Here is a 288,358-nt window from a genome sequence, read left to right as displayed (position 1 = left end):
CACTGATTCTGCCTTCTCTATCCAGCGCAGCAAACCGACAGTCCCCTCAGTGCCTTTAAACGCATGGGGTTTAAAATCCATGTAGTTCTTAAAGGTGCACCCTGCGGCTCCCCCTGCCGCCTGCCCCGGAATCTGGCGGCCGCAATCGCTGCGGTCACATGCTCGTTGATGAGTGCCGCCAGTTCTGCTGGAGTGAGGTTGATGCTACCTCTGCCATGGCCACGTCCACATCCCGACATAATCCTACGCAGTCGTGAACATAGACCGGATTAATGCCTTAATTCTAGTACATCAATAACAATCAAACAACTAATTTATGAACATCACAACACAATATAAGAAAACAATACTTGAAAAGATAACTTGTAATCCGATTAAAATCATTCAATCCAAACATCATAGTTCAAAAATATCCTCTGTTGGATGGGAACAACCCTCTCACCTAGGTTCATAAAAGAAAGAAATCCAAACGAATATCAACTGACGATATCACTCGTCAGATACTCCCGATGACCCGCTCACCTCGGGCTCCTCCTCTGGGTCTTCCTCCGGATCCTCCTCGGGTCCTCCTCTGGGTCTTCTTCAGGGTCCTCCACTAGGTCCTCTGGAGGTGCCAGCCGGTCCTCCAGATCCCGAATACGTTTACAAGCAATGTTCAGTTCGTTAGTCAGATCTATCACCCTGTCTGCAAGCATCTGCATCTTCTCACCTAGCCTCTCAACATCAAAGGTTAACTTGTAGTGCATCTCTGACCTCCGATCGTAGAGCTCCCTCAAGAAATCCATCTTATGCTTGGCTCCACTCTGTTTCTGCGCTAGCTTAGCAATGTCCGACTTCATACCCTGTTTCCCACACTGCGCCTTATCCAGGCCAGAAACAAGTGCAGCTATCACCCGCTCAGGAGGGCATGGCAGGGCGGGTAGAGTAGGGCAAGAAGGACCTACAACAGCTAGGGGTGGAACCTCCTCCTTCTCAATCATCATGGTCACCACCTCTGGGTACCATTCCCAATCGCACTGGGGCTTAGGCAAGAACGTGTGGTCGGGTGAAGACTCCTCAGCAGTAGATGTGCCAGCATCAGGGATGGTCCGCTGCCTCTTCAGTCTCGGGGACGCAGGTGGTGTGCTCTCCTCAGCGATGATAGGTGCTATCTCACGGGCGTGATCAGCTGACGACGAAGGCATACTGTGACACAAGGGTTGGGGTTGGGATGAGTGAGTGGTATCTCATGTATATATGTGCAGTGTAACAAATGCATCATGAAAAGCTATAGACCGGACTGCAACCTATATGAAATGGTATACAACCTAGTTCGCTATAACCAATGGCTCTGGTACCAATCTGTCACACCCCCAAATTTCCACTAACAGAGTTTTACCGTAAGGCGGGTGACAACCCAGGATCCGAACACATTAATCACACCAAACGACATCTATATGGTCTTAAAAGTTTTAACAAATCAAAATAAAATGTTCAGGGTACTTAAGTGCTAGTGCGGAAGCTAAACAAAGTACGGGAGCCCTCTCCCAAAACAAGTTTAAATAACTCATGGCGCTACAAGCGCACAACCAATATCAAATAAATGTTTTCAAACTTAAACCAATGCGAGTCCATGCATGCAATGTTATCCTAATCCAAGTGCTTGCTAGTGACCTGAGGAAAACATGCTAAAAAGAGTCAACACATATGGTTGGTGAGATCACAGGTTTTTAAAGTAAGTTATGCTCTATCAGTTCATAAACATTTATAAATAAAAGTGGCCCATGGTTAACTACACTTAGTTAACTCGTTGTCGCATAGTGTTATGTTTCCATCACGACCGAAGCTGACTAGTTATTGCCTCAAGTCAAGTATTGCCAAAACTTTACAATGTTTGGTCAAAGTTACACCCCGTTCGACCTCCAGTCGAGAATAATGCAGGGTGGGGTTTGTCAAACCCAATAGTACTATTTAAATTTACCACGCCAGTTAACCTTAGTTAACGGTCCGATGTTCGTGAGGACTTTCCATGGCAAAGAAACACTACGTTATAAGCAACCAAACGGTTGTGTAAAGATTTAGAGCAAGTAAAGTAAAACAGTTTTGCATGTTTCCTTCCCCAAAGGAAAGGTATAAAAGTGGGGCCGTAAACTCACCTTGTTGGTGCTTCGGGTAATACACAAATCCGACCGAAGTAAATGCGTCACGTGCTAAGACCCTAAAAATGCAAGTACGTAAGTAACTTGTGGGATGGTTTCTAGAACCACTAGTATCCAACAATCTCCCATTGTTTTTTAAAAAGACTTTTGACCAAAATTTGACTTTTGTTGACTTTGACTAAAGTTGACTTTGACTAAAGTTTTGACCTTTGACTAAAATATTGACCTTTGACTAAAAAGGTTGGACTTAGAATGTTTACCTTATAATTCTAGTCACACTTAATCAATCATCAAGTATACACACTTAGCCATATTCCTTGCAATTCTATGATCAATACAGTTTCACAACATCACAAGCAAGACTAACTATTTAGTCAACTAGTTCTAAGTTGACTTGAAAAGTCAAAGTTCGAATTTACCACAACTAACATATCACAATTTGCAATTATCTCAATTCAACCAACACCTTTATCACCTTTAACAATTTATACCACCTAAACCGATTTTTCTCATCAATCAAAACTCACAATTAAATTACCAAATAAATCACACATGTATACATTAGTTTTAGGTTCAACATATATTTTTCTCACAATTTTTGGATTTACCAATTCGTCCAGAATATTCATATACTACAAAAACATGATTTATATTTCTACAACAACACAACAGTAATCAAAAATTTGTCAAAAATTCCATATTTGTCCAATTGATGCAAGACTAATTGGACTAGATTCCTAATTCAATTTACAACATCCTAGAAGTAGAATTATATCCATATCTATTTTTATCATCAAGTTATGAAATTTACAACTCAACTCAGAATTATTTTCTCTAATTTAGATTTGCATCCTGATTTTGTAAATTAATAAAACGTATTCAAACAGTGTTAAAAAATTAAGATTTCGGACTTTCTGAAAACTAGATTCAAAGTACATGTTCATAGAATCAAAAATCGATCAAAAACTCAAACATATCATCAAGTTATCAACAATCCAAATCCGTAACATCTAATCTACCAATAAACAGTTTTAACCACAATCAACTACAAATCACAACTTTTCTATCCTTTGATTCAACAATCATCAAGAAACATTCTTACCAAATCAAATTGCATGTCTTATTTTTATCCATTTGATTTCATAATAAGAACACAAGTATTTATAAAGGACTCAAAATATTAATCAAGACTCATACAAAAATCCTTTTTATTTGTCAAACTTTGATCATCCCCTTTCATGATCCAACCATTTGGATACAAGGTTCATATGAATTAAAAGAAAAAGAAACATATAAACATAATAATCTACTCACTTTGCTTGATCAAATGCTTAAACCCTTGTTTACCAAAATCACCAACTCTTGTGTTATGGAGAAAATACTAGAAGATGATGTTTACAAAAACAAAAAGTGAGAGTATGTGTGTGTGTGTGGGATCTACGGCCAAGGGAGAGAGGGAAAGGGAAAAGAAAAGGTGTTGGCATCCAATAGTTGTAACCTCATTGTTATTAACAACCCTTTACGATTGATTTAATGAATAAAATATCTTAGGTTAACTTTTATTAACTCATGTGTGACATGCTACATATTTTAATAGACATTTCCTATGTAACATAACCTAAGGTTCCATTTAAATAATAAACATGTTACATGACATACAATATAACCTATTTAATCAATTAGCTTACTTACAATCACATCATCATGTAATAACCATAATATAACATATTAATCACATAGCACATTATACTTATCATACATGTTATATGACATGTTTATTATAACATGCAAGACGATTTTATTATCCTAGTTATAATTAGTCACTTATCCTTGTTTAAGTCACCAATGACACGTTGACTTAAATATACGCATACATGACATCACATGTACAAGAGTTCATACTCATAGTTAACAGAACTAACTGAGTTTATAGACATAGTCAACAGGATTTAACTGGGTTTAGTTAACAGAGTTAACCTAAAAATGCCCGATGTCACATCAACCTTTGACCAGAATGGTTCCCCTTTAGACCTTTAGTTCTCGGCCTAAAACAGAGAACACATAGTTCTCGGCCAGAAGACCAAAGCTTTAGAGTTTTTGGCCGGAAGGCTTTGGTTCACCGAGAACCTATTGTTCTTGGTCAACACCGAGAACTATGGTTCTCAACCATGAGTTCTCGGTCCAACCGACAACATGTTTTCGGTCAACCGAAATCTCACGGTTCCCAACCATGAGTTCTCGACCAACCGAGAATAGGGTTTCGGGTGTCTTCGACCAGACCGAGAACCATGGTTTCCAACCATTGTGTTCTCGGCCAGAGCTGAAGAACACAGTTTTCAGCCCGAACAAAAATTGGTAACCAAATAACCAATTTTTCTAGTTTTTACCACGTGCATGTATTGTACAAACTTAAAAAAACAAGGGGCAACCAAAAGGACCAAAAGTTCTAAGCGAAAATGGTAAAAAATACCATCAAACCCCGAGCACTTTAGAACCCATTTTGAAGCATGTAATCGTATAAGCGGCTCTTGATGCCATTTTTGGGTTTTAGCAAGATTATCAAAGTCCAAATAAACCATATTATTAGGAAAACGCAGCGGCATTAAAAGTTTTAAATCATGTTAACCATTTCACATAAACCCGTTTATGTGAAACCCAATCAAGGATCCATATACGATTATCAAACTATCAAAACACAACCATAGGGTGTTTTCATGAACATACCTTCAAGTCCAGAAGTTAGAAGGGGATCAAAGAGTTGAATGACGAATCTTCAAGAGAGAAGACCTCAAGCTTGTATACCCGAACAAGCCTTCAACAAACACCAAGTTGCTAGGATTCTTACACTGTTGCAATCCTCTTGTTCTTCCTCTTGGGTTTTCGGCCGAGAGAAGGTAGAGAGAGTTTGTGTGTGTGAGAGAAGGTGTAATTGATACAACCAAGAAGAAGTGATCCACCACTTGAATCTCATACATGTTTTGAAAGAAACAATAAGAGAGAGGAGAGAGAGGGAGCCGGCCCACTATAGGGTTTTTCCCCCCAAAACCAAAACCTTAGTTGCTTATTTTCTTTTAAACATATTTGTTATTTATCAAATAAACAACATTTCTCATAAATTATCCATATAATTTATTTTACACACAATTGTAGATATCTAGAAAACCCATTTTCCAAATATATAAGTGTTGATATTTATTACTTAGATCATATCTAATAATAATTATCGTGGTGTTTGTCTAGCTTGTTATTGGGTATGACCCTACTTGGATCATAACTTACTAGTCACATCAACTCTAATATGTGTCTTTGGCAGATCGATTCCAACAGAGTTTACATCCAATTTAAACTAGTTAGAAAAGACAAATACAAGAAAGAGGAAAAGGGATGAAAGTCCTACAAGGCATGAAAGTCCTTTATGCCTGTTTCAATTCAGATGATAAGGCCGGAGGATATTCCAGAAGATATACCCAATCCAGAAGAACCAAAAATTGATGCAACAGATGAGTCAACTGAAAAGGAATACACTACAGAGGAAGATGACTCTTACAATGATAATAATGATGATGATCATGCTAATACTGCTGAAAGGGTTGATATTTTGTCCCCACAAGTTGAAATGACTGATGAACAAAGGACAAATATTCAACAAAGTCTGGATGAGTCTATAAGGAATAATCCTTTAGTGAGATTTGAATATGGATTCGAATGATTAGCTCCTCTATCTGATGAGGAGTTACAAAAATTAATTGACAAAGAAGATTATTTGATAAAGAAAGGACTTCAAAAGAAAAATGTTGACTCAATGAAGTATATAGAATATTTGAGAAAACATGGGCTTAATGAGAAAGATTTAAGCAGGATGAGTTTCCATGATTTTTAGAGACAGTATAACACAACAAGGGAAACTATTGAGAAAGAAGAAAGGGAAAGATTTGTAAGAGAATCAAAGCTGAAAGAAAGAGTAGAGAGGTAATCAAAAAATATGGAGGAAAATGTGGATATCTGATTGACAGAGGTATGGCTCCTGATCTTGTTGATAGCTTGCCAAAGACAGTGGTTGAATCTCACTTCAATAGACTATCAAAGAAAGATCAATCAAATAAAGATTAACCTGAACCTTTTGCCAAGAAGCGAAGGATTATGACTCTAAATAAAAAGAAGACAGCTGAAAATGAAAAAATATGAGTTGGAAAGATGTTTGAACTCGGATCGATGAATCTTAACAAACACACAGATCTCGGATCTGATATGTATCTATATAAATAATTAACCTAAGGATCTAGCTCATTGTTACTCTTGATTATATTGTTATATATGTATATATTTGTTGTATGTATGTGATCGATAATATTAATATGTAAATGAAGCTTGAGAGAGAATTTTGACAGCGGTTCGTTAATTAAACTCAAAAACTTATTTTAAACTGTGAATAGTGTTCACTATAAATAGAAGATGGACCTAGTTCGTTAACATCCCCTAACAAACTAGAGTCCACTTCGTTACATACATAAAATGAAATACTCTTAATGAATCAACCCTTGATTCGTTAAACATCCTTAACGAATCAGGAGGGATAATTAACTTAGATCTAGTTCGCTAAACATCCTTAGCGAACTAGACTATAACTTTAGCGAACTACCTTAATACATTTATAATTTATTACATAAATAAACAAAAAATGCATTAACGTTAAATATAAAGACTCGAGACGCAAAATTGTGTACTAACAGACACCCCCTCGTCTTGAGCTCTTTGTCTTTGTCTTTGACATTCACCTGAAACGCTTGGACTGCCAATCTCTACAGCTATGAATCCTCCTCTCATAACATACACGCACAACGCGTTGGAATTGCATAGCCATATCATAGTCTTCATTAAGCTCAATCAGATTCTTGTTCTTGTGCAGCACGTCATTATCGGTCTCGGTTAAATTCACCAACCACATCGGATCGATAATCTTAATCAGCTCAGTCTTCAGACCCTTTCCCAAGACAATGACGGTTCGGTAATCATAATACCAGCGGTCGAAAGACAGGTGCATGTGTTGATTCATAATCTTTATCGGCACCCGCTTCAAGGTCTTTAGCGGTTTGACCTTGAGAACCAACTTTCTCCAACCAGTTCTTGGATCAATCTCATCAATACATTTGCGGGTTGGAAATTGAGGTTTGAGAAACTTGAATCCAGAATTGACTTCGAATAGTAGTTGTTGATGAAACCAATCTGCTAACCGGTCACCACCTCGATTGATAAATGGACGACACGTGAGGGTACGAACATCCCAACGCGGTAACGTAAGAACGTCCATAATCTTCTCATAATACTGAATTCCCTTTTCCCATTTCACAATGCATACCTTATGCTCATAATCAAATAACCAAGAAACGATGTCATCATGAACCTTTGACACGGTCTTGAATGATGTTACTTGATTGGCCTTGATTCGAGCAGCAACTTCCTCCTCTTCCCGATCAACATATCGATAAGCTTCAATAATCTTACTCACCTTCTTGTAGCTGAACCACTTTTCAATATCGGCATCGGTTGGGATCTCAATTGAGTTGAATCTCGTGTCAACCACCTTCTTACCCTTAGACGTCTTTTCCAAATCATCCTCAGCAACTTTAAACGTTTGCTCATAGAATACTGGAGCACCTTGATCAGCATTTGTGTGTTGAAATAAATCAGGATACTCCTCAGTAGTGACGTCTTCAACCTCTAATTCCTCATCTTCATAGATAAAATCCGTATTCATATGAATAGACGGATCATTCAAGATCTCTTCATCATTTAATACCTCAACATCAGGCTCTGCCTCTAACACGGTCAACTGTTCGTCATTCAAACCAAGCATTAATGAAATCTGCTCTTATGTTAAGGCTTGCTCAACAAACTGACCAACCTCAATCTCATTTCTGTTCACTATACTCCTAACCACCCCCGATCCATCAACAAATAAGACTGTATCAGCTTCAATCATCTCGATAGGTTTGGCATCTGTATAGTCTTGATAAACAATAATCTGCTTATCTGAATCACCACCACCACTAGTACCTGCACCTGAGGATGAGCCGTGCATTTTTTTAGGCTCACATCCTGTACCATACTCATCAGGATCTTCTTCATCGTTCTTGAGCTTCTTTAAAGCATCATCTTTGCAAGTTAACTGCAAGATCGGATCCTGTTGTTCTTTGAGCTTCACCCCTGAGACTCAACAATCGCACGATGTTCCTTTGTCTCCTTTTGACAGAATGAAACATAACTCATCAGCTTTCTTTGACTCTCCATTAGACGTTCTTGATTGAGCCGGTCAGCAAACATTTGATTTTCATACAGATGAATAAGGTTCAAAAGCATGTCTGTCTGACGGTGTGGTGGCATGTTGTACAGAGATGGATGTACTGGCTGGATTGGCCTCTGAGGCCATGTAATTATCATAAAAGAGACATGACTAGGTGGAGGATGCCTAATGGACGGTGTTGGAGGAACAATAGAAGGTGTAGCAGAAGGCATTGGTATTTCAGCTAAAGCCATTTGTGGAATCATACTGAGCCTGTCATGAGGGACCATCGTCGTTGTCAAGGTAAACGACGGAGTGCTAGTAGTAAGCGGCACTACCGGGCGTTGAGAAATGGTTGTACGAGACGGTGGAACACCAATAATTACTCCAGCTCCATCTGATACACGTATCTTTGCTGGACTTTCAGATGCCGGTGCTTTACCCTTTCGTTTCCGTTCTCGTTGAGCTGCAATTGTGGCAGCTAACGCGGCTTCGACAGCAGCTTGTTGTTCTCGAAGAGCTGCATTACCATCACCACCATATCCACCATCTCCACCATCATCACTATCATCATCTCCATCGTTCCCACCTTCTCCTCCCTCACGCTCCGAATCCGAGTCATCATGGATCCAGCTATCCTCGGGAGGACATACATAATCAGGGTTAATAATATGACCAATCATACGTTTGTCCCGTGGCCTCTCCTTACGATAAATCGTCATTCTACGCACAGTATCTGCCTTCATGTGTTCTAAGGCAAGAACATCATCCACTAGTGTTCGATCAATAACCAAGTTGGGAATTAAGTCTTGAATAATCAGTTTGAGAAATCTTGGATACATGAGGAAGTTCTTCTTTTGAACCTTTTGTTGACTTGCTCCTTCATATGATAGAACATCATCTCTGAGAAGTTGAACAGTTTGTTGAGAACAAGTGCCACAAAATCCGATTGCAAACTGATTCGGCATTCATCAAATCCACCTCGACGACCACCCAAACAATGAATCAATACGTGTAGAAGATACTTGTTGGGTGGGCATAGTCCATTCTTGTTAAACATAAAATCTTCAATATCTCCACCATAATGTACACATCTAAACAAATCCTTGATTAATTCCTTGTCAAACTCACTTGGGTTATCATCATTGTCCCCAAAACGAAGCACACGTCGAATCACTTCAACATCCACTGTTATAGGAGTTTGATTGATTGTGGTTCGAATGTGATTCTCGACGTTAACAAACTCAGCAGTATTCCATAACTGCCTAATAATGTTCAGATAAACAGTGGGTCGAGCAGTTATAGCATAGTGTATCACCGACCGACGAAAAAATGTTAACATAGTACCAAAAAGATCTTCGTCAGCAACGTTTGAATCAACATAAGCACAGATGTTGTGTTTCTTGTCATATGGTAGCAACTGTACTTCAGCTTGTTCTTGATGTGGTTGTTGTTCTTGGGGGCAGCAGGTGGGTCTTGATCCATTTGATCGGCCATTATACTGAATAAATATAGACGAATATAAGTAATGTGAAAGTTTAGAAACCATAGAAATTTTATTTAAGTACTTGTATATATCTATCTATCAAGAGACAGTATAATTGATTTTAGATTTCGTGTGTAATCAATGTATCGACGCGTTTAGACTCTTGGAATATTTTATTAATGTACAATACTTATTTACATTAACTAAATAATTAATTTTGAAATGTCATTCGTTATCAACACAGTCTGATTCGTTACATAATTAAAACGAATCGACCGATTCGCTATCAAGTAAATATTTTAACGTAGAAGAGTTAGCGAATTAACTATTAAAAATAACGAACTAACTTCTAGATCTTTTCAAATTGACAAATCCACATTTGATTCGTTAAGTGAATGATTTGCTAATCTAATTCATGTGTTTTCTTAACGAATTGGACACAAATAAGTTCCAATTCGCTAAGTATAACGAATGGTCATTAAAGGTTTACTCTTTGACTGTCTTGGTCAAGGTCAAAATTGACAAGAACACAGAAAATCAAAGTTGCAAATCGGATATCAATTACTCCATAATTGACGATGAATAGCCGAACAAACGACTCAAACAAGTCTCAGATACCCATTGCGAAGCATGTTGTAACATTTATGAGGTTCTATACCAACAAATAAGTTAGGTTATTAAGGGTGTGAACAGTGTATAAACACCCGATACAACAATCAAATAATAAACTCGGCATTCAATAATCAAACTCTAATTAAAGATCACCAAGGGTGTCGGAAATCCATACCGATTCCAATGATATCAAACAAAAGTATTATAATAGAGTATGAATCTGATTATGCAGGGTTTCAAAATCCTTAAAACCAAGATATTAAAATCCCATAATCAGAATATCAAAGCCGTGATATTTTTGACGAAAATCACAAAGAAATGATCATTTATACCTTATGAACACAATGGTATACACAAAAGTCCGAATTTCGAAGATCGAAAAATTTGGAAAAATTTGAACAGAGTAACCTTAGGTGTAAGGAAGATGAGGGAATAGTGTAAGACGGTACGTTGCACGCCGTCCTATATACACTGACAAGCACGATTCCCAAGGCAACGAATCATCTGATTCGTTTGAAATTTGAATTAACGAATCAGGTGATTCGTTAACACGTGTCATGACGAAACAGGCACAAGTCTTATCTAATACGTTAGATTATGCTTAGCGAATTAAACCATTCGTTACCGAGTGCAGAAGCGAATGAGGATAACGAACTAGAATGTAGTTCGTTAAAAATGGCCTAATTCGTTACTCATAACTTAACGAATCACTCTTGTGTTATTTAATTCTAAATGAATAAATAAATAAATAAAGAATTTAATTATTATCCAATTAACTTAATGGAATTACCGAGGACCTTTATCTCGATAATCAAATACTTTAAGAACGTGTTTATCCTTTTAAAAAAAACTTAACTTGAAAACTTATCGAAATCTCATATCTCGATCATCAAATAACTTCACTCGTTTCATGTTTTTGAAACATAATTTATAAAATTTAAATACTATGTAAGGCAAAAATGGGAAATATTTTTGGTATTTTGTAAAATTAAAAGAATGCATTTACAAAAAAAAAAATATATCTGAACCATGAAATAGACAATCTTTTTGTGTTTTTCTATGATTTTCAAAAGCAATACATATTTTTTGTATTTTTGTTGACTTTGAGCAGAGAATAAGATTGACCAAAATGCCCTTCCATCACAGTTTTATATTTTAGCGATATTATGATTGGCGTTAAGTTGGTCATTGATATTGTTGTCCACTTAAATCTTATAACAAGCCTTCAAACATTTTTGTTATATGATTTAAGGTTCAATTAGTGCAAAGAATATAAGAAACTATCAGCCCCTAATCTCGGTTCAAGCTTATTTTGATTTTTGCCAAATCACCCCAACTTGACTTATACCATTATAGTGTTGATCAAAATTTTGAATACCAATTGAGAATTTTATAATTTTTGAGCAATGCATCAAGTTTCCTTTACTGTGAGTGAGTATCTCCTGGGGTTCGTTTCTTATTGGTATTGAGACGCGCGCAAGGGAGGAACAATTGTATGACTAACAGCGGATTTTGATCAAGTCAGTAATTTGCATATTACGAAGTACATAAGTGATCAAGTTTAATGACTTTGGGTTTGCTCGAAAAGCGAACAAAATATTCATGTTTATTAATACCCAGATGATTAATCCGCATAAAGACTCACAGTGTCCAGAATCCTAACGCTTGTTATTTGCTTTGGGAGATAACAATTATAAGGCTATTACATTTCTGCCATCCTCACCGAGACTTTTGCTAGAGACTAACACCTCTTTACATTTGGCTTTACTTTAGGTGTATATCACTTATTTTACTCTAACAGCTTGTTTAAGACCTATCAATGCACCAATAATTAAGCACACAGTCTTTTAAGCTTATTTCTTTCTGGATTTGGGGTCAAATAATCAATGTACTATCATTTTCTCTTTTCGCTTTCAAAAACTCAAAATTTTGAGGAGCATAAACAAATTTAATCGCCCCAGTTAATTTAAGTTCATAAACTAATGGCTATCTTGTCCATCTACGAGTAGATAATCAGACCAAAACATGCAAGCATTCTCCATAAACTTAAATAACTGACATAATTTTCAGCTAGAAAATAAAGTAGAAAGCTTAACGAACACCCCAAATACTTTCCATTGTCAGGTAAATGGCTATCCCGAATATTTACAAGAAATTATCACGACCAAACATATACATGTATATGTCCTTCAAAAAAAAGTAATTGACATAGTTTTCAGCGAACGTAAGCAAAAATCTTTTAAGTTTTTCTCTTTACATACTAAAAACACAATCTTTTTGTCTTTTCGGATTTTTCTTTACAAACAAAATAAACTTCACACTCTTTTTGGATTTTTGAATTTTTCTGTATAAACTGAAAACAAAATCTTTTTTATTTTTCAAATATGTTTTTTTAATGTTTTTTGGTTTTTAAAATTTTTAATGTTTTTTGGGTTTTATCTATACAAACGAAACGCACAATATTTTTGTATTTTCTAATTTTTCACCCCCTAAAACATAAAACCAAAATAAACTTTTAAAATTAAAACAAAATTAACAGAAAAAGAAAGATAATCATTTTTGTTTCAGGATATCAGCGAGGGTCTTCAATCCATTTAAACCAAGCAAAAACTGAAAACGTGTTTTATCAAAGGCTTTGGTAAATAGATCAGCTTTCTGAAAATCAGTATGTACCTTCACAAGGTCAATTAATTTCTTTTCATAACAATCCCGTATGAAATGATATCGAATTTCGATATGTTTCGTTTTAGAATGTTGTACGGGATTCTTGGTGATACTAATAGCAGTAGAATTATCAATTAAGATAGGAGTAGAATGTTGTCGCGAAGATGTTGTTGTATCCACAAAACATGGGAACAACAACTCGAGGCTACAACAAACTCAGCTTCGGAGGTAGAAGTGGAGACCGTTGTCTGCTTCTTACACTGCCATGAAACAAGCCGGCTTCATAAAAATTGACATCCCGCTGTGGTAGACTTGAAATTAATCATGCATCCTCCATAGTCTGAGTTAGAATAAGCGGTAAGATCAAAAGTGTCGTCCTTGGGGTACTATAACCCGATGTCAGGATTGCCCCTAAGATATTGAAGAATACGTTTGACCGCTGCCAGGTGAGTCACTCGGGGATAAGCTTGGTACCTAGCACATATACAAGCAGCAAACATTATGTCGGGTCGAGAAGCAGTTAAATACATTAAAGAACCAATCATAGCTCGATAGAGGGTCGGATCAACGGAATCCTCCAATTCATCCGGTGATAAATTGTGACCCACGAGGAGAGGAGTAGAAGGGATTTTTCCAGCAGTAATGTTGAATATGCAACCCTAAAAAGACGCCGGTCACATATTTTGTCTGATGAATAAAGATTCCATTCGCAGACTGATGAACCTGCAACCCTAAAAAGAAATTCATCTCTCCCATCGAACTCATCTCGAACTTGGTTTGCATTGATTTCTCGAACTCCTTACACAACGTGACGTTTGTTGACCGAAAGTTTATGTCATCTACATAAATCTGGACGAGGAGAAGATCATCACCAATATTTTTATAAAACAAAGTGTAGTCAACAGTTCTACATTTGAAACAATTATCTGTCAGATGGTCGGCGAGTGTGCCATACCAAGCTCTTAGGGCTTGATGTAGACCATATAATGCCTTGTTTAATCGGTAAACTCGGTCAGGATAATCAGGGTCTTCAAAACCCGGAGGCTGTAAAACAAACACTTCCGCATGAAGTTCACCATTGAGAAAAGCACTTTGACATCCATTTGGTAGACTTTGATGTTCTTATAAGCTGCATAGGCTAGAGAAATTCGTATAGACTCCAATCTTGCAACAGGAGCATATACTTCAGTGTAATCAATACCCTATTGCTGATGAAAACCTTGCACCACTAAACTTGCCTTGTTTCTTACAATCACCCCACGATCATCTTTCATACATTTATATACCCACTTAGTCGGAATCACCTTCTTGACTCTAGCAGGTTTGTCGATAAGATCCAAAACACCCAAACGTGAAAATTATTGTAATTCTTCTTGCATAGCTTCTACCCAAGAGGAATCTTGAATTGCCATACGAGGAGTCGTTGGCTCAACTTGAGATAAAAAGCAAGTGAATTTAGCAAGATTTAAGTCAGCATACGCACACAATACATTATTCTCACTTGATGAAGCAACTTGATGTCGTGTTTGAACTCCCACATCAATTTCTCCAATAATGTTTTCTTTCGGATGATAATTATGAATCCTAAGGGTGGGATTCTCAGGACCATCAACAGTCTCAAATAAATTAGTGTAGTGTTCACTCATATCTTGAGATGAAACATCACTATCAAGTTCGATAACTTGATCAACAACTTGAGTGTCATCAGATGAAGTAGATGCGTTGTCGAAGAGAACTGGAAACTCATTATCTGGTTCTTCTGTTGGAGCTATGATAGGAACTTCAACATCATTATAACTTGCAAATCTTGGAATTACCAATTGTTTCTCAAAATAAGCACGGACTAAGTCTTCATGTGGTTGATCAGTTGTTGGAGTAAACGAATTGAATAAGCCATCATAGTCAAACATCCAGTCGGGACTCCCTTGAGATGGAGTAGTGTACTTTTGACAGTCCACATGGTACCATTCTTCAACACAACCAGACGTAAAGTTAAATACTCGTTTCTTAGGTGACGCATAACCCAAGAAATACCCTTCAATGGCTTTTTCATCGAACTTTCCCACATCCCTTTTCAACATCGTGCAAGGACACCCAAAAGGTTCTAAGTACTTTAAATTAGGTTTACGATTATTCAACAGCTCATAACTGGTCTTCTTAAGTCTCTTAACAGTTAGAACTCGATTGAGTGTATAACAAGCCGTATTCACTGTAACGATTCCGGCAAAATCAGGTATACCCTAACCGGTATATACTATTTATGTGTTATTTAATAATGAATATATGAATTATAATGCGTTTATACAAGTATGTATGATTCACAGTACGGATTATACTCGATTATACAGTTAATCGTATTGGAAATGCGATTAACTGATTAACGGTTATTAAAGCCCGAACGAATCGAGGATTACATGATAGACGAGATATATGATATTTAGTGATGTTTACGAAGTATTAAAGCTTCGGGATAAGTGAATTAAAGCACATAAAAGAATTTTCGATTTAATAGTACGTCGGTACGTTAAACGAAACCTTTAATACCAAACCGAGCAAGTGACGATCGATCAAGCCGAAAAAGATGTGCAATTATTAATAATATGATGTTTTAAGTTACTAAATGTCATGGTTTAAGTTTTTAAAGTTTTTAAATTGGTTTTATATAAATTTCATTTTTAAGCCGAAAACGACCGTTTTAGCCTCGTTTTAAGCTGAATTAAACATTTAACCGAAAAACGAACTGAACCAGATTATCCAAAACATTATCCGGATTGCCAAAATCCAAATGTGTGGCTAGGAATGGAAAGGTGGGTCCCACCCCACCCCCCTCTTGGCCCGATCGGATAAGGGGGTATAACCCCTTGACATGTTGTTTTTTTTTTTTACAAAACATTCAACATACTTCATCTCCTCTCCACATTATGATCTAAAAACCCGAGTGTGTAGCAAGAAAAGTAAGGTAAAAATCGACTTATTTACGTTTCCATCTTCGTTTCTTGAGTTTATTTGCAAGAAAATGAGGTTTCAAGGATGAAAACCGATTCTTGCATGATCAAGTGATGTATACGGGTTATACAAGGGATCTTGGTCCAAGAAAAGAGTTAAACGAACCAAAAACGAATTTTAACGGTTTAAATCTTTGTTTTTAAATCATAACTGAACCCATGAAAGAAATGGCTTGATTGTGGCTAAAAATGGTGAAAAATAGTTAAATATCATGAAAAATTCTGGAAATTCCAGATAAGCTTTTTATAACATGTAAAAATCACGCACAAAATTTTAGGTCAGTTGGAGAAGTCTAAGTAGGATTTTCGGTTAAACGAGTTCTAGGGTTTTCTAGCTCGGTTTTAGTGAAAATGGCATGTAAAAAGAGATTTTGGTTCTGGAAAAATTATAGGGGACTATGGGGATGGCATGGGTCATCCAGGAAAAATTTGGGATTTTTCTAAGGTCGTTTGGTATTTACGATATATTTAGTGTTTAAATGGTGTTTAAAAATAGATAAATAAATTTTAAATATAAAAATTAATTCTGGAAATATTTTTATAAAATCCCCCGCTGTCAAAAAGTGATTTGTGTAGAATTTCAAGATCTGAGACTAAACGGACAATTATTTGTGCTAAAAAGAAAATAAAAACAAACTTTTAAAGTTTAAAACGCGTAAACCGGTAAAGTTCGCCTAAACGAGCTGACTGGCGTATAAAAACCCTAAAAATGGACTATTTTCATATAACTGAGTTAAACAAGTAAAAATAAATCATCCGAAAATAATTTGGATGATTTGGGTAATTTTATCCGATTTAACAGTTTCCGGTACACTAATGACGGAAACTGGTCCCGCGGCCAATCGGGGCGTCTAAACCGAGTTCTAATTTCACAACTTTAATTAAATTATCAGTCAAAAAATATTTTCGGGTCGTGTGTGACCAAACTCATTTTTCGAACGTAAAAACGGATAACCGTGCTAGGCACGCAAAACGGGAAAAACGAGCTAATAGTAATTTTGACTAGTGAACTCTACACTATATCACAATCTGAGTCCGGAGAAGTGTGTCTGGGTTAACATTGCCCCCGGAACGGTTACAGTACTGGGTTAACAGTGTCCCCAGATGTACCGGTTAACACGGTTAAAGTTATATTAATAGTGATTGTATAGTAACGAACTTAGGGATCGTATTACAGATCCGGATTAGTAGCTGCGTACTGTGTTACCTACTTGCTTGCGAAAGGTGAGTTTCACGAGCCCCTTTTTCTGAATTGTTTTTAAATATTTTCCCGGGGCGGAAAGCATGTTACTATTAAAATGTTTAAGTACATTCTGAACGCATGGATTTGCGTGGATTTATATATTTTAATGTACGGGAATCGTACGGAAATGTACCAAGATGGTAATTGTCTGAGTTGCTAACATTGCAAGGCCCCGTAACACGAGTGATTAGCTAAAAGCCGGTAGAGTGTGAATAGTACTATTGGTCTGACAAACCCAACTGGTCCGGCATGAATTTGCTGATGTTTCCCAGCCAGTTGCACATGTCTATTTTGTTGTTATTTATTTTGCTATGTAATGTTAGGCATAGCGGTTTGGGGCAGGTCCGTGGGCGGAGTATGCCACGGGGTTGTGTGTAGATTGTCAGAGGTTTCACTTGTGGGCTCAGCATAATTACATCGCTAATAAATGATTATTATAATGATTTGTCACTGTTTATTTAAATTAGTGAAACTCACCAACTATTCGTAGTTGACCCGTTTTCTTTACATGCTTTCAAGGTACACCCAAACTGGAATAATTGCTCATGCTTGACGATGCGTGCTTTTTGTGGAAGCTTAATGATCTTTTTGTATTAAATATGTTAATGTACTGTTGGTAAAACTTATGTGTTAACGCCTAGACGGTAACTAAACTCGGAACAATGTAATATGGTGTAAATTAATGTAGTGGTGTTTTCCTTATAAGCAATGCTGTTGATATCAGACGTGTCTGTTGCATCCCGTTTACGTTTCCGCTGCGGTTACGGGGTGTTACATTCACCGCCTCATTTCAAAAATGGATCTGAAGCTTTGAATCAACAAGCATAGTTCTAGCAGCTTCAATCAACGTTCTATTCTTTCGTTCAGCAACACCATTTTGTTGTGGTACATATGGGGCACTATATTCTCGATGAATTCCCTTTTGTAAACAAAAGAAATCAAATACAGTATTTTTAAATTCAGTACCACTGTCACTTCGAATTCTCCTCACTTTCTGTTTGTATAATGATTCGATCTTAGTGATTAAATTTTGAACGAGAACCTGTGTTTGATCTTTTGAACTCATAAACAAGACCCATGAGTATCGTGAATAATCATCAGTAACAACCAGGCAATAACAATCTCCAGAAATACTCGCACGATTCACTGGACAGAATAAATCCATATGAAGTCGCTCAAGGAGAGTATCAATGGAATTTAATACCTTAGAGAGATGTGACTTTTTCTTCTGTTTGCCCTTTTTGCAAGCAACACAGTGATCGGATAACTTAAAATTCTTCAAAGACACACCGTCAACTAGATCATTTGTCCGTTCTACGATGCCATAGAATAGAGTCTTTATCGGTTGCTTTCGAGATAAAACATGTTTCGATCGATGTCGATACTTTAGAACTCATATTTAAGACATAAATATCATTTGATCGAGGTGATCGCATGACAACAATGTCATCGGGAATCACATACCCCGGTTTTAAAATCAGACATTCTTTATCTATAAATACTGTAGTGTATTGCTAGTCACAGATTTGAGACAAACTCAATAAATTATGGTTTACCTTATCACAATAGTTAACCTTCTCAAAAGTAATATGCCCAATCGAAACATCACCTTCCTATGTAATCATACCCCCATAATTCCCAGCAAACACCACATAACCCCCTTGAATATTTCTTAAATTTGTTAAGAGCTCGAGATATCCATGATCCAGTTTTCACCAGAAATGGTCTTGGATGTACCCTACACACAAACAAAAATGATTTGTTCAAAAAGGCAGCCCATGCCTCAGTCTTGGGCACCTTTTGGTTTTCTTGAGAAAAGTTAAACTTAGTTGCATTCAATTGTTGTTCCGCAACTTGAGAATAAGTTACAGGTTTCTTGGACTTTCGTCTTAGATACGTAGCTTGAGCTACATTTGAATTAACATTTTTGCATAACGATTCGGTTGGAATAAACTTTGGTTTAATAGAACTATGAGTTTCATTCACATGAAAAACTTTTCGAGGATGCACGTTAGAGAACATAATATGAGTATCATCAACATACGACACAGGTCATTTCAAAATCTCCTTTATCAAAGGAACCAATTTGGAATGGTCCTTGATAAAAGGATTAAGATTCTGATAGCTCTTCTGGACACAATTTCTTACAACATGACCTTGTTACAGCAAAGGAAACAGCTTCGCATGTCAACATGATTATGTTGAGAATTAGTCTGAACATTCCTAGAAGATGAATGATGACTCACATTTTTGGTCATGCTCTTAGCAAATTCATCAGATAACTCAGATTTCTTTTTCAAGTAAAAATCTAAATTAGAACAGTTTGAAAAACTTTTCAACGTATCTGTTCCAGTTGACTTCACAAATTGAACTTTCTTAGCTTGTTTTAAAACTTGCTTTCCTTTAGTCAATGGATCAGATGGAGCCAATGTTTTAGCTTGAGCATACCGACGTTCAAGATCTTGAATCTTGGAAGTTTCATTGTGAAATACACTCTCAATAAGTTCTGGTTTAATGATACTTATTGGAATGTCTTTCTCATTGAACATCGTGTCTATCCCCTTTAATTTAAATACTCTACCGGCAGATGGCTTGGAAATAGTTGGATTTATAAAACGCAACAAATCCTCATCAGAAATTTTGGGTTTTTCTGATTTCTTGGCCCTTACTGGTTTGACATTAACATGAGCATCTTGTTTCACCTTGGTTGTGTGCGAACCATACACAGCCTCCTCAAATTCATCAGGTTCACAAAGTATGTGATTAGAACTTGGAATGTTCTTGTTCTTGGGTATGATTTCAGGTTCGAACACATCCTCAATGATAACTTTGTCAACATTTCAACAAAGACTTTGTTGCTTTGAACATGAGGTTTCTGAATTGAAGATTGGGCTTTAACACTTTCAGATTTAGCTGGTTTTGTCTTTTCAGGAATCACAGATTCTTTAACAATCACATCCTCTTCTTGTCTAGCAAAAGGATTTGGTTTGTTATCATTATAAAAAGGTGGTGGAATCTCAACAAAACCTATTCCTTTCTTTGAATCTTTTTTCTTACCAGATACTTCAATTATTTCATTTAGCAAAAATGAAGAGTTTATGAATTTTCCCAATTTGTTCTTTAAATCAAGAACCTCATTTTCAAGCTCATTTATCTTTGATCTATGTTTCAAGATTTCTTGAAATTTTTTATCATTGATGGTCATTTTCACCGACAACTCAGCCTTAAGATCATGATTACTTATAGTTAAAGCTTCAATTTTCATTCTTGAATTCATTTGAGAGGTCAAGGAGTGCCTATAACTATCTTTTAACGAAACAAACTCTTTTAGTAAATTATCATTTTGAAGTTTCAAGGAATCTATCTTAGACTTAATGGTCTAACAATCAACACATGATAATTTAGAAGTAGAATTACTAACCTCATTTTTCTTAGCCATGCAAGCAGAAGTGGTTGAATCACTGATCTTTGCCATTTAAGCGAAAGTAGTTGGAAGCTTTTCACTTGAATCATCAGACTCAGACTCAGTATCAGCATCAGAAGAAATTTCAGTTTCATTTACATCTTGAAAGTACTCAGGAAATCCAAACATTGCAAGATTTGCTTGATTGTTACCACATAATAACCTTTGTGACCAGTCATCTCCATCTACGTTGGATAACATTGCTTGAGATCTAGAAGACGAAGGTTTACCTCCAGAAGACTTTCCTGCATCATTACCACTCTTTCCCGATGAGTTTTGATCTTGCTTTCTGGGACCGGTATACTCCTTTTTAGGCGTATCACATTCTTTGGCAAAGTGACCAAACTCTTGACAATTGTAGCACTTAACCTTTAATTTATCAAACCCCAATTTCTTGTTCAAAGATGGAAGATCTTTACCCGTTCTCTGCATGAACTTTTTCACTTTCCTGACTATCATTGCCATGTTTCACTTTATGTCCATTAGTTCCAAATCATCCGGATCAATTTGATCATAATCTTCATCAGTCAAATCACTAGTGGCAATTTTACTACTAACCAAATTCTCATATGAAGCCATGAAAGCAGATAAGAAAGCAAATTTTGTTCAGCTTCTCTCATGTTTATATTTAGTTGTGATGAGAATTGATTTGATGATGATGAACTCCCAGATCCTCCAGATGAACCAGTATTTCTAGCTGTGTAGAAACAAGCACGTGGATCACTATAGATAGTTGTTGAATTTTCACTTGCAGTTTGTATGAGAAAAGTAGTGATAGATGAAATGGTTGAACTTAATGGCATGCTTCCACCATAAAATGCAGGATCTTGATTATCTTTCGAAGACTTCTGACATTTAAGATCATATTCTCGAGCCTCGATCTTTTGCAAAAATTTCAGATGCAGTCAAATCCTTTTTACTAAAATAGTTATTCTCCTTCAACACCATAAGGAAAGTTGAATAAGAACTCGGCAAAGCACTTTTAATAGTATCAATCTTGTCAAATTCAGATATCTCCAATCTCATCTTGTCCATCTCGGCTATCAAATGATTAAATCGTGTAGTCATCTCTTCAACAGTCTCACCCTTTAGTAGGTTAAAGTTTCTATACTGAAACTTGAGCATAACCTTTTTGCTTTCAGCGGTGTTTCCCATACTTCTCATACGGATATGTTGAAATAAAGAAGCACAAGTCTTAATACTTCCTACTTGGTGAAAATTTTTTTCAGGTAAAGCCATAGTAAGAGTAGAATAAGATTTTGTCTCAATTTCTAATGCTTTCTTTTCTTCAACCGAGTATTGAGAGATAGCTTTAGGTGTAAAACCAATAGTCTCATCCCCAATCATTGGAACGGTGTAAACCTCATCCAAACAATACGAACAATCAGGGTGAACTGACCCTAAATGAGCACGGAAACGGGGTTCCCATTTAGCAAAATCGATAAATTTCATCAACCGTGGACACTTTGAATGTGAACCGATCTCAGTATCCAGTTGTAACATTTGCTGCATCAACATGTTTTGAGAAGCTAATGCATACATACAACACATTTTTGACATGTTTTGAAATTAAGGATTAAATTTGAAAATAAGATTAACAAACTGTAAACAGTAAAGGTAACGAACTGTGAACAGGTGTAGCGAACTGTGAACAGTAAATGACGAATCACACCTTAACGAAGTTAAGATTGATCTGGTAGCGAATCAGGTAGCGAATCAGAATTGAAGTTAACGAATTGATCAACGAATCAAATGGTCAACGAATAAGTCAACTAACGTATTGGCTAAACGAATCACTAAGTATAGGCTTAGCGAATCAGAAAGTTATCTTTAACGAATCACTAAGAGAGGCTTAGCGTATTAGATAACGAACTAGCTACAGTTGATAACGAATCAACTTATAGCGAATCAGGTTGTTACAACGGTTTGTAACAAACTCTGACAACAAATGCCACGTAGCAAGTTTTTACAAACACAGTTAACGATGTGAGATACGTGTCACACAAATCAAGTGGACACGAATCAAATTGTATAACGAATTGGTTCACATATCAACCAAAACTCATAGCAAATTAGCTTAAAGATTAACGAATTAGGTATCGAATTTGGTGAACAGGTTAACGAATTGACCAAAAAATCAACGAAACTTCAAATTTGTTTGAAGATCTTCAAATCTTCAAACGTGATTTCCAGAAATCTGGAAATCATATGAACACAAGCCCAGAACCAAATTCGGTATACATAATCACTACTCAACCAAATCACTCAAATGAACTACCAAAACACCCGTAAACCAATCACAAAGCCATTCGTATCAATCCCGTAACTCAATTCTCAAGAATACATATCCAATTTAACCAAAAACAATACCTTGTTCTCTGATAAACCCAGATCTATTCCAACTCAATCAAAACACAATCCAAAATCCAATTCCAATTAACCGAAGCTCACCAATACCTTAACATATTCAAATCCAATCCAAATCATCCATAATTCAACCAATTAATCCTCAATTTGATCCAAAATCAAACTGAATCAAACTTTAATCAAAAACGTTAATTAAACAATCAAATCAAGCGTAAACGAGAGCACTGAAAGCTCTGATACCACTTGTTTGAACTCGGATCGATTAATCTTACCAAACACACAGATCTCGGAACTGATATGTATCTATATAAATAATTAACCTAAGGATCTAGCTCATTGTTACTCTTGATTGTATTCTTATATATGTATATATTAGTTGTATGTATGTGATCGATAATATTAATATGTAAATGAATCTTGAGAGAGAGTTTTGACAGCGATTCGTTAATTAAACTCAAAAACTTATATTAAACTGTGAACAGTGTTCACTATAAATAAAAGATGGACCCAGTGCGTTAACATCCCCTAATGAACTAGAGTTCACTTCGTTACATACATTAAATGAAATACTCTTAACGAATCACCCCCTGATTCGTTAAACATCCTTAACGAATCAGGAGGGATAATTAACTTAGATCTAGTTCGCTAAACATCCTTAGAGAACTAGGCTATAACTTTAGCGAACTACCTTAATACATTAATAATTTATTACATAAATAAATGACAAATACATTAACGTTAATTACAAAGACTCGAGATGCAAAACTGTGTACTAACAAAAGAGCTAAAGCCCAAGATACTCCAATTCCTGAGGAAGTAAAGCCTGAGCCGATTGAACATAAAGACCCATAGGAAGATGAGGAGATGATCAAAATCTTGAAGGAAGTGATGAAGCGTAAAGGAATGAAAGAATTTTTTTTTTGGCATGTTGGGTAAAGCACAACTGAAAGAGTTGTTTTATGAACAGAAAGCTGAATGGGAGAACCCACTGACTGAAGATGTGAATCCCAGAAGTTTTATGGCTAGACAATTTGTACCAGCTGGTCAGTTGAGAGATGACAAGATTAGGGAAATGATTGGAAGATTATACAGGGATGAAGGAGAAAATCTTGTTGACTTGATGATGATGCCTGCTGAGTTAGTAGTTGAGATGTACAAGAAGAAATTTGGAGTCACGGGGGGTAATAAACCAATGAAGTCCATTCCAACAAGGCCCTCAGCTTTAAGGAGATACACCTCAACAACCAGGAGTGAGTCAAGTAGAGCTGGAACTCAAAGGGAGGAAAGGCCAAAAACTGATGTGGACTTACCAATTATTCTCTACGATGACTCTGTCTCTCATACTTTGAAAGTAATAATGCAAACCAGAGAATTATGAGAGATTATTTTCAAAGATGACTTTGCTGATTACAAGAGAGAGCAGCTTGAGATAATGGCAAATCTTGATTTATATGATTATCATTACCGAAACAAGATGGCTGGGAGACAACATAATGAATTGTCGAAATACTTGAAGAGTGAGGCTGAGAAAAAATTTCCATTGTTGAATCAAGGAAAGAAGTGGAAACTGACTAAATAAGAACAGAACAGAAGAGCCATGCATATAAGTAATATAAAGAGTGTTGAATTTGGCTATCTTTCAAAAGTCAGAGATAAGAATCCACTGTCAAACTTGAATACGTGCATCAGTATGAGAAGAAGAATGACAAGACCCAACCACGAAGTGCTAGAAGAATGGTAGGATTGCACAAGTTGACTGCAACAGTAATGAATACCACTACATTCTTCGTAACTCTGATGGACTACTTTTGGGTATTATCAGAAATGATATTGATCTGACCTTTTTGCTTAATGAGGATTTGAAGGACATAATGAACATGACAATTTATGAGAATCATCCTCATCAACAACTATTGTCTATATTCAAGCAAAAGGCGGGATCTGTAATAGTTGATCGAACACAAGCAGCCCACAACGCAAGGAAATGAAGATTTTATTTTAACATTAAGGTTTGTTTTGTAATGTCCACTGGATAGAATTTTCAACTATGTAATCATCTGATTTTGATATGTAATTTGATTTTGATTTGATGTGTATTTTTAACTAAGTGTAAATAACCTTAGAGGTGTTTTGGGACAGCTGAGGTGTTCCAATCTAGGGGAGATTGTTGAGTCAAAAAATTGACATGAAATGTCTTAAGGGAGATTGGAATCTTTTCAACACTCCTCAAAAATGGCTAAGTATGGATACCGAGCACACTTGGACATCTGAGCAGGGTTTTACTTCTCTAGCAATGTATTTTGCCCATCGGGCAAGGTTATCTTCTTGAAGTCTACTTAAGTGATGATCCGAGCAGGGTTCACTTTGTCTAGAAAAGGTGTTCTTCAAGTCGAGCACATTTTGCTTACTAGCAAACCCTTGACTAAACCAAGCTTTTGAGGCCAAGTATTTGGAAGATCTAGCAAGGTTTTATTACTAAACATTAGTCCGAGCATGCTTGTTGAAAGTGATCAAAAAATATACTAAGTACTTTCTCCAGCAAGGTTCAACTCCGAGCAAGCTACAGTGCTACCAGCACAGGTCAAACAATGTCCCTAGCACACTTTGGTTTGCTTAATAATTTATTCTTTAACAAAGAGTTGAAGGGATTCATGAAGAATAGTTTGCTCGTAGGACCATATCGAGCAAAGTTTGCTATGGTCAAGAAGACTGAAGTCTGCTAGGTGAGTATTTTCTAAGGAAAATACTATAAGTAAAGTCTATCCGGAAAACTATTCACCAGCACACTTCAAGGTTACCAGCTCTACTCGAAGAAGACAAATGGCACAAAGTGTGCCCGAAGTCCTGTTTTTACACTTAGAATGTTTTGTATTATGATATATGATAATGTACCAATCATTAGGGTTTCTCAAAAGGAATGACAGCGGCTAGGTGGTGGCAGGCCTATAAATAGAATATTTTAGGGCACGCATACCACAGATTTAGCCACTTTACACTTTTCAGACCTAACGAAAATTCCTGATTGAGTGTGACGGTTGTCCTAAGATTAGTACGGGTAAACATTCCTTACAAGAAACCCTAATCGATTTATATTTGTATGAAACCTTTCTGTAAATGGAAATCTTTTGAGTTATGGTTTGTATTTGTTACATTTAATAGTTTTTAAGCAACAAATAGTGTTTGTTAGTGATTCCGCGTTTAACAAACATCTATCCTTATCCTAAATAACACAATCATCAACCTTCTTGTCGACATAGTTACTGTGTGGGTTGTGACACTTATTGTGAGTTTGAGTGATCAATTCGGGACCGACAAGAATAGCTTAACGAATTAAACCACGTGTCTAATGAATCAAGTAGAACGAATTATACTTGATAACGAACCATGATAACGAATTTCACGTTTTAATGAATCTTCAAACGAATGATGAATATCTTCAAATCTTCATCATGAATTTCTTGAAATCTGGAAAACTTATGAACACAAAATAACAATACGAATCCGTAATACTACCTCGATATAACACCAAATCGTCCAAGTAATATATCAAATTACTCCTAAACACATCGCGAACCCAAAATACATCATCTCGGACACTCAATCAACCAAATCTGACCATAATCAAACCAAAACAAATCCTCTGTTCCGTACTAACTCAGATCCAAACCAAAATCAAACCATATCCATACCAATTACCAATTCCAATCACCCAATCAATCCTTATACCTTACTAAACACAAATCAAACTCAAATCAATCCATACTCAACCAATTCAATTAATAAGTCAATTGAATTCAAGGTAAATTTAATAAAAACCGTAAAACAATTGAAGATACTTCATTAATAAATCAATAACATAATCAACGAGCAATCGAATGGCGGAAAGCTCTGATACCACTTGTTAAACCAACGGATTCAATCCAGATTTACAACAGAATAACCTAGATCTAAAACCATAATAGTTCATGATTACTGCTTAATTATGTTATATATAATGTATTAGTTGTATTAGTTGGTGTATATATTAGTAATATATTAACGAAGTTTGATCGAGAGAGGAATTGGACAGAGATTCAATACTGTAAATCAAAACTTAAATTAACCAGAGGAATAAGCATCTATATATAGCCGATGGACCTAATTCGTTACATATCCTGTAACAAATTAGACTCCAGTTCGTTAGCATTACAGGCTCAAAAGGAAACATAACGAATCACTTGATTCGTTATGCCCTATTCGTCAACATTCCATGACGAATGGGAACATACATAACGAACTACAAGCCCATTCGTTAAACATCCTTAACGAATGGGTGTATAACAAACTGGCTAGTTCGTTAAACATCCTTAACAAACTAGCCTTACATTAACGAACCAACTTATAACATAAATATCTTTTCCATTATAATAAAATAAATACAAAGATGATAAATACAAATACTCGAGACACCAAAACAATGCACTAACAGATTATCATGACAGGAATAGACTTGCAGGAAGATAGCGAAACGAATTATCTAATCATCTCAAGAATGAGGCCAGGAAAGGATTCCTTATGTTGGGTAAGAAGATGTAATGGGAACTTTCTGAATATGGGAATACCCGAAGGGTAAAGAGGACGAAGAATATAAAATATGTTGAGATTGACTACATTTCAAAAGTGAAAGAGAGAGACCCTCTGGAAAATATGATGGTTTATATAAGTATGAGAAGGAAAATGACAAGGCCTAATCTTGAAGTCCAGAGAAATGGTAGGATTGCTCTTATTGAGTATAATGAAAAAGATGATTCCTACATTCTCAGAAATTCTGATGGAATTGCCATGGGCATTATCAAAGAAGATTGATACCTTCCTTTCATGAATAATGATGATTTGGAGGATATTATAAGGTGGAATGTGCCTGACAGCCACCTTCATCATCAGATGTTGTTTTTGTTCAAGGAAAGGGCAGGAAGTGTGAAATTAGCAAGAAGACAAGAAGCCTCAAGCTCCAGAAGATAAGATTATGTTTCTAGCTTAGGTTTTGCTTTGTATTGTCTACTGGGCAAGATTTCCACTAGTAATATTTTAATTTTGATATGTAATTTTCATTTTGAAATTTGATATGTATTTTGGCTAAGTGTATGTAACCATAGAGGTGTTTTGGTATAGCTGAGGGTGTTCCAATCTTGGGGGAGATTGTTGGGATGTGAAATGTGCTAAATGAATATTGGAATCTTCTCAACCTCTCTAAAATTGGCTAAGTATGGATACCGAGCACACTTAGGCCTCCGAGCATGGCTTTACTAATACTAGCAAGGTATTATGCTCTCCGAGCAAGGTTATCTTTGTGAAGTCATCTTAAGTGTCAATCCGAGTAGGGTTCACTTTTTCTAGCAAGGTTGTTCTTCAAGTCGATCAAGGTTTGCTTCCTAGCAAACCCTTGACTAAACCAAGCTAATGAAGCCAAGTATTTTAGAATATCTAGCAAGGTTTGATTAATAAACAGGGGTCCTAGCAAACATGAAGAAAGTTGATCTAGAATTATACTAAGGACTTTCTCTAGAAAGGTTCAACTTCGAGCAAGCTACTGTGCTACCAGCACAAGTCAACAGTGTTACCGGCACACTTTAGTTTGTTCAATAAGTTATTTATTAACAAAGAGTTGAAGGGATTTATGAAGAACAAGTTTGCTCGTACGACCAAATCGAGCAAAGTTTGCTATTGTCAAGAGGATTGAAGTCTGCTAGATGAATATTTTCTAAGGAAAATATTCTAATTAAATTCTACCTAGAGAACTGTTCCCCATCACACTTTGGTTACCAAGTCTGCTCGAAGAAGACAAAAGCTGCAAAGCTTACTCAAAGACCTATTTTACTCTTAGAATCTTTTGTAATATGTTTTTATGAATATGTATCAATCATTAGGGTTTCTAGAAGGAATGACAACTGTCAAGGCAGGCCTATAAATAGAATAATTTATGGCACGCCTATGGCAGACGAGAGAGGCAAGATCTAATAGAATAGGGAAGACGGCAGATATTATTCCGAACTATTGAGAGTGACGGATGTTCTTGAATACGTGCGGACAAAACATTCCTTCTGAAACCCTGATTGATTTTCGTTTGTATTGATCTTTCTAAAAATGGAAATATTTTGAGTTACAGTTGTGTTTGTTGCCTTAGTATATATCAAGAAACATTTAATGTGTTAGTGATTCTTCCATTAACATATTATTGTTCTTACCTTAAATAGTAGGTCGTCAACCCTCTTGTCGACACTTAACCGTGAGGGTTGAGACATTGATTGTGTGAGTGATATATCTTATTAGTGGGACCGACAACTATAGTTATGTTAAACTATATGGATTGTTTCAGTTGAAGTATATCATTAGTTTGATTCTTCTAGGACCCACTTGAATGACTCGGAGATTGCTTTTCATGAGCACAATGGATTAGAATGTTTAAAGTAGAATGGATTAATTGATTATATTTATAAAAATATTATAAGAGTAAAAAAATATGTTACTGGAATTAAGCTATCGTTAGCAGGATGTTTGTGGTTTCCGATCAACGTGTTGTTAGGTTCAGCCTCATTGTTTTGCAATTCAGTTGAACGGTTTGTCGAATTGACATGATCAAAGAATGATTTAAACTACAATATTTATATAAACAGATTCACTTACTTGTGGTTGATTCGGTTTGTCCCCACATGAATCCCCTGAATAGCAAGGCTGGATAGTAACGTTCTCATGTCAGCTTGTTGTTTATCAAGAGCATTTTTCATCAACATAAGTTCTTCACCTTGTTTCTGTCTTTCTTGTCTCTCTTTTTTCCTTTTCGTCTCAGACTGGACCATAAGTTGAAGATCCTTTATTTTTTCTTTCGTTAATCCTCTAACTCATTATGGACCGTGAAGATATATAGAAGACATTAGTCTAGTTCCTACCCCTCTTACACAACCACGTTTTTCATGGCCAAAGACCAGTACCATGGCATCCTCGCCTTGATCAACCTTCAACTCCCAAGCATTGATTTTTTTTTTCATTTTCCAGCTACACAAAATAATATGCAAATTCATTAAACTTTAAATAATATGTAAAATCATCCAACTTTAGCAAGACGATATGAATAAATTTAAGATAGTCTCCCGAACTCACTAGTTGTCGTGCAAGCGTTTTAACCTCCTCATCTTCTATTTCACCATCTTTGTTTTGATGGGCTTTATACCACATCAAACACCGGGAGGGAGGTACATCTTTCTCAACTTCGTTGTTTGCATGCTTGTTATAATTTATAAGAAAAGTGCATTAGTATTAAATTACATAATATTTTTTAAGTCCTACGCATCTATTTAGAGAATTTCTAAAGAATAAAACATTTACCATTTTTTCTTCAAGAGTAGCATATCCACCTCTTCCCAACCAGTGGTTGTAACACGACTTCGCACGAGCTTCCTTCCATAAGTCCGACGAATCCATCATGAAATTAAATCTCACATATGTCAATTCTTAATTAAATTTTATTAATATGAAAATATGAAAAATGATGAAATTATATATGTTGATAATAATTAGTTGATCGACCTATACCTTGAATTTATCGAATTGTGTATACGCGACAAAGCTGTCCCAGTGATGTTGGTTAAGGATTATTGTCCGAAACCGTCTTGGAATTTTAGCGAACTTCTCTGGTTTGTCTAGGTTGGGGTGTATGATCCGTTTATACACCCTACTTCTAAAGTTTCTTAAGAGTAAACCGAGACGAGTCATTACAACTTTTCTTTTGTCTTCGTCTACTTCGTGATAACGCTGAAATAACAATTACAATTAGAATGGGATATAATGTATGCAAACAAATAAATGATCAGTCATTTTACTGTAATCTCTTCCCACAACTTATCCCTTAGTTCTTTGGATGCTTCCCTCCATGTAAAACACTGACTCACGAATTCAGATCTGTACTTTCCACTCAACCTGCCAAGCGCATCGAATTTGACTTTATGTTTTTTCCATCCAGAATTTGTGTAGGCACTTCGCATCTTTGGCAGTCTGGTCAATCCCCTTTCCTTTTTATCTTTGGCATCGTTGACTCTTTGTTCGTTCTCGTCATCTGAGGGACACATATCAGAGTCACTCGAATCATCATGAAATTCTTCATTATGCAGGTCTTCCGATGCATCATTCTCTTCATATATTTCATCCAATTCCATGACCTATGACACAAAGTAACATGCAAATGAGATTTTTTTATTGCAAATAAACATATATACAAATCGGCACATGCATTTATAGTTGTTGAACATATATAAATCATCACAAACCTTAGTAGAAGAAGATGATTTTCTTGATGACAAATCAGCGTATTTCTGAAAATCGTCAATCGATATCTAGAATAGAAACCACCAACAGATGTGGAATGAATCATTATGAACATGTTTTCGTAACAATAGGAGTGTAATTTGTTCATGGCGGCAATGTGAAATTTTCTATTTTAGTTACTTTTCAATTAAAGATTGATTAACGGCGCCAATTTGAATCCTATTAATATTAAATAGTCATTTTTAAGCTAGATTTGAAAAATTGCGAGGGAAAGATTTTGAGAAATTTGAAATTATCGTCGACCATTCAGTTTCCAGGCTGTCATTAATTATCATTATCTTTCTATAATTTGTTTTTAACCCGCTAAATAATACTATTCATAATGTTACTCTTAGAAATACATAATGTAAATTTATATTACAAAATTCTGACCGACTCCAATCTTTTTTTATTACCGGCCCCAATCTATTTTTATTACCGACCACAATCTTCCTATAGTTAGGAGTTGGACTTAAGTATTTAACCAAATATAATTCCAAAATAAATTGATCCATTAATTAAAAACATGGCCTTTTAACCATTAATTAACCCAAATCCAACCTCCAATTATTTTAAAAAATAAGTCATTTCTTATCCGACCCGACCCGATATTTAACAAATCAGAATTTAATCGGCATTTAGCTCAACATTTAACAAATTCGATTAGGGATAATAGAGTCCCGGTGGGGATAACAAAGTCCAATTGGGTATAATAGAGTCCAATTAGGATAACATAGTCCAATGAGGGATTACAAATTCCAATGGGGTACAACAGAGTCCAATTAGGGATAACAGATTCCAATGGCGTATAAAATAGTTCAATTGGGGATAACAGCCTCAAATATTGGGGTAATAGAATCTAGTTGCGGATAATAAAGTCCTAATGTGTATAACAGAGTCCAATTGGGGATAATAGAGTCCAATTGGGGATAACAAAGTCCAATTGTGTATAACAAAGTCCAATTGGGGATAATAGACTCCAATTGGGGATAACAAAGTCCGATTGGGTATAACAAAGTCCAATTGGGATAATAGAGTCCAATTGGGGATAAAAAGTCCAATTGGGATAAAAAAAATTCCAATTGGGATAACACAGTCCAATTAGGGATAATATTGTCCAATTGGGGATAGCAAAGTCTAGTTGCGTATAATAGAGTCCAATTGGGATAACACTGTCCAATTCGGGATAACAAATTCCAATGGGGTATAAGATAGTTCAATTGGGGATAATAGTGTCCAATTGGGGATAATAGAGTCCAATTGGGGATACCAAAGTTCAATGGGATAACATAGTCCAATTAGGGATAACAAATTCTAATGGGGTATAACAGAGTCCAATTAGGGATAATAGATTCCTAATTAAACTCTATTATCCCTGATTAGTCTCTATTATCCCCAATAGGACTCTATTATCCCCAATCGGACTCTATTATCCCCAATTAGACTCTATTATCCCAAATCGAGTCAAAATGGGTTGACAAATTTAAAGAGGTGGGTGGATGGGGGTTAGTGTCTTAAGAAAAAAGAATGTTCGAGTTGAAACGGGTTTTGGATTGAATCAAATTAGGTTTGGATTGGAAAGAGTAGATTTGATTTTGGATTGGATCAAGTTCAGTTTAGGTTTTGGCTTGGATCAGGTTTCGAGCCAACACCAGTTTTCGCACTGAACGAGTTGGGTTTTGGTTTCTTACTATTTGATGCTCCCCCTGAGGTTGTGCAATGATCTCAAGATTTGCATCTCCTCCTTCCAAATTTCCAGGAACATCATCATCATTCCCATCATTATCAGAACTGTCATCATCACATAATTCTCACCCTCTCCTCCAGCAACCTCCTCAGGTTCAGATAATAACACATGCAGTTGAGGTATCAAGTCATCATCAAACATTTACCAGGGCAAATCTGCATACACCTCTTTTGGATCAAATCTGCTTGTGCTAGCCAGATTTTCTATTCTTTTAAAAGTGTCAGGATTTTGCAGGACATGAGTGATTCATGTAGTTGGTAGGTTTTCCAACTCTTGATTAAAAATTATTTGCAGGAACCTCAGAAATGCTAAAAATTTCTGCTTGATCGGCTTCTCCATAGTTTGCATTAATCCTTCAAATATCATTCGTGAAAAGTTGAAAGGATAGTCAAATAATACTACAACTGTGGCATTTTCCAAATCTCTACTCATCAGGGTCCATGACCCCTTCCTTGGTGCAAACCCCTATATATGATGGATTAAAAATCTGTACATGGTAGGGAACATGCCCTTCTGGAATTGCTCATCTTTAGTATTCCCCTGATAACCCATACATTTGACAAAAATCTTGTACAGCTGGGCAGTTGTAAGATGGATTGGATTAGGGTTATCATCATTTAAAAGTAGATACCTCCGAATCACAGCCTCGTCTACTCATATTTGATGGTAGGCAACAGTGGCTTCGATCCATCGGCCATTCGCATCTTCTGGATCAAATCTGCTTGTGCTAGCCAGATTTTCTATTCTTTTAAAAGTGTTAGGATTTTGCAGAAGATGAGTGATTCCTGTAGTTGGTATGTTTTCCAACTCTTGATTAAAAATTATTTGCAAGAACCTCGGATATGCTAAAAATTTCTGCTTGATCGACTTCTCCATATTTTGCACTAATCCTTCAAATATCATTCGTGAAAAGTTGAAAGGATAGTCAAAAAATACTACAACTGTGGCATTTTCCAAATCTCTACTCATCAGGGTCCATGACCCCTTCCTTGGTGCAAACCCCTGTATTATATGATGGATTAAAAATCTGTACATGGTAGGGAACATGCCCTTCTGGAATTGCCCATCTTTAGTATTCCCCTGATAACCCATACATTTGACAAAAATCTTGTACAACTGAGCAGTTGTAAGATGGATTGGATTAGGGTTATCATCGTTTAAAAGTAGATACCTCCGAATCACAGCCTTGTCTACTCATATTTCATGGTTGGCAACAGTGGCTTCGATCCATCGGCCATTCGCATTTTCCATCAACGTTGCCGAGTTCCAAAAATCTAATGAATAATTCCGGTAAATGGTAAAACTTGAAAATTGAATATTTGATCTTCTCAACCATCGTATAATTCCGGCAACTTCCTCATTGTCTGGCGTGAATTGTAGAAGAGCGCACATGTTGTGCTTTTGGTAAAAGTAATATTTCAGAACATTTTATTCGTCTGCCATATCTGAAAAGCACATTCAAACATATTCAAAGTGAAATTAGCCCAAAATTTCATTACTTTAATCAATTTCAAGTTATAAAATTGAAGAAGAAAGAGAGAAATGTCATCAAGAACCTGTTCATCGACAAATTTATAACCTACACACAAAACAGAGTGTTAGCAAAGATACATAATCAAAGCCCATAATCATCTAATCGTGGTCGGAAAACAGGTTATTATTGCTTACCGAGTCGGAATTAGAGGGCTGATTAATGTTAGGGTTTTGATTAAAGCGAATGAGATAAGTCGGTTAGATATTCTTAGAATAATCAGTGAAAGGAGAGAGAGGGAAAATAATGTACAAAAACGTCTCTCACTCCCTCTTATATACCTTTTGAAAGTGGGTTTTAAATGCTTTTTGTCGTTTTGTAAGTTATTAGCTGTCAAACAGTAACCTTATTCATTTAACCTTTTTATACATTTGAAACACCAACTTTTAGTATTAATTTTAGCAGACCTTACCCATAAATTTTTAGTGTAAGTTTTGCAAAGTCTACTCGGTATAGTACACTTAAAGCTTACTCGGGTATAGGTTGGAAAAAATAAAAAGATAAAATTGAAGAAAGCTTACTTGAGATACAAGATTGCTTGAGAACTAAATAACAAGAAGAATTAATCAAGTATTAAACATCAAGCATGCAATCTTACTAGGAATCAACTAAGATGCCCATATAACATACATCTACTTTACCTACCTTGCTCGGAAAATTTACAATCACTAAACTTACCCGATTAATTACAAATCACAATTAGTCAAGTATACTTTGATGCAAAGTATGCCCGAACCAGAATACAATGTACTAGAGATTTCATAGTACAAAGTGTACTCAGAAAATCAGTGAAATTACTCAAGTATATTAGGGGAACATTTGAACATATCAAAGTGTGCCCGGAATATAAAGTGTGCCCGGAAAAGAAGGTTTGCCCGGAAACACTTGTAATTTTAAAAAAAGAAACATATTCACACTAACACTTAAAAACACAAAGCTTGCTCGGTGTACTAAAGCTAAGTTCACAAAGCTTGCTCGGTATATCATTCAGCATATAAGATGCAAAGCTTACTCGGAACAAGAAATAACTTGTTAAAAGCTTGCTAGGTCACATATTCATGTTAATACTTCAAGCTTGCTCGGAAGTTAGTACATTAAGTGTACTCTAACCGGAAAGTGTAAACACTTTAAAGCATGCTCGAAAATCACAAACTTAGTCCATAGTGAAGGGAAGGGTTAGAACATCAAACCGTGCCCGAAAATACTTATTCAACCTTTTTGAGGCAAAATGCAACTCTTTTTGACTTACACCAATTGTCAATTTTGTTTTTCATTAAAGATTATTGTTTAAGAGCAAATGGTGCATTTAGAGATCAAATTTCAGTCATGTTTCTTTTCAAAACAATTTCTTTCTTTAACTGAAAAGATCTCAAGAATGGGATCATATTAATAAGTAGCTTTCTCAATACTTCATTTTCACCATTATTATGACAACATAGGTAGGTTAACAGCAGGTCTAGACTTAGCATGAATTTCATCTCTTTGGTGATATGATTAAGGTTCAATTAAGCATAATTCAGAAATTGTCAACACTGTGCTATGATGCCTCATACCTCTTCTCAAAGCTTATATAGCTTTCCTCAGATCACCTCAATTTGACTCCAACCTCCTGCTATTTGGTTAAAATTTTGTTTTTGTATAACAGAACTTATTGAATCTTTTTGTATTTTTGATTTTCAAACATATATAGAGGTTGAACATTGGAATTACATGCCATCCGGACTTACAAGCCTTTCATTCAAGATGAGACAGATTTTGTCAACATCTCTGTAGTTCTAGTTGTAACCCTCTTTGTTTGATAAAATATTTAAAACACTTATCAACTTTTGGTTGATTTATTCGTCCCCTTGATTTTTTGATATTTTCACAAATTTTCTTAAGCATGTTCTGTGTCATATTTAAAGATGTTTCATTTTTGGGTTGACTAAATAACAACAGGCTTGTGTATGACTGGGTAATCACTTTTCTGCCTATCATTTGGAGAGATCTATATTCATTATGTTTATATCACCTTAGATTTTACACATCATGAGAAAACAACCATACATGTTAATGACTATACTAAGTGTTCTTTCAGCCTATTAAATCCATATGATTGGCTAAGTAGTCAATTTACTATCATTTCTCAGAAAAATTCAGTTTAATATTCAGTCACCCAGTTTCTCTTATTTGGCAGGTAAATGGCTATCATGTTTGACCACAAGTGGTTAACAGGACCAAACATATATGTGAATATATGTCCTTTCTAAGTCAGAGTAATTGACATAGTTTTAAGTGAAGGAATAGAAAACAAGTTTTAATTTCCCCCAAATGCTTTCAGTTTTCTGGATAATGGCTATCCTTTAAATCTATACAGATTATAGGACCAAACATACATGAGTGTATGTCCTTCCAACTAGGAAAATGACATGATTTTCAGCAAGAACAACTACTTGAGACTTTTCATTAAAAACCTTCTTTTAAACTTCTATAAAGCTTGAACTAAATAGTCTTATCATATCTTTGCACCATTAACAACTTGCTTATGTTTTGACCAAAATAAGGTGATTATGCAAAATTCATTACAAAATTCAGTTTATCATTTAACTTTTTCATAAAAACCAATTTTGACATAAACAGTTGTAACATATTCAAATCTTTATCAAACATAACATTATCAAGACAAGTAGATAGTACTAACATTCAAGGTCTATCCTATCCTAATAACATCAAATGATCTGATAATACACATAATTAAACATTTAATCATGACATCAGACAAGTAAATATCAATTTTGACAATATAATACATTACTTATCTTGATATCAATAGCAGTTAACTGACAAGCAAAACATAAGCATTAATGATACCTAATTTGCACAGATAATGATTTAAGCTCATATCAGTCAACTTAACAAGTATCATACTCATGCACATTCACACAACATTAAATTTTTGGGACCTCTAATTATATAATCAATTAGCACATTGAGGAACACCACTAGCACACATCATCAATCAGACCTCATCAGAATTGATTATTCCCAGGGCTTTCAGAAGAAAGTTGAACCTGGTTCTATCAAGTGGTTTGGTGAATAGGTCTGCCAAATTATCACTTGTATCAACTCTTTGCAATTTTAATCAAACCTTTTTTACTACAATCTCTTATGAAGTGATGTCTGATTTCAATGTGCTTAGTCTTAGAATGTTGAACTTGATTTTTAACAGTAAAGTATGCAACAGTGTTATCAATAAAAATAGGGGTATTCACAAAATTTAAACCATAGTCCAGCATTTGGTTATGAATCCAGAGAACTTGTGCACAACAAGCAGATGCAGCAATGTATTCAGCTTCTGCGGTTGAGATTGAGACAGTTGTATGTTTCTTGCATTGCCATGACACTAGCCTGTCACCCAAAAATTGACATCCACTTGAGGTTGGCTTTCTGCTCATGTTACAACCATCATAATCACTGTCTGTGTAGGCAACCAGATCAAAAGACTGGTTCTTTGGATACCAAATTCCTAAGTCTGGTCTTCCTTTCAAATATCTAAAAATTCTCTTGACAGCATTCATCTGGGAGACTTTTGGACTTGATTGGAATCTTGCACAGACACACACAGCATACATAATGTCAGGTCTTGTAGCAGTTAGGTACACCAGGGACCCAATTTTGGCTCTATATTCATGCTCATCCACAGGCTCCCCATTTTCATCAGCAATCATCTTTTCTTTTGTCTCCATTGGAGTTTAAGCTGTTTTGAATTCATGACTTTTGAACTATTCAAAATGTCCTGCACATATTTAGTTTGGTAAATGAAAATCCCCTCATCTTTCTGTGAGCTCATGCTGTATTTGGATTTCATTACCCCTTCAAACTCCATACACATTTGTTTATTTGTTGAACCAAAGATGATATCCTCCACATAGACATGTAACAACAGTAAGTCTGATCCCGTTCTTTTATAGAAGAGTGTCTTGTCAATGGCTCCCCTTTGAAAACCATTTTCAAGAAGATGATCTGACAGCTCATCATACCAAGCTCTAGGAGCTTGATGCAATCCATATAGGGCTTTATTTAACTTATACACCCTGTTTGGATACATTGGATCCTCAAAACCTGGAGGTTGAGCAACATACACCTCTTCGTCAATCTTTCCATTTAGGAACGCAGACTTGACATCAAGCTGGAAAACCTTAATGTTCTTTGAGGCAGCATATGCAAGAAAATTCCTGATAGCATGTCTTGCAACTGGTGCAAAGACTTCCTCAAAGTCTATTCCTTCCTCTTGAAGGCATCCCAGTGCCACAAGTCTACCTTTATTCATAATCACTAAACCCCTCTCATCCCTTTTGTTTCTAAAAACCCATTTTGTTCCATTTGCAGACCTGTTTCTTGGCCTATCAACAAGATCCTAAACATGTAGATCTATGAACTGTGCCAATTCCTCCTGCATTGCCTCCACCCAACTATTGTCCTTTAGAACTTGAACAATTTTTTTTGGTTCTATTTGGGATAGAAAGCAGGAGTACAAACATATATTTGCAGTTTCAGAATGACTTCTTGTGATTCTTTCATGTATATTTCCAATGATGTTTTCAGAAAGATGATTCTTTTCAACATAAGGGGTTTGAACTATCATATCAGCAGACACAGTTGTGTCAAGATTTGATTCATTGAGTTATAGTTTATCAATGATCAATTCAGTTTCTGCATCATGAAACTCTGGTGCTTCTTCATTGTTCTGTCTTGTAGTGGATGCATCATTGTTTTCCATATTCAATCTTTCAAACAGATCTTAAAACCTTGTTGTTGTTACAGCTTCCTCTTCATTTGTTTGGTTGCTTGGGTTTCCCTCTGTCTGAACTTGATCATTCTGCACTTCTTGATTATCTTGATTGAAATCTACATGATCTTGTTCTGGACTGTGATTGTTCTCTTGATTATTGTCTTGAACTTGTTCAACAATATCACTTGAGGGATCCTTTACAAATGTATACTCCTTTTCTTACTAGCAACCTTCTACCACAACTCTTCTAAGTCCAATGTTTTCTTATTTTTCTCTTCAAACACACTGGTCTTGTAGAATGAGTCATCAAAGTCCTCAGGATAAATCTTGAAAGACCTTGTCAAGTTCTCATGATCAAACAGCCATGCTGCACCATCAACTGCGTTGAACTGATTTTCATTAAAGATGATGTCAGATGATTCAATAACACTCAAATGGTCTTTCACATATACTCTGTATGCTTTTGAGTGTGTAGAATATTCAACAAAGAAACAGTCCAAGGATTTTGTTTGAAACTTGTTCAAGTAATCCCTGGTGTTCAGAAGAAAACATTTACATCCGAAAGGCTTGAAAAACTTGATATATGGCTTTCTGTTAAAGAAAATTTCATATGGTGTCTTGTTATGCCTTTTGTTGATAAGTACCCTATTCTGAACGTTTGCATGCACTATTTATGGCTTTTGCCCAAAATGTAACTGGTAGATTAGCATCTGCTAGCATGGTTCTTGCAGCTTCAATAAGTGTCATGTTTCTTCTTTCTGCAACACCATTTTGTTTAGGAGTTCTAGGAGCTGAGAATTGCTGAAGTATTCACTTTTCTGCAAAAAATTCTTCCATGACTCCATTTTTTAACTCAGTACCATTATCACTTCTCATCATTTTAACCTTCTTATTCAGTTTGTTCTCAATCATTGCATGCACTATTTATGGCTTTTGCCCAAAATGTAACTGGTAGATTAGCATCTGCTAGCATGGTTCTTGCAGCTTCAATAAGTGTCATGTTTCTTCTTTCTGCAACAACATTTTGTTTAGGAGTTCTAGGAGCTGAGAATTGCTGAAGTATTCCCTTTTCTACACAAAATTCTTCCATGACTCCATTTTTTAACTCAGTACCATTATCACTTCTCATCATTTTAACCTTCTTATTCAGTTTGTTCTCAATCATTGTCACACAGCCCTTAATCAACTCTGAAGTCTCATCCTTTGTACTTAGGAAATAAACCCAAGTATATCTTGAGTAGTCATCAATGATCACAAGACAATATCTTTTTTTCCCTATACTTGGCACACTCACAGGACCAAAAAGATCCATGTGAAGTAATTCAAGTACTTGATCAATTGAGTTGATGAGCTTTGTCTTATGAGAAGATTTGTGTTGCTTGCCTTTCTGGCATGAACTATAATGATCTTCCAATTTGAACTCTCTTGTAGGTAAGCCAATTACATGCTCACCTTTTAAAAGTCTGTTCATGTTTTTCAAGTTCACATGACACAATTTCCTAGGCCACAGTATTGACTCATTTTCAGTGGCTTTGGAAACAAAACATGCACCACCCATTGAAACAACTTCTTTCATATTAAGTTCATATAGGTTGTCATTTCTTGGGGCCATCATCATATTCATTTCAGGTGGGATTACAAATTCAGGTTTTAGGATGAAACAGTGTGAGTCATCAAAACCAACTTTGTAACCATTATTACACATTTGTGATAAGCTTAGTTGATTATACTGTAGTCCTTCAACATGAAACACATATCAAAGGAAACCTTTCCATTTGTTAAAATTCCCTTTCCACCATTCTCAACACTCCAAAATGCCACAGGACCTTCAAACTTTTCTTCATAATTAACAAGTGACCTCCTGTCACAAGTCATGTGCCTAGAACATCCACTATCCATGTACCATATTTCATTTAGTGGAGTGAACTGTTCCTGCACAAAACAAAAAAAATTTGATTAGTTGAGTGATGAAGTGCAAGCTATCTCAAGATTTAGTTTCAGTGGCAGCATTGGAAATGAGTGTTGTGGGTTCCGGATCTTCATGAGTGACTTCAATATTGTGTGAATTATCAGTTTCATATCCACACTCTCTTGGAGTTTTAACAAATGAGATTGAGCTCTGGCATTCTTCTGGTGCAATGTCAAACTCATGTACCACATAGTCTTTCTTTTCTGATTAGTCTCTTACATCAGCAACTTTATCCACCTTAGCCTCAACATTGGGTTTCCAAAGGAATCCTTGCGGTTCATAACCATGTTACAATAAGAACTTCTCATCACCAGTAAGTTCAGTTGGTTTCTTTCTAGGAAAGATACCCCTGATTTTTGTTTTCTCACTGCTTGGTGATCCTAGAGAGCTATCAGATTTGACTGATTGTGTATCCCTTTTAGGAATGATTTTCAAGGGCTGAAAGTTCTTCTTGACAGCTTTCTCAGGCTTCTTAGGAGATCTTCTCCTTTTAGCTTGTTCAGCCACATGTTTCTTGGTCTTTACTGTTGGTTTCTAACTATCTTCACTCAATGCCTCCTTTTTACACACCTTTCCCTTTCCTAGGTATGCATCATACTTTTTCTTGTACAGAAAAAAGTCTTGTCCATAATTTGTCTCATCTGGGACATGAAAGGCTTGAATTTGAGTCTCTCATTACAAGAATCTGTGTGATGACCCATACTCATCACATTTCTTGCACCAAACTTTTCCCTTGTATTTTTCATGATCACTTCCCTTTTTGAACCTTTCACTTGGTCTAGGTGCTTTGACTCCAAGTGTCTTATGATTTTTTAGACCATCAAAATTAATTTAGAAAGGAACAAATTCCTCAATCTTGATGTCTTGTCTTTCAATCTTGCTTTTTACAAACACAATTTTCTGCATATTCAAAGGTTCTTCATCTTAACTTTCTCTATGTCTTGACTTCCTCTTCTCATATTCTTCCATGGTTTCCACCTCCCCAATGTCAAATACCTCATGACTGGAGAAAATAGGGTATATTAAAGTTCTTCATATCAACTTCTTCAGTTTCTCTTTTCTTTTTGTTTTTACTTATCTTCTCCAATACATCCTTGCTTGGTGGCCTAGCTGCAGTGTAGCTTACCTTCTTTCTCTCACATACATCAAAAGATACATGTTCTCTTCTCATTTTTTCATTTTTTTTTTCTTCATTTTTGGTGTTATTGGAGGTAGAAACGGAAGTTTTTCTATTGTCTCTGGTTTCTTTATCTTTCGTCCTCTTTCAGCACCCTTGATCTCTTCATCAGTGATCTGATCACTTAATTCACTGAAATCGTCTTGGTTCAGATCATCAGAATCAAAGTCATCTTCAGAGAATTGAACTCCAATTGACTTGTCTTCTTTCACTTCTTCCTTTACCACAAAGTCTCCTTTTTCATTCACCTCAACATTCTTGTACAAGTCAACAAATTCTTCTTTGTCTTGATAGACATCTATGAATTGTTGTAGATATGCATCTCTTTTCTCTTTATCAACTTTTGGCATAAACTTATTGTTGAATGGTGGTGGAACTGCTTTGTATTTGTCTTCCTCTTTTACTTGGTTTAGAATACCACAAATGTTTCCTCTTGAGACCAAGTTCTTCAAAAATTCATTTTCAACCTACAATTTTGTGTTCTGCGCATTTTCTTCAACAATCATCTTCTTCAACCCATCTATCTCAATGGTGGTCCTTTTCTGAGCTCTGTAGCTACATACACAATCTTCTTCTAAACTTTTCATCCTTTCTTCATTGATCAGCTCACTGGCCTCATACCCATTGATGATACTTTGTTTCCTAAAACACTCACTTTCCAGCTTGCCTACTTTTGCTTTTAAATCACTGATAATTTCATTTAAATCAACAGTAGGAGCAGAGTGTACCAGAGATGATGATCCATCTTCTTTCTCAATCAAGGCCATAAATGTCACATTTGCTCTCTTGATGTCATTAGCAATGTCTTCTTCATGATTGCTCCAATCAAAATTACCCTCATGCTATGTAGTTACAGCCACATTTCCTTGATTTCTTGGTTGATTTTGGTTGGTTGGGACTAAGTTGTTTGGAACAGTTTGAAGGTTTTGGTTGTTGTTTCTTTGAAAACCTTGTATCTGTGGCACAACTTGATGATGATTGTTCTTTGAGGCTGAAAGTTGTTGAAGTTGGGATTATAGTTGTTGAAGTTGTTGTTGGGATTGGTTCTCTGCTGGTTTTGTTGATATTGATGCTGCTGATTTCTTGACTGGTTTTGGAATGGGTTCATCTGAAAGTTTCTTGGCATGTTACATTCTCTAGAAAAATGACCAGGCTGTTGGCAGTTATAGCAAATAGCTTTGACTTATCAAATCCAATTCTTTCAATAGGCCCTAATAGAAGAGATCTACCAGTCCTGTTGTACAACCTATTGCTTCTAAGAGCCAACATGGTTGCTTGCCATTTCAAATCCATGTACTCCAAATCATCAGCATCTATCTGCTCAAGGTCATCCTGGATGACACTGGTATGAATCAAATTCTTTGCGACAAAAGCATTGTATGATTCTGTAAACATGGAGAGCAAAGCCTGTGTTTCACTTCCTTGACCATTTCCACCACCAGTGTAAGGTACATGTCCACATGCCATTGAGGCAGAGTCAGTATCATCAATCAGTTGAACATTGAACCTTTTGCTGGTTCCCAAGGTGACTTGTGCTACCACCAACAAAAGATTTTGATGTGTCAACACCATGCTCAACTGGTTCTTCTATGATGGGAATCTGTTGTTATTTTTGGTTGACAAGTTGCCCATAGGTGCAATGAGAGCATTGGTGACCTGGAAATATGGCTTCTCTTCTTTGATCATCTCATTTTTAATCATTTCTATTTCTGCAGCCTGAAGGAAGCACACTACATCATCCACTTTCAAATCATTGAAATTGGGCTTTTGAAGGATGAATTTGCAGGCAGTGTACCACTCTTTAGGCATTGAGTTAAGTATCCTGGTACTTAGATCAAGGTCAGACATCACATAGTCAGTTGTTCTTATCTCATTCACAATTGCTAGAAATCTTTCTAGAATTGACTTCAATCTCTCTCTATCCTTGTACTAGAATCTCTCTAGCTGCTACTTGAGCCTTTGCTTTTTGATGTTATTTAACTCAGTGTTTCCCTCAAACATTTCAAGGGTTACATCATACATAGCCTTTGCGGTGGCATGATGTGCAATCTTGGTAAGTATTTCCTAAGACGGTCCTAGCTTTATCATGGTTAAGGCCCTGTTATCTACTTTCCTCATTCTTTCACGAACAGCTACAGTTGCAGCTGGATTAGCACCCTCAGTAGTGTCTTATGGACCATTCTTAATTGAGTTCCACATATCTACATCATTATAGCAAACAGCTGCTTCAAATAAGACTGTCCATTTTGTGAAATTTTCCTGTCCATAGAGTCTAGGAATCTTATTAGTAGACACCTCTTGTTCTTCGTAACCAGACATTTTGAAAATCAAAAACAGTTAATTTGAAAAAAAAAAGACAGATTTTAAAAACAATCAGATCTGAGAACCGGTTTTTCAGATCTGATGAATCTGGTCGATTAGAACAAGATTTAGAAGTAAATATTCAAACTTTAATTGAAATAGGAAAAGAAAACACAAGAGAGTTGTAGATCTGGACGGAAACGAAGAACATAGCAGCTGACGTCCCTCTCCAATGGAACATTTCTTTACTTATGTAATTATTCTTCAGATCTTCAATCAGCAACAAATTTCTTACTAAAATAGCGGTGACTAAGCTCTGATACCACTTGTGAGGTCCCTAATTGTTGGTAGATCGTAAACAAATCAAGTCATAACTCACACAATAATGTGTTGACAAGAGAGTTAATGACGGGATGCTATATTTAGAAAGAAAACCGTTAGCTAAAGGCGGAATCAATAACAAACGATTTAGTTGCTGAACAATTAATCAAAGATAACTAACACACAAGATTCACTCAAAATATTTCCATTCATATAATATAAATCATACTAACGCTAATCAATTTAGGGTTTCTTGATGGGAAAGTTGTATCCGTACGAATCTTGGACAGCCGTCATTTTTACAAATATTCTCTCTTATCTGAAAAGTGTAAAGGCTGGAATCCGTCAGGAGGCGTGCCATAAATTATTCCTTTTATAGGCCTGACACCTCCTTAACAGCTGTCATTACTTCTAAAACCCTAATGATTAAAACATATTCAAATTACATATTCAAAACTATACTAAGTGTAAAGAAAGTCTTCTGGGTAGGTCTTGTAGCAGTGTTAACTTTTCCGAGCAAACTGTGTGCTCTACCTTCATTTATACTTGGTAACCTAGAAGTGTGCTTGGGAACAGTTTTCCGGGTAGGCTTTACTTGGAGTATTTTCCAAAAGAAAATACTCACCTAGCAGACTTCAATCCTCTTGATTATATCAGACTTCGCCCGACATGATCTTACGAGCAACCTTGTTCCTCAATGGTCCCTTCAACTCCTTGATAGGAATAGCTTATTAGCAAAGTGTGCTTGGTAGCACTGTACCCTGCTTGAGTTGAACCCTGCCCTTGTAGGAATCGGTCTGCCCAAGACACATATTAGAGATGATGTGGCTAGTACGTTATGATCCAAGTCGGGTCATACCCAATAACAAGCTAGACAAACACCATAATATTTATTGAAGATATGATCTAACAAGTAAATATTAGCACTCATGATATTTAGAAAATGGGTTTCTAAATATTCGCACTTGAGGAATCGATAAATTATATGGATAATTTATTTAGAGAGATTATCTTATGATATTATTTAAGTTGGTTAAATGATATATATATATATATATATGATTTTGGTTGTGGTATTTTGCATAAAACTTATGGCATGTTACAAGTGTTAAATGTCACAAAGTTTAAATAGATCTGTGACTAATACATAGAGTATTAGTCCTGTGAACTAATACATGGAGTATTAGTCCTACGACTTGTATGTGGAATATTAGTCCTAAGACTAGTACATGGAGTATTAGTCTGGTTCCATGAGGAAAGAGAAAATAATTTATGGTAGGACCAGCCCACTTTGGGGGGGGGGTGGAAAATTCCCACCCTTTTGTTTAAAATCCATTTTCTCTTATTAATACTTCTTGGGACAACAAACACAACTACCCAACCACGTTACATACAAAAGCTCTCTACAACCTCTCTCTCTCTCTCTCTCTCTCTCTCTCTTTGATTTCGGTTCAAGGAAGAAGAAAACACAAGAGGTTTTATCTTTCAAGTGCAAGAGTGATTAAATCCTAGCAAGCAAGGTGTTTGTTGAAGGCTTGGAGGGTATACAAGCTTGAGGCTCTTCTCCATTGAAGGATTGCCATTCAAACCGTCATATCCTTCATCTTCTTGCCTTTTGAAAGGTTGTATTACATAAACCCCCTATGGTTGATGTTTTTGGTATGCAAATTCGTATATGGATCCGGGGCTTGGGTTTTACATATAAAACGAGTTTTATATCAATCAATATAACAAGCTTTAAAACTTTTAATCCGTTGCGTTTTTCATATAAATGGGTTTATATGGCTTTGATAATCTTTTTAAAACCCAACAATGGCATCAAGAGCCGCTTATACGGATACATGCATCAATAGATCTAAAAAATTTTCGGGTTTTATGGTGTGGTTCACCATATGGCCGAAATTTTTGGGGCTTTTGGTTACCCCTTGGTTCTTCAACATTATACTTTACATGCATGTGATAATCTTGAAGAATTAAGTCATTTGGATGATTGGTTGTTTTGTTTGGACAAAACCCGAAACTTTCAGTTTTTCTTATCCTTGGCCAAAAGTTTGAGTTTCACAAGGGGAACCATTTAGAGATGTAATACTTGCATATTTAGATGTGCATTTGGATTTTCATAACCTAGCCTTGACCTTGTGTTTGGATGTGTGTTTGTGTTGTGATTTATTCAATATTCAATTTGGTTGTAATATTATTTTATTTGGGTTTGTAATCTATTTATTCATTCATATTGGTTTGTAATAACAAGTAGATTGGTTGTAATTCTTTTACTAGAGAAAATGTATTAGGATATATTTTTGTAAAAGAAGTTGCAACAAGGTTACGGTTTTGATTTTGGGCCTTAATGGACCTTATAGTCCAAGATGGGATTTTTAGCCCAAAGGCCAAAGCCCAAACGTGGAGGCCTAAGGAAGCTAGGAGCTGAAGTTGGAGCCCATTGGAATCCCAAATAAATTGGAAGAGTCACAACACAAGGTGGACACTTGAAGCATATGGATGCGGGATCAAGTGGGAGTTCACCGACACATGCCTTGTGTCATTTCTCGTCATTTTGGAGAGACCTTTTGCCACACTTGTTTCAGTCAACAAGTGTGGCCAAGATTAGGTGGCTATGGTTATGAGGTTGTGGTTGTTTTATTTATGCTTGCATGGTTGATTTATATATTTTGTTTTATCTTATTTGGATAAGGATAATTAACAAACCTAATATCAACAACTTGCATTAAATTGGTTCCTTAGAAATTTTTAGGTAATAAAATTGGTTTTATTAAAGGATAATGATTTCACAATAAAATGGGTTTTATTAAAAGGAACTTTGAAAATGGGTTTTCAAATAAAGTACCATACATTTTAATTCATGCAAATGCAAGGTACATAGTTTTCCAATCCAGAATTTAGAAAATTTAAATCCCTTTTAAAAAAAAAGTTAAACACCATCCTTTTATACAACACTTAAGTCACTTGTAGACTTGATGTGGGGTAAGGGTCACCTAACCACATTTAAGAAAACTTGTGATCTTAAGATGGTTTTACAATACTTTTGGGATAAGGGTCACATAACCACTTGTATGTGTAAAGTCACATATGTGTGTAAGTAGGACGACTTGATTTGGAAACCATGTGAATAGGGTCACCGACACATGGTGTTCAAAGGTGTTGATGGGATTAAACATGCCAACAAAACATATGATGCTTAACCGATCCCATAAAACTAGAAGTTGCAAAGGGTTACAATCGTCAAACGTTGACTACCTTGCTAATTCAATAGTAGGATAAGAGTCACCTAACTACTATGTGAATGTAACGTTGGGTTCTAGATTTTAATCATTACTTGTCTTGAAGACATAAAGGGTATTAATGATTAAATTAGTTTAATTGATATCGAAAATACTAAAAGTGAACTTTGTTAAATTGTGTAGATGTCCGCAATCAACAATCAACCTAACACAATTATCCCACCCGTGCATAACCTATCACTAAGAGCTATACTTGATAAGGATCGTCTTAACCATAATAATTTTATGGATTGGTATCGAAATTTGAGAATTGTTCTCAAACAAGAAAAAAGGTCCTACATATTGGATGATCCTATTCCCGATGAACCAAACATTGACGATTTAGATGCCTATGCGAATTGGTTAAAATACACCGAGGTTTCGGTGCAAGTTTCTTGTCTCATGTTGGGAACTATGATTCTCGAGATTCAAAAGGATTTTGAACATCATGGGGCATATTACATGATCACCCAACTTAAGGAAATGTTCCTTCCTCAAGCTAGGGTGGAACGCTTCGAAACGGTTCGAGCTCTCCATGCATGTCATATGGAAGAAACCCAATCGGTTTCATCTTATGTGCTTAAGATGAAAGGACACATTGATCGGCTTGAACGGCTAAATTGTCCCGTCTCAAAAGAGTTAGCCACGGATTTGATCCTTAATGGCCTAACTAAAAGGTCTGAGACTTTTGTCATGAATTATAACATGAATGGATGGGACAAGAGCATTGGTGAGCTTCACGCAATGCTCAAAACGGCCGAAGCGGGAATGGGTAAAAAGGTTTTACCGGTTCTCACGATCAATGAAGGTGGCAATAAGAAGAGGCATCACCCGGAACCTAAGGCAAAGGTTGCCAAAGGTAAAGGACACGTCAAGGTCAAGTTCAAAGGGAAGGCTAAAGCGCAACCAACCAAACCAAAGGAAAAGAAGCTAAAGGTTAGCTTCGATGATCCGTGCTTTGGTCGTGGTGAGAAAGGACATTGGATGAGGAATTGTCCAACCTGTCTCAAAGAGTTGAAAGCAAAGAGGGATGCGGGGCAAACCTCGGGTACGACTTTCATGATTCATATTGATCTTAATGTTATTTCTTCTAACACATGGGTATTGGATACCGGATGTGGAACTCATATTTGCAATTTGTTGTCGGAGTTCAAAAGAAATAAGCATTTCAAGAAAGGAGATACAAGTCTCTTCATGGGCAACGGAGCAAAGGTTGATGTCGAAGCCCAAGGAGACTATGTTTTGATGCTTCCAAATAGTTTGGAAGTTGTTTTGAAAAACATTTTGTATGCTCCTAGTTTGACTAGGAACATTATCTTCGTTTCTCTTTTAAGACAATGTGGTTATGATTTCAAGTTTGTAGACAATGGGTTTTATGTTTTCATGAATGATGTCTTTTATTTTAAAGTAATGTCGTTTAATGGCATTTATGAATTGGTTCATGATAATGCATCCATTGATAACTCGTTGTACCAAGCTAGCACCAAAAGACTCAAATGGGATTTGAGTAAAACTTTTCTTTGGCATTGTCGCCTTGGTCACATAAACAAGGATCGCATTCATACACTTCAAAAGAATGGTCTTCTGAAATCAAGTGATGATTCATTTGATGAATGTGAATCTTGTTTATTGGGAAAGATGACCAAGGAGACCTTTAATGGAACTAATGAAAGGGCGAAAGACTTATTAGGTATCATACATTCGGATGTATATGGTCCTTTTAGGACAATGACAAGGAATGGTGAAAGATACTTCATTACCTTTACCGACGATTATAGTCGCTATGGGTATGTGTTCTTGTTAAGACACAAAAATGAAGCCTTTGAAATGTTTAAAGTATTCCAAAATGAAGTACAAAATCAACTCAACAAAACAATCAAAGTACTACGTTCCGATAGAGGAGGTGAATACCTCAATGATGCGTTTCTAGAACATCTTAGGAGTTGTGGGATTGTCTCACAACTTACTCCACCTGGAACACCACAACATAATGGTGTGTCTGAAAGGAGAAATAGAACTTTAATGGATATGGTTCGATCCATGATGGCTAGAAGCACATTACCTCTATCATTTTGGGGTTTCGCACTAATCTTTGCTGCCCGTATTTTAAATATGGAACCAACAAAGAAAGTGGAAAGGACACCTTTTGAAATATGGCATGGAAAGGTTCTGTCATTATCATATTCAAGGGAATGGGGCTGTGAGGCTTATGTTAAGATCTACACCCCTGATAAACTTGAAAGTCGTTCCACTAAGTGTATCTTTGTAGGATATCCCGAACATTCGATGGGATATTACTTCTACAACCCAAATGAGCATAAAGTGTTTATAGCTCGCAAGGCTAAGTTCTTGGAAAGAAGGTTCCTTATGGAAGGAACTGATAGAATTATGGAACTCAAGGAGGATCGAGAACCACAAGCCGATACACATTTGGTTGACACTAGAAATCAATAAGAGGTTGTTGATAATGATCAAATGGTTGATCGAAACACACCAAGCGTTCGCAAGACTGGTAGAATTAGCACCCCACCTGAAAGATATGGATTTTTCATGGATGGATGCTACGTGTTAGATTCGAATGAACCCACCACATACCGAGATGCAATGTCGCAATCTGATTGTGATAAATGGCTAGAAGCCATGAACGTTGAGATGCAATCCATGCATGACAACCAAGTATGTGACTTGGTTGCTCCACCTCTTAATTCCAAATTGGTTGGAAGCAAGTGGGTTTTCAAAAAGAAAACTGATATGCATGGAAACTTGGATACTTATAAAGCTAGACTCATAGCAAAGGGTTTCACTCAAACTCAAGGGGTTAATTATGATGAAACTTTCTCGCCCGTGGCGATGCTAAAGTCTATTAGGATATTATTTACCAAGCCGCATATTATGACTATGAGATTTGGCAAATGGATGTCAAAACTGCTTTTCTAAATGGACATTTTGAAGAAGATGTCTATATGGTTCAGCCCAAAGGTTTTGTCGATCCACAACATCCTAATAAAATATGCAAGTTAAAGAAATCAATCTATGGATTGAAACAAGCATCTAGAAGTTGGAATCACCGTTTTGATGAAGAAGTCAAGAAATTTGGATTCATCAAGAACGCTGATGAGGCTTGTGCGTATAAGAAAGCTAGTGGGAGCATCATTACTTTCCTAGTATTGCATGTTGATGACATACTTTTGTTTGGGAATGACATTCCAACCATGGAAGGTGTAAAATCCTGGCTTGGGAGTTGTTTTTCCATCAAATATCTTGGTGAAGCCGCCTATATTTTGGGAATAAGGATCTATATGGATAGATCAAGGTGGTTGATAGGTTTGAATCAAAGTGCATACATTGACAAAATCTTGAAAAGGTTTAAGATGGACAACTCTAAGAAAGGTTTCGTACCCATTCAAAGAGGAACAATATTGAGTGCTTCTCAATGTCCAAGCTCAAAGGATGAGCAGGACAAAATGAATGGAATCCCATATGCATCGGCTATAGGATCCATAATGTATGCCATGATATGCACTAAACCGGATGTGTCATGCGCTTTGAGCATGACAAGTCGATACCAACAAAATCCGGGAAGTAGCCATTGGATGGCAGTTAAGAGCATATTGAAATACCTTAGAAGGACTAAGGATATGTTTCTAATATATGGCTCTGGTGAGGAGGAACTCGTTGTAAAGGGTTACACGGATGCGAGTTTCCAAACTGATCGAGATGATTCTCGATCACAATCGGGATATGTTTTTGTTATGAATGGTGGTGCTGTCTCTTGGAAGAGCGCAAAACGAGATATGGTAGCCTTGTCCACCACTGAATCTAAATACATCGTTGCCTCATTGCCAGCTCAAGAAGCTGCATGGATTAGAAAGTTCGTGGCCGATCTAGGGGTAGTCCATACCATTCGGGACCCTCTAGAGATCTTTTGTGACAACGAAGGTGAGATTGCTAAAATCAAGGAACCTCGTGCACATCAAAAGACTAGGCACATTGAGCCGAGGTTCAACTACATAAGGGATGAAGTTGAAAAGGGAAAGATATGTATTCGCAAAGTTCACACTGATCAAAACATTGTGGATCCACTCACGAAGCTTCTTGAAAGGCCTAAGCATGAGGTTCATTCTTGCGCCTTAGGACTTCGATATTCTAGTGATTGGATTTGATCTATTTTGTATTTGAATATCGGAACAATTGTTATTTTGACTCATTCAAATGATTTTGGTTTATGATTATGACATTTGAGTTATGTTCCATTTTAGCATGTTTAAATCCGTGAATAAGTTAATTATTCTAAATGTCCATAGTCGTTCATATTTATGGGAACAAGTATGAAGGTAAGACTATTATGAACTTGGATTGGTAGATATTCATAGGATATGAAAAAAGAAAGGGTTGCTGCCAAGGTTCATAGATATTTATGGGATAAATATTGGACTGACCCGCCCTCAATTTTACTGCATGGAATCCTTGTGATTTGTGATCATAAGTAAATTTGAGTAAAGGAGAACATCATAGTGTCCTCCAACCTGAGATACATATTGGGTCTTGATTTTCATCAACAATTATACTTTGACTTAGTTCTCCGCTGCTCTGAAACATGTCAGTACATAAGGCTGAGCTCAAGTGTAGTACAAGGTGATAGTGAGAGACGTATGTAGTCAATAGGGGATTTGTCCCTCTTATTCGTTGAGAGTGAGATGTCTAAGGCCTGCTAAGTTAAATCAACAAAGAATGATCATTCTGTGTCTTTGGATTTGACATGGCATCCGTGGCAAAAGGATAAATGATAGATTCACCTAAATCATTTCAAGTAAGGGACTTGCAGGGATGATGTTATTGAATGGCACTTCGTCATACGTATTAGGGGTAGTAAACCGTTGTTAGGCAGTATTTTTGGTATTTGCATCAATCTTCTATGTGTCTTATGCAAGTGGGAGATTGTAGGAATCGGTCTGCCCAAGACACATATTAGAGTTGCTGTGGCTAGTACGTTATGATCCAAGTCGAGTCATACCCAATAACAAGCTAGACAAACACCATAATATTTATTGTAGATATGATCTAACAAGTAAATATTAGCACTCATGATATTTAAAAAATGGGTTTCTAAATATTCGCACTTGAGGAATCGATAAATTATATGGATAATTTATTTAGAGAGACTATCTTATGATATTATTTAAGTTGGTTAAATGGTATATATATATGATATTGGTTGTGGTATTTTGCATAAAACTTATGGCATGTTAAAAGTGTTAAATGTCACAAAGTTTAAATAGACCTGTGACTAATACATAGAGTATTAGTCATGAGAACTAATACATGGAGTATTAGTCCTGCGACTAGTATGTGGAATATTAGTCCTAAGACTAGTACATGGAGTATTAGTCTGGTTCCAGGAGGAAAGAGAAAATAATTTCTGGTAGGACCAGCCAATTTTGGGGGGGGGGGGGGAAATTCCCACCCTTTTGTTTAAAATCCATTTTCTCTTATTAATACTTCTTGGGACAACAAACACAATTACCCAACCACATTACATGCAAAAGCTCTATACAACCTTTCTCTCCCTCTCTCTCTTTGATTTCGGTTCAAGGAAGAAGAAAACACAAGAGGTTTTATCTTTCAAGTGCAAGAGTGATTAAATCCTAGCAAGAAAGGTGTTTGTTGAAGGCTTGGAGGGTATACAAGGTTGAGGATCTTCTCCATTAAAGGCTAGCCATTCAAACCGTCATCTCCTTCATCTTCTTGCCTCTTGAAAGGTTGTATTACATAAACCCCCTATGGTTGATTTTTTTTGTATGCATGTAATTCATATATGGATCCGGGGCTTGGGTTTTACATATAAAACGGGTTTTATATCAATCAATATAACAAGATTTAAAACTTTTAATCCGCTGCGTTTTTCATATAAATGGGTTTATATGGCTTTGATAATCTTGTTTAAACCCAACAGCCCGATGTTACTTAAAGATATTTAATTATACATCAAGCTTACTTGGACCACTAGTATTATTAACACCTTGCCCGATCTTCCAATCACTTGGTTTCATGAGCTTGGTTAACCAAGAGCTTACTCTGAAGTAAACCTTACTCGGCTATGAAGAACAAACTTGCTAGATAAAGTGATCCCTGCCCGGGTACATACTAACTAGTGAACCTTGCTCGGATATACACTAATTGGTGATCCCTGCTCAGATATGCACTTAAGGAGAAGAAGAATTCTAGAAGATGACCTTGCCCGGTAGACAAAATATCGTGCTCGGCTAAGTAAAACCCTGCTCGGATGTCTCAGGTGTGCCCGGTTCCATACTTATCGATTTCCAAGGAGGTTGAGAAGATTCCAATCTTCCATATACTTCTCTTAGGTAAAATCTTTGACCAAACAGGGCATACCTTGTGTTGTGTTTCCAAGTGTTAACTGTTTCTAGCAAGCTATTTGATTGTGTTCACCGGCAAGCTTTGTGATCTTTAAACTTTCTAGCAAACTTAACTGCTTTATAGGTTGTTTAAGTCATTCTAGCATGCTTTGTGAATGGATATGTTATTTCCAGCAAGCTTTATAGTTTTTAAACTATCTAGCACACTTAGGTGATTGTGTTGACTATTTGAATTTATTCTAGCAAGCTTTGTGATTTTGAGTGTGTTCTTGAATTTGTCTTACATTGATCAAGCAAACTTTATATACTACCACACTTAACGATTATGAATATAATTCTCTGAAATTACAAGTGTTTTCAGGAAAACATAGTTTCCCGGGAAAACTTTATGTTTCGAGCACACTTTGAAATTCTCAAATGTTCTCTCAACATATTTGGTAATTTTTCTTACTTTTTCTTTTCGAGTACACTTTGTGTCTAGAACTCAACTCTGGCACACTTTGCTTATTCAACAGTGTCTCGAGCATACTATGTATAACAGTTTACTTGACTGATTATTTGCTCTGTTTATGCATTTTCGGGTAAGGTTTGAAGTTAGTCAGATATTCGAGCAACGTTGACAATTTGGAATAGGTCTATAATTATTTTGGAATTCTTAACTGATTTCTAGTAAGGTTGCCTATTTGATAATGTATACTTGATTATTGGTCTTGTTATTTATTTCTCGAGCAATCTTGTATTTCAAGTAAGCTTCTTTCATTTTGCTTAGATTTATTTCTAAAATCACTATGTTCTGATATAAATCTGAAACGAGTAAGCTTTGACAAAGTGGAATATACCTATCACACTTTGTAAAAACTGACTTTTCAGAGCAAGGTTTGCTAAATGAGCTTTATCAAGCAAGGTTTTAAATGTGAATATATTTAACGGATAATGTTACTGTGTGACAGCTATTAACTCACTAAACGACATAATGCATTTAAAACCCACTTTCAAAAGGTATAAGAGAGGGAGTTAGAGAAATTTTTCACACTTCACTTCTCTCTCTCCTTCCACTTTCCCTCTCGTTTCAGAAAAGCAAACCGACTTATTGCATTCATCAATAATCGTAACCCTAATTTGTCAACCCTCACAATCCGACTCGGTAAGCATCAATTAAGTGTTTTTCGACCACGATTACGTGATAATAGGGCTTTGATTATGCATTTTTACTAACTCTCTGTTTCCTGTGTAGGTTATAAAATTTGTCGAAGAAAAGGGTTAAAAGACATTTCTTTACTTTTTCTTCAAATTATTAACCTAAATCGTTTAAAGTTATGAACTTTATAACTAATTGTTACTTTGAATGTGATATTATTTGATCAGATATGGCGAACAATCAACCGAGGTATCCATTTGAACACAAGCACAATATGTGTACCTTGTTGCAGATTACGCCTGATAATGAAGATGTAGCTCTGCTGATTAGATGGCTTCAATGGTCAAATATACGTTTCTCTTTGAAAGAGTGCCCAGTTATTTACAGGAATCACTCACTTGATTTTTGGAGCTCAGCTAGATTATGTGACGATATCAATGGTAGGCGAATAGAAGCTACCATCGCATACCAAGAGATACGAATAACTGAAGCTCTTATAAGAAGATGTCTAGAGCTACATGATGATAATCCCAAACCTATTCACCTCATAACATAACATCTACTCAAGATATTTATTCAAACAATGGGATATCAGGGGATGGTGCACGAAGGACAATTCCAAAAGGGAATGTTCCCCAATTTATACAGATTCTTGATACACCACATCATTCAAGGCTTTGCCCCCCGGAAAGGGTCATGGACTCTGATGAGTCGGGATTTGACCAACGCCACAGTTGCTGTTATGTTTAATCAGCCATTGAACTTTTCCAAGATGATCTTTGAAGGAATGGTGAGCAACTTGTAAAAATCGAACAATAAGAAATTTTTGGCCTATCCCAGGTTTCTACAAATTGTTTTTAACCAAGAGTTGGAAGGATTGCCCATGATTGGTACACCACATGTGCTGCAAGATCCAAATACCTATAGACGGATTGAAAATCTGGCTAGCACAAGCAGGTTCAATTCTGAGGAAGTGTTTGAAATGGTACCATGGTTGTTGATTGATGATTTTGAGATTGTTCCAATACCTGAGTTAATCTCAGCTGAAGATTAAGAGGATGGTGAGAGTGAGGATGAAGGTAATGATGAAGATGATGATTCAGGTGATGATGGTAATGATGAAGATGGTAATGGAGGAGGTGAAGGTAACTTTGATGATACACTACAAGCTTAGGGGGAGAGCCAACACATACCAACACCACCAACAACACCCTTAGCCACACCACCACAAAAACCACCTTACCCACCCTCACCAAATGATTAAACCAACCAATCCCCACCCATTCAAACCCCCACCTTCCCTAACCCTAAGCCCACCTAAAACCTCACACCAATCACCACCTCAAACTACATTCCAATCCTTTCCTGAACCCAACACACAATCTCAGAGCAGGGTTTTACTTGTCCTAGCACGGTATTTTGCCTATCGGGCAAGGTTATCTTTTGAAGTCTTCTTTAGTGTTAATCCGAGTAGGGTTCACTTCCTCTAGCAAATGTGTTCTTCAAGCCAAGCATTGTTTGCTAACTAGCAAACTCTTGGCTAAACCAAGCTTCTGAAGCCAAGTATTTGGAAGATCTAGCAAGGTTTGATAAATAAACTGTAGTCCGAGCATGTTTGTTTAAAGTGATCAAGAAATAATCTAAGTACTTTCTCTAGCAAGGTTCAACCCCGAGCAAGCTACAGTGCCACCATCACAGTTTAAACAGTGTTACTAGTAAACTTGTGTTTGCTTAATAAGTTAACTTCTAACAAAAGGTTGAAGGGATTCATGAAGAAAAGTTTGTTCGTAGGACCATATCGAGCAAAGTTTGCTATGGTCAAGAAGATTGAAGTATGCTAGGTGAGTATTTTCTATGGAAAATACTCTAAGTAAAGTCTACCCGGAGAACTGTTCACCAGCCCACTTCAAGGTTACCAGGTCTACTCGTAAAGGACAAAAGGCACAAAGCCTACTCGGAGAAGACAATTGTCATAATGTCTACCCGGAAGACCTGTTTTTACACTTAGTGTATTTTTGAATATATAATTTGATTATGTACCAATCATTAGGGTTTCTAGAAGGAATGACAGCTGTTAGGTAGTGGCAGGCCTATAAATAGAATATTTTATGGCACGCCTACCACGGATTTTAGCAGACATTACACTTTTCAGACCTAGAAAAATATTCCTGATTGAGTGTGACGGCTGTCATAGGATTAGTACGGACAATACATTCCTTACAAGAAACCCTAATCGATTAACATTTGTATGAATCTTTTCTGTAAATGGAATTATTTTGAGTGATTGTCTGTGTTTGTTACATTTATTTATCCTTAAGCAACAACCCTGTTTGTTTCTGATTATGCCGCTAACAAACAGATATCTTACCTAAAATAACAACCGTCGTTAAGCTTCTTGTCGACACATTTATACGAGAGTAGGAAGAGCTTCTATTCCATCAACAGAAGTTATTCCAGCAACAGCTCTTGGGTTATGACTATATTGTAAGTGTGAGCGATCAATATCGGAGACCGACAACATTCAAGACATATCATCCTATCATTTCACAACCCCATTATAAGTTAAATCTTCTCAAATACTTCACAATATCATAAAATACCCATCACATAACATCATTATTGATTACAAACATATGACTACATGTACATCACAAATCACAACATCGTAAAGATTGTCTTAAACAAGTACATACAAATGGGTTAAAAACATTCTTCTTCACACGCGATTTTCTAAATACATAATCCTACTCTCAACACTCAACTCAAAGAATCAACAATAATATGCAAACGCCATACCAAACAGGGTTAACAACACTGCGCATATGTAGACTCATTATCCTTTCAATATAGGTAGACTCATTTAGACAGCTGGCGTATTCGCATCGATAGGTTCTTTCCCTCTTGCCGAATATTCTCCTTAGACTCATCCTTGGTTTCCTCTAGTAAGAGTTGGTTTAAACTTTTAATAGTCATCTTTCTTCATGAATGGAGTTATGGTACACCACTCTTCTTGGGGTAGCTTGTGAATGGCCTCTGATTATGACTCTATCACCTTATATAACGAACAAATCTCCTTGCGTTTCTACTAGGAGTAGGTGTCGGTGTTTCATAGTAGATGACAGGTAAAGGCTTGATGATATGCGTAAAGTGGTGTGTAAAAATATAGCAATAAATCAACCAAGCACAACGAATAATAAAAACCTAGAATACCCTAAAGCAAACCATCAGCAACAGGCAAGTGAACCTATCGGGTGTAGTATAGCTATAGGAAGACCTAGAGACACTTATTAAATTAACGAGACTAATTCTAATAGCTAATTAAATTAATAATTAAGAAAGGATTATTTTTGGATTTTTATTTATTTTATTTTAAAACTAAGAATTAATTAAACTAATCATAAACTACTAAATTATATTACCGAATAAAAAACTTTTGCAAAGTCAAATGAAAGTAAGGGTTACCTAGGCAAGGAATCCGAATTGTGACGACTCGGGCTTTTATTGGTTATGGGAAAATGTTACGGGAACCGGGAATCTAAAGATAGAAGCTTTAGGAAACCTAATGGATCCCTAATTACTCTCAAGGTGTAATCTAAGAGGAAATCCTAGAGATCATATAAACATACCGGGTTATTGGTTCACTTGTCAGTTCACCAACTATGATTAATTACCCAAGAAAACAGCTAACCCGTCGGTTTTACTATCTCAATGCACCTAAGTACACAGGGTGGTCTATAAAAAGTCTAGAGGACATGGGTAAACAGTGAAGTTAAGGAAAAAACAGGCAAAGTTCCTGTCAGATAATTTAACCTAAAACCCTAACAACGCAGAAAACCTGACTACTTATCACCCATAGGATATCTAAATAGGTAAGAATAAAAACTTCTAACTAAATGCCAATAATCAGTTTCTATGGTGATTAAGCTCAATAAACCATAAACAAGTTGCAAACACACAGTGAACAACCTAACATGCAACCTATGATCAAAAGACATTCAATCAAGTAACATGTGACATTCCTTCAAGCACAAATCAAAAGTAAATACGCATGTGACACATCTAATAAAACTAATAAAAACTTTTATTTAATCAAAATCCCGAAAACAAAACCTGATAACCAGAAATGACCAAAATAATCAACAAAACATCATCACAAGCCTAGATAACTAAAAGTGTTTAGCCAATAATCATGTTCAACACAGCCAACAAATAATTATATTCAATCACTAAGTTCATAACTAAAATAATAAATTTAACCTGAACTGAACTCAAATTTCCGTTGTCTTTTCTTTTGGTTTGTGGCACAGCAGGTTAGAAACTCCAAAACCTAGCATATTGTGATGTCCAAAATTTATCTCCTATTACGGCAGTCAAACTCCAAAAGAAGAATAATGATGATCATAATCTGCCTCACACCTTCTGTTTTTATATATTGTCGACACCTCCATCATCAATTAATATTAGGTATCTTTTTCTTGCAAAACACTCCTGACTTCATTTGCGGCCCATATCCCGATCCGTTGTAAAAGTCCATGTGAGTTTCATTTAGCCACTTAAATCAATTTGTACTATTATTATTAAATGTTATATATTAGAACATACTCACGTGAACTCATACACCTCATTTATTTTTACTTCAATTATTAGAGATTATGACCTTAAATACAATAAATTAAACCTAACTCTAATAATAATAATAATAATAAATATATTCGACTATTAAACGTTTATCTCTAGTTTAGTCGAAATACTTCATATGAGCTCTTTGTGTCTTGAAGGCTTTAGAATTCAATTATGAGCTACATAAGAGTAATATTAAATAAAAGTAACTCAAAAATACTTAAAAGTGTAGAGATTATTGATATATAATATGTATAGTTTAGACCACATCAAATATCTCCACACTTAAAACCTTTTTCTTCCTTTAAAATATGTAATGCAATGGAATCATAATTCAAGATCGATCATTAAAACGTATAGTTTAATTTTTTAAGCACAGATATACGTAAAAAACGCGATTGCCGATATAGTTGTCCACTGAAACCCAGTCACCGGCCTATCAAGCCCCTATCATATTTAACGATTAAGTTCAAGTGATATCAATAATCATAAGGGTCTTACACCTAAAGAGTTACAAATCTTCTTACCCCCATCTCAAGCATAATCAAGACAATTAATACCGGGTTGAAGCAGACTAGTTCAACCTATCATCGTAACCTAAAAACCCTTTAATGGTAAGAAGAAAATGCACTCAGGTAGAATTTAGACGGATGAAAGGTCAAGTGAGGCCGTACGAGCATACGTAAACCTAAAACTATATTCGCGGATTTCAGCCCATGAATTGTTTCACCAGATCTGCAACCCAGTATATGACGGTTCCATGCCTCCACCATTAGTATTTTCTAAAAATATTTATTGACTAAAAACCTCAAACCCCTAAGAGTCATCATCCCCTTTGTAACACGTAAGTTCTCGGCCCCATCTAGTATGTGCCTTTTGGCCTCCTTTTCTGTTTGTTAACCTTTTTTTTCTCTTTTTTTTTACTGAATGCTTCTTTGGCGTTTGCATAACTTTCTCATTCACTTTTACTTTCAAAATAATTCCACATCTTTAATGTTCGTGCAACAAAACCTTGTGCTCTTAGGCATCTTGTACCTAAATATATAACTATTTTTCTTAGCTCGTATAAAATATGGACATGGCGGGGCGCCAACACTCATTATTTACATTCATAAAACTTAGTGACGTGCTAATTTTAAGTTCTTGTAATTCTCACCATCTCAAAGTTGTCAAATTACGGTAATACTCGCTACGCCTTATTGAATTTTTAGCTTCACTACCCCCCTCAAAATGAGAACCCACAAGGTTTATGATTACATTAATAATAACCAAGAGAAACTTTTCAAATCTAGATGGGCCTACTGACACATCCCAAGTTAAGTGCGCTATCTTTTATTTAATATCATATATAATAGTAGTTTTAAAACATCAACCTTAAACAATAATATCATTTTCCATTATTCGCCAAAGAATTTTCGAGACATTTTTCAAATTTTTTCAATGATTTTTCTTTCTTTCTTTTTTTCTTTTTTAAATATAACTCTTTATTTTTTTCGATTTTTTTAGAAATCTAAAAACGTTAGTTTTCCATCCCAACACTTAAATTTCACATTGTCCTCATTGGAAGACAGTAAAAAGACAAAAAACAAAGCAGAAATAAAATAAAATAAAATAAAATAAAACAAAGCATAAAGAAAATGGAACAGACTCCCATGGTAATATTATAGTGATCTTCATATGTCATGTTGCGATAAAGAGACCGTATATCATTTCATTTGCGGCCGCAAAATTTGGATACTCTTTACAATCAAATAAGTTCATAACGCCCCTGTCCGAATGGAGATGGAGTATGAACGAAAGTATCCAAACTTGCAAAACAAAGCTCAAAATACCCAAAGCAGACATCAAACTGACTCTAAAACTAAAAACTGACTCAAAATACAAAAATAAAAGAAAAACAAATAAACATTATACAAACTCTACACTCGGGTATTCCCGATACCTTTCCCTATCAAGCAAAGCAATCAGGGTAGGGATGTCGAGGATAAATACATCTTCCTCGACCGTATTAACCAGCCACCGATATAATGCTTTATCCTATGGCCGTTCACCTTCCACGTGCTCCCATTAACATCTTGAAGTTCACCGCACCATGTGGAAACACCTCATTGACCACTTTTGGTCCTCCCCATCTCGATCTAAGTTTACCTGGAAATCGCTTCAGACGAGAACTATTAAGCACCACTAAATCCCCACACTTTAACTCTTTCACCTTCTTCAACTTCCGATCGTGCAACGCCTTCGTACGCTCCCCATAACTCAATGATCTCGCATACGCCTCCTCTCTCAACTCCTCCACCTCATGATTTGGGAGATACCGGTTTTTCGCAGCTTGGGTCTAGTCAAGATTAACCGAACTCAACGCCCAATATGCTCTATGCTCTAACTCAACAGGTAGATGGCTTAAGTTCTGGCTGATTCCCTTAATGTCTATGAGTTTCCACGCCATAGCCTGTTTGTGTGTCTTGAGCACATAAACCAACCTCGACTTCTCATCATCCATGGTGTCCTTCAGTTAAAACCTCATGATAATGCCTAAGAATCTCACGGCCCTTTTACCTACTCACATACCTCATAAATGCTCGATCGTCGCATACACGAAACAAATACGACACATCCATATGTAGTGGTTGGCGTCTGCGAAGAACTTCCTCTTTTGCTGATAAATCATGCCCTTGACCACCACTCCTTCGGCCAGATAATTCACAATGTCGTAGAACCATGGCAGACCCTCCTCTTCAGCACTAACGTACAACACTGGCTCTCTCTCAATCCCACTCTCTGCATCATCAACGACTCGCGGGGAAACTTATCCTCAATGGCATGTTCTCTAATCTCCTCTCTCTTCGGATCCTCCAGACGTGATAAGTGATCCGTAGCTACATTCTTCGCTCCTTTTTTATCTCAATCTCAATATAAAACTCAAAAATCAAGAGAATGCATCGTATCAGGCGAGGCTTGTCATCTTTCTTGGTGAATAGAAATCGTAATGCCACATGATCAGTATAAACGATGGTTTTGGACAACACCAGATATGAAAAGAATTTGTCAAACGCGAAGACCACTGCAAGAAGCTCCTTCTCAGTAGTCGTGTAATTCTCCTGAGCGTCATTGAGGGTCTAGCTCACGTAATAGATAGGATGGAAGTGCTTGTCCTTTCGCTGATCAAGAACACCCCAACTGGAAAATCACTAGCGTCACACATGAGCTCGAAGGGTATGCTCCAGTCGGGGTGCTATTATGATACGGGCGTTAACCAACTGTCCTTTGAGAAACTCAAACGCCTTCAGAAAATCAGCTTCGAAGTTGAATGCCGCCTCCTTCTCTAGAAGGCGCGTCATAGGCCGGGTGATCTTAGAAAAATATCTGATGAACCTATGATAGAAACCCGCATGCCCAGTAAAACTACGAACCAATTTCACACTAGTCGGTGGAGGAAGTCTACTTATGGTGTTGATTTTAGCTCTGTCTACCTTAATACCCTCGCACAAAATCTTGTGCTCGAGCACTATGCCTTCATTAACCATGAAGTGGCACTTCTCCCCGTTCAGCAACAACTTAGTCTCTATGCACCGCTTTATCATCCTCTCAAGATTAGAAAGACATTAATCGAATGAGTTCTGCATATAAAGAAAAATTGTCCATGAAGACCTCCATGGAACTCTTGATCATGTCCTGGAATATCGCTACCATGCAACGCTGGAAAGTAGTCGGAACATTACGTAACCCGAAAGGCATATGTGTGTACGCGAAGGTACCGTATGGGCATGTAAATGTGAACTTTTCGTGATCCTCATTTGCGACCGGGATATGAAAATAACCTGAAAATCCATCAAGAAAACAGTAAAACTGTCATCCCGACTGACGCTCCAACATCTGGTCGATGAGCGGAAGAGGAAAGTGGTCTTTCCTAGTAGCGTCGTTAAGCTTCCTGTAGTCGATACACACCCGCCAACCTGTGACTGTCCTATTGGAAATAAGCTCTTACGTTATTTAGTGACAGCTGTCACCCCTCCCTTCTTATGGACGACCTGAGCGAGAATCACCCATAAAGAATTGGAGATGGGATAGATCAGGCTTGTGTCGAGTAGTTTGATAACCTCTTTCTTTATCACCTCTGACATGTTAGGGTTGAGCCTCCTCTGAGGTTGGATTATAGGCTTGTACTCATCCTCCATGAGTATCCTATGCGTGCAAAAGTTTGGGCTGATGCCCTGAATGTCAATGAGTTTCCATGCAAAAGCCTGTTTGTATGCCTTGAGCACATCAACCAACCTCGACTTCTCATCATCCGTCAACTCAGACGAAATGATGACGGCCAAATCGGCCTCACCGTCAAAGAAAGCATACTCCAAATCAGTAGGTATCTCTTTAAGCTCGAGGGACGGTGGTGCCTCAATTGATGGTCTCTCATTTGGTCCCTTGGTGCTATCGGCAACCGTGAACACCTCGGGGTATTCAGGAGGTGAGCCCACAAGAATTCTCAAGTCGCGTTTCGGGGAACATCAACCACATCCTCATAATTGAGCAAATCTGCTCTGGAGATGTAGTCAAGACAGCGCTTGAACTCATATATGAGAGTGTCAAGAAAGTAAATGGAATCGTCCTGACAACTAGAGTTCCTCTTCAATTTGGCGACATCGAAAGTGACGTTCTCCTCACCTACACGAAGTGTAATTTTGCCGCCGAAAACGTCAATAAGTGCTTTAGCAGTACGCCGTGAGGGTCTTCCCAAAATGAGCGCGACCTAATCAGCAGCCTCCATGTCAAGAATAACAAAATCCACAGGGAAAAAGAATTTGTTGAATTTAACAAGTACCTTTTCCATGATTCCCTGCATATATTTGACCGAACGGTCGGCCAAAGATAAGCTCTTGCTCGTCTGGACCAGCTCGCCAAGGTCTAGCTTTTTAAATAAAGAATATGGCATCAACTTTATGCTAGCACCTAAATCAGCCAACGCGTAGCTATCAGTCAAGCTGCCAAACAAACATCGAATCTTGAATTGTCCCGGGTATGCTAATTTCTCCGACAGCTTGTTCTGGACTACCGCAGAGAACCCTTCATTTAGACATGTTGTCGATAGCCCTCCAACTTCTTATTATTCGAAAGAATATCTTTTAAGAATTTGGTATATTTAGGCATATGCTGAAGTGCCTCGACAAATGGAAGATTGATTTTTAGCTGTTTAAACATGTCCAAGAAATTCATGTATTCCTGCACATACTTCTGCCGCAGAAGACGAGCAGGATATGGAACTCGAGTAAGATCGACTTCAAGACTCTTCTCTTCAATGTTCTTCTTCTCAACCACTTTATCTGCAGGAGACACACCATTTTACACGGTACTCGCTGGGCCTCACCTCTCGCGCGTCCTTACATGAGTCTCCATCTCTATCTCCTCGTCCACCAGCTCCTCATCATTTGTCGGCGCCTACTCTCGCTTCTGCCACTAATGTGTGTTTGGGTTAAGCTCTGTGCTACCATGAAACGGTCTGACTTGCTTATTAGGTGGCATCTACTTCATCATCTGATCTACCTTTCGAGACATCTTCCAAAATGACGATTGTTGGCTCTTCAATAGGGTGTCATGCTCAGCCAGTCTCTTTTATGTTATTATCTCTGTCAATAAGGTGAGAAAGTATGGTAGATTGCTTAGTTAGAAGCTCATTAATATCCGGATCCATACCGCTACTCTTCCTCGTACTCAAACTCCCTGCTCCTCTGGGTCACTAACCTGAACCTACTCCTGCCTCTAGTGAAAATCCTGAGTGTTACTTCCCGACGTCCAACCATAGTTGGAGTTATGTCTCCATCCTGAGTTTCCGTAGGCATTTGCTCTTCGATTCTAATTACCAAAGTAGTCCATCTTCTACTGTTGATCGACCGGATAATCAAATGTATTGTGCCAACCTCGACAGATTTGGCATTTCTGAGCGATCTTCTTCAACTCTCGGATATCTTTCTACGTTGCCTCTAAGGCAGCTACGAAAGAAGTGGTGGTTTTAGAAGAACCTCGGGTGGATGGCTCCTGTTGCTCACCTAGGGTAAAACTCTCAAACAACGACTTACACTCATCTTTATCCAGCTTCTCTAACATTTTTCCTCCTGGTGATGTATTGAATCTCTTCTACATTTCAAAGGTCAGCCCGTTATCGAATTTCTCGACTATGGTCCATTCGAGTAGATGTTGTTGGGGGCATCTACCAAGATGATTATGGAACCTTTCCCTAGCCAAAGGGTATGGCTCGTCAGGGTCCATGCGGAAGGAACATATCTGATCACGAAGTTGTGAGGCTTTAGATGGCGGAAAGTACTTCGTTAGGAATTCAACTTGAAGATTATGCCAGGTAGTGATGAACCCAGGGGGAACGTTTTCCAACCACGATGAAGCTCGACCCTCGAGAGAAAATGGAAAAAGATGAAGGCAGATAGAAGCACGATTGCCGTTGGCGATATTGAAAGTGTCGCAGATACGAACGAATTTATTCAGATGGCCAGGCGCGTCCTCGTCCTCAAGTCCGTGAAATGGGGTAAAATTAGTTTTGGAATTCATGACGTTGGTCGGAATCTGCCAGTTATTAGCATCAGGCATCTCCGGGTGTGTGGTAGCAGATTGTCTCCCCGTAACTCCCTCATTCGCTCTTGAGTGAACCATACGCCTGGGGGGTGGGGGTGTTAGCGTCACCCATATCTAATTTAGAATCAGAAACGTGTAACTTGCTTTCGCGTAAAGCATGTGCAATATCTTGAACCTTAACGAATCAAGAGGGATAATTAACTTAGATCTAGTTCGCTAAATATCCTTAGCGAACTAGACTATAACTTTAGCGAACTACCTTAATACATTAATAATTTATTACATAAATAAATGACAAATACATTAACGTTAATTACAAAGACTCGAGACTCAAAACTGTGTACTAACAAAAGAGCTAAAGCCCAAGATACTCCAATTCCTGAGGAATTAAAGCCTGAGCCGATTGAACATAAAGACCCATGGGAAGATGAGGAGATGATCAAAATCTTGAAGGAAGTGATGAAGCGTAAAGGAATGAAAGAATTTTTTTTGGCATGTTGGGTAAAGCACAACTGAAAGAGTTGTTTTATGAACAGAAAGCTGAATGGGAGAACCCACTGACTGAAGATGTGAATACCAGAAGTTTTGTGGCTAGACAATTTGTACCAGCTGGTCATTTGAGAGATGACAATATTATGGAAATGATTGGAAGATTATATAGGGATGGAGGAGAAAATCTTGTTGACTTGATGATGATGATGCCTGCTGATTTAGTAGTTGAGATGTACAAGAAGAAATTTGGAGTCACGGGGGCCACTAAACCAATGAAGTCCATTCCAACAAGGCCCTCAGCTTCAAGGAGATACACCTCAACAACCAGGAGTGAGTCAAGTAGAGCTTGAACTCAAAGGGAGGAAAGGCCAAAAACTGATGTGGACTTACCAATGATTCTCTACGATGACTCTGTCTCTCATACTTTGAAAGTAATAATGCAAACCAGAGAATTATGAGAGATTATTTTCAAAGATGACTTTGCTGATTACAAGAGAGAGTAGCTTGAGATAATGGCAAATCTTGATTTATATGATTATCATGACAGAAACAAGATGGCTGGGAGACAACATAATGAATTGTCGAAATACTTGAAGAGTGAGGCTGAGAAAAAATTTCCATTGTTGAATCAAGGAAAGAAGTGGAAACTGACCAAATAAGAACAAAACAGAAGAACCATGCATATAAGTAATATAAAAAGTGTTGAATTTGGCTATCTTTCAAAAGTCAGATATAAGAATCCACTGTCAAACTTGAATACGTGCATCAATATGTAACACCCCGTAACCGTAGCGGAAACGTGAACGGGATGCCACAGACACCTCTGATATCAACCACATTATTTATAAAGAAAACTGGATACATTAACATACTTCAAATTACATTATCTTGTATTTCATTACCGTCTAGGTGATACACACATCATACAATACTATACATATTTCTATTTATTATAATGTAACCTAACATCCCGCACGCAAATCTTACACACATAAAGCATTTAGCACGTAAGTAATCACTTCATCTTAATTGTACCTGAAAAGCATGTGAGAAAACGGGTTAACTACGAATAGTTGGTGAGTTTCACAATTCGAGTAAACCATGATAAATCAATATCAAAATATAATATTATCGATGTAATTATGCTGAGCCCACAAGTGAAACCTCTGACTATCCACACACAACCTCGTGGCATACTCCGCCCACGAACCTGCCCCAAACCGCTATGTCTAACATTACATAGCAAAATATATATAACAACAAAATAGACATGTGCAACTGGCTGGGAAACATCAGCAAATCCATGCCGGACCAGTTGGGTTTGTCAGACCAATAGTACTATCCACACTCTACCGGCTTTCAGTTAGTCACTCGTGTTCCGGGGCCTTAGAATGTTAGCAACTCAGACAATTACCATCTTAGTACATTTCCGTACGATTCCCGCACAATAAAATATATATAAATACACGCAAATCCTTGCGTTTAGTATGTATTTAAACATTTCAGTAGTAACATGCTTCCGCCCCGAGAAAATATTTAAAAACAATTCAAAAAAAGAGGCTCGTGTTGGTACATGATGTCAGTAGTTCAGTGTCTAGTGTCTGTAATCGAGTCGTTTGGATTTGAGTTTGTATGTAAGCAAAGTTGCTAACAAGTTCGCTGATATGGGCGAACTTGTTAGACAAGCGAAGTTAGGGACAACTTCGCCTGAACATGCCAGGCGAAGTTGTCGTGATATATATGTCCTAGGTTACGGCTTAAGTTTTAGTTAATAATTCAACGAGTTCATTAGTCAGAGAACGAGTTAGAGAGAGTCTGTATTTGGTGATCTTTGTATCACGTGTTTACGGTTGTAATATAACGTGTTTGTGTTTATTGTAACGTGTTTAATCGTTTTGTCTTCTACGCTCGTAACGTCTTACATAGGGATTCCGCACCTACGTAGAACGAGATATCTCGTGTAGATCCGGCTGGGAACCTACAATTGGTATCAGAGCTTTTGCTCGATTGTGTGGTTCGGGATTATCACGCGGGTGTAGAAATCGTTCCGTTCGACTATTCGCGGGACGAGTTTTCTGAGTTTTTGTGTCCTACTCACCTCCTACAATCTTAAACAACCCATAACACCTTCACAAACCTCTTAAAGTCCAGAAATCAAACCTACATATTCATCGTGTTCATCAGGCGAAGTTGCCGTCACTGTTCGTAGGGTTTCAGCGAAGATATAAGGTTAAGCGAAGTTATCCACAACTTCGCCTACCTTCTCAAGTTCGCTTATCTCAAGCGAAGTTACCCACAACTTCGCCTACTTCACAAGTTCGCTTACCTTAAGCGAAGTTTTACACAACTTCGCCGAATCAGGCGAATTTAAAAAGGAAGCGAAGTTCAGAATCAGCGAAGTTCAGACTTAAGCGAAGTTATCCACAACTTCGCCTACAATACTGTTAAAAATAAAATTTTTATTTTTCGGGTTTCTGTGTGTTTCGTGAAAGATGTCTTCAATCAACATTACGGAACTAGTTAAGATGGAAGTGGAAGCGGGTTCGGCTACAAAGGCACCGAAGATTCTTAAGAAAACCGATTATGTAGCGTGGAAAGATCGTTTTGAACAATATGTCAAGTACCAAGATGCTAAGATGTGGGTATGCATACAAGATGGTTACATTCCACCTACTGCTGAGTATGAGGGTCGTGATCAAATAAAGAAATACAAAGAGATGGAAGAAGAAGAGAAGAAAATGTATGAGGCCGAAAGCAAAGCTCATGCAGCAATTACAATGGCTCTTCCACAAGAGATTCTGCACACTTTCAGAAAGTACAAAACTGCCAGAGAGCTTTGGGAAGCGCTTGAAAACCGTTTTGAGGGTAATGTGGGAATCCGTGCTTCAAAGATTAAACTACTTAAAACCCAATTCTCGGTCTTCAAGTATCTGAAGAATGAATCACTTGATGATATCATCACTAGATATTATCATCTGATGACAGAACTCAACAATTATTCGAGTACTTACAAAGAAGATGAGATTGTTGAAAAGCTTCTTGATGCTCTCCCACCGAAATGCGAGATGTACACCGTGTTGATGAGAGAAGACAAAGACTTTGCATACTATGATTTGGAAACGGCAGTAAACAAGCTACAAACTTTTGAACTAAACATGGTTCGAAAAGAGACACCTACTGATCAGGTTCAAGATCCAGGAATGTATGGTGCCAAGGTTAATACAAGTTCAAGTTCGAAGTCTGATTCGTCTGCTTACTACTCAAAGGGAGAGTCGGGCGCTAACTCAACACATGAAGGTCATGTATCTCTCAACATGAATGGAGATGCATGCTTTGTAGCTGGAGGATCAAATGCTTCTAACCCTCAAGCAACCAAGAGTAGTTTTTCCCCAGGTGTTTCGAACAACAACTACTCAAGGATGCCCATGAGTGTTAAATCTGCTGAACAGCAGTTTGCTCTCTATGCATCCTTCATTGCTTCGTATGAAAATTACATTCAGGGTAAGATTGTTGATCTTGCGACTTTGGATGAAGATTATGATCAGATCGATGCTGATGATCTGGAAGAGATGGATCTGTAGTGGCAGATGGCGATGATTGTGAGAAGGGTTAAGAGGTTTATGAAGAAGACAGGAAGGAAGTTTGTTGGTGAGAGACCGGGTTTTGACAAGTCAAAGGTGCGCTGTTACAACTGTCAGCAGAATGGCCACTTTGCGAAGGAGTGCACGAATGAGAGAGTTGAACGCAGTCAGAACAGGTCGACACACCAGAATGGGGGTGGAAATGATAATAGAGCCATGATTTCCAGACAGAATGGGGAATATAACTGGAATCTGCAACTTGAAGAAGTGTTCGAACAGGCAAATGTGGCGAATATCGAAACTGCAGATACTGAGGAAGTGACTGGCGAAAGTGAAGCTTACATGGCAGAGGCTCAAAATGAAGCTTGTATGGCAGATGTGAAAGATCAGCTCACCGAGGTAAGTACTAAACTCCCTTGCACTAAGTGTGAAAATCTGTCTGAACAATTGACAACTATAACTGATCAGTATGTTAGTTTGGATGCTCAATTTAAAACCATAAAAGAAGAACATCATTTCACTAAAGCTAGAGAAAATAGTTATAAAGTAAAAATAAAAGCAAGTGAAAAAAAAATTAGAAGTCTAAAAGCAAATCTAGCTGAAAAAATTAAAGTAATTGATCTAAGCTATGAAGTGTTAGAAGAAAAAACCAAACTAATAGGTGAAAGGGATAAACAGATAGCTGATCATCAGGTGAGAGTGGTGGAACTAAACAGGAAACTTGAGAAATTCAGAAATTCCACCGCTATACTTGATCACCTCGTTAGTGATCAAGGTTCCCCAGTTAAAAGGGGAGGAATTGGTTATCATGAAGTTCCACCACCTTACAATCATAATTACACTTATGATCCTAGTAATCAGAAATCTGTTGATGTTGATTATAGTCAGACAGTTCCGGTTAAGGTAACTATTAAAGATCCAGAAGTTAGTAAAGGCGAAACGAGTAAGCCTGTGTCTAATGTGAAAATTTCTGTGCCTAGTCCTGTCTCATCTAACTCGGACAAGTCTTCCGAGTCGAGTGAGACAAAACAAGAGGCAGTGTTACCAAAAAGTGGGGAGAAACATAAAACAACTGAAAAGAAATCTCCACTAAACCCGTATGTCCCACCTTATGTGAGACAAACGGGCAGTAATACAGCCTCAACATCTAAAACAACTATGGAAAAGAAAATTGAACACAGGAGTTGTTTCAGATGTAATCGATTAGGACACCTAATTGCTGATTGCCCTCTGAAGCAGAAATTCAGAGGTGTGAGGCCTTCAAAATCTGAGAAAAGAAACAGTAATCAATATAATGGAAAAAATGAAAACCCATCAAAATTTAAAAATTAGTCTAATTCAGGTTTTCAAAGAAATAGATCTCAGTTTTTCACTGCTAACAACCAAACCATAAGTAATAATTCATTTAATTCACGATGGTTTGGATGGCCTCATAGTCAATCTCCAAGAAGGTATCCACTCAGGACTTACAGAAATTATTCTGATGCTAACTTTGGACAGCCAAGGTACGGGATGTATCGACCCAAGACCAAGAGGTCTTGGGTCCCCAGATTTTAACCCTCTGCTTTAATCGTGCAGGAACAGTTGAACAGGGCTGCAAACAATCTATGGGTTGTGGATAGCGGCTGTTCCCGGCACATGACGGGTAACAAGAATTTGTTACACGAATTGAAACCTGTTCAAGGAGGAAGAGTGAGTTTCGCTGGAGAGAGCGGTGGAAGGATCACAGGAATTGGGACTGTGACGAATGGAAAGATGACTTTAGAGAAAGTGAACTTTGTTGAAGAATTGAAGCACAATCTGCTGAGTGTTTCGCAGATCTGTGACAAGGATTACACCATGCATATTACCAAGAATGAGGCGATTGTGTTGCATCATGGTTTTAAGATACCCGAGGATTGGATTGTTATGAGGGCTCCAAGAGAGAAGAATACGTATATCATGGACATGAGGTCGACTGAAATGGCCACAGAAGAATCGTGTCTTTTGTCGAAAGCGACTGAATCGGAGTCCGAATTATGGCATAGGAGAATGGGGCATATTCATCTTCGGAAGATGAACTACATTGTCAAGAATGGGTTGGTGTTGGGTGTTCCCTTGAAGAATTTCAACTTCGAAGACCAATGCTTATCATGCAAGAAGGGAAAGCAACACAAGAAATCCCATCACACCAAGAAGATTAATTCTATAGTCAGTTCCCTAGAACTACTTCACATGGATCTCTTCGGTCCAGTGAATGTAAAAAGTCTAGGAGGAACATCTTACTGCTTGGTGATCACTGATGATTTCTCTAGATATTCCTGGGTATATTTCCTGAAGTCAAAGGATGAAACTGTTCAGATGGTAAAGAATTTGATTACCAAGGTTGAGAATATCATGGGAAAAAGGGTTAAGTACATCAGAAGTGACAATGGGACTGAGTTCAAGAACTATGAGATGGAGATCTTCTGCTTATAGAAGGGGATTGAACACCAGTACAGCGCTCCGTATACACCGCAACAAAATGGAGTGGCTGAGAGGAAGAACAGAACTTTAATTGAAAGAGCCAGAACCATGCTGGCTGATTCGAAACTTCCCGTGGTGTTCTAGGCTGAGGCAGTTGCAACAGCCTGTTATATCCTTAATAGAGTGTTAACTATTAAAAGATTAAATAAAACCTGTTATGAACTTATGCATGGGAGAAAGCCCAACTTGAGTGGTCTTGAAAAATTCGGGTCACCGTGTTCGATATTAAAGACCAATTCTAAATTTGGTGAAGTAGCCGACGAAGGAATCTTAGTCGGATACGTTGTTGGGACTCCCAACAGACGGTGACCCGAATTTGGCATAAATCCTTTGCCAATCTCGCGCTGGTTTCCCTTGAATGCCTTGTCACCTCTTTCAGGTGACAATGGTTTCCCTTGAATGTTGGCATAAATCCTTTGCCAATCACGCGCTGCTTTCAACTTATCTTAAATATTATAAATCCGATTGGTTGTTTCTCGAATCAATTCAAATCTTGTGGCTTGATTGACGCCCATTTTCAATTTAACAAATTGGTGATAATTACTTCACCCATAGAAAGCTTCAAGCCCTCGATGCTTCCTTCCCCGCCTTCCAATAATGGAAGTAGGATGACTATTTCGTTCTGAGATAATTGAAAATGGTTCTCCTCGACGAAATACCATTTCACCATCATGAATTTGGGCGAGAATTCGTTGTGGTAATCGTCATGGATTGGGATGAAATGCGAGGATTGGTTAATCGATCCGCGATTACCCAATTTACATCATGCCTTTGATATATCTTGGGAATTTGCGTCCCGAAATCCATTGTAATTTATTCCCACTATCATTGGCGAATTTTCTGTCGTTGTGGCGTTCCCTAGGGTTTTCGGTGTGCAGCCTTATCTCTTGCATAACTTAAATATTCACCAACATACGTAACCATATCTTTCTCCAAACTCGGCCATTAATAAAACCCTTTCAGATATTCGTATCATCAGTAGTCTAATCCGATCCCGGATGTATGGAATATTTCGATCTATGCGCTTCGTCCATGATTAATTCATGAAGGTCATGGAGGGTCGGGATCCAAACCCGATTTTTGAAATAGAGAATTTCGTCCACGCACTGTTCGAAATTCTTCTCATTGCCGTAAAGTCTCTCCTTTTCCAATTGTTCCTCTTTCAACGCCTCACGTTGAGCGACTCGAATCAGGTCCGAAAGGTTCGACTGGACTATCATCCCCAGCGCTCGCACTCGCAATGGCTTAACCCGATATTTCCTACTCAAGGCATCGGCTACGACATTAGCCTTGCTGGGGTGATAACGGATGTCACAGTCATAATCGCTTAACAACTTGACCCATCTTCGTTGAATATGAGACTGCGGTCTCATATCATCTATAAAATTTGTACATTTGCGTCGTACAAAGGATTATGAGTTGGGTAATTGTCACACCCCGGTCGTAATTGGCGGAAAAACCGAGGCGTGGCGACGGGGTCGTGATTGATTGAGCACAATAGATTAAAAAGTCTAAATGCATAAACTTAAAACATGTCAACATTACAACAATTCAACAGGTAGCAAATTCGTTCCATTACAACGGATAAAGCTAACATCAATCCTAAATGTCTTCCATCTAAGGCCTCTATCAGCTATTTGCTACTTCCTGCTTCATTTCCTGAAAACATGTAACGAAAATGTCAACTACATAAAGTAGATGAGTGAATTCATAGGTTTAAGGAAAAAGGGATTATACACAAGCATACTAGACTAAGTTGTAGGGGTTTATGTATAGGGTGTACCATTGGCTAACCCACCACTCCTACAACTTATCCTACCATGCTCGGGTATAAAGCCCGGTTTTGAAAAGGTTTGTAAGACAAGACAAGCGTACCAGACTAGGTTGTAGGGGTTTTTACATAGGGTGTACCATCGGCTAACCCTCCATTCCTACAACCTACTCTGCTAAGCTTGTTTATATTTGTAAATCCAAGGTATAAAGATAGGTCAACTAATAATGTAGTGATAAGCCTTACACAAGACTGCAAGAGTTATGTATAATGATCCCATGTATTGTTCCCATGCATAGAGGTGTAATGATATCAAGGTTATATGTATAAAGATACCAAAGAATCATATGTAACCACGTCTTGATGATAATGATGAATATGCATAATGATCACACGAGACCTGACAACAACCCACACAAGACCACCAGATGCTACTTGATTTCCATGATGGTAACCCAAATCGATCACTTTGGATACCATAAGAGAATTCTAAAGCGTCCACTTTAGTATCTCTTGGATTCCTAATCGATCACTTAGGAAATCCTTCGGATTCTTAATCGAACACTTTAAGAACCCCATAGGTCACGTGTATTCTAAATCGAACACTTTAGGATCCCACATCTAGTGACAGCCTGTCTACCAATCGACCACTTGGAGACCAAACATATGCACTAGTGTGACCTATACTGCCTATGTTCACACGACCACTAGACTGTCCAATGAATGATGTGTTTTCATGATAATGTATAACGGGCATATGACTTTGTTTTCCAAAGTCCAATGTTCCCTAAGCGATCAATGATTCCCATGTTTACTCCTGAATAATTGATTAGACATACACAACTTCCGAGAAAGTTAAGGTATGAGTAACCTGCCATGCTTACTTGTTTTCCCCAATATTCATTGTTTGCAAAAGATTTGCCAAGAATGTCTATGATAAAGAATGTTTAAATAAATGAGTTTTGTCAAAACGTGTGCAGTTACCATGTTTCCATCCCAATGATTTGAAAAGCTTAAAAGAAAAAGGGGGCTATGAACTCACCTTGTTGGCTAAGAATGGTTGCTAGGGTGGTCGAGTGCTGCCAAACGTCGATCCTCTAAGTCTAGACAAGGACATAATAGGTTAACAACACGCTTTAAGTCTAAGAGTATAAGCCTACGCGACCTCGAGCAAAAACCAAGTTTTAAAGTTGAAAACAAGCTGATTCTGGCACATTCGGTCGAACAAGGGCAGGTTCGATCGAATCTGCTACCTGTTCGATCGAATATGGTACTGGTTCGGTCAAAAGGGCTGGGAAGAACACGTTCAGTCGATTGAGGACTCGTTCGGTCGAGTAGGATGTACATTCGGTCGAATACAATCGTATTCGATCGAATGTATATTCTGATCCGGTTAGTCTGTTCGTTTGCCCACTGGTTCGACCGAATTGTCTCTTGTTCGACCGAATAGGAGATGGTTCGACCGAATGGTCAGGTTCGATTGGTCTATTCGACCGAATAGACCTATTCGACTCCTTCAAGCCGGATGACGGAGAAACCTACGGGATTTTGACGATTTTCATGATTTTTCGCCCAAAATCAATGTTTTATACTTGGAAATGCTCGGAATCCATAGGGCTATTGATTCCTAACGTTTATAACAACAAAAGTATGCTTTTTGACACCAAAAATGACGATTTTTGACCAAGAATACACTTGAAACAAAAGTTGGGGTTTTTGCTCGATTCGGGGCCGGATTTGATGATAAAAACGTATGATTTTCAAGAAGATCTTACCAAAAACAACAATAAACAGATTGGTGGACTCGGATTTTGGATTGAATAACTTTCTCTCACTACTCTCTCTCTAGAATTGGGGTGCTTGGGTGTGGGTGTGGAAGAGATGAAAGGAAAATGGTGGAGTTTGTTCTTGCACTACGCTTATATACTTGGTTCTTTCGGGTTTCGTGTTTCGGTTACCTACGGGTCAAGGCTAGCTGAGTTCATAAGTTTTAACGAGCTAGAACTTTCCAGTAAGAATTTTATAAAAATCATTTTTCAAGTAATCGCTTGGAATCTTTTTAAATAAAAACCTTTTATTTTTCGAAAACACAAAATTAATATTTTTCAAACGTAAAAGTTCTTTTTATGAAATAACATTTTTAGCTGAAATAAACAGATTTTCCAATGATATGGATTCCGAACTTATCGTCCAGAACCCAAAGTGTATAGTTTCCGATGATTTCTTGATTTTAGTTTACCAGTCAAATTCCAGGGCGTTACATCCTCCCCAACTTAGAAGAATTTCGTCCCGAAATTTAGACTTTTAGTATACTTGATGTAACGATGATTTAGATTTCATGATCCCATGATGACCACTATGCGCCACTACTTCTAATATTCGTCTCAGATACCACCCAAATCAAGCTGAAGGGGCTTATATATAGGGTGTACCAGCGGCTAACCCACCACTCCTTCAACCTTACTTGAGTGTTTCCTTCGACTCCTATTAGGTCAATGACACACAGGACGACACACTATTTTCCACTACAAGGCATCACCCTCAAGCTTTACATCAGACATATTCATTTCGGATTGAAGGGGTTTATATATAGGGTGTACCAGCGGCTAACCCACCACTCCTTCAATCTTCTGTGAATAATTCCCTCAATAATTCTTGAATTTAATGTCTCACAGCTGCCACGCTAACTATAAGTCCCTAATTCCAAGTTTCGCTTCAGACATATTCAACTCGTGCTGAAGGGGCTTATATATAGGGTGTACCAGCGGCTAACCCACCACTCCTTCAACCTTTGTCGAATACTTCCCTACACGAACCTTGAGTTCACGACTCCTAGTTGCACAATAGCATATTGCTTATACACGTATACACCTGTGACCTTGATGCAATTATATTCCGGACTATAATTGCAAGCTCACCTTGTATCAATGTATAAACTCTATTGCGTGCGGCTAGAAAATTTGACACGACACCACACACATACACACAACCATGCTCCATGAATGCTAGAATGATAACAAATTTTTAGCTTAAATGATGTATAAATTCCCCAAGGTTTATATGATTGAGTAGATATGACTTGTGCTTTCCAGCATGAGCCCTGAGTAGCCAAAGTTTGTGGATGCAAATAAAAGAATACTTATAAGCATAACAAGGCAACATGATATTCATTGAATAACACAGTTATTTGATACATGCTGCAAATTTATATTGACTTCTAGACAATTAGATTACAAGAATATAGATTAAGAGAACAGATGAGGGTATTTCTCCTTCATCTGATCCTCGCGTTCCCAAGTAAACTCGGGTCCGCGTTTGTTATTCCATCGAACTTTCACAAGCGGTATGCGGCTACGCTTGGTCTTCTTGACCTCGCGATCCATGATCTCGACGGGTTCTTCAACGAAAAGCAGATTGTCGCTAAATCGAACCTCGTCGACGGGAATGTGAAGGGCCTCGTCAACAAGACACTTCTTTAATTGCGAAACATGAAAAACGTTGTGAACTCTACTGAGTTCCGGTGGCAGCTCAAGACGATAGGCAACTAGTCCGATCCTTTCAAGGATTTTGAATGGTCCAACATACCTAGGAGCGAACTTTCCCTTCTTCCCGAAGCGGACTACGCCCTTCCAGGGGGAAACTTTCAGCATGACACGGTCACCAACTCGAAACTCGAGGGCTTGCGTCGTTTGTCGGCGTAGTACTTATGTCGGCATCGAGCGTCTTTGAGTCGCTGCTGAATGAAAGCAATTTGATCGGATGTCTCCTGTATTAGTTCGGGGCCGATGATCTGTGAATCCCCGGTCTCGGACCAACATAAGGGAGAGCGACATTTGCGGCCGTAAAGAGCTTCAAACGGCGCGCATTTAATGGTAGCGTGGTAACTATTGTTGTAAGAAAATTCTGCCAGTGGCAGATGAGCTTCCCAACTACTGCCGAAATCGAGGATACAAGCTCTCAACAAGTCTTCTAGGGTTTGTATGGTCTTCTCGCTCTGCCCATCCGTTTCTGGATGATAGGAAGAGCTAAGCTTCACACTTGTCCCAAAGGCCTTTTGCAAAGATTTCCAGAACCTGGAAGAAAAACTGCTGTCACGATCAGACGTGATGCCCTTAGGCACACCGTGACGGGAAACGATCTCACGAATGTATACCCGCGCCAACTTCTCCGTAGTGTAGTCTTCACGAACCGGGATAAAGTGGGCGGATTTTGTTAGAATGTCCACAATAACCCAAATTGAGTCATGACCGCTAGGCGTCCGTGGTAGCTTGGTGATGAAATCCATAGCTAACTCTTCCCACTTCCACTGAGGGATAATAGGTTGTTGAAGTAGCCCAGACGGCCTTTGATGCTCTGTCTTGACTCGCGAACAAGTCAAACATCTCATCACATACGAAGCGATATCTTTCTTCATCCCGGGCCACCAATAATGGGGTTTAAGATCTTGATACATCTTGTTGCTGCCTGGATGAATCGAGTATCTGGACTTGTGGGCTTCATTTAGAATAAGCGTCCGAAGAGGCTCGGAGTTCGGGATCCACGCTCGGTCAAGAAAATAGAGGATGCCGTCTGACTTGGTTTCGAATTTCTGCTCGGCTCCACAAGACAAAACGCCCTTGAGATCACCATTTACAAGCGCTTGATTCTGAGCTTCACGAATTAAGGAAGGAAGGTTGGATTGAATCCGAATAGAGTGCAGCTGGGTCCTTTCTTTACGACTCAATGCGTCAGCCACCACATTAGCCTTTCCCGGGTGGTAGCGAATTTCACAATCGTAATCGCTGAGAAGTTCGACCCAGCGTCGCTGCCTCATGTTCAACTCTTTCTGATTGAGGATGTGTTGTAAGCTCTTGTGATCGGTAAAAATGACACACTTCGTACCGTACAGGTAATGTCTCCAGATTTTTAGGGCAAACACCACTGCACCCAACTCCAGGTCATGTGTGGCGTAGTTTTTCTCGTGCACCTTGAGTTGTCGAGAAGCGTAAGCGATGACCTTCCCTTGTTGCATTAAAACGCAACCGAGGCCCTGATTCGAAGCATCGCAATAAACGGTAAAGTCATCGTCACCTTCCGGAATTGATAGGATCGGTGCTTGGCAAAGCTTATTCTTCAGAGTTTGGAAAGCTTCCTCTTGATCTTGTCCCCACATGAAAGGTTCCCCTTTCTGGGTCAAAGTGGTTAAAGGCAAGGCAATCCTGGAGAAGTTCGAGATAAATCGGCGGTAGTAACCGGCCAGACCAAGAAATGAACGGATTTCGGTAGGTGTTTTAGGCGCTACCCAATTTCTGATGGCTTCTATCTTGGAAGGGTCGACGTGAATGCCGTCGACATTGATGACATGTCCCAAGAATTGAACTTCCCTTAGCCAAAATTCACACTTGGAGAACTTGGCATATAGTTGCTCTTTTCTGAGAAGCTCCAAAATAAGCCTGAGATGAAGCTCATGATCGGTCCTCGAACGAGAATAAATGAGAATATCGTCTATGAAAACAATGACAAACTGATCAAGATATGGACGGCAGACGCGATTCATCAGATCCATGAAGTTGGCGGGAGCATTGGTCATTCCAAAAGGCATAACCATGAACTCGTAATGACCATAACGAGTTCGGAACGCAGTTTTCGGGATATCCTCTTCCAGAACACGCAACTGATGGTAACCAGAACGCAGATCGATCTTAGAGAAAAACGTAGCACCTTGGAGCTGATCAAATAGATCATCAATTCTCGGTAATGGGTACCGATTTTTGATAGTGAGCTTATTAAGCTCCCGGTAGTCAATGCACATACGGAAAGTCCCGTCCTTCTTTTTGACAAAGAGTACTGGGGCTCCCCATGGAGACGAGCTAGGGCGAATGAATCCCTTGCTAAGAAGTTCTTGAAGCTGATTTGATAATTCTAGAAGTTCCGACGGAGCTAGACGATACGGTGCCTTAGCAATAGGGAGAGCACCAGGAATAAGATCGATACGAAATTCCACCTGCCTGCTAGGAGGAAGTCCAGGCAGATCTTCGGGAAAAACATCAGAAAATTCACGCACAACAGGAAAGTCCTGCAGTCTCTTGTCTTCGGATTCCCTGAGAGTAACATGAGCTAGAAATGCGGGATACTTCTTTCGAAGGTACCGACTGGCCTTTAAGCAAGAGACGATCCTTAGGCATCCACCCGATTTTTCGCCTTGAATAGTTAGAATTTCGCCAGAAGGTAAAGGGATACGAATAAGTTTCTCGGCGCAGATTACCTCCGCGAGATTGCTGGACAGCCAGTCCATTCCCACAACTAGATCGAAGCTTCCAAGACGAAAAGGTATAAGGTCAATACTGAACGATGTGGTGACAAGAGTAAGAGTGCAATTTCGGATGACAGACTTCACTTGTTTGGACTCCCCACTAGCAAGTTCAACAGAAAAGGCAGGGTCCAACTCGGAAATTTTTAATTTCAGCAAAGGAACCAATTTGCAAGAAACAAAGCTCCTATCAGCTCCTGTATCAAAAAGGACAGACACCCAGTTGTTGTTAAGAATAAACGTACCAGTAATAACATCGGGGTTTTGGCGTGCATCGGCAGCTCCAATGGTAAAAGCCCTTCCGCGAGCCGGAGGGATGCTGGTGACGCGGGGGCATCGATTTCTGTAATGGTCCATAGCGCCACACTCGAAGCAGCCTCGAGCAGGGTTAGGCTGAGGGTTAGCATTCCCCACAGCCAGTTGGTTGCCAGGACTCCTGCATCGCTCCACCAGGTGCCCGAATCGTCCACAATTCGTGCACTTGCGGCACGACTCCCTAGTTGGGTGATGATAAGAACATAAGTTGCACTTGGGATGAAGCCCAGTATATTCCTTTCTTGGTCTTCCCTGAGCTGTTGTGGCTGGAGCGGGGGCTATGGAGTTGATAGGCGTAGCATCAGTGATTGCAGCTAAGTTGGTCGCCTTCCACTTCCTATTGCTCCCCTTTTTCGCCCTCCAGTCGGAGGATTTGCCCTTATCCTGATGCAGAACACCAGACTTGAGCTGTTCCCTGGTCAGACGGGCAGTGAGATCGATCGCTGCCTTAAGTGTAGTGGGGTCAACTCCAACCGCAATGCCCCTCATGGAGTCCGGAAGACCGCTGATGTATTGCTCGACAGCACGGGAAGCTGGGGTAACCATATGGGGCACCAATAAGGAGAGTTCATGAAATCTCTCCGTGTACTTCATGTGATCTGCGCCCTTCATCGTGTGCGCCCTAAACTCAGCCTCCAGTTTCTGGATCTCGGTTCTCGGAACGAACTCCTGCGTGACTAGCTCAACAAACTCAGCCCAGGGCAGGGCTAGAGCCGCGTCTCGTCCCCCGGTTCTTATCTCGTTATTCCACCACGTGAGAGCCCGTTTGTGGAACATACTCGCTGCGAATTTTACCCTGAGTTCATCCGGGCAGGAGCACATGTTGAATGAAGCTTCGACTTTCTCGAACCACTGGAGAAGACCAGCGGCTCTCTCGGTTCCGCTAAAACTTGTAGGCCTAGTGTTGGTAAAAGCCTTATAGAGCTTATCGGCCTGAAGCGTGGGATTCGGTTCTGGGGCTTGGGGTGCACCCGAGGTTCCTTCTTGCCTCATGTTGTTTAACAGACCCGGGAGAACTGCTGCAATTTGCTGCGCTATGAGGGCAGCGAGGTCAGCGGGGTCAACATTGACGGATGAGCGACGAGGAGGCATTCTATTAAAAGAATAAGAATGTGCATTAGTTAAAATTGAGAATAAAGAATAACTGGATAAGGAATTGCCAAAGAGTACATCGCTACTAGATTTACAGTTAATGATGCAACACATAAGCACATAGCAAGCATATAAGTGTGGGCATGTGATAGTGATGCATGAATTATCTAGAGTCAAGGGTCCTAGGTTATAGTCTAGGTCGGTTTCCTAATTCCCTATAACCATTGGCTCTGATACCAATCTGTCACACCCCGGTCGTAATTGGCGGAAAAACCGAGGCGTGGCGACGGGGTCGTGATTGATTGAGCACAATAGATTAAAAAGTCTAAATGCATAAACTTAAAACATGTCAACATTACAACAATTCAACAGGTAGCAAATTCGTTCCATTACAACGGATAAAGCTAACATCAATCCTAAATGTCTTCCATCTAAGGCCTCTATCAGCTATTTGCTACTTCCTGCTTCATTTCCTGAAAACATGTAACGAAAATGTCAACTACATAAAGTAGATGAGTGAATTCATAGGTTTAAGGAAAAAGGGATTATACACAAGCATACTAGACTAAGTTGTAGGGGTTTATGTATAGGGTGTACCATCGGCTAACCCACCACTCCTACAACTTATCCTACCATGCTCGGGTATAAAGCCCGGTTTTGAAAAGGTTTGTAAGACAAGACAAGCGTACCAGACTAGGTTGTAGGGGTTTTTACATAGGGTGTACCATCGGCTAACCCTCCATTCCTACAACCTACTCTGCTAAGCTTGTTTATATTTGTAAATCCAAGGTATAAAGATAGGTCAACTAATAATGTAGTGATAAGCCTTACACAAGACTGCAAGAGTTATGTATAATGATCCCATGTATTGTTCCCATGCATAGAGGTGTAATGATATCAAGGTTATATGTATAAAGATACCAAAGAATCATATGTAACCACGTCTTGATGATAATGATGAATATGCATAATGATCACACGAGACCTGACAACAACCCACACAAGACCACCAGATGCTACTTGATTTCCATGATGGTAACCCAAATCGATCACTTTGGATACCATAAGAGAATTCTAAAGCGTCCACTTTAGTATCTCTTGGATTCCTAATCGATCACTTAGGAAATCCTTCGGATTCTTAATCGAACACTTTAAGAACCCCATAGGTCACGTGTATTCTAAATCGAACACTTTAGGATCCCACATCTAGTGACGGCCTGTCTACCAATCGACCACTTGGAGACCAAACATATGCACTAGTGTGACCTATACTGCCTATGTTCACACGACCACTAGACTGTCCAATGAATGATGTGTTTTCATGATAATGTATAACGGGCATATGACTTTGTTTTCCAAAGTCCAATGTTCCCTAAGCGATCAATGATTCCCATGTTTACTCCTGAATAATTGATTAGACATACACAACTTCCGAGAAAGTTAAGGTATGAGTAACCTGCCATGCTTACTTGTTTTCCCCAATATTCATTGTTTGCAAAAGATTTGCCAAGAATGTCTATGATAAAGAATGTTTAAATAAATGAGTTTTGTCAAAACGTGTGCAGTTACCATGTTTCCATCCCAATGATTTGAAAAGCTTAAAAGAAAAAGGGGGCTATGAACTCACCTTGTTGGCTAAGAATGGTTGCTAGGGTGGTCGAGTGCTGCCAAACGTCGATCCTCTAAGTCTAGACAAGGACATAATAGGTTAACAACACGCTTTAAGTCTAAGAGTATAAGCCTACGCGACCTCGAGCAAAAACCAAGTTTTAAAGTTGAAAACAAGCTGATTCTGGCACATTCGGTCGAACAAGGGCAGGTTCGATCGAATCTGCTACCTGTTCGATCGAATATGGTACTGGTTCGGTCAAAAGGGCTGGGAAGAACACGTTCAGTCGATTGAGGACTCGTTCGGTCGAGTAGGATGTACATTCGGTCGAATACAATCGTATTCGATCGAATGTATATTCTGATCCGGTTAGTCTGTTCGTTTGCCCACTGGTTCGACCGAATGGTCTCTTGTTCGACCGAATAGGAGATGGTTCGACCGAATGGTCAGGTTCGATTGGTCTATTCGACCGAATAGACCTATTCGACTCCTTCAAGCCGGATGACGGAGAAACCTACGGGATTTTGACGATTTTCATGATTTTTCGCCCAAAATCAATGTTTTATACTTGGAAATGCTCGGAATCCATAGGGCTATTGATTCCTAACGTTTATAACAACAAAAGTATGCTTTTTGACACCAAAAATGACGATTTTTGACCAAGAATACACTTGAAACAAAAGTTGGGGTTTTTGCTCGATTCGGGGCCGGATTTGATGATAAAAACGTATGATTTTCAAGAAGATCTTACCAAAAACAACAATAAACAGATTGGTGGACTCGGATTTTGGATTGAATAACTTTCTCTCACTACTCTCTCTCTAGAATTGGGGTGCTTGGGTGTGGGTGTGGAAGAGATGAAAGGAAAATGGTGGAGTTTGTTCTTGCACTACGCTTATATACTTGGTTCTATCGGGTTTCGTGTTTCGGTTACCTACGGGTCAAGGCTAGCTGAGTTCATAAGTTTTAACGAGCTAGAACTTTCCAGTAAGAATTTTATAAAAATCATTTTTCAAGTAATCGCTTGGAATCTTTTTAAATAAAAACCTTTTATTTTTCGAAAACACAAAATTAATATTTTTCAAACGTAAAAGTTCTTTTTATGAAATAACATTTTTAGCTGAAATAAACAGATTTTCCAATGATATGGATTCCGAACTTATCGTCCAGAACCCAAAGTGTATAGTTTCCGATGATTTCTTGATTTTAGTTTACCAGTCAAATTCCAGGGCGTAACAGTAATGCTACAAATTCTTCAATAAGCCGCTGATAGTCTCCGGCTAGTCCTAAAAATTGGCGAATTTCCTTTGGCGTCTTGGGTGACTGCCAATTTTAATGGTTTCTACCTTATTTGGATCTATGTGAAATCCTTGTTGCTTTACAACATGACCAAGGGATTATGCTTTCTGTATTCAAAATCACATTTCGAGAACTTCGCGTACAACTCCTCTTGCTTTAACACTTCCACAATTTTCCTTAACCGTCGTTCGTGCTCTTCTTTACGTTGCAAATATATCAAAATATCATCAATGAATGCTATGACAAATTTGTCAAAATAAAGTTTTCAGACTCGGTTCATGAGTTCCATGAACACTGCCTGCGCATTCGTTAGCCCGAAAGGCATAACTAAGAATTCACAATGGCCGTAACGAGTCCGAAACGCTGTTGTTGCAATGTCCTCCTCTTGGATTTTTCATTTGGTGAAAACTATATCTAAGATCAATTTTCAAAAAAATAAATCGCCCCTTGCAGTTGATTAAATAGATCATTTACTTCGAAAAAGTGAATACCTATTCTTGATCGTCACTTTATTCAATTCTCCCTAACCATTACATGTCCTAACACTTCCGTCCTTCACTTCCCAAATAACACTGGTGCACCCCATGGTGACTAACTAGGTCGTATAAAACCTTATCCAATAATTCTTGCATTTCTGTTGGTGTAAGTCGGTAGGGTGCTTTAGCAACAGGGCCAGCATGAGGCATTATATCGATTCTGAATTCGACCCGTCGGGTTGGCGGTAATTCAGGAAGTTATTCTGGGAAAACTTCTTGATATTTACGTAACACTGAAACACCTTCTATATGCTTTCTTTTAAATACTTTTCTCTGTATCTAATCGCTTCATCGTCCGAAAGAGAGCTTCTAATCATCTTCTTTTCATATTTGATTTCAGCTTCGTGTTGAGTTAGCCAACCCATGTTAACTATTACGTCAAAACTTCTTAACTTTACTGGTCGTAGGTCAATAAGGAAAGGTTAATCGTTCAGAATAATAGGACAATTCCGAACAATTTAGTTAACCATTAGGGATTTACCGCTAGCGATTCTACAGTATAGGGTTCTATAGTTTCACTAATCGGTATCTTTCCAAATGATAGGAGGTCAATAGGAACTAACTTCTATCGACGACCGTAAAAATATCACTGAAGCCTATTGATTTAAAACTACAACGTACTTAATACCACCTTTGGATCATGACGTGCTTTATTCGAATTACTCACGAAAGCACAGCTCCTTGCTTGATCAGAGGTTGATGCTTGTCATGAGGTTCGTCTTCCAACGACACCTTGGTTCAACTTTGGGCAATTTCTCTTGAAACGTCCTGTACTGCCACATTCATAGCAAGTACAACCGTTTGGCATAATTTGATTTCTTTGGATGGATTGTTATTGAAACTGTTGGGTTCGGAGTGGTTGTACACGAATGGGTTGGGGTTGCCGGTTCACAAGGCTTCAATTGGTTCTACAATTCGGGCATTACGTCCATCTTTACCATACATGTGGCCTACTATCACTCGACATTCTTCTTCCTGCCGATAACCATATTTTCCACATTTAGGGAAGGACCCTTCATACGGTTCATGTTTTCACGCCAGAACTAGTCTTTAGTATAATTCTGGGTTGTAGGACCTACCTACATATTCAAAAGCCTATCTTGCACTATACCTTTATCATTTCTCTTCTTTAACACTCGACGTCTCACCTAACGTCCTTCCAGTCCGCTTCCCATAGAGTCAAATATATCAATGCTGGCTTGTGACACAACCCTTCCAAAGGTTGTATATTTTACAGGATTGACTATACTCCTTATCGATAGAGTTAGTCCCCAATATAGCGCTCACTTCGCTTAGTTTCAGGAGTAATTAGCCATGTTACCAGACATGACAATTCCTTCAAACGATTAGCGTATTCTAAGTGATCAGCACACAACATTTCTATCTTCCATAGTTCAGTTTCCAATCTCTGAACTTAATTACTCGAATAAAAGTGCTCTAGCCCAAGAATTTTAAATTCTGACCATATCATCTGAGTAATAATTTTCTAACTATAATTTTGTACCATCGTGTTCCATCACGATACAACATAATCTACCAACATATCTGTAGCATATTTCACTACACAATGTTCTAGACTCTTACCAATATCCTTAACCACTTCGATCTTTTCTATCCACTCGCTAATCTATTTCTCCCTTTACCATCAGTAAACTATTAATAATTTGCTTAACACAACCAACAAACATATCCTTCATACCGGATCTAATTCATTACGACTACTATTCATGTTTAGTTTATAACTAATACTTGTAGTCATAATAGTATTCGGTGGAACATTATCACTCTTAGTAATAACACTAAGAATTGAAATATTCATAATCATGTGATTGCTCGATCTGTAATTCAGCGATCACATTTGCATCAACACAAGCAGTGATCAATGATACGACATTCGGTATCATCATCTGCTATCTTTGAGCAATCAACTGAATCATATCAATCTCCATCATTGGAGTTACTCTTTTTATGTCGTTCTGCCGTACCCATCCCGTACGCAGTAATCGATACTAATCTCACCGTATAACTCGTTACCAGCTCAATCATAACAGCAGGTACACATACACACCAAATATTATCATACATATTACACATACCAGTATCTAGTATATATGCCCCACAAATATAATAACATATGGACTTAACCTGACGTCGGTTAACGTTTAAATATGTTTCATAACCCTTGTCACCAACTGACATATAGATCTTTCTCAACAAAGATTAATGTTTAATATGCTTGATTTCAATATCCTTCTGCTTGTCAGCATAACCGATACATGCTCACCGTGAGCACCAAACGATTACGTACCACGGAGTTATAATATCCGTGTCTATTTGTATATCCGGTATACCACCTACGAACGAACAACCAACTATGCTATAATGATTCCAACACCTCTTTGTGTATGGGTAATCATTCTACTCGAGTATACCTGGGTATAGGCATCTAACGGATGTAAGAATAACATAGGGAGTTGCAAGGTTCAAGGTAATCGTGCAACCCATGTTGCCTTCAAATATTATCAATTACTATTATGGGAAACTCTATCACTTGCTCAGTCAATGTCCTCAGGCGTTCTAGGTTTGCTAAAATCGGTAATTCTCGATCTGGAGGTGGTATGTCTCATATGTTTGAAAGTGAGAAATACACAAATATATTTCTATATATTATTTTTATCTGCTCATTTATCATCAAATTTATTATTATTATTACTATTATTTATTTTATTTTATTTTATTTATTTATTTATTTATTTATTTTTTACCTTAATGGCATAAGAATGGGTTCAGGTACAGGTCCGTCCGTACGTGAGGGTCGGCGGTTCGGGTGAACATAGGGGGTTATTAGGATATACGGTACCGGTGTTGGTAGGGTAAGGGATTTATCAATTTTGGTTGGGAGTGACGGTTACTAGATATTTCTGGTTAATGTCAAACGGGAGATCTAATTTGGTACTATCATAACTATGGCCCGATAAGTCAGACTTATCATCAACCGATGCTCTAGGAATTTCAGCATCCTCGGTACTTTTATTATTTCATCCCCCGGTTCCTTATCCGGGTCTTATTTCTCAATACATGTACCCACAAGATATGCACATATATATATACACATTAGCACGCATAAATAATATTATATACTTTACACATATGTTGCCATTTTTACCTATTAATGTTCCCCGTGACTTCCCCTGAATTCCCTCGTGCGGACAAGTCTGTTATTATGTTTCGGACCATAATAACTCACTTGTCCATCCAAGTTCATCCAGATCCCGTCACTATATATTATTAGTTGATATTAAGATCCTATAATACTTGAGCTACTGGTTATATTTTAGGTATCTTTTAAAAACATCCTAATTCTTTATAACCAATGGCTCTGATACCAAGTTCTGTAACACCCCGTAACCGCAGAGGAAACGTGAACGGGATGCCACAGACACCTCTGATATCAACCACATTGTTTATAAAGAAAACTGGATACATTAACATACTTCAAATTACATTATCTTGTATTTCATTACCGTCTAGGTGATACACACATCATACAATACTATACATAATTCTATTTATTATAATGTAACCTAACATCCCGCACGCAAATCTTACACACATCAAGCACTTAGCACGTAAGCAATTGTAAGGCCCCGAACCCGGTAGCCCTACTTTAGCGTCGGATTTACTCATAAACACAGTCCTTCAAATCAGAGTTTATTAAAACTTTTCGCGGAATATAAAACATCAATCATTTGTTACAAAACATTAAATCTTTTCTTTGATACCATAACACAAAACTTTATATTCAAAACATCTTTACTTCTTTCTTCAGATGCCAGCCGTTCAATCCATGCCATGCGTCATCCTCTTGCTAGCTCTGTAATCGGCTCACCTGCGTGCATACTAAAAGTCAGCTACGCTGAGTGAGTTCTAGTTAATCAGGTATCATACAATTTATTCCCATATATTACTTCCCGTATCCGAAGACACATATTACTACCTTAACCTTGTATAAATATCCATAGGAGGATCGTCACGTAATATTTATTAAAAGAACCATTACCATTACCCTACCATATATAATTTCCATAGGAGGAACACTATACTATCCATAGAAGGAACACTTTACTATCCATAAAAGGAACACTATACCTTCCATAAAAGGAACACTATACCTTCCATAAAAAAAACACTATACCTTCCATAAAGGAACACTATACCTTCCATAAAAGGAACACTATACCTTCCATAAAAGGAACACTATACTTTATTATTTAATATCCATGTAAGGAGCTAGTCACTTCCCTTGACGATACGTGCAATATCCGAAGATCGTTCACGTACCGTCAAGCAATCATTCATATATTTCACATTATCCATATAAGGCATACACTTATCTCTTAGGATAAGTGTATTAACAAACATATTGAGTATGCACACAGCCCCGAAAACGTAACACATAAATGGGGCTAGAAACTCACCTGAATTCTGCTTCTTTTTCTGATAGCTATAAATCCCTTCTCTAACTGAGCTCGGCTGACTGTATAAGTTACACGTATCAATACTCATCTGATCTAATCTGGTGGCCTAGTATTAGCTTACTTTAACTTATCGCTTTATAATTTATTTTCTAATCAAACTTGGCTTTAGGCGAAGTTAACCCTCGGGCGAACTTAGCTCTAGGCGAAGTTAACCTTAGGCGAACTTAGCTTTACAGCGAAGTTGCCATCAGGCGAACTTGGCTTCAGGCGAAGTTGTCATCAGGCGAACTTGGCTTCAGGCGAAGTTGAACCTTAGGCGAACTTAACTTTACAGCGAAGTTGCCATCAGGCGAACTTAGCTTGCAGGCGAAGTTCATCAGGCGAACTTAGCTTGCAGGCGAAGTTCATCGCGTTGAAGGCGAAGTTGCCCAGATGAAGGCGAAGTTGCCCAGACGGCCACTGTTCGGTTTCTTTCAGCATTTTGAGCGATTTTAACACCCAAGCTATGGTTCAATATCACCCACTACGCTTCCCGACCATTTTTGGTCGCTTATACACTAAAAAGCTTGGATCTTTAAACCTCAAAGATCAAGAATCATACCTTTTTGAGCTTGTTTGGATCTCGTTTAACTTGTTAACACAACTAATCGCTCTCTCTCGGACCTGCCCGATTCTTCCCTTGGCTCAGCCGGTTCCGGCGAAGTTAGTGGGTAAGTGTGTGTTGGGAGTTTGGTGAAATATGAAAGATATTTTGGGGTTTATGGGATATTTATATCCCTGAAATCCCATGGACCTAAGGCCCGTTCTTATTTAACCCATCTCTATTAATCCAAATCCATAACCAACGTCCATTACCCGACACTAGCCCGACCCATACCAACTCCTATTCTTTTATTTATTTCCTGATAACCCGAGTAAACTTTCCCTCTATTATTAAGTAATATAATTAATATTATCTTGAAATTTCGGGATGTTACAAGTCTTCCCTCCTTAAAGAGGTTTCGTCCCCGAAACCTAACTTATTCCCTATAAAAGGAAAACTTCTTATATTTACACGCTTTATTGAATCGCCTTCGTTTTCTGAGTTACCCTTCTTACTTCCGACTTTGCAGTTATCGAATGGTGGTCACGTGTATTAGCTATTTAAGGTAGCTTGTCCATGAGGCCCTCAATGTACCAAGTCTCGTTTCGATCTTTAAGAGGCTTTGTCTTATATCATATTAATGCTAAAGCCTAAGTCGACACTCTATCACAACACGTCAATTTATCATGACTAACATGCATTCAGACAATTCGTACCATAATTAATAAACACCAGTCTAAATTTCAACATAAAACAACACGCATCGAGTCATCAATAAGTTACACATAGATTTAATACTTATGGCTAGCATCTAGCCTTCTTGAATGTCTTCTCTAAGCATACGGAGGAATCTGTTAAACCTCAAGCACTCTTCTCTCCTTCATGTCCTCCCTTTGGCTTCTTGCAATCCCTTGCTAGGTGCCCACGTCCTCCACAGTTGTGACACCTATGGTAATCATTACATTCCCAAGAGGAATGTCCTGCTCTTCCACACCTGTAGCAAACACCTAATCCCTTTCTGCACTCTCCGGGGTGTCTCTTCCCACATTTTTGACAAGCAGTGAACCCCTCTTGCCTTGCCTTCTTTTTGCGTGGATCCACCTCATTGGCTTCCTCTGGTTCTGGGGTTGGGTTCTTTTTCTTCGGTTCCATCTTCTCCCCTTCACAGTTGGCAAGGTCCTCATAAATCATCTCGGCCAATTCCACGGCCGAGTCAAATGTTGCGGGCTTACTAGACTTAACCAAAGTGCGAACATTCCGTGGAAGTCCCCTTACGTAACACTTGATCCTTTTAGCTTCGGTGTTCACCATGTCAGGTACCAACCTAGACATGCGGTTGAATTCAGTAGTATACTCCCGTTGTGTCATCTCTCCCGCTTTCAAATTCAGAAACTTCATCTCCACTCTTTCAACTTCTGTATCAGTGCAGAACCTCTTCATCACCATGTCCTTTAGGTCATTCCAGCTCATCGCCTTGATCTCTTCACGGGTCTTCCTCTGCTCCACACTCTCCCACCAATACATAGCCTCATCTTCAAAAGATTGAGTGGCATAACCGACAGCTTGGTCAGGACGGCACTCGCTAATGCGGATAACCTTATCCATGGCGGTTATCCACTGAAGAGTAGCGATTGCGTCTCCTAAACCAGTCAGCTTAGGCGGGTCACAACCTTTGAAGGACTTATAGTTGCAACCGCCTCGGCCCCTCTTCCTATCATCATCTTTCACAGACTTTACCTCACTCGAGTCACCCCTTTCCCTCTCGTCATCCTTTCTATTATTACCACCTGCCCCTTCAACGGTTCGTTCATGGCTTCCAGCAGATCCTTCGGGATTCAGGTTCTTCACAGCAGCAACTACAGCTTGAACAATGGCTGCTTGAACCGCAGGGCTAAGTTGAACTTCTTCGTTGTTGTTCTGGTCTCCTCCAGCGGCGCTCCCTTCATCTTCGGTGTGGGAAACTTCTTCTACCGAGGGTTGCCGGACAAGACGAGGCCTGCCACGACGTCCAGTGCGACCCCCAGTTCCCACAACTTCTCCAGCTCCAGCCATCAGTATTCTTAAAGGGACAACACAAACATCATCACTCAAGGAACTATTTAGTACAAGGATAGCAAGGCTAACAGGTAATAACAGTGGCCAGCTGTGACTAGTTGATCACGTTGCTTTCCGTGTCCTATTCGCTTCCCTTTATGAGTCTATTTGTGCTGGTTCTACTTAAGCAGTTAGTCAAATCAAACAATCAATTACTTCTATCCTTATCGTTCACGTATCTTTTCTTTCTCATTAACATATATCATTTAATCATACACCTTACCTTTACTGATTTTTGCTTGAGCGACACATGGCATTCTTGAACTGGCATCTTCTTTCTTTTCTTACTTCAATCCCATTCTCTATTCGAGTCTAAGCATGTAGGATGCTTAAATCTCTCGAACTTATGCTCTGATACCAACTTGTAAGGCCCCGAACCCGGTAGCCCTACTTTAGCGTCGGATTTACTCATAAACACAGTCCTTCAAATCAGAGTTTATTAAAACTTTTCGCGGAATATAAAACATCAATCATTTGTTACAAAACATTAAATCTTTTCTTTGATACCATAACACAAAACTTTATATTCAAAACATCTTTACTTCTTTCTTCAGATGCCAGCCGTTCAATCCATGCCATGCGTCATCCTCTTGCTAGCTCTGTAATCGGCTCACCTGCGTGCATACTAAAAGTCAGCTACGCTGAGTGAGTTCTAGTTAATCAGGTATCATACAATTTATTCCCATATATTACTTCCCGTATCCGAAGACACATATTACTACCTTAACCTTGTATAAATATCCATAGGAGGATCGTCACGTAATATTTATTAAAAGAACCATTACCATTACCCTACCATATATAATTTCCATAGGAGGAACACTATACTATCCATAGAAGGAACACTTTACTATCCATAAAAGGAACACTATACCTTCCATAAAAGGAACACTATACCTTCCATAAAAAAAACACTATACCTTCCATAAAGGAACACTATACCTTCCATAAAAGGAACACTATACTTTATTATTTAATATCCATGTAAGGAGCTAGTCACTTCCCTTGACGATACGTGCAATATCCGAAGATCGTTCACGTACCGTCAAGCAATCATTCATATATTTCACATTATCCATATAAGGCATACACTTATCTCTTAGGATAAGTGTATTAACAAACATATTGAGTATGCACACAGCCCCGAAAACGTAACACATAAATGGGGCTAGAAACTCACCTGAATTCTGCTTCTTTTTCTGATAGCTGTAAATCCCTTCTCTAACTGAGCTCGGCTGACTGTATAAGTTACACGTATCAATACTCGTCTGATCTAATCTGGTGGCCTAGTATTAGCTTACTTTAACTTATCGCTTTATAATTTATTTTCTAATCAAACTTGGCTTTAGGCGAAGTTAACCCTCAGGCGAACTTAGCTCTAGGCGAAGTTAACCTTAGGCGAACTTAGCTTTACAGCGAAGTTGCCATCAGGCGAACTTGGCTTCAGGCGAAGTTGTCATCAGGCGAACTAGGCTTCAGGCGAAGTTGAACCTTAGGCGAACTTAACTTTACAGCGAAGTTGCCATCAGGCAAACTTAGCTTGCAGGCGAAGTTCATCAGGCGAACTTAGCTTGCAGGCGAAGTTCATCGCGTTGAAGGCGAAGTTGCCCAGATGAAGGCGAAGTTGCCCAGACGGCCGCTGTTCGGTTTCTTTCAGCATTTTGAGCGATTTTAACACCCTTGCTATGGTTCAATATCACCCACTACGCTTCCCGACCATTTTTGGTCGCTTATACACTAAAAAGCTTGGATCTTTAAACCTCAAAGATCAAGAATCATACCTTTTTGAGCTTGTTTGGATCTCGTTTAACTTGTTAACACAACTAATCGCTCTCTCTCGGACCTGCCCGATTCTTCCCTTGGCTCAGCTGGTTCCGGCGAAGTTAGTGGGTAAGTGTGTGTTGGGAGTTTGGTGAAATATGAAAGATATTTTGGGGTTTATGGGATATTTATATCCCTGAAATCCCATGGACCTAAGGCCCGTTCTTATTTAACCCATCTCTATTAATCCAAATCCATAACCAACGTCCATTACCCGACACTAGCCCGACCCATACCAACTCCTATTCTTTTATTTATTTCCTGATAACCCGAGTAAACTTTCCCTCTATTATTAAGTAATATAATTAATATTATCTTGAAATTTCGGGATGTTACAGCAATCACTTCATCTTAATCGTACCTGAAAAGCATGTGAGAAAACGGGTCAACTACGAATAGTTGGTGAGTTTCACAATTCGAGTAAACCATGATAAATCAATATCAAAATATAATATTATCGATGTAATTATGCTGAGCCCACAAGTGAAACCTCTGACTATCCACACACAACCCCGTGGCATACTCCGCCTACGAACCTGCCCCAAACCGCTATGTCTAACATTACATAGCAAAATATATATAACAACAAAATAGACATGTGCAACTGGCTGGGAAACATCAGCAAATCCATGCCGGACCAGTTGGGTTTGTCAGACCAATAGTACTATCCACACTCTACCGGCTTTCAGTTAATCACTCGTGTTCCGGGGCCTTAGAATGTTAGCAACTCAGACAATTACCATCTTAGTACATTTTCGTACGATTCCCGCACAATAAAATATATATAAATACACGCAAATCCATGCGTTCAGTATGTATTTAAACATTTCAGTTGTAACATGCTTCCGCCCCGAGAAAATATTTAAAAACAATTCAGAAAAAGGGGCTCGTGAAACTCACTTTAGCACATGGAAGCAGGTAACAACAATCATTATCAGTTAACACGTCCAATCTGTAATATGATCCCTACGATCGTTATTATACAATCATTGTTTATATAATCTTTAACCGTGTTAACCGGTACATCTGGGGACACTGTTAACCCAGTACTGTACCCATTCCGGGGGCAATGTTAACCCAGAAACACTTCTCCGGACTCAGATTGTGATATCGTTTAGAGTTCAATAGTCAAAATTACTTATTAGTTTGTTTTCCCCGTTTTGCGTGCCTAGCACGGTTATCCGTTTTTACGTTTCAAAATGAGTTTGGTCACACACGACCCGAAAATAGTTGTTGACTGATAATTTAATTAAAGTTGTGAAATTAGAGCTCGGTTTAGACGCCCCGATTGGCCGCGGGACCCGTTTCCGTCTTTAGTGCACCGGAAACTGTTAAATCGTTTAAAATTACCCAAATCATCCGAATTATTTTCGGATGATTTATTTTTACTTGTTTAACTCAGTTATATGAAAATAGTTCATTTTTAGGGTTTTTATACACCAGTCAGTTCGTCTACCCGAACTTTGCTGGTTTACGCGTTTTATATTATAAAAGTTCACTTTTATTCCAAATAAATATCCGTTCATCCTCGGATCTTGAGATTTTGCACAAATAACATTTGACAGTGGGAATTTTATAAAAATATTTCCAGAATTAATTTTTATATTTAAAATTTATTTATCTATTTTTAAACACCATTTAAACACTAAATATGTCGTAAATACCAAACGACCTTAGAAAAATCCCAAATTTTTCCTGGATGACCCCTGCCATCCACATAGTCCCCTGTAATTTTTCCAGAACCAAAATCTTCTTTTACATGCCATTTTCACTAAAACCGAGCTAGAAAACCCTAGAACTCGTTTAACCGAAAAGCCTACTTAGACTTCTCCAACTGACCTAAAATTTTGTGTGTGACATATACATGTTATAAAAAGCTTATCTGCAATTTTCCATAATTTTTCATGATATTTAACTATTTTTCACCATTTTTAGCCAAAACCGAGCATTAAGTTCACCAAATATTCATCCTTTGTCCAAAAATTACCAAAATTTCACAGAACTCTTATTTTCATGTGTAGAACATCCCTGTAAAATTTCATGACCCAACTCTAAACCATCCACAATCTGTCCAAAATTCCATAACCGAACATAAACCGAATATACCTTTTGTTTTCCGCCACTACAAGCTACAAACTCGTTTTTCCGCCTTATCTACCACTAAATACAGAACCTACAACCAACATACCACAATACCAAGCAAGTTACACTCACGATCAAGCCTCTTACACTATAGTTTCGGTTATTGTTTCAAAACTAAAGTTTGAACCGTAAAAATTCGTTTTTGGTTCGTTTAACTCCTTTCTTGGACCAAGATCCCTTGTATAACCCGTATACATCACTTGATCAAGCAAGAATCGGTTTTCATCTTTGAAACCTCATTTTCTTGCAAATAAACTCAAGAAACGAAGATGGAAACGTATATAACCCGATCATTACCTTGTTTTCTTGCTACAAAATCTCGGTTTTAGATCATGAAGTTGAGAGAGAAGAAGGATTGTTGAATTGTTTGCTAGAAAAAAAATAACAAGACAATGGGGTGACCCCCCTTATTGCCGATCGGAATCAAGGAGGGTGGGGTGGGACCCACCTCTCCATTCTTGGCCACTCATTTGGATATTCGCAATCCGGATAATGTTTTGGATAATCTGGTTCAATTCGTTTTTCGGTTAAATGTTTAATTTGGCTTAAAACGAGGCTAAAACGGTCGTTTTCGGCTTAAAAAAAAGAAGTTTATTTAAAACCGATTTAAAAACTTTAAAAACTTAAACCATGGCACTTATTATCTTAGAACATTATATTATTAATAATTGCGCATCTTTTTCGGCTTGATCGATCGTCTCTTGCTTGGTTTGGTATTACAGGTTTCGTTTAACTTACCTACGTACCATTAAATCAAAATTCTTTTTCTGTGCTTTAATTCACTTATCCCGAAGCTTTAACACTTCGTAACATCACTAAATATTATATATCTCGTCTATAATGTAATCCTCGATTCGTTCGGGCTTCAATAACTATCGATCGATTAATCGCATGTTCAATACGATGAATTATATATTAACGTACAATCAATACAGTGAACCATGTATTCTCGTATATTTACTAGGGTAATTCATATACCCGACATTAAATATAACGTAACTATTGTCTACCGGTTAGGGTATACCTGGTTTAGTCGGAATCGTTACACAATATGAGAAGAAGAATGACAAGACCCAACCACGAAGTGCTAGAAGAATGGTAGGATTGCAAAAGTTGACTGCGACAGTAATGAATACCACTACATTCTTCGTAACTCTGATGGACTAATTTTGGGTATTATCAGAAATGATATTGATCTAACCTTTTTGCATAATGAGGATTTGAAGGACATAATGAACATGACAGTTTATGAGAATCATCCTCATCAACAACTATTGTCTATATTCAAGCAAAAGGCGGGATCTGTAATAGTTGATCGAAGACAAGCAGCCCACAACGCAAGGAAATGAAGATTTTATTTTAACATTAAGGTTTGCTTTGTAATGTCCACTGGATAGAATTTTCAACTATGTAATCATCTGATTTTGATATGTAATTTGATTTTGATTTGATGTGTATTTTTAACTAAGTGTAAGTAACCTTAGAGGTGTTTTGGGACAGTTGAGGTGTTCCAATCTAGGGGAGATTGTTAAGTCAAAAATTTGACATGAAATGTCTTAAGGGAGATTGGAATCTTTTCAACACTCCTCAGAAATGGCTAAGTATGGATACCGAGCACACTTGGACATCCGAGCAAGGTTTTACTTGTCTAGCAAGGTATTTTGCCCATCGGGCAAGGTTATCTTCTTGAATTCTTCTTAAGTGATGATCCGATCAGGGTTCACTTTGTCTAGAAAAGGTGTTCTTCAAGTCGAGCACAGTTTGCTTACTAGCAAACCCTTGACTAAACCAAGCTTTTGAGGCCAAGTATTTGGAAGATCTAGCAAGGTTTGATTAATAAACAATAGTCCGAGCATGCTTGTTGAAAGTGATCAAAATATATACTAAGTACTTTCTCCATCAAGTTTCAACTCCGAGCAAGCTACAGTGCTACCAGCACAGGTCAAACAATGTCCCTAGCACACTTTGTTTTGCTTAATAAGTAATTCTTTAACAAAGAGTTGAAGGGATTCATGAAGAACAGTTTGCTCGTAGGACCATATCGAGCAAAGTTTTCTGTGGTCAAGAAGATTGAAGTCTGCTAGGTGAGTATTTTCTAAGGAAAATACTATAAGTAAAGTCTATCCGGAAAACTGTTCACCAGCACACTTCAAGGTTACCAGCTCTGCTCGAAGAAGACAAATGGCACAAAGTGTGCCCGAAGTCCTGTTTTTACACTTAGAATGTTTTGTATTATGATATATGATAATGTACCAATCATTAGGGTTTCTCAAAAGGAATGACAGCGGTCAGGTGGTGGCAGGCCTATAAATAGAATATTTTAGGGCACGCATACCATGGATTTAGCCACTTTACACTTTTCAGACCTAACGAACATTCCTGATTGAGTGTGACGGCTGCCCTAAGATTAGTACGGGTAAACATTCCTTACAAGAATCCCTAATCGATTTATATTTGTATGAAACCTTTATGTAAATGGAAATCTTTGAGTTATGGTTTGTATTTGTTACATTTAATAGTTTTTAAGAAACAAATAGTGTTTGTTAGTGATTCCGCCTTTAACAAACATCTATCCTTATCCTAAATAACACAGTCATAAACCTTCTTGTCGACATAGTTACTGTGTGGGTTGTGACACTTATTGTGAGTTTGAGTGATCAATTCGGGATCGACAAGAATAGCTTAACGAATTAAACCACGTGTCTAACGAATCAAGTAGAACGAATTATACTTGATAACGAACCATGATAACGAATTGCACGTTTTAATGAATCTTTAAACGAATGATGAATATCTTCAAATCTTCATCATGAATTTCTTGAAATCTGGAAAACTTATGAACACAAAATAACAATACGAATCCGTAATACTACCTCGATATAACACCAAATCGTCCAAGTAATATATCAATTACTCCTAAACACATCGCGAACCCAAAATACATCTTCTCGGACACTCAATCAACCAAATCTGACCACAATCAAACCAAAACAAATCCTCTGTTCCGTACTAACTCAGATCCAAACCAAAATCAAAACATATCCATACCAATTACCAATTCCAATCACCCAATCAATCCTTATACCTTACTAAACACAAATCAAACTCAAATCAATCCATACTCAACCAATTCAATTAATAAGTCAATTGAATTCAAAGTAAATTTAATAAAAAACGTAAAACAATTGAAGATACTTCAATAATAAATCAATAACATAATCAACGAGCAATCGAATGGCCGAAATCTCTGATACCACTTGTTAAACCAACGGATTCAATCCAGATCTACAACAGAATAACCTAGATCTAAAACCATAATAGGATCTAGTTCATGATTACTGCTTAATTATGTTATATATAATGTATTAGTTGTATTATGTGGGTTATATATTAGTAATAGATTAACGAAGTTTGATCGAGAGAGGAATTGGACAGAGATTCAATACGTTAAATCAAAACTTAAATTAACCAGAGGACTAAGCCTCTATATATAGACGATGGACCTAATTCGTTACACATCCTGTAACAAATTAGACTCCAGTTCGTTAACATTACAGACTCAAAAGGAAACATAATGAATCACTTGATTCGTTATGCCCTGTTCGTCAACATTCCATGACGAATGGGAACATACGTAACGAACTACAAGCCCATTCGTTAAACATCCTTAACGAATGGGTGTATAACAAACTGGCTAGTTCGTTAAACATCCTTAACAAACTAGCCTTACATTAACGAACCAACTTATAACATCAATATCTTTTCCATTGTAATAATAATAAATACAAAGACGATAAATACAAAGACTCGAGACACCAAAACAATGCACTAACATATTATCATGACAGGAATAAACTTGCAGGAAGATAGCGAAATGAATTATCTAATCATCTCAAGAATGAGGCCAGGACAGGATTCCTTATGTTGGGTAAGAAGAGGTAATGGGAACTTTCTGAATATGGGAATACCCAAAGGGCAAAGAGGACGAAGAATATAAAATATGCTAAGATTGACTACATTTCAAAAGTGAAAGAGAGAGACCCTCTGGAAAATATGATGGTTTATATAAGTATGAGAAGGAGAATGACAAGGCCTAATCTTGAAATCCAGAGAAATGGTAGGATTGCTCGTATTCACTATAATGAAAAAGATGATTCCTACATTCTCAGAAATTCTGATGGACTTGCCATGTGCATTATCAAAGAAGATACATACCTGCCTTTCTTGAATAATGATGATTTGGAGGATATTATGAGGTGGACTGTGTCTGACAGCCACCTTCATCATCAGATTTTTTTTTGTTCAAGGAAAGGGTAGGAAGTGTGAAATTAGCAAGAAGAAAAGAAGCCTCAAGCTCCAGAAGATAAGATTATGTTTCTAGCTTAGGTTTTGATTTGTATTGTCTACTGGGCAAGATTTCCACTAGTAATATTTTCATTTTAATATGTAATTTTCATTTTGAAATTTGATATGTATTTTGCTTAAGTGTATGTAACCATAGAGGTGTCTAGTATAGCTGAGGGTGTTCCAATCTAGGGGGAGATTGTTGGGATGAGAAATGTGTAAAATGAATATTGGAATCTTCTCAACCTCTCTAAAATTGGCTAAGTATGGATACCGAGCACACTTAGGCCTTCTAGCATGGCTTTGCTAATCCTAGCAAGGTATTATGCTCTCAGAGCAAGGTTATCTTTGTGAAGTCATCTTAAGTGTCAATCCGAGTAGGGTTCACTTTGTCTAGCAAGGTTGTTCTTCAAGTCGAGCAAGGTTTGCTTCCTAGCAAACCCTTGACTAAACCAAGCTAATGAAGCCATGTATTTTGGAATATCTAGCAAGGTTTGATTAATAAACGGGGGTCCTAGCAAACATGAAGAAAGTTGATCTAGAATTATACTAAGGACTTTTTCTAGAAAGGTTCAACTTCGAGCAAGCTACTGTGCTACCAGCACAAGTCAACAGTGTTACCGGCACACTTTTGTTTGTTCAATAAGTTATTTATTAACAAAGAGTTGAAGGTATTAATGAAGAACAAGTTTGCTCGTAGGACCAAATCGAGCAAATTTTGCTATTGTCAATAGGATTGAAGTCTGCTAGGTGAATATTTTCTAAGGAAAATATTCTAATTAAAGTCTACCTGGAGAACTGTTCCCCATCACACTTTGGTTACCAGGTCTGCTCGAAGAAGATAAAAGCTGCAAAGCTTACTCAAAGACTTATTTTACACTTAGAATCTTTTGTAATATGTTTTTATGAATATGTATCAATCATTAGGGTTTCTAGAAGGAATGACAGCCGTCAAGGCAGGCCTATAAATAGAATAAATTACGGCACGCCTATGACAGACGAGAGAGGCGAGATCTAATAGAAAAGACAAGACGGCAGATATTATTCCGGACTATTGAGAGTGACGGATGTTCTTGAATACGCGAGGACAAAACATTCCTTCTGAAACCCTGATTGATTTTCGTTTGTATTGATCTTTCTAAAACTGGAAATCTTTTGAGTTACAGTTGTGTTTGTTGCCTTAGTATATATCAAGCAACATTTATGTGTTAGTGATTCTTCCATTATCATATTATTGTTCTTACCTTAAATAGTAGGTCGTCAACCCTCTTGTCGACACTTAACCGTGTGGGGAGACATTGATTGTGTGAGTGATATATCTTATTAGTGGGACCGACAATTATAGTTATGTTAAACTTTATGGATTGTTTCAGTTGAAGTATATCATCAGTTTGATTCTTCTGGGACCCACTTTAATGACTCGGAGACTGCTTTTCATGAGCACAATGGATTAGAATGTTTAAAGTAGAATGGATTAATTGATTTATATTTATAAAAATATTATAAGAGTGAAAAAATATGTTATGGAGTTAAGCTATCGTTAGCAGGATGTTTGTGATTTCCGATCAACGTTTTGTTAGGTTCAGCCTCATTGTTTTGCAATTCAGTTGAACGATTTGTCGAATTGACATGATCAAAGAATCATTTAAACTACAATAATTATATAGACAGATTCACTTACTTGCGGTTGATTCGGTTTTGTCCCCACCTGAATCCCCTGAATAGCAAGGCTGGATAGTAACGCTCTCATGTCAGCTTCTTGTTTATTAAGGGCATTTGTCATCAACATAAGTTCTTCACCTTGTTTCTGTCTTTCTTGTCTCTCTTTTTTCCTTTTCGTCTCAGACTGGACCATAAGTTGAGATCCTTTATTTGTTCTTTCATTAATCCTCTAACTCGTTGTGGAACGTGAAGATGTATAGAAGACATTAGTCTAGTTCCTACCCCTCTTAGACAACCACGTTTTTCATGGCCAAAGACTAGTGTCATGGCATCGTCGCCTTGATCAACCTTCAACTCCCAAGCATTGATTTTTTTTTTCATTTTCCAGCTACACAAAATAATATGCAAAATCATTAAACTTCAAATAATATGTAAAATCATCCAACTTTAGCAAGACGATATGAATAAATTTAAGATAGTCTCCCGAACTCACTAGTTGTTGTGCAAGCGTTTTAACCTCCTCATCTTCTATTTCACCATCTTTGTTTTGACGGGCTTTATACCACATCAAACACCGGGAGGTAATCTTTCTCAACTTCGTTGTTTGCAAGCTTGTTATAATTTATAAGAAAAGTGCATTAGTATTAAATCACATAATCTTTTTTTAAGTCCTACGCATCTATTTAGAGAATTTTTAAAGAATAAAACATTTACCATTTATTCTTCAAGAGTAGCATATCCACCTCTTCACAACCGGTGGTTGTAACACGACTTTGCACGAGCTTCCTTCCATAAGTCCGATGAATCCATCATGAAAATTAAATCTCACATATGTCAATTCTTAATTAAATTTTATAAATATGAAAATATGAAAAATTATGAAATTATATATGTTGATAATAATTAGATGATCGACCTATACCTTGAATTTATCGAATTGTGTATACGCGACAAAGCTGTCCCAGTGATGTTGGTTAAGGATTATTGTCCGAAACCGTCTTGGAATTTTAGCTAACTTCTCTGGTTTGTCTAGGTTGGGATATATGTTCCGTTTATACACCCTACTTCTAAAGTTTCTTAAGAGTAAACCGAGACGAGTCATTACAACTTTTCTTTTGTCTTCGTCTACTTCGTGATAACGCTGAAATAACAATTACAATTAGAATGGGATATAATGTATGCAAACAAATAAATGATCAGGCATTTTACTGTAATCTCTTCCCACAACTTATCCCTTAGTTCTTTGGATGCTTCCCTCCATGTAAAACACTGACTCACGAATTCAGATCTGTACTTTCCACTCAACCTGCCAAACGCATCGAATTTGACTTTATGTTTTTTCCCTCCAGAATTTGTGTAGGCACTTCGCATCTTTGGCAGTCTGGTTAATCCCCTTTTCTTTTTATCTTTGGCATCGTTGACTCTATGTTCGTTCTCGTCATCTGAGGACTCATATCAGAGTCACTCGAATCATCATGAAATTCTTCATTATGCAGGTCTTCCGATGCATCATTCTCTTCAAATATTCCTTCCAATTCCATGACCTATGACACAAAGTAACATGCAAATGAGATTTGTTTATTGCAAATAAACATATATACAAATCGGCACTTGCATTTATAGTTGTTGAACATACATAAATAATCACAAACCTTAGAAGAAGAAGATGATTTTCTTGATGACAAATCAGCGTATTTCTGACAATCTTCAATCGATATCTAGAATAGAAACCACCAACATATGTGGAATGAATCATTATGAACATGTTTTCGTAACAATAGGAGTGTAACATATTCATGGCGGCAATGTGAAATTTTCTATTTTAGTTAATTTTCAATTAAAGATTGATTAGCGGCGCCAATTTGAATCCTATTAATATTAAATAGTCATTTTTAAGCTAGATTTGAAAAATTGCGAGGGAAAGATTTTGAGAAATTTGAAATTATCATCGACCATTTAGTTTCCAGGCTGTCATTAATTATCATTATCTTTCTATAATTTGTTTTTAACCCGCTAAATAAACCTATTCATAATGTTACTCATTCATAATGTTACTCTTAGAAATACATAATGTAAATTTATATTACAAAATTCTGACCGACCCCAATCTTTTTTTATTAACGACCCCAATCTATTTTTATTACCGACCACAATCTTCCTATAGTTAGGAGTTGGACTTAAGTATTTAACCAAATATAATTCCAAAATAAATTGATCCGTTAATTAAAAACATGGCCTTTTAACCATTAATCAACCCAAATCCAACCTCCAATTGTTTTAAAAAATAAGTCGTTTCTTAACCGACCCGACCCGATATTTAACAAATCCGAATTTGATCGGCATTTAGCTCGACATTTAACAAATTCGATTGGGGAAAATAGAGTCCCGTTGGGGATAACAAAGTCCAATTGGGTATAATAGAGTCCAATTGGGAGAACATAGTCCAATGAGGGATTACAAATTCCAATGGGGTACAACATAGTCCAATTAGGGATAACAGATTCCAATGGCGTATAACATAGTTCAATTGGGGATGACAGTCTCAAAATATTGGGGATAATAGAGTCTAGTTGCGGATAATAAAGTCCTAATGTGTATAACAGAGTCCAATTGGGGACAATAGAGTCCAATTGGGGATAACAAAGTCCAATTGTGTATAACAAAGTCCAATTGGGGATAATAGACTCCAATTGGGGATAACAAAGTCCGATTGGGTATAACAAAGTCCAGTTGGGGATAATAGAGTCCAATTGGGGATAAAAAGTCCAATTGAGATAACAAAGTCCAATTGGGATAACACAGTCCAATTAGGGATAATAGTGTCCAATTGGGGATAATAGAGTCCAATTGGGGATAGCAAAGTCTAGTTGGGTATAATAGAATCCAATTGGGATAACACTGTCCAATTAGGGATAACAGATTCCAATGGGGTATAACATAGTTCAATTGGGGATAACAGTGTCCAATTAGGGATAATAGAGTCCAATTGTGAATAATAGTGTCCAATTGGGGATAATAGAGTCCAATTGGGGATACCAAAGTTCAATTGGATAACATAGTCCAATTAGGGATAACAAATTCCAATGGGGGTATAACAGAGTCCAATTAGGGATAACAGATTCCTAATTAGACTCTATTATCCCTGATTAGGCTCTATTATCCCCAATAGGACTTTATTATCCCCAATCGGACTCTATTACCCCCAATTAGACTCTATTATCCCAAATAGGGTCAAAATGGGTTGACAAATTTAAAGAGGTGGGTGTATGGGGGCTAGTGTCTTAAGAAAAAAGAATGTTCGGGTTGAAACGGGTTTTGGATTGAAACAAATTAGGTTTGGATTGGAAAGAGTACATTTGATTTTGGATTGGATCAAGTTCAGTTTAGGTTTTGGCTTGGATCAGGTTTCGAGCCAACACCAGTTTTCGCACTGAACGATTTGGGTTTTGGTTTCTTATGTTTCTTTTTGGACGATTTCTTATATTTTTTTATTTAATTTTTTGAATTTTTTTCTTAGGAGTTTTCTATTAAGATTAAAAGCCCGCAAAAAAATGTTAAAAATAATAATAAAAAAATCATAACTCAAAATGTATATCAAAAATAAAAAAGTAGAAGAAACAGACGATACACTTTGTGGTTGTCCATATAGTGGCTTCTTTGGTTGTGTAGTTTGTGGTAAAGAAACAAATTGTGTTAGACTAAGAAGATCAAATAAGCAAACCTATGGTGGCCACAGACGGTATTTACCTTATGACCACCCATTCAAAAAGCAAAAGAAGGGATTCGATGGAACACAAGAGTTTCGAAGTGAACCAATACCTAAGAACGGGGTAGAAATATATAATGAGATTCAATATTGTATTAACATTTGGGGTAAGGGCCACAAGAACAATGCATCAGCCATGCAACAAGCTTCGAACGGGAGAGGTGGGAAAATAAAAAAAAACAATGAGGAACAAAAGAATCAGATACAGCAGAAGAAGGCAGCAACGGTAAACCCTATGGAAGAAATTTAATATTTGGCATCGGAAACTTAGATATTGGCGGTTTAAGTCTGTCAACCATTTTATAGATTTTATGCATATTGAAAAGAATATGGCAGAGAGTCTGATTGGAACACTGTCAAACATTCCAGGAAAGACGAAAGATGGATTGGAGGCTCGACTCGATCTGGATGATATGCACTTAAGGCGAGAGTTAACACCTAAGAGAGATGGCACCAAGATTAGGCTTCCGCCTGCGAGTTACACATTAACAACAGAGGAAAAAGACAAGTTTTGCGATACGTTGTACATGTTAATGGTCCCACAAGGGTATTGTTCAAATTTTGCTAGTTTGGTTAGTCTAAAGGACAGGAAGCTAATAGGAATTAAATCACACGACTATCACATGCTTATGCGAAAGTTTTTGCCCCTTGCAATACGATCTATTATGCCACAACCCACAAGATATGCTATAATAAGGTATTGTTCTAATTTTTATATTCATATCACCATATCACTCCTTAATTTTTTGGTAAGTTGGAATAAAGCATGTGGTTACGTGACCATATACTTTTTTATTTCAGCTTTTGTTTTTTTTTTCAAATCAATTTGTAGCAAGGAGATCAAGGTCGAGGAGGTTAACAAATTGGAGGCAGATTTGTTTGTGACATTCTGCCTTCTCGAGAAATACTTCCCTCCATCGTTTTTTGATGTTATTGTTCATTTAACCATGCACATTGCTAGGGAAGTTAAGTTATGTGGTCTCGTATGCTTTCGATGGATGTATCCATTTGAAAGGTGTATGAAGGTTATTAAAGGCCACGTGCGAAACAAAAATAAGCCAGAAGGATGCGTTGCTGAACAGAATGTTGCTGAGGAGACGATTGATTTCTTGAGCGAATTCAAAAACGACTTGAAGACAATTGGTTTTCCTAATAGTTTGAGGAACTCGATTGAAAATAAGAGTAGAGCAGGTAATAAAGACGGAGTCCCACTATCAACGGGCAAATCTTTGGTCGACATTTCTTCATATCTGTTCGTGAAAGCACATTTCTATGTGCTACAAAATACATTATTATGTACATGGATCAATTATTTTATTTTCTACTACACGGTGTATAAAATTCGTCAATATTTATTTGCAGTCGGCACATGGCATTTCTAGAACAACATCCTGACAAGAAAACAACATAGCTAGAGAAAGAGCACGACTTAAAGTTTGGTATGTGGTTACGATATGAGGTTCGTGTGTATACTACATATTTCATAACGGCCTTACTAGTTAAATATTTGTTATATTTGATCACGTGGAATTGAAGTCCACCCTTGTAGTATATATGTATCAGGTTGAGAGAGAGTTAGAGGAATCGCGAGAAACTATATCAGAGACCATAAGGTGGATTTCATATGAACCAAATATAAACGTATTGAGCTATTAAGTCTATGACCTCAACGGATTTACATTTCGAACAAAATCTCGAGAAGGTAAAGTGCACCAGAATAGTGGGGTTAGTGTAGTAGCAAATGACTTGCACATTTCTTGAGAAGTTAAAACCTACACCGAGACAACCTATTATGGGGTTTTATAGGACATATAGGTACTTGATTACCATTTTAGAATCATCCCGCTGTTCAATTGTGACTGGGTTGACAATAAAAACGGGGTAAAGAAAGACGATCTTAGGTACACATTGGTTGAACTTAGTAGATTAGGACACAAGAATGATCCTTTCATATTGGGCTCACAAACACGACAAGTTGTTTATGTGACTAACCAGCTCGATAAAAAAATGTCAATAGTAATCGAGATTCCTCCAACAACTTATACGCATGCGTACGAAGATGAGGAGTTTAGTACGGTGATTAGTTATGAGAATGAAAATGTATTGCACCCTATAGACAAAAGAGATTTGGGGAAACAATCCCGAGATGACTATTACCGAAAAGACAGTCGGGATTTACTTATACGTACTAAGGTATGCATTTCTTTCTTATTAATCTACTTGTAACATCCCGAAGTCTCAAAGAATAATATTTAAATATATAATTTTTTTATGGCATAATAGTTACTCGAATTAATAGAGAAATAATAAAAGAACAAATAATAGATAAAAGAAATTCCATGAAATTATAAACGAGTGTTAATAGTTAATTAATATTAAGTATAGAAAGAATTATGGACTTGGGTAATTAAAATGGATCAAGATGGTGGGATGGGCCTTAGGTCCATGGTCTTTGAGGAGTATAAATATCTCCTTAAACCATCCTAAAACCCTAACTCTCATTCCATCCTTTCCATAATCTCTACACACACTCCAAACATACACACCTTCCTTACTATGCGTAAATGGCCAAGAGAGAAAGAAAGAGATCCGTGACCAAATCAATCTAACTATTATCAAATCTTCTATATATAAGATAGATCCAAGGATTTAAGTTCATAACCAAGCCAAACGACAACAAACGAACACAAAAAGGTATGTTCTTGATCTTTAAAGATTACGTTTTCCTTAATGTTTGGCCTTGAAACTTAAAACGAGAGTAGATCGGGTATAAACGAACATTAAAGTTGAAAACTTGATGTTAAAATGGAACTTAACGAACTCGTAACTATGAACGGCTCGTTTAAAGAAACCCTATACCTATACTAAACATTTTAAGCTTAAAAGATCCAAGCTTTATGATTTCCCGAGTCAAGTCTTAACCGGAAATGGACACAAGAACGATTAAGGGGTAAGATAGCATCATGTTAGAGGTTTATGTGTTAAGTAATAATAATAATAATAATAATAATAATAATAATAATAATAATTTATTATTATTTCGAACAAAATCTCGAGAAGGTAAAGTGCACCAGAATAGTGGGGTTAGTGTAGTAGCAAATGACTTGCACATTTCTTGAGAAGTTAAAACCTACACCGAGACAACCTATTATGGGGTTTTATATGATATATGGGTACTTGATTACCATTTTAGAATCATCCCGTTGTTCAAGTGTGACTGGGTTGACAACAAAAACGGGGTAAAGAAAGACGATCTTGGGTACACATTGGTTGAACTTAGTAGATTAGGACACAAGAATGATCCTTTCATATTGGGCTCACAAACACGACAAGTTTTTTATGTGACAGACCAGCTCGATAAAAAAATGTCAATAGTAATCGAGATTCTTACAACAACTTATACCTCTGCGTATGAAGATGAGGAGTTTAATACGGTGATTAGTTATGAGAATGAAAATGTATTGCACCCTATAGACAAAAAAGATTTGGGGAAGAAATCCCCAAAATAGATACGATTGATTGCTTGTCGGTACGTGAACGATCCTCGTTAATACACTCACATATTGATGTTGGATTTACTCATTAACATAGTTCTAATTATCAGAGATAATAAAACATTCGCTGAATATAAAAACTTTCATAAAATATCCGAAGATCGTTCACGTACTGACAAGCAATCAATCGTATCTATCACATATATCATACATGGCATACACTTACCATTTAAGGTAAGTTTATACCCGATCTACTCTCGTTTTAAGTTTCAAGGCCAAACATTAAGGAAAACGTAATCTTTAAGGATCAAGAACAAACCTTTTTGTGTTCATTTTTTTTCGTTTGGCTTGGTTATGAACTTAAATCCTTGTATCTATCTTATATATTGAAGATTTGATAATAGTTAGCTTGATTTGGTCTCGGATCTCTTTCTTTCTCTCTTGGCCGTTTAGGCATAGTAAGGAAGGTGTGTGTGTTTGGAGTGTGTGTAGATATTATGGAAATGATGGAATGAGAGTTAGGGTTTTAGGATGGTTTAAAGAGATATTTGTACTCCTCAAAGCCCATGGACCTAAGGCTCATCCCACCATTTTGATCCATTTTAATTACCCAAGTCCATAATTCTTTCTATACTTAATATTAATTAACTATTAACACTCGTTTATAATTTATGGACTTTCTTTTATCTATTATTTGTTCTTTTATTATTTCTCTATTAATCCGAGTAACTATTATTCCATAAATAAATTATATATTTAAATATTATTTTTCGAGACTTCGGGATGTTAAACTACTGATGCATTTGTTAAATTTGAAACATTAAGTTGTCAACATGTACATTTGTACAAGTGTAGCTAACGATTACATTTTATTGTATCAGGCACAAGCGGACCCCTTTTGATTATCACGGACGTCGGCCATTGGCTCGCATCGTTACTCAATATTAGACTTGTATAATATAGTTGTAATATATTATGTAATATTTTCTCAATATTTGTTTAGTCTAATTGTTATGTAATATTTTCTAATTATTTGTTGAATCTCGTTATTAATTATTATGTAAATATGCTTTAATTTGGCTTTGGAAAGAAATGGTACATTAAGCTATTTACAAATCTGATTGGAAGTTATAGGGACTAGATCATCATTGATTGATTTTCGGCTTGCAAAGTAGTCATAATTACCTGCCACTACACATTAACTTAAGTGATTTGATTTATATCATAAATACCTAGGAAGTATAAAAGGCAATATTTAATTGACAATAATATCTTATTTTCTTCATATAAAGGACAATATTTTATGGAATTTGAACCATAAAATACTAACACTAACACAAAGACATCATTAGTATTAATTTTTAGTCACCATTACTAAAACGAAAGAATATCATATTAGACTTTTACCAAACATAGAATAAAGTTAGGTGATTATTTACATTAGCAACATCAGGCCAACCATTAACATAAACAAAAACCATATCAAAGCTAAATCTAATTCATATAATTAATAAATCGTAGATACCAAAAGTTAATGTCCAAAATATAAAATCTTATATAAACATAAAATATCTAAACAATATAGATCGTGAACAGTGATTGGTCTTGACTCCAGTTGAAACTAACCCTCCACCCAACATCCAACAAGTTCTCGTCCAGAAAATTGCCCCACTTACGAACCTTGTAATGATGCAACTGATAATAGATATCATTACGGCGAGCAACTGTTTCAAAAAGATCCCCATTATCACCAAGTCTTAACTTCAATCTGAAGTTCCTCGACTGGATGTCGTACCAGTTCACAAATGCAACTTATACAATCATGTTTTATTGAAATAATAGTAAATAAGAGAATAGTTATAACTTACCAGAGAACCCTTAAACACCATCTTGAAGGTGTAATCGTATTTCAGCCCTTGAACGTTCGTGTAGTCTTCTAGTGTAAATCCAAAAGTACATGCATACATATCAAATGGTATGATCAAACTTTAAAAAATCAAAACTGGACTCATATAATAGATTGAATAATTAATAACCCTAATTCATGTACTAACTACATTCATTACATGCAAAACGCTAATAGAAAGGATGAAGAAATCGTACATATTTGCATACATTGGTTATTCATCAATTAAACTTGTAAAGCATAAAATACCTTCATTATGGATATCGCCATGATCTTGAATTCCTTTGAAAACTGACTTGTGGTATAACAATGATGACGAAAAGGCACTTACACAAATGCTTATATATCGTGTTTTGAACAAAAAGACCCAATTAATCATCTTTTAAGCAAAATGACCCATTGAAAAACATAATATAGTCTTTAGTCACACATTAAAATTAAAACTGTCACAATAACCACACCTAACTAATTAGTAATATTTTTACACACCTAATAAAATGAAAAATTATAATCCAGATAATAACGATCTATAAAGATAGGAATTGTTTTTAGAGTCACTAGTGTTTAACCTTTAGTAACATTGTTAGATAAATACATGAACCTAACACACCTTTAACCACACTCTTTTGTAAAGAAGGTAACTGTGACTATAAACTACTAAGACAACACACTAACGTTTCCTTAAAGAATGTAAAGAATGTAATGGTCACATGTTGACTAAAAAGTACTTACACATCACTAACATTTTCTTAGTAATGAGAATTTAGTCACACCTAACAAAATGAACAATTAGCATATTTTACTTATAGTCACAAATTGTATGCATTTACCATCACCAAAATATATGTTTTGTCACACATCCAAATTGGAGATGTGACAAAAAAGTAATTATTCATCAATAACGATGATTGTCTATTGAACATTTAGTCACACCTAACAAAGTGAACAATTAGCATATTATACTTCTAGTCACAAATTGTATGCATTTACCATCACCAAAATATATATTTTTTCATGCGTCCAAATTGGAGATGTAACCAAAAAGTAATTATACATCAATAACGATGATTGTCTATTGAACATTTAGTCAAGCCTAACAAACTGAACAATTAACATATTTTACTTCTAGACATATATTGTATACATTTACCATCACCATAATATAAATTTTATCACACATCCGAACTGGCGATGTTACTATAAAGTAATTGCACTTTGTTGAGTCAAACAATTGACCTAAGGGGGAGATTGTTGAGTCAAAGATTTGACCAGAATGAAGTATATGGAAGATTGGAATCTTCTCAACCTCCTCAAAATTCACTAAGTATGGATCCGGGCACACCTTAGACATCCGAGCAAGGTTTTACTTAGCCGGGTATGATATTTTGTCTATCTGGCAAGGTTTACTTCAAGAAGTCTTCTTTAGTGGATATCCGAGCAGGGTTTGCAAATTAGGGCATTGCCGGGCAAGGTACACTAGTTTATGTAAATCCGGGCAAGGTTCACTTTATCAAGCAAGTTTTTTCTTCAGAGCCAAGTATATTACTCTTCCGAGTAAGGTTTGGTTAACCAAGTCCAAGAAGCCAAGTGATTGGAAGACCGGGCAAGGTATTCATTAATAAATATGGTCCAAGTAGGCTTGATGAAAATGGAATATCTCTAAGTAACATCGGGCAAGGTTCAACTCAAGCAAGGTATTATTCTCCCGAGTACACTTTGCTAATAAGTTATTTTAGCAAAAAGTTGAAATGGATCATTAAAGAACAAAGTTGCTCGTAAGGGTTTGTCGGGCAAAGTCTGGCAAAGTCAAGAAGACTGAAGTCTACCCGGACTCTTCAAGCAAAGTCTACCCGGAAACTGATCCCAGGCATACTTCTATGTTACCAAGTCCTGAAGGATGGCAGAGTACACAGCGTACTCGGAAAATGAAGATTTATGAAAAGCCTACCCGGAACACTTGTTTTACACTTAGTTTATTTTGAATATGTAATTTGAATATGTACGTTGTATTTAGGGTTTCTAGAAGGAATGACAGCTGTCCTAGGCTGGCAGGCCTATAAATAGAATGTTTAGGGCAAGCCGCCAGAAAGAGACAGAGAAGAAACATACACACGAGACACGATATTCACGGATAAGGATAGACAGACACATTTATTGAGAGAGAATATCGTGTGACGGCTGTCCTAGGATTCCTAAAACCCTAAATCGATTATCCACTTTGTATGATGAAAATTATAAAGATGGAAATCTTTTGAGAGAATCCTGTGTGTGCTTTCTACCTTTGATTATTCATTGCAACTACCCTGTTTGTTATTGATTCCACCTTTAACAAACATTAATCTTTCTAAATATAGCAACCCGTCATTAACTCTCTTGTCGGCACATTAATATGTGTGAGTTATGACATGATTAAGTAAGATCCAGCTGAAATCGAGGGGCCTGACACACTTCACTATCATTTCCTTAGTAATGAACATGTAGTTACACCTAAAATATTCTTATACTAGTGGAGTTACTGTTGTCACGTATTCCAATGCTGAGGGACAAACTGGTTTTTCAGTTTAATGATATTGCCTTTATATCTTTTTTGTACTTAAAATGGCACCTGCACATTATTTTGTTCATATATTTTAGTTTATATTTTCTCTCTGTGTGTTAACTATCAAGGTAAGTCTGATGGTTTTTTTTATTACATGCATGTATATGATAGTCTGGTACTGAGTGTTTGTGAGTTGGACTGTTTAGATTACAAATAGTTTGAAGCATCAGTGTGTATCCTTTGTTGTGTGTGTTAACTGTGTTGATTTTGTTGTTACAGATCGATGAAGATAACTGATGTAGAGGAAAATGACATGGAAGATGATAAAGTGCTGATTTGGTCATGGATTTTCAAGGAAAGGACGAAATGAATATCACAGGATTCGGTTCAAGTCTAATATCAGCGAGTTGGTGGATTATTTCTCATAATATTATCTGTGCGAATCTCGGAAAGACGATATGAATCTATGATGGTGCTTCTGTAAAAATTTTATTCACCATCATTATTATGATTCGACCGAGGCCAACAGACAGGATTTTCGGATGCCTGGGGTGCTGCCAAGACATCCATGGGTAATTTGATAGATCCAAATTTTCAAGTTAATACGACCGAGGTCTACTATATCATTAGTTACGCAGAATCATGTTTAGGAATTGAGTTTGTAATTTAGGTCTAGCATTATCCAAGGGGGAGTTTGTTAAATCATTTTTGTCTAATGCTAGGTCTAGTGTGCTTAATGTGTCACTTGTATTTTGTAAAGGGCTAAACTATCAATAGATGAAAGTATGTAAAGTGAAATGTATAAGTCTAAGAGCGTATAAGCAATATACTGAATGTTAAGAGTTAATGTGTTGTGACTACTTTATGTTATAATTCCGCTCTACCATATCGAATAGTAAATATATACGTTTCGGTAAATCCAAAAGTACATGCATACATATCAAATAGTTTGATCAAACTTTAAAAAATCAAAATTGGATTCATATAATAGATTGTATAATTAATAACCCTTTATTTATTAACTACATTTATTACGCAAAACACGAATAGAAAGGATGACGAAATCGTGGTTGCATACACTTTTTATTCATAAATCAAACTGCTTATAATCGGGTTTAGAACAAAAATGTGCCCTTATATATCGTGTTTTGACCAAAAAAGGCCCAATTAGTCATCTTTTAAGCAAAATGGCCCATTAAACAACATAATATAGTCTTTAGTCACACATTAAAAATAAAAACTGTCACTATAATCACAACTAATTAATTAGTAATATTTTTTGTCAGGTCCCGAAAACTGATCACTCACACTCACAATAAAGTCATAACCAACACAATAAATGTGTCGACAAGAAGGTTAATGACAATTTCTATTTTGGGTAAGTACAATGTTTGTTAACGGCGGAATAAGAAACAAACAGAGTTGTTGTTTAAAGATTAATAAATGTAACAAACACAAACAATAACTCAAAAGATTTTCATTTATAGAAAAGATTCATACAAATGTTAATTGATTAGGGTTTCTTCTAAGGAATGTATTATACGTATTATTCTAGGACAGCCGTCACACTTAATCAGGAATATTCTTTTAGGTCTGGAAAGTGTAAAGTGGCTAAACATCCGTAGGAGGCGTTCCCTAGAACATTCTATTTATAGGCTAGCCTCCTGATAGCTATCATTCATTCTAGAAACCCTAATAATTGGTACATATTCAAATTACATATTCAAAAATATACTAAAAGTAAAAACAGGTCTTCCGGGTAGACATTATGTCAGTTTTCTTCTCCGAGTAGGCTTTGTGCCTTTTGTCTTTTACGAGTAGACCTGGTAACCATGAAGTGTGCTGGTGAACAGTTCTTCGGGTAGATTTTACTTAGAGTATAAAATACTCACCTAGCAGACTTCAATCTTCTTGACCATAGCAAATTTTGCTCGATATGGTCCAACCAGCAAACCGTTCTTCATGAATCCCTTCAACTCTTAGTTAAATCAAAACTTATTAAGCAAACTAAAGTGTCCTGGTAACACTGTTTGAACTGTGTTGGTAGCACTGTAGGTTGCTCGGAGTTGAACCTTGCTGGAGAAAGTACTTAGAATATTTCTCGATCACTTTCAACAAGCATGCTCGTACTACTGTTTATTAATCAAACCTTTCTTGATCTTCCAGTTACTTGGCTTCAAGAGCTTGGTTTAGTCAAGGGTTTGCTAGTAAGAAAATTGTGCTCGACTAGAAGAACACCTTTGCTAGACAAAGTGAACCCAACTAGGATGATCACTTAAGAAGACTTCAAGAAGATAACCTTGCCTGATAGGCAAATATCTTGCTAGGACAAGTAAAACCCTGTTCGGATGTCCAAGTGTGCTCGGTCTCCATAATTAGCGAGTTTTGAGGAGTGTTGAGAAGACTCCAATCTCCCTTAAACTTCCTTAAGTCATTTCAAGTCAAATATTTGACTCAACAATCTCCCCCTAAATTGGAACACCTTAGCTGTCCCAAAACACCTCTGAGGTTACTTACACTTAGTCAAAATACACATCAAATCAAAATCAAATTTACATATCAAAATCAAAAGATTACATAGTTGAAAATTTGTCCGCAGACATTACAAAGCAAACCCTATACTAATAATCATCTTCTTCTTGCGTTGTGGGCTGCTTGTCTTCGTTCAACTATTATTGTTCCTGCCCTTTGCTGAAAATGTCATCTCCATTATATCCCTCAAATCTTCTCTATGCAAAAAGGTCAGGTCTTAATCATTTTCTGATGATCCTCAAGATAAGTCCATCTGAATTACGAAGAGTGTAGTGGCCTTTATTTTCTTTGTAGTCAATCTCAGCAATTCGGCCATTCTTCTGGACTTCATGGTTTGGACGAGTCATTCTACGTCTCATGCTTATACAGGTGTTCATGTTGGACAAGGGATTGTTGTTTCTGACTTTTGAAACGTAATCATATTCAGCATTCCTTATGCTCCTTATCCGATTTGCTATTCTGGTTTTCTCATGCCTAGTCAATTTCCACTTCTTCTTTTGATTAAGCAGAGGAAATACCTTTTCAGCTTCGCTTTTTAAATATTTCGACAACTCACTCTGTTGTCTCCCAGCCAACTTTCTACTATCGTGATAGTCATACAATTCAATATTGGCCATTTCTACAGATGCTCTCTTTTGAACTCTACAAAGTCATCTTTAAAAATGATTTCTCTTAATTGTCTGCTTTGCATAATCACCTTCAAAGTTTGAGAGACTGAGTCATAATAGAGTGTCATAGGTAGATCCATATCTTGTTGTGGTCTTGCTTCTCTTTGAGTTCCAGATCTACTTGACTCACCCCTGGTTGTCGAGGTGTATTTCCTTGAAACAGAGGGCCTTGTGGCAATAGACTTCATTGGTTTAGTAGGCCCTTGACTCCAAATGTTTTTCTATACATCCCAACAACCAACTCAGCAGGCAGTCTAATCAGTCCAAACAGGTTTTCACCTGCATCCTTGTGTAGTCTTCCAATCATATCCAAAATTTTCTCATCATCAATCCTTCCAGCTGGTACAAATATTCCGCCAATAAAACTTCTTGTGTTCACACCTTCCAACAATACCTTTTCCCACTCAGTTTTCTGTTCATAGAGTAGCTGTTTCAGTTGTGCTTGACCCAAATTGTCAAAGATATTTTCATTCATTCCCTTTCGATTCACCATTACCTCCTTCAAGATTCTTATCATTTCCTCATTTTCCCATGGATCTGTAGGTTCATCTGGTTCTTACTTTACTTCCACTAGGATAGGGATTTCTTGTGTTGTAGTTCTTTTCAATTCTTCTTTTTCAATTTCAGCTTTTTGCTTCTCTCTCAGAGTCATAAGCCTTCTTTTCTTGACAGGGGGTTCAGGTTGATCTTTCCTTGATTGTTTAACAGAGGGTTCAAGTTGATCTCTCTTTGATTTATCTTTTTTTGTAGTCTGTGAGATTCAACATCAGCTTTTGACAAACTGTCAACCGTTTCAGGTGCCATACCCCGTTCAATCAAATATCCACACTTACCAGCATATATTTTCTTAATTCTTCCATTTTATCATGCAATCTTTCCCTTTCTTCTCTTTCCCTTCTTTCTCTATTTGCTTGATAAGTTTCTTCAAGAACTTTGAAGGTCATCTTGGTTAAATCTTTTTCATTGAGTCCACAGCCTCTCAAATAATCCCTGTATCTTAACGAATCACGATTTTTCTTTTGCATTATTCTTTTCAACTCATCATTTTTCTATTATATCATCCTCTGCAACTCCTCATCAGTGAGTGGAGCCAGGTCTTCAAACTTATGACCAAATGTGGTCAGCTTCACTATCAATATAATTTTCTTTTGAGCTTCATTTAAACTTTGTTGAATGTTTGTCCTTTGCTCATCAGTCATTTCCACTTGTGGAGAAAAAACATCAACATTTTCAGCTGTATCACCCTGATCTTCATCAGTATCATCTTCAGATGTATCATCTTTTTCAGTTGATTGATTTACAGCATCAATATTTGCGTCATCAGGGTTTGGAACATTTTTAGCAACATCTTCTTACCTTATTATTTGAATTGGAACAGGCCTTAAAGGGCTTTCTTTCTCTTTAAGAGTTTCAACAAATTATTTATTCTTTTCATCCCATTTTCCCTTCTTAGCAGAGTTTTCCTTCTCAGCCTGTTTACTGGCCTTCCTCTTTGTCAATTAAATCTTTGCAAATCTATGACCTTTTCTGCAAATTCTTCATGCAAATTCGAGAGTCTTTCCTTCATTTGATCTATAGTTTCTCCAGTTTCCCACTCAGGTTCCTTTTCAGGTTGCTTCTTGGATTGAGTGAACATACTCACAACCATAGCTAGGGAATTATTAATCTCTTCAGCCCTTTTCATATTAATCAGGGTCTCAATCACCTCCTGATCTTCAATCTCTTCTTCATCAAAGACTTTAGCAATGTTGTCATGTTCAAACAATGTTTCCTGCCCTGCCAGCTCTTATGCAGTCAGGGTTTGGGCAATGTACTCCCTCTCCCTTGTTTCTTTTAAGACTTGCTCAGGCCTTCTGGCAGCAGCAGCATTTTCATCTTCTTCTTCTCCATCATTTGCTTTAACAGGCTCTTCCTCCCCCTCATCACTGTCAACAACAGCCTTTCCTTTGTCTAATCTTCTTTTCTTTTCTTCCTCTGGTTCTGGTGGAAACTAATTAATATCCTTTTCCAAATCATCCATCACATCATCCTGCTCTACTCTCTTGGAACTTACTTGATCTGTTTCTAGTTCTGTAAGTACAAGTTCCTCAGTAGCAGCTCCTTCATCCATCAAAATGTACGTTTGTACATCGGTGGTTGTCATCATATCTGTCATAACATCAGAATGTACATCAGGAGCAATATCTGTTATAGCCACTTGATCAGTATTCAGATTCTCCATTTCATCTTTCCATATCCTTCTCCTTTCTTAACAAATCATCATCAACATCTCTTTCAACAATATTTAACACATCATTATTCACATCATAGTTTTATTCATCACCTTCAGACTTATCCCCCTCATAGTCTTCATCAAAAATCATTCTTACTCCACTGTCTTCCTCATCTTCACTATCCCCATAGGCACTCAATATGGTTTTCAATCCATCAACATCAACTGCCTTCACACCTGTATCCACCATCTCCTCATCATCAGCACCAGTTGGCTCATGTATTGAAATATTCTCCCCCTTGTATTGGGACAGCTGAGGTCTTCTCAACCTCTTGCTCCAGGGTTTGAATTCTTGAAAGTGTCTGGGCCAATTGAGCTCTTAAATCATTATACTCCTTCAAAACCTCCTCATTCCTCTTTCTCAGAGTAGCATTCTCCAACCAAAGATCCAAATTTCTGTCAAAAAGATAAGTACCAGATGGAGGGGTTAAAGGTGGTGAAGTAGAGAAAGGTTCAGGTGTAGGATTTGTGGTTTGGTTTGTGGGTTGGGTCTGGTGTGGAGGGATGGGTTAGTGGGAGGGATTAGGTCTTCAATAATATTTTCACTTGTTGAAGGTAAAGGATTAATGTTTGGTATTGTAAAGGTTTTGGTTTGAATAATTCTGAATGTAGGTTGAATGGGTTGGTCTGAGGTTTGGGTATGGTATGGGGATGTAACTGGTGTGGATAGGAAGGTTTGTAAGTTTATAGGAAGAGGTTCTGTAGTATATGGTTCATAGGTAGGCTGGGTTTGAGGTGGGGTTTGGTTTATGTTGTGATGTGGGCTCTGGTTTAAGGTTTTAGGTGGGGTTTGGGTTGGGGTTGGTAGTAGTGAGTGAGGTGGTGTGGCTAAGGGTGTGGTTGGTGGTGTTGGTATCGGTTGGTTCTCCCCCTGAACTTGTACATTATCAGCTTATGCTCCTCCAGCTCCTCCTTCATCACCATCACCTGCATCTCCTCCATCACTGCTGTCATCATCGTCATCCAACTCCATCTCATCCTCCTCCTCCTCTGAGGTTAACTAAGAGACTGGCATCATCTCCAAATCATGATTTACCAACCGTGGAAATATTTCAAATTCTCCCTCAGGGTTGAACCTACTTGAGCTACTCAGAGTTGCAATCCTTTTATAAGTATTAGGATTTTGTAACACATGTGTTGTACCAATCGTAGGCAAACCTTCCAACTCTTGGTTAAATATAATTTGAATAAATCATGGATAGGCAATAAATCTTTTATTTTCATTCTTCTTCAATATGTCCATTATGCCCTCAAAGATCATCCTTGAAAAATTAAATGGAAGGTCATAGACTAATGCAAGAGTTGCGTTGGCCAAATCACGACTCATCAGAATCCATGAAATATTTAGAATAACGTGCTCCAACCAATTATTCAGCTCCACAAGCACCGGCCATTGGGAGTTCTCCGTCCACTTCTTATATAGGTCATTAAGTCCTGAATGAATCTCCGATAATCGGACGTCTTTAAGCATCTCCAGGCGACGGTTCGAGAGGAACTCTGGGGTAGCGATCTTCTTCATTTCTCGCATAAATGGGGTGTATGGGTCCAAGCCAAACACCTTGTTGTTGTAGCACATGTGCTTCACAGCAGCCGTTTTAGGCCTGGAAGCGAGTGCTAAGTCGTTTACGGTGAAGCATTCTTTGGCTACCTCCTAACTTCTAACGACGAAAGCACAACGGGTACCTAAATGGATGTTGAAGGCAGGACCATATTTGTCTGCCATAGAACCAAGTTTACGGTAAAGAAGTTGTTCGCCATCGCCTAATAAGTGGAGGTGTCCGATAACTGGCCATGCACCGCGGAATTCTGGGGCTTCTTTCTCCTTCGATCTCGACTTGGTTCGATTGATAAAGAGTAACAACATTGAAAGAGAGAACACAATCAATGTGAATGATTCATTTTCTTGTCTAATATTTGTTAGGTGTGAAATGCAATATGAGAATCCATGTGTGTGTGTGTGTATATATAGGGGAAGGTTAACGTAAATGAAATTAACGTCTTAAACGTGAGAATCAAATAGAGTAATTATATATACAAGTAGAGTAATTATGGAATTACTCTATGATAATTACTCTATGACGTGATTACATAATTACTTTACTTGATTCTCATGTTTAGCACGTTAATTTCATTTGTATTTGATCCAAATATATATATACATATATATATATATATGTGTGTGTGTATATTTGTTAAATGTGAAATGCAATATGAGAATCCATGTGTGTGTGTATGCTTTTAGCCCCCGTATTATGCGGGTTTATAAAGTTTTTGTTTTTAATAGGTTTGTTATTTTAGTTTCTCTAATGATATTTTTTTTTACTTGTCACCAGAGTTTTGTTTAGATTTAATACCCATGTATTAGTTTGTTACGATCATTATATTTTTTAACGTTTGGATTATCAATTGAGATGAGTAGGTTTATATTTAGGTTGGAGTTTAAGTTTATAGTTGGGCTCAAGGCTTCCAAATCACGTCTTATCATGTTTAATAGGTTTGAGATGACGCGATTAATACAATTATCAAACTTGAAAACGACTCATTTAACACTTGGTTTTGGTGGTTGAGTGTGACAGTTATATGTTTTATTAATCAAGAAGGAGAAATAGTGAACCCTAGCCTCCTAGTTTTAATTATTCTTATAAAAAAGTATAAAATTGCATAATGTATTTTTTTTGCTAAACAAGTCTTATCGAGTATTAAACAAATACCTAATCTCCATATCTACTCTTTAGATTGAGATGAGCATGTTTATAGTTGGGTTGGCTTTTAGTAGGTTTGTATATTTTAGTGGACTAGGGCGTTTCATCTTTGTTCTTAGTGATCATGCTAAGATTGAAAGATTTAATAGTCTTATTTCTTTGATTAAGTGAGAGGTTTCAATCGCAGATATATTTGATTTGAATGAATAAGTAGTTTTCATATGTTGAGGAAGCGTCATTGATTAAAGACATTGCTTGGAAGTTTAAAGACATTGCTTGGAAGTTTGAAGATCATAGTGAAAATGATGAACCAATTGTTTATATTAAAGAATGGTTTCATATTAAGGATAATGATAGGGCTCTGGTTGAGAGGGAAGATGGTTAGTCCAAGGCTTTTGTTCGTTATGAGGTAGTGTTTTTAAGGAGCTTGGATAGTTTGAAGATGGCGAATACATGGTAGCTAAAAGTACAATTAGAGTTAATGAATAAAATATACCCTTTATTCGAGTAAAAAATATATAACTGAAATTACGTACTACGTACAATAATAATATGATTAATAAATATATTTTTTATAACCAAATAAAATTTGAATTTTCACTAAGCCTTATTATAATTATAAGGAAAGACACAATAAGTTTTCACAAAATCAACCCTCAAAACACACTATTCAAATAGAAACTTTAATTCATGAGTATAAATATATAATACTTTCCAAAGGCTTGAGTCAAAATATGTTTATGAAACTCCCAAAAAAACATCAAAATGATCATTAAAGATTATAAAATCAACAAAAGGGCATAAAAATTTACATCATAAGGTAGCGTTTGGTATGTAGGAATAACAATGGGAAATGAAATGATTCATTACGTGGGAATGAACAAAGTGGTGTTTAGTTGCTCAATGGAATTACATCATCCATTACACATGGAATCTCATTCCATCAAAATCATTCCTTCTCACCCCCTTCTTTTTTTCATTCCATTCCTCCCTCACACTACTTTCTCAACACTACCCCCACCACCACGTAACAACCACCACCACTACCATCGCCACCCCCACCACTTGATCGCCACCGTTGTCGCCACGGCCACCACCACCGCTGTCGCCACCACCACCACCGGCGCTACCACCGCCACCTAACCATAACCTCCACCACCACTATCGCTGCCTGACCAACACCTCCGTCGTCGCCACCCTACCATCGCCATCACTATAAATGCTACCACCAACACCACCACCGCCGCCGCACCACCACCACCTAACCACCAGGGCTACCACTGCCACCTGACCATAACCACTACCACCACTATCGTTGCCTGATCACCACCTCCGTCGCTGCCACCGTGCCATCGCCATCACTACCAATGCCACCACCACCACCCCACCACCACCATTTTCGTCACTGGAGCTACCACCACCGTGGCCATTTCAGTTTTTTTTTTTTTTGTAAAAGAATAAATATATTTTGAGATAGGAATGTTTTTATTATTTCTATTTTATTCATACAATTTTTTTTAGGATACCAAACAACATAAAGTAATTATTTATTTCATTCTCTTAGGTTAACTAAACAAGACAAATGAATGTTAATGATCCATTTAATTCCCTCGTTTATTTCATTCATTCTCTCATTCCATTCCCACTTCATTCTGTTACTTCCAACCAAACATACCCTAACGCCATGTTCTTGAGTTTTTTTAAAGGAGAGAAAGGAAAGGAAAACTAAGGATAGTTAAAAAATGAGTGTTGTTGAGTTTTTTTTAGGATGGAAAGGAAAGGAGTAGGAAGAGTTAGGAGAGATTAAATTGATGTTTTTTCCCAATAAATTATCCTCTAAAAAATGGGCTGATTACTAAGGATAAAAAACCAAATTACAATATTACCCACTAATCTTTTCATCTTCTTCATTACTTCATTAGGTCAAGAACACCCAATTTTGTAAAAGTGTTATTTTCCTTTTCTTTCCATCCAACGTAAGAACATAGTTATCATTTCCTTTCCTCTAATTTCCTTCCAAATTAATAACACACCTAATTAAAAAAAAATTTCATTTCCTTCCCTTTCCTTTCTTATCCTTCCCTCTCCTTTTATTTTCTTTCATTGGTTAAAAAACTCAAGAATAAGACGTAAGTGTTTCCAAGATAAGGCATAAAAATTCTAGAATTACATATATTTCCAAGATTATATTTCCACTCTAATTAAGTATATACTATGGATAATTAATGATCAAATGCAAATTTCTCACCAATAAAACAAACATAATATAAAATTATGTAAAACATAAAAAAAATATATACTCCCATGAGTCCATGACCAACAACAGTGTCATAACGGTTGTCTATAAAGCAAAAAATAAATAATTAAATTGAAAATATGACAAAATAAATAGCCTAAATAAAGTTTGTTTCCTTACCTTTCCTGCTTTGGAAATGAACTCTTAAAACATTCAGTTGCCTTCCAAGGCATCTACACGGCCAAGTTGCATGGATTTATTAATAATTAGTATTAATAATAAAATATTAAAGTAAAGCAAAACATTGAAAAGTATAAGAACCTACCAAGAAGCCTATCTTGTGATTTGTGCAAACCGATTATTTATTTTGCTAATTTTCTGTATATTTTAGAAATGTTAGGTTTGTTTGCTGTAGACATGTTTTCCATCGTTTGTTTTTTGTTAGGCAATTTAACTTTGACCAAAAAAAGTTAACAAAGGTAAAAAACCATTACACAAGATTATAAGGAGTAAAAAAATAAAGACCTGCAATGAAGTCAAAAATAAACTGTAACAATACATTACAATTAAAATGTCTCCGAGAAGTTGATTTTTGGTAGGGGGTATCCGGGGTTTCAGTAAAACTGTCCAAATGGCTCATTGGTTTGGTTCAACGGAAGGTTTTTTTATTTTGTTTAGGTTAGTCGATGTTTTAAACTTCTAATTGTATCAAACGGTTTGGTTTATAGTTTAGACTCGTACCCGACTGGAAAAAACCCGACCAGGCCATAACATTCAGTAATTACTTAGATTTACTCAATTAATCCAAAACACTGTTAAGTCAACTTTATAGCAATGGTTTAAAACTGTCCAAATGGCTCATTGGTTTCTTTATTTGAACGGCTTTTTAATCTTGTTTAGGTTGATCGATGTTTTAAACTTCTAACAATACGTTTGGTTTATGGTTTAGATAACAATAAACTCAATTAATTTAAAACACTGTTAAGTCAACTCTATAGCAATATAATTTAAACACTGTTAAGTCAACTCTATAGCAATATGCATATAAATAGAAAATGAAATATAATATAATGCATAAGATCAAGGATGGTTCCTATTTACAACTATAGAGAACTTGATGTCATTGGAAAATAATGCCATTTCAGTTTATGTAAAAGAATTAATATTGAATTTACACAATAGAAAATTTCTACTAGTTATTTTGGACAACTCATTTTATATATTTTGCAAAAATTTTTAATTTTATACGCATTTTCTATAAAAGCCCAACAAGCCGAAAGCGTGAACCCAAACTGTTAATAACGGTTAAATTTGATTCGGTTTTAATTTTTAACGGTTCGGATTCGGTTTTCAATAACAAAAAACCGTTACTAACGAATAAACCTAAAAACCGGACCATGAACACCCCTAATATTTATATGCTAATTATTATAAAAAATGGAGGCTGAGAAGCAATTAAATTGTCGGAAAAGAAAATAAAACTTACCGTAATGTTACTTATAAGTAGAAATTGAGGGGAGTAGCGAAAGAGTTATATATGCGGCCTGTTACCTAGGAGGAACATGCACTATGTTTCTCTACAAAATTAATTGAGGACAGTAATACATTAAAAATATCTAATTATCTATATGATTGTCAACCACAAAATCCTACGTGTCGCTAGTATTTTATGGAAAACCGAAAGTAGTGGGTCGGCGTTGGTTATCAACAATTCCATAACCGACAAAACCAACCCGGACCAAGTTTTAGTAAATTCACGGTTAACCCAACCGACCCCATATGTATAACCGAATGATGCAAATGTCAAATGGCAAACTAAAATTATTCAAGCCCAAATGTATAATAATGATTTATTTTCTGGTTAAAAATGTAGAGCACAAACTTGTAGACCCAATTACATTTTTTGGGCTATTTTAGTTAAGTCGAGACATTTCAAGACCAAATCTAGTTAACGGTTAACGACCCATAACTCACCGAACCAATATGTAAAACCGATTAACCATAACCGACTAACTGGAACCGCTTGTTTATCTTCTGTGATTAGCCGAAAGTTCGGTTATGTTTACAAGATGCATAAAATAGTTAGGTTAGATACCTTAGAAACACCATGCTATGCTGCAAGCCCGAAATTTTCACAAAAAGCAAATGGCTTCTCAGCAATGGAGTATTCTGAAGGAATATCTTCCATATTCCCCAATATATTCAGGTGCAGTGTGTTCCTAGCCATGTAGGCTTGCCATGCATTATACTCCTGTGCGGCGTTCATGTTTAACCATTGCATGCTCTCAGCCATCTGTTTCCACATAAATGGCAAGCTCGCTCTGATTTATTATCATTTATGTTTAATTATACAGGCGTATTGGTATTAATATAAGAATAACTTACTTGTATCTTTGTATAATTATGTTTAATTATACAAGCGTTGAGATTTTCCAACTCAACATTCTGTTATAACCAATAAATCAAGAAACAAAGATGAAATATATAGGATTATGTGCTTTCTCACATGATCGATGCAAGTTTTTTTCAAATCTTGCATAAAGCTATGGGCCGATATCCGATATCATGTGTACTGACATACCTATAAGGCTGAGGGGTGTGGGGGGCGCGAGAGGGGGCGCGAGTGGGGGCGCCAGCCAATAATATTGTGACGTGTGGCAGAGAGAGAAAGTTGATAAGATGGGTGTTGGTAGTGGTGATCGCGCCCCGGGACATGGTGTGGAGGGGCGCGAGAGGGGGCGCGAGCGGTTTTTTTTTTATTATTTTTTAAATGTAGTAAAAAAACGTATTATTAAAAAAACGCAAAAATTATTTAAAAAAACACACATTTTTTTGAAAATTCATATAATAAAAAAAACATACTAAAAATTAAACAAACAATAATATTTAATAATAAAACTAATCTAATACAAGATCCTCTGGTCGCCTCGCCCACAAATGTTCAACCAACTCATGTCGAAGATCCCCGTGTATCTCACGGCTCTTGATATTTGCTACGTTATGAAGTTTTTGTTGATCACTGATTGTGGACGGTTGTGGCGGAATGTCACCTTGGTAGTTTTGGCATATAGCTTTGCCCTCGTCTTCTAACGTCATGTTGTGTAGGATAAGACACGTGTAGACGACGTCCATTATCCTCTCCCGAGTCCAATAACGTATCGGGTTCGCCAGAACATAATATTGTTTTTTTATAGCTCCAAAAGCTCTTTCAATATCTTTTCTAGCAGACTCTTGCTTCTTCGTAAAATACTTCCGTTTGTCGGCGACTGGATCTGTAAAAGCTTGAACTAACACAGCCCATTCGTTGTAAATACCATCGACCAGATAGTACCCGTACTTGAAGAGTTCTTCATTTGCAACAAAAGATTGAGGTGGTTCAACCCCGTCGATAAGGTCGTTGATCAAATGTGACTGATCGATAACATTAAGGTCGTTATTTGACCCAGCAACACCAAAAAAAGCATGCCAAAACCAAAGATCCTGTGACACCGCCGCCTCAAGTATGAGGGTCGGCCCTTCATGATCACCACGGTGGAACTGACCTCGCCAGGCCGTTGGACACATAGCCCATCCAACATGCGTACAATCGATGCTACCTAGCATCCCAGGAAAACCATGTTTTTCTGCGTGCACCTCATATATGCGTTGGATGTCATACGTTGTAGGTTTACGCAGATATCTCCGAGCGTAAGTCGATATGACTCCTACGTACAATATATATTAAAAAATGTAATAAATATTTAATAAAAAGTAAAATTAATGTTTTTTACCTTGGCAGAAAAAATGAAGGGATTCACGTGCAACCCTTTTCGACATCTGTAAATACTCATCCAAAGCGTCCGACGAGATGCCGTACGCTAGTTGACGGATAGCAGCCGTGCATTTTTGAAGAGGGGTAAAACCGGGAAGACCCCTAGCATCCTCCCTTTGTTGGAAAAAGGGATACCGTGCCTCTAAATCACTCGCTATACGCGTGAACAATTGCCTGCTCATTCGAAAACGAGTTCGAAAATCCGACTCCGCGTATACCGGTTGAGGGCTAAAATAATGCCTCATCAAAGTATCGTTAGCACCCGATCGATCACGATCACGAGGTGGTGCTCTAACCCTCGGGAGTCGGGGTTGATGGGCTTGATTTTGCAAGAGATTTACCACGGCTGCGGTCAAAACTCCCCCTACATGAAGAAGCAAATCATCCTCTTCGGAGGAGTCGGAATCAGACGAGTACGACGACATTATTTTTAAAAAAAAAATGGGACGATGGGTTGTTTGGAGATTGAAGTTGTGTTTGATATGGTAAAAATGGGTTGATTTAGGGGTATTATATAGTATTTTGTAAAGGTTTTTTTAAAAAAGTTTGAAAGAAATGGGTAATATATAGGAAGTGTTGTATAAAGAAATGGGTAAGTTTGGTGTTTTTTGAAGTTGTGTTAAAGTGTTGTATAAAATGGGTAATATATAGGAGTAGAAATTTTTTTTTTTTTTTAAATTAAGAGCCAACGGCTCATTTTATCTTTCAAACGGCTCTTTTCACCACTCCCCATACCCCTCACGCTCAACCTGTCCCGCGAACCCCCTGGCGCCTGCCTCTTTTTCCGCGCTCGCGCCCCTCTCGCGCCCCTCTCGCGCCTCGGTGGTGTGGTGCTCGCGCCCCGGGGCGCGAGTGGCTGTCTTCTTGCGCCCTTTCTCGCGCTCCACACCCCTCAGCCTAATGTTTATCATGTCTTATTCAATCATTTGCTTCTTGGGCTCGCTTATCCCCATGCACAATCCATTGTATCTGCAACTGAGTCACTATCCAACAGGTTGACCCGAATCATCCCTCTCAAAGATGGTGAGAACCTGATAAACTCAAATACAACCAACATGCTTTTTCTGCAGATTGAGCTCGGTGAACTATTCCAGCCTGTGCTTCCTTATATGTTATCCTAACAGAATAAATATGAGCATATTGCTTTTCAACCTGTTTAGAAATATGAGATGTCGTATGAATTACACACGTAATTAAAATAAAAATAAACTTTCCTATGAACCAATAGTCCATTGGTTTATCAACATCTACTACAATAATTGTATTTATAAACTAAATCTAAATAAAACAACTTTATTAGACCATTTTGATAAAACCTGCCTTGGCTGACTCTCAACACTCATTTATGATACTAAAGTTTAAGCAAATGTAAAAAAAAACATTTATGAAACAAAAGGATAGATTTAATTAGAGCAGAGACTTTTAATAAAATCAACACACTTCCTATATTTTCTGACAAAAGTCCATTAAAAATGTCTTGAAAACAAAAACTAACATACAGCGAAAGTTGTTAGCTGTCAAGCACACACAAAAGAAAACGTTTTTTTATATTATTATTACAATTGGTGTGTCTGTGTAACCGAAATAAACACATTGATTATTTACTAAATATATTGAAAAAGTGAAATGAAAGTCGGAACATATAAACTTACTATACAGGTAGGGTATCAAAAAGACCCAAATATCCTTAAGTAATACCCGCGGGTCAACCAAGAGTACGTCACAGGTCACCCGCGGGACATATGAACCATCCGCATAAATCATTTGAGGAAGAAGCACTCTCATGGCACATGCGGAAGCATCTTGGCACCCTCAAAAGTCATCCGCAAGAAAGAATACCCTTCCGCGTATATGACCACGAGGTAATGCTCCGGGACAGCTGTCAATAACTAATTACCTTCTAGAAGATTTGCCAAGATGCTTTCTTGGGCAATACGTGATCCTTCGGCCAATCAGCCAGTGACACCTGGCAAGGCTGTTATAACCATGCACATGGCTAATATTACCCCTTAACCAATATCAGAAGAACGCGTGTCTAGGTTGTTATACATGCACATGCAACGTATAAGCTGAACCTATCATATGAGGACACATGTCCAGGCGGTTATAAGAGCATCTTCTAAAGGGACAGTTGGCCCAATCAATTCCCCACACCCTTCGGTTATAAATACCCTCTCAATCATCATGAGGTATGCATTCACTCCCACTGTACTCTCTCAATTTACTTAAGTGCATTATCTTCGTCAGAACTGTATTTATTCTCACGCCAGATGGTGGTTAAGGGAAGACCCCCTCTTGTCCATCCCGTAACGAGCTCACGGTGTCTGTTTTGCAGGTCTTCGTCACTGGACTTTGGGCAATTGAGTTCATATCGTATTGGCAGTTAACCGTATCCTACCCTGTTGACTCATTGGATCTAGCACCCGTTAAGGGAAGCAGATTCGTGTTTCTTCATTGGCGCCATCCGTGCTTTTGTTAGAACAGCAAAAAAAATTTCCGTCCTCTTTACGATATGAATCAGTTACCTAAAGGGCCGACGGAGAATCCAGCACAATCTTCACGTGGTCCCAACCTTGAAACAAGTGAAGGAACAACGTCTGTGTTTGCTCGAATTTCGACTCCTGTCACAAGAACCGATGCCGTCAACCCTTGAGGTTTTTCCTTGGGTGGTTCGACGGCTCGGGGATTGTTTGCTCAACAAGAAGGTGTTACTATAGTAGACACCGGAAATGTTGTTACACCAACTACTGATTTGGGGCGCGTTACGGCTCCAAGAGGTTCCGATCTCGGAGATATGGACCGAATTATGAGAGATGCTAATCGAACTCACTCAGAGTTAGGCCTGGATGAAAATTCCGGCGACTCTGCTCCAAGAAGAGTTCGACAGCGTAACTCTAGATTTGGAGGACTCTTATCCCCAGATGAATGGCTCCGCATCCAACAAGAAAGTCTGGTTGCTGAGTACGAACGGAGGGTACGAAATGAGCGTTTCCATGCTCGTATCCTGACATACGATGACTCTCCCAGGAGATCAGTTTCCCCACCCATACGGGGAAGTCACATTCAGTATAGCCAACCACTAGAACAAAACCTAGGTGAGATCCGAAGGTTACGTCCTCGTCCCCGCATAGATATGCGGGTACTATCCTATGAGGAAGAACTAGATGGACATGATTAAACCTATCACCCGGACGGTAGTTATTATAGCAGGGATAGTCGTCTCCCTTCATACGGAGGGGCTAGTTACCCGCGACCGGTTGTCCGCCATGCGGAATACTATAGTAGTGCTGAACATGATTTTCTTAAACCATACCGTCCGGAATTTTTCGCAGAAAAATCGATGTTCATTCCGGCCATCGCGACGGCTCCATTCCCGATAAACGCAAAAATTCCAACATCCGTTGGAACATATAGTGGAATGACGGATCCTAGTGATCATTTGCTTTGGTTTGAAGCAGTAGGAGGAGTCAGTGGTTGGACTCTTCTATGACAAACTGAAAATTTTTCTTACTTTTTCAGACACTCATCACGACTTGACTCAAATTTTCCGGACAAAAATTCTTTAACATGGGAATGATGTGACAATCGTCAATTTCAGGTTAACTCCGTTAACTCAACTCCGTCAATTCAAACTTTAGATCACTGAATCTATAACACACACCTCATTACATTTAAACTAGGGTTTAAATGACGCTTAACACTTACTACATGTGTAGTCTTTTGGGAATTGCACCGAAACGCAAACGAGTTGACGCAAACGATTAGTGAATAAACAAAAAACGTCAAAACAATAATTATGTGATAATTATGTGTTAGACTTATGTGTTATGTGATAACATAGTATAAAACGCTAACTCAATATGCAAACTAGTTAATTTAGGCTAGAAAAGTACAAGTTAGAAGTTGAGGGACCAAAGTGTAATATATTATTATTAATAATATTAAAACCCGATCGGCCAGCCCCTTTCTCCCCTCCCTCTTGCGACGGCAGCCTCACACACACACATATCACACTCGTTTAAGCTTGATTCTTCATAATCGGAGCATCCTACACTCGTTTCTAAGCACCCTTCACGTTTCCCTAGGTTTATTTCTACGTTTTAAGGTATAAATATGAAACCCTAACTATTGAATATCATATTAAGTGTTCTTATGATTGATTATTGCTAGAGGATGATTGATTATGTATTGGTTGTTGATATTGAGGATCATATGTGATTTTGAACGGTGGAAGATTGATGAATCGTTGATTGTTTGTAAACCCTAGAGGGTTGCTACTGATTTTCTATGATTAATTATGTGTATTACATGTTTTGGGTTATGTCATATGCTTAGGATGCATGTTAGATGATTGTTTAGGCTTGCTGAGTTTTTGACAGCAGTATTGTTAAGATTGAATGATGTGTAACTTGTTGAATATAAAATCAAACTGAGCAAATTATGAGTCTACAAGGTAGTACTCTGAGTCTAGTTTTCAGAAAGTCCTACCACGCCAAATTTGGAGGTGTTTTGGTTGGTCAAACGATTTAATTGTGATTAAAGGTCAAAACTGGTACTGGACAGATTGTAAGTTATGTTTAGACGACTGTAAATAAATGTTAATGTGGAAATTGGTTGAGGTTGTTAACACTACAGGGTACTTTGTTGAGTCTAGTTTTTATAGAGTCCACGTTTGTAATATTTGGACGAGTAAAAGTTAATCTTTATGATTTTACAAAACTGAAGTGCGAATCTGAATTGTGAGACCTGCAGTTAGGTTGTTTTTTAATTAGCATATCTCATGAACTACGAGACCAATTAGGTTGGTTCCACTTCTGGAAGTTTACTTGTTGAGTTAGGAACCTAACCCAAGTGGTCTTGCATTTTTTGAATTTTTCATTTAACGGGAATTTCAAATAACATTCTGTTGCGCATGAATTTGACTGTTATGAGTTTGCTGTAATGTTTTGATTATTGTGAGAAACCTAGGTGGAATAAAAATATAATAAAATATGTTCTGGAAACCTAGGACATATATGCTTTTGTGATGATTTTTGGTAAATTAATTGTGATGCTATGATCGGTGGGATAGACTAGTTTTTCAAGTAGAAATTCTGTCGTTAAGAAACTAGTTGCTGAATTTTGTGAAAGTTGCATGAAACAACGTGATTGCTAATTTATTATCGTGTTTTGACCAAATTGCCCTTGAGGGGAATGATTGCTAATTAATTGTCGTGTTTTGACCAAAATGCCCTTGCGGGGAATAATTGCTAATTGATTGTCATGATTTGACCAAATTGCCCTCGTGGGGAATAATTGCTAGTTAATTGTTATGTGTTGACCAAATTGCCCTTACGGGGAGTAATTGCTAGTGATGTACATTATGAATACATGACACGTAAATAATTGCTCACACATGTAACGTATCACAAATACACTTGTTAAAGTCGCACACGATTCACAAACGAAACACGAAACATGTTGTGTGCATAGGTATTATGTGCCGGGTCTAGAGACTCGATAATATTCCGACACTTAGAAAAATCTCTTTGTTGTTTTAGAACGCTAGAGAGAGTTTTTCTGTGACGCGCATCTTGGTGAATTATTTTGGGAATACTTCGCAAACAGTGAGTTCACTTACCCCTTTTAAACTGTTTTCAAACGCTTTTCACTTGGGGAGATAACATACTCCGAAAAACGCATTTAAGATTTTGTTAGTAAATTATATATCACTTGTAAAGGCTAAGTGGCAAACGAAACAATTGAAGTCCTACACATCGAACCGCTAATATTTGGATAATAGCGAGTCACTGTTGAGTAGTACTACTGGGTTTGACAAACCCCACCCAACGCTAAACTCGACTGGAGGTCGAGCGGGTGTAATTTTGGCTAACACATACCATGGTCTGGATGACCTGGTGGCAAGGCACTTGATAAACAGTCAGCTTCGGTGTCGAACACTTAGTAATACTTGTTGTATAGGCTAGCTACCTATCGATATATAATTGATTTAACACTATCTGCTAAACGCAAAACGCTGAACGCAAAACGCTAAACGCAAAACGCTGAACTCAAACGCTAAACGCTTTATTTTGTTTAAACTTGTGAACTCACCAACCTTGTGTTGACACTTTTAGATTGTTATTCTCAGGTAGCCGAGGCGGGCGCGCGGTATAGGATCATGCATTGTTTAAAATGCTTTTGTTTATGCAACCTGATTTTAAACTTTTATTATGGGGTTTTGAGTCGTCCTGCGTGACGCAACTTTTATCTTTTGGTTTTTACGCTTCCGCACTTATTTTCATTTAAACGTTTTTATGGTTTGATTATAACTAATGATTCCGATCCTGTTAGTTCACACCCTCTGACGGTAAAACTCCGTTAGTGGATTTTGAGGGTGTGACAGATTGGTATCAGATCCATTGGTTATAGCGAACTAGAAGCTGCATGCATACTAGACTATAACCGCGACGACCCATTAGTTATAATGATACGCACTGCATATGTTTGTGTAGTCTTTGTAATCTTATCTCTTTACCTCTTTCACTCATATGCGCGCATACACGGCTTACCTGTAGGGATGTCGACGCCACCCTCATCATCATCCGATCCGATGACTCATGCTCACGGGAAGGAACCGCAGTTACCTACCGCATCGCCACCCCGAGTAGTCCCGGAACTCGAAGCTCCCGCACCGAAGAGGTATCGCTTATCCGGAGGCATGTACGAAAACGAAGTTAGCTGGGATTGGTACCCTAATATGATCAAACGTATGATCTATCGTGAACAAGTTCCCCCATTACCACCCCCGAACCACCCTGCTTACCCCAACACCCTACCACCCATAACCGAACCTGTAGAGCGAGTTCTCGCAACTGTCGTTTCTTGTTTGGAGTGTGACGTGGGTTACATGCGCTATGCGAGAGCGAACCACCCTGCTTACCCCAACACCCTACCATCAAAAACATGATGCGAGAAGAGTACTGTCCGAGAGAGGAGATTGCAAAGTTGGAATCCGAGTTTTGGTCATTGAAGATGGTGGGTTCAGAAATAGAAGCCTACACTACCCATTCTCACGAGTTAGCTGTGATGTGTCCGCGGATGGTAGACCCGCCGAGTAAGAGGATTGAAATGTATATTGATGGGTTAGCACCGCAGATACAGGGCATGGTGACGTCTTCCAGACCAACCACGATTCAACAAGCGATCCGGTTAGCTCACAAACTGACAGATCAAGCAGTGACCCAGGGTGCACTACCACCTAGGTGTTCAACCACTAAAGCCCGTGACAACCCGAACACTGACAACAGCAACAACAACAACCCGAGCAGCGGAAAGAGAAAGTTTGACAATACCAGATCCTCATCCTCGAACCCCCCTCAGCAACACCACTACCGTAAGCCCGAACCCATTCGGAGCTTCAACAATCAGGGTCACAACAACAATAACAACGGTAGCGGGCAGGGTTCGAGCGGATATGCTGGGAAATATCCGAAGTGCAACAGGTGCAACTATCAACATGCTGGCCCGTGTGACCGTGTCAAGTGTCAGAGATGCGGAAATATGGGTCACCAGGCAAAGGAATGTAGAGGAGACCTTGCGGCAAAGGGTGCTCCTAAACCACCCATGACAACCAAGGGATGTTTTGAGTGTGGACAAGAGGGACATTTTAAGAAAGACTGCCCCAAGCTGAAACAGAACGACAACGATGGAGGTAATGGAAGTGGCAGTGGTGGTGGAAACAATGGTAAAGGAAGAGCTTTTGTTATTGGGTCGGGTCAAGCCCGCAATGATCCGTACGTGGTGACTGGTAAGTTCCCTGTGAATGATTGTTTTGCTTCTGTATTGTTTGACACTGGAGCTGATAGGAGTTTTGTGTCGAAAGCCTTTAGCCAACTCTTAGACTTAACCCCAACCCCATTAGATGCTAACTTTCCTGTTGAATTAGCTAACGGTAAGACTATAGTAACGACTCATGTACTTGTGGGATGTAAGTTAAAACTGTCAGGTCATGTCTTTGATATCGACCTTATTCCTTTTACGCTTAGTAGTTTCGATGTCGTGGTCGGCATGGACTGGTTATCCGAGAACCGAGCGGAGATTATATGTCACGACAAGATAGTCCAAATTACTACCCCTTCCGGTGAGATCGTTTCGATCCGGGGCGAGAGAAGCGGCATGACCACCAGCGTCATTACCCTCATGAAGGCGCAGAAGTATCTACGAAAGGGTCATCTGGAAATTTTGGCTCAGATCGTTAAGAAACCCGCAGAGGAGAAGCGAATTGAAGATATACCGATTGTGCAAGACTTTCAGGAAGTTTTCCCGGGGATTTGCCTGGACTCCCTCATATACGACAAGTCGAATTCCAAATCGAGTTGACACCCGGTGCAGCACCCATAGCACGAGCCCCGTATCGGCTCGCACCGGCGGAGCTTCAGGAACTATCCACTCAGCTGCAAGATTTGTTGGATAAGGGTTTTATCCGACCTAGCTCATCGCCATGGGGAGCCCCTGTCTTATTTGTCAGAAAGAAGGACGGGACTTTCCGCATGTGCATCGACTACCGGGAGTTGAACAAGGTGACGGTCAAGAACCGTTATCCTTTACCCCGAATTGATGATCTGTTTGACCAGCTCCAAGGATCGAGTTACTATTCGAAGATCGATCTGCGGTCTGGTTACCATCAATTAAGAGTGCGCGAAGAAGATATCTCAAAGACAGCTTTCAGAACACGGTATGGTCACTACGAGTTTTCGGTTATGCCTTTTTGACTAACCAACGCACCAGCCGTATTTATGGATCTCATGAATCGAGTATGCAAGGCGTACCTCGACAAGTTTGTGATTGTGTTTATTGACGATATCCTGGTCTACTCCAAGGACAAGGCTGACCATGAGGAACACTTAAGGGTAATTCTGGAATTATTGAAGAAGGAACAACTGTACGCTAAACTCTCGAAATGCGAATTTTGGCTTCGCGAGGTTCACTTTTTAGGACATGTGATCAACGAGAACGGTATCCATGTCGATCCCGGTAAGGTAGAGGCCATCAAAAACAGGGAAGCACCTAAGAATCCAACTGAGGTGCGGCAATTTCTAGGACTGGCCGGCTACTACCGGCGTTTCATCGAAGGATTTTCAAAGATTGCTCAACCCCTCACTGGTTTGACTCACAAGGGCACTAAGTACAATTGGGGTGACGCGCAAGAATCCTCTTTTCAACTGCTGAAAACCAAACTCTGTAGCGCCCCTATTCTAGCCCTACCCGAGGGAACGAAGAAGTTTGAGGTACATTGTGACGCATCGATACAAGGTCTCGGTTGTGTGCTGATGCAACTCGAGAAGGTTATAGCTTATGCCTCTCGACAACTACGGGTTCACGAGAAGAACTACACGACCCATGACTTGGAACTCGGAGCTGTGGTGTTTGCCCTCAAGATATGGAGGCATTACTTGTACGGTACCAAGTTTACCATTTACACCGACCACAAGAGTCTCCAATATATCTATGATCAGAAAGAGCTGAACATACGACAGCGTCGTTGGGTCGAGCTATTTAAAGATTATGATTGTGCCATCAAGTACCACCCTGGCAAGGCCAATGTAGTGGCCGACGCCCTCAGTAGAAAAGAAACAGATAAACCTAGACGAGTGCGAGAATTGTAACTCACGGTTCATGCCAGCTTACCCGATCAGATTTGTGATGCCCAACTCGAAGCTTTGAAGGATGATAATCTTCCATCAGAACTCATGCGGGGCATGAACAAGCAACTTGAAACCAAATCGGACGGGGTCTGATATTTTGAGAACCGGATTTGGATTCCACGATATGGAAAGTTGAGAACACTAGTGATGGACGAAGCTCACAAGTCCCGATATTCTATCCACCCTGGCTCAGATAAAATGTACCATGACTTAAAGGCACTTTACTGGTGGCCAAACATGAAGGCCGACATTGCCACCTACGTGAGCAAATGCTTGACTTGCGCCCGAGTCAAAATAGAATACCAGAAACCATCTGGTCTACTACAACAACCGGAACTTCCAATGTGGAAATGGGAACACATTTCAATGGACTTCATCACGGGATTACCTAAGACACCGACGGGATGCGATACCATCTGGGTGATCGTTGACCGGTTGACTAGGTCGGCACACTTTTTTTAGCGATTAAGGAATCGGACAAAATGGAAAGGTTAACTCGTATCTACATGAAAGAAGTAGTGTCTAGACACGGAGTGCCTGTCTCAATCATATCTGATCGAGATTCCCGTTTCACTTCGCACTTCTGGAAGTCACTACAAAGCGCACTAGGCACCCGTCTTGATATGAGCACAGCATACCATCCTCAGACGGATGGGCAAAGCGAACGAACTATTCAGACCTTAGAGGACATGTTGCGTGCATATGTGTTGGATTTCGGAAAAAGTTGGGAACCCCACCTACCTTTGGTAGAGTTTTCGTATAATAACAGCTACCACGCAAGCATTAAAGCAGCGCCGTTTGAAGCACTGTACGGACGGAAGTGTCGATCACCTCTCTGCTGGGCAGAGGTGGGTGACAGCCAAATCACTGGTCCAGAACTGGTACTCGAAACTTCGGAAAAGATTGTTCAAATCCGAAATCGCATGGCAGCAGCACGAGATCGCCAAAAGAGTTACGCCGACAAGCGCCGAAAACCCCTCGAATTTCAAGTGAACGACCAAGTATTACTCAAAGTCTCACCTAGGAAAGGTCTGGTTCGCTTTGGGAAGCGAAACAAACTCAACCCACGATACGTTGGCCCTTATCGAATAACTGAGCGCATTGGTCCGGTGGCGTACCGACTGGACCTACCAACGGAACTCAGTGGCGTACACAATGTATTCCACGTATCCAATCTGAAGAAATGCCTTTCCGATGAATCCCAAGCAGTTCCTTTGGACGAATTGCAAGTTGATGAACAGTTACGCTTCATTGAAGAACCAGTCGAAGTTTTGGATTGGGAAACCAAAACACTCAAGCACAGTAAAATTCCAATTGTTAAGGTTCGTTGGAACTCGAGATGTGGACCGGAGTTCACGTGGGAACGCGAGGATCAAATGATGAAAAAGTATCCACACCTTTTTGAAGGGCTGACCAAACATAGAAAACCGCGAAACCAGGCAAACCGTCAGAAATCACCGGAGGTATGAATTAAATTTCGGGACGAAATTTCTTTCTACTAGGGGATGATATGACAAACTGAAAATTTTTCTTACTTTTTCAGACACTCATCACGACTTGACTCAAATTTTCGGGAAAAAAATTCTTTAACATGGGAATGATGTGACAATCGATTTCAGGTTAACTCCGTTAACTCAACTCCGTCAATGCAAACTTTAGATCACTGAATCTATAACGCACACCTCATTACATTTAAACTAGGGTTTAAATGACGCTTGACACTTACTACATGTGTAGTCTTTCGGGAATTGCACCGAAACGCAAACGAGTTGACGCAAACGATTAGTGAATAAACAAAAAACGTCAAAACAATAATTATGTGATAATTATGTGTTAGACTTATGTGTTATGTGATAACATAGTATAAAACGCTAACTCAATATGCAAACTAGTTAATTTAGGCTAGAAAAGTACAAGTTAGAAGTTGAGGGACCAAAGTGTAATATATTATTATTAATAATATTAAAACCCTAACCTCCTTCTCTCCCTCACAAACCCGATCGGCCAGCCCCTTTCTCCCCTCCCTCTTGCGACGGCAGCCTCACACACACACATAACACACTCGTTTAAGCTTGATTCTTCATAATCGGAGCATCCTACACTCGTTTCTAAGCACCCCTCACGTTTCCCTAGGTTTATTTCTGCGTTTTAAGGTATAAATATGAAACCCTAACTATTGAATATCATATTAAGTGTTCTTATGATTGATTATTGCTAGAGGATGATTGATTATGTATTGGTTGTTGATATTGAGGATCATATGTGATTTTGAACGGTGGAAGATTGATGAATCGTTGATTGTTTGTAAACCCTAGAGGGTTGCTACTGATTTTCTATGATTAATTATGTGTATTACATGTTTTGGGTTATGTCGTATGCTTAGGATGCATGTTAGATGATTGTTTAGGCTTGCTGAGTTTTTGACAGCAGTGATTGTTAAGATTGAATGATGTGTAACTTGTTAAATATAAAAGCAAACTGAGCAAATTATGAGTCTACAAGGTAGTACTCTGAGTCTAGGTTTCAGAAAGTCCAACCACGCCAAATTTGGAGGTGTTTTGGTTGGTCAAACGATTTAATTGTGATTAAAGGTCAAAACTGGTACTGGACAGATTGTAAGTTATGTTTAGACGACTGTAAATAAATGTTAATGTGGAAATTGGTTGAGGTTGTTAACACTAAAGGGTACTTTGTTGAGTCTAGTTTTTATAGAGTCCACGTTTGTAATATTTGGACGAGTAAAAGTTAATCTTTATGATTTTACAAAACTGAAGTGCGAATCTGAATTGTGAGACCTGCAGTTAGGTTGTTTTTTAATTAGCATATCTCATGAACTACGAGACCAATTAGGTTGGTTCCACTTCTGGAAGTTTACTTGTTGAGTTAGGAACCTAACCCAAGTGGTCTTGCATTTTTTGAATTTTTCATTTAACGGGAATTTCAAATAACATTCTGTTGCGCATGAATTTGACTGTTATGAGTTTGCTGTAATGTTTTGATTATTGTGAGAAACCTAGGTGGAATAAAAATATAATAAAATATGTTCTGGAAACCTAGGACATATATGCTTTTGTGATGATTTTTGGTAAATTAATTGTGATGCTATGATCGGTGGGATAGACTAGTTTTTCAAGTAGAAATTCTGTCGTTAAGAAACTAGTTGCTGAATTTTGTGAAAGTTGCATGAAACAACGTGATTGCTAATTTATTATCGTGTTTTGACCAAATTGCCCTTGAGGGGAATGATTGCTAATTAATTGTCGTGTTTTGACCAAAATGCCCTTGCGGGGAATAATTGCTAATTGATTGTCATGATTTGACCAAATTGCCCTCGTGGGGAATAATTGCTAGTTAATTGTTATGTGTTGACCAAATTGCCCTTACGGGGAGTAATTGCTAGTGATGTACATTATGAATACATGACACGTAAATAATTGCTCACACATGTAACGTATCACAAATACACTTGTTAAAGTCGCACACGATTCACAAACGAAACACGAAACATGTTGTGTGCATAGGTATTATGTGCCGGGTCTAGAGACTCGATAATATTCCGACACTTAGAAAAATCTCTTTGTTGTTTTAGAACGCTAGAGAGAGTTTTTCTGTGACGCGCATCTTGGTGAATTATTTTGGGAATACTTCGCAAACAGTGAGTTCACTTACCCCTTTTAAACTGTTTTCAAACGCTTTTCACTTGGGGAGATAACATACTCCGAAAAACGCATTTAAGATTTTGTTAGTAAATTATATATCACTTGTAAAGGCTAAGTGGCAAACGAAACAATTGAAGTCCTACACATCGAACCGGTTAATATTTGGATAATAGCGAGTCACTGTTGAGTAGTACTACTGGGTTTGACAAACCCCACCCAACGCTAAACTCGACTGGAGGTCGAGCGGGTGTAATTTTGGCACACATACCATGGTCTGGATGACCTGGTGGCAAGGCACTAGATAAACAGTCAGCTTCGGTGTCGAACACTTAGTAATACTTGTTGTATAGGCTAGCTACCTATCGATATATAATTGATTTAACACTATCTGCTAAACGTAAAACGCTGAACGCAAAACGCTAAACGCATAAAGCTGAACGCAAACGCTAAACGCTTTATTTTGTTTAAACTTGTGAACTCACCAACCTTGTGTTGAAACTTTTAGTATGTTATTCTCAGGTAGCCGAGGCGGGCGCGTGGTATAGGATCATGCATTGTTTAAAATGCTTTTGTTTATGCAACCTGATTTTAAACTGTTATTATGGGGTTTTGAGTCGTCCTGCGTGACGCAACTTTTATCTTTTGGTTTTTACGCTTCCGCACTTATTTTCATTTAAATGTTTTTATGGTTTGATTATAACTAATGATTCCGATCCTGTTAGTTCACACCCTCTGACGGTAAAACTCCGTTAGTGGATTTTGAGGGTGTGACATCTTCCATATTGGTGTCACATGTTTGCACAGACATTCACTAGGGCGGCGCGATAATGGTTTGAAAAATTACCATGCGGACAGATTAAAAGTTGGAAGGATTTTGTGGAAAAATTCTCCCAACATTTTAGCCAACAAAAAAAGCATACACGTGATCCTTAGGAAATATGGATGTTGAAAGGAGAAATAATGAATCCATTGAGGATTTCATTACTCGTTTCAATAACGAGAGCCTTAACATTGGAGGGGTTAGTGAAGATATGCTGCGGGGAGCATTCCACAAGAACGTTCATAGTGATGCCTTGATCCGCACACTAACCAGAAAGGACGGAATGCCCGAGTCCTGGGATGAAATCATGACAGTGGCTAAGTTGTTTGCAAGAACTGAAAAAACACTGGGGTCCAGCAGCCAGAAGCAATTACCAAGGGTCGAGTTCCAGACTCCAAGACCAAATAAACAAGCTAAAGGAACAATCTGGTCAAGGCTGCAATCGACCACAGAACAACCAAAGCAGTTTGATGCGAGACCGTTGATTGGAAACAAGAACAAGCGTAACTTTCCAACACGATCTCCCAACAGCAGTTGGACTCAGCTGTTAAAAACTCCTTCAGAGATCCTCACAACTGAGAATTTGACTTTTCGCAAGCCTCAACCGTTACCGAGGAAATCATTCCTCGATAACAAAAAACATTGCACATACCACAATGATATAGGGCACAATACGAACAAGTGTGTGGCCCTACGGAATGAAATAGAGGCAGCTGTAAAGAACGGAAAGTTGGATCATTTGGTCAAAAGTGTACGACCAAGGCCTGGTAAACCTCCCACAAAGGATAACCAGGGCCCGGGAAAAAGGCAAATAAAAGATTTGAACATCCACATGATTCAGGGAGGTCAACTGTTCAGTGGTAAGATGAAAGAGTTTGCGGATGAGGAGTGGAAAAACGAGCCAATAATTTTTCCACGTAACAGAGGAGGACCGTGCAACAAGAATCCTCTGATAATCACAGCTCTATTCGGGCATAATCGGTCGCAGTATGTGTTCTTCGAAACTGGAAGTACATCCGACATTATGCATGAACAGTGCTTCAAACAACTTGAGGAAGATGATAAAAAAAGATTACGACCTATTCATGCACCTGTTTTTGGGTTTGGTGGGGAAATAATGCACCCGCGGGGTGTCATTACATTCCCGGTCACACTTAGTGACGGGATCCACTCAAGAACTGGGGAAGTCGAATTTTTAGTTTTACCGGCAACTTCCAAACATGATATTATTCTCAGACGAGAAGCAATTGGTGACTTCAATGCCCACCCGTCCACAGCTCACGGAGCAGTAGGGGTTCCGACCCGCACTGGTGTAGCAATAATTCATGTTAATCGACATTGCTTCACAACCGAAAGTTCGAGGCCAAGTAAAGTTTCAAAACAAAATCAGAGGACTGAGCCAGAGAAATGGGTTCTTAAAAAGAAATTTCCCGATCAAACCGTAGTAATTGGCCCGGCTATTTCTGAAATCGTCCGAACCTTCTTGAAGCAATTATTGACGAAGAACATCGACATTTTCGCATGGCAGCCCGCGGACATGATAGGTGTCCCGCGGAGCCTTTCGGAGCACAAGTTAAAGGTGAATCCACTAATCACCCCAATTGTGCAAAATAAGCGAAAGATGGGCCCGGAACAAACGAAGGACATGAATGAGCAGGTGCAAGATCTTCTTCACGCCAGGATTATACAGGAAATCAAGTACCAAACGTGGGTGGCCAACCCAGTGATTGTCCCAAAAAGCAACAGAATGTGGAGGATGTGTATAGATTATAAAGATCTAAACAAGGCATGTCCGAAAGATTGTTACCCACTTCCGGAAATCGACTTGAAAGTAGATGATGTGGCCCCATTCAAGTTCAAGTGCTTCCTCGATGCTTACAAAGGTTATCATCAGATTCATATGGCAGCTGGTGATGATGACAAGACCGCGTTCCGCACTGACCAAGGAACGTTCTGTTACAGAATGATGCCTTTCGGGTTAAAAAACGCGGGTGCCATATACCAAAGACTGATGGATCAGACGTTCAAAGGTCAAATAAGTCGAAACCTCGAAGTCTATTCGGACGATTTGGTGATCAAAAGCACTGAAGAAGATCAAATGTTGAGGGACATAGAGGAAACTTTTGAAACTTTGAGAAGCATCAACATGAAACTGAATCCAGCAAAGTGTTCCTTCGGGATGGAGGAAGGAAAGTTCCTCGGGGTAATAGTGACAGACACGGGTTTTAAGGCTAATCCAGACAAGATCCAGGTAGTGGCCCGCATGCCATCTCCCGCATCTCTCAAAGAAGTTCAAACACTTAATGGTATATTGGTGGCGTTGAATAGGTTTTTGGAAAACCACGCTGCTAAATCTTACCCGTTTATCTCAACGTTAAGAAACTGTCTCAAAAAGGCACAATTCAGATAGACCACGGAAGCCGAGCAAGCATTCAAGGAAGTCAAGAAGTGTCAAATGGAATTACCTACATTAACAGCCCCTCATGCGGGTGAACCATTAACACTATATTTGTCGGCGTCCGACATTGCCGTGGGGGCTGTCCAATTGACAGATAAGAAAAATGTTCAAACTCCAATCTATTACGTCAGTATAACACTATCGGACCCGGAAACAAGATACTCAATGTTGGAAAAGTTGGTTTTGGCATTGGTTAATGCCGCCAGACGGCTCCACAGATATTTCCAGGGTCACCCCATCAATGTGTTAACCGGATACTAACTCAAGAACGTGTTGAGTAAGCCCGAATTGTCTGGGCGATTGGCAAAGTGGGCTATCGAATTGGGTGAACATTCGATAGAATATAAACCCAGACTGGCAATCAAAGGGCAAGTACTGGCGGACTTCTTCACAGAAGTTCAGCAACACAAAGAACAAGAATGTTTAATCGAACAACAACCCCAAGCACCTCCGAAACAAGGGCAAGTTTGGTCACTGTTCACGGATGGAGCTTCGAGCAGTGAAGGGTCAGGTGCGGGGTTAAGGCTTGTCAACCCCGAGGGGCATGAATTTACATATTCCATCAAGTTAGACTTTAAAAGTACCAATAATGAGGCGGAATATGAAGCCTTCCTGGCAGGCCTGCGGATAGCAAAAAAGTTTGGGGTGAAACATTTAGAAGCACAGGTGGATTCCATGCTTATTGCAGGACAAATAAATGGAACATAAGAAGCCAAAAATGATGTCATGGATTCTTATTTGTCACAAGCAAGGGTCTTAATTCGTCAATTTGCCTCTTTCAATGTTTTTCACATTAAGAGGAGTGAGAACAAATCGGCGGACGCTCTTAGCAAGCTAGCTTCAACGAATTTTGAGCATTTTGCAAAGATATTCGTATAGAACTTTTAGATCATCCATCAGTTCCACAAAACCAAGTCCTGGTAATCCAAACTGGCGTTGAATCTTGGATGACGCCCATTAAAGCTTACTTATCTTCCGAAGCACTTCCAGTAGGAAAGGCTGAGGCTCGAAAGATTAAGCATAAAGCTCTGTATTACCAGATGACTGATGGTATCTAATACCGGAGATCATTCCTTGGTCCGCTGTTACGTTGTCTAGAAGCGGAAGACGCAAACTACCTAATTCAAGAAATTCACGAAGGCATTTGCGGGTTACACGCGGGACCAAGAATGATAGTTGCGAAGATAATGAATGCAGGGTACTATTTGCACGGCATGCATTTGGACGCTGTGCAAGAAATCAGAAAGTGTGATTCATGCCAGCGACATGCCCCCAACACCCTACGTCCAAAAAACGAGCTGATTCCGGTAACATCTGCCTGGTCGTTCCAAAAATGGGCTATTGATATTATGGGACTTTTCCCAGAAGCCCCGGGACGAGTTAAATTCTTGATAATGGCCATTGATTACTTCACCAAATGGGTGGAAGCCAAACCTGTTGCGTCAATAACGGCTTCAAGCGTGAAATAATTCCTTTGGGAATTCATCATTTGCCGGTTTGGTCTTCCGCAGGAATTGGTAAGTGACAATGGGACTCAATTGTTGACAACGGACTACAGGAATGGTTGAAAGAACTTCAAGTCACCCAAGTTTTCACATCTATAGCTCACCCGCAAGCACATGGTCAGGTCGAAAGGACTAACCGAACTATCAAAGAAGGGATCAAGGCAAGGTTAGGAACTAAACGGACGGGTTGGGTTGACGAACTGCCCCATGTACTCTGGGCTTTCCGCACCCAGAAGAACTCTAGTAATAAGGAGATGCCATTTAGTTTAACCTATGGCACCGAAGCCATGATCCCGGTAGAAATCGGGATTCCATCCGCGAGGGTTCTATTAATTGATGATAATTATCATGAACTCAGGATGAATCTTGATTTACTTGAAGAAAGAAGAGAATTAGCATCGATCCGCGAGCACAATTATAAGCGACAGCTTCAGAAGTATTACAACTCGCCGGTCCAGACATGCGAATTCGATGCGGGATATTTTGTCTTCCGCAATAACAAGGCTTCCGGTAAGGAGCCTCCGGGCAAGTTGGCCCCAACTTGGGAAGGACCTTATAAAATCAAGCAAGTGTTATCTAAAGGTGCCTACAAGTTGGAAAAATTGGATGGGACTGAGATCCCTCGAACTTGGAACACAGCACAATTAAAGAAATGCTAATATAGCAGCTTTATTTGTTCTTTTATTTTGGCATGCGTGCCTATATAAATTAGCAAGTTTTGTAATTTCCTTTATTGTAAGAAGGCTTATGCCCAATATATGAAGAATCTTGCGCTAGTTTCATGTTATTTTGATACGTTGTAATCTTTTATTGACAAAAACGAAGTTCCGGAGAAACACTTATATTATAATACATAAGACAAAGTGCACCGGAAGAAAGCAAGACTTCTTATTATTGATCAAAAGAGATTACAAAAGAAGGGAAATTTACAAAGGAAAGCATATATACATCTACGAGGTGACATTTTCGTCTTCCGCAGTATTATCGGCCTCCCCCTCTTCTCCTTCCTCAGCAAGATCCAATAGCTCTTTTAATTGCTCTATTGCATCTTCCTTGTCCGCAAGATTTGATATATGATCAGAAAGGGAAAACTTCAAAGTATCAAAATCTTTGGTTTTCTCAATGAGAATAGAAGCAGTGTCCTTGCCGGCCAGCACATACTCCTCCGGGAGACGGCCCTCAGAACCAAATTTGTAACCTTCTTCAAAACCCATCTGACGGCCTGCTTGCTCGGAAGCACGAAGGAGCACTGCAACACAATTCCCAAGGTCGTCACTATTCCGGACGTCAGTGATAACCTGTTAAGTCATATAAACAGGTGTGAACACATACAAATCCGAATTAGTTATGCTAATAAAAAGACTTGATACCTTGGGAATTGTCGTCGTTAGAAGCCACTTCTTATCCGTCTAAGCCCGGATAAGATCCATCTTGTGACCAGCACACTCCAAGGCTTGGTCTCGATTTTTGGTGTTATGATCGGATAAACGCGTGTCCTTGGTAGCTGAGTCAGCCTAAAGGGTCTTTATTAATTCATCTTGTTCATCCAGTTGCTTCTGGAGAATAGCTTTGGCTTCCTCGGTGACAAGGCGTTTGGCTTTCTCAGCTTCCATGGCCAGATGACTATCCCACGCTTCGGTTAACGCCTTAAGAGCTTCTTTCTTGGCGTCAAGTAGCTTAATCTCGGTTTCATCCAATTCTTCATTCATAGCCAACCAATCACGGCGTATTTCTTGATTGGTGGAAACAGTGTTTGCCATGTGATAAGAGTTCGAATCTAATAGTTCTTGGCGGATGCGGCGGCGTTGTCGTTCCCTTTCGGCAGGAGGGAGGCTCTGTTGGAGATATTCGTGAAAAACGTCCGCGTCGCTCAACACTGAGTTCCGGCGCAGTGACCAACGAGGATTGTGCGGAGCAGTATCCTCATCCACTTGATACGAGGAAGCCTGCCCCCCATATTTAAACACACTAACCCCATCCTGATTTCGGAAGTGATGCTCATGATGGGGTGGAGATGTGCGGAGACGCTCGGACTCACCAACCTCCTTCTCCCTGATAGGAGATGTATCCGACAGATTAATCGGATCTGGAATAGTGTTTAATGGTGAGGTTGGTGGAGTCGGAAGTTGTGCAGCAATTGAATTCTTGAAACCTGAAAAATTTACAAAGTGAAACTTTTAAAGTCTCCAAGAAGTAGTAAGTCCCAGTATAATCATGAGAGTTCAAAACTTACCCTTGGAAACGTCTTGGGCAGAAAGCTCTCGAAGGCGAGCCCCCAAGTCCAGAACCTTAGCCATCTTCTTCTTCTTCTTCTTCTTCTTCTTCTTCTTCTTCTTCTTCTTCTTCTTCTTCTTCTTCTTCTTCTTCTTCTTCTTCTTCTTAGGGGCAGCATTGGAAGGTTGTGCTTTCCGCTTGCCAGCAGCCTTTGAAGTACCCGCATCCATAACCTGAGGTTCACCCTCAACAGATTGAGGACCACCTTCCTCACCTGTCGTCGGGTCGGTGGTGGCCTTTGAATCTAGCTTGCGGGCCAAACCTACAGTCGAATGCGAAGGATTAGCAGCACCACTTGATAACCCTACTTCACAGAGTGACGACTCCTCACTGGATAAAAGAAGTACTATCACTCCGCTCGAAGTAACGGCAGTTATAGGGCGGGGTTGGGGAATACCTTCACACTCTGTGACAAACTCCTCACCTTGAGCATACATTGCCTCGGAGACAACAGGCTCAGGAGTAAATGTCGTGGAGAAAAAGAAGTTACTCCGCGTGCGCTCCAAAAAAGGCACGTCATGCTGTGTGATGGGGCGGCGTACCATCATGCCTCCCACCTTGTCCAACAGAGTGGAAAAAATTGTACCTTCACCTGCAATTTGTGAATGTTAAAATAAAAAAATGAAAAAACCGGATTGTTACAAGTAAGAATTTACCTCTGTCAGTGTTCTCATAGTAAGGCTCCAAAGTAGGAAACGGCCACAACCGGCTCATCTTCGCATAAACCATCGCCCCTTCGTGAATAGGGCGCATGGGTGTTGGTGTTTGGGTCAAAGTGTCAAACCACTTATGACCTTCTTACTCAATGGCTGGGATATCGGGGGCCGCGTCCCGCGGCTTCCGTCGAGCCATTGTAAATGGAATGACGTCCTCACGAATGCAAAAGAACTTGGATTTCCACCCGTGGATGCTCTGGATCCATTCGAAGCCAATCGGACCTTTCTCGGCAGTGGCAAAACCATACTATCCGTCACGATACGTCAATTTGTAAAAAATGGCAAACATATTGACAGATGGGTCATAATTATGGGATTGGCAACAGAATTCGAAGTGTCGAATCCTCAGCATCCCAAATGGGTGGATTTGGGATAAATGAAGCCCATAGGCCCTCATTACAGACCGGACGAATTTCGTCACAGGTAACCGGAAGTTACCCGTGGTAAAATGGTCCCAATAAATGACAATCTTCTTTGCCGGAGGCGCCGTTGCAATTGCCCCGGCCGACGGACGCTCGGCTTCCCACTCCGGTGGAAAGCCGTAAAAAATTTTAACATCTTAGAAATCCTTATCTTTAAGGTCGCACCCGACTTCATGAATAGCGGTAGGATTTTTCTTTTGAGCTGCCATATGATCGAAAAGGAAATTTTGAAAGTAATATGAGTGAGAGAGAATTCTTTGATATGGTTGAAAGAAAAATCTTAAAGAGATAAGAATAGATTGGAGACATCAAAGGCTTATTTATACCCATCGCAATTAATGCGACCGTCTGACTGACAGAAGAAAGAGAAATTGCAGACCAAGGGTTGATTGACACATCAGGCGGAAAATTCGAAAAAGCGTGACAGGCTGTATAAAGGCGTCCTACACGTCTCGTCAGCCACCGCTTAAAAATTCTCTCTCCACCACGTCACCAATACTATCCAACCTGCACCAATATTCAAAATTCAAAAATATCTCACAATGATATTCTCTCATAAACATGAACAGTGTTTATTGAACATAAAGTTCTTTCCATTAATATTTAAAATGATGATTACAAAAATATGGAAAGAAATTACAAGTCCTAGCTCCTACATCTATCCTATGGGTTAGGGGCCGAGGTGCCTTCCGGAGCATTTTGGGAAGCATCCTCAGACTTGTCATCATCAGATTCGTCATCCTCAGATTCATCATCTATATAGACACGCAACTACTTCACGCCATTTTCAGCTAAGGCGAATTCCAGAAGCATGTGTTGCAGCGGGAAGATTAGGTCATCATATTCTTTGACCCGCATACCAAGCTCCTGCTCCGCATCAAGGCCATGAAGTAGATGGCTCTCAATAGATTGTCCAGATTTGGCAAATGCCAACCCTTCATTAAAGCCTTTTACCCGGCCAACGCCTTCCAAAGCAGTCGTCATATTCACGAAGCAGACAGTAAGCTCCGTGCTCTTCTTGACATGACGAATGACCTAACAACAAAACATAAGGGACATATTAGCACACAAAACTTGAAGTGTGTAGATAAAATAACATATGAGAAACTCCTACAGAGTCAAGGCCACGGTTGAGGAAATACTGCCTTTCTCGTTCAGCACGTTCCACCCGGTCACGGAGCTCTTGTAATTCCTTGGCAGCGCGGGCCTTTGCTTCAGTACGAGACTGCAATAAAGAATCGTACGCAGACTGCATCTCCACAGCAGTCTTATCTTTTAACTTGGACTGCTCTCTCTGCAGCTTCAATTCAGCCTCGAGCTCTTGGATCCGGGCGCCTTGGCGAGACACTTCATCTTGTACCTTCGCCAAATCGTCCTTCTTCCTTTGAGTTTCAGCCCGGGCAGCCTCAAAAGTAGCGTTAGACCTCTCGCAGGCTTCCTTCCAACCCTGAGTAGCAGCAACACTTCGCTCTTTCTCCTGTTTGAATGCAGCCTCGGCGTCGACTTGCTTCCACCTAGCTGCACTCGCTGCTTGACGTTGCACTGCAGTATCCTTCTCTGCAGCCTTAACAGCTTCGGAAGCTGCACCCAGCTTCCCATCCATTGTTCGCCACTCCCGTAAGATTTCTTGACAACAGGCTAAGTTTTTAGTCAAAGAAACGGACAAATCAGTATGAAGGTCTTGGCGGGAACGAGTTTGCTGGTACGCCATTTCAGCAGGTGGCATGCAATGTTCAACAAAACTCATACATGTCTTGGGATGAGAAACCCGAGACCCATTGACAATGTCCCAAGGAAGGACAAACAAGTCATAGTCTCCTCCCAACTGTACGTTCCCAAAATATTGAGAACTTGAGGTTCCGAGACGAACAGGGGTGAGGAAGACTGTTGTGGGGCACCTTGTGAGGAACCCCCTCCAGCCTCATGGACAGATGGTCCGAATAAAAATCACCTCCTCCGCCCGACGTAATGGGTGAGGAAGTAAAATAAAATTGAGGATCAGATCGCGGAGGAGATTCATTAATCCTGAAGCCCTCTGCAGTGACTTCAGGATTATCATCTTGAAAACCAGTGGCTCCTCCACCTTGAAAAAGATAGTCCAAGGATTCGGTAGTCACCGGCTGAACGTTGGCCCCCTCCATGGTTGTTTCAGTAGGAGGGGTAGCAGGTTTATCCGCCCCCTTCTCCGAAGGAGGAGACAGCTGTTTTTCAACGTTCGGTGTTGGCGTTGGCAGCCTACCAACCACATGACCTTCCGCAATTGACAGATCTGCATAAGAAAATCATAGTTAGATCTCATTTTCAAAAACACAATAAAAGTTAACAAGCAAGAGCTCACCAGTCACCGTCCCCAGACGCTCCGCAAGGCTGGGCGGTGGCGGTTTCCTTGGACGATGTGTCTGGCGCTTCTTCATCTTAGGCCCCTTCACGGCATTCGCAAAACTGGTACCTGCGTCACTCGCCTGGGGCACGTGAAAAGGCCTCTTCCGGTAAAGTTCTGCCAGCAAATGTGAGACAGATGAAATTTCTGAGGCATCATCTGATCTTTCCTCATCAACAATGGCAGAATCGTCACTTAACATAAAGATTGTCCCGTCGGAAGTCAGTACGCTAAGAGGCGGAGGGTTCAGGATATATGCACCTGATTCGAAGATAGCCCTCGAAACAACCGGTTCAGCACGCACTTTGACCGGGAATAGAAAATACTTTGCAGTCTTTTCAAGGACAGGCGTATCCTTCGCATCGCGGATATTCCTACCCACGCGGCCCTAGCCGTCATCTAGCACATTCAACATCAATCCAAGACCTAAAAACAGATGCAGACATCAATAATAGAACTTCAAAAAGACAAGACAAAAAACAGAGTAGTAGAAATTACGGTCGTCCAGCTCAATGAAAACAGGTTCCAGGTATGGAGACGACCATAGCCGGCTCATGCCCGCCCATACAAGGGCTTCCTCAGGGAGTTCCCGTATCGAGGTTGGTGAAAAAGTCAGCTTGTGGAACCAATCGCGATTCTCATGGGTAGCAGGAGTAATATCAATGAGAGCGTCATTAACAGCATGACAGATCATGGTCTCTGGCACTGATGTGGTGAAAACAGTCAATTAAATATTAACTAATTAAACAAGTAATAAAAACTAGACCTAAGACTCAACTACACAAACACCGACAAGTGAACCGATCAATTGTATTAAAGCTAAGTAAATCCGGAATATCGAACCCACAGGACTCTATAAATTACGTTAATTAACTAATTAGACTCGACTTACGACACGACTATTTATTATTAATGTTTTAAGGGGGATTTTAAACTAATATTAAACTAAGAAAGTAAATAAACAAGTAAACGAGAAACAAGCGATAAATCACAAGATTGAAACCAATAAGAGAAGGAATCTACCTAGGTAAGAATCCCATGCATCAACAATCATCAAGCAATGGACAAATAACATGATTATGGAAACTGATTTCTAAACATATTCATCTAATAAAACCCTAAGGACCTTTGACTGAATCAAATGAAATCCCAAAGAACAATTATTAGATTATTAAGCAATCAGTATTATTGATTTCCGCAAAGTCATCAATTAGGGTTAATTAATAGTATCTAAAGCAAGCAATCTTACGAAACACTAAACCCTAGATAACTTAATAAGCTAACATGACATCATGAACATGGATCAACACAATAAGCAAGAATATTGTCATTACTATCCTAGCATGCAATTGACCAAGACACATGAACAACTCCTCACCTTACAGCTTTTGGAATTTAGCAAAACATTTAAAATCCTAATCAACAATCGACAAGCTTCTATGATCTCATGGGCCCATTTAATCACAATAATCAAAACACCAAGTAATGATTTAAACATAAACCCTAAATCTAAAGAACACAATCAAAAGATAAAAGATCTATGTGAAGCAATAGTTAATAATCAATCAAGATAACAAATACTCATATGCATCATGAAAGCAAAATCAAGTATTTACTACTAAATAACAAAATCCATAATCAAAACAATATCCAAAGCAAGAATCATGTCGAAGACATGTTCATCAAACCTAGGTAGACATGAAGTCTAGCCTAGCATAGTTATAATAATAGACAAATAACTAATCCAAAAAACAAAGAGAAACATCGTGAAAGTAATGAACAAAGACAATGAAAAAGAATGAAAGAACCCGTCTTAATCGATCCTTGAACACCCGTATGAAATCTCGATGATCTCCCTTGATTCCTAGCTCTAAAAACACCTTCAATTTGGCTCTATCCTCTCCAAAATCGGCTAGGGACATAATGATGTTTATATAAGCGAATACCGGATTGGGCTTGTAAAAACGTGTGAACAGTGAGCCCTAGGCGCCCCGCGGCCCTTCCTTCGTGTGCGGCAACTTGCTTTTTTTCTAATCAGAAGGTCTAGGCGCCCCGCGAAGGCATACTGCCTTTCACCTTCGCGCGCGGCGGCGCCCTCTAAAGGGAAAATCCGGATTTTTTTATTATTTCTTGATTATTCTTGTTAAATCTTGATAATATTCATTCTTGAACTCCAAGTAACGAAAAGAATCTTCTAGAACTTGTTTCCCTTGCTTCTCCAAAGCCACCATCTACATGAAAACAAATCGAAACTCTAAGTGGAATAATCAAGTAGTCATTGACAAGTAAAACGAACATAAACTTCGCATGAAATGATAGAAAGAATTAAGTAAAACATGAAAGACACCAAACGATTCAAAACATGATAAATATGAAATACTTGACTCAAGAACTTAAATAATAAAAGATAAATGAAACATGAACTAAACCCAACTCAAAACATTAAATAAACAAAACTTTACACGGGATTCGAGATGTATAAATAGATGTATATCAGGTACCACGTCCTCGGAGATCCAAAAGAACTTTTTCTTCCACTCCTTGGAAGTCTCCTTAGTCACGTTGCTGATAACTCTGTCAGGCAAACTATGGCAAGTTACCACTCATTTCGGTTTGCCATCTTATAGAAGACAACGAACCGATCCAGTCGGGGCACTATCTCAGTGCCATACATACAAACTCGAAATGACGAATTTGCATAACGGCACGGGGGTGAAGTTGAGATAGGTGGATTCTATAAGCTTTCACCACTCGTTGAAAAAACTTTGTGATGGGAAGACGAAAGTTCCCACGGTCAAAATAGTCGGCATACAAAGCCATCTTCCCAGGGGGTGGAAAGCTGGCAATAGAGCCGGCAGAAGGAAACTCCGATCCCCATTCCGGTGGAATGCCGTAGGTCGTGATGAGTTTCCGGTACTCATCCAAGTCCCATTGGACCTCTATTTAGTCAACTTCAGATTGAACAGCCGCCATTATGGAAAACACTTGGTGAAATATTTGGATTATTTCAAAAGAAATTAAAGGAAAGATCGAAAGTTTCAGTGAAAGAAATCAAGTTAGTATTCAGAATTCAAAGGCGATAAAACTTCAAAAAGAAGTTAACTCCCTCTATTTATACTCATCGCAATTAATGCGATGGGATGCGAACAGTGGAGAGAGAAAAAACCGCCCAATAGACAATCGCCATGTCACGCGGGAAATTCGAAAAAGGGGGAAGTTGTACAGTCGGGTACAGTGACAACCGTCATAAACGTCCTGTCACCTGCACACGCGCTTGCGAGTGGTCAACTTGTCCTTTTTTCATGATTATCCACAAGAAACAAAAGATATTTCTCGGCAACTTGCAAAGTTAAAAACCCTCAAATACGCATTAAGTCCAGAATTTCACCCGCATAAAATACTTCATACGGAAGAAACACTGGACTGGGGGGACTTATAAAGGTAGGGTACCAAAAAGACCCAAATACCCTTAAGTAATACCCGCGGGTCAACCAAGAGTACGTCACAGGTCATCCGCGGGACATATGAACCATCCGCAGAAATAATTTGAGGAAGAAGCACTCTCATGGCACATGCGGAAGCATCCTGGCACCCTCAAAAGTCATCCGCAAGAAGGAATACCTTTCCGTGTAAATGACCACGAGGTAATGCTCCGGGACAACCGTCAATAACTAATTACCTTCTAGAAGATTTGCCAAGATGCTTTCTTGGGCAATACATGATCCTTTGGCCAATTAGCCAGTGACACCTGGCAAGGCCGTTATAACCATGCACATGGCTAATATTACCCCTTAACCAATATCAGAAGGACACGTGTCTAGGTTGTTATACATGCACATGCAACATATAAGCTGAACCTATCATATGAGGACACGTGTCCAGGCGGTTATAAGAGCATCTTCTAAAGGGACAGCTGGCCCAATCACTTACACACGCCCTTCGGCTATAAATACCCTCTCAATCATCATGAGGTATGCATTCACTCCCACTGTACTCTCTCAAATTACTTAAGTGCATTATCTTCGTCAGAACTGTACTTATTCTCACGCCGGAGGGTGGTTACGGGAAGACCCCCCCCCCCTCTTGTCCTTCCCGTAACGAGCTTACGGTGTCTGTTTTGTAGGTTTTAATCACTGGACTTTGGGCAATTGAGTTCATATCGTATTGTCAGTTAACTGTATCCTACCCTTTTGACTCATTGGATCTAGGACCCGTTGAGGGGAGCAGATCCGTGTTTCTTCACTTACATTCTCATTGTCACACACAATCATATCACCATATGAAACTGAAGAGAAAACAATTATCCTTGATGTTATTCAAATCAATTTTAACCAAATCACATTAAATTACACAATTTAAATTTTATATTTGAAATTTTGAATGTATTTAGAACCTGATGACAAACACAGTAAGAGGGTTCATTTGGATCAAGTGATTGATCGATCTCCAACAGGGCAGCATACTCTATTTTCAAACCCCCAGGTGGCGGCATGAGCTCAATATCCCAAACCCGGTAATCAAGTTTCTTCGATTGTGGTGTTGAATACGATAATTTTCGCTTCTCGTTTTTAATAACTAAAGGTAATGGAGGAAGTACTGCAGGATCATCTTCTAGTAATTTCCCCTCTGCAAAAACAACCCTTTTAAAAACTATTTTTTTTCATACTAATAGTATAAACGTACATTTTTTTATAAAAAGAAATACAAATGTATATATAAATACGTTTAAATTATAAAACTTGATGTCAGATTGTCAGTTTCGCTCTTAGATTTCAAGTTCTAGCATTTAAAAGATTATAAGTCATTGCATAATAAAAATCCAAAAAACATATACGTCTTAACCCACGAACCCGTCAATTCAGCCTGAAGAAACCCATTTAGCTAAATGTGTTCACTGGTTCGAACCGAAACTGACCCAAACGACCAAACCCGTGAATTTCGTGTTAGGTTCGTGTTGTGTCATAAATGCACACCCATAATTTTTTAGCTATGCCAAAAAAAATCACTTTTTTTTTCTTTTACTTGTAAGCTAATCCTTATTTTAAATTTGTGATTTGATCATATTCCAAGAGTTTTGAGCATCCCAGCTATAACATAATTCCACGATTTTCATACAAGTACTTGTTGCATGTGCATATGAATATGTATATCTTTATCGTATACATGTGGGAAAATAGTAAGTAACTACCTTCTATGAACCAGTCACACAAAAAGAAGAAAAGTGGTTTCCCAAACAAATCTGTAACACCACCTTCAACAACCACTCAAAAAATTAGTGAGAAAATTACTTGCATTAACTTAACCTACAGGTACCACTTAACATTTAGTCTTAAACACTGGGTGTATCTTGTTTGTCAAATCGTTATATAACTATCATAAAAGCCCTAATTCAAACCTACAAAGTTCAGTAAACCCCTAATTCCTAACAATAATCACCAAGCAGACGGTTCACAATTAAATTCGAACAGAAATTGACAGTTGGTCGGATTTGAGAATAGAATCTTCGTGTGTTACGGACTGAAACCATTGCAAGTTATGAGACTTGTCCCACATCGGTTGTATGGGCAACTGATGTGGGGTTTAACCCTCATCGATTGTATGGGCAACTGCGTGTGTTTGTCACGGCTAGTCACTCCAGGCCACCACTCCGAGTCCTCGTTGGTCACGTCTGGCTTCCTCCAGGCCACCGCTCTGAGGTTGGCTCTGATACCAATGTTATAAGCCAAACAGAAGAACTCAACCGAAAAGACTAGTCTGATAGGTGAGGGAACCCATTTGGCTTATAAACCCCACATTAGTTGCCAATACAACCAACCGATGTGGGATAACTCCCACACCTTGCAATGGTTTCAGTCCGTAAAAATGCACCCTCCTTAAGGGGCAACGTCCTCGTTGGTCACGGCCACGTTGGTCACGGCTAGCTCATTCCAGGCCACCACTCCGTGGGCCATCACTTTGAGTCCTCGTTGGTCACGGCCACGTTGGTCACGACTGACTTCCTTCAGGCAACCACTCTGTGGGCCACCATTCCTAGGATGGCTTTGATACCAACGTTACAAGCCAAACAGAAGAACTCAACCCAAAATACTATTCTGATAGGTGAGGGAACCCATTTGGCTTATAGACACCACATCAGTTGCCCATACAACTGATGTGGGACACGTCCCATACCTTGAAATGGTTTCATTCCGTAACATCGTGGGCCTTGCCGGAGACCCAACCTAGGTTGTTGTAAAATAGACAACATCTTAATAAATTATGATCAGCAAAATCATGTACATGTGCTCAAATCGAGAGAGATGAATGAATAGCAATTGAAGGAGACACAAGAGTAACGTCGCTAAACAAATCGATTTAGAGTGAACATAAATTCGATTAATGGTAGGAAATTATATAGATAGTTAGATAATATCCATCGACTAGAACATCAACAATACGTAGAAGCAAGTGGGATAAAAATACAACTACTCATGCCTGGAACCATATATATTGCTATATACTGAAGAGATATTATGTATTATATTTATGTGATTCATAACAAATTTAATACATTTATACAATTGTATGTAATATTGTAAGATAAGTGTCACACCCCGAAAATCTAAATTAAACAACGGAATACTTTGACTAAGTCGTTTCGGGTGGTAACAGATGCCATTTCAGCCAATCACAATCAAATTTACATATAATACATAAGCTGGACTTTATTCAACCATTAGAGTTTATACACGTGTCATAATACACGATTTTATTCAAATACAAGTCAAAACTTTGAAAAGTCAAAAGTTTCCATTCTAACACACACGTCATTTTTCCCGCGCCCTTCACGAAATTTCCACTTTTTCATTTACCAAAAAGACATGTCAAAAACGTTTGTCAACATAAAGGGTGGTGAGTTCTCAAATTTCAAAACCATATTTTGAAACATTTGTTACCAATATAAATAATCCTCTTCGTACACTTGCGAAGGTAATCCATTAATCAAATGTTATCCAAAGATTCAAAATCAACATTTTATTTACATTAATAATTATATTAGTCATGAGTTTGCAAGAAATATGACAACATGCAAAGGAATTAAACCTATAACCTGGCACACCCCAAACTCAAAATATTTGCCCCCAACATTTAACCAGGGCGACTGGTCAGCAGGCAGGCATCACCCCGATATCTCTATCAATATTCGTACGTCCTAGACAAAGGTTAACGGTTATAATGATCGGGTGGTTGTTTCCTCACCTTAGTATTTCACGCAAGTCTAATTTAACCCGTTTCATTTAATATAATTGTAAAATAAAGTGATATTTAAGTAACATGTCTCCCCCCCCCCCCCCCCCCAAAGAATAATTGTAAAACATTAAAAGTGGGAATTTATGAGAAACTCACGGTTTGTAGCTTGTTAAGAGATTGTCCAACATGGCTCATGTCCTCTAATTATCTAATATATTTTCACTAAATATACACTCCATGTTGTTTATAATATTTTGAGTTTACAAGGACTGGTTGATAACTTTATTAAGTCTAACTCTATGTTATCACACAAGCATACAATCATATAAAACTCCTAATTTATACTTCAATATTTACTTACCAATTAAAGATAAATAAACAAGTAACATTAATTAATATATATCCTATTTAAAATACAACTTGCAATTGTATTTTAATATTATTTGTTTATATAAAAATATAGTTTTGTTGCGAAATATTTTAAAACTATAAGTTTCATTCTTGTTATGATTATAGTATCGTTTTTGTCGGTTTTGCTGGTTTCGTGTTTAACGGCGAACAACTTAACTTTTTGTGTGAAACTTTATACTTTAAGTTTTTGAAAACACTTTTTATATGAAGATAATTAATTTTTATAAGTTCTTTTATAAAAATACTTTAGTATTCATTTTAGTTATTATTTCCTCAAAATAGCGAATTTTAACGTTTTCGTGTCGTTTTTCGCGGCTCGAACCGTCTAGGATCAAGTTTTTCTATCTTGTCCTCTTCTTGTACATTAACTTAGGTTATGTACAAGTATTTATGACTTTAGGGGCTGTTCTAAAATAGTGCCTAAATGTCGTGTCGGTTCACGTTTAAAAGTCGATATTTCTACCGTTAAAGTTACCTACAAGCAAACTAAGTTAAACCAAATATCCTAGGAACTTTTGTACATCAACTTAAGTCTTTCAAACTCTTAATTTTTCCAGAATTTCCAGATTCTGATTGTTTAAGCAAGTCTCAAGTAAGCAATTTATGTCCTATTCTAGCATATGAAACAACCATAATCAAAGTAGCAACTTTATCAATCATCATATCATTCAATACTTTTAGAATCTGACTTTTTTTATTCCTTATTAACAAGTAAAGACCTTTCATATAAGATGCCAAACTATAACACACTTCATGTTCTTATTCAATATATGTGACTAGTAAATAACTTTCTAGCATATAACCTAATAATGAGTGAATGATTTTTACATGACCAACTAATATGAAATTCTTTATAATCAATTCATCATGTATGTATGTGTGTTCAAGTATCATGTCATTATTTCATCAACTAGAGATTTTTTCATGTGTATAACAAATAAAGTTTCTATCTATTGTAAGTACCAACTATATATATATTTCCACCAAACATTTATTAATGCTAGCATGGTGTCTCTTATCATAATCATAATCACTTTTTAACAGTCTCTCAAGTTCAAATATATTAAACATTCATGTCAAAATCAAAATAACTATGCACTTAATAAAAAGTTTCCTTTTTAGTAATAATCAACAGGTCTTTACAATAGTCTAACTTAGACATATTTCAACTATCAAATGATGTATTCTAATAAAATCATGTAACCAATTTCTTCAAGAATCATGTATAATACCACAAAATTTTAACTTTTTAATTAAACACCAAAACACTCAATTTCATTATTATATAGATCATGTTAAAATCATACCAATGAACTCAAGTAACATTATCTAGTCAACACTTATGTACAAACCAACTTTATAAATATCAAATTTATTATATTATAGTCATTTAAAGTGGCAAATCAAGACTATTATTTCTCAATCCAACAATAGTATAACTAAATTCAGGTATGCACACATGCATTTGGGTTTTTTTGTCCCGCATCCGTACACACAAACAAATTCACGATTACACACACATGCACACACACTTTTCCTTTTCATCTTTCAAATTTCTCTAACCATTAATACTAAATCGTAACTAAAAATCAATATACCAAACTCATGCATTATGATTTTACCTTGGATTTTTGGGTGAACTTTAAAAGATGATAAAAGCTCCTAACAATGACATGATTTTCTTGTTTCTTATAGCTTTCTATCCACATGCAGCTCACTCAAACCTTCATTCTAGCTTAATATTTAATGGTGTATATGTGTGTTGTGAATGAATTTTGAAAATGATGAAAAGTGGTAATGGGGTGTCATGGTATTTAAAGGGAGGAAGAAGGAGGATGAGAGTGGTGACGCGTGTGATTAGATTAGGTGATGTGTTTGTGTAGGTTAACTGGGCCTTTTTTAAAATCATCAAACACATATCTAGGTGTAAGGCCCCGTTACCGGTGTCGTACTTTGGACGTTGGAATTACTCATAAACGCATTCTAAATATCAGAGTAAATTAAAACTTTCGCGGAATAATATAAAACATCAACCATTCGTTACAAATATCCATAATTTGTCTTTTAAAAACATAACATAAATTTTAACATTCAAAACATCATTACAATCTTCAGATGCCAGCCTCTTCAATCCTGCCATGTGTCCATCTCAAACTAGCTGTCTCAATCTGTTAACCTGCGTGCATACTAAAAGTCAGCTACGCTGAGTGACTTCTAGTTAATCACATAGCTTACTTTACATACACATATACGTGCCCGAAGGTACACATTACATACATAACCTGTTCATCATTCATCCATACATATTCATAGCTAACCTTACATTATAAAGGGCATTTCACCCTACATACATCGGATATTATTGGGGTCCGGTACCCTCCATCCTCGGTTATTATTAGGGTCCGGTCTCCCTTCATCCTCGCATATTATTAGGGTCCGGTACCCTCCATCCTCGGATATTATTAGGGTCTGGTCACCCTTTCTTCCATACCTACATACCATACTTTTCTATATACATAATTGTAAGTTTCATACGTACATACATCATTCATTCTTCATCTATAACATATATATCATCGAACCATTACTTGGCAGTACATGCAATATCCGAAGATCGTTCACGTACCGACAAGAAAACATTCATACATTTCACATAATACATATAAGGCATACACTTATCACTTAGGATTAGTGTATTAACTAATCACATTGAGTATGCACACAGCCCCGAAAACATAACAAGGAATGGGGCTAGAAACCCACCTTAATGCGGTTACGTTCCCCGTTAATAGTTATTCCCTTCTTTAGTTGTGCACGGTCTTAACTGTATAACAATTACACGTATCAATTAACTATCACTAACCATATCGCATTTCTAGTCTAATTATAACTCTCAACGAACGTGGGTTCAGGGGCAGCGCCCATGGCAGCGGGGTATAGGGGCGGCAGCCCCTAGCAGGGTCCAAGGGGCAGAGCCCCTGGCTGGGGTCGAGCTGTCTTAACACATTTTCTATTAGATTTTTAGTTCGTTATTAAGTTTGCTAACTTAAAGAGTTTGGGGACTTCTTTGTAATTAATCCATTCTTTTTCTATGTCCAGGGACCATTCTGCCATTTTATTAAACTTCTAGTTCGTTACTTGGTTCTTTAACGAATTGGTTTGTCATAATGAACTGGTCCTTGTAACGAATTGAACCCTCTAACGAACTGGTCCTTTGGCGAATCAGTCAATATAACGAACCAGTCCATATAATGAATCAGCCATGTAACGAATCAGTCCATGTAACGAATTAGACCATATAATTTGTTATCTCTGCTAACGAATGATTATAGTGCATCGGGGGTAATTCGTTATCTTTTCAATAGCGAACTGGAACACGAACTAAGGCTTGTTCGTTAAGCTTCCATTAGCGAATCGCTTGACGAATCACCCCTAGTTCGTTAAATCCCCGTTAACGAATTAGGGTTAGGTCAGAGAATGTCAGAAACATTCTCTGACATTCCCTTTACCTCGTACACCTTTCCGTCGCAATCATTGCCGGAAAAACTGGTTTTTGCACCGTTTTTCATCCCGTTTGATCCAGATCTGAGCTAGGGTGACCCCTAAGTTTATCTTTTGATCGTTTTAAACCCGATTCCATCCGGATCTCGTGATTTTAACGGTTTAAGGTGTCGGCTCGTCGTTTCGTAACTAAATCTAGCAGGTTTGAAGCCATACAATATCATACAAGGATCGGTTTTTTTCCTCCTTGGTTCAGCTAGAGTAAAGAGAGAAATAGAGAGAGAGCTTAAGTGTGTGTTTTGGGTGGTGTATGGAATATGTGTAAATGAGGAATTAAATGGTGATTATGGGTAATATATTTTGGGTCATGTGCTTAAGCCCATGGTCTTTTCTCCATTCCTTTTAACCCAAATATTCCATAACTCATATCCATTTAACCAACTCAAGCCCAACTCATATTTTATTTATCTAAACCGATAAACGACACACTGTTAAAATAAACGAGATTTATTTTATTATTATAACCCAAAAGTAGGATGTTACACTTGGCTAATGATGAGGATGAATGCATGCAAAACAATGGGTGGTAGGGTATGAGTGGCTTTTGTTAAATTTTAAACAAGTTCAAAGTTATTACGTTTTACGAATTTTAGTGTAAGGCCTCGCTCCCAGTTCCCTACTTTAGCGTTGGTTTTACTCATAAACACAGATATAAATATCAGAGTTAATTAAAAACTTTCGCATTATATAAAACTTCAAACATTTAATACAAAACATTCAAATATTGTCTTTAAACATAACATAAAACATCGTATTAAAACATCATGACAATTCTTCTTCAGATGCCAGCCTCTTCAGATCATGCCTTGTGTCTCCCTCAAGCCAACTCTTTCAATCTATTTACCTGGGTGCATACTAAAAGTCAGTTACGCTGAGTGAGTTCTAGTTAATCAAACAACATACAATACGTTCACATTCGTATCCGAGGATACGCATTAGTTACTTGACCTGTTTATCTGTCTTTCGTACATACATAAGTATATATCGTCTTTCTTTCTTTAATTCTTTCGTACTTTTATATTTAATCTTACTTTACATACTTATATGTTTTAAAGAGAATTACGCCCTACTTACTCGAATAGTATTAGGGCCCCGTCCCCTTTCTGCCCTGGATATTATTAGGGTCCGGTTCCCTTCTTCCTCGAGTATTATTAGGGCCCGGCTCCCTTCTGCCTCGAGTATTATTAGGGCCCAGTTCTCTTCTTCTGTACCATACCTTTATATATATATGTATTCTCGTACATACTCTTAATCTCTTCTATAACATTCATATAACATTCAAACATCATACGTAAAACAATCACATATCATACACTTACTACTTAAGGTAAGTTTATTAACTAATCATATTGAGTATGCACACATCCCCGAAAATATAAAATGGAAATGGGGCTAGAAACTCACCTGGATTCTGTTACGTTTGGATTTAATCGTAATCCCCCTCCTTAGCTGTGCACGACTGACAGTAATAAGACACATAAGTTAACTACTACTCTAGTTTGTGTACTTGGCCCTTGTTTCTACGTCTTTCTCATTTTAAACATTACCTTTCATTATTAATTAATTACTTATCTGTAGCTCATATATCAAATAAATTCATATCTATCGTTTACGTACGTATACGCTGCATATCTTTCATTTATTTGGAAAATCACTCAGGTCCGTATAAGTTTGGGTGTGTAAGTTTTTTCCCCGTATAAGTCATTCCAGCGTGTAAGTCATTACATCTTTCACTTCTTTCGTCTCGGTCGTAGCTTCGTCAACATACGCCAGGTAGGCACCGCACCCTCGCCTTAACAATCCTTCAGCTTTTATCATCGAAATGACATTAAGCCCCAAACTTTCTTTATCACTATAAACCGTCACCGTACTACCATCCAAGGATTTTAATCTTATTAACCTACTCTTATACACTATCTGAGCTTTAAACTCAAATAGTCAGTCCATCCCCAGAACCATGTCGAACCCTCCTACGGTCAAAACATACCGGGTAACAGGGAACTCAAGTCCCTCTAACTCTATCTTACAATCCTTAACCATTCTCATTGTCCTAACCGAGGTTTCACTAGCGGGTTGTACTATGAAAGTTTCAGGCACACGACAACATTTCATTTTTTCTAACTTACTAAATGTTGTAGCTACAAAACTCCTATTTGCACCTGAATCAAACAACACAGAAGCGGAAATACAGTACACTAGAAACGTACCTGTCAGAACATCTAGGATCTGCTTAGCCTGCTCCTGATTCAGTATGTAGGCCTTGGTCCTTGGCCTTCACTGGTCGGCATCTTCCCATCTGCTTACTTTAGTTTCACCATCAGTGCATTCCCTTGCCACATGGCCCGTCTTACCACATTTGTAACACGCGGGCTTTGCATTGCATTCATTAGCATAGTGTCCCATTTTCCCACATTTGTAGCAAGCATTCGAACCAAGCTTGCATTCCCTAGCATGGATTTTCCCGCACTTGTGACACGTATCAGAACCAATACCCCATCTACATTCACAGGGCTTTTTCTCCCACATCTTCTGCTTCTTATCCTTGGGATTCCACATCTGGGTACCAGGTCGTTTAGTAGGAGCAACCCATTTCTTCTCTTTATTCTCTTCCACCACCACCACATCTTCCACAACCAAATCGTCGTAAACCATCTCGACGAGTTCAACAACAGAGTCAAAGGTAGCAGGTTTTCTAGTCCTGACTAAAGTGCGGACATTCGGTGGCAGCCCTCGGATGTAACACTTGATTCGCTTGGCTTCAACGTTCACCATGTCAGGCGCCAACCTCGACATGCGGTTGAATTCGGTAGTATACTCGCAGTGTGTCATCTTACCCACCCTCAGATTCACAAACTTCATCTCAGCTCTCTCAACCTTACCATTAGCGCAACCGCTTCATCACCAACTCCTTCAGGTCATCTCACCTTATAACCTTAATCTCTTCTCGAGTCTTTCTTTGCTTGACAGTATCCCACTAAAACATAAACTCATCGCCAAACGACTGGGTAGCATAACCCACTGCTTGGTCAGGGCGGCACTCGCTAATTCGGATAACTTTATCTATTGCGGTTATCCACTGAAGATTAGCTATCGCATCTTCTAAACCAGTCAGCTTTTGCGGGTCGCAACCTTTGAACGACTTGTAGTTACACCCACCTCAACCTCTCTTTATCTCATCAACTTTCACAGATAAAACTTCACTCGAGTCACCTTCCTCATTCTCATCGACTTTCTTCCCATCCTCCCCCGCCCTCTCAGCGGTCCTTGCATGACTTTCAGCAGACTTTCTAGGATGTAAAATCTTCACTGCAGCAGCTACAGCTTAAGCAATGGCGGCTTGAACAACACGATCAAGTTGATACCCTTCGTTGTTGCTCTAATCTCGCAAAGTTGCACTTAGTTCCTCTCTTGTGTTAGTAACATGTCATACAGAAGGTTCTCGAACTATACGTGGCCTACCACGACGATTAGTACGACCTCCTTGGCCAACATCCTTCCTTGCTCTATCCATTCATATTCTATATGGAAACACAAACGGCATCACTCAAGGAACTATTTAGTATAATTATATTAAGGCTAACAGGTAATAACAGTGGCCAGATGTGATTAGTTGATCACGTTACTTTCCGTGTCCTACATACTTCCATTTGTGAGTCTATTTGTGCTAGTTCTAACTCTGAACAGTTAGGCAATCAAACAGTTCATATTATCATACACTCCTATCCCTAGCAATTAAACTAACTTCTTTACAAATTCTTGTTAGTGCATGTTTTTGGCGTCTCGAGTCTTTGTATTTATCGTGTTTGTTTTTATTATTATTATTATAATGGAAAAGATATTTATGTTATTAAGTTAGTTCGTTAATGTAAGGCTAGTTCGTTAAGGATGTTTAGCGAACTATCCTGTTTTTTTAATGTAACACCCATTCGTTAAGGATGTTTAACGAATGGGCTTGTAGTTCGTTATGTATGTTCCCATTCGTCATGGAATGTTGACGAATGAAGCATAACGAATCAAGTGATTCGTTATGTTTCCTTTTGAGTCGTTAATGTTAACGAACTGGATCCTAATTCATTACAGGATGTGTAACGAATTAGATCCATCGTCTATATATAGAGGCTTAGTCCACTACGTAATTTAAGTTTTGGTTTAAAGTAACTACACTCTGTCAAAATCTTCTCTCGATCCAAAATTCGTTAATCTATTAATCTATATACCCCTAATACAACTAATATACACAATATATAACCTAATTAAGAGTAGTCATGAACTAGATTCTATTATGGTTTAGATCTAGGTTAATCTGTTATAGATCTGGATTGATATGTTGGTTTAATAAGTGGTATTAGAGCTTTCGGCCGTTAGAATTGCTCTTGATTGTGTTATTGATTGATAATTGAAGTATCTTCAATTGTTTTTCGGTTTTATTAAATTTAACTTGAATTCAGTTGAATTAACAATTGAATTGGTGGTTTATGGATTGATTTGAGGTTGATAAGTGTCTGGTAAGGTATAAGGATTGTTTGTGTGATTGGAATTGGTAATTGGTATGGACATGGTTTGATTTTGGTTTGATCTGAGTTATTACGAAACATAGGATGATTTTGGCTTGATTGTTATTTGTGTTGGCTGATTGAGATTACGAGATGATGTATTTTGGTTTCGCGATTTGTGTACGAGCATTTTAAGTAGTTATTTGAACGATTTGATGATGTATTGAGATAGTATTACGGATTCGTGTTTGGTAGTTTGTGTTCTTCATTCTGGAAATTTTCCAGATTTCTGGAAAATCTGGTTGAAGATTTGAAGATCTTCATCATTTGGTTGAAGATTCGTTAAAAATTGTAATTCGTCATCGCCATTTCTCTATCAAGCTTGATTCGTTCTGCTTGATTCGTTAGACACGCAGTCTAATTCATTAATCTATTCTCTAACAAACTTGTGCCATGTGGCAAAGTTTGTTATAATTGTTTAACAACCTGATTCGTTACTTTGATTCATCAAACTGATTCGTCAATTTGATTCGTCAATTGGTCAACCCGATTCATTATTAACTGTTCTTGATTTGTCATCTTGTTTTTTCAAACTAAATCGTCAACCTGATTCATCAAGTTGATTTGTCTACTTGATTCGTTGCTAATTCGTTATAAGCTAGTTCTTTACAATTACTGTTCCTTGTTCGTTATTCAGATAACAATCAATTCGTACAATTGATTCGTTATATTCAGTTCGTTACAATCACTATTCATAGTTCGTTATAAAATTTTCACTTTAAGTCCTTGAAGTTTGATTTTTAACTAAATTTGAATTTGTTTGTTTAAAATGGCTCGTTGGCTTCTCAGAACGCACTCATGCAAAAAATGTTACATCTTGATGCTGAAATTGGATCTCATTCCAAATGTCCTCGATTGATGAAGTTCAGTGATTTTGCAAAATGGGAAAAATGTTTTCATGCTCATCTTGGTTATGTTCATCCTGATTGTTCCTATTGTCTCGATGAAGTTTATATTGTACCAATGATTGGTGATGAGACTACTGGTTTAACTCCTAAGGCATTTTCACAGTATTACCAAAAAGAGAAGAAAGCTTTAGAATTTGAGACAAAAGCATACTCGACTCTTACTATGGATTTACCTGATAATATATTCCATCAAGTTTGGAGTATTAAGATCTATGCTTCAACATGTTAAAATGCGAAGATGAGTAATACTGAAGAAAGCAAAAAGGTAATGTTGAAGTTTCAATTCTGAAACTTGTCGAAAGGAGAAACTGTTGAGGAAATGACTACAAGGTTTAATCATCTGATAGCTGATATGGTTAATTTAAAATTGGAACCATATGAAAGTGATAAGATTGACACTGTAAAGAACGCTTTACCTGCTTCATATTCTACGTTTCTTATGGTTTTAAAAGAGAATAATTATTTCATGAACGAAGATTTGACTGCTTCTTATTTCATGCCAAAGATTAAACCTAGAGAATATGATGTAAAGTGTCAAAAATCATCAAAAGATGATCCATCTTTCTATGGAGGAAGTATGCCTCTAAGCAGCATTACAACTCCGATCACTACATTTCTCACTCAAAATGCAAATGTGGGAGCTTTAGCTTGTAGTGATCCAAATGCCTGTTTTATGGAATCTGGGTACACTGGCAACACTAGGAAATCTGGTGGAGATTCTTATTCAAACAACTTCACTCAACCACCAAACGTGAACATCAAAGAAGCTAAACAGAACTTTTCGTTTCTTTATGCATTTATGACTTCATATGAGAATCTGGTGGGTAGTAAAATTGCCTCAAGTGAATTGACTGATGAAGAGTATGATCAAGTAGACCCTGATGATTTGGAAATTATAGATCTAAAGTGGAACGTGGCAATGATCGTGAGAAAAGTGAAGAAGTTCATTCAAAGAACGGGAAAAGATTTACCTGCGTTGAACAAGAATACTGAGTTTGACAAGCTGAAAGTCAAGTGCTTCAACTGTCAAGAATTTGGTCATTTCGCGAAAGAGTGTGATAAACCAAAGAAAGAATATAATGGACCGCGAAATTCTGACAGAAAGGGTGTTAATGCTGACAAACCATCTGGTGGTAAACCGTCTGCTTCGGGATCATAAGCCTTACTTTCTGCTGCTGATGGAACTGATTGGTCTCAACGTTTATTATGCAATGAGAATCAAAGGAATTTGGCTATGTTTGATACATATGAAAGATTTCAATATACAAGTGTGAATGAATTATCATCTGACAATGATACTGATTCAGATTCTGATGATTCCTGTCATATACAGCCAACTACATTTGCTTGCATGGCTAAGATTGATGAGGTTAGTCCTTCTTCCTCTAACTCTATTAAATGGTCTGCTAATGTTCCTTGTGTTACTTGTGAGACAAATAAACCTAATTTAGAAACTTTGAAAGCACATAATGATAGTTTGGTAAAAGAATTTGCTTCACTTAAGGACACGTATAGACAATCATTAGAATCTCAAATGAGATATAGGGAGAAAATTGAAGCATTGTCTGTTAGTAATCATGATCTTAAGGCTAAATTGTCTGTCAAAATGAAAATTAATGATAAAAAATTTCAAGAAATCTTGAAATATCGTTCCAAGATAACTGAACTTGAAAATGAGGTTTTTGAGTTGAAGAATAAATTGGGAAAATTTAAAAATTCTTCATTTTCGCTAAACGAAATTATTGAAGTATCTGGTAAGCAAAAAGATTCAAAGAAAGGTGTAGGTTTTGTTGAAGTACCACCACCATTTCACAACGATTACATAGCAAATCCTTTTGCTGGAAAGGAAGAAACTGTTGTTAATGAACCGATTGTTGACACAAAATCTAAAATTGCTAAAAGTGACAATGTAACTGTTCAATCTTCATCACAAAAACCTCATATTCAAAGCAAAAAGGTCTTTGTCGAAAATAATGCTGAGAAAGTACTTGTTGAGGATGTATTTGAACCATAAGTCATACACAAAAATTAGGACATTCCACGTTCGAATCACATTTTAGATGAACCTCATGAATTTGAGGAAGCTGTGTATGGTTCAAATACAACTCAAGTGAAAAAGGAGAAACAAGTTAAGGTTAAACCAAACAAATCTGAAAAACCAAATATTTCGGATGAGGATTTGCTACGTTTTGTCAATCCTTCAGTTTCCGATTCTTCAACTGGGCATGTGTTTAAGCTAAAAGGAATTAGCAAAGTTTTCACCGAGAAAGAAATTCCCCTAATCTAATCAAGCCTGAGTTGATTGAAAGTGTCTTTCAAAATGAAACTTCCAAATTACAAAATCTTGAACAAGAGTTTGTAAAATCTAAGACATCAAATGTTGTTGATCCTTTAGTAAAAGCAAAACAATTGTTAAAATCAGGTAAAAAGGTTCAATTTATAAAATATCATGGAACTGATTCATTGCAAAGTTTTTCTAATTGCTCAAATCTAGACCTCTACATGAAAAGGAAATTGGTGACATTTGATGACTTAGATAAAGGACCAATTGCTGGAGTTTATCATCGACCTTCGGTTGGGTCTGTTTGCACCACCTCACCGTGAACGTGTTGATATGAGAACTTGCTTTCTATGTGGTGAACTAGGTCACGTGGTGTCGGTACCGAATAATCACTCAATAATCAATAACAATGTCATAACCCACACATAATGTGTCGACAAGAAGGTTAATGACGAATTGCTAAATAAGGAAGGATTCTTGTTTGTTAACGGTGGAATCAGAAACAAACAAGATTTGTTGCTAATAGGTTAATAATGGTAACAGTCACGAACAATAACTCAAAAGATTTCCATTTATATAAAGTGATTGATACAAATGATAATCGATTAGGGTTTCTTGTCGGAATTTATATTCAATGATAACTTAGGACAGCTGTCACACTCAATCACGAATATTCGTTCTTTTCTGAAAAGGGTAAAGGAAAAAATCCGTAGGAGGCGTGCCCTAAAATATTCTATTTATAGGCCCGTCACCTCCTGACAGCTGTCATTCCTTCTAGAAACCCTAATGATTGACACATATTCAAATTACATATTCAAAACTATACTAAGTGTAAAAACATGTCTTCCGGGCAGACTTTATATCACTTGTCTTTTCCGAGTATGCTCGGTGCCTTTTGTCCTAGAGTAGACCTGGTAACCTTCAAGTGTGTTCGGGAACAGTTCCCGGGTAGACTTTACTTTTACCAAGAAGAATTCAGTCTTCTTGATCATATCCAACTTTGCCCGATATAATCCAACGAGCAGACTTGTTCTTCTAATGGTCATATCCACTCCTTGCTAGTAAATAGATTATTAGCAAAGCAATGTGTGCTTGGTTACACTGTAGCTTGCCTGAGTTGAACCTTGCCCGATGTGTCATTAGGATAATTCTTAACTTTCATCAAGCGTGCTCGAACCATTGTTTATTAAAGAATACCTTGCTAGATCTTCCAAGTACTTGGCTTCAAAAGCTTGGTCAGACAAGGGTCTGCTAGGAAGCAAACTGTGCTCGGCCATAAAGAACAATCCTGCTTGACATAGTGAACCCTGCTCGGATATTCACTAATGAAGATTTCTAAAAGATAACTCTGCCCGAAAGGCAAAATATCATGCCCGGTCAAGTAAAACCCTGCTAGGATGTCCAAGTGTGCTCGGTTTCATACTTAGCAATTTCTGAGGAGGTTGAGAAGATTCCAATCTTCCTTATACATCAGTTAGGTCAAATCTTTGACTCAACAATCTCCCCCTAGATTGGAACACCTCAGCTGTCCTAAAACATCTCTAAGGTTACATACACTTAGTCAAAATACATATTCAAATCAAAATCAAACTTTTACATATCAAAAGTTTGTTGGAATCGATCTGCCCAAGACACATATTAGAGTTGATGTGGCTAGTACGTATTGATCCAAGTCGGGTCATACCCAATAACAAGCTAGACAAACACCACGATAATTATTATTAGATATGATCTAAGTAATGATTATCAACACTTATAATATTTGGAAATTGGGTTTTCTAAATATTTGCATATGTGTGTTAAATAAATTATATGGATAATTTATATTTTGAGAGATGTTATTTAAATTGGTTAAATAACATATTGCATGTTACTTATGTTATGTTTTATAATATAAACATGATAAGTAAAATAAATGGTAAGTAATAAAAGAGGATTTGAAATTTGGGTGGGAAAAATCTCTTCCTTCTTCTCTCTCCTCCTTTTATTTCTTTCAAGACATGCAAGAGAAAGTATTGGAGGATTATAATTCTTGAACCAAGCATTCCACACTTTCTCTCTCACACACATCTTTCTCTCTTTTTTCCCTTTGAGGCCGATAACAAGAAGAAGAAAAGAACAAAGGTTGTTCTTGCATCAAGTGTTAGGTCCCTAGCAACCAAGGTGTTTGTTGGAGCTCGTTGGGTATACAAGCTTGAGGTTTCCTCCATTGGAAGCTAGCCATTTATATCTTTCATCCTCTTTATCTTTCGGACTTGAAGGTATGATTCATGAAACACACTATGGTTGTTTTAATAGTATATATTTCGTATATGGATCCGGGCATTGGGTTTAACATAAATGGGTTTATGTGTAAGGTAATAACAAGATTTAAACCTTTATTTCCGCTGCGTTTTTCTATATAATGGGTTATATGGACTTTGATAATATTGTTAAAACCCAACAAAGTTAAACTATTACATATTCAAAAATCTGTCCGTAGACAGTACAAATCAAAGCCTATTCTAAAGATCTTCATCTTCTTCTTGCATTGTAGGCGGCTTTTCTTTGATTCACAATTACAGTTCCTGCCCTTTGTCTAAAGATAGAAAGGATTTGGTAATGAGTGTGACTCTCAGGAATGTCCAAATCCCTTATATCTCTGAGATCTTCATTATGCAAATAGGTCAGATCTTCATCTCTTCTGATTATGCCCAAGATAATCCCATCAGAATTGCGAAGAATATAATGGCCAGTAGTTTCCTTGTACTCAATTTCAGCAATGATGTCATTCTTCTTAACAGTGTAGTTTGGGTGTGTCATTCTTCTTTCAAGGCTTATACAAGTGTTCATATTTGACAGTGATTCTTGTATTTGACTTTCAACTGATAATTCAATTCAGCACTAGCTATCTTTTTCAATATTGTTGCTCTTCTTGTTCTATCATGCTTTGTCAATTTCCACCTTTTCTTTTCTTTCAAAAATGGGAATCCCTTATCAGCTTCATCCCTCGGGTACTTTGAAAGTTCATTTTGCTGTCTCCCAGCCAACTTGTTTGTGTCATGATAGTCATATAGATCAAGTGTGGCCATTTTCTCCAATTGTTCTTGAGTGTATTCAGCAAAATCATCTCTCAAAATTATGTCTCTCAATTGTTTACTTTCCAAAATCACCTTCAGAGACTGAGAGATTGAGCCATAGAATAGAGTTCTTGGAAGATCCACATCTGATTGTGGTCTTGTTGTTCTTTGTGATCCGGCTCTACTTGACTCACCTCTGTGTGTTGTGGTATGTTGCCTTGATGTAGAAGGCCTAGTTGGTATAGACTTCATTGGTTTGCTAGGCCTTGTTATAGCAAAAGCTTTCAAATATATTGACTCAATCAGTTCACCAGGATAGTAGATCATGTTTGCAAAGTTTTCACCTGCATCTCTTACAAGTCTTGTAATCATTTCAGCCATCCTTGGATCGTTCATCAATCCTGCAGGCACAAACCTTCCTGCAACAAAACTTCTTGGATTTTCACCTTTCAAAAGAACTTTTTCCCATTCAGCTTTTTGCAAGTAGAATAGTTCTTTCAGTTGATGTTTGTCAAGTGCATTAAAGGTGTTCACATCCATCCCCTTCTGATTTACCATTACCCCTCTCAAAATCTCAATCATTCTTCATTTTCCCATGGAACAATAGGTTCATTTATTGGCTCAGTTTTGACTTCCTCTGGGATTGGGGTATCATCTGTCTTCTTCTCAAATTGATCTTTCAACTTTTCTTTCAATGTTCTTATTCTTATTTTCTTTGCAGGGGGTTCATCTTGATCTCTCCTTTCTTGTACACTTGATGGCTCAGGTTGAACCCCTTTTAAGTTTTATTTTCTTTTCATGTTGTTGTAAATGGACTCAGCAGTAGCTTTATCCAGACTTTCAACCATATCAGGTTTCATACCTTTGTCCAATAAATACCCACATATTCCTCCAAACTTCTTTTTCAAAGCTTCAGGTTTTTCAGCCGCCTCATCTTCTCTAACAAATATTTCTTTCACTTCTTCTCTGGTGTTATTATAGGCTTCTCTTAGATTTTCAAACTTGAAGTGAGTTAAGTCAATCTCAGAATACCCATACTTTCTCAAATATTCTCTATACTTTTGGGCATCTTTGTTATTTTGTTGTATGAGTTTTTCAATGGTTTCCCCTCTTTGTTCAATATTCTTTGTAGTTCATCATCATTCAAAGAAGATAAGGTTTCAAAGCTTATTCCAAGACTCATCAGCTTGATAACTAAAGGATTTTTCCTCTTGGCTTCAATCAAGCTCTGCTTAATGTTTCTCCTTTGTTCTTCAGTCATTGTTACTTCAGGAGTCACAACATTAGCATTTTCAGCTTCATTTTGATCAACATCATCATTATCATATTCATCAGTAGAGTCTTCTTTCTCAGTGGATTCATTCACTGCATCTATCTTCTCATCATCATACTGTGGGACATCAGATGTTGGGTTATCAGCAACATGAATGTTTGGAACTCCTTGAACTACTTCATCAGGCCTTAGAGTTTGCAAAGTAACTGGCCTTAGAGGACGTGCTTCATCATCAGGGGTTTCCACAAAATACTTATTCTTTTCATCCCATTTTCCCTTCTTTATTGACTCAGCTCTTTCAGCTGGTTCATATACTTTAGGTCTGTGCCTCTTTCTTGAATATATCTTCCCATATTTTAAATCATCTACACATTCCCATTCAGATGGGTTTTGTCTGATATCATCTTTGATCTGTTCAGCCCATTTCTTATCAAAAATTAAGGCTATAGATTCACCAATTTCTTCTTCCACATTAATCTCCATATTCACATTTGTTGGCTCAGTTGTTTCATTTGTTTCATTTTGGGGCTAATTTTGAGTTTGAAACATGCTTACCACCATAGCTAAAGAGTTATCCACTTCCTCAACTCTCTTTAAGTTTATCAAAGCTTCAATAACAACTTGATCATCAGCCTCCTCTTCATCAATTACTTTAGCAACATTGGCTTGATCAATCAGGGCTTCCAGCTCTGTTAGCTCTTCAGGGGTCAAGATTTGGGCAATTACTTCCCTTTCTCTTGTTTCTCTCACAACATTTTCAAATTCTTTCCTAGTAGCAGCAGAGGCTTCCTCTTCTTCATCAATCATTCTTTCTGTAACCAGATTTGCCTTAACAGGCTCTTCCTTATAGACTTTTTATTTCCCCTTATCCATTCTTCTTTTAAAATCTTCCTCAGTTTCAGGTGGGAAATCATCAATATCCCTATATAACTCATCTATCTCCTCATCATGCTCTACCCTCTTGGAGCTTTCAGGTTGTTCAATTTCAGTGAGTATTAGCTCCTTAGTAGCAGTATCATCATCATTGATCACCTCAGTTTGTACTTCAGTTAAAGTATCAGTCAAGACATCAGTGGCCACATTAGTGGTAGCCACATTTTCTTCAACATTTATCATTTCATCTTCAACCTCAGTCTCCTTCTCTCCTTTTCCATCATCCTCATCTCTGTTTACCACATTCAGAATATCATTTTCAGCATCATAGTTTTGCTCATCACCCTCAGACTTGTCAGCCTCCTACTCATCATCAACTGTCCTCCTTTCTTCACTATCTTCATCATCATCATAGGCATTCAACAAACAAGTCAGCCCATCAACATCTCTACCACCTGCATCCTCCATCACAACATCATCTGTACTGATAATAGCATCAATTGGCTCAAATATATTCTCCACCTGTTTTGTGGCAGCTGAGGTCTTCTCAACCTCCTGCTCTATGGTTTGAATTCGTTCATGAGTAGCAGCCAACTGTGCTTCAGCTCATCATTTTCTTTCTTTAACTCACAGTTCACTCCCTTCAAATCAATATTCTGGCAAATAAGATCAAAATTTCTTTGTAGTAGGAAGGCATTTGAGGGAGGGGTATTGGATGGTGAAGTGTGGAAAGATTCTGGTATTGGGATTGTTGTTTGGTTTTGGGGTGAGTATTGTGTTGTGGTTTGAGGTGGCGTTTGGGATCTGGTTTGAGGTGGAGTTTGGGATAATGGTTCAGTATGGGTTAGGGTTAGGATAGGTGTTTGAGTGGGTGAGGTTTGGGAGGTTTGAGGTGGTGATTGTGGTGGAGTTTGGTAAGTTTGGTCAATGGGTGATGGTGGGTAGGGTGGTGTTTGTGGTGGAGTGCCAAATGGTGTTGATGGTTGTTCTTGTATAATTTGATACTCCCCCTGAGTTTGTGTAATTACCTCAAAGTTTGCATCACCTCCTTCCATATTGCCAGCATTATCATTATCATATCCATCTCCATCAGAATCATCTCCTCCAATACCAACTTCATCTTCTGACAATAACTCATGTAACCTAGGAATTCGAATATTCTCAACAAACAACCAAGGTAAATCTTCATACACCTCATCTGGATTGAATCTGCTCAAACTTGCTTGTGTTTCAATCCTTTTGAAAGTGTCTGGGTCTTGTAGATCATGAGTTGTACCAACAGTTGGTAATCCCTCCAATTCTTGATTAAATATGATTTGTAGGAACCTTGGATAAACCAAAAACTTCTGCTTGTTTTTCTTAGTCATATTCTGAACCATTCCATTAAAAATCATTCTTGAAAAGTTGAATGGTAGATTGAAAAGCACACCCACAGTTGCATTGGCTAGATCCCTGCTCATCAGGGTCCATGATCCCTTCCGTGGAGCAAATCCATGTATAATATGATAGATCAAAAACTTGTAAATGAGTGGAAACATTCCCTTCTGATACTGTCCATCATGAATATTTCCTTGATAGCCCATCGTTTTGACAAATACCTTTAATAATTGTGCAGTTGTAAGAAGGAGTGGGTTAGGGTTATCATCATTCAGGAGCAAACATCTCCAATCACTGCCTCAGTCACCCTGATTTCTTGGTTTGCAACTGTTGCTTCAATCCTTCTTCCATTTATGTCATCAAGCAACCTCGCTGATCTCCAAAAATCCAGCGAGTGGTTTCTATAGATAATCGGAATCTCCGTTAAAGCAAATCGGAGATTCGATCGTTGCAACCATCGTATAATCGGTGCTACTTCATCATTGTCAGGTGTAACTTCTAATAGAGCGCACATATTGTGCTTATGCTCAAAAGGATATGTCGGTTGATCTTCGTTCTCCATATCTGGAAAACATAATCAAGCATATTCAAAGTGAAATTAGTCCTAAAGTTCATTACTTTAAGCAATTTCAAGTTATAAAATAGAAGAAGAATGAAAGAAATATCATTTAGAACCTGTTCTTCGACAAATTAATAACCTACACACAAAACAGAGAGTTAGCAAAAATGCATAATCAAAGCCCATTATCATCTAATCGTGGTCGGAAAACATATAATTACTGCTTACCAAGTCGGAATTAGAGGGCTGGTAAAGTTAGGGTTTGGATTAATTTTGAATGCGATGAGTCGGTTTGGGTTTCTTTGAGCAATCAGTGGAAGGAGAGAGAGAGGGAAAATAATGTTGAAAAATCTCTCACTCCCTCTTATATACCTTTTGAAAGTGGGTTTTAAATGTTTTTTGTCGTTTTGTGAGTTATTAGTTGTCAAACAGTAAACTTATCCATTTAACCTTTTAAACATTTGAAAACATCCAACTCTAAGTATAAATTTTAGCAAACTTTGCTCGGAAATTGTCAAGGTAATTTTTGCAAAGCATGCTCGGTATATTCCACTTGCTCAAGGCTTACTCGGTTATATATGTTGGTACAAATTAGAAGTTAAAATGAAGGAAGCTTACTCGAAATACAAGATTGCTTGAGAACCAAATCACAAGTTAAACTAATCAAGTATTAAACTTCAAGCAGGCAACCTTGCTAGGAATCACTTAAGATACCCAAGTAACATACTTCTAATTTACTTACCTTGCTTGAATAATTTATCTTATCACTAACCTTACCCGAAAAGTAAACAGTAAAAATCAGTCAAGAATACTTTGAAGCAAAGTATGCTCGAAAAACTTTCAAGAATACAAAGTGTGCTAGAAATGGATTTATAACACAAAGTGTACTCAGAAAATTAGATTGAAATTACCCAAGTATATTAGGGGAACATTTGAAAACCCAAAGTGTGCCCGAAATATAGAGTGTGTTCGGAAAACAAGGTTTGCCCGAAAACACTTGTAATTTCAAAGAGACATATTCACACTAGTCATTAAGTGTGCTAGAATGTGAAGTTTACTTACTCATTCAAGCATACACTTAGAATCACAAAGCTTGCTCGGTTGACTAAAGGTGATAAAGCTAAGGTCACAAAGCTTGCTAGTGAATAGTAACATATTAAATAGCTTGCTAGTAAATAGTTATGCACTAAAAAAACATCAAGCATGTTCGAAAATCTTAACTAATAAATATGATCTGGGTTTGGTTCACTTCTAATAGGCACATCAGGAACACCTTGAACTTTTTCTCCTGGTTGCAGGGTTTGCAATGGGACTGCCCTGATTGGACTTGCATCATCATCAGGAGTTTCTACAAAACATTTGTTCTTCTCATCCCACTTGCCTCTATTTGCAGATCTTTCATATTTATTTTGCTCATTTGCCCTCTTTTTTCTTTCATAGATCTTAGCAAATCTGCAGACTTTTTCAGCAAATTGTTAATACAGATTAGAAAGTCTTTCTTTCTTTTGATGAATTGTTTCTGATTCTTGAGGTTGAGTCACATTTACCCTTTCAGACCAGCTGTCAGTTGGATTTTTCTTTAGATCTTCTTTCACTTGCCCAGCCCATTTCTTGGCAGCCATAGAAGCAATAGACTCACCAATCTCTTCTTCAATCATCATTTCAGTATTCAGATTGGTTGGTTCAGCAGTTCTGTTGACTTATTTTCTGGTTGACTTTGGGATTGAAACATGCTAACCACCATAGCCAAAGAGTTGTCTGCTTCCTCAACTCTTTTCAACTTAATCAAAGCTTCAATCACATCTTGATCAGCCACTTCTTCATTAATTTCTTTGGCAATATTGGCTTGATTGATCAAGGCTTCCTGCTCTGCCAACTCTACAGGGTCCATGGTTTGGGCCAGTATTTCTCTTTCCCTTGTTTCCCTCATAATGTTTTCATGTTCTCTCAAGGCAGCAGCAGCAGCTTCAGCATCATCTTTAAACAGAATGTCTTTCTCAGGATAAGCCTTAATAGTCTCTTCTTCTGTTATCTTTTCTTTACCTTTATCCATTCTTTTTTGCACTTCTTCCTCTTCATCAGTTTGTTGATAATCATCAATCTCTTTCTCAAGTGCTTCTAATTCACGGTCATACTCTACCCTCTTAGAGCTTTCAGGTTGCTCAACTTCAGTAGTGATTGGCTCCTCAGTAGCAGCATTCCCTTCATTAATTTCATCAGTTTGAGTTTCTGGTAACACATTAGTGACCACATCAGTGGAGCCTCTATTTCTTCATCATTTATCCTTTTAATCTCATCCACAGTCTCCTCTACATTCTCTTCATTCCATACAACATTCATAATCTCATCATTCACGTCATAATCATGTTCTCCTACATCTGATTTATCAGCTTCATACTCATCATCCTCCAATCTCCTTTCCTCACAATCCTCCTCCTCATCATCATATGCATTCAAAATCAATTTCAAACCATCCACAGTCTCTACACCTGTTTCCATCTCAGTCTCAACATTCACCATAGAGTTAGCTAGCATCTTTTCATTCTCCCCTTGTTTTGGGGCAGCTGAGGTATTCTCAACCTCCTGCTCCAGGGCTTGAATTCTCATTTCAGCTCGAGCTAACTTATCCAACAACATAACATTTTCCATGGTGACCTCCTCATTCCTCTTTCTCAATTCATCATTCTCTTTCGACGAGTTCAAATTTCTTTGGAATAAGTCTATGTCAGTGTGTGGTGTTGTAGGCGGTGATGTAGTGAAGTGTTCAGGTTCTGATTGTTCTAGGTTTGGGATTTGGGTTTGGATAATAGATTGTGGTGGTGATTGTGTATGAGGTGGGCTTGGAATAAATGGATCTGAGTGAATTGGGCTAGTGGTTGGTGGTGTTTGTGGTGTTGGGGATATATGAGTTGATGTTTCAGGCTGGCTCATGGTTAAGGTTCGGGGTGGGGATTGAGTGGTTTGGTGTGGTGGAGTTTGTGGTGGTGATTGTATAATGGGTTGGTCAATGGGTGGTGGTGATTGTGGTGGTGTTGGAATAGGTTGTTCTGGTTCCTCAGGTTGCTCCCTCTGATCAAATGCACCAACATCCATGGCTACTCTAGCCCCTCCTTCATCTCCATCATCATCATTATCATCTTCATCATCCAACTCATCAATCTCCTCATCCTCCTCTGAGCTCAGCTCAGGAACCAGCATTATCTCCAAATCGTGGTTCAACAACCATGGTAAAATCTCAAAAGGAATGTTGGAATTAAATCTATTGGCAGCACCCGGATTTGCAATTCTTCTATATGTGTCGGGATTCTTCAGCAGATGTGTAATGCCAAGTGTGGGTAAGTCTTGTAATTCCCTGTTGAAGATTATCTGTAAGAATCTGGGGTATTGCAGGAATCTATCCACCTCTGCCTTCTTCAAATTTGCTACCAATCCTTCAAAGATCATCTTGGAGAAATCGAATGGTAGGTCATATATAATACCAACAGTGGCATTTGCTAAATCACGACTCATCAGAGTCCATGATCCTTTTCTTGGAGCAAACCCCTGTATTACATGGCGAATTAAGAATCTATACAGCATAGGGAACATTCCCTTTTGGAATTGCCCATCATGTAAAGTTCCCTGATATCCCATTGTTTGTTCAAAGATCCTCATCAGGTGAGCTATATTGAAATTTATAGAGTTATGGTCATCATCATGTAACTGCAAGCATCTTCTTATCATTCTCTCTGTCACATGTTTCAGGCTTGCAACAGTTGCTTCGATTCTTCGACCATTTATGTCATTCACAAGTCTTGCAGATCGCCAGAAATCAACTGAATGATTTCTATATACTGGGCTCTCTGTTAAAGCAAAACTGACATTCGATCTAGCCATCCATGTAATCATTCTTGCCACCGGCTCGTTATCAGGTGTGACTTGTAACAGTGCACGCATGTTGTGTTTCTTTTCAAAGAAATATTTCGGTTGAACTTCTTCTTCTGCCATATCTGAACAACACAATCAAACATATTCAAAGTGAAATTAGTCATAAAGTTCACTACTTTAAGTAATTTCAAGTTATAAAAATGAAGAAGAAGGAGAGAAAAATCATCAAGAACCTGTTCTTCGACAAGTTTATAACCTAAACACAAAAATAGATTATTAGTAATAAAATACATAATCAAAGCCCATTATAGTCTAATCGTGATCGGAAAAAAATTATTATTGCTTACCGAGTCAGAATTAGAGGGCTGATTAATATTAGGGTTTGGATTAAAAATGAATGTGATACGTCGGTTTAGGTTTCTTTGTGATTAAGCAGTTGCAGTGGAAGGAGAGAGAGGGAAAAGTAATGTCGAAAAATATTTCTAACTCCCTCTTATATACCTTTTGAAAGTGGGTTTTAAATGCTCTTTGTCTTTTAGTGAGTTATTAGCTGTCAAACAGTAACATTATCCACTTGATATTTTTAAAACATTTGTAAAACATATAACTCTTTATCATTTAGGTTTAGCAAACCTTACTCGGAAAAGTAAATCTTTGCAAAGTCTACTCGGTATACTTCCACTTACACAGAGCTTACTCGATAAAAATATCAAACCTTGCTTGGTAAAATTTTCATTATTAAATTAACAAAGTTTGCCCGATCCCTTCCATTCACAAACCTTGCTTGGTCAAGCTAAGTAATTTAAATTCAAGACACTATGAAGAAAGCTTACCCGAAATACAAGATTTCTTGAGAACTTAATCACAAGGCAAATAATCAAGTATAAAATATCAAATAAACATCCTTGCTAAGAATCAATTAAGACACCCATATAAATTTCTTAAATTCAAATTAAATAACTCAATCTAGCATAAACCCTATCAGAATAAGAAACATATTCAAACAAGCATACTTGTTTGCACAGTGTGCCCGAGCAACCTTCCTGATGTATAGTGTACCCGGACAACCTTCTTATGCAAATTATACCCGAATAACCTTTCTAGAGTACAAAGTGTGCCCGGAAAAGGACTTCTAGCAGACATTGTACTTGGAAAGTTAAGTTTTGAAATTACCAAGTATATTGAGGGAACTAAAGTGTACCCGAAATATAAAGTGTGCCCGAAAAACAAGGTTTGCCCGGAAACACTTGTAATTTCAAAGAAAACATATTCACACAAATCACAAAGCTTACTAGGTGTACTAATCCTAAGTTCACAAAGTTTGCTTGGAATAACAATCAGCATATAAAATGCAAAGCTTTCCCGGAACAAGAATTTCTTGTTAAAAGCTAGCTATAACACATATTCATCTCAAGACTTCAATCTTGCTCGGGAAACTAGTACAATAGTGTACTCTACCCGAAAAGTGTAAACACTTCAAAGCATGCCCGAAAATCATAAACTTAGTCAAAAATGACTAAGCTTTCCCGGAAAGGTCATAAAGCATCAAACCTTACCCGAAAATACATATTCAACCATATTCAACCATTTTGTGCCCGGAAAGGTTAGAAAACATCAAACCTTACCCGAACTTACATATTCAACCTATTAAAGGCAAAATGCAACACTTTTTGACTTAAACCACTTGTCAAAGTATATTTTTCATTTAAGATCATAGTTTAAGAGCAAATGGTGCATTTAGAGAACAAATTTCAGTTGTATTTCTCTTCAAAACAGTTTCTTCTATTTTCTGGAAAGATCTCAAGAATGGGATCGTATTGACTAAATATCTTTCTCAATACTTCATTCTCAGCATTATTATGACAACATAGATAGGTTAACAGCAGGTATTAACTTAGCATGAATTTCATCTCTTTGGTGATATGATTAAGGTTCATTTAGTAGCACAATGCATTAATGGTCAACACTGTGCTATGATGCATCATATCTCTTCTCAAAGCTTATTTGGCTTTCCCCATATCACCCCAATTTGACTCCAACCTCCTGTATTTGGTCAAAAATTGTTTTTATATGACAGAACTTATTGGATCTTTTTGTATTTTTGATTTTCAAACATATATAGAGGTTGAACGTTGGACTTACAGTTAAATAACATGCCTTTCATTCAAGATGAGACAGATTTTGTCAACATCTTTGTAGTTCTTAGTTGTAACCCTCTTGTTTGATAAAATATTTAAAACACTTATCAACTTGTGGTTGATTTATTCATTCTTCCCCTTGTTTTTGATATTTTCTCAAATTTTATTAAGCATGTTCTTTGTCATATTTAAAAATGCTTCATTTTTGGTTGACCAAATAACAACGGCTTGTGTATGACTGGGTAATCACTTTTCTGCCTATCATTTGGAGAGATTTATCTTGAGACATGCAAAGACAACTATGTATCTCCACATAAAGATTAGCATATTCATTATGTTTATATCACCTTAGATTTTACATCATCATGGGAAAGCAACCATACATGTTAATGACTATACTAAAGTCCTTTTAGCCTATAAATCCATATGATTGGCTAAGTAGTCAATGTACTATCATTTCCCTTTTAAACACGGTTTAATATTCAGTCACCCCAATATCTCTTCATTGCAAGGTAAATGGCTATCATGTTTGATCATAAGTAGTCAACAGGACCAAACATACATGTGAATATATGTCCTTTCAAAGTCAGAGCTATTGACATAGTTTTAAGTGAAGGAATAAGAAACAAGTTATAATTTCCCCAAATGCATTCAGTTTTCAGGTTAATGGCTATCCTTTGAATCTGTAGAGATTTTTTGACCAAACATACACAAGTGTATGTCCTTCCAACTGGGCAAATGACTCAATTTTCAGCAAGAATAACTACTTGAGACTTTTCTTAAAAAAAATCCTTCTTTTAAGATTCTTTAAAGCTTGAACTGAATAATCTTATCATATCTCAACACCATTAACAACTTGCTCATTTTTTGACCAAAATAAAGTATTTATGCAAAATTCAATAGAAAAATTCATTTTATCACTTAATTTTGACATAAACAGTTGTAACATAATCAAATCTTAATCAAACATAACATTATCAAGACAAGCAAACAATACCATCATTCAAGATTTAGCCTATCCTAATAACATCAAAGGATCAGATAAAGCACATATTCAAGCAATTAAGCAATGATGTCAGATAAGCTTACTCTAACAAGTAAATCATAACAAGAACACTTATTCTAACATCACAATTGCACATCAACTGATAAACATGTAAGCATATCAATCATATCAATCATGTCAAACTTTGCACTCATAATCAGTTAAAGCACATAACAGTTAACATGTCAAGTAACATAATCAAGCATATTCACTTAACATTCATTATGTGTAACCTCTAACAATATAATCAGTTAGCACATAGAGGTACACAACTACGCACACATCCTTAATTAGATCTCATCAGAGTTGATCATCCCCAGTGCTTTCAAAAGAAAGTTGAACCTGGTTCTGTCAAGTGGTTTGGTGAATAGGTCTGCCAAAAGATCACTTGTGTCAACTCTTTGTATTTCAATCAAACCTTTTTCACTGCAATCTCTTATAAAGTGATGTCTGATTTCAATGTGCTTAGTCTTAGAATGTTGAACTGGATTCTTAACAGTAAAATATGCAGCAGTATTATCAATAAGAATAGGGTTGTTCAGAAAATTCAAACCATAGTCCAGCATCTGATTTTGAATCCATAAAACTTGTGCACAGCATGCAGATGCAGCAATATATTCAGCTTCTGCAATGGAGATTAAGATAGTAGTCTACTTTTTGCATTGTCATGACACTAGCCTTTCACCCAAAAATTGACATCCTCCTGAGGTTGACTTTCTGCTCATGTTACAGCCATTATAATCACTGTCTGTGAAGGCAATCTGATCAAAAGATTTATTCTTTGGATACCAAATTCTCAAGTCTAGCCTTCCCTTCAAGTATCTAAAAATTCTCTTCACAGCATTCATATGGGAGACTTTTGGATTTGATTGGAATCTTGCACACACACATACAGCAAACATAATATCTGGTCTTGTTGCAGTAAGGTACATCAGGGATCCAATTTTGGCTTTGTATTCATGTTCATCAACAGGCTCCCCCTTTTTCATCAGCAATCATCTTATCTTTAGTGTCCATTGTAGTTGAAGCAGTTTTGTACTCATGACAATTGAACTTGTTCAAGATGTCTTGCACATATTTGGTTTGGTAAATTAAAATCCCTTCAGCTTTCTGTTGAACTTGCAGTCCAAGAAAGAAGTTCATTTCTCCCATAGAGCTCATGCTGTATTTGGACTTCATTACCCCTTCAAACTTCATGATCATTTGTTCATTTGTAAATCCAAAGATGATGTCATCCACATAAACTTGTTACAAAAGCAAATCTGATCCCTTTTGCTTGTAGAAGAGTGTCTTGTCAATGGCTCCTCTTTGAAAGCCATTTTCAAGAAGATGATTTGAAAACTCATCATTCCAAGCTCTAGGAGCTTGATGCAATCCATATAGGGCTTTATTCAACTTATACACCCTGTTTGGATACATTGGGTCCTCAAAACCTGGAGGTTGAGCAACATACACCTCTTCATCAATCTTTCCATTTAGGAATGCAGACTTAACATCAAGCTGGAACACCTTAATGTTCTTTGAGGCAGCATATGCAAGAAAGATCCTGATAGCTTCAAGTCTTGCAACAGGTGCAAAGACTTCCTCAAAGTCTATTCCTTCTTCTTGAAGGCATCCCAGTGCCACAAGCCTAGCCTTATTCTTAATCACCAAACCCCTCTCATCCCTTTTGTTTCTAAAAACCCATTTAGTTCCTATTGCATATCTGTCTATTGGCCTATCAACAAGATCCCACACATGTAAATCTCTGAACTGTGCCAGTTCCTCTTTCATTGCTTCTACCCAACTATTATCTTTTAGTGCTTCAGCAGTGTTCTTTGGCTCTATTTGGGATGAAAAGCAGGAGTAAAGACATATGTTTGCAATTTCAGAATGACTTCTTGTGACTCTTTCATGTAAATCTCCAATGATGTTTTCAGAAGGATGATTCTTTTCTACATTAGGAGTTTGAACAATCATATCTGCAGACACATTTGTGTCAAGATTTGATTCATTGAGATCTGGTTCTTCAGTAATCAAATCAGTTTCTGCATCATGAAATTCTGGTGCTTCTTCATAATTTTGTCTTGAAGTGGATGCACCATTGTTTTCTAAATTCAATCTCTCAAATAGATCTTGAAATCTTGCAGTAGATACAGCTTCTTCTTCATTTGCTTGGTTACTTATATTTCCCTCATTCTGAATTTGATCATTCTGTACTTCTTGATTGTCTTGATTAATCTCAATACGATCATGTTCAGGACTGTGATTGTTTTCTTGATTATTTTCTTGATCTTGTTCAACAATATCACTTGAGGAACTCTTCACAAAAGTGTATTCCTTTTCTTTTCTAGCTACCTTTTTCCAAAACTCTTCTAAGTCTAATGGTTTCTTCTTTTTCTCTTCAATTACACTGGTCTTGTAGAATGAGTCATCAAAGTCTTCAGGATAAATCTTGAAAGACCTTATCAACTTCTCATGATCAAACAGCCATGCTGCACCATCAACTGTATTGAATTGATTCTCATTAAAAATGATGTCAGATGATTCTATAACACTCAAATGGTCTTTCACATATACTCTGTATGCTTTTGAGTGTGTAGAATATCCAACAAAGAAACAATCTAGAGATTTTGTTTGAAACTTGTTCAAATAGTCTCTTGTGTTCAGAAGAAAATATTTGCATCCAAAGGGCTTGAAAACTTGATATAAGGCTTTCCGTTGTGGAATATTTCATAAGGAGTTTTGTTGTGCCTTTTGTTTACAAGTACCCTTCTGAACATAGCAGGCTGTATTAATGGCTTCAGCCCAAAAAGTAACAGGTAAATTAGCATCTGCTAACATGGTTCTTGCAGCTTCTATCAAGGTTCTATTCCTTCTGTCTACAACACCATTTTGTTCAGGAGTTCTAGGAGCTGAGAATTTTTGAAGTATTCCCTTTTCTGCACAAAGTTCTTGCATTACTCCATTTGAACTCAGTACCATTATCACTTCTCATCATTTTAACCTTCTTACTCAATTTGTTCTCATTCATTGTTACACATCCCTTAATCAACTCTGCAGTCTCATCCTTGGTACTTAGGAAATAAACCCAAGTATATCTTGAATAGTCATCAATTATCACAAGACAATATCTTTTCTTTCCTATACTTGGTACACTCACAGGACCAAAGAGATCCATGTGAAGTAATTCAAGTACTTGATCAATTGAATTGATGAGCTTTGTCTTATGAGAAGATTTGTGTTGCTTTCCTTTTTGGCATGAACTACAATGATCTTCCAATTTGAACTCTCTTGTAGGTAAGCCTATTACATGCTCACCTTTGACAAGTCTATTCATGTTCTTTAAGTTCACATGACAAAGTTTCCTATGCCACAATTTTGACTCATTTTCAGTGGCTTTGGACACAAAACATGCTCCTCCCCTTGAAACAGCTTCTTTCATATTCAATTCATATAAATTGCCATTTCTTGGTGCCATCATCATAATCATTTCAAGTGGGATTACAAACTTAGGTTTTAGTATGAAACAGTGGGAATCATCAAAACTGACTTTGTACCCCTTATCACACATTTGTGATATGCTCAGTAGGTTATACTGTAGACCCTCAACATGAAACACATTATCAAATGAAACTTTTCCATTTGTCAAAATTCCTTTCCCAACAATTTTTCCACCATTTTCATCACTCCCAAATGCTACAGGACCTTCAAACTTTTCTTCATAATTGACAAGTGATCTTTTGTCACAAGTCATGTGCCTAGAACAACCACTATCCATATACCATATGTCATTCAGAGGAGTGGACTGTTCCTGCACAAAAGAAAGAGTTTGATTAGTTGAGTGATGAACTGCAGGCTGTTTCAGCTTGCAACTCATCAATTTCAGTTTCAGTGGCAGCTTGGGAAGTGAGTGTTGTTGGTTCAGGATCTTCATGAGTGACTTCTATATTATCTGAATTGTCTGTCTCATAACCACACTCTCTTGGGGTTTTAACAAATGAGGTTGAGTTCTGGCATTCTGCTGAGTCAGTGGCATACTCCTTTATCACATATTCCTTCTTTTCAGAGTAGTCTCTTACATCAGCAACTGTCTTAACCTTAGTTTCATCCTTAGGTTTCCAAAGGAACCCTTCAGGTTCAAACCCATGTTTCAATAGAAACTTTTCATCACCAGTAAGTTCAGTTAGTTTCTTTCTAGGAAAGACACCTCTGATTCTTGTCTCCTCATTGTTTGGTGATCCTTGAGAACTATCAGATTTGACTGATTGTGTATCCCTTTTAGGAATGATTCTCAAGGGTTGAAAGTTCTTTTTGACATTTCTCTCATGCTTTACAGGAGATTTACTCCTTTTAGCTTGTTTATCCACATCTTTCTTGGCTTTCACTGATGGCTTCTGGCTTTCTTTCTTCAGTTCTTCCTTTCCACAAACTTTTCCCTTTCCCAGGTATTCATCATACTTTTGCTTGTACACAACAAAGTCTTGTCCAAACTTTGTTTCATCTGGGACATGAAAAGGCTTGAATTTGAATCTTTCATTACAAGAGTCTGTATGATGACCATACTCATCACACTTCTTGCACCAAACCTTTCCTTTGTATTTCTCATGTTCTTTTTCTTTCTTGAATCTTTCACTTGGTCTGGGTTCTTTGACTCCAATGGTCTTCTGATTTTTTAGACTATTAAAATTGATTGAGAAAGGAACAAACTCCTCAATCTTGATGTCTTGTCTTTCAGTCTTGCTCTTTACAAACACAATTTTTTGCATATTCAGTGGTTCTTCATCTTGACTCTCTCTATGTCTTGATTGTCTCTTTTCATATTCTTCCATGGTTTCCACTTCTCCAATATCAAGCACCTCATGATTAGAGAAAATAGGGTAAATTGGGATAAAATTTTCAACATCCACATTTTCTTTCACCCTTTTCTTGTTGTTCTGCTTTATCTTTTCCAATAGTTCTTTGCTTGGAGGCCTTACAGCATTGTAAGTCACCTTCTTCTTCTCACATATGTCAAAGGACACATGCTCTCTCTTCATTATTTCATTCTGTTTCTTCATTCTTGGTGTGACAGGTGGATACATTGGAAGTTTGTCAAGGGATTTTGATTTCTTGTATTCTCTTCCTCTTTCAGCATCTTTAATTTCCTCATCAGTGATTTGATCACTCAAATCACTCAAGTCATCTTGATTCAAATCAATTGAATCAAAGTCATCTTCGGAGACTTGAACTCCAATTGACTTTTCTTCTTTCATATCTTTCTTCACTACAAATTCTCCTTCTTCACTCACCTCAATATTCTTATATAAATCCACAAATTCTTCTTTGTCTTGAAAAACATCTTTGAATTGTTGTAGATATGCATCTCTTTTCTCTTTATCAACTTTTGGCATAAAGTTGTTGTTGAATGGTGGTGGAACTGCTTTGTATTTTTCTTCTTCCTTTACTTGGTTTAGAATACCATAGATGTTTCCAGTGGTGACCAAGTTCTTCAACAATTCATTGTCAACTTGCAGTTTTGTGTTCTACACCTTCTCTTCTATAATCATTTTCTTCAACCCTTCAATTTCAGTTGTGAACCTTTTCTGAGCTCTGTAACTGTTTACACAATCTTCTTCCAAACTTTTCATTCTTTCTTCACTTATTAGTTCACTTGTCTCATATGCATTGATAATACTTTGTTTCCTAAAGCACTCACTTTCCAGCTTGCCTACTTTTACTTTTAACTCATTGTAATTTCATTTAAATCAATAGTAGGAGCAGAGTGTACCTGAGATGATGATCCAGTTTCTTTCTCAATTATGGCCATGAATGCCACATTTGCTTTCTTGATATCATCTGCTATGTCTTCTTCATGATTGCTCCAATCAAAGTTACCTTCATGTTGTGTAGTTACAACAACATTTCCTTGATTTCTGACCTGATTTTGGTTGGCTGGAATAGTGTTGTCTGGAACAGTTTGAAGGTTTTGGTTGTTGTTTCTCTGAAAATCTTGATTCTGAGGCACTCCTTGATTATGATTGTTCATTTGAGGTTGGAAGTTGTTGAATTTAGGATTATAGTTGTTGTTGGGATTGTTGTTAAAGTTGTTGTTGAAGTTGTTGTTGTTGTTGATTCTCTGCTGATTCTGTTGATATTGAGGTTGCTGATTTCTTGGTTGGTTTTGAAACTGGTTCATTTGAAAGTTTCTTGTATTTTACATTCTCTTGCAAAATGACCAGGTTGTTAACAATTATAGCAAATGGCTTTTGACTTATCAAAACCAATTCTCTCATTTGGCCCTGATAGGAGTGACCTACCAGTCCTGTTGTATAGCCTTTTTGCTTCTAAGAGCCAACATGGCTGCTTGCCACTTCAAATCCATGTCCTCCAAGTCATCAGCATCTATCTGCTCAAGATCATCTTGTACCACACTTGTGTGAATTAAATTCTTTGCAACAAATGCATTATATGACTCTGTAACATTGAAAACAAGGCATGTGTTTCACTGCCTTGACCATTTCCACCACTAGTATGAGGTACATGCCCACTTGCCATTGAGGCAGAATCAGTGTCATCAATCAGTTGCACATTGAACCTTTGCTGGTTTCCAAGATTACTCTTGCTACCACCAACAAAAGATTTTGGAGTATCAACATTAATCTCAACTGGTTCTTCAATAATGGGAATTTGCTGTTGATTCTTGGTAGTCAGATTTCCCATGGGTGCAATCAATGCATTTGAAACATTGAAGCAAGGTCTTTCCTCCTTAATCATCTCATTCTCTATCATCTCAATCTCTGCAACCTGAAGGAAGCACACTACATCATCCAATTTCAAATCATTGAAGTTGTGCTTCTGAAGGATGAATTTGCAAGCAGTGTACCATTCCTTTAGCATTGAGTTGAGCAACTTGGTATTCAAGTCAAAGTCAGTCATGACATAATATGTGGTTCTAAGATCATTCACTATTGCTAAGAACCTTTCAAGAATTGACTTCAACCTCTCTCCTTCTTTATTCTTAAAACTTTCCAACTATTGCTTCAGCCTTTGCTTCTTGATGTTTTTAAGCTCAGTGTTTCCCTTAAACATTTCAAGTATTGCATTATACATTGCCTTTGCGGTGGCATGATGTGCAACCTTGGTAAGTATCTCCCAAGACAGGCCTAATTTCAACATTGTTAAAGCCTTGTCATCTACTTTTCTCATTCTTTCTCTCACAGCAGCAGTTACACCTGGATTTGCACCATCCTCAACAGTGCCTTGTGGACCATTCCTGATTGAGTTCCACATATCAACATCATTATAGCAAACGGCTGCTTCAAACAAGACCTTCTATTTAGTGAAATTTTCCTGTCCATACAGTCTACGAATCTTGTTAGTAGACACTTCTTGTTCTTTGTAACCAGACATTTTGAGAAATAAAAAATAGTTTCTTTGTAAAAACAGAGTTCAAAAATAATTAGATCTGAAAACCGATTGTTCAGATCTGATGTGTCTGATGCGATTAGAACAAGATGATATTTATATATAAAAATTAAAGCTTTAAATAAAATAAGGAAAAGAAGACACCAAAAGATTGTAGATCTGGAAGAAAAACGAAGAACAAAGCTGCTGACGTCACTTTTCAATGGAACACTGGTCTGCTTACGTCATCTTTCTTCAAATCTTCAATCAGCAACAAGAATCTTTCCAAAATAGCAGCAACAAGCTCTGATACCACTTATCAGGTCCCCGATTTCAGCTGGATCTTACTCGAATCAAGTCATAACTCACACAAATAGATGTGTCGACAAGGGAGTTAATGACGGGTTTCTATATTTAGAAATATTACTGTTTATTAAAGTCGGAATCAATAATAAACTGGGTAGTTGCTAACAATAATCAAAGGTAACCAACACACACAAGATTCACTCAAAAGATTTCCATTTATATAACATTCATCATACAAAAGGATAATCGATTTAGGGTTTCTTGATAGGAAAGTTATATCCGTACTATTCTAGGACAGCCGTCACTTTCGAGAAATATTCTTTCTTATCTGAAAAGTGTAAAGGCTAGAATCCGTAGGAGGCGTGCCCTAAATTATTCTATTTATAGGCCTGCCAACCTAGGAGAGTTGTCATTCCTTCTAGAAACCCCAAACAATAATACATATTCAAAATTACATAGTCAGAATTATTCTAAGTGTAAAACAAGTCTTCCGGGTAGGCTTTGCAACAATATTCATTTTCCGAGTAGGCTGTGTGCTCTGCCATCCTTCAGAACTTGGTAACATAGAAGTGTGCCCGGGATCAGTTCCGGGTAGAGTTTACTTGAAGAGTATTTTACCAAGTAAAATACTCACCGGGTAGACTTCAATCTTCTTGACTTTGCCCGACAAACCCTTACGAGCAACCTTGTTCTTCTATGGTCCCTTTCAACTCTTTGCTACAAAATAACTTATTAGCAAAGCGTGCTCGGCAGCACTGTTCTTTGCTTGAGTTGAACCTTGCCCGGTGTTACTTGGATATTTCATTAAATCATCAAGCCTACTTGGACCACTGCATTATTAATGAATATCTTGCCCGGTCTTCCAATCACTTGGCTTCAGAGCTTGGTTAGCCAAAAGCTTACTCGAAAGTAAACCTTACTTGGCAATGAAGAACAGACTTGCTTGATGTAGTGATCCTTGCCCGGATTGGCATAAACTAGTGAACCTTACCCGGTAATACACTAATTTGTAAACCTTGCTCGGATATCCACTAAAGAAGACTTCTTGAAGATAACCTTGCCCGATAGTCAAAATATCAAGCCCAGCTAAGTAAAAGCTTGCTCAGAGGTCTAAGGTGTGCCCGGATCCATACTTAGTGAATTTTGAGGAGGTTGAGAAGATTCCAATCTTCCATATATTTCACTTAGGTCAAATCTTTGACTCAACAACTCTTTCAAACTATCTACCTGTGCGCATACTAAAAGTCAGCTACGCTGAGTGAGTTTTAGTTAATCAAACAACATACAATACGTTCACATTCGTATCCGAAGACACGTATTACTTACTTAACTTGTTTAACTTTCTTTCGTATATACATAAGTATATACCTTCATTCTTTCTTTCATCCTTTATTTCTTTCGTACTTTTATATTTAATCTTACTTTACATAATTATACGTTTTAAAGAGCATTACGCCCTACTTCCTCGAGTATTATTAGGGCATGGTTCCCTTTTCTACCTTGGATATTATTAGGGTCTGGTTTCCTTCTTCCTCAACGTATTATTAGGGCCCGGTTCCCTTCTTCTGTACCATACCATACTTAATATATATATGCATTCTCGTACATACTCTTAATCTCTTCTATAACATTTATATAACATTAAAACATCATACGTAAAACAATCACATATCATAAACTTACCACTTAAGGCAAGTGTATTAACTAATCATATCGAGTATGCACACAACCCCGAAAACATTTCAAGGAAATGTGGCTAAAATTCAACTGGATTCTGTTACGTTCGGAGTTAATCATAACCCCCCCTCCTTAGCTGTGCATGACTGACTATAATAAGGCACATAAGTTAACTACTACTCTAGTTTGTGTACTTGCCCTTCTTTTCTTGGTCTTTCTCATTTTAAACATTACCTTTCATTATTAATTAATTACTTATCTTTAGCTCATATATCATATAAATTCATATATATCATTTATGTACGTATACGCTGTATATCTTTCGTTTATTTGGAAAATCACTCAGGTCCGTATAAGTTTGGGCGTGTAAGTTATTTCCCCGTATAATTCATTCCATCATGTAAGTCATGTATACATACACGTCGCATATACATATATGTTACATATACATGCACGACATACATACATATACGTTGCATATACCTACAATTTACATATACATATACGCTACATATACATATACGCTACATATACATATACGCTTCATATACATACACGTTACATATACATATACGCTGAGCATACATACACGTTACATGTACATATACACGTTACATATATATATATGCTACATATACATACACGTTACATATACATATACGCTGATCATACATATACAGCCTAAACTTACTTATACGGTCTATACATATACGTCGTACATACTTATACGCCCTATGTGAGCAGACCAGCTTTCTATTTCGCGTTTTTAAGGTTTTTCTTCGATTCCGGCGCTGTCAGCCGCCGTTAACCACCAAGGTTGGTCGGAGTTTGATTGTTTATGACCCAGGTAGCTTCGGGGTGTCCAGATCTGAGCTAAGGTGGCCCTTAAGCTCGTTTTTGGTTGATTAAACACCCGATTAAAGCTAGATCTAGATTCAAATGGCTCATTCGGCATCCTGGGGCTGCGTTGTCGGGTTCTAAATTGTTGGGTCAGCTGAGATAAATGATTTCTTACCTTCGGTTGGTCTTGGATCGTTGAATGGAATAGTATAGAGAGTGTTTGGCTTAAGTGTGTGTTTTTGATGGTGTAGGCTATGGTGTAAAATGGATAGAGATGGAAAGGATCTAGTGTTTAAGGGGTATTTATACTCCCTAAGCCCATGAACCTTAGGCCCATCTTCATTTTAAACCCATAACTAATTCCATATTTTTGTATTATTATTTTTCTACTAACTCAATTTAATCCTTCCCTCGTAAATAATATATTAAATAGAAATTTCGGGATTACATTTAGCTAACTAAAGGAACTCCGTTTCTAAAACATTTTGTCAAGTTTTATCCAATAATAGATTCCTGACAATATGAACTAAAGATACTAAAATTGATACTAAAATTTGGTGACATTTGAGTTCGGGCCCGTCTGGTGTCCGACACTGGCTCTTGATCCGTAAACTTTCTAAATTTTTCAAAATGAAACTTCTAAAAACAAGTTTTTCACTTAATACTGATGTTTCTATTATAGTTATAATTTTTCGAGTCATTCCTGACACGTTTGGACATTTATTTATATTTAAGTTGTTACTCTTGTTTGCTTCGCGTAGCGTTCGCTACGCGACAAACATGAACTTTTTTGAAATTAAAAAATAATATATATATATATATATATACTAGGTTATAACCCGTGAACTTCACGGGGACTGAGTACCAAACATTTTGAATTTAAGAATAACTTACAATAAATAAATACAAATGAATTTAACAATGTTTCATTTATAAATACATATTCTCCTTTAGTAGACATTTAAGTCTTATTTACGTCTAAACACTCATTCAAGACTTAACTCCAGTAGGCTAAGCATGTATACCAAACAGGGTGGTAACAAAACAAAAATATAATATTATAAATTTCGATTCATACCACTAAATAAAGGAATACAGAGTAATGAGTGAGAACAAAGATCATAGAACATTAAATTATATATAACACAAATATGCATCTATAATACACAGGCTGATGTCCCTATATTTGCACATATTCACCAATTGAGATATGTAGTAACAAACGAAATACACATACTTACCAGAGAAAAATACAAAATGCATCCAATGATGGAAATACAAATACCAGCAACAACCAACTTACTGGTCCGGAGATTACCCCTATGAAAACCTACTGATGTTGTCCAAGGCGAGTTCATCATTGAACAACTTGGCAAACCCCATAATTTCATCACTGGAAGCACGTCCACCATGCCTCGCATAACATGGATACCACTTAGTACTTCCTCTAAAAGTGAGCATGATAACTATAAAAAGACTGCTTTGTGTTGGTAATTAAGCATACATGTTGCAGGATTTTCATATTATGCAGCTTTGCCAGTTTGTTGGTCTTTAATTGCCGCCGCTCAAATCTCACCCCACAGAAAATGACATATGGATAGTTAATCATGACAACTAAACATCATTTTCAAGATTTTTATCAAGAGCAAAGCTAACAGTCTCCCATCAATTATCAAAGCAAGTGCTACTTTTATTTTTGGCTAGTTCAAGCTGTGATCTTCATCCTCCCAACTGCTTCTCTAGATGCCTTACAAAGAATAAAATATCTAAAATTTTATTAAGTGAATAACACAATTGATAATTAAGTTGTGTATTGAAATTCATAGAGAACTTTTACTTTGGCAATAGTCTCCCTAAATCTCAGCTCTTTTAAGGCATTAACATCGGAAGAATCTAATGTGATCACAATATGTTTCATTCCTTGGGCTAGTAAACATATAGAAACCAGATATACTAAATGTATACATGCCTAATTATAAATAAGAAAATATTAAAACAAATGTAATAACTTATAAAATAAAATAGAGCAGCATTCTTTCTTATAGTTTAATAATCATATAATCATGATTAAATACATTAGTTATCTACAACCAAAATTGTTTATTAATTGTACTTAACAGAGTTAACTACACAATGGTCCCAAAATCACAGCCTAAACATTTATTTAGAAACCAAAACCATTATAGTAAAAAGGAAACAAAACCTTTCGCCCGTTTGAGATGCATGCCGAAAACTAATAGAAATCATTGCCTCATAAGAGCCGCCACCATAACGCCCTCTATCATCAACCTACTCAAATAACCAAAATATATCAGCAATGCCTGCATCAATATTTTTGAAGTGCCTGACAAAGTTACCAAATTGCCCCTGCCCTTAAATTTGACTACCCTATTATGAATGTAATAAATTATTACGATTAATAAAATAAAAAAAAAAAAAAACATAAAGTGACACATACTTTCACCACGACTGTTGTTATTGCTGTTACCAAATTGTCGTCCTGCTGATTGATTTGGAGATGCCTAAAAATCAAAGACCAGAAAAGTTAAATGAAAGAAGTTGAGAATTTTATGCGAAACTGACTAAGAATGGACCGTTGACTAACTTTGGTATGACCAAAGATAAACAACTGAACTAATATAACTTCAACATGTTTGGCCCTTTTACAAATTTCTCTTTATTTACACTACATTCTTCCATTATTACCGGTTAAATATCCGACCAACTCGCTAGTATTCCCTCAATTGTGAGCCCTTTGGTCACCTTACACATTAAATGATCTTCATTAACAACAATATTCTTTTAGATATTTCACAAGGCTAGGCCATTAGGTAACAATTGTAAAATCATTTTATGATAAAATGCTTAATTTACAACGACAAAGAACTTATAACTTTGTTTTCAGTTTAAGCCTTTTGTTCAGTTTTAATTAGCAAGATTATTTACAACCTAAGAAAATTATATTTCTACATTAGTGTCTGATTCAATTTCACATCAAAATCAGAACAAAATATAGTACTAATCACAATAACATTACCTTGAACGCTACATGATTGTTCGTCTTGGTCGTCAATTGCATGGAACAAGAGATCAGCTTCTTCAATTTAACTATAACCATATCACAAATTTTAGAATTTAGTTGGAGTAAATCGGCACCTTGTTGTGAATGCATGTAGTGATTTCAGATATTAAAGAGAAAACTTACTTTTGAGTTCTCTTTAAGTCACCGCTTAATGCTATCAAAATTAATTGTATTAATAATTTTGAAAATCCCAAGTATTGGTACGTAGCTGCGACTGAGACAGTAGTTGCAGAATCGAGCATCTCGGTTAAATGACCCAAGGTGTTCATCAATTAAACTCTGCAAAATTAATAGGGATTTATAAATTCTTTGCTATTGATTCTTTATTATAATAATAGATATGATCTTCAAAAACAGCCCAAAATTCATCATACTGACATAAACTTCATCTAATTCGTAAAAAGAAAAAGAGGTTTCGCTTTCTCCTACGGTAAATATAACATTCTTATTCACAATCAAAATTCATCCACTGTATGTATCATATGTTGTAGTTACCGGAAAAGATCTTGAGACGAAGAATGGAAAGATTGCGTCAAGAAAAGCAAGGCTTCGTCACAAAGTGTAACACCCCGTAACCGCAGCGGAAACGTACACGGGATGCAACAGACACATCTGATATCAACAGCATTGCTTATAAAGAAAATACCACTACATTAATTTATAACATATTACATTGTTGCGAGTTTCATTACTGTCTAGGTGTTACACACATATTTTACCGATAAGACATTAATAAATTCATTACAAAACATAGTGCAGCAAGCTTCCAACAGGTAGCACAGATAGTTAAGCACACATCAATCAATCCAACTTGGGCATACCTAGAAAACATGTAAAGAAAACGGGTCAACTATGAATAGTTGGTGAGTTTCACTAATTTAAATAAACACTGACAAATCATTTTAATAATCATTTATTAACAATATAATCATGCTGGGAACTATGTTACCCCAGAACATTTCCATTAACTTCCTGGGAACTATGTTACCCCAGAACAATAACACCCCTGGGAACTATGTTACCCCAGAACAATAAATACCCCTGGGAACTATGTTACCCCAGAACAATAATAACCCCTGGGAACTATGTTACCCCAGAACAATAATAACCCCTGGGAACTATGTTACCCCAGAACAATAATAACCCCTGGGAACTATGTTACCCCAGAACAATAATAACCCCTGGGAACTATGTTACCCCAGAACAATAATAACCCCTGGGAACTATGTTACCCCAGAACAATAATAACCCCTGGGAACTATGTTACCCCAGAACAATAATAACCCCTGGGAACTATGTTACCCCAGAACAATAATAACCCATGATAAACATTTTATATATTCTGTGCATCAGACCATATATATATAAATGTACAAGTATTTCCATACGATCGGTATGTACTTAAATACTTTAAATAAGACATGTTTTCCGCCCCGGGAAAATATAATTAAAACAATTCATTAAAAGGGGCTCGTGAAAACTCACCTTGTTGTGAGTTGGTGAGTAATATAAGGAACAGCTACGTGCCTGGATCTGTAATATAATATCTAGTCGTTACTATATAATTCCCATAACTTAAATACATATCAATCGGTACATCTGGGAACATTGTTAACCCAGTACTGTACTCGATTCGGGGACAATGTTAACCCCGTGACACTTCTAAGGACTCAGATTGACATTGCTTAGAGTTTGACAGTCAATTTAGTTAAGGTGATGAAATTATAGCTCGGTTTGACACCCCGTTTGGCCGTGGGGCCCATTTCCGGTATTTCGGTGCCGAAAACGGTAAAATCGGGTAAAATTACCCAAATCATCCGAATTATTTTCGGATGATTTATTTTTACTTAATTTACTTAGATTTATGAAATAGTCTATTTTTAGAGTTTTCATGTACCAGTCAGCTCGCTTATGCGAACTTTGCCGGTTTACACGTTTTAAGCTTTAAAAACTTGTTTTTATGTTCTTTTTAGCACAAATAATTACCCGATTAGTCTCGGGTCTTGAAATTTTGCACAAAACTTAATTTGACAGAAAGGAATTTTGTAAAAATTTTCCAGATTTATTTTCTTATATTTATATTTATTTATCTATTTTTAAATCTTATTAAAATACTAAATATATCAAAAATACCAAAACACTTTAGAAAAATCCCAAGTTTTTCTGGGATGATCTTTATCATCCTCATAACTTTCTGGAATTTTCCCAGATTTATTTTCCTACATTTATATTTATTTATCTATTTTTAAATCTTTTTAAAACACTAAATATATCAAAAATACCAAAACACTTTAGAAAAATCCCAAATTTTTCTGGGATGATCTTTATCATCCTCATAACTTTCTGGAATTTTCCCAGATTTATTTTCCTACATTTACATTTATTTATCTATTTTTAAATCTTGTTAAAACACTAAATATATCAAAAATACCAAAACACTTTAGAAAAATCCCAAATTTTTCTGGGATGATATTTATCATCCTCATAACTCCCTGGAATTTTTCCAGAATTTAAAACTTATTTTTCAAGCCATTTTCACCCAAAACCGAGCTAGAAAGCCCTAGAACTCGTTTCACCGAAAAGCCTACTTAGACTTTTCCAACTGAGCTCAAATTTTGTGGGTGACTTTTATATGTTATAAAAAGCTTATCTTAAATTTTCCGGAATTTTTCATCATGTTTTGCTATTTTTCACTATTTTTGGCCAAAACCGAGCATTAAATTCACCAAATATTCATATTTTATCCAAAAATTACCAAAAATTCACAGATCTCATATTTTCATGTGTAGATCATCTCTGTGAAATTTCGTGACCCGACTCTAAGCACACGTAAATCTGTCCATTTTTTTATAACACACGAAAACCGAACTATCTTGTGTTTTCTAGCTTTAGATCGCAAAGATCTCGGTTTCTAGCCTTTGCTAGCCGCTAGATACAACACTTACAAGCACGTCAACACCACACCAAGCAAGTTATACCCACAATCAAGCCATTTCTTTCCTAGTGTCGGTTTTTAAGTAAAAACAAAGGTTTTAACCGTAGAAATCCATTCCCGACTCTTTTTACTCATTTCTTGGACCAAGATCCCTTGTATAACATGTATACATCTCTTGATCATGCAAGAGTCGGTTCTATCTCGGTTTTTCACCCATCTTTCACTTGGAAACTCATTTTAACAAGATTTTAACCGTAAAATTTTATTCTAAACACTTTTTAACTCATTACTTGGATCAAGATCCTTTGTATAACTTGTATACATCCCTTGATCATACGAGAATCGGTTTTATCTCGGGTTTTCACCCGTCTTTCACATGGAAACCTCCTTTTCTCAATATTGTAGAATTAGAAACAAGATTTAAGCATAAAACCATGTTTATACCTTGAAGATCTTGGTGAAAAATGGATGATCTTGGTTGTGTTCTTGAAAGATATGAAGGGATTTTGGGAGAGTTTTTGATGGAAAAAGAAAAAATGAAAAGTGTGTGTGCATAAACAAGGCCGATCGGCCTACATTATGTGTGGGGTGGGGCCCACACATCCATTCTAGGCCACACATTCAGATTTTTGTAATCCGGATGATGTTTTGGATAATCTGGTTCAGTTCGTTTCTCGTTTAAACTCGTAATTCGGCTTGAAACGAAATTAAAATGGTCGTTTTTCGGGTCAAAATAAAATTTACATAAAACCGACTTAAAAACTTTAAAAACTTAAACCATGACATTAAAACATCATATTATTAATAATTACGCATCTTTTTCGGCTTGATTGATCGTCTCTTGCTTGATTTGGTGTTAAAGGTTTCGTTTAGCGTACCGACGTACCATTAAATCGAAATCCTTTTTCTGTGCTATAATTCACCTATCCCGAAGCATTCATACCTCGTAAACATCACTAAACATTATATACTTCGTCTATAATGTAATTCCCGATTCATTCGGGTTTCAATAATCGTTCATTGGTTAATTGTAATTCCAATATGATTCACTATATAATTGAGTATGATTCATACTGTGAACCATATATATTCGTATCAATGTGCTATAACTCATATAATCAATATTAAATAACACGTAAATAGTATATTCCGGCTACGGTATACCTGGATTTGTCGGAATCGTTACACAAAGCGACCCCGACGAAGAACCTGTTATTGGTCGAATTTTAATTGTTTAATTGTTCACTTGCAGATTGTGGGAATGAAGCTTGGAAGAATTCTAAAATTATTAAATTACACAGGGATGGAGTTACGTAACTGTCATTCTCAACTGTAAAATTGTGTACTGTGATCAAGCCAGATGTAACAATTATAGACAGTGAAAATAAAAGGGGAGGTTTGATGTTTAAATGACGTGTCCAATAAAACCTTGTTGTTTTATTATAATAGTAGATCTGAGTTTTTGGAACTAAAATATCATTATTTCATTTATTATAATATTTTATTTACATAAGCATATATTACATTAGCACTGGTTAGGCTTAAATTAGCCAGGTATCACAATAATTACATGCAAACTTTTGCGGTGTATAAGAGCATGGAGTATTCAAACTATTAAATTTTATGAGTCGATTTTTTATAATTTAAGGAGTGGTTTAGGGTGTTATGATTTTTTTGTATATTTATAAAAAACTGTTCGCCCCTTATAATTTCTTAATATTTGTTAAAAGTGGTTGTGAGTGAAATAAAGAGAAAAGGTAATGATAAAAATATTATTTAATTAAAAATAAGAGATAAATTATAGTGTTTTTAGTGTAATTTAAGATTTAGTGATGATGGAGGGGATGATAATGCTCTAACATGATTTTTGTAAGTTAGCACATAACTTTTTCATGGTTACGTTTTTATGCGCAAGAAGGAAACGAAACTATTCATATATATGTGCTTCTTTTCATATCAACATTAATGTTTTGTTCCCAAGTTACTTACCGAGAGAAAAGGAATGCTTTTCTTTCCCATTCTTCTTGTTTCACTCTTCTTTTTTTTTTCTTTCAAATTCTTTTCATTTTAGACAGAAAGTTTCTCCCCATTCTTCTTTCTCTTTCCCTCTTTCGTTTAGTGAAACTTAGAAACACACAATTCTTTTTTTCATCTCCTTTTCTTGGAAAAACATCTTGGGAACAAACCAACTTTTTTCTTTCTTTTCATTTCTTCTCCTTTTCTGTTTTTAATGAGACTCAGGAACACAAAATAGCTATCTAACAATTTGTAGAAATGATTTCTAATTGTTGTAATTATATTTTTTTTCATGACGGGTTGTTTTTACTTGTTGGGCTTTAATGAGTTTTGGCTATTGTTGGATTGGATTCTTGTGGCTTAGCATTTAAGGGAGACAAGTTAGAGAGTGGTCTAACTCATAAATGATCGCATCCTTTTATATAATAAAATGGGGAGAAGAACCTTCTTTGAATGAGAGAAACATCTTTGAATGAGAGAATTGGTTTTCCATATTCATTTACGTTTTTTACTTCACCGATTATTAAAACTCATATGTGAGATCTTGGTGAATTCAGTTATGTATTCTATATGTTGTCGTCAAGTTGATGATAACAATCTTATTATCTCTATATATTTTAATTTAATTGTTCGTTTTCTTATCATCCCAACATTTCATTTTCTTGTTGTTAATAAATTTCTTGAGGATTTCATGTTTGTGACGTAAACGAGCCCATGTATAACATCATTTTGTCATATTACGAATTTATATACCTGGTTTTTTTTACGGCTCTATAGCATCCGATACAATAACAAACAAACCGATATCGACCAACCTGCTACGTCCTTGTCGCAACGCCATGTTTAAAGTTTAAAGCAACAACTTTATGAAATATCTTATTTGGTCCGAGAATATGTATATAGTTTTGTGTAAACTTCAATAATATAGGGAATGGAGCAAGTTCGTTGCGTTTTTCCGAATGAAAGTTCGCCACATATATGTTGGTTTGGTCTTAACATAGTCAGTCGCAAATTTCTCGGTTTTAAATAAGTTGCGGATTTGGTATAATAACTAGATAAAATTCACTTGTAAATATTCGAGTATCTTCGCTAAATTCGCTAAAAATAAATTTATTGTTAAAATCCGTTGCAAAACGGCTCCCATTTGTTAATTAGGATGAAACTTCAGTTGTTTGTGATAGCGATAGCACATGCAAGAGTAAAAAATCGCCAGTAAATTTTTTTTGGTGTTATATACTTAGGTATTTCGAAATTGGACCTGAAGAAATTTCAACATTTTTGTAGAAACCTTTGCAATGAACATTTAGTATCTTGAAAATGAATCTTAACCACATTTCGATAAAAAAATAATAATTTGTTAAGCCCATAACACAAATTTTTCGCATTTTTAATTTACATTTGCTATTTTTATTATGGGATTCGACCTGAATGGGACTAAAAAAGCCGAACGTTAGTGGTAGACAATCGGTCGTTCGTCCATAGAAAATTTCCACTGCCAAGGAAAAACTCTTTGGCTACGCCACTCTTAATATCTCTCTTATATAATTACGAACCTCAATTAAAGTGTTGTGAAATAAACTTATGGTGACCTTAATTTGGTAGTGGAGTCAATTAAAGTGTTGTGAAATAAACTTATGGTAACCTTAATTAGGTAGTGGAGTTGTTTCAAGGATGTAGTTAGTCGTTTATCACATAAACATATAATTTGGAACGGTACATGCCTAATCTTATATTATTACGTGAAAATATATCTTGATTTCTTATAAGTCTCTCTACATTTAAAGTAGGTCTGCATTTTTTGGTGTTAGACATCAATATGCAACTACCTAAAAAAACATTTTTAAGGGCAAAGGTAATAATGTTCTCGCTAACTTATCTCTATCTATCCATCTATATAATTGGCTACATAAAACTCATATGTGTCGCGATGTGGTTGGTTCCCACCCCCTCTCAGGCCACCAGATTGCTCCCTTCCTAAATGGTAACTTCTCATGCGTTTTACCCGAATTCGTGGGTATGAGACTTACCAAACCCGGATGATTATTAAACGGGTTCTAACATCTCATTTATTTATCGCGCTGCAGATCTGTTTGCCCATAAATCCTTCGTTTCTTAGCCAAATAACTCGATTTTGGTACCCACGGAATCGTATGATCGGCGCCTACAAATCCCAACCATCAAATCGGCCTAAAATCGACGTTTTAGGGGTCCGATTTGGGCAGTTTGGGTTTCGGGTCCGGTTAACCCATCCAATCCTAACCATTTTCAGTAATATTAGCTTTGTTGGATTTGTTCTTACCTTACCAACTCAGATCTATCAACAAAATCTCGGGTCTCGTCTTCGAATCTTGATCGGTTAGAATGTGTGTGTTTTGAGTGTGTGAAGAAATAGATGTAAATGAAAGATATTTTGGGATTTTGGGGGTATTTATATCTCTGAAATCCCATTCTCATTTAACCCATCTCAATTAATCCAAATCCATAACCAACGTCCATTACCCGACACTAGCCCGACCCATACCAACTCCTACTCTTTTATTTATTTCCTGATAACCCGAGTAAACTTTCCCTCTATTATTAAGTAATATAATTAATATTATCTTGAAATTTCGGGACGTTACAAGTACAAACGGTGCTAGTACAATCGGTGCTGATCAATGATCATCACAAAAAAAGGTACATAACTGAAACCCTACCTTTAAACAAAATTAAATAACATCTTCTATTCACATGATTGTTCTCTATGATCATTTAAAAATTAAAGCAAATTACATACCAGGTGCGATTGCACATTAGCCATCTTTTCATCAAACTCATGCTCCATAACCATAACTGGTACTTTTGTAGCCTAATAACCAAAACACCAATCAACACAAATTCAGAAAAAACAGATTGGTTTATTCATATTCACACCAGAATATAAATTACATGTTGAAAGAGCATAGATTTTATTATTATTATTATTATTATCATTATTATTATTATTTCTTAATACAACACCTTGAGTTAGCGAAGAAACTATTACTCTTCTGGTTTAAGGAAAAGTATAACATTTCCTTTTTGCCCTTCTCCACGAGCAGTTCGACTCGTTGGATATATTTATGAAAATATTAGAAAACAAACATAAAACAAAAGTTGAACTAAAACACACAAAAAAAACACATCTTATTAATTGAGCTAAAAGAATTGTACCTTCTATTTATGGGTGGCACCATGGCAGAAAGGGATAGCGGTTTTGCCTCGTCTGCATGTTTAAAAGACCTCAATAAGTTATCAAAAGTAATTCAAGAATGCAAAAAAGAGAACAGTTTGCCTTGTCGGCTATAGTTGAACAAAAGAACACGAACATGCGCCCGTTCATGTTCATTCGGTTCGTTTACAAAACTAAAGATAAAAAAAGATAAAATATATTACTGCTAAGACGCATTGGTGTCTTCTTGTTCAACTCCCTCAAGCATGAACGGGTGACAACAACACTGGCGCAGTTCTGAAACCACATCAATAAAGCAAAATCTGAAAATTTTAGCAACAAATATGAAATGTCAAATTTAATTTAAAATAAAATAATACGAAATTAGTAAATTCATTAAAATAATTAGATTTTTATTAAGACACTATTATTTATTACCAAAAGTGATACGAAACCATCCAATACCCGAAAGTCCGAAACCTGTGTAAACAACTCATGACTTAGCCACACTTAAATCACTAAACCCGACCCAAACAGTCCGAAAGCTGACTTCCGGACCTGCTTAAACATATAAAGCTACCTAACCCAACCCAAAGCAGCTGGAAACCTGATTAAAGTCTTAAACAACACCCGAACAACCCAACACGAGAAAACAAAAACCGTAGAACAAAAATGAATTTCTAATATTCGCTTTGAATAATGTAACGAAATGATGTTGCAGTGTAATGGTAAGCACTACACCCTCTTCAACGCCCCAAATATCAAAAACTATAATATTAATTAGACAAAGACTCAATAATTTTAAATAACTTTTTGCCACATACTGCAACAAGCATAAAGCCAAAATTGATCTGAACTTTTTGTCCAAACTATAACTAAATTTTTTATTATTTTAAATTTGGTCACTAACCGTTTAGGCGCAAACCAATGTAATATTTCTTTTTAAAATGGCCCGTTTTGACATGAACTCAATTCTTCCCAGAAGCTGGTTTGATCTACATTTTTCTTTTTTATATTCAAATATGGTCACATCCCATTTCGACCCAAACCATTTTAGATTTTTTTAATAGACCATTTCAAATAAAGCAGAGGCAAGATATTTTAAGAATAAGAAATTGCATTTAAACAAACATGATCAAATTCCATGTCAATTTTGTGACTATAACATTCATAGACTAACAGATTGAAATATAATCGCATTGACGCACTGTTGCTTGATTTGACGGGATAGTTTCACGATGTGGCAAGTATACATCACAGATCACCTTTTAATAAATACGCAAATTAGAATCTAAATTTTTAATACCATTTTACTTATACTCAACTGGCTTGGTTTTGGGAGTGTCTAATAAAGAAATCATAAAATTTAAAATAAATAAAAACTATAGTTGAGATTATCATCATATATACTTAAATCATCAAAAGGAAACATATTACATATTTACATACCCATGATCTGTTGTGCACTTCTGTCCCCGACCCTCCAGTCCTGTTTTAAAACATAAAAAGCATGAGGCTTAATAAGTAAATGCTCTTCAACCTTGTAATATGTATAATGCTCTTCCTAAGTGCGTAATTTAACAACAAAGTAATTGCACTTTCAACAATTTAATCTAAATTGATTTGAAATAAAAACAACCAATTACCTGGAACTCAACGTGTCTAGGATTTTAAATGTACTTCTCGAGATATACACCAAATGCAGCTGCAGCCTCACTTTGACCTTCTAATTAAAAAAAAATAAAGCTAGCATTTTCAATATCATAATTGATAATCTGATAAACAAACTACAAGAAAAATTATTCAAAGTAGGTTGATGGATATTAACTCATACCTACAACAACTTAAGTAAACAACTCATCACCAAATCCTTTGACCCATGTTTAGAAATCTGACTCGTACCCGACTGAAACCAAACTGTGGCTCGTTAACAACCTCAATCCGTTCCCGAGATAAGTTGTTTTCATATCAGCATATCAACCTCAACTATCTCAAACTGTTTGTAGCCCAAAACAAACCAAATTAAGTTGATAATGTATTCATTGCAGATTCACTTTGTCAAGTATATACAAACTGTATTAACAGAAAAATGAAATATGTGAAAATTAAAAATTGCATGTAAACACTATTATTTAATATATTATTTTTCTGATTTAATATATTAACAAACTGTATTACCACAAAACCAACTATTTGAAAATTGCAAAATACATGTAGCAGACTACCAGATTTCTGTAAAAGTACATATAGTCCAAGATTAGGCTATGCTTAAATCAGTGATGGACAAACGTAGCCGAATTTTGAGCTCACAACGACTCCATTTCTTTCTTCCTCTACATAAAAACGCCCCAAATATTATAAACAATTATGAATCTTAATTAGACTAATTGCTAATTACATTTACGCTATATGTCATAAAAAAATTAACTGCACAGTAAGGAATAAAGTAATAAGAAATAAACTATAAATTACAAACACTCAATTCATTTGTCAATATTAAAGAAGTAAAAATGGGGTGTAATTGCATACTTCTGTTGTAATTTTCCAAACACACAAATATTAATTCTAGTCCAATCTCATAAACAAAAAAAACATAAATAAACAACTTTTTATGAAGCTTAAATTCAAGCAGATAATAAAAATAGCACCGTGCTAGTGTTGTAGTAGATGGGATCCAAACTATGATACATTTCTTGACCAGCCATATGCCACAACATCAATACAGATTATATCAACAACTAATTCTATCACATCATATTTAAATCGAAACCCTAGAAAGTCAAAGTTAAATTGAACAGAAAATATGAATTCAAATTCATGGATTTAATAAACCACAAGGTTAGATTTATACAGTGGCGATGTGGTAAAGGGATGTGACGATTGATTGAGTGGTGGAGACGCCGGTGAGCCTCAATTGAGCTGCTTGAGAATTAATTTTTTTGAGAGAGAGAGAGAGAGAGAAGAGATTTGAATTTTGAATTGGGATCCAGATTTTGGGTTTTGATACGGTGGGAATAGCTAAAAGCTTTGTGACCTGTAATACATGCAATAAGAGTTATACAACTCTAGTTTTAAGAGTTTTGTGTAAAAATTGCTCTTTCTATATGTATATTAATATAGTATGTATATATATATAGGGGAGGGATATTTTGAGAACCATATCGAGTTTTAAGAACTTAAGAACTCAATTTTAGGCCACACATTTAATTAAATGGATTGGAATATGTGGTTGAGATTAAATCTGGCAAAAAATTTATAGTAGGAGATAGAATAAATATGTAAGTGGTTATACTAACTTTTACGTCCGTTACACATGTGTAAAATGTCGACTCGGTGCGTAAAAAATTCTGTAATTCTTTTACGTGTATGTAACTTACATATATTACGCATGTGTAAAAAAAATTTCGAAAAAAAAATCGTTACACTGAGTTCTTTCGAATTCTTAAAACTCAAAGGGGTTCTTAATTGAAATCTCCCCTATATATATATATATATATATATATATATATATATATACATACTAGACGATTGCCCATGCGATGCAGCGGGAAATACAGACATTGGTAATCATGTAAGAGATTTTTGGGTGCTCATTGTTCCGTTTGAAACCGTGGATTAAGAATACTTATTTTAAACTCAATTTATTATCGAAGTACAAATGAAACTGAAACCTGACCATTGTTAATGGTCTGATTTATTGGGTTATAATTTTCAATGGTCTGGTTTTAATTTTCGGTGACAAAAAATGGCTTGGCTCACGGGTTAATTTATAACCATCAAAACCGGACCACAAACGACTATGCTTAATGTAACAACGTGAAAATTTCGAGTTCAAAGTATCAACTTTCCAAAATCTAGGGACTAAAATTGCCAAAATCCAAACTCGAGAGTTAAAAATGAAAATTTGGTTTTCCTGACCCATCGCGCTACGCGATGAGTCAGAAGAGACACCCATCGCGTACCGCGATGGGGTGTCTGACAATGTGTGACACGTGTGTCACGTGGCACACGGTGGCACTATGTGCTACCACGTGTCACCACGTGGCAACACTGCTGCCACGTGGAGCGGCGCTTGCCACGTGTCGACACGTGGCAGGTCTACGCTGTGCGTCAGCAGACCTATATCGCGGTACGCGATAGGTCAGCTGAGGGACCCATCGCGTACCACGATGGGGTCCAAAATATTGCCTATAAATAACGGCCAAGGGCATTCCATTTCTGCATCCAAACACAGCTCTCACCTCTCTCTACTCTCTCACTAGAATACCTCGTAAGACGTGCCACGAATTCCTCGATAAGCGTGCCTCGAATCTCGTTTGTGTATCATCGTTTCCTTGAAAGTTCATACCACCCTCCACCCTCATTCATCAAGAAGGCGTTGTTGTAATGGCAAAGAGTCCCGAAAGACGTGCCGACGAGTGTTGAAGTTGGCATATCAAAGTTGATCGAGAAAAGTAAAGCGGCGTTGGAGTGTTACTCAAGTCCCTAGGGTTTCTATACGCCAACGAGGTTAGGCGTAATAACGAATTCAATATAATTCAATATTATATTAAAGGCTTTGGCCTTAAGTCGAGGTTATACTCGATACCTCGATAAAAGAAAAGAAAAGAAAACATAACAAAGAAACGAATGAAAGTTTGATTATTGAATATTGTGAATTCATATATATATGTGTGTAAGTATATATGATTATATTCTTTGTTATGAAATTATTATTTAATGAATAAAGAGTATTCTTAAATAATAAAAGATTACGTTTCTTGGAGAAGAAGAAACGTCGGGTTTTCAATATAAACTAAAGGTTTATAATTTGCTTTTAAACTGGAAGTTTTTAAGTATATAAAGAATTGAACTAAAAGGTTCAATCGAGAATTGAGATATAAGACTAAAGGTCTTAAGCCGGATCGTGTATCCGACTAACAAATATTTATACTCGTACTATAGGTGCGAGATAAAGAAAGGGAAAGACCCTTGGACGGTGAGTGAAGCCGATCCTAAAAAGACAAGGTGAATACGCCCCCAAACTTTTAAACTTGTTTTCAAAATGAGTCAAACTTGTTATATGAAATTGTTTACAAGGAACTATGTGTTCCTAAAACCGTTATAACTATGGGTATAAATCTAGCCCTCAGGCTGTGGTATACGTATGTCTGGATCCTTACATAGGTGGTACTATGCGATGTATGGGCATGATCACACCACCCTTGGTCGTAGGACGCTCTCCTGCAGGGAGTACGACCGTATGTGTATATTTACGGGTACTTAACTAAGTCAAACGCTGCGGTGTTTGTGAGGTGACCTAGTGTAGAGGCTTTAGTTTTATAATGTGTTATTTGACTTTGTTATTCCTAAGCCACGTTGGGCCGAGGCAGGCGTAGTCTCGAGGGGTAATAAAGTATAAGAAGTTATTTTGCGTCAGCATGTTCACCAGCATTCGTTGCTGACGTATTTTCTTACATTTTGCAGGTGAACAAAGTTAGAGCTTGGAATGACGAAGTACTATGATATCTGATGGCTCGGATGTATTTTATATAAACTTAATATATATGGTGGTTGTAAAACATAAACAAGTAACATCTTTTGTTAACAATTTAAGCGGGTATTTTATATTCCCGTCTTATGAATATATATATATATATATATATATATATAAATTACACTTTCGATCCTTAAAGTTTTATAAGTCTTCCGCAAATTAACGCAACTCTGATTTATTTACAATTACGATACCAACTGTTGGGTCACGCTCCTATGCCTTAGATGGGGGTGTGACGCTTAAAATGTTATTTTTTTAACAAAAAATAAACTATGACAATATCATAATCAGATTAAAGAGAATTAAATGCTAGTTTTTATGACGCAACTTAAAAAAAATAATATTAACGCGTGAAAAGGTTATGACCGTTTAAAAATTGGGGGAATTTGGGTTAACTGTGAAATTATAAAGAATAGATAGTTAAAAGATGAGGGGGATCAAAATTTTAATTATTCTTTAAATTTCTAAAAGTAGATTAGAGTTGAGAGGGCAAATTTGTAAATAATTTGAAGAAATAAGAAAAACACGTTAAATTTAATGTTAGAATGACTATTTTACCCCTATTTAACATTGTATTATGTGCATGAAAATTTGTGAAACTCTTAAAATAGATCGTCTTAATTTGCCAATCACTTATACATTATATATATATATATATATATATATAAAGAGAGAGAGAGAAAGAAAGAGAGAGACATATTTAAAAGGGAACTAAAAAATTTAGTAAACTAGTGAATTCTTTCTATTACATGTAAAAAAGAATTAAAAATTATTTATTTTTCATGTAAAAAACACATTTTTACATAATTTTTTATTGTTTTTTTGCATATAAACACAGGCAAAGTCGTTTTAAAAAAAATATTTTCAATTAAAAAACGGTAAATTTTTTTAAAAAAATTAATTTTATTTATTGGGATATAATCTACATGTATTTATAAACAAAAAGTCCAAAACATTTTGTGCTAAAACTAATTTTTTACATGTGAAATCGAGTTTTATATGACTTTTTTATATGTAAAATGAAGATTTTCCTAGTTTCTCACTTTTTCGAGTTCCCTTTTGACCTGCCATATATATATATATATATATATATATATACTAGGTTAGAACCCGTGTAATACACGGGTTGATAAATAAACAAAAACAACATACAACTGAATTTAATAATATACATTTTTGGATTCATACCATATAAACGATTACAAGTTTACAATATAAATGGGTAAAAACATTGATCAACTTTTAAAGTCAAATACAAATATAATTTTTTTTTAAAAAGTATAAATCCTAAAAGTTGAAATTGCACATTTCTCATTATTTGACCACAAAAGTCAAATCTACATATGTACCGCAAGAAAAATAATCGAATGACTCGGTTAAGAAAAAAGAAAAAAAAACTCAAAAACCTGCCGTCTAACTTCACTAAGTCAAATCTCAAACCATTACCAAATTTTCATGTTTAATCCTTGTACATTTGAACTGTTATCGAAATTTAATTGCAATGAAACCTAAGAATCGCATCATGATGTACAACCTATAGCAGGATTCACGTATACCAAATCACCCAAATGTCCTATGACCCATTTACAGACTCGTTTATATCGGCAATAAACTGAAGCTGAACATGAACCTTTTGTTAAAACACTTAACAAAATTATCCCTACATCCAAAATTACAGCTGATGAGTATACAAAATACAGTGTAATTAAGAAAAGGAATTCACATAATGATAAATAATATAAAAGAATATTGATAATGGTAGTAGATAAATATTTCAAGATAAGCAAATATGTTATAAAGCATTCACAATGACATTTGTTACAACCAAAATGGTTCATTACAAATACTGCATCATTGACATTAGCCATCATTCTTGTTGTGCACATATTGAATAAAAAGACTATCATAAAAAGATTTAAGCCATATTAAAAAAAACTAAAATTAAGTATCGAAAATTTATAGATAGCTTTAATAGGTATCTAAAAACCATAATATTATATCTAACTCATCCTTTAAAGATCATCAGCCAAGTGGGTAAAGAAGCCATATTGGTTTTATTAGTATTTCCTTTTGACTGTAACTTTGTAACCTGAATATACAAGTATTTTTCAATGAAAAAAATTTATCAATTTCAGCATAATGAAACCATAATTCATAACTGCTACTCTTCTAACTATACTATTAAATCAATAGACTTTAAGCCAATTTTATATATTCCTATTGGTTGTTTCCTAAACTTTCTATCTATATCTACTAATTCTCTAATTTTCATTTGAATAAAATAAATCAAAATTAAATTAAAATAATCTACAATCAATTCTCTTTAATGATTAATTATTATAATTATTAATTATGAATTTCTATTATTTCTATTATTATGTATTCATTTTTCATTATGACATAATTTAACCTAAAAACCCTAATCAGTTATCTCCTCTTTAACGCCTTCATTCTCTTCCACCGATCTCAACCTTTAATTCATTTATCCGGCCAATTCATTGTCCACCATCGATGAAGCTTTTCACCAGCCGGACGTTTAATCTACAGCATATCGGCCTATCCATGACTGTGTTCACAATCCATCAACGTTACCACCGGTCACTTAAATCATCAGGTTTTATTTTTTGTATTTTAATTCAATTGAAACTATATTAATGGTAACAAATAAAAAAGAAATTAGTGATTTATTTTTGCACAACTTATATCAATTACTTAATTATTAATTTACTGATTAATTATATTATGTTGACTATTTTTATAAATTTCAACCACATAATTAAAGTTTTAAATATATCATGATTTATTATAATTTTAGATATACGGTAATTGATAATCAAGTTTACATATACGAAATCATTGAATTGATGATTAATTGTATTATTGTTAATAAATAAATTAGTAAGTTATTTTTCTACATTAAAAATTTAATGTTGTGGGTTGAAATTAAGGTATAGATTTAAAGATACCAATTTTAATTATTTTGTATTTATAATATAATTTAAGAACATTACATTCAAGTATTTCAAATTTTGAAATCCCCTAATTAAGATCTCCGAATATTCGTCCATTATTTATGCTAATTCAAAATCCATAATTTTATGTTTTTAATTAATTACATTTATACCTCCCTTCTTTATTCAACTCTTCAAAAATTCAATCATTTACTACTTATGTATAAATACTATGACTTTGACAAAAGAATTCTTACACTATTACACCATATTTAGCGAAAACGAATTTGTTTGTTTGTAAGGTTTATATTTTTTGTCGTGCTTATATAATTCATTATGTTTTTTAGTTTTTTGGTTAGAAGTGTTATTGTTTCGAAATTAATAATTTGTTTATTTTTAATTTGTCACCACTAGGAAGATGGAGCCGACAAGCATCACAATGTTGAACCAATTAGATGTGCTTAAACAGTGATTGTGTCCTCAAGGTGCATATTTTGAAACTATGGCGTCTCAAGGACAATTCAAAGCCCGGAGAAGATTGGTCGATAGAAATGATTTTGCAAAACGAAATGGTATTGTTACATATTCATTAATTTTACTATATTATTCATAAAATTTTGTACTGATGTTAATAATAATGTATCAGGGTAACATAATTCAAGCTTATGTAAGGAAGGCTTGCATCCCCAAGCATGACGTGTGGCTTGGTGAGAATAGGCCGTTGATTGTTATATTGATGTTCCATTTACGCATGCGAATATAAGTTTGGCTAGACGGGAACTTGGGTATAAGCTGACGACGGATTCGGCGACCGGGTTGAAGAAGTTTATTAAGTGGTATCTTTGGTATTATGGTCATGATCATGGGAAAACTAAATCTGTACATTCATAGTTTTGATTTGTGTTTTAGTTTAAGATTTTTTTTTTCAATTTTATGAAATAAGTAAAAGATCTCATGAGCATGATTCTTTGCTTGAAATGAGGATGACTCAAAACAATATTCTTATTTTGTTTTTCTAATTTATATTTGTAAGTTGTGAACACAAGTTCCCCTTGATTAATATTATACATTTAATTTTATTGTGTTTCTATATATTTTTTATACGGATGATCAATATGATTTAGGTTGTCTTAATATATGTCAAATCTACACATTCATAGTTTTGATTTGTTTTTTTAGTTTTAGGAATTTTGGATGAGAAAAGAAGGAAGATATCTCAAAAGCATAATTCTTTGCTTAAAATCATGATGAAAAATATTCTCATCTTTTCTAATTTACATTTTTATATTTATACACATTTAATCTATATATAGTATTAAACCAATAGGCTTTAACTCAACTTCCCCTCTTCCTATTGATTGTTTCCTAAACTTTCCATCTGTATCTACCACCTATCTAATTTTTATTTAAATAAAATAAATCGAAATTAAACTAAAATAAGATACAATCAATTCTCTTTAATGATTCTTTTTTACTTTAATTTAATCTTTAATGTAATAATGATTAACCAATTTATTTATTAATTAATTACGATTTTTATTATTTATGTTATTTCTATTATTCTGTATATATAATATAACTTAACCTATAAACTCAAAATCAATTTTTCTCTTTCACACCTCCATTCTCATTGACGGTTCCATCTTGTTCCACCTATCACTACCTTCAATTCATTTATCTGTCAAAATCATGGTCCACCATCGATGAAGGTGCTCACCATCAACGTTGCCTCCGGTCAGTTTAATCATCAGGCTTCCTTCCAGGTTTAATTTATTTGAGATAATAATTGATATTTCATCCATTGAATTCAATATAAAACAACCTAATTCCATTGAATTCAATCATTTACTAATGAATTATGTATAAATACTTCACTTTCACACAAGAATTCTTACACTATCATACTAAATTGAGCTAAAACGATTTTCTTGATTTCTAAGGTTTATATTTTTGTTGTTTATATCATTCATTTTGTTTTTTAGTTTTTGGTTAAAAGTGTTATTGTTCAGAAACTAATGTTTTGTTTTCTTTTTCACCACTAGGAAGATGGAGCCAACAAACATCACAATGTTGAACCAATTGGATGCGCTACACAGTGACTATATCCTCAAGGTGCATATTTTGAAACTTTGCCGTCTCAAGGACAATTCAAAGCCCAGAGAAGATTGGTCGACAGAAATGATTTTGCAATACGAAATGGTATATTCAAAGCCCGGACCAAAGTTCCATTTAGTCCAAATAATATATTGTTCAACATTTATTTAATTTTATCATTTCAGCTTATGGCTCCCAACTAGAATAGCTAATGTCATGGATGGAGTATTTGCTGCAAAAATGTCTTACTTTTTGTACAAGATTGGATGTATATTTTTTTATTATTAATGTATTTATGTATTTTTCAATATTCATGTAATTTAATTGATTTTTATATAATCAATCTTATAAATAAGTTTATTTCTGTTTTTAAGAACTGAATTTGAACACTTTTTTTAGTTTTAATATTCTCCAATCTCAATAAACTTTACATCTTTTATATTTGACCAATTTTTAATTAGGCATAAATGTCAAGATTACCGATTCGTCTAAATTATTCCGGCCAAATTAAAAAATAAACTAATAAACTAAATAGAAAATAAAAACTTTTCATCTTTTATATTTGACCAATTTTTAATTAGGCATAAACGTCAAGATAAAAAAGAATTATCTAATGAAATTTATTGTTAAATAAGGTAATGAAGCTAAAATCTTGACAATAATTTCGTGATAATTAAAAAAATTAATATTATATTGTTTAGTTAGTAAACTTTTAAAAAAATGGAAAGTTTTTATAATAATATTTACATTTATTTATTTCTGTTTTTAAAAACCGAGATTGACCTCTCTTGTAACAATCTTTTGTAGTTTTTAATAGTCTTTAATGTCAACAAATTTTCCATCTTTTATATTTGACCAATTTTATTATTAGCATAAATGACAAATTTAATGTATACTGAAAATTTAAATAATTTACTTTCGATTATACTTGAAAGTTAATAAGTTTTGTATTAAATACACATTAACTTATTTGACCAATTTAATATGTTGTTTATTACTTATTTCAAATTTGTATTTAAGAAAATCTTAGATATTCACTATAATTACTTATTTATGCTAATTATTGATCATCTTTAGTTTTAATGATATATTCTAATCATTTATGCATTTATTTATTTATGCTTTTAAGAACCGAACTTTGATCACTCTTTTGTAGTTTTTAATAGTCTTCAATCTCAATAAACTTTCCATCTTTTATATTTGAATAATTTTTAATTAGACATAAATGTCAAGAATTACCGATTTGTCTAAATTATTCAGGAAAAATTAAAAAGTAAACAAATAAACTAAACAGAAAATAAAAAATTTCCATCTTTTATAGTTGGCCAAATTTAAATTAGGCTATTTGTCAAGATTAATGTATAAAATTGAAAAAATAATTAGCTAATGAAATTTATTGTTAAACAAGGTAATGATGCTAAAGTGTGATACCTGGCAAAATAAAAAGTATTATTATATTCTATAAACGAGATTAGGACGTGTTTAGGCTGGATTAAGTGAAGATTAAGACCCATAAGTTAAATATAGTATTTTAAGCTAAGAATGAAGAGAATATATATATTGTAAAACATGTGAGAAATGAGACGGAATAAAGAAATTCCGGTGATAAATAACGGAGAAACGAACGTATCCGGTTAAACGTGTGAAAATTTAACCTGACATTCAAGAAGGTGTCTAGGGGTGAATCCATTTGAATATTTTTTAGGATCGAAAACCAAGAACACAGGCGAAAACGTGGCTCAATTCTGAGTTATAATGAAGCGGGAAAACGCAAATTAGTATTTTCGAACACGGTCATTAAAGCCCATGTACCGATGAGCTTGTAAAAGTTGATATTATCTCCGTAATTGAGGTTTATTATTTGGATAAAATAAACCGAATAGACACCATAATTTTGGATGAGTTGTTTTTGGGAAAATCAACTATGCTATGTTTATTAAGTTCGGAGTAACACATAACCGACACTGGTAAACGATCGATAATAACTTATTAGCGGATATAATAAGTTAACGAGACAAATTTAAGTCGAGAACGGAATAATTATTTTGATGAAATGAATTTGGAAAATACAACGTCACTCGAAGTAGCGGGATCGTTGAAGCGAGAAACCGAAACACGATCGTAAAACTCGTTCCAAACCGCATCTATATAAGGTGGGTCACCCCACTTTTTATCCATTTAACAACATATTTTTTGAAATCTAGAGAGAGAGAGAGAGAGAGTAGAGATAAGGCAGAGAACTCCGGTGGTGGAGCGGGGAGGTCCGGCGGTGGTGCGTGGCGGTCCGGCGGTGGCCGGTGGTGGTCCGGCGTGGTGGTCCGGTGGCGGCCGAATTCCGTATTTTACCCGGAATCATTTTTCGACCTCCCGAACGCAATGGTAAGCTCCGATCATCCTAATTTTGAGCTTAAGTTTATTAAAAACAAGTTTTAAAATCTGGACAGATTGTATTATTCTTGCATGTCCATAAAGATCGGTCTATAACCAAAGATCTAACGGTCCGATCATCTTGATATTTTTACAGAGGGTTCATAACCTATAGATAATCATTTTGAACGGTGGAGATGAGGATTGGAGTTGCTTAGGCTGGGTTTCTAAACCCGTTTTATTGTTCAGCTTGCTGGGCGGATTTTGAAAACACAGCTCTAAAGAAATGCAGATTCCCGGAGATATGGCCATCGGATCGAGCTGAAATTTTCGGTGAACCTTTCTAACATATAGATATTTGATTCCACATATTGGATCTATGATCAGATGTTTAGATGGTGAGTTATAATATTAGTAAGTTACTGGTCAGATTATAGAACGAAAATAGTTTCTTAAAACGAGTTGCATGTAGGTTTTGAGGTGTCGTACGGACGATCCGAGACCGGAGAAACGTTCGTGACGCAAAAAAGAACGCCTTGATGTATCCGGATCGCATTGCATGTGGGTTTTGAACAGATTTCTAGACTCGAACCGTACGCGAGGAGGTATATCGTTTATATCCTTTAAGTGTTGAAAGAATTGGATAACAAGAAAATTAATATAAATATTGTTATAGGAAATAACTTGGACAATGAAAATCTTGTTAATAATTATTTAGAAAACCGCTAGATACTATCAAGTGATAATAATGGTACAATTGAGACTTGGACGATTTCGTGCGTTTGTATATATCTATAAACACGATATTTGGACTGAAATAGTTTACCCGGATAGTGACCACAATTAATATTAAAAAGAAATAAATACTTTTAGAAAATGTAAATTTTTATATAAAATATGAAACAAAGTTTTTATATTAAGAATATTAATATAACACGTTTCGGTATAAATAATAATAACTATTATATTATGTTTTGTTAAGAAAGTGGTATATAATATATTTGTCAGAATTCAAACACTCGTCTATTTAAAAGAATATTATATTTTAAAATAACTATATATACTTTTATTAAATAACGTCCAAGTGTAGTTTCAAAATCATATATTAGTTTTACAACGATTATTTGAAACTATGGTGTTCCAATATATTTATAAGATATTTTAAAACATTCGATTCAGTTACGATTTTTCCTAAACAATAAAAGTTTGTAATTTAGTTATTAAAATTATAATAAATAAGACACGTGAGGATAAATAAATTAAGTTATGATAGGATTCCATTTGTATCTATGTTTATGTGTTAATATATTTGGTATTAAACATAGGAATCTGGTTATCATTTGGATGACTATTAATAAGATCTTGACGTTGATTGGCATATTATCACACATAAATGTTATTTGAGCTGAGGCAAATGTGAGTTTTCTCGTAAATCCACACTTTTAAATGTTTTAATGATTTATAAATGTTTTTGGGGGAAAAGTATATAAAGAAAAGGGCTATATATTTTTTACAAATTGTGTTAAATGGGATGAGTCATTATAAAAGGAAAAACCGTTAACCTAGGGAAAGGGCCTAAAAATATTAGTAGATCTATTGGGGCGACGCCCCCACTCTTCCAGTCGCTCTGCTTGAAAAGGTGGGAATATTTTGATTTTGGTATGTTTCGAGTTTATTATAATGATAGCCATACATGTGTTGTACTCTTTGCTCGTTTACAACTAACACATTTTGTTTATGAAATATATAGCTATGTTTGGAAAAGTGGAAATTAAATTCCCATTGAAAATAATGGTGAATAATGAAATTTATCATTTAAAAGAATGATGAATAAATGGGAGTAAAGTTGAGAACTGTTACATCGTGGTTTTTAATTGAGAAACTCACCAACATTCGTGTTGACAAAATTATTTTAACATACTTTTCAGGTAAATGAAGAAAATGGATGCTTCGTGCAGGATTCGGGAAAATGGTGTTGTGTGTTTGAATGAATGATAGTTGGACTTGTAATTTAAAATAGAACCGTGCATGTTTGACACGCGTAAAACTCTGATATTTAATAAAGTCCAACTAATGGTTCATTATTTTGAATATGATTGGCTGAACAGCGTCTGTCACCGCCAAAATTAACAAAATTAAGTCTTATGTTGCCAAGTTAACGATTTTGGGGTGTGACAGAAGTTGGTATAAGAGCCAATGGTTATAGCGAACTAGAAATTTTTGAAGAAATTTCTAGACTATAACCCAATATTTAGAACAAACGTTTTCCCACTTCACGAAGCTGAATGATTTTGTAATCAAATTTTCATAAGAAATGCAAAAGAGAAGTTGCATTTAATTTGTTTATGTATAATGAGAAATTTAATTGATAAATTTCTATATGCTGTTTAAATATTAATGTTATTAGGATTACTTTGTATGGATTATTCACAAACGTCTTATTCACACACCATATACGAAATATACAACATTAATAGTGAGTCGGGGGACCGCTTCCACCTACCTCTGTTATGCTGGAAATTGTTCACATTCTTCTATAACCTACTCCCCTACTAGCTTTAGGCTACATGTCATCTTTTTACACATGTCAAATTGAATTTAATATTAAATAAGGAGATCCCATCCTTGTTCCTATTAACCACCATTGAATTTACTTGTATTGTGTATATACACAAATTTTGTCACTCCCTTATAACATCATAGTGTTGCCACTTCAACAAATGATGATGGTTGTTGTTGACAACAGCGGATCAACATCTTATTTTGTCTACGCTTGCTTGCAATTAAAGATGAGTATAGTCTCGTAAGACTTAGGCTCGAACACAAAAATAAGTGTGAATTACTAATGTTCAACGACAAGTCGATCTATTCCTTAGCTAGAGAAACATTAAGTAATATGGAACGAATGTGTTATCCGTACAATTTTCAAGTTATATTGTGACTTATACTTCTTAGGAAGTTACGTAATCGAAGAATCATACCCTGAAGTATTTTGTACTAACAAATCGACATTGTGAAAATTTGAGCACTCTAATGAAATTGTGTGCTTAGATAGAAATAATAAATATATATATTTAAGCACACCCAATCATATGTTAAAGGGTATTATACAATACTTTTGACACTAGAGATTAAATCTTAATCGGATGCTTGTATTGTGAAGTCATATTAAGTTATACATAGTACTTATGCTATAACAAAGTGTGATAGTAGCTCACACACAACTTCATGTAATTAGTTGATCACGTATACCATTCCCTGGTAAAGTATATATACAAACCATGTTCATAAACACAGTCAAGATAAACTATATATAGTCACGCCGAATTGTATATAGTGATGTTGAACTATGTGAAAGACTTACCTTCCATAATTGATCCCGATTGTATTCTTGAAAAACGTTAACGAGTAACAACTCCTTGTCAAACAAAGATAGTGTTAAGGTGTTATCCTTTGTATATTTATCAACTTCATATTCTTCGAATACCGTGCAACGTTTGCAACCGGTATATTCTAAGATCCTTAAGTATCATTGTAGCTACGTCTACAAATTCTTTGACCCTATTGTGACATCATTGTTTTCATAATCTATTTTATTCCAACGTACAATATTTACCAACCTTTCATGGTAAAGAAATATTAAACGTTTAGGTTCTTCTGTATAATGACATTTAACATTTATGTAATATTGAATGAATGTTTGTGTTTAAAGTTTAATAGATCCCTTAGACTCTAATAGATAATCTTAGGACAAAATTACTTACCACTCGTCATAAATAGAAGCAATATAAAGAGAAGGTGTTTGCATAAATCACTTTTCAAGACGCGAAATGCACAGAATTGTAGTAGTCCGCCTGAAGACCGACTGCTATCATTTTGGAAAAGACTAACTTAGAAGGATGGTAAATATGGATGCGGATATCTGCAAGATAAATTCCTCCTCATGTCAGAGACAAGATTAACCTCAAAGAACCAGTGCTTAAACTAGAGGCAAGATCTAGTAGTTTACTTTGATAGACTTATCAAAGTTTGGGCGTGTGCTTACATATTGAAGTCGAGTATGTGCTTATGCACAGCACAGTAGCACTCATAAAGATAACTACTAGACTTATGACCTGGACTTAATTAAGGATCTTGATAGAAAAACCGACACCATGATAAGTAGCTAACGCTGTCGTCTCAGGGAAGATTACCATACGATCAAGAAGAGATGTTCTCGTTAATACCGACTAAAGATTTTATTCAAATCAGAAACGCACCTAGTCACGATAAAGAATTTGAAAATTTATATAATGGTAAGTTACTTACAAGATTGCAAGTTAAATCAAATCATTAGAATGTTATATCCTCTATGCTTAGTCAAATCTCGAGGACGAGATTCAAATAAGATGGGGAGAATGTGATACCCGACAAAATAAAAAGTATTATTATATTCCATAAACGAGATTAAGACATGTTTAGGCTGGATTAAGTGAAGACTAAGACCCATAAGTTAAATACATTACTTTAAGCTAAGAATGAAGGGAATATATATACATTGTAAAACATGTGAGAAGTGAGACGGCATAAAGAACTTCAAGTGATAAATGACGGAGAAACGAACGTATTTGGTTAAACGTGTGAAAATTCAACCCGACATTCGATAAAGTGTCCAGAGGTGATCCAGTTGAATATTTTAAAGGATCGAAAACCGAGAACGCAGGTGAAAACGTGGCTCAAACTGAGTTATAACGAAGCGGGAAAATGCAAATTAGTATTATCGAAAACGGTCGTTAAAGCACATGTACCGATGAGCTTGTAAAAGTTGATATTATCTCCGTATTTGAAGTTTAGCATTTAGATAAAATAAATTAAATAGACACCATAAGTTTGGACGAGTTTTTTTTGGGAAAAACAACACTAGTTTTATTAAGTTCGGAATAACACGGAACCGACATTGGGTAACAATCGTCAATAACTCATTAACGGAAATAATAAGTTAATGAGACAAATTCAAGTCGAGACGGAATAAGAATAAGTATTTTGACGAAATATATTTGGAAAATACAACGTCACTTGTAGTAGCGGGATTGTTAAAGCGAGAGACCGAAACACGATCGCAAAACGCGTTTAAAACCGGACTATATAAGGTGGGTTACCCCACATTATATTCATTTTAAATCAAACTTCTACGTTTTTAGAGAGAGAGAGAGAGTAGAGAGAGGTTAGAGAATTCCGGCAAGGTGGCTGGCGGCCGGCGGCGGTCCGGTGGTGGTTCGCGGTGGCCGGTGGTGGTCCGACGTGGTGGTCTGGTGGCGGCTGTGACACTCGTCAATTTCAGGTTAACTCCGTTAATCCAAACTCCGTCAATTCAAACTTAAGATCACTAGAACTATAACGCACATCTCATTACATTTAAACTAGGGTTTTAAATGACGCTTGACAATCACTACACATGTAGTCTTTCGGGATTGCACCAAAACGCAAACGAGTTGACTCAAACCATTGGTGAACAAACGACAAATATCAAAACAACAAATACTTGATAAGTATGTGTTATAATCTATATGTTACTTGATATGTTATGTGTAATGCTAAACACAAGAATCAAGAACTAATTGTTTACACTAGAAAAGTAATAACTAGAAGTAGAGGGGCCATTGTGTAACATAATTATTATTAATTAATAACAAAACCCTACACTCCCTCCCTCTCCCTCACAACCGATCGGCCTCCCTCTCCCTTCCCCTTGGCTGCCGTAAACATACACACACATACATACAATCTTTTCAAGCTTCTTGAAGGAATTAGAGTGCTAAATAGGTAATTAACAACTCCTCTATGCGTTCTATATGTTTAATTTTGATATTGAATGGGTTAATCCAAAACCCTAATTCACGAAATTGATGATTAAGATGAGTTAGGGTTTGATTATATGCTTGATGATGATTTGCTAATGAAATTGATAACTAGTTGTGTTATTGTTGTTTGATAATCACTTGTTCTTTGATTTAAACTTTCAAGAAAAACCCTAACTATGTGTGTAATGTGAGATTGATATGCATGGTTGGTAAATATTGTGACTAGAGTGTTATATGCATGGATTATGGTTCATAGATTGTTGTTATGTTGAGTTTTGATGTAAACTGGTACTAGACAGATTGTTAAATTTATGTTTAGACGACTGTAACTGAATGTTAATGTGGTAATTGGTCGAAATTATTAACACTACAGTGTACTAGGTTGAGTCTAGTTTCTAAAAAGTCCAAGTTTGTAATTTTTGGACATGTAAAAGTTAACTTTTATTATTTTACAAAACTGAAGTGCAAGTCTGAATTGTGAGGTCTGCTGTTAGGCTGTTTTGAAATTATCATATCTCATAAACTACAAGACCAAATAGGTTAGTTCCACTTTTGGAAGTTAACATATTGAGTTAAGAATCTAACCCAATTGGTCTTGCATTAATTTAATTTACCATTTAACGGGAATAACAAATATCATTCTGTTGCGCACGATTTTGACTGCTGTGAGTTTACTGTAATGTTTTGGTCTTTGTGAGAAAACTATGTGGAATAAAAATACAATAAAAATAGTTCTGCAAACCTAACTCATGTGTTCTTTTGTGACGATTGTTGGGGAATTAATTGATATGTTATGATCTGTTGAATAGAGTAATCTTTCAAGTAGAAATCTGTCTTGGTAAAACTAGCTGCTGAACTATGTGAAAATACATGAAACGTGTTTGTTAATAGATAATTGACATGTTTGGACTAAATTGCCCTTGTGGGGATATAATTTACTAGTAATGTACAATGTTAGTATTTGATGCTTAAGTAGTTGTATACACATGTAACGTGTCACCAATGTGTTTGTCGAGTCACACATAATTCACAAACGAAACACGAAACGTATCTCATGCATAGGCATTATGTGCCGGGTCTAGAGACTCAATAATAGTTCCAACACTTAGAAAATCTCGTTCTTGTTTTAGAGCGCTAGTGAGGATTTTCTGTGACGCGCATCTCTCGGTTGGCTTGTTTTTGAATTCTTCGCAAACAGTGAGTTTCACGTTCCCCTTTTACTCTTTTAAACGCTTTTTACTTGGGGGAGATAACATACTCCAAAACGCTTTAGATTTTGTTATTAGTTATATATCACTTGTAAGGCTAAGTGGCAAACGAACCAACTAAAGTCCTTCATAACATCGAACCGGTTAATATTTGGATAATAGCGAGTCACTGTTGAGTAGTACTACTGGGTTTGACAAACCCCACCCAACTCTAAACTCGACGGCAGGTCGAGTGGGTGTAATCTTGGCTAACACATTTTCCATGGTCGTGGTAGACATGGTGGCAAGGCAATTGATAAATAGTCAGCTTCGGTGTCGAACACTTAGTAATACTTGTTTTATAGGCTAGCTACCTATCGATATATAATTGACATAACATTATCTGGTAACGCAAACGCAAAACGCAAACACTTAAACGCAAACATTTTCTCTATTTATATATGTGAACTCACCAACCCTGTGTTGACACTTTTAGTATGTTATTCTCAGGTAGCCGAGGCGGGCGCACGGTATAGGAAATGGCATTTCATTGAACTCTATCGTTTTTGCAAACTTCTTTTTTTAAACTGTTATTATTTGGGTTTTAAGTCGTCCTGCGTGACGCAACACTTGGTTTATGATTTACGCTTCCGCACTTATTTAAACTTAATGTTTCGTGGTTTGAAAACTTTATTTATGGTGTTTGATTATAACTAATGAATCCGATCCTGTTAGTTCACACCCTCTAACGGTAAAACTCCGTTAGTGGATTTTGAGGGTGTGACAGCGGCCGAAGCCCGTCTTCTACCCGGAACCATTTTTCAACGTCCCGAATGCGATGGTAAGCTCTGTTTGTCCTAAATCTGAGCTTAAGTTCGTTAAAAACTCATTTTAAAATCTGGACAGATTGTAATAGTTTTGCATGTCCGCAGAGATCGGTCTTTAACTAAAGATCTAACGGTCCGATCATCTTGATATTTTTGCAAAGGCTTCATAACCCATAAATAATCATTTTGAACGGTGGAGATGAAGATAGGAGTTGCTTAAGTTGGGTTTCTAAACCCGTTTTAGTGTTCAGCTCGCTGGGTGGATTTTGAAAACGCAGGTGTAAAGAAATGTAGATTCCCGGAGATCTGACCATCGGATCAAGCTGAAATCTTCGGTAAACTTTCCTAACATATAGATATTTGATTCCACAGAAGGGATATATGATCCTATGTTTAGATGGTGAGTTATAAGCTTCGTAATATACTGGTCAGATTATAAAACGAAAATAGTTTCTTAAAACGAGTTGCATGTAGGTTTTGAGGTGTCGTACGGACGATCCGAGACCGGAGAAACATTCGTGACGCAAAAACGAACGCGTTGATGTATTCGGATCGCATTGCATGCGGGTTTTGATCAGATTTCTAGACTCGAACCGTACCCGAGGAGGTATATCATTTATATCTTTAAGTGTTGAAAGAATTGGATAACGAGAGATTGGTATAAATATTGTTATCGGAAATAACTTGGACAATGAAAATCTTGTTAATAATTATTTAGAAAACCGCTAGATATTATCGAGTGATAAAAATTATACAATTGAGATTTGGACGATTTCGTGCGTTTGTATATATTTATAAACACGATATTTGGACTGAAATAGTTTATCCAGAAAGTGACCACAGTTAATATTAAAAATAAATATATACTTTTAGAACATGTAAATGTTTATATAAAATATAAAAACAAGTTTTTATATTAAGAATATTAATATAACACGTTTCGGTATAAATAATAATAACGATTATATTATGTTTTGTTAAGAAAGTGGTATATAATATACTTGTCATAATTCAAACACTCGTCTATTAATAAAATAATATTATATTTTAAAATAACTATATATACTTTTACCAAAAACGTCCAAGTGTAGTTTCAAAATCATATATTAGTTTTACAACGATTATTTGAAACTATGGTGTTCCAATATATTTATAAGATATTTTAAAACATTCGATTCAGTTACGATTTTTCCTAAACAATAAAAGTTTGTAATTTAGTTATTAAAATTATAATAAATAAGATACGTGAGAATAAATAAATTAAGTTATGATGGGATTCCATTTGTATCTATGCTTATGTTTTAATATAATTGGTATTAAACATAGGAATTCGGTTATCATTTGAATGACTATTAATAAGATCTTGACGTTGATTGGCATATTATCACACATAAATGTTATTTGAGCTAAGGCAAAGGTGAGTTTTCTCGTGAATCACCACTTTTAAATGTTTTAATGATTTATAAATGTTTTTGGGGGAAAAGTAGGTAAAGAAAAAGGCTATATATTTTACAAATTGTGTTAAATGGGATGAGTTATTATGAAAGGAAAACCGTTAACCTTGGAAAAGGGCCTAAAAATATTAGTTGATCTATCGGGGCGACGCCCCCACTCTTCCAGTCGCTCTGGTTGAAAAGGTGGGAATATTTTGATTTTGGTATGTTTCGAGTTTATTATAATAATAGTCATACATGTGTTGTACTCTTTGCTCGTTTACAACTAACACGTTTTGGTTAAGAAATATATAGCTATGTTTGGAAAAGTAGAAATTAAATTCCCATTGAAAAGAATGGTGAATAATGAAATTTATCATTGAAAAGAATGATGAATAAATGGGAGTAAAGTTGAGAACTGTTACATCCTGGTTTTTAATTGAGAAACTCACCAACATTCGTGTTGACAAAATTATTTTAACATACTTTTCAGGTAAATGAAGAAAATGGATGCTTCGTGAAGGATTCGGGAAAATGGTGTTGTGCGTTTGAATGAATGATAGTTGGACTTGTAATTTAAAATAGAACCGTGCATGTTTGACACGTGTAAAACTCTGATATTAAATAAAGTCCAACTAATGGTTCATTATTTTGAATATGATTGGCTGAATAGCATCTGTCACCGCCCAAATTAGTTGATTAAGTCTTCCGCTGTTAAGTTAAGGTTTTTGGGGTGTGACAGAAGTAAGTTGAGAACTGTTACATCCTGGTTTTTAATTGAGAAACTCACCAACATTCGTGTTGACGAAATTATTTTAACATACTTTTCAGGTAAATGAAGAAAATGGATGCTTCGTGAAGGATTCGGGAAAATGGTGTTGTGCGTTTGAATGAATGATAGTTGGAATTGTAATTTACAATAGAACCGTGCATGTTTGACATGTGTAAAACTCTGATATTTAATAAAGTCCAACTAATGGTCCATTATTTTGAATATGATTGGCTGAACAGCGTCTGTCACCGCCCAAATTAACAAAATTAAGTCTTCCGTTGCCAAGTTAACGATTTTGAGGTGTGACAGACTTCTGTCACACCCCGAAAATCTTATCTTAGCAGCGTAAGACTTAACTAATTTAATTTCGGGTTTATGACAGATGCCGATAGCCAAATCACGAAACAGAACGCTTAATTATATTAAAAGGACTTGTTTATTTATCAGAGCGCACATGTCTAAATTTACATAAAGTATTATTATTACAAGTCCATACACGTCATAACATCAAAACCACACGCGTTCTTTGTCCCATCTCCTTCCTCGCGGCGCCTCCAAGGTTCTCATTTACCTGAAAAGTATGTTAAAATAATTTTATCAACACGAATGTTGGTGTGTTTCTCAATTTAAAACCGGGATGTAACAGTTCTCGAATTTACACCCATTTTATTTATCATTCTTTTCAATGATAAAATTTCATTATTCACCATTATTTTCAATGGGAATTTAATTTTCACTTTTCCAAACATAGCTATATATTTCTTAAACAAAACGTGTTAGTTGTAAACGAGCAAAGAATACAACACATGTATGACTATCATTATAATAAACTCGAAACAAACCAAAATCAAAATATTCCCACCTTTTCAACCAGAGCGACTGGAAGAGTGGGGGGCGTCGCCCCGATAGATCTACCAATATTTTTAGGCCCTTTTCCTAGGTTAACGGTTTTTCCTTTTATAATGACTCATCCCATTTAACACAATTTGTAAAATATATAGCCCTTTTCTTTACATACTTTCCCCCCCAAAAACATTTGTAAATCATTAAAACATTTAAAAGTGGGGATTTACGAGAAAACTCACCGTTTCGGTAGATGATCAGTTATTCCAACTCTACTTGTGTCCTAATTATATAGTACACAATTAATATTTTGTTCATATTTTAAGTTATTTCTTCAACTTAAAATATTTCACACATCTTATTTCTAAAAAAAAATGTTATTCTTTTGTTCGTGTGTTTATTTTATTTTTAACGACACATTGGCGATTTCGTCCAAGTCAAATTCCTATATGATCATTCAACACGCACAATGTCTAAACTTATAAATTTAACCCAAGTAGCAACTAGCACATTTTATGCACAAATATTCTATTTAGCAAATAAACAAATAATAATATATTATTATATTATTTAATATTGTTTAATATTATATAATATTATTAAGTTTTATAATATATATTTTATTTGCTGGAATATTTACTATTTTATACCTTTATACTAATCACATTTATAAAAATCGTTTTTCGGTTGGGTCGGTTTTGTCGGTTTTATATTAATCGGTGAACCGGTTAACTTTTCTTATAAAATTGAGTTCTTAACTATTTTTAAATACTTTAAGTGTGAAAATACACAATTGTTATAAGTCCTTTTATTAAAATAGTACATTTCTTATTTTAGTTATTAATTTCACAAAACTAGCAATTTTGACGTTTTCGGGTCGGTTTTTTCGCGACACGAATCGTCAAAGATCAAGTTATTCCATCTTGACCTTAATATATACATTTACTTATGTAAGGTATATATATTATTTGGGTTTACGGGCTGTTTTAAAACAGTTCGCAAAACCGTTGTCGGTTCGCGTTAAAAGTCGTATTTTTCGATCGTTAAAGCTACCGACAAGCAATTTAAGCTATACTAAATATGTCAAACACTTTGTATACTTAATACACATATTTATAATGTATATTTTGAACCAAATTTCCAGATTTAATCACTTAGCACAAAACATCACTTTTTAGCAATTTCAAGTATAGCATGCACATGTTTTAACTTACTAAATGTGGTAAGGAATAAACAAACCAATATTCATGAGACAATATGAATTCAATATACTTAAATTTCTAGATTTTGTTCTCACATTGTCATGTCTCTATCAATCTCATATAATCCAAGTTTTACCTTTTTCATATTCTTTACATATAACAATTTTCTAGCATAATTACTTAACAAATTTTCCAAGATTGAGCATGCAACATTTATTCCAAATAATCATCTTATCAATCAAGTTAACATGCATGTTATTCAAGTGTCATTCTCTAATAATATATGTACAAGTCACTCAACATCATTAAACAAAGCTAGAGGTTTACAATTTGTTAACAAATAAAGTTTCAAGTATACCTATGTTCATGTGTAAGGCTAAATCATCATTTCATCAAAATATAACAATGAGGTTTTTATAACCACACAATACTCAAATAAACATTTCTAACATGAACCTATTTTATTAAGATATTAAGTTTCAACAAAATTATCTTATGCAATATACAATCATGACAACATTACCTACACTAATTATTAAAGAGTAACATACACACTTTCTCCTATTCTCTTTCTCGTTTTTCTCTTTCTTACACAACCATAACCCATTTCATCACTTATAAGATAATCCAAAGGAATTTAAATGTGCATTTTCATTATCAAATATCAAGAATCGTCCATCTACTAATAAACAATTTATGTAAGGAATCTTATACATGTGGGTATGCATGCATGTGGGTGTATGGCACCCTCACACACACAAAACATATTTGCAGTACACATAGACATTCATGAGCACAATAATAATAATAATAGTACAAAAGTCATCATGTTATCCAAAAGTAAACTTTAACATGCATATGTGTGTATGTGGGCTCTGTACCCACCACACTTACACATTTAAATCAATCACTTCCCACACACACACACATCACACATATACATATACATGCCTACGTAAAGCTCATACTCACACATGCATTATATCTACATTTCTTGTCTTATTATTATCATTTTGAGCAGATTTCTAGACTCGAACCTGCTACTTCTTGTTAATATAACTATATATATTAATAAATTTTATTATCATAATTTTGATAAATAATATTATGTAATTTAAAATTAATAAATATTATGTAATTTAAATATTAAATTACATATTTAATATTAACTATATATATTAATAAATTTTAAATGCTTATAAATTATCATAATTAACATATAAGTTATTAAAATATTTCTTAAATTATTTAGTGAATAATATAATTTACCTTTGCCTCAAAGGTAAATTAACATATAGCAATGACCCCTATAAAATTGTGATATATTAATATAAGTCAACTTAAAATACAATACATATAATTTATATGTTAATTATATATAAATTATATTAATTTACATAATATATTAAATAAAAATCAATAATATATTATCATAAATTAATACTATATTATCATAAATGCTATATGACAAATATCGTGTTATAAATAATTATCAAATAATTTATAACTAATGAGTATTATTATATGAATTATTAAATCTATATATATTATATATATATATATATATATATATATATATATATATATATTTTCTTGTATACTATTATTCATATAATAATAATATATATTACAATTTAATATATATAATTAATATATATATATATATAAATATATATTAAAACACTTGTCTTATTATCTATATTTCTTGTATCCGGATCGCATTGCATGCGGGTTTTTAACAGATTTCTACACTAGAGCCGTACGCGATGAGGTATATCGTTTATATCTTTAAGTGTTGAAAGAATTGGATAACAAGAAAATTAATATAAATATTGTTATCGGAAATAACTTGGACAATGAAAATCTTGTTAATAATTATTTAGAAAACCACTAGATACTATCGAGTGATAAAAATGGTACAATTGAGACTTGGACGATTCGTGCGTTTGTATATATTTATAAACACGATATTTGGACTGAAATAGTTTACCCGGATAGTGACCACAATTAATATTAAAAATAAATATATACTTTTAGAAAATGTAAATTTTTATATAAAATATGAAAACAAAGTTTTTATATTAAAAATATTAATATAACACGTTTCGGTATAAATAATAATAACGATTATATTATGTTTTGTTAAGAAAGTGGTATATAATATATTTGTCAGAATTCAAACACTCGTATATTAATAAAAGAATATTATATTTTAAAATTACTATATATACTTTTATTAAATAACGTCCAAGTGTAGTTTCAAAATCATATATTAGTTTTACAACGATTATTTGAAACTATGGTGTTCCAATATATTTATAAGATATTTTAAAACATTCGATTCAGTTACGATTTTTCCTAAACAATAAAAGTTTGTAATTTAGTTATTAAAATTATAATAAATAAGACACGTGAGGATAAATAAATTAAGTTATGATAGGATTCCATTTGTATCTATGTTTATGTGTTAATATACTTGGTATTAAACATAGGAATCTGGTTATCATTTCGATGACTATTAATAAGATCTTGACGTTGATTGGCATATTATCACACATAAATGTTATTTGAGCTGAGGCAAATGTGAGTTTTCTCGTAAATCCACACTTTTAAATGTTTTAATGATTTATAAATGTTTTTGGGGGAAAAGTATGTAAAGAAAAGGGCTATATATTTTTTACAAATTGTGTTAAATGGGATGAGTCATTATAAAAGGAAAAACCGTTAACCTAGGGAAAGGGCCTAAAAATATTAGTAGATCTATCGGGGCGACGCCCCCACTCTTCCAGTCGCTCTGCTTGAAAAGGTGGGAATATTTTGATTTTGGTATGTTTCGAGTTTATTATAATGATAGCCATACATGTGTTGTACTCTTTGCTCGTTTACAACTAACACGTTTTGTTTATGAAATATATAGCTATGTTTGGAAAAGTGGAAATTAAATTCCCATTGAAAATAATGGTGAATAATGAAATTTATCATTGAAAAGAATGATGAATAAATGGGAATAAAGTTGAGAACTGTTACATCCTGGTTTTTAATTGAGAAACTCACCAACATTAGTGTTGACAAAATTATTTTAACATACTTTTCAGGTAAATAAAGAAAATGGATGCTTCGTGAAGGATTCGGGAAAATGGTGTTGTGCGTTTGAATGAATGATAGTTGGACTTGTAATTTAAAATAGAACCGTGCATGTTTGACACGCGTAAAACTCTGATATTTAATAAAGTCCAACTAATGGTTCATTATTTTGAATATGATTGGCTGAACAGCGTCTGTCACCGCCCAAATTAATAAAATTAAGTCTTCCGTTGCCAAGTTAACGATTTTGGGGTGTGACAGAAGTTGGTATAAGAGCCAATGGTTATAGCGAACTAGAAATTTTTGTAGAAATTTCTAGACTATAACCCAATATTTAGAACAAACGTTTTCCCACTTCACGAAGCTGAATGATTTTGTAAACAAATTTTCATAAGAAATGCAAAAGAGAAGTTGCTTTTTAATTTGTTTATGTGTAATGAGAAATTTAATTGATAAATTTCTATATGTTGTTTAAATATTAATGTTTTTAGGATTACTTTGTATGGATTATTCACAAACGTTTTATTCACACACTATATACGAAATATACAACATTAATAGTGAGTCGGGGGACCGCTTCCACCTACCTCTGTTATGCTGGAAACTGTGCACATACTTCTATAACCTACTCCCCTACTAGCTTTAGGCTACATGCCATCTTTCTACACAGGTCAAATTGCATTTGTTATTATTGGCTATCCTATGGCTAACTCATGTAATAGGTGGATTGAGGATGACAATGTGACCTTACCTCTACCAATTCTCGAGGTTTTGTAACCCAATCAAGGGTGCTATAGTTGTTTCAGTTCAAGTGTTAGAACAATTGATGGAGTACTTGGATCTCCAATAATTTTTTTTTTCTTTTTCTTCTTGTTGATCTATATAGGCATCGCATGTCTTGGATATTTTGGTATGGAAAATTTAAAGACTTGTAACAGGTGCTGATGCGTATGAACACCTATTTTAGTAGTTAATTTATTAACTTTTAAACAAGTATTATAATTTTCCAAGTTAAAATGTCACAGTGATCCTTTGGCTGATTTATTGATTATTGTGCGAACTGATTATTTCCTATATTTAGTCACCCGCATATAATAATTAATAATGAATGTTGTTTTATCTATGTTATCCGAGAATAACATGAACAACAACATGCCACTGAAAACAAGACACAGTTGTGCTAGTAGAAGATATGGATTACCGACCTACTCTGAAGAATTATCTCAACTGATCTCTCGACACGTTGACACTGTTTTAGAATAGTGAAAAAGCCAATGCCTAATATTTCAGTATAAATATTCCAACTGTGGTGTAAAGAATTGGGCAACTTTGGTGTACGCGGGTTACACAAAATAAAGTCATTCTATGGATTCTAAAAATTGAATTGGTGGATTATGTGATTAGTACTTAATATATGTATCTCTGTGTAAACTTGTGATACCTATAATTATAACCCACAATAGGAGAATACTAGAATGATCCTGTAAGGTAAATTGACAATTACATTTGATATCACGTAATTATGAATTTACAGGTACGAGAGAATTCTAGGAAATTCTATTGTGATGACCTATGAGTATAATATATTAATTAATTACTATGGACGAAGCGATTGTAATCATCAAGTCACCCATCCATTTGTATAATGTCGTGCTAAAACAAAAGTGGATTCTCGAATCAGGAGTTTATTGAGATAATAATCTAGTTTAAGATTTTGATGAACCCTTTCTTTCGATCCCCATTGATCATTCCATCATCTCTGAGCTTAGTCATTTGTATTTTGCGATGGGCCTTGCACCATGATTGCATTCATACGTGATGACTATATTGATCTCGTGATGACATAGGTGTTGATTCTTTTTCCTAAACAAGTTATGCTCCGTATCTAAAATCTTGATGATCATATCATTAGGATAAATTCTATCCAAATTCTTTTGCGGATTTGGGATAGTACAGTTGACTCAAGTAGATACATCAAAGGGTTTTGAGCATGAAGGATAATATCATATCCTTGTTAAAGAAATTGTCTTCTTTGAAATTTAGGCATAAGTAGGACATTCCTATTTGTTATACCAAAGACTGAGACTACACTTGAATGAGTTAGTTCCTTGCGAAATCATAATGACTTCTTCGCTAAATATCCCAATCTGACACTTCCCTTATATGCCTCTTGTATAGTAAGTAACGTTATCTTTATATGTGTGTGAAACCTAGATGTGGTGTAACGAATAAAATAAAGACAAGCAGGCATCGTAGCTCTTGTTGAAATTCTAATGCACCCATTATAAACACGCGACCTCAAATCTATAGGTAAAGAACTAACTACGCTACTACCTCAACAATCACTAAACCAATTTTATGATTTGAGGCACTTTGGAGATTTTTAGTGTACTATCAGGTCTGGCATATTTGCAGTTGCCCACTAAGCTCCAAAAATTACACGTATGCGCAAAATTTTATTAACCTCCATGTTTCATATTCTCTTCTGATGGACAAAAGATAAGTTATCCTCAACCGATCAATTGTCCATAAAGATTAAATGATGATAATGCTATTTTCACAAAATAGAATGTATTATCGGTTTGAAAATGTTATTTGCATAATTAAGCGAAGAGTGATCTTCTCAAATCAGCAAGCCCCTCACTACTGAGAACGATGACGAATATAATCACACCCTTAAACTCAATAATCTTGAACCATAGCAAAAATAAAAAAATAATAATAATAAAAATAAAATAAAATCAGGATCATCATCTAGTAAAAACTTACAACTCAGTTCTCATAGTGGAAACATCGACCCCAATTCGACGTAAATAACGATTTTGTGAGATTAAGACTTCAAGAAAAATGTATCCATCCTTAATTTTCTTTAAAAGGAATTTCAATATCCTTGACATCTATAAGATCAAATAAAATTGTTGGGACTAGAGAACCAAGTTATCGTAATAATATTTATTCTAAATGCATACGATAACAATCTTGTAGGATTATTACCGTATTGTGTTGCATACTACTGGATTTGAAATGACACGTGGTCATTTTAATAATCCTTGGATGCAATACATTTCAAGTTTTAGTTTCGTTCACTCTGTACTTTTAGACCTAACCCACAAACTGAAATTTCACTCGACTTATCAATTGCCCCGAGCAATAAATGCACGATCTTTTGTCTGGAATTCGTCACCTATGATTTCGTTATTTTCTTCCTTTAGTAATGATAACTAACACGCAGTTGGTACTAATATCGTTACTTGGTAGCAAGATTTCGCAGCATAGAATTATAATTAACAATTCTCTCCGTTAATTTGAGTCGAACCACCTTGGTTCTCACAACACTCAAGTTCCTAAATAGGATTGAATAGTTTGACCTTAAACATATTATCTCGATTACATTCCAACTTAAATTTAGATCATTAGTAACATGACACGCGTCATGCATATCCATACTAATGCTCAGTCTTATTCGTATGATACACTAATTTTGCGATGTTTAAAGAATTGAACACTCATTAATTAGGTATCTTTCAATGAATAAGTTGGTCTAATGTAAAGAGATCCCATCCTTGTTCCTATTAACCACTATTGAATTTACTTTTTCAGTTGTATTGCGTATATACATAAATTTTGTCATTCCCTTATAACATCATAGTGTTGCCACTTCAACAAACAATGATGGTTGTTGTTGACAGCAGTGGATCAACGTCTTATTTTGTCTACGCTTACTTGCAATTAAAGATGAGTATAGCCTCGTAAGACTTAGGCTCGAACATAAAAATAAGTATGAATTACTAATGTTCAACGACTAGTCGACCTATTCCTTAGCTAGAGAAACATTAAGTAATATGGAATGAATGGTTATATTGTGACTTATACTTCTTAGGATGTTACGTAATCTAAGAATCATACTCCGAAGTATTTTGTAATAACAAATCGACATTGTGAAAATTTGAGCACTCTAATGAAAATGTGTGCTTGGTGTGCTTAGATAGAAGTAATAAATATATATATATATATATATATATATATATATATATATATATATATATAAGCACACCCAATCATATGTTAAAGGGTATTATACAATACTTTTGACACTAGAGATTAAATCTTAATCGGATGCTTGTATTGTGAAGTCATATTAAGTTATACCTAGTACTTATGCTATAACAAAGTGTGATAGTAGTTCACACACAACTCCATGTAATTAGTTTATCATGTATACCATTCCCTGGTAAAGTATATATGTGAACCCTGTTCATAAACATAGTCACGACAAACTATATATAGTCACGCCGAATTGTATATAGTGATGTTGAACTATGTGAAAGGCTTACCTTCCATATTTGATCCCGATTGCATTCTTGGAAAACGTTAATGAGCCACAACTCCTTGTCAATCAAATATAGTATTAAGGTGTTATCCTTTGTATATTCATCAACTTCATATTCTTTGAATACTGTGCAGCGTTTGCAACCGGAATATTCTATGATCTTTAAGTATCATTGTAGCTACGTCTACCAATTCTTTGACCCTATTGTGACATCATTGTTTTCATAATCTATTTGATTCCAGCGTACACTATTTACCAAACTTTCGTGGTAAAGAAATACTAAATGTTTAGGTCGTTATGTATAATGAAATTTAGCATTTATGTAATACTGAATGAATGTTTGTGCTTAAAGTGTAATAGATCCCTTATACTCTAAGAGATAATCTTAGGACAAAATTATTTACGACTCGTCATAAATAGAAGAAATATAAAGAGAAGGTGTTTGCATAAATCTCTTTTCAAGACGTGAAATGCACAGAATTGTAGTAGTCCGTCAAAAGACCGGCTATTATCGTTTCAGAAAAGACAAACTTTGAAGGATGGTAATTATAGAAGCGGATACATGCAAGATAAATGTCACACCCGGTCCATAGGCGGAAACAACCGGTGTGCGACTCATGAAAGGTTTTTCGAGAGCGCGGTTAAGCAACAACTATATGATAAAATACATGAGGATTTCATTCATAATATAAGTTTTACAAAAATATCCATAGAAAGGTTTACATATAACATATTGAGATTTCACAGTTATGTCCTGCCGAAGGGAGATATAACCGTGAAAACTCCAAAATATAAAATCCTCATACATGAAATTTCCATAGTTAAACATAAAACCGTAGTGAGACACCGTGACCTCTCCACGTAGCTAAATACCTGAAAGACACGTAAAATAATTTAATCAGTATAAACTGAGTGAGTTCACAAGTTTTGTGACTCGATAAAATGCTTTATAATATAATTCTCATAACGTCATGAATGCAGTATCCATGACTTGCAGTGTAACGTGAATACATGAGTTCGTAACCATTCCTTGACTATATATATACACCATAAAGCCCCACATAACATCCCACGAGTCCACGAGGGAATAAATAAATCGGAAAACTAGGCACCCGTCTTATAAAGTGGCACGCCCACTTACGAGTGGGTTGGTCAGACCAGTAGTACTACCCGTAGAGTTCCTCGGCTATAGTTGCCTATAGTTTATGGTTACAATATATACCGGGGACTTTATGTACCATGAGCGCGCCAAATATCTCATGTACACGCACATTGTAAATCAAGATATACACCATGATAAAACATATTTAAACACGTGTCCCTCGCCCCGAAAACAGTTTAAAACATAGTGAAAATAGTGAAAATAGGGGCTGTGAGACTCACCTTAAATGAGGAATAATGTTCCGTTATACTTGGTGAGTTTCCTGTATTATATCGTATACGTATGCACTTCAGTACATAATATATAACTATTAATACTTAGCCCGATACATACTTATGAGGTGACGGTATATATGTATACTTTTTATACATTAGCGATACGGACGTTAGACAACGTCTTATACTTGTTATGTATTTCCGTTATATCCTCTTTATATATATATCCTCCGAGCATTAGGGAATGCTCGATACAAATTATTCGTCGGTAATCATGACGTTCGTGACATGCTTTAGCCTAATAGGTTTTTGAGCTCTCATCGTTAGTCCCCAGGTAGGTAACGGGCCCATCTATGATATATTCAGTTACCAGCCTAGACAGGACGTCCCGACTACCGGCACCTCCACCCTTCCAGTTACTCGCAATGTCCATCACAAAAACCCGTATTTTATATTTATACGTATGGCACATATATAGGAATATATGTGTATTAATTGTATATATCATTTCCTCATGTATACGATAAGTATTATTAGTATTTTCGTCTTCGTAACATATAGTTATCACATCCTTTGTTTTTATAACATTATACATGGGTATTTATATTTTCATTTGCGTATATAGGAATATACGTGTACCTTGTATTTTACCCGTACAATCATCGTTATTTTTATTTCCAAGACTTGATGCAAGGATTGCACCTTATGTTTAATGTGCACTTTTATTTATACTTTTATCTTTATTACTAGTACTCATATTTTATCATTATTATTATTATTACTATTATTATTACTATTATTATTTTTACTTTTATGACAAACCCGATACGGTTTTTAATACGTTAGTTATACCCTTTTTAAAGTTTAACATAACCAAAATTCCATCTTTACATTTATATCATCTTGTTTATTTATAAGTGGGTTTTACTACTCAAGATCATTTTTACCTTAACTAGGTGTTCTATTAACCTTAACCTTCCTTAAACACCCTTTAAATCCTTTATATCTTTTACTTAACATGATTTATCCTTAATTATATGTCATTTCAACACACTTCAAGTTTATGTTTATGTCTAATCACCTCATTATGTATATGTATCTTAGGCTTAGTCCATGTTTTTCTACTAAACATTATATGGCATTAGTACCTTGGGAATGTCGGTTTTTGAGCGATTTAAGACGAGATCCAAGTTCCTTGACGTTAACCACGATGTTAAGAGTCTACAATATGTTCAAATAACATGAAATAGGTGGATTAGGGTCAAGTAAAATGATGAGACCGTGGCTGGACAGAATCTATGTTTTTCCAGCCACCATAAACTGTTACAACTCGAGTTTTCGGCTTACCTAATGCTGAAATGAAGCCGGAAATGGATGTTCAAAAGGTGGTTCGTGATCCTTGCGAGTTTCCTTGGATTCCTAAACAAGAATCACCCAAAAATACCAAGTGGTTTGTGAGATATGAACAAAGAAGAGAGGGGGGGGGGGGGTACTGCTGGAAAATGCAGTTTCCAGTAGTGACCTTCGAAGGTTCAAAGCTTCTTACCGAGTTTTCCGGGCAGAGATCCGTTCAAGGCTTTCTACCACGGTTTAAGGATTTCTTCTAGCTTTCCAACGATATATAGGGTTCAAGATGTTCAGAGCAGCATTATAGAGAAAACGGGTTGCAAAGAGGCGGCTGTGGTGGTGCTCTGCTGCTGCCTTCGGCCGAGAGAAGAAGAGGTTGGTTTGGAGCTATGTTTCTTGAGTTTGTGTGTGGTGTTTTCCATCCAAGTACTTGGTCTTATTTATAGGAAAACCCAAGGGAACACATCCCTTGGTTTGGGGGATTATAATCTTATCAAATCAAGTGCAATAGTGATCAAAGTATGGTGTTTATTGTTGTTTATTTGAGGGAATGGGGGAGGCGGCCATAGGGAATGGGTAGGAAGATTTTTGCTTGATCATGTAGTACATTCACAATTATGATGTTGAAGATGATGATGATACATGATCATGATACATATGGATGCATGGATAATGGTTTGTAAGATTTAATGTGGTGTTTGTTCCTTGTACATTAAAACTGAATGGGAAGAGGTTGGGGTTCGGCTTTGGGCTGCAAAGGGAAGGTATTATGGTCATTTAATAAATATATTGGTTGTCCAAATGTAGTGCTAAGTTCAATCTTGGTTCGGGTCTTAAGTGGATAGTCGTTAGGACGAGTTGATCATCGAGTAAACAAGTTATGGAATTTATATTGGACTTGGGTATTATGAGCTTCTCTTAATTTATTTGGTCACCTATAAAGTATTATAGATGGTATGGAACCCGGTATTTATTTCGGTTCCCGGTATGATGTATATTTAAATTTAGCCCGGAGTTATATTCGGTTAAATAGTGCTCCATATTGTAATCTTTCATGGATTGTTTAAATTATTAACTTCATATTATTTTGACTAGTATACCTTTAATTTCTTCATAGTTTCATATCTTGGTCGTCTCACTGTATAATGTATCATTGATTTGGCCGGTTCAGCGACTATATTCCATTATTTAAACGTTTATGGCGTTTTGGTCCAAATTAGGGAATTAGGACATTACTGGGCATGGTCTTACCATTACCCCTTATATTGGATCATAGATATATATTTAGCTTGATATATTTGTCACCTCTAAACTATTACTGGGCTATCTTCATCATATAGCCGTTCTCATCGGCACTTTATACAATCCTATAGGCATTAACGACTGTTCTCGTCCACATTTCAAGTATACTATGGTTTATACCTCATATAAATTATATAAATGACACGTAATTTTGATCAATTATAAAGATTAAAGAATATGGAAAATTACCGGGTGTCACAATAAATTCCTCCGCATGTCAGAGATAAGATTAACCTCAAAGAATCACTGTTTTATCTAGAGACAAGATCTAGTAGTTTACTTTGGTAGACTTATCAAAGTTTGGGTGTGTGCTTACGTGAGGGAGTAGAGTATGGATTTTACTACACAGCACAGTTGCTCTCATAAAGACAACTATTTGACTTATGATTTGGAGTTAATTAAGGATCTTGATATAAAAACGCAAACCATGATAAGTAGCTAACGTTGTTGTCTCAGTGAAGATAACCATACGATCAAGATGAGATATTGTCGTTAATACCGACTAAAGAATTTATTTAAATCAGAAACGTGCACCAAGTCACGATAAAGAATTTGAGAATTTATATAATGATAAGTTACTTACAAGATTGCAAGTTAAATCAAATCATTAGAATGTTATATCCTCTATGCTCAGTCAAATATTGAGGACAAGATTCAAATAAGATGGGGAGAATGTGATACCCGGCAAAATAAAAAGTATTATTATATTCCATAAACGAGATTAGGACATGTTTAGGCTGGATTAAGTGAAGACTAAGACCCATAAGTTAAATATAGTATTTTAAGTTAAGAATGAAGGGAATATATATATTGTAAAACATGTGAGAAGTGAGACGGAATAAAGAAATTCCGGTGATAAATAACGGAGAAACGAACATATTCGGTTAAACGTGTGAAAATTTAACCTGACATTCAAGAAGGTGTCCAGGGGTGAATCCATTTGAATATTTTATAGGATCGAAAACCAAGAACACAGGAGAAAACGTGGCTCAATTCTGAGTTATAACGAAGCGGGAAAACGCAAATTAATATTTTCGAACACGGTCATTAAAGCCCATGTACCGATGAGCTTGTAAAAGTTGATATTATCTCCGTAATTGAGGTTTATTATTTGGATAAAATAAACCGAATAGACACCATACTATGTTTATTAAGTTCGGAGTAACACAGAACCGACACCGGTAAACGATCGATAATAACTTATTAGCGGATATAATAAGTTAACGAGACAAATTTAAGTCGAGAACGGAATAATTATTTTGATGAAATGAATTTGGAAAATGCAACGTCACTCGAAGTAGCGGGATCGTTGAAGCGAGAAACTGAAACGCGATCGTAAAACTCGTTCCAAACCGCACCTATATAAGTGGGTCACCCCACTTTTTATCCATTTAACAACATATTTTCTGAAATCTAGAGAGAGAGAGAGTAGAGAGAAGGCTGAGAACTCCGGTGGTGGAGCGGGGAGGTCCGGCGGTGGTGCGTGGCGGTCCGGCGGTGGCCGGTGGTGGTCCGGCGTGGTGGTCCTGTGGCGGCCGAATTTCGTATTTTACCCGGAACCATTTTTCGACCTCCCGAACGCAATGGTAAGCTCCGATCGTCCAAATTTTGAGCTTAAGCTTGTTAAAAACAAGTTTTAAAATCTGGACAGATTGTATTATTCTTGCATGTCCACAAAGATCGGTCTATAACCGAAGATCTAACGGTCCGATCTTCTTGATATTTTTACAGAGGGTTCATAACCCATATATAATCATTTTGAATGGTGGAGATGAGGATTGGAGTTGCTTAGGCTGGGTTTCTAATCCCGTTTTATTGTACAGCTCGCTGGGCGGATTTTAAAAACACAGCTCTAAAGAAATGCAGATTCCCGGAGATCTGGCCATCGGATCTAGCTGGAATTTTCGGTGAACGTGTATAACATATATATATTTGATTCCACAGAAGGGATCTATGATCAGTTGTTTAGATGGTGAGTTATAAGATTAGTAAGTTACTGGTCAGATTATAGAACGAAAATAGTTTCTTAAAACGAGTTGCATGTAGGTTTTGAGGTGTCGTACGGACGATCGAAGACCGGAGAAACGTTCATGACGCAAAAACGAACGCCTTGATGTATCCGGATCGCATTGCATGCGGGTTTTGAGCAGATTTCTAGACTCGAACCGTACGCGAGGAGGTATATCGTTTATTTCCTTTAAGTGTTGAAAGAATTGGATAACAAGAAAATTAATATAAATATTGTTATAGGAAATAACTTGGACAATGAAAATCTTGTTAATAATTATTTAGAAAACCGCTAGATACTATCGAGTGATAAAAATGGTACAATTGAGACTTGGACGATTTCGTGCGTTTATATATATTTATAAACACGATATTTGGACTGAAATAGTTTACCCGGATAGTGACCACAATTAATATTAAAAATAAATATATACTTTTAGAAAATGTAAATTTTTATATAAAATATGAAAACAAAGTTTTTATATTAAGAATATTAATATAACACGTGTCGGTATAAATAATAATAACGATTATATTATGTTTTGTTAAGAAAGTGGTATATAATATATTTGTCAGAATTCAAACACTCGTCTATTAATAAAAGAATATTATATTTTAAAATAACTATATATACTTTTATTAAATAACGTCCAAGTGTAGTTTCAAAATCATATATTAGTTTTACAACGATTATTTGAAACTATGGTGTTCCAATATATTTATAAGATATTTTAAAACATTCGATTCAGTTACGATTTTTCCTAAACAATAAAAGTTTGTAATTTAGTTATTAAAATTATTATAAATAAGACACGTGAGGATAAATAAATTAAGTTATAATAGAATTCCATTTGTATCTATGTTTATGTGTTAATATACTTGGTATTAAACATATGAATCTGGTTATCATTTGGATGACTATTAATAAGATCTTGACATTGATTGGCATATTATCACACATAAATGTTATTTGAGCTGAGGCAAAGGTGAGTTTTCTCGTAAATCCCCACTTTTAAATGTTTTAATGATTTATAAATGTTTTTGGGGGAAAAGTATGTAAAGAAAAGGGCTATATATTTTACAAATTGTGTTAAATGGGATGAGTCATTATAAAAGGAAAAATCGTTATCCTAGGGAAAGGGCCTAAAAATAATGGTAGATCTATCGGGGTGACGCCCCCACTCTTCCAGTCGCTCTGGTTGAAAAGGTGGGAATATTTTGATTTTGGTATGTTTCGTGTTTATTATAATGATAGTCATACATGTGTTGTACTCTTTGCTCGTTTACAACTAACACATTTTGTTTAAGAAATATATAGCTATGTTTGGAAAAGTAGAAATTAAATTCCCATTGAAAAGAATGGTGAATAATGAAATTTATCATTGAAAAGAATGATGAATAAATGGGAGTAAAGTTGAGAACTGTTACATCCTGGTTTTTAATTTAGAAACTCACCAACATTCGTGTTGACAAAATTATTTTAACATACTTTTCAGGTAAATGAAGAAATGGATGCTTCGTGAATGATTCGGGAAAATGATGTTGTGCGTTTGAATGAATGATAGTTGTACTTGTAATTTAAAATAGAACCGTGCATGTTTGACACGTGTAAAACTCTGATATTTAATAAAGTCCAACTAATGGTTCATTATTTTGAATATGATTGGCTGAACAGCGTCTGTCACCGCCCAAATTAACAAAATTAAGTCTTCCGTTGCCAAGTTAACGATTTTGGGGTGTGACATAAAGTGTTGACAATAATTTCGTGATAATTAAAAAAATTAATAGTATATTGATTAGTTAATGAATTTCCAAGAAAAATGGAAAAAATTATAATAATATTTACATTTGTTTATTTCTGGTTTTACAAAACCGAAATTGAAGACTTTTGCAACAATCTTTTATAGATTTTAATAGTATTCAATGTTATAAAAATTTCCATCTTTTATATTTGACCAATTTTTAATTAGTACAAATGACAAATTTAATGTATACTGGAAATTTAAATAATTACTTTTGATTATACTAGAAAGTTAATATATTTTGTATTAAATACACGTTAATTTATTTGACCAATTTAATATGTTATTTGACCAATTTAATGTATACTGCAAATTTAAAAACTTATTTCTGCATTATTTATTACTCATATTTGGTTTACTCAATTTGTATTGTTTCCGTACTTAGCAACAAAATTCACAAATTTAGTTGTGGTCCATATAAAAATCAGTTTTTTGGTTTTAAGTAAGATCATACAAATTATTTTTTCATATTTAATTTGAAATATAACTTTTATAAACACATTATACTAAATAAAATCAAAAATACCAAAATCATTTTGACTCGTAGATTGGTTCTAAAAGTCAGTGTGCCAATAATGTTACGAAGGAATATGAATCAGAAGAACGGTTTGTGTAATGGAACTAGATTGCGAGCAATTAATTTGGATAGGCGTTTTGTTGAAGTAAAAGTTATTTCAGGTACTAATACTGATTATCGCACTTTTATAATTCATTGTGGTCTAACACCTTCAGATAAGAAACTTTCGCTCAAATTAAATAGAAAGTATTTTTTTTTTCAGTTGTAGTTTGTTTTGCAATTACCATTAACAAAAGTCAAGGTCAATATCAGCAAAAATAAGATGGAGAAGATGTTAATGGCCAAGTGCATGACTTTGTAGGAGGAAAAAAAATAGATTGATTGCATATGGACAAGATTTAGGGAAAGTCTATTAAACACATTTACAAATAATATTGTAAAAAGAGAAAACTCTGTTTCTATAATATATTAAACTATTTTATAGGCAAGATCATTGTGCAATTTGATTTTGTATTATCAATACATCATATGTTGGAGACATTTGTCTTTGTGGATGTAAAGATTATCAATACAGATCAATAACTAAAACCAATATTTTAAGATTTATACATGATGTTGGGCTCCATGAGAACTACTAAATATTTAAGAACCACTAAAATTATTTTATTCTCCTTTTGTATGTATTAAAAGATGGATACATTATTAGTATCTTAATAATGGAAAATAAAATACGTAACTATATCGAATGGTTGCCACATCCGGACTGTTATTAGCAGCCATATGGATATGTAGTTAGGGTTGCCAAAATGTATTGTTGTGCAAGTTCGTGTCATGATTTAAAACATGTTTGAGCTAATATGGGTTATTAGCATCTTGAGTTAAAGTCATAACAAGTTCAAGTCAATATTAGTGTGTATATAAGTTATGGCTCTATGAATCGTTAAACAAGTCATATAAGCCAATTGATGTTTGTAAGTGTTTAGTTATTAGCTATTAAAAAAACCAGTTTGTTCCTATTTATATTAATCTTTGACAACAACGAAATGCTACAACCTTGTATACAAGGAAGTATTTAGGGAGTTGTAAACACTAATTTATGATACTTTTGTTAAATAAATAGTTAAATTGTATAGACTTTTGTTCGTGTTTATTTTAAATTACACTTCAATTAATTCTTCCTACATCTTGTCAAAGTGAAAGGTACTTAAACTATCAAAAAATACACGAGGCTCACAGTTGGATGCCAAACTTACATGTTGAAGAGATAAAAATAATTTACGAATTAACTATTGGATTTATGTGAAGGGAATGTTCCCGGGGGGGGGGGGGGGTGTCCAAATGATGACGAATGAGTGTACAAATTTCCGGTCATCTTCTAATTAACAATTCATTATATCCAATATATGATTTAATAGACTTTGTTTATCCTTCGATTTTAGACAAGTTCAATGAACTTACTTTCAAGAACGGACAATATTGTCGGTTAAAGTTATATGTGTTTATTATACGATTTTTATATTTCCACTCGTGACGTCCACGAGTCAATAACCTAGTTAAATTAATAAAGAAGCGCTCAAATGAAAGTAGCCCACATGATTTATAGTGATGTTAAGTAATATAAATAAAGCATTCAACATAATCACAAACAAAATATCAAATACTTTAACTTTAAGCAAATTTGCTTCAATGTATTTCTCAACCCTGGCGAATTGACCTATAGAAACAAAAAACAAACATATAAATAAAATGGATAAAAACTCTCACAAACATCATGAAGTGAAACAAATATAAGTAAAACAAAGCATACAAACACGTGAATATATCTAAAAAGAGAGAATATTTAATAAATTATGCGGCCAATATATGAAAATATACGGTTAGGTTAATCCAAAATTAAAAATAAGAATTGCAGGATCCTAAAAACAGGATTTGTTTAAAATTAGATGTTGGTTGAGTTTAAACGATACTTGAAATAAATATTAGGGTTACTGCGATACTTTGAATGTTGAAAACGATGACAGAATTTGTTGATTGAGTAGTAACGAACATGTAAAACAAAATTAGGGCTAGTTTTATAATTGTGATCTTCAAGAAGATTGCACATTAAGATGATTCACCCCTCTAATACCGAAGACGATAAACGATTGATGATATGGTGAGAATGATAGGAGCGATTAGGGTTAAAAAGAATATGATATGGGAGTTGATCGAGTAGTTTGTTTGTAACCTTTAAAACTGCAATTAGAGAGTGATTACACGTGGATAAACTTGGGAGAAGTAATATGCCATGTGGCAAAATAATAGAGAATTTTGTAAAAATCCACTATTTTATTATATAGGTAGATATGGGTTGGTTCATGCGAGAACTAAAATTATAGCGAGAAGTGCAAGAAGTTGATCTGAACCATTGATTAACAGAAGAGAGAACATAATCAATTCCAGCGAATAATTCATTGTCTTGTCTAATATTTGTTAGGTGTGATATGCAATATGAGAATCCATGTGTGTAGGGTGAATTCATTGTGCAACTAAAAAGAAAGTAGGGAACTAGGGGTATATTTGTCCACTTCCTTTCTTTTTATTTCTTATTACGCCAAGTCACTAACTCCAGAAACCTGTCCACTAGATTGATCATTTCCACCATCACGACATTCGTCGTACCGTCTCTCGGAATTGTCGGCCACTGGATCCAAAACGTGGCAGAGGGCTTTGTAGAGACATTTGTCAGTGAGATTTGATAGCTTGCTACTATTTTCAAGAGAGATTCAATTGCTTGCTGAATCCTTCTTCTTCATTCCACAAACCTTCCTAGGTTAGAAACTAATCACTAATTTGCTTTTAGTAATCGGGATACATGATTTTAGGGTTCGATTATGGTAATTCGATCCCAATTTCTTGATGTCATATTGTGGTCAAGCTAAGGCAACTTCAATTAGGATTTAGGATCACGAATTTATGTGCAAAGCAATAATTCTTCTTAGTATGATTTTGGCCTGTTCTTCTATTTATTTCCTCTTACTATTTGATCTAATTTGGAGTTCCTGAATTATATGAAGAGTCTATCATCTAGTGGTATAATCACTGGTATAGGACCAATACATGGGGGTTTATATTCTTTGCACATCACTGGTATAGGACCAATACATGGGGGTTTATATTCTTTTGTAAGGCCCCAAACCGGTAGCCCTACTTTAGCGTCGGATTTACTCATAAACACAGTTCTTGCAATCAGAGTTAATTAAAACTTTCGCGAAAACGTTTACTTGAAGCATTCGTTACAAAACATTCAATCTCTTCTCTGATACTATAAAACAAATCATTATATTTAAAACGTCTTTTCTTCCATCTTAAGATGCCTGCCGTTCAATCCATGCCATGTGCCATCCTCATGCTAGTTCTTTGGTCTGATCACCTGCGTGCATACTAAAAGTCAGCTACGCTGAGTGAGTTCTAGTTAATCAAGCAACTTATCATACAACCACTACATGCATCATATACGTATCCGCAGACACGTAGTCCACTATCTAACCTGCTTACCTTACCACTTAGCCTCTTATTTACACCTACCACCTTGCCACTTTGCCACTTTAATAACGTATAACGTTATGCCACTTTGCCACTTTAATAACGTATAACGTTATGCCACTTTGCCACTTTGCCGCTTTAATAACGTAGTCACGTATAGGCTTACCCTACCACGTACTATCGTCGTGCCACTAACACTCTTACTACACTCTTGCCACTTCTAACACGCTCTACCTCTACTTGTCTACAACATGCTTCATATCATTTACATAATAAGCAAGTCACATCATAGCATTCATACACACTAATAACCACTTGGCAATCACTATCCTTGGCGATGCGTGCAATATCCGAAGATCGTTCACGCACCAACAAGTATTATATAATAGCTACCTCGTATAACATCTATAGCATACACTTACCACTTAAGGTAAGTGTATTCACACTTCACATCGAGTATGCACACAGCCCCGAAAACATAACAAGGAAATGGGGCTAGAAACTCACCTGAACACGGTTACGTTCACCGTTAATCGTAATCCCTTTCTTCAGTTGTGCACGGCTGACTGTATAACAAGTATACGTATCAATTAACTATCACTACTCATATTGTATTTCTATCTTTATATGACCCACAACGAACGGGGGTCCGGAGGCAGCGCCCCTGGCAGCGGGGTCTAGGGGCGGCAGCCCCTAGCAGGGTCCAAGGGGCAGAGCCCCTGGCTGGGGTCGAGCTGCCAGGTCAGCTTGGAAAAATTTTATTTCCATTAACTGTCTTAACACATTTTTCATTAGGTTTTTAATTTATTTTCTAAGCGAACTTAACTTTAGGCGAAGTTAAACCTTAGGCGAACTTAGCTTTAGGCGAAGTTAAACCTTAGGCGAACTTAGCTTTAGGCGAAGTTAAACCTTAGGCGAACTTAGCTTTAGGCGAAGTTAAACCTTAGGCGAACTTAGCTTTAGGCGAAGTTGTCATCAGGCGAACTTAGCTTTGCAGGCGAAGTTCATCAGGCGAACTTAGCTTGCAGGCGAAGTTGTCAGCTGCAGCTACTGTTCGTCCTTAATCATCTTCGTTTCTTAACCAAATAACTCGATTTAGGTATCCACGGAATCGTCTGACCAGCGCCTACAAACCCCAACCATCAAATCGACCTAACATCGATGTTTAAAGGGTGCGATTTAGGCATATAGGTTACGGGTTCTTTTATCAATCGATTAACCCATCAAATCGTAACCATTTTCAGTAAGTTTAGCTTTGTTGGATTCGTTTTTACCATACAAACACAGATCTATCATTTCTATACTAATCCAAACCTAAACGAACAAGTTCTCGATATAAACGTACCGTAAATGAGTCGAACAACGAACACGAGCTGGTCTTGTTGCTTTGGTTCGTCACGACGATCTAGCACCAACGAGCTCGGGTCCTCGCCTTTGGATCTTGGTTCGGGTTGTGTGTGTTTTGGAGTGTGTAGAGATTAGGATGGATAAATGGATGGAATGGAAAGGATTGGGGTTTAAGGGGGTATTTATACTCCCTTAAGCCCATGGACCGAAGGCCCATATTTCCTTTTGGTCCCTATTTAATCCCATCTAACTATCCTACTAAGTCTTCATATTTTGCTATTATTATTATCGTTCCACTAACTCGTTTATTTCACCCGACAAAATAATATATTAAATATTACATTAGAAATTTCGGGATGTTACATCTTTGCACTATGTAAACCTACTTCCATAGAGTACTAACAGAACATATCCTTACTGGAATCGCAAATGAAAAATATTTCTTTATTTATTCATAAGTTTTTTAATCTATTATCTCTTTTAAATTAGGCTTAACTAAGCATGCGCACTAACCGTTTAATGTTATGTAAGGCCCCGTTACCGGTAGCCCTACTTTGGTGTTGGATTTACTCATAAACACAGTTCTAAATCAGAGTTAATTAAAACATTCGCGAAACATTAATACTTCAACCATAATAGGTTACATAACCTTCAAATCTTGTCTTATAAAACATTCATAGTCAATTAAATAAAACATAGTCTTTAAAACATCACAACATTTCTTCGAGATGCCAGTATCTTCGATTCCATGCCATGTGTCTTCAGTCACGCGAGCTGCCTCAACTTATTTGCCTGCGTGCATACTAAAAGTCAGCTACGCGGAGTGAGTTCTAGTTAATCACATAACTTACTTTACATACACATATACGTGCCCGAAGGTACGCAGTACATACTTAACCTGCCCATCAATCATTCATACACATACATAACTAACCATACGTTATAAAGAGCATTCGCCCTACATACCTCGGATATTATTAGGTGTAACACCCCGTAACCGCAGCGGAAACGTACACGGGATGCAACAGACACATCTGATATCAACAGCATTGTTTATAAAGAAAACACCACTACATTAATTTAAACGTATTACATTGTTCTGAGTTTCATAACCATCTAAGCGTTATCACATAAGTGTTACCGATAGTACATTAACATTTTTAATGCAAAATATAGTTCTCTAAGCTTTCACAAAATAGCACACAGCATCGAACACATATCACTTATTCCAATTTGAGTGCACCTAGAAAGCATGTAAAGAAAACGGGTCAACTACGAATAGTTGGTGAGTTTCACTAATTTAAATAAACCATGACAAATCATTATAAAAATCATAAATAAGCGATGTAATTATACTGAGTTCACAAGTGAAAACTCTGTTAACCCCGAAACACATCAAATTACCCCTGGGGACACTGTTAACCCAGAAACATATCTAATAACCTCTGGGGACACTGTTAACCCAGAAACATATTTAATAACCTCTGGGGGCACTGTTAACCCAGAACATTTCCAATATCCTCTAGGGACACTGTTAACCCAGAAATACATTTAATAACCTCTGGGGACACTGTTAACCCAGAACACTGTTTCGATCCTTACAATATTAGCAACTCAGTTAATTACCATCTTAATACATTACCGTACGATTTCCGTACAATGAACATTATATAAATACATTCATTTCCATGCGATCGGCATGTACTTAAACACTTTGATAAAAACATGCTTTCCGCCCCGGGAAAATATTTAAATCAGTTCAGTAAAAAGGGGCTCGTGAAACTCACCTTCTTGTGAGCAAGATGTACTACGGTGCACGGCTACTGGTACAGATCTGTAATACGATTCCCCAAATCGTTACTACACAATTTCTATCAATATAACTTAAATTCGTGTTAACCGATACGTCTGGGGACACTGTTAACCCAGTACCGTACACGATCCGGGGAGAATGTTAACCCCGAAATACTTTTCAGGACATAGATTGTGATATCACTTAGAGTTCTTTAGTCAAAACTACCGTTAGTTTGTTTTCTCGTTTTGCGTGCCTAGCACGGTTATCCGTCTTTATGTTTTCAAAAAATGAGTTTGACCACACACGACCCGAAAATAGTTGTTATTGATATTTTCATTAAAGTTGTGAAATTAGAGCTCGGTTAGACATCCCGTTTGGCCGCGGGGCCCGTTTCCGCCTTTAATACACCGGAAACAGTTAAGTCGGGTAAAATTACCTAAATCATCCGAATTATTTTCGGATGATTTATTTTTACTTGATTAACTTAGTTTCATAAAAATCATCCATTTTTAAGGTTTTCAAACACCAGTCAGCTCGCTTAGGCGAACTTCGCCGGTTTACTCGTTTTAAGCTTTAAAAGTTTGTTTTTAAGTTCCATTTAGCACAAATAAATATCCGTTTAGTCTCGGACCTTGAAATTTTGTACAAACCATATTTTGACAGTAAGGAATTTTATAAATTTTTTCCAGAATTAATTTTTATATCTAAAATTTATTTAACCATTTTTAAACATCATTTAAACACCAAATATGTCGAAAATACCAAACGACCTTCGAAAAATCCCAAATTTTTCTGGGATGACCCCTGTCATCCAAATAGTTCCCTGTAATTTTTCCACAACCAAAAACTCATTTTTCATGCCATTTTTACCAAAACCGAGCTAGAAATCCCTAGAACTCGTTTTACCGAAAAGCCTACTTAGACTTCTCCAATGAACCTGAAATTTTGTGTGTGACTTTTATATGTTATAAAAAGCTTATCTTAAATTTTCCAGAATTTTTCATGATGTTTTGCTATTTTTCACCATTTTTGGCCAAAACCGAGCATTAAATTCACCAAATATTCATCCTTTATCCAAAAATTACCAAATATTCACAGATCTCATATTTTCATGTGTAGATCATCTCTGTGAAATTTCGTGACCCAACTCTAGGTCTATCACAATCTGTCCAAATTATCTAAATCATACGAAAACCGAACTACCTTGTGTTTTCTAGCGTTAGATCGCAAAGATCTTGGTTTCTAGCCTTTGCTAGCCACTAGATACAACACTTACAAGCACAACAACACCACACCAAGCAAGTTATACCCACAATCAAGCCATTTCTTTCATGGTTTCGATTAAAACATCAAAACAAAGATTTTGACCGTAAAAATTCGTTTTTGACTCTTTTAACTACTTTCTTGGACCAAGATCCTTTGTATAACTTGTATACATCACTTGATCCTCCAAGAATCGGTTTCATCTTGGGTTTTCACCCATTTTTCATTTGAAACCTCATTTTCTCAAGATTATGGAGTTAAAACTATGAATCAACCATTAAAACCAAGTTTATACCTTGAGAATCTTGTTAGAAATCAAAGATTTTGGATGAATGTGTAAAGGGGTTGAGAGGATTTTGGGAGTAAGATTGGAGAAAAAAGAAAAATGAATGTGTATGTGTGTGTAGCATGGACCGATCGGTCCATGTTATGTTAGTGGGGGGCCCACATCTCCAACCATAGCCACACATTCGGATTGTGTAATCCGGATAATGTTGTGGATAATCTGGTTCAGTTCGTTTTTCGATTAAACGTTTAATTCCGCTCAAAACGAGGCCAAAACGGTCGTTTTCCGGCTTAAAAATGAAATTTATATAAAACTGATTTAAAAACTTTAAAAAACTTAAACCATGACGTTTATTGACTCAACACATCATATTGTCGGTAATTGTGCATCTTTTTCGGCTTGATCGATCGTCTCTTGCTTGGTTTGATATTAAAGGTTTCGTTTAACGTACCGACGTACCATTAAATCGAAATCCTTTTTCTGTGCTATAATTCACTCATCCCGAAGATTTAATACTTCGTAAACCTTACTAAACATCATATATTTCGTATATAATGCAATCCCCGATTCGTTCGGGTTTCAATAACCGTTCATAGGTTAATCGTAATTCCAATACGACTAGCTTATACATTCGAGTATAATTCGTACTGTGAATCTTATATACTCGTATAGACACATTATAATTCATATATTCGGCATTAAATAACACGTAAATAGTATATTCCGGCTAGGGTATACCTGAATTTGCCGGAATCGTTACATTCTCCCCCCGTTACAAAAATTTCGTCCTCGAAATTTTACGCATCAACTACTTCCTTTTGCGGAAATAGGTGGGGGTATTTCTTCCGAAATTCGTCCTTTCGTTCCCACGTATATTCTGGACCTCGTTGCGAGTTCCATCTAACTTTGACCAACGAGATCTTATTGTGTCTAAGTTGCTTGATTTTCCCATCCACTATTTCTATGGGTTCCTCTACAATGTTGAGTTTATCACTTATTTGGACACCCTCTAAGGGTAACGCCGATGTCTCATTCGACAGACACCTTTTCAAGTTCGACACGTGAAACACATTGTGAACTGCACTCAGTTCATCAGGCAGTTCTAATCGGTATGCTACGGGACCGATTTTTGCAGTAATGTCGAATGGTCCAATGTATCTAGGGGCTAACTTCCCCGCCTTTCCAAATCTAACCACACCCTTCCACGGTGATACTTTCAAATACACATTATCACCTTTCTCGAATGATAACGGTTTTCTACGGGTATCGGCATAACTCTTCTGCCGATCCCTCGCGGCCTTCAGATTGTTTTTAATTTCAAGGATTTTGCTGGTCGTTTCCTGGACCAGATCTGATCTAATAACCTGTGTGTCGCCCACTTCAGTCCAGCAGAGTGGCGATCGGCATTTCCGTCTATACAATGCTTCGTAAGGTGCTGCCTTTATACTGCTATGGTAACTATTATTATAGGAAAATTCAACGAGTGGGAGATGTTGATCCCAATTTCCCTTAAAATCCAGTACGCATGCACGAAGCAAATCCTCCAGTGTTTGGATGGTCCTCTCAGACTGACCGTCGGTCTGAGGGTGGTAAGCTGTGCTTAGATCAATACGCGTTTCCAACGCTTCTTGGACAGCTTTCCAAAGGTTGGAGGTGAAATGGCTATCCCAATCAGAGATGATCGAGATGGGTATACCATGACGAGACACAATTTCATTAATATAAATCTGCGCAAGCCTCTCAGTGTTATAATTATTCCTAATCGGAATAAAATGTGCCGATTTGGTTAATCGATCCACGATTACCCAAATTGCATCATGTCCTCGGGACGTCTTGGGGAGGTGTGTCACAAAATCCATTGTGATATGCTCCCACTTCCATTCAGGAATTTCCGGTTGTTGTAACATTCCCGAGGGTTTCTGGTGTTCCGCCTTAACCCTCGCACAAGTCATACATTTACTGACGTACGTGGCTATATCCTTTTTCATACCCGGCCACCAGTAGAATTCTTTCACATCCTTGTACATCTTATCCGAACCCGGATGTATGGAATATTTCGATTTATGCGCTTCGTTCATGATCAATTCACGAAGATCATGGAGGGTCGGGATCCAAATCCGATTTTTGAAGTAGAGAATTTCGTCCTTGCGCTGTTCGAAATTCTTCTCGTTACCGAAAAGTCCCTCTTTTTCCAATTGTTCCTCTTCCAACGCCTCGCGTTGAGCGACTCGAATCAAATCCGAAAGGTTCGACTGGACTATCATCCCCAGCGCTCGCACTCGCAATGGCTTAACCCGATCCTTCCTACTCAAGGCATCGGCTACGACGTTAGCCTTGCCGGGGTGATAACGGATGTCACAGTCATAGTCGCTTAATAATTCGACCCATCTTCGTTGTCTCATATTCAGTTCTTTCTGATCGAATATGTGTTGCAAACTTTTATGATCGGTGAAGATGGTGCACTTTGTACCGTAGAGATAATGTCTCCAGATTTTAAGTGCGAAGATAACTGCTCCCAGTTCTAAGTCATGAGTAGTGTAATTTTTCTCGTGTACTTTTAACTGTCGGGAAGCATAGGCTATGACTTTATTATTCTGCATCAACACACATCCCAATCCTCTACGGGATGCGTCACAATACACGACAAAACCATCGTCTCCGTCGGGGAGACTTAAGATCGGCGCTTGGCACAATCTTTGTTTTAGAGTTTGAAACGCCGTTTCCTGATCTTCTCCCCAATTATACTTTCGATCCTTTTGAGTCAGGAGGGTTAAAGGTTGGGCGATGCTGGAAAAGTTCTCTATAAATCGACGATAGTATCCAGCTAAGCCTAAGAATTGGCGGATTTCCTTTGGCGATTTAGGCGCTTGCCAATTCTTAACTGCTTCAACCTTACTTGGATCAACGTGTATTCCTTGGTGATTTATAACGTGACCAAGGAATTGCACTTCTTGTAACCAGAAGTTACACTTGGAGAATTTTGCATAAAACTTCTCCTGATTTAGAAGCTCTAAAATTAATCTTAAGTGTTGCTCGTGGTCTTCTTTACTCTTCGAGTATATCAAAATATCGTCAATAAACACGATGACGAATTTATCGAGGTAGGGTTTACAGACTCGATTCATGAGATCCATGAATACTGCTGGTGCATTTGTTAGCCCAAACGGCATAACTAAGAACTCGTAATGGCCGTAGCGAGTCCGGAATGCGGTTTTTGGGATATCCTCCTCCTGAATTCTAACCTGATGGTATCCCGATCTAAGATCTATTTTTGAGAAGTAGCTCGCACCTTGTAGTTGGTCGAACAGATCATCGATTCGGGGGAGAGGATACCTATTTTTGATTGTCAACTTGTTCAATTCCCTGTAATCAATGCACATTCTAAGGCTTCCGTCCTTTTTTTTCACGAATAGTACCGGTGCACCCCACGGGGAATAACTAGGACGTATAAATCCTTTATCCAACAATTCTTGCAACTGGTTGGATAACTCTTGCATCTCGGATGGTGCAAGTCGGTAGGGCGCCTTAGCAACAGGGCCAGCTTGAGGTAATAAGTCGATTCTGAATTCGACCTGTCGGGTTGGCGGTAATCCAGGAAGTTCCTCTGGGAAAACTTGTGGAAATTCGCGTACCACGGGAATATCGTCCACCCGTTTTTCCTCAGAATCAGTGGCCGTCAGGCTCGCTAGATACGCCACACATCCCTGACGTATATATTTTAACACCTTGAGGTGGGATATAAATGGTATCATGGTGCCGGATTTTTCTCCTTGCACTAATACCTCCTCGTCATCCGACACCCGGATCTTGACGATTTTCTTTTAACAGTTTATTTCTACTTTGTTACGTGCTAACCAATCCATTCCCACTATTATGTCAAAACTACCCAATTCTACCGGTAACAAGTCAATCGGAAAGGATTGTTCATTCAGAATAAAAGGGCAATTCCGAACTATCTGATTAACTATCATGGTTTTACCGTTAGCGACTTCTACGGTGTAAGGTTCTATGGTTTCACCAATAGGAAGGTTTGCTATCGACAGGAATCTAACGGAGACAAAACTTCTATCGGCGCCTGTATTAAATAATACAGAAGCGTAATGATCAGAGACGAGGAATGTACCTGTCACTACGCTGGGGTCCTGGCGTGCCTCGTTCGCCCCCATCACGAATGCCCGGCCTCGCGCCGGATTGGACGACGATGCCTGACCCGCGGGTTGCCGCCCATTTCCTCCCTGGTTCAGCTTCGGACAGTTTTTCTTGAAGTGATCTATGCTACCGCATTCAAAGCAAGCACGACTGGTGGTCATCACTTGATTTCCTTGTGGGTTTTGTTGTCGGGCTGATTGGGTCCTAAATGGCTGCGCACGGATAGGTTGCAGTTGCCGGTTCAAGTTGTTCAGGTTTGTCCTACAGCTCGGTGCGTAGTGCCCAATCCTGCCGCACCGGTGGCACACCACCTCTTTGCACATGCCACCATGGTGGTAACCGCATTTCCCACACTTAGGAAACGTTCCCTTCTGCGGTTCTTGCCTTCCGCCCGAACTAGTCATGGCGTAGTTCTGGGCAGTGGGTCTAGCACGTTTACCTTGCTGCTTTTCCTGGGTCCTATGGTCATGTGTACCCCGCTTTCCTCCAGCGGACTCTCCCGCCACCTTCAGTGACCCGCTCCTTACGAAATCGTACGTTACGATACCCACTTGCGTCACCGCACCCTCATATGTCTGGTGTCCCCCAGAATTGACTATACTCCTTACAACTGGAGTTAGCCCCCAAATATAACGCTCCACCCTCTTCGACTCTGGGGTGACCAACCATGGTACCAATTGCGACAACTCATTAAACCGGTTCGTATAACCCAAATGGTCTGCCCCCTGCATCTCCAGATTCCACAATTCATTTTCGAATTTTTGCAATTCGTTTTTCGGGCAGAAATGTTCCAGTACAAGAGCCTTGAGCTCCGTCCAGGTCATGCGGTTTGTCGCCGCCTGGCCCCGGGTCTGCACTATCGTGTTCCACCATGTCAAGGCATGGTCCGTGAATGTACAGACAGCATACTTAACAACACAATCCTCGGGGCAGTTGCTGATATTCACCACGGATTCTATTTTCTCGATCCACTTAACCAACCCATTTGGTCCTTCAGACCCGCTAAACTCTAGAGGTTTGCACAACATGAAGTCCTTGATCGAACATCCCCTGGATGCACGAATCGGTTCAGTACGGTTCGTCTCTACCGTAGGTATAGGGCCATTACTGTCTGTAACGACCACCCTAGGCGGTGCGTCATTACTCGGAATCGTGTTATCATTCTGCGGAGGATCAGTATTTCGTTCCCCGTCATTATTGGTGGTCGTTTGATTGCTCGGAGGGGTTGGATTGGTCGAATTGTTAATACTGGCGGCGATGCGCGATACTATATCCGGTATCGCCGCCTCCAACTGGCGAGCAATCAGACGGCTCACGTCCACTTCCGACAATTGGGCTGAACGTTTTGGTGACATTCTACACAACATCAAGAAAATATATATAATCAATACAAGTTCCAATCATAAAACACAACAAACATTCCATTCATTAATAAACGTTAGTACATGTTACACAAACATCCGTTCATATTACTTTCCTGTCACTATTACATTAGTTAAGTTTTCATACGTAGGGCCTATGTCGGCATCATCTCGACATAACCCGCAACGGGTCAGTGCTTGAATGATACCCAAAAGTATCTATACTGATATGCCACAAAAGAGACCCCCCCTAAGGGCCAGTGGTTGTATTATAACTAAACAAGATTCACTCCATGTTAGCATCACCACTAACTGCTTACACAGAGTATAAAAAAAAACGGTCCCTGTCTATTCCCATCCCAACACAACTAAACACGGTGGTAAACCAACCCCACCAATATCGCCACCAACACCACCAACACAGCCATCATAACCTGGACCCGCATCTCCATCCGGCCGAGCATCCATTGGGAGTATGAGCACTCCCTCTTCAGCTGGGCAATCGCATACTGATGGTCCAGTATGCAATCCCCCAAGTACATCCTCCTCTGGACTCCCACCGTCAGGGCGGAGGAGTGCTCATTCACCTGTTCGGTGAGCACTCGGAGCCAGGCCGCCGCGTCCCGTTCCTGTCTAGGAAGACCCCACACAGGTGGAGTCGCAGGCTCGGGCTGAGAGCGGGAGGACTCGCCCCTACGGGTAGCAGGTCTGGGTGGGGGCGAGGTAGGTCGGACATGTGGGATACTGATCCGCGCCGTGAGGCGGGGTCCGAATCCGGGGGGTGCAGGGGCGGCCTGTGGTGCGGGTGGGGTAGGGGATCTGGCAATCCTAGCTGGGGAGGACTGGCCGGAACTCCTAAGGCTAGCCTCGCTAGGCTCTGTGCTAGATGCTACGAGTGGGCTCCCAGAGTCCCCGGAGCTGACCTCCTCCGGGTCCTCCTCAATCGACAAACTAGGAGTTCTTGACATTTTACCTGCACACAAGTTAACAAACATATAGTTCTTTCCATAGTGTAAATCATAATCAAATTAATATACACTTACTTATACAACTTGACCACATAACAATATTATCACATATTTGCACGTATGTTGCCAATTTTACCTATTAAAGTCCCCCGTGACTTTCCCTGAATTCCCTCGTGCAGACAAGTCTGTTATTATGTTCCGGACCATAATAACCCACTTGTCCATCCAAGTTCATCCCGATCTCGTCACAATAAATTATTAGTTGATATTCAGATCCTATAATACTTGAGCTACTGGTTATATTTTAGGTATCTTTTAAAGACATCCTAATTCTTTATAACCAATGGCTCTGATACCAAGTTCTGTAACACCCCGTAACCGCAGCGGAAACGTACACGGGATGCAACAGACACATCTGATATCAACAGCATTGTTTATAAAGAAAACACCACTACATTAATTTAAACGTGTTACATTGTTCTGAGTTTCATAACCATATAAGCGTTATCACATAAGTGTTACCGATAGTACATTAACATTTTTAATGCAAAATATAGTTCTCTAAGCTTCCACAAAATAGCACACAGCATCGAACACATATCACTTATTCCAATTTGAGTGCACCTAGAAAGCATGTAAAGAAAACGGGTCAACTACGAATAGTTGGTGAGTTTCACTAATTTAAATAAACCATGACAAATCATTATAAAAATCATAAATAAGCGATGTAATTATACTGAGTTCACAAGTGAAAACTCTGTTAACCCCGAAACACATCAAATTACCCCTGGGGACACTGTTAACCCAGAAACATATCTAATAACCTCTGGGGACACTGTTAACCCAGAAACATATTTAATAACCTCTGGGGGCACTGTTAACCCAGAACATTTCCAATATCCTCTGGGGACATTGTTAACCCAGAAATACATTTAATAACCTCTGGGGACACTGTTAACCCAGAACACTATTTCGGGCCTTACAATATTAGCAACTCAGTTAATTACCATCTTAATACATTACCGTACGATTCCCGTACAATGAACATTATATAAATACATTCATTTCCATGCAATCGGCATGTACTTAAACACTTTGATAAAAACATGCTTTCCGCCCCGGGAAAATATTTAAATCAGTTCAGTAAAAAGGGGCTCGTGAAACTCACCTTCTTGTGAGCAAGATGTACTACGGTGCACGGCTACTGGTACAGATCTGTAATACGATTCCCCAAATCGTTACTACACAATTTTTATCAATATAACTTAAATTCGTGTTAACCGGTACGTCTGGGGACACTGTTAACCCAGTACCGTACACGATCCGGGGACAATGTTAACCCCGAAATACTTTTCAGGACTTAGATTGTGATATCACTTAGAGTTCTTTAGTCAAAACTACCGTTAGTTTGTTTTCTCGTTTTGCGTGCCTAGCACGGTTATCCGTCTTTATGTTTTCAAAAAATGAGTTTGACCACACACGACCCGAAAATAGTTGTTATTGATATTTTCATTAAAGTGGTGAAATTAGAGCTCGGTTAGACACCCCGTTTGGCCGCGGGGCCCGTTTCCGCCTTTAATACACCGGAAACGGTTAAGTCGGGTAAAATTACCCAAATCATCCGAATTATTTTCGGATGATTTATTTTTACTTGATTAACTTAGTTTCATAAAAATCATCCATTTTTAAGGTTTTCAAACACCAGTCAGCTCGATTAGGCGAACTTCGCCGGTTTACTCGTTTTAAGCTTTAAAAGTTTGTTTTTAAGTTCCATTTAGCCCAAATAAATATCCGTTTAGTCTCGGACCTTGAAATTTTGTACAAACCATATTTTGACAGTAAGGAATTTTATAAAATTTTTCCAGAATTAATTTTTATATCTAAAATTTATTTAACCATTTTTAAACGTCATTTAAACACCAAATATGTCGAAAATACCAAACGACCTTCGAAAAATCCCAAATTTTTCTGGGATGACCCCTGTCACCCAAATAGTTCCCTGTAATTTTTCCAGAACCAAAAACTCATTTTTCATGCCATTTTTACCAAAACCGAGCTAGAAATCCCTAGAACTCGTTTTACCGAAAAGCCTACTTATACTTCTCCAATGAACCTGAAATTTTGTGTGTGACTTTTATATGTTATAAAAAGCTTATCTTAAAGTTTCCACAATTTTTCATGATGTTTAGCTATTTTTCACCATTTTTGGCCAAAACCGAGCATTAAATTCACCAAATATTCATCCTTTATCCAAAAATTACCAAATATTCACAGATCTCATATTTTCATGTGTAGATCATCTCTGTGAAATTTCGTGACCCAACTCTAGGTCTATCACAATCTGTCCAAATTATCTAAATCATACGAAAACCGAACTACCTTGTGTTTTCTAGCGTTAGATCGCAAAGATCTTGGTTTCTAGCCTTTGCTAGCCACTAGATACAACACTTACAAGCACAACAACACCACACCAAGCAAGTTATACCCACAATCAAGCCATTTCTTTCATGGTTTCGATTAAAACATCAAAACAAAGATTTTGACCGTAAAAATTCGTTTTTGACTCTTTTAACTACTTTCTTGGACCAAGATCCTTTGTATAACTTGTATACATCACTTGATCCTCCAAGAATCGGTTTCATCTCGGGTTTTCACCCATTTTCATTTGAAACCTCATTTTCTCAAGATTATGGAGTTAAAACTATGAATCAACCATTAAAACCAAGTTTATACCTTGAGAATCTTGTTAGAAATCAAAGATTTTGGATGAATGTGTAAAGGGGTTGAGAGGATTTTGGGAGTAAGATTGGAGAAAAAAGAAAAATGAATGTGTATGTGTGTGTAGCATGGACCGATCGGTCCATGTTATGTTAGTGGGGGGCCCACATCTCCAACCATAGCCACACATTCGGATTGTGTAATCCGGATAATGTTGTGGATAATCTGGTTCAGTTCGTTTTTCGGTTAAACGTTTAATTCCGCTCAAAACGAGGCCAAAACGGTCGTTTTTCGGCTTAAAAATGAAATTTATATAAAACTGATTTAAAAACATTAAAAAACTTAAACCATGACGTTTATTGACTCAACACATCATATTGTCGGTAATTGTGCATCTTTTTCGGCTTGATCGATCGTCTCTTGCTTGGTTTGATATTAAAGGTTTCGTTTAACGTACCGACGTACCATTAAATCGAAATCCTTTTTCTGTGCTATAATTCACTCATCCCGAAGATTTAATACTTCGTAAACCTTACTAAACATCATATATTTCGTATATAATGTAACCCCCGATTCGTTCGGGTTTCAATAACCGTTCATAGGTTAATCGTAATTCCAATACGACTAGCTTATACATTCGAGTATAATTCGTACTGTGAATCTTATATACTCGTATAGACACATTATAATTCATATATTCGGCATTAAATAACACGTAAATAGTATATTCCGGCTAGCGTATACCTGAATTTGCCGGAATCGTTACATTAGGGTCCGGTACCCTCCATCCTCGGATATTGTTAGGGTCCGGTCACCCTTCATCCTCGGATATTATTAGGGTCCGGTACCCCCATCCTCAGATATTATTAGGGTCCGGTACCCTTTCTTCCTTACCTCCTTAACATACTTTCTATATACATAATCGTAAATTTCGTACGTACATACATCATTCATTCTTCATCTTACAACATACATATAACATCAAACCATTTCCTGGCAGTACATGCAATTCCGAAGATCGTTCATGTACCGACAAGAAATCATTCATACATTTCACATAATACATATATAGCATACACTTATCACTTAGGATAAGTGTATTAACTAATCACATCTAGTATGCACACAGCCCCGAAAACATAACATGGAATGGGGCTAGAAACTCACCTGAATGCGGTTACGTTCACTGTTTATAGTAATCCCCTTCTTGAGCTGTGCACGACTAACTGTATAACAATTACGTGTATCAATTATCTATCACTACCCATATCGCGTCTCTAGTCTAATTATAACCCTCAACGGACGGGGGTCCGGGGGCAGCGCCCCTGGCAGCGGGGTATAGGGGCGGCAGCCCCAAGTAGGGTCCAAGGGGCAAAGCCCCTGGCTGGGGTCGAGCTGCCAGGTCAGCTTTGAAAAATTTTATTTCCATTAACTGTCGTAACACATTTTCCATTAGAATTTTAAATCATTACTTAATTCTCTAACTCAAAAGTTCAAGGGCTTAATTGTAATTAATTCATTCTTTTTCTAAGTCCAGGGACTGTTCTGTCATTCTTTCAAAGTTCTAATTCGTTATTCAGTCCTTAGTGAATGGGAGTTCTTAGCGAACTAACTATTATTACGAATCTGGCTTTGTAACGAATCAAGCATTATAACGAACTGGTCTTTATGACGAATTGGACCCTTTAACGAACTGGACTCCTTAACGAATCAGTTCCACAGCGAACCAGTCCATATAACGAATTAGTCCATCTAATTCGTTATCTCTTCTATCGAACTGGTCCATCATGAATCAAGGGTATTTCGTTACCCTTTACCCCTAACGAATCAGAGACGAACGAGAGCTAGTTCGTTGCGCTCCCTTATGCGAATCAACTAGCGAATCACCTTCCAATTCGTTAGGTTCCCATAACGAACTAGGGTTAGGTCAGAACATTCCCTGACATTCCTGACATCCTCGTACACACTTTTTCGACGCCGTCGTCGCCGGAAAAACGCGGTTTCGCCGGAAAAACGAGATCTTACTCGTTTTTCCACCGTTTTTTATCCCGTTCGATCCAGATCTGAGCTAGGGTGACCCCTAAGCTCATCTTAGGTTCAGTTTATACCCGATTCCACCCGAATCTTGTGACTTTAACGATGTAACGGTGTCGGCTCGTTGTTTCGTAACTAAATATAACGAGTTTAAGTTAATAAAACATCATACTAGTATTACCTTGGGTTGGGATCGGTTTTCTTCCTTGGTTTCGGCTAAGATAAGAGAGAAACTAGAGAGAAGGCTTAAGTGTGTGTTTTGGTGGTGTATGGAATGTGTGAAATGAATGATTAATGAGTGATTTAAGGTTTATATATTTAGGGATCATGGGCTCAAGCCCATGGACTCTCCTTCTTTCTTTCATAACCCAAGTCCATAACCCATACCCATTTACCCAACACTAGCCCAACTCACATTCTATTTATCTAAACCGATAACGACCCACTATAAAATAATGAAATTTATTTTATTATTATAACCAAAAGTAGGATGTTACATGTTATGCCTCAATGAGTTCATTGATGTGCTCTAAAATATATATAATTTGTATAAGTATTTCCTACATTTTTAACTGATTTTGAGTTGGTGTTTATTAAATATTAGTCTAAACTGGTTCGTATTTGAATTAAATATGTCAAGAGACTACGAGCTTAAACGAGAAACCAACTCAACAATAATAACTACTTATTGGTTTATTAAGTCGGTGCGTCACATATCTTAATTTAAATTCTAGTTATATATTTATGGGTTTCATACATAATGAGTTTAAATAAAAAATGATTAAATGTGAACCATGATTTTAAACCTATGATATATTGAAAAGAATTATCATGTGACCTTCTTAAATTACTTATATTCTGATTTTCTTTTACCAACATTTGTTCGTAATATAGGCCCACAACAACTATTTATTGAGATTTGATTGGCTCGCATGAAGATGTGTGATTTGGGGGCAGCCACAGGAAAATAAAAAAAAACCTTGCAAAATATCAGTTCAAGGGGAATATAAAATATCACGTCAGAGCATTAGAAAAAGGGGTTGAAGGCAATATTTTTTATTACTTCCGGAAAAGAAAAGGCAACCGAACAACAGGAGTTATTATTTTTCATTGCCAAAATATTATTGGAGGTCAGACGAGGGACACAACAGAAGCCGTAAAAGTGTTTGGAGTTTGGAAGCACTTTTTGGTTTGTTAACCTTTCACTTTTTATTAAAAACTCTGCGCCACTTATTTTTCGTTATTGTTATCATGGGTTGTACTACTTGTATGATTTTGTTATTATTATTATTATTATCATTATGAGTAGCTAAATCATTAGAGCTACCTAGATTTGGTTGGTTGACGATGTTTTGACGATTATTTTTGGTTGATTAACAAAAACATAATTGATTTTCTATTGTCAAGTTCATATTATTGTGATTTTATTCTATGTTTGCTACTAATTACTTGGTGGTTTTTTTGTTTGTGGTAGACGTCACCATAGCGTTTAATTGGTTAGGGCTGTTTATCTCAGTAGTTCATCTACTTTTAGTCGGACCAAGACATTAGGAATTGTTATATCTCTTTGGTTTAGTCGATTTAGTTAGCCATTGCGAGACCATGTGCGGTTTTCTAGCCGTTGATTAGGTTAATTTGTAAGCCGATTTATTTAATTTTTAATATTAAGTTACCCCTTATTCCCTAGGTTTGTTAGGAATACGAGCCTTAGAGGAATTTGTGATTTTGATACGGACCAAGTAATATATCATTAGGGTAATTGGAAAATCAACAATGCTTTATCCTTCTTTAGTAAAACTGACCGTAGAGACCTATTTTTTTCTTATCATTGTCTAGTTAGATAATCTTTAGAACCCGGTTTTATGTGTTCGTTGTCACCCGAGCGTCATCAATAGTCGTTAAGATACCATACCTAGGTTGTTCCCCTTCATCATATTTGAGAGCTCCGTTAGTGCTTTTAATCTGAGTCGTTCTCACGTGTCTTCGAGTTCGATATCCGGACTTTCATTGTCTTTGCTATATGCAATCGGTACACTTGCCGTTTGTGTGAACTAGGATAGAAGGTTTGGTTTTTAAAGCTTTGTTGCGATTCGTGATTATAATTTATATATATATTTTCGCATATCAAGTTTTTGGCGCCGTTTCCGGGACACGGTCTGAGGCGATTAGATAATGACCCGAGTTTAGGGACTTACCTATTGAAAGTACATGATCCAGATCATGCATGACATCATTTACCAGAAAACGTTATGATTCAGACCGATTAACTTGTTATTTGCTATACTAAACAATCTCGTGGAATAATATCGTAAAGGATTAACAACACATTCACTTGTAAGCTCTGATATATTGATATAACAACTTGATTACAAAAACATAACTGTTACCAAAACTGTTACAAAATAATGAACATGAAAGCCTATCTACACTGCTACAATACCTACGTATAAGTCCATGGTCAGCGTATAAGACTTATACGACCGTGTAAGTCTTATACGGATGATTGTGACTTATACGCTACAAACAAATTACATAATTGACATTTTGAGCCCTTCAAACAATACATCTAACGTATTTAGCCCACAAGACCTAGCATTAGACATTAATGCTCTAACAAACTCCCCCTTGGATAGTGCTAGGTCTTCAATCTATACCAAAAAATCTTTTTTGATACTTATAATTTGTAGATATAATAGACCTCGACCATATCAAATTGAAAATTTGGATCTATCAAAGTACCCATGGCTGCTTGACCAGGCACCTGGAGATTCATTCTGTTGACCTTAGTCGAATCTATAGTAGCGATGGCGAATAAAACTTTCAAGAAAACACTGTCATAGATTCATATAATCTATTCAATATACGAACGGGTGATATTATGGAAAATAATCCACCATCTTACGGATATTAGACTTGAACAAAATACTTGTGATCTTCCTTTCGTCCTTTCCTTGCAAACACTTGAGAAACTCATCACTTTGTCATCATCCGAATCATCATCAGTTAAATCTTCACTCGCCATATGCAATTAAACACCTAACACAGTTAAGAAACACAAGATTATGTCCAATAATCACTTTCAACACAAATTATTAATCGATTACAAATTTAATAAAAGTTCGTTTTACGGATCATAATTACGTTATGTTTATTTTACGATGATTAATGACGGAAAACACTAATCAAAGGGATAAACACATGGCAATTCACACGAAGATTCTCTAATATTGATATGACATGAAAGTTTTCTCTCTGTCTCTCTCTCTCTCTCAAGATAACAAGATATGACTCTCTAAGATTGTTACAAGATATGACATCAAAGTATCTATTTATACTAAAACACTATAGACCGTATAAGGTGGGTGTGGTGTATAAGCTTATACGCCCGTATAAGCTTATACGTTGCCCAACTTATATGTTCCTTACAACATATCTAACAATATAAGCTCGTTTAACCAATCCAAGACCTAGCGATAGACAAAGATGCTTTAACAGACTCCCCATTGGATATTGCTTGGTCTTGGTGTCTAAGAAGTAGACGTTTTATGCTCCAACAGACTCCCCCTTGGATATTTCTTAGACTAATAAACTCACTCTTCAAGTCATCTCCCCCTATCGTCTTGATAGTCTAACACACTCCTCCTTAAGCTTTCAGAATCAACATGTATAACTCTTGAAGTTTCTGAACTTTCGGATTTGATGGATATGCCTTTTACAACATCAACTTGATCGGATGAGTCCTTTTTCTTAACGATCCAATGATATAACTTTGAAGTGGATCTTTTCACATAAAATTTTACTCTTTCAAACCTTTTCCCATCACAATCTTTCAAATCAACAATCTCAACATTTGGCTTCTTTGAAACATCTTTAACGTTGTCGTCTTTTCTTCTGAACGTTTGAATCTGAGGACCCTTTGGAATATCTGCTTGGATATTTAAGCTTGTATTTATGAATTTTGAATTTTGAAATTTTTGTTTTCTGTTTTCCGAACATCTTGGTTGCACACATCTGATTTTGGAATGTAAACAAACTTAGAAATATTCTTGTACCAAGAAGAAGTCTTAGTTCGTTTACGTTTGTCTTTTTGAACAAAGAAATCCTTATTGGGTTGATTTCGGTATTGGATTTCTTTCTTGCTCTCAGATGCCGTACCATGTACGAATGCAACCTTATTACCTTGCTCACGCTTAATAGCTTAAAATTCCTGTTTAAGTGCAGCATTCTCGGCAATGAATCTATTTATTGTTTTCTCATTTGATCAACCTTCACCAAAAGTATCTTTTCGCTTTTTTGAAGTTGATCATAAGATTCCTTAACTCGATTAAGCTCATCTAGTAACAAGTCAGTGTGAGTTTTTAACCTTTTGTACTCCTCACATTTTTCAAAAGATTTAGCTTCCTCGATTTTTTCTTCAACTTTGAACTCCAATAATGATTCTAAAACCAACTCTTCATCATATTCCGAATCACCATCATCAAGGAATTTTGGAGTGTTTTTAATTTCTGGTAATGACGATTCTTCAGATTTTAAAAACAATACATGATTCTTTATCTTCTCGATGAACTAGAAAATTTACATGTGTTAGGATTTGATTGAATTGCTATAACCAATGTACCCCAAACTTCAGGTGACCTCTCAACGAGCGTATCTGCCAACCTGTCAATGTAATCTAACTCGCTTTTCTCAATCCCGACATGTTTCATTTCGTTAACAAGCTCCCAATATCGATTGATTAACGAATCAAACAATTTTCAGTCAACATATCAAGCATATCGAATTCTCTCTTCAAATATTGCCTTCTGTTTCTTCACAATACATCTTCATCATTAAACAAACTTGAACGATCCATTTTTTTCAAAGTTGCATGTAAATCGAAAAAATCAGCTTCAACCTTAAATCTTATATGTAAGCAGCCAACTTATAAGAGTGTGAATCCCAACAAACGTATAACAAAGAAACTTAAACGTATATCAATTTATACGTGTACTTGTCAACTTATGCAACCATCAAACGGTCCTCATTAAAAAATTATGTGCCCAAAACCCCATAAACGTATAACCTTGAGTATGTGGCGCATGAAAACGTATAAGTTCAAACGAAACAGTTGACCAAACCCCTATATCCTTGAAAACGTGTACGTATATAAAACTTTATGTACTCCTCACATTTTTCAAAAGATTTAGCTTCCTCGACTTTTTATTCAACATTTAACTCCAATAATGATTCTAAAACCAACTCTTCATCATATTCTGAATCACCATCATCAAGGAATTTTGGAGTGTTTTTAATTTCTGGTAATGACGATTCTTCAGATTTTAAAAACAATACATGATTCTTTATCTTCTCGAAGAATTGAGAAAATTTACATGTGTTGGGATTTGATTGAATTGCTATAACCAATGTACCCCAAACTTCAGGTGACCTCTCAACGAGCGTATCTGCCAACCTGTCAATGTAATCTAACTCGCTTTTCTCAATCCCGACATGTTTCATTTCGTTAACAAGCTCCCAATATCGATTGATTAACGAATCAAACAATTTTTTGTCAACATATCAAGCATATTGAATTCTCTCTTCAAATCTTGCCTTCTGTTTCTTCACAATACATCTTCATCATTAAACAAACTTGAACGATCCATTTTCTTCAAAGTTGCACGTAAATCAAAAAAATCAGCTTCAACCTTAAATCTTATATGTAAGCAGCCAACTTATACGAGTGTGAATCCCAACAAATGTATAACAAAGAAACTTAAACGTTGTAACATCCTACTTTCGGTTATATTGATAAAATAAAGTTCGTTTATTTTATAGCGGGTCGTTATCTGTTTAGTTGAATAGAATACGAGATGGACTTGTGTTGGGTAAATGGATATGGGTTATGGACTTGGGTTATGGAGGAATGAAGGAAAGACCATGGGCTTAAGCCCATGATCAAAAATATATATACCCTTAATCCTCCATTTAATTCATTTACACATATCCCTTACACCATCCAAAACACACACTTAAGATTCTCTCTCTCTAGCCGAAATATAGAAGAAGAAACGGATCCCGACCCAAGGTATGATAGTATTTTGTTGTATGAGCTTAAATCCGTTAGTTATGGTCACTAAACGACGAGCCGACACCGTTAAACCGTTTAAGTCACGAGATCTGGGTGGAATCGAGTATAAACCGAACCTATGATGAGCTTAGGGGTCACCCTAGCTCAGATCTGGATCGAACGGGACGAAAAACGGTGAAAAACGAGTTTAAACTCGTTTTTCCGACGTGTTCGCGGTTTTCCGGCGGCTTTCCGGCAAAGGCGACGCCGGAATAGTGGTACGAGGATAAGGAATGTCAGGGAATGTTCTGACATTCCCTGACCTAACCCTAGTTCGCTATGGGGACTTAACGAATTGAAGGTGATTCGTTAGTTGATTCGCTTAAGGGAGCACAGCGAACTAGCTCTAGTTCGTCTATGATTCGTCTCTGATTCGTTAAACGAAAAGGGTAACGAATTACCCTTGATTCGTTATGATTAGTTCGGTAAGAAATAACGAATTAGAAGGTCCAATTCGCTATATGTACTGATTCGTTAAGGAGTCCAGTTCTTTAAGGGTTCAATTCGTTATAAGAACCAGTTCTCTAGGATAATCCAATTCGCTATGAACCAATAACGAATTAGAAGTTTAATTGAATGACAATAACAGTCCCTGGACTTAGAAAAGAATGATTTAATTACAAAGAAGCCCTTGGACTTTAAGTAGCAAATTATTTAAGGATTCAAAATCCTAATGGAAAATGTGTTAAGACAGTTAATGAAAATAAAAATTTTTCCAAGCTGATCTGGCAGCTTAACCCCAGCCAGCGGCTCTGCCCTTTGGACCCCGCTAGGGGCTGCCGCCCCTAGAACCCCGCTGCCAGGGGCGCTGCCCCCGGACCTCCGTTCGTTGAGGGTAATAACTAAACTAGAAAGGCGATATGTGTAGTGATAGTTTACTGAAACGTATAATTATTATACAGTTAGTCGTGCACAGCTCAAGAAGGGAATAACCATAAACGGTGAACGCAACCGCATTGAGGTGAGTTTCTAGCCCCACTTCCTTGTTATGTTTTCGGGGCTGTGTGCATACTCGATGTGATAGTTAATACACTTACCTTAAGTGGTAAGTGTATGCCTTGTATGATGGATGTATGATGATTGCTTGACGGTGCGTGAACGATCTTCGGATATTGCATGTACCGTCAGGTGGTAGCTAAAGAAGTGATTGCTATGTATGATGTAAGATAAGATGTATGTATGAATATTTATGATGTATGCATAATGTACGTATGATAAGTTAATGGTACGTGAACGCTCTTCGGAGATTGCACGTATTGTCAGGAAAAATATTTAAAGACAGGTATAGTGTGAAGCTATGGAAGAAAGGGTACCGGACCCTAATAATACCCGAGGATGAAGGGTACCAGACCTTAATAATACCCGAGGATGAAGGGTACCGGACCCTAATAATATCTGAGGATGAAGGGTGACCGGACCCTAATAATATCCGAGGATGAAGGGTGACCGGACCCTAATAATATCCGAGGATGAAGGGTGACCGGACCAGATACGTAGGTGAAACGCCCTTTATAATGTATGGTTAGATATGAATGTGTATGGACGAATGATGAACATGATATGTATGTAATGCGTACCTTCGGGCACGTATATGTGTATGAAAAGTAAGTTATGTGATTAACTAGAACTCACTCAGCATAGCTGACTTTTAGTATGCACGCAGGCAAATAGGTTGAGGCAGCTCGCGTGACTGAGGACACATGGCATGGAAATCGAAGATACTGGCATCTCGAAGAAACGTTGTGATGTTTTAAAGACTATGTTTTGTTTTAATTGACTACGAATGTTTTATAAGACATGATTTGATGGTTATGTAAAATGTTATGGTTGAAGTTTTATTATTCCGCGAAAGTTTTTGTTAACTCTGATATTTAGAACGGCGTTTATGAGTAAATCCAACGTTAAAGTAGGGCTACTGGTAACGGGGCGTTACAAGTTAAACGCATATCAGTTTAAGATAGAAAGTTATAAGAACTTGTAAAAAACGAAAGCATGTGTATAGTGGTTTACAAATGTATAACAAAGACACTTAAACGTATATCAATTTATACGTGTACTTGTCAACTTATGCAACCATCAAACGGTCTTCATTAAAAAATTATGTGCCCAAAACCCCATAAACGTATAACCTTGAGTATGAGGCGCATGAAAACGTATAAGTTCAATCGAAATAGTTGACCAAACCCCTATATCCTTGAAAACGTGTACGTATATTAAACTTTATGCGGCTACTAGATTACGATTTTTTTCAATCAGCCGCAACACTTGACCTTTAATCAATATGTGGCGAAACAAAACCGTGTAAATCAATTTAGTCAGCTGTCAACAATTGACTAATCAATTTAACTGTTTCTAATCTCCATACTTAGATTGACAAATGAGTGAATATTATTCGTCCGGGTAAGTTTATCAATTTTATCCACCGCCATACTTAGTGACAAATTAAACTTATATGGAAGAAAGGTAATTAAAGCTTACACGGAGGGACAGGTTGACTACAAATTATACGTAGGATAATGACCTTATACTGAAGAAGACTTGTTATACGTTGAAAAGAACTGCCCCACTTATACGCTTCATCGGTTGTTCAAGAATCAATTTCTTGATTTTGATTCACAACATGAATTAACTGAAATCACTCTTGCAGAAACGATTAACACATAACTACAAACATAACTTAAATTGATTTCGATTTTTTACCGTAAACGTGTTGAATATTTTAGAAACGAGTATGACTTTGACTATGAAATCTTTAAACCGAACGAATTGATGTGTTTGATCTAGTAGTAAAAACTATAATATCATCATCCGTAAAAGTCCAGATGAATGGATAAACCTATAAACGGATAAATATTTTGATCTTATCTGCCGTATAAGTTCACAAAACTTATACGCCGTATAAGTATTCAAAATATTTATCTGTTTCAACCTAGGTAAAATCACAATTGATCAAATCAGACAACAATAGACATGAATTTATGGACAAACAGGTTCGAAATTATAACGTGAACCACACACAAAACAAACCCCTACGAAAATACATCCAATTAAGTCCGATTAAGACCAAATATTAAAGAATATTGTTCAACGCTCAAACCCATTCACAAATCTGTCATAGAAACATGTATATGTACCTTGAATGATACTTGTAGTGTGCGAATCAACCACAAGTACAATGTGAAATCAAAAGCACACAGTTATACGGACAAATGATTTGAACATCGAACCAGCGTGTAAGTCTCAAAGTGTATACGTTTGAAAATAATGTGAACTTTCAGTATAACCTTCCTTATATAAGATGCACTTATACGCCAGCAAAAGCCTTACACACGCTGTGATATTCGTCAATTTCGGGTCTTGTTTGTATTCGTATTTATATTGTTATATATATATATATATAGGAACTGAAACTCATGATATATAAAAAAATTGGATTTTTATGTTACCAAAGCATTCCCATTTTTCAATTTGAAAAACCTCTTTTACGGATTCAAAAACGGCTTTAAAACGACTAAAATACATCAAAAACGAACTTTCGGACGCGAAACGAACCGCACTAGATGAGCTGGGCCAGCCCCCCTGGGCACGCGACCAGTGGGCCAAGGGGAGCTCGCGCGCGCCTAGCCAAGTATGTACATATTTTTGTGTTTTGTTTGTTGTTTTGTGCTTTGCTTGTTTGTTTAACCAACCTAATTTCATGTAAACACAAAAGGAACCTTGTAAAGAAGACTTTGACCCTTACGCTATATATACACACCCATCTCCTTCATTTTTACACTTGCTACATCTCCAAAAACTCTCTAATTTCTCCATAGATCCGAGGTTGTCTTATTTATGAGTTCTTGAAGGTTTGACTTCCAAATGTCAAACCAAGCTTCATCTTTCATTCTATTTAGCTTATGTAGTCTTATTAATACTTGTTTATGGTGGCACAACATATATATATATAATACACACCCCTTGTTACCTTTGGTAGTTGCTTCACCGACTCCGGTTGGTTAAGCTTCGGACTTCGTAGGGCTAGGCTTCATGTAGGACTTTCGTGGTCCTTGATATATATACACTTACATAACTTGTTGCACATATTAATCTTGTTTAACTTATGCTCTTTTAGTTTGTTTGTCATATATATGAAGTTCCATGGTGGAGGTTTGTAGAGACTAACCTCGGCTTAACCGTAAATAGTCCAAACCGTGAACCGAACTTTTGCTTACTAGTTTTGTTAAAATAGTTGTTTAAACATGTTTAATGTTAGATTTGAGTTTTAAAAATCATTTTTACAAGTTCTTTGATATTAAGCATGTGAAATCCATCTATAAACTCGTTGGGAGATGGAAACCGAACCAAATCGAAATTTTTGATTAAAAGACTTGTTGTTAACTTTTTAGTTGGAAAACTTAAATATTTTTCATTTATAAATTATTATACAAGATCTATGATATTTGGGCATGTGTAAACCATCAACAAACACATTGTGAGATGGAAAACTAACCAATCTGATTTTTACTCGCTTAAGACACATAAGTGTGTTTTTAGCTATCAAGACTTGTATATTTCTCTAAAATTAGTTTACAAAATGATTTTAATTATTTTCTTAAGTACTTGGAAATGTTGGATCCAACTTCATCTCATAACATAGTTTGGACCAACAAAACCGAATACTTGCTTAACGTACGTTGTTAGTTCTAAAACAATAGATCTGCATACTTGGTTAAGTCTTATAAAGTTTTATTGAGTTATCTCATAACATTCATTATTTTGGAAAGTTGACTTCGGGTTTGACCAATTATCAAGACCCGAACCAACAACCCGAACACTAGTTAAAGACCCGTTTTAGTATCTTTGTCCCAAAGGAACTTGCATTTAGCATTTTCTCACCTTATTACTTAACATAGGTTAAGTAAATATCAAGGTTAGATACTTTAACCCGGTTTCGATCAAACTTACATTTTAAAGGGTTATTATTATAAATTCTTAAATAGTTACATTAGAAACCTTGAAATTTAATTGTTTACTTTTTGCAAGAATTATTTTATTTAAAGATCTTCATGACAACCTTTCTAAATCCAAGACTTTCTTTTATTTAGGCTTCATACGTTACACTTGTCGTTCTGGCAAATCTCCAAATAATCAATCTTTCAAGTTTATTACTTGAACTTGAGTAACTTCATACACCGTTTTCTATCTTTTGTTTTGGAGGTAACATTTCATCTTATCTAAACTAAATGTTTTATACTTGGGTCTTAAACCACAAACGTTGTTGTATATTGTACTTGAATAATTGCTCGATTTGGTGTTCTATGCTTATTGCCTATGTGTTTATCGCTTTTGGATGGTGAAACTATAAATCCTAGACCATTTGGCAACCCATCATGGCAAGGTGTCGTTAACGTAATGCAATTAACGATAACTATAAAATCCTTAACTATTTGACATCTCCTTATAGTTGGGTGTCACTAACTTGTTAGCGATAACTATTTTATCCAAGTTTATAGCTCTTATTTATTGTTTTGTATACTAGTTTTGTGGCTTTTCTTACTATATACTATTGTTGCTCAAACTTATGACTTGCTCACCAACCTTTGTGTTGACCAACTTTATTTTATAAATGTTACAGGTTTACATCTCGGTTAATTTGATGCTTGTGGAGAAAACGAATGTCAAGACCTTTAAGTTATTAGCAAAAATGAACAATATTTGATTTGTTATATTTTGTATTGACTATCTCTTGAATATTGTTATGTGACATTTTCGATGTTGTGAAATGAAATGAGTTTGTTAAATATTGTCGCTTTAATTAGTGTCATGCACTTATGGGCAATCGTTACACCTCGACATGTTCCACCGCCTTTGGTTGGGGTGTGACAGATTGGTGTCAGAGCCATGACAATTAGGATAAGTGGTTAGACGTAACGACCTAGAATTGTTATGCTTAGGTAACTATACGTGTGTTCATATGTGTTTACTCTATTTTATTGTTCATATCGCATGTATATTTAAAAACTTGTTTAAAATTCACCAATATCCTAAATGTTCACATACACACACTTTCATAGTATTTCCAAGGTATCCTTACCTTAAAACGCAAAAGTAGATTTTTATTGTGTTTTTTGGATTACAAGATTAACTTGGATCCCGTTATTTCAAATCCCTTAAAGGTTGCGTTTATATCGGGTTTGTAGCCATCATAGAAAACGAGACATTATAAAATGACCATTTGACAAAAAGATTCCAAGGATCGAAGGTGATTTACTTACCTGGGATGGTTGAGTTATAGTGCTCGTTTTCTAGGCCAAAAATCATGTTATATATGTCAATTCTTTAAGTAGTCGAATGCGAGCGTTTTGGTCACCATCCTAATTTTCGGTGTTAAAACAATAGAACTATGGTGGTTTGTGGACTAGTGTTTTGACATGACGTTGTATCTCGATTTATTGTGTTATTATTGTTATTTGAGTCTAAAACATGAAAAAGTCGCGGTGGTTCGTGCACATGTTTAGACTCCAACATGGTGTTTTATAAACTTTTTAGTGTTGGAATATCAAGTCATGGTGGTTCATGCACGATTTTCCGACTCTATAAATCTCAAAATCTCAAAATTTTCAAGCTTTAACCATCTCAAAATCATTTACGTTATGTTTACGGTTTTGTTATTTATATACAAAGTTTTATATTTTATCTAACACTAACATCTTCTCCATACCAACACTAGGATTCACAATAAAAAAAATGATATCTTATTTTACTTTATACACCCTTATATTCATTTCTTTTTACCCAAAACTTATCCCATTTTTTTTATAAATTTTTGCATGCCTCCGCTAAGACGCCAACCGTGCAAGAACTCCACCCGACGTATGGCCGCTCTCGTCGCCAAACAAATGGCCACTGTGATTCCCGAACTGATAACCCAAATCCAAGCGGCCCAACCCGCACCTGTTGAACCCAAAACCGCATCTTACCTACTTAAGCAATTTACTAGTGCTAACCCGTCCGAGTTCTTTGGAACCAATTGCGCGACTACTTCGTTGCAATGGTTTGAATCGATCGAGAGTGTGTTCCGACATAGCTAATGGCCCAAAGAGAAAAAGACAAATTTCTCTTCAAGCATGTTTAAGAAAACCGCTCTAACATGGTGGGGTAGTGTTATGCACCTCCAAGGTTTGGATGTGGCTATGGCTCTTCCATCGGCCGATCTCAAGGCACTTATGATGATGAAATTTTGTCCCAAACACGAGCTCCTAAAGCTTGAGGAAGAATTTTGGAACCTAAAACAAGATAATGGTGATAATGATGCCTGCTCGCTCAGATTTCACGAGTTGAGCATCCTTGTCCCGCACTTGGTTACCCCGACCGAGCGTGAGCTTGACAAATATATTAGGGGTCTACCCATGCAAATCCAGAACTCTGTTATGAGTAGCAAACCCGTGACCCTCGAGGATGCCATCACTTTTGCCGGCGCGCTGTCGGAAAATCACGTGAAAGCGGGTACCCTCACCATTAAAGAAATGACCGAGAAACCCAAAGCCGAGCCCGCTCCCAAAGCCACGGTTGAACCCGCACCACAAGCCATCAACTACTTCAACTCATCCCGTAACAACAACAACAACAACAACAACAAAAAGAAACCCAAAACCAACTACCAAAACTATGCCGTCACCCAAACTCAACCACAACAACAAACCCAAGCTCCACCACAAAACCGAAAACCCAATGTTGGAAACGCCCCGCTATGCAACACTTGCCAACTTCACCACCCACCAAACATGCCTTGTCGCCATTGTACCATTTGTAACCGACTTGGCCATCTCCACACCACATGCTGATCCACCCAACGAACTCAACCTAACCAAACTAACCAACCAAGAACTTTTCCCCAAAATTCCCAAAACCGATATGCACCATATCCACCAAACCAACCCCAACAACCCTGATCTTGCTTTAATTGTGGCGATCCAAACCATTTCCGCAACAATTGCCCACGCCTAACCTTTGCCAACCAAGACCAAACCATAACCTACTACCAAACCCAAGCCTACCAAGTCCAAACTTACCTACCCCAACTTCCCCAACTCAATGTACCAATCATCCAACCCATCCAAGCAATCCAAGCACCACCTCCACCTCCACAACAAGCACCTCAAGTCAACCATGGTAATCAAGGGCAAGCTTTCATGATGAATGCAAATCAAGCTCAAGTGGCAAACGATGCCGTGAACGGTATGTTTTTGGTGAACTATCATTTGGCTTCTATTTTATTTGATACTGGTGCACATATATATTTTATTTCTTTGAAATTTGAGTCGAAACTTGCTATGCCTCAAACTAAGCTTTCCCGACCGTTCTCTGTTGAAGTCACCAATGGCAATTCCATTACCATCAATTCCGTCGTCCGTGATTGTTCTCTCATTCTTTCCAAGCATAAATTCTCCACCGATCTCATCCCGATGCAAATGGGAAGTTTCGATATCGTAGTAGGCATGGATTGGTCATCTTTGCACCATGCCGAAGTCGTTTGTTTCGATAAATTCATTCGTATTCCGCTTGTTACCGGTAAAATTCTTAAGGTCTTCGGCAACGCAACGCCTCGAAGGCTTAATCTCATGTCGTGTGCTCAATCACAAAAGTACTTACGCCAAAAGTACGTTCCGTTTTTAGCTCTCCCGGTCACAAAAGACAAGAAGGAAAGGAAAATCCAAGATATTTCCATTGTTCGTGATTTCCTCGATGTCTTTCTCGATGATGTCACCGGTCTTCCTCCCATTCGTCCGATTGAATTCCAAATCGATCTTGTGCCCGGCGCGATGCCCGTGGCCAAGCCTCCTTACCGTTTAGCCCCGTCAGAAATGCAAAAACTGTCAAACCAACTCGAAAAACTTTCCGATAAAGGCTTCATTCGTCCAAGTTCTTCTCCTTGGGGCGCTCCCGTTCTCTTCGTGAAAAAGAAGGATGGTTCGTTTCGTATGTGCTTCGATTACCGAGAACTTAACAATCTTTCTATTAAAAATCGTGATCCATTGCCACGTATCGACGTCATATTCTATCAAATTTAAGGCACAACTTCTTTCTCCAACATTAATCTTCGATCAAGTTATCATCAATTGCGTGTTCGCGAAGAAGACATTCCTAAAACCGCTTTCCGTACTCGATATGGACATTTTGAATTTTTTTTGTTATGCCCTTCGGGTTGAAAAATGCACCCGCGGTATTTATGGACCTCATGAACCGCGTTTGTAAACCATTCCTTGGTAAATTCGTTATTGTCTTTGTTATGACATTCTCATCTTTTCCAAATCCAAAGCCGAACATGAACATCATTTGCGTTCCATTCTCGAGCTCCTTAGAAACGAAAAACTCTATGCCAAATTCTCCAAATGCGAATTTTGCCTCGAGGAAGTTCAATTTTTAGGACACATCGTAAACGACAAATGTATTCATGTAGATCCCGCTAAAAATTAGGCCGTTAAGAATTGGAAAACTCCAAAGACTCCCACGGAAATTCGATCCTTCCTCGGTTTCACCGGGTACTATCGGCGTTTCATTCGGAATTTTTCCAAGATTTCTTTGCCCCTTACCTCTCCCACCCATAAAGGGAAACCATTCGAATGAGGTTTGAAGCAAGATGAAGCCTTTTGTACTCTTAAGGACATGCTTCGCAATGCTCCCGTGCTAACCCTTCCCGATGGAAACAACGATTTTGTAGTATTTTGCGATGCCTCCCATAAAGGTCAAGGTTGTGTTCTCATGCAACGAGGTCAAGTCATCGCATACGTATCAAGACAATTGAAGGTCAACTAGAAGAACTATACGACTCACGATCTCGAACTTGGTGCCATCGTTTTCGCTCTCAAATCTGGAGACATTACCTTTATGGTACAAAATGTGTGGTTTTTACCGATCATAAAAGCCTTCAACATATTTTTGACCAAAAAGATCTCAACATGAGACAACGACGATGGGCCGAATTACTTAGTGATTACTATTACGAGATTCGCTACCATCCCGGTAAAGCGAATGTTGTCGCCGATGCTCTAAGTCGAAAGGTTAATGTTAAATCTGTTATGCTTCTAAGCGTTGTTGTTCAAACCGATCTTCAAATTCGTATCTTTCAAGCCCAACTTACCTCCGTCGAAGAAGGTAATATGTACGACGAAATGTCATGTGGAGCCGAGCTTTAACTCGAAACCAAACCCGATGGTCTTTTGTACTTTGTCAATCGTTTGTTGATTCCCGATCGCGATGACCTTCGTACTTGTATACTCGACGAAGCTCACAATTCGCATTATTCCATTCATCCCGGTGCGGATAAAATGTATTTAGATCTTCGGGCTACCTTTTGGTGGCCGGGTATGAAAAATGACGTAGCGTTGTTTGTATCTAAATGTCTTACTTGCTCAAAAGTCAAAGCCGAACATCAAAGACCTTTTGGTCTACTCAAGCAACCACCGATTCCCGTTTGGAAATGGGAAGACATTGTTATGGAGTTTATCACCAAATTACCCAACACCCAAAAAGGCAACGATAGTATTTAGACGATCATCGATCGTTTGTCCAAATCCGCTCATTTCATTTCGATCCGCGAGAAGTATTCTGTCGAGCAGCTGCTCAAATCTATGTTCGGGAAATTATGTGTCGACACGGTTTACCATTGACTATCATCTCCGATAGCGATGCCCGTTTTACCTCTCATTTTCGGCGTTCACTTCAAGAAGCTTTGGGAACACGTTTCGATCTTAGCATCGCTTATCATCCTCAAACGGACGGTCAATCCGAACGTACGATTCAAACACTCGAGGATACACTACGAGCGTGTGTTCTTGATTTCGGTGGGAATTGGGATTCTCACATTCTGTTCATCGAGTTCTCGTATAACAATAGTTATCATTCTAGCATCGAAATGGCTCCGTTTCAAGCTCTTTACGGTCGTAAATGTCGATCCCCGATTAGTTGGAACGAAATTGGTGAAGCTCAAATCACGGGACCCAAAATGGTCCAAGAAGCTACTGATGTCATCGATCAAATCCGTAAGAACCTCCTAGCCGCTACAAGTTGTCAAAAGAGTTACGCCGACAAATGGCGAAAACCGATCGAATTTAATGTTGACGATCTTGTCCTGCTAAAAGTATCTCGTTGGAAGGGGGTAGTCTATTTCGGAAAGAAGGGTAAGCTAGCTCCTCGTTTCGTTGGTCCTTTCAAAATCCTTGAGCGTGTTGGGAAAGTAGCGCTGTGACATTCGTGACAAAACAAGGTATACCTTATTCACTACGTAGAAAGTAAACGATAAATCGGTTAACTCGTAGTGCTTAAATGAGTAACCGACCGATACTGATTATGACCTGTATATATACTGAGGGGTCATACATGAATTATACATATATTATAGAGGCTAAAAAATTGATATTTAGGCCCCAGTACATTTAAAACCATTTAAACGAAAAAGGTTTCGTTTATTGATACGCTATGAGTTTTAACGCAATCGTTAACATCAAAACGAGTATTGTAGCATCCGTCAAGCCGAAAAAGATTTATAAAACACTTATATGGCATGTTTTAAGCAATCCGTGCAAATATTTTGGGTTTTTACAACCATTTAATATATTTTTATTATTTTGCAAAAATGAGTCGAAAAACGTCCGTTTTCGCGCTGTTTTTTACACCAAAACATATTTTTCTAGTGAAAAATCGGTCCGAACTAAATTTTGGGCTCGAGATTTCATCCGGCACGCAAATCGAGGCAAGATGGCCAAAAGAGGGGCCCAAAGGGCCTCCCCCTTTTGGCGGTCGCAAGTTATTGAAAACCCACCCCCCTTTTGATATTTTGGTATAAAATATATATTTTCCTTATCCTTTTTCTCACAAACCTCACACCAACTCAAATTTTCAGCTGATTTCTTCAATTTAGCAGCCAAAAACGTAAAGGTAATTTCTATTTTTATGAGTTTTGTACTTGATTAAAATGATTTAAACATAGAAATTTAAGTCTTGATTAGTGATAATCATGTTTAACCATCCAAAAATCCTAAAAATCAACAAAAATTTTGTTTTGATGTTAAACATGTTTACAAAGCAGAAACATATAGATTTTTGACCAAAAACACGGATTAGAACATGAATACGACGTTTTTACGGTTCAAAAGTTCGGTTTGAAAGCAAAACCGAAACCCTAGTTAACAAGGCTGTTCCATGGATGATTTATGCTTGGTTTGATGTTATATAATATGTAGATACACTGACTTTGTGACCCAAGACCTGGAGAGTTGCTAAAACCATCAAAATCTACCGAAAACCGAAAAGGTATTACCCGTTAACTCGTTTAGGGGCTGTTTGTGCTTCGATTTTGACGTGCTTGTTTTTAGCTTATTAAATGTTTCAGGGACATTAGGGATCACCTAAATGAGTTCCTGTTAAAATTTGGTAATTATTCGATAAACGGAGAATATTTGGCGAATTTATTACCGTTTATTGGCGTTTATTCGGGAAAAATAGGTAATCTTCATGAAAAATTATGAAATTTGGTTTGGAACCCATAAATGTTATGTTAAAATGACTGGAAAAGTTTGAAAATATTTGGAGATGTCTAAGTAATTTTTGTGCAATTGTGTTTTAACCGAGTTTTAATAGCCGAAAAACATGCAAAAATGCATTTTGGCCAAAGAGTTAGATTCTAGAGATTTTGAAGGGGCTATGTGATGATATTGAGACCACTTGGAAAAATTATCAGATTTTTCGGATGTCATTTGATATAAACGGGCTATTTATTACTTAATTATAACACATTAAATGAATTTTTATAAATAGATAACTAATCATAAAATTTTTGAAAATATTTTTATAAAATTCTCCATATTTTATTTTATTTTTAAAAAAATTTCCTTAATTTATATGTAAGTACATAATTAGTTATGATTAATCAAAGATTTAAACTATAATTGTTTTAACGAAACCGGCAGTTTTGTGTTTAACGGACTGACTGGTATGTCAAAATGTCAAAAGTGGTCAAATATCGTATTTTTGGATGAATTTGATAAAAACAAAATTTCTACGAGAATTCCGGACAATTCGGGTGGATTGTACGCGTTTTGTATAATCAAACCCGTGTGAAAACGAAAACGAACCCTGCGATCAAACTAGATACCGAAACTTCAAAATTCTTTCATAAATCAAATCATTTATTCAATCAATATATTTACTTAAGTTTGTGTGAACTTATCTAACCCCGAAACGCATAAACGATCAACTTGGCTAGGCTCGTAAAACGGTGAAACTGAGCCAAATCTAGTTTTGAACATTTCATAGTGTACAACGTCACAATCTAAGAATATGGTCATGTTCTGGGCCTAACAGCTATACCCAGACTAGTTATACAACCGGATTTAGTTTAAACACTGTACTAGTATTATCAGTACGATACCGATTTAGGAGTCAAGCTATAATCGAGGCATATTGCTTACTGACACGTATTACCCGCTCAAACTATGATAAGGTGAGTTTCATGACCCCACTTTCTAAACTGTTTTACCAACTTTTGGGGTGGAAAGCATATTTATGTATACTTACTTACTTGAAATCGTGTGATGAT

The sequence above is a fragment of the Bidens hawaiensis genome, unplaced genomic scaffold (assembly GCF_021521415.1).
Source record: "Bidens hawaiensis isolate Kalapana, Puna unplaced genomic scaffold, B.hawaiensis_p1.1 tig00012005_1, whole genome shotgun sequence".
In the NCBI taxonomy this organism is placed as follows: domain Eukaryota; kingdom Viridiplantae; phylum Streptophyta; class Magnoliopsida; order Asterales; family Asteraceae; genus Bidens; species Bidens hawaiensis.
Note: the sequence above shows the minus strand (reverse complement) of the source record.